Source organism: Jaculus jaculus, chromosome 1 (assembly GCF_020740685.1).
Source record: "Jaculus jaculus isolate mJacJac1 chromosome 1, mJacJac1.mat.Y.cur, whole genome shotgun sequence".
In the NCBI taxonomy this organism is placed as follows: domain Eukaryota; kingdom Metazoa; phylum Chordata; class Mammalia; order Rodentia; family Dipodidae; genus Jaculus; species Jaculus jaculus.
Window position 1 is genome coordinate 106,851,735 of NC_059102.1, and position 230,461 is coordinate 107,082,195.

A 230,461-nucleotide genomic window follows, 5' to 3' on the forward strand; every position below is an offset into this window, starting at 1 on the left:
TTCTCCAGCCCTGGTTTTTAAATTTAATACAGAAGGGGAGACAGAGAGAGAATAGGTATGCCAGGGCTTCTAGACAATGCAAACGAACTCCAGATGCATGTGCCATGGCTTACGTGGGTACTGGGGAGTTGAACCTGGGTCCTTAGGCTTCATAGGCAAGTGCCTTAACCACTAAGCCATCTCTCCAACCCACCCTGTTTTTTTAAATTATTTTTAAATTATTTGAGAGTGACAGACAGACAAAGAGAAAGAGACAGATAGAGAATGGGCATTCCAAGGCCTCCAGCCACTGTAAACAAACTCCATACACATGCACCCCCTTGTGCATCTGGCTTACGTGAGTCCTGGGGAATCGAGCCTGGAACCAGGGTCCTTAGGCTTTATAGGCAAGCACTTAACTGCTAAGCCATCTCTCCAGCCCACCCGTTTTTGTTTTTTAGGGTTTTTTTTTGTTGTTGTTGTTTTTTGATGCAGGGTCTCATTCAAGCCCAAGCTGACCTGGAACTTACTCTGTATCCCAAGCTGCTCTCAAACTCATGGCAATCTTCTTAACTCAGCCCCAACTGCTTATATCATAATACCCAATTCCAGTTATCAAAGGTGTGAGCCACTACACCTGGTTTAATTCTGTTTTATTATTATTTATTATTATTGTGGTGGTTTGAATGTATGTCCCATAGACTCAGGCATTTTGTGTTAAGATTGAGCTTGCAACTTAAGTCTCCAGCTGGTGGAGCTCTGCTGGAAGAGGTGTGTCACTGGGGTCAGATCCTACTTAAGTCCAGGTGTGGTCAGAGCCAGTTTGAGCTCTGAAGATTCGTGTTTGCAGGCACGTTTGGTGGTGTCTCTCTGCCATGATCTGCAGAAGTGAGCCAGCTTCTCATGCCACTGATGATGTTTCCCCTGGATTCTGTACGTCTGAAATAAATCCTTTCTTCCTATAAACTGTTTCTGGTGAGATGTTTGTCCAGAAATGGGAAGGTAATGGCAACGATTATTATTATTTTTCGAGGTAGGGTCTCACTCTAGTCCAGGCTGACCTGGAACTCTGTTGTTCCAGGCTGTCCTCAAACTCACAGTGATCCTATCTTACCCTCAGTGCTGGGATTATTATTAGTATTTTTTTTAATTTTTTTTTGTTCATTTTTTATTTATTTATTTGAGAGCGACAGACACAGAGAGAAAGACAGATAGAGGGAGAGAGAGAGAATGGGCGCGCCAGGGCTTCCAGCCACTGCAAACGAACTCCAGACACGTGCACCCCCTTGTGCATCTGGCTAACGTGGGACCTGGAGAACCGAGCCTCGAACCGGGGTCCATAGGCTTCATAGGCGAGCGCTTAACCGCTAAGCCAGCTCTCCAGCCCTAGTATTTTTAAAAATATATTTCTACTTGTTTATTTGAGAAAGAGAGTAAGTAATAGGTGTGCCACCACAAACAGGCTCTAGACACATGCACCACTTTGTGCACCTGGTTTCACGTGGGCGCTGGGGAACTGAACTCTACAGGCAGCCTTTGCCAGCAAGCACATTTAACCACTGAGCCATCTCCCCAGTCCTTACTATTGTTTTTCTGTCCTAACTTTTCTCCATTGCTCAGGTCATGCTTATTGATCTGCCCTGGGGATTTCATCTTCTTTGATTTGTTCTCAAGTATTAAGCCTGTCCAGTGAATTTTTCATTTCAATTCTGTTTTTTTTTTTTTTTTTTTCAAGGTACGGTCTCACTCTGGCCCACGCTGACCTGGAATTCACTATGGAGTCTCAGGGTAGCCTCAAACTCACGGCAATCCTCCTGCCTCTGCCTCCCGAGTGCTGGGATTAAAGGCATGCGCCACCACGCCCAGCTTCTCATTTCAACTCTTAACATTTTCATTCTGTCAGGAAAAAAAGAAATTTCCAGTTCTACAATGTCTATTTGACTCTTCACCTTTATTTCTTGGCTGGCATTTTGCATGTTTTCATTTGTTTCAGAGAATTCATAATTGCTTGTTGAGCATTTTTTATGATAAGTGCTTTTAAAACTTAGTTGGATAATGTTTTTGGAGTCTGTTGTCATTTCCATTCAAGGAGAATTCTTCTTGTTCTTGGTTTGGTGATTTTTCAGGTTGGATCCTGGACATTTGCATATGATATAGGATACTGGATCTTCCTTGAATCTCTGTTGTAGCGAGTGACAGCGGACAGAATACTGCCCAGGAGAACACCTCTCTATTGTCGCTAGGTAGGAAGGAAGTTCGGGGTTCCCTACTGGCCTCTGCTGACACCACTTTGATGTGCCTTATCATGGCAGGGAAAGGGTAGAAGCCAGAGCTCTGTGCCTGGAGGCAGAGTGGCAGGAGAGGGGTGTGGGCCCTTTCTTCCCAAGGTGGGTGGCTGGACTGCTGAGTACTGTCACAAAGGTTTCTCTCTGTTTAGGCTTCCCTCCCTATCTGCTTGTCTATAGAGAACTGGATCGATTTCCAACCCCCCCCCCCACTCCACTGACCTTGTCGGTGCCTGTTGGCATTTTCTAGTGGTTTTCCATTTCACTCTGAGTCTTCTGCTGTTTTTACCTTATGCTTAGGAGTTTTAGCTGTTTTCAGTAGGGGAAAAAAAATGCATCTCTACATTGCCTGGTGCCAGCAGCCCTAAATCTATGAGTCCCCCCCCCCCACACCTTTGGTATTTTGAGGTAGGGTCTCACTCTATCCCAGGCTGACCTGGAATTCATTATGTAGTCACAGGGTAGTCTTGAACTCACAGCAATCCTTCTACCTCTGCCTCCAAAATGCTGGGATTAAAGGCGTGTGCCACCACACCCAGCTGTCTGTGAGGTTTTTATTAAGTATTTTTATTTATTTGCAATGAGGTAGAGAGAGAATGGCAGTACCAGGTCCTCTTGTAACTGCAAAGGAACTCTAGATGGATGCAACACTTTGTGCATCTGGCTTTATGTGGATACTGGGGAACTGAACCTTGACTGGAAGGCTTTGCAAGCAAACACCTTTAACTACTGAGCTATCTCTCCAACCCCTGTGAATTTTTTTTTTTTTTTTGAGACAGGATCCCATGTTCTCAGGCTGGCCTCAACATTGTTATGTAGTTGAGAATGATGTTAAATTTTTGGATCCTCCTGCTTCTAGCTCCTGAGTGCTAAGATTATATTATTTATATTATAAGATTATATTATATTATTATAAGTGTGCACCATCATTCTAGGTTTATGTGGTATTAGGAATCAAACCCAGGGCTTCATGAATGCTAGGCAAGCAGTCTGCCACCTGAGCTGTACCCCCAGCCACTAGGCATGTGTTTTTAAGTTAATATACCATAGCAGTCAGATATTTATTTTTCAAGGTAGGGTCTCGCTGTAGCTCAGGCTGACCTGGAATTCACTATGTAGTCTCAGGATGGCCTCGGATTCACAGCGATCCTCCTACCTCTGCCTCCCGGGTGCTGGGATAAAAGGTGTGCGCCACCACTTCTGGCAGCAATCAGCATTTTTTACTTGGTAACTCAAATATTTTAAAGTGAAACAGCTTTTTTTCATGTTTTGGTCATTGCTGAGCTTACTTGATTTTTGCTCCATTTGATATTCGCATTATTTTCGTGTCCTCTGCTCTAGCGTATTTGTTAACCTTTCACTCACAGTTTCTGTCTTTGCACCTTTCGGTTAGCGCTATGGGATAGTTCTCCTTTCTCATCTTTCATATCATTAAATTAAATTAGTTTGCAGTGATGTTCGTTCTGTTTTTCATTCACTTCCACAATTGAAGTGTTGGTTTTTTTTAAATTTTATTTATTTTTATTTGAGACAGAGAGAAAGAATGAATGGGCACACTGGGGCCTTTAGCCACTGCAAACAAACTCCAGACATATGCGCCACCTTGTGCATCTGTCTTACGTGGGACCTGGAGAATTGAACCTGGGTCCTTAGGCTTCACAGGTAAGAGCCTTTCCCACTAAGCCATCTCTCCAGCCCTACTTGTGGGTTTTTTGGTTTTTTTTTTTGGTTTTTCAAGGTAGGGTTTCACTTTACCCCAGGCTGACCTAGAATTCACTATGTAGTCTCAGGGTAGCCTAGAACACATGACAATCCTCCTACCTCTGCTTCCTGAGTGTTGTAACTAAAGGCGTGCACCACCACACCCAGCTAAGTGTTTTATTTTTGTTGTTATTTTTCAAGGTAGGGTCTCACTCTAGCTCAGGCTGACTTGGAATTCACTATATAGTCTCAGGGTGGCTTTGAATTCACAGCGATCCTCCTACCTCTGCCTCCCAAGTGCTGAGATTAAAGACATGCACCACCACACCCAGCTTTTTTTTTTTTTTTTTTTTTTAAGTCCAGAGCAAATTTCACACTGGTAATCCCCCTACCTCACCCTCTTGAGTACTGGCATTACATATGTATACCACTATGAATGGCTGAAATACTTACATTTAACAATTATCTATTTGAGGCTATAGAGATGGCTTAGTGGTTAAGGCACTTGCCTATAGCCTAATTACCCAAGTTTGATTGCCCAGTATCCATGTAAAGCCAAATGCATAAAGTGGTGTATGCATCTAGAGTCTATTTGCAGCAGCTGGATGCTTGGCATACCATTCTCTCTGTCTCCTTTCTACTTCTCTCTGCTTGTAAATGAATAGTATAAAATAACTGGGCCCTACCCTACCTTGAAAGACCAAAATAAAAATAAAATAAAATATATTTTAAATTATATACTTAACTTCCCTAAAACCAGTTTTCCTTATTCTGATCATTTTTTTTCAAGCTGTACTTGAACTGCTTTAAAAACTTTTCTTTTAGGGCTAGAGAGATGACTGAACACTTAAGGCACTTGCCTACAGAGTCTATCGACCTGATTTTGGTTCCCCAGCACCCACATTAGCCAGATGCACAAGGGGGCGCACGCGTCTGGAGTTCGTTTGCAGAGGCTGGAAGCCCTGGCGTGCCCATTCTCTCTCTCTCCCTCTATCTGTCTTTCTCTCTGTGTCTGATGCTCTATGCTCTCAAATAAATAAATAAATAAATAAATAAATAAATAAGTTTAAAAAAAAGATTATTTTAGGCTGGGGAGATATCTCAGTGGACAAGAGTACTTGTCATTTAAGCCTGAGGGCCTGAGAGGGTCTGAGACTGTTTAATTCCCTAAGACCCACATTTAAAAAGCTGGGTATAGGGCTGGAGAGATGGCTTAATGGTTAAGGCGCATGCCTGTGAAGCCTAAGGACCCAGATTTGATTTTCCAGGTCCCACATAAGTCAGATGCACATGCATCTGGAGTCCATTTGCAGTGGCTAGAGGCCCTGGCATGCCAATTCTCCCTAAGGTGTGGCAAAGACATAACATTTGCTGGTCCTTCCATGACTGATTCTCAGGGCATATCCCCACCCACCTCCAGGAATCCCCAGCCACAGAGCCCAGCATCCAAGGCGGCCATTCACTGTTAGCTCTGCAGTGAACTGGGTGGGAGAGGGCATCAGCTGAAGGAAGCAGGCTTCGAATAATCTGCAGACAATTCCCCTGGAATTCTCATCCTAAGCGACTAAGGAATTTCTCCATAATGTACCTCGGTTACCTTCATCTTTTCCTGCTGAGACTAGAACTGGGCTACTCAGAAACCCTTGAATTTGAATCCCATTTCCAGCTCTGTGACCTCACGAAGACCATGTAACCTCTCTGAGCCAGTCTCACTCCTTCTCCATCTGCAAATAAGGAGCACAGTGTTTGCCCTACATAACAAAATCCAAGGAGCTGGCGAGGGAGGGAAATGAGAGGATGGCTCTGAGTATTAAAAACTGTACATTTCAGGGCTGGAGAGATGGCTCAGCGGTTAAGGTGCTTTCCTGCAAAGCCTAATGATCCTGGTTCAGTTCCCCAGTACCCATGTAAAGCCAGATGCACAAAGTGGCATATGCATCTGGAGTTTGTTTGCAGTGGCTGGAAGCCCTGGCTTGCCCATTCTCTTTCCCTCTGTCTCTCTTTCTCTCTTCTTGAAAAAAAAAAAGGTAAATTTCCTTGAAAGAGTAAAGGAGGTAAGAAAGTAGTGTTGGAGATGGTGGCATCTGTCCCTGGGGCCATGGGAATATGATGGGGCATGAAGTCTCTATCACCTAACAAATCCAGAGCAGAACAGGCTTTGCAAGCAAGCACCTTTAACTGTTGAGCCATTTTCCCAGCCCAAGTCTTGTTTCTATATCTTCATTTCTCTCCCTCTGTCTCTCTCTCTCTCTCTCACTCTCTCAATAGTTTCCTTGTCCTCAGAAGTGCTTTCTCATGATAACTGTCCAGTTTTTCTTGGGCAGAGGACAGCAGCATCATTCTAGGTGAATAGACAACGCTGTAGCTTCCTGAATCTCAAAGAACCATTCAGTGAAGAGCTCTGGAATCTTGGCTGCCATCAGATCTCATTCCCTGTTTTTATAGAGAGGAAACTGGAGCCCAGAGTACTGACTGACCATGAAGCAAGGGAGAGAGAGCCAGTCTAGAACTCTGGCATAGATCTCAGAACTATCTCTTTTTTGTTGTTTAATTTTTTTTTTTTTAATGGTAGGGTATATAGCTGAGGCTGGTCTCAAACTTGGGACCCTCTTGCCTCAGCCTCCTGAGTGATGGGATTAAAAGACTACCCTGTCACATCTGGCTGAGACAGAGCCATTTCCAGTGGTTTTTCTGCAATACAATTGGCAGTCCATGGTAGATTACCAAAGGCCAATGAAATGGCCTTCACTATAGTTCTGCAATAAGAAGTCCTTGAAGGGGGCTAGAGAGATGGCTCAGCAGTTAAAGACACTTGCAAAGCCTGATGGCCTGGGTTCGATTCTCCAACATCCTCATAAAGCCAGATGCACAAGGTGGCAGATGTATCTGGAGTTCATTTGCAGGGGCAAGAGGACCTGACATACTCATACTCACATTCTCTCTCTGTGTCTGCCTCTCTCTCAAATAAATAAATAGATAGATAAACTTTATAAATATGAAAATTATAAATATTTATGAATATTATTTTATTTCTTTATTTGAGGAGAGAAAGAATAGGAGCATCAGGGCCTCTAGCCACTGCAAACAAACTCTAGATGCATGTTCCTCCTTGTGCATCTGGCTTATGTGGGTACTGGGGAATTGAACCTGGTTTCTTAAGCTTCATAGGCAAGTGCCTTAAATGCTAAGCCATATCTCCAGCTCCTTTTTTTTTTTTGTTTTAAAGAACTCCTTAAATATCAGCCAAACTTTTGCATTCCTTATTCAGGCTGATTTTGTATTAAAATCATTCCTCTTTCAAATAGCTTAAGACTATGGTAGGCACTCGATGAGATTGAACGAATTAATGAATAAATGACCAGGTCTATGAGGAAATCATGTTATAACCAGATGTGGTGGCACATGTCCTTAGTTCCAGCACTCAGGAGGCAGAGGTAGGAAGATTGCCGAGTTCAAGGGCAGCCTTGGGGCTACAGAGTGAGTTTGAGGTCAGTCTGGGCTAGAGTGAGTTCCTGCACTGAAAACAAGACCAAAATAATCATATTAATAATAATAAAATAAAAAATAAATGTCATTTTAGATTGGAAAGATAACTGTGCCCATGAGTGAAAGGACTGTGTCAGTGGAAGAGCACTTCTAGAGATACTTTCCTGTCCTGTTTCTAGACCACTGAGAGTCTGTTCATCCACTCTGCTTCTCATTAATTTGGGGTGAAGGCACTAAAATTGACAATATATTTGTATTCTGGCATTCTTATTAAATATTTGTAACCTCTGATATTAAAATACTACTCCATACAAAAATGACAGGGGGGCTGGAGAGATGGCTTAGCGCTTAAGCACTTGCCTGTGAAGCCTAAGGACCCCGGTTCAAGGCTCGATTCCCCAGGTCCCACGTTAGCCAGATGCACAAGGGGGCACACATGTCTGGAGTTCGTTTGCAGAGGCTGGATGCCCTGGCATGCCCATTCTCTCTCTATCTTCTCTATCTATCTATCTATCTATCTATCTATCTATCTATCTATCTACCTCTTCCTCTGTCTGTCGCTGTCAAATAAATAAATAAAAACAAACAAACAAAAAAAATGACAGGGCCAGGTGATTTTTTTTTTTTTAGACATATGGAATTTGATCATTTGGAGGGATAGCAGAAACTTGTCCTAAACCACTGCAGACAGTTAATGCTGAAATTTGAAGCAGTAAACCATTCTATTTTGAGAACAATAGATGTGCAGTCAGGAAGAGCTGGGTATTCTAAGAAGGAAATTGTATAGAACAGCTCACTATTAAGTCAGATTTGAGAAGTATGTGGATGCAAGGAAGATTAAATACAGATCAAGGGAAGGTATGGGTACTTAGCAGATGACAAATGGCACACACTGCCTTAGAGAGAGCAAACTTTTAGCTGAAATGGTACTTAAGGGAAATAAATTCAAACCTCAGATGTTTCAGTCAGGAAATCTCATTAGGATGCAACGCAGCTTCTCATGATGGGTTATTACATAGTGTCACTAAAAAAAGGAGTGACATCTGAGAAGGACAAGGCCCAACCGAATAGCAGTCTTGCTATATTTTGTTCTATATCAATAGCACATCAGTTGATGCTATCCTGTCATCAGAAATGGCTCTTCTGTGAGACAAAAATGAAGATTCCATGTGATTTATACTTAAATAACAGCTGTTAGGGTAAAACTCTTTTGAAGACCTTATGTATTTTTTATTGGTGGATTTATTCATCCATTCAAATATATATATGGAATTCTAGGAAGACAAAAAAGAATGAGATACTGTCTTTTTTTTTTCCAGGAGGTTTCAAGGAGAAAGACATACTGGTAAACCGTTGCAATGGGAGTGCTGGGGGCTTTACTTGATGTAAGTGCAAGTGTAACCGAGGCACAAAGGGCGACTGGGAAGACTTGATGGAAGAGAAAATAATTTTGACCAGCATTTAAAGGAAGAAGAGTTTGTCTCTGAGGTGGAGGTAGAAGTGGGGGGCTGAGGATGGCTCCTGGAAGGGGATGAGGGCGCATAAAGTCTTTAGCAGGAAGGGATTTAGAGTCCCATGTGAATCTCCGAGCAGCCACTTCAAAGCCCTGGAATCTTAGTGAGCTACTTACTTCTTGGGGGCCTCAGTTTCCTTCTCTACAAATGGACAGAGCAATCCACACTGCATGTAATGATTATTCAAAAAGTTGCGTGGGGCGGGGGCTGGGCTTTTTCAAGGTAAGATCTCATTCTAGCCCAGGCTCACCTGTAACTCACTCTGTAGTCCCAGGCTGGCCTCAAACTCCTATCTCTGCCTCCTGAGTGCTGGGATTAAAGGCGTGCACCACCATGCCTGGTTGAAAAGTTGCATTTTTATACCATTACCAGGTTGTAGGCATTATTATACTCCCTTCTCAAAGGAGGTAACCTAGAACTGAGATGATGGAACTTCTCCCAAAATTACACAGGTGAAAAGGTGGCAGCACTGGGATTTGAACCCAGAGAGCTTGGCTCAGTGCTACATTCTTAGCACTGTGTGTATATCCTTTACTGCACAATGAAGCCTAGGAACATAACATGCAAGTCTGGGGTACATCAAGACGGGGCTGTGGCCGTAGCCGATTGGAAAGCCAAGCCAATGAAAGCTGATCATTGGGTCAGGACGAACAGTGGAGGTGTCTTCAGGAGAGCGACTTGCCAGATTTGTCATTTGAAAAGCTTCACAGCAACATGAGAAGGATGGATGACAAATAGGCAAGATTAAAAGTAGTTGCTTCACACTTCCCAAGAAATAGCAAGGTTTTGGGCTGGAGAGTTGACTTAGTGGTTAAGGCACTTGCCTGTGAAATCTGGGGATCCAGGTTCGAATCCCCAGCACCCATGTAGAACCAGATGCACAAGATGGCACATGCATCTGGAGTTTGGTTGCAGTCCTGGAGGCCCTGGTACACTCATTCTCTCTTCTGCATCTTTCTTCCCCTCTTTCAAATAAATGAATAAAAAAAAATGGCAAGGCTCTAACTGAGGCAAGAGCCTAAGGGAGGTAAGAGACATGCCTAAGAGGTGTTAGGGAGAGTGGACTGGGCTTAGTAGTGTCCATTAGGAGGTGAGAGCTAGGAAGGGGGGAGAATCTAAGATTTCCCCTTGGTTTTGATCCCTATGGGAGGATGGTCCCACCACTAGTAGAGACAGGGAAGTATAATTTAGGGGAAGGATGTGAGTTTGGTTTTGGATGTTTCAGTACTGAATCTCTGGAGGGGCATTCAGGAGATGTCAAGCAGCCATGTGTGTCTGGATTTCAAGCACAGAAGAATGTCTGGGCTTAAGTCACTCAGCACATAGCCATCAGACTCAGAAGGACAAATATAAATACATGTTTCCTCTCATATGTGCAATCATATATATATATACATATAGTCTATATTATATCATATATACATTATATGTGTGATTTGAAAATGGAAGGGAAGAGGAATGAGACTAGGCAGGGGCACAAGAGAGAGTACTGGGGGAGGGGGTAATATTGTCAAAGTACATGATATACCTGAATGAAAATATCACTTTACACAATGAATATACTCTAATAAAATTTGTTGAAAAGAGTCATACATGAGAGTAAGAGTGAAGAAAGACAAACGTCCAATGGGGGAGGGAGGCTTGTGGATCCTCAGCATCTGCCAAGGTGGAAGGAGAAACTGCAAAGGAGGCAGGGAATGAAGAGCAATCACACTGACGGCCCCCACAGAGCAGGCTCTCTGGAACCAGAGGTGACAGTGTTGTACAGAACTGCACAAAGCACGACTTGGGGAGATGGTTCAGTGGATGGAGCATGAGTAACCGAGCTTGGATCCCCAGCAGCCAAAGAGCATAGGAATCCTTCAGCCCTTAGCCTGGTATGATGGTGCATGCCTTTGATCCCAGCACTCTGGAGGCAGAGGTAGGAGGATCACCATGAGTTCAAAGCCACCCTGAGACTCCATAGTGAATTCCAGGTCAGCCTGAGCTAGAGTGACACCCTACATTGAAAGCCTGGAAGCCTTGGGATGATGCAAAAAAAAAAAAAAACAGATCCTTCAGCCCCAAATTCATGATTGTAGATTGCTGGACATGGAGAGAAAATCAAGTGCTGGATACCCAGGAGAATCTTACAGAGATGAGCCACTTAAGAGAAAGTTGCTAGATAGAGGCCTGAACTCAGGAAGGAAGAATAGAAAGCAGGAAGGTGCTGGAGTGTCTGTATTCATCCAGGACACGCTGGCTCCAAAGTTCTGAAATTCTCCTCACCTCATTAGGGATCACATAAGTCTGTGTTCAATTTGATGGCTAGAATGGCCTAACATGCCAGTCTCACAGCGCCCCTTCCGTTCCCCAAACTCCCGTGAACCTATCTGCATTGAGAGCAAGGTCGGTGACCACTGACCAGAAATGCTTCCCTCTGCTCCCCTGCGTCAGCTCTCAACTCCTGCACACGCAGTGGGGTCTGTGTCATCTTGGGGTGTTTATTCTGAGCCTCTGCCCGGAATGTGCTCTCCATACCTTTCCCTTCCATTAGCCAATTCCAACTGGCTTTTCAGGTTTTTGTTTTTATTTTTTTATTTATTTGAGACAGAGGGGGCGGGGGGGAGAGGGAGAGAGAGAGAATGGGCCCACCAGGGTTTCTAGCCACTGCAAATGAACTCCAGATGCATGTGCCACCTTGTGTATCTGGCTTATGTGGGCCTTTGGCTTTGCAGGTAAATACCTTATTACCTGCAAAGCCACCTCTCCAGTCCCCCAGGTTTTTGTTTAGGGGGTGGTGTCCGCTCCAGCAGGCAGTGGAGCCCTGGAAGCCTTGGGATGATGCCATCGTTAAGGGAGCCCAACTGTACGAAGAGTCACTAGATTGTACTTGCCCCAAAGACGAGGATTATATTTTACTGGAGGCCATACCTCCAAGTGTCTATCACATAGCATGGGTCTGCAGGCGTTTCGTAGCTATTTCAGCAGCAGGAGTTCCTGGACAGAGACATGCATCCAGGTAAGACGGGAAGAGAGGTGTAGGGCTCAAACTGGAAATTGAGTGACTTAGCCTAGGGAGTCAGGAGTGAGTGCAGATTCCCTGGGCACCCTAACCACTTAGGGGTACTAGGTTTAAGGAGCCCTCCAGTAGAGCAAGAAGGGGGGATGGAGAGATGCGAGGAGAGCTGGGAGAGTGAGGGTACCCAGGGAGGAAAGAGTGGACAGGGGAAGTGAGCGGTCCACAGTGTCCAAAGTGGACCCACCCCCTCCTTCGCTTAACCTGAGGACCCCGGGGCTGCGGGGCGGCGCGGGGGGGGGGGGAGGCTCTCGGCTAAGGGTGGGGACCACAGGGAAGACTAGGAATCATGTGTGTTCCGTAGGGTCTCCCCGCCAAGGAGCCTAGAAAGGCAGGGGGTGGGAAGGCGGTCATTGTGGGTTCCAGTTCTGGCTTGACCGTCATGAGTCTGGGTGACCTTGGGGAGTCTCTTTCCTCTCCAGGCCTCAGTGTCCCCGCGGGTCCTGGGAGGAAGGCCGGCGGAGGCAGCGGGGGGTTGGGGGTGGCAGCGGGACCGCCCACTGCGGAGGGCGAGCCGGGACCTCCGGAGCCCCTCGTGGCGGGCGCGCGCGCGCGCGGGGCTCCTCCCCCGGGGCGGGGGTCGCGGTGCCGGCAGCCGGCGTCCCCGCAGCTGCAGCCTCAGCACCTGCCGCCGCCAGACGGCGCGGGCGCGGCCGGGCCCGGCGCCCCCTCCTCCCTGCCCTCCTCCCTCCCCGCGGGCTGCAGCCGCGGCACGGGAGGCGGAGCCCGAGCCGAGCCCGAGCCGAGCCGCTGCCCGAGCCGGGCCCGCTCCCGTGCCCGCCGCTGGGCGGGGCGCCCCCGGGCCCCGAGCTTCCAGCCCGCCGGCTCCGCGTCCTCGCGGGCCGCACCTCCCCTGCAGGTAAGGGCGAGGCCCCGGCCCCGGCGCCGGCGCCGCAAAGTTTTTGCGGGGATTCCCGGGTGCCCACGCCCCAGGCCTGTGCCCCTCGCTTCCTCCGCGCCGCCCTCCACGGTGCGCTCCGCATGCACCGCCGGTGCCCGGGGTAAGGGGGTGGGGTGGCGGGACGGGGACCCGAGCCCCGTGTCCTCACGCCCTCACGCCCCGCAGATCTCCCCCCGCCCCATCTCAGCCCCCGGCTGGCTCCGGACCTGCACCGCGGGATCGATGAGTGGCTTAAGTTCCCGAGATCCGCGCGGTTAGTTAGTGGAAGAGCCGCGAGCCCCTACCCGAGCCTGGATTCAGATGCGGTCGCCGCCGCAGCCAACTTTCTGAGTGACCCTCACGGGACCCTGCTGTGACCTCGACAGCCACTTCTGGACCCGAGAAGGGTTCCCCGGGGACGCTCAGCTGAAGCGCGGTGCCCGGGAGTCGAGGGGCAGGGCGCCCCACTGTCTCAGCTCCAGGGTTCGCGGAAGAGTGGAGGAGACTGTTGGCACCCACAGAAGCCAGTCTGGAGAGGGGGGGCGCGGGGTGTCACGTCTCTAGCCCCGGGACAGTCTCTGCTGAGCTGTAAGAGAGGTGTGGAGGCACCCTGGGAGTAGAGGAAGCTCTGGGGATCGTTAATCGGGGCTCTGCGTTCTAGAGGCGCCTCTGCCATCACCCAGACTGTGTGACCTTGGGCAAGTCGCCTGCCTCTAAGCCAGGGCGCAAGTAGTGTACACTAGGTGTTCCCTCGGAGCAGCTGTGTGCTGCACAGAGGGGGGGGGGCGGGTCTCAAGGACTAAAGCGTTTGGGTGGAGGCATTATTTCATCAAGCATCCATCCAGCAGTGGCCAAGGGGTGTTCAGGAAATAAAGCAAGCAGCGGCGGTTTGCTTCGGGAGTCTCTCGGGCATGGCAAGGGCTGGTCTCCTGCCACGCTTTGGACCGTCATAAAATATTCAAAGACGTAATGATTTGTTTTCAAAGCGGCTTGTAGTTCAGGAAATGTTTCTGTTTGTGAGGTAGTTGTTTTATTGTTTGTTTGTTGTGATTTTTATACTTTTTTTTTTTTTTCGGTGCTGAGGACCCAACCCAGGGCCTTGCATTTATTTGCTAGGCAAGTGCTCATCCACTGAGCTGAACCCCTAACCTGTGCCAAAAAAAAAAAAAATCAAGGGAAAAAAAATGCACTGTTTTAGAAGTCCCAACAGAGAAGCCGCATCTGCTTATTCCTAGTCTAAGGCAATGGTTTCCAATTCGGACCACTTCGAATTGCTCTAAATCAGGCATTGCCTGGTGGGTGTTCCGTATAGGAGTGGCTGGAGAAGCCTTCCATTCAGTAAGTACCTGTTTTTCCAGGACATTTTGCAGCCAGAGCAAAATCAAGTATAAGATACTCGGAGATGAGCTTTGATCTTTTGCCCAATATCCTGTTCATCTTGTGCTGCAATTAGTGTCTCCCTGGTGTGTATATGAAATGCATTACTATGAAAAGATTCCCATGGAGGTGATTTTATTATTTTATTTCCTTCCTAGACATCCTGGTTTTCAGTTTCAAGCTTTATGAAGTCAGAGAGCTGGGGAGAGTGTGTTGGGTGACTGGCGCAGAGTTGGGCTACAGGCGTTTGCCTTTCTCGAGTGACACTCTGAGCTGTCCAGAACCTTTTCTCTCTCAGGCGCATTCAGATTCCCCTCTTCATTCTTTCGCGCTTCTGTAAGTACTTTCTCAGCACCCATCCTGGAAGAAACAAACGTGAAAGTTACGTGGCAGGTTCTTCCCTGCCAGAAGCGCAGGTCCTCATGAGGAATAGAGGGTTATACTACAGGGCTTCTGAGGACAGGAGGGTGGTGAGGTCCAGCTGAGAGTTGGAGAAATCCACACACTGAAAGGTGGATGGAAGAAGAGGGTTTATTGATTTGTTTGGATCAATTTATTTCTTTATTTATTAGTTATGTACACAGTGTGTATATACAGCCATGTTGGTACCATCATTAGCCTCCTTCCTGTCCTTCCCCCTCCACAGGGGAATGTGGGTCGTGCATTGTGGGGGTATAGCCATCAGTTATGGGTAAGAGGCAATATCTCTGTGCATAATGTCCCAACATGTGACTCTAGCAATCCTTCCGCCGCCTCTTCGGCAAATTTCCCTGAGCCATGATGGGTTCGTTTTTAGGTCTACTTCAGTGAGGAGGTCTTGGGAACCTCTGAGTCTCTGGATATCTGGTTTGGTAGGAGTTGAGTGTTCTCTGTGTCTATCTCCTTCACCCTTGATAAATTTATTGACCACTTCCGTACATATCCACAAGGTCTCCTATCATAAGCCCTTCCAACTACATGCCGCATACCTCTTCCATGGAAACCCCACTTCCTTCCATCCAGTAGCACCTCAGCTGATGGAAAGGAAGGAGAAAACCAGCTCTAAATTCAAGGGATTGAGATGAACTAGGGAAGCTTTTGACACGGGTGGGAACAGTGAGGCTGGTGGAAGGAAGCACAAAACAGGCAGAATCCTCCAGAAGCAGGTGACGATGGGAAGAAGTTCTACTGCCTCCAGATCTGGCTTTCAGTCTCTGCTGGCTTTGGGATTTGGCCTCTGAGCCTCACTGTTCTAATGTGTCAAAGGTGCATAATGGTAATTCCCAATATGCAAGATTAAATGAAGTCATGTGTAAAAGTGCCTAGCATGGTGTTTTCATATAGTAACTGTGTGGTTAATGTCAGTTCTTATTTATTTATATTTTGGTGGGCTCATGGGTAAGTTCGTCACATTGCAGAGTTTAAAAATGGTGCCTTTGGGGCTGGAGAGATGGCTTAGTGGTTAAGCGCTTGCCAGTGAAGCCTAAGGGCCCCGGTTCGAGGCTCGGTTCCCCAGGTCCCACGTTAGCCAGATGCACAAGGGGGCGCACGCGTCTGGAGTTCGTTTGCAGAGGCTGGAAGCCCTGGCGCGCCCATTCTCTCTCTCTCCCTCTATCTGTCTTTCTGTGTCTGTCGCTCTCAAATAAATAAAAATTTAAAAAAAAATGGTGCCTTTTATAGCTGGGCGTGGTGGTGCACGCCTTTAATCCCAGCACTCCGGAGGCAAAGGTAGGAGGATAACCAAGAGTTCGAGGCCACCCTGAGACCACATAGTGAATTCCAGGCCAGCCTGAGCTAAAATGAAACTCTACCTGGGGAAAAAAAAAATGGTGCCTTTTGTCTCAGCTTGCTCATTGCCTCAGAAGAACCTCTCTACCAGAAGAGAGCCTCTGTGACAAGGTTGTGTGTTCTCTCAGGGGCACCTCTTGATTCCAGAGACAAGGACTTTTGGTTATCTGGAGGGTGCTCACATCAGATACCAGTGTTCTGCAAATACTTTTAGGTGGTGAAAGCTATAGACGGGTTGATCAGAAGACTCAGTCCCTACTTCCCCTAGGCTTGTCACTATGTGCCCAAGGACCCAAGTGGCCAGGGCAAGAGGGTGAAGAGCAGTGATGCCTTATTGCCAGGGCAGCCCTGCACGGCACTGCCCCTCACTTGTTCATTCAACAGTTATTCATAGAACAGCTGCTGGGTGCCAAAAAATTCTTCTAGGCACCTCAGGAATTCATTGGAACAAAAAGCAAGGTCGCAAGCTGAGTGTGGTGGCGCACACCGTTAATCCCAGTACTCGTGAGGCAGAGGTAGGAGGATCACTGTGAGTTTGAGGCTAGCCTGGGCCAGGGTGAGACCCTACCTCGAAAACCCCCAAAAAACCCCACCACCAACAAAAAAGCTTTCTGAAGTGTACATTCTCACTGGAGAAACCTAATAAACAATTATGTAAACTAGGCAATTGAGGGTTGCAATGAAGGCTAGGAAGCAAATGTGCAGGGCAATGTGGGCCTAAGTCCCCGAGAGCCTCAGGAAAGGAAGGGCTTTGAAAGGACTGTCCTGAGGTTTTGTGGAAAAGAATGCCAAGTCTGGGTTTGCAGACTGGCCCCTCCTTTAATTACACATATTCTATTTTTTTAAAATATTTATTTCAGAGAGAGGGGGAGAGAGAGAGAGACAGAAAGAGAGAGAGTGTGTGTGTGTTTGGGCATATCAGGGTCTCTAGCTGCTGCAAATGAATTGCAGATGGATGCACTACCTTGTAAATCTGGGATTACTTGGGTACTGGGGAATCAAACCCAGGCTGTCAGGTTTTGCAAGCAAGTGCCTTTTTACCACTGAACCATCTCTCTAGCTCACATATTCTGTCTTTAGTCTCCTGGTGTTCTGTTTCTTCATCTGTACAGGAGGGAGAGTATCAGTACCTGCCCGACAGGTTTCTTGTGAGAATTAGCATCGCTACATGTAAAGTGCTTAGAAGAGCTGGACATATGGCAAGCACCAAATAGAAGTTAACTTAAGGGAAGAGGGACTTTTCCAGGTAGAGGCAACAGTGCATGTCAAGACCTGGGCACCTGAAAGGGCTTTGCATATTCTTAGATGAGACTGCCAGATACTATCTCCAGAGTGGGTTGTCTGCCTCTTTAACAAAGAACTGTGTCTCAGGAATTCTGTGGAAACATAGCCTGGTCACAGGACTCACCGGCAACATTAGTCCCAGAGAGTGAGCTGCTCTGCTTGGAGCCATTGCACAATGGACTCTCTTCTCTAAGACCTCTTGCCCTCCTTCCCTCTTACTCTCCCTCTCTCTTTCCCCTTCGCCTTTCCTCTCCTCATCCTCTGCCATCGTCTCCTACTCCATCTCTCTGCACCCCTCTCTTGCTACAAGCCTGTCAGAGTAGTGCTCCTCAGGTGCTCACTGGTGTATGAAGGGAAAGTGTGCAGGGACTGAGTCCCTGGATCCACCAACCCTGGTGCCTGCCCAGCCTGCTGGCCATCCGATACCCTGAATCATCATGCCCTCCTGCTACAGCAGGGGAGGGTAGTTACCTTCAGGAGAATTGTCTAGGACTTTGATCCATCCTTTATTCCCTCCTTACTATGGTGCGGTCATTGTACTTCCAAAGTTTCTCTCAAACATGCTCTCATCCTTCCAGTCTCTCTGAACATCAGGCCTGCAATGCAAATCTGGGGCTGGGGAGATGGCTTGGTGGGTAAGAGCACTTGCTGTGCAAGCCTGAGCTCAGATCTCTGGAACTCACATAAAGTTGGGCATGGTAGCACATGTTTGTAATCCCACTGGGCTGACTGAAAGATGGGAATCAGAGACCGAATGCCTGGAAGTTCACAGGCCAGCTACCCTGGCGTGTGCAGCAGTGAATAAGAGACCCTGTCTTAAAGCAAGATGGAAGGTGAGGACCAATACCTGAGGTTGGCCTTTGATCTCACACTCACACCATGGCATTCTCTCCTTCTCACATACACACATACTCTAAAAACTGGAGCTTTGATCCCATTATGACTCTTCAGTGGATCCTGTGCTGGACGTCCAGAATCCTCAGCCTGGCCCCACTGTCTCCACTCTTCTCTCTGATCTCTGCTCCTTCACTCTCTTCTCCTCTTTCAGACCCTCATCCTGCATCCCCTGTCCCTTTGCCCCTCTATCTGGCTTCTGTCTGGCATGTGCCAGGGTTTTCATTAACCCTTGACCTCCCACTGTCCTTCGTAGAACTCACAGAGAAGCAATTGCTGTCAGCTTAAAAAATTTTGTTTGGTTATTTGTGTAGATGCCTGCAGTCCTCTATTTTATTATTTTTTTTCCTTGGTTTTTCTTTTTTTATTTTTTTTTCTCATTTTCATTTATTTATTTGAGAGTGACAGGGAGAGAAAGAGGCAGAGAGAAAGAGAGAGAATGGGCGCACCAGGGCTTCCAGCCACTGCAAACGGACTCCAGACACGTGCCCCCCCCCCTTGTGCATCTGGCTAACGTGGGTCCTGGGGAATCGAGCCTTGAACCAGGGTCCTTAGGCATCACAGGCAAGCGCTTAACTGCTAAGCCATCTCTCTAGCCCTTTCCTTGGTTTTTCGAGGTAGGGTCTCACTCTAGCTCAGGCTGACCTGGAATTCACTAGGTAGTCTCAGGGTGGCCTTGAATTTACCGTGTTTCATCTACCTCTCTGCCTCCTGAGTGCTGGGATTAAAGGTGTGCGCCGCCGCGCCCGGCTTGCAGTCCTCTAGAAGCCTCGGGAATGGCAGGAGCAGTGTTTTACTTCTTACCACCCCACAGCCCTTTTCATGGCGCCTAGCTCAAGTGCTAGCCTCATTATGATCTTGCTGTTCTAGCCTGACAAAAGCCTGTGATTTTCCCGAGATTGGAAGTGGTTTTAGTGAAGCCGGAAACGCAGTGCTTCTGCATAGGGGTTGATGTGGTCCTCAGCTGAACTCGCCTGTGCCATGCTGATGCCTCCAAACTGGGCCTGCACTCACCAAAGAGCAGATGCAGCCTCAAAAATAAGCCCGGATATGGAATTTAGCTTTGCAGTATTTATATTATTCCATACCAAAAATCTCCTATGGAAAGCTTTCAAATCTGAAATGTGCCTATGTACCTAGTACCATTCAATACATACAATTTTGATTTATGCACAGCTGTTATATTAATACAATAGTCTAATATATACACTAAGGTTATTGTATGTGCATGGAAGCAGTTATAACACTGGCAGATATGAGGGTTTTAAAAAAATTTTTTAATTAACTGTCTGGACTGGAGAGATGGCTCAGCAGTTAAGGCACTTGCCTGTAAAGCTTAACAATCTCTGGTCGACTCCCCAGTACCCATGTAAAGCCAGGTGCACAGTGGTACATGCATCTGGAGTTTGTTTGCAGAGGCTGGAGGCCCTGGTGTGCCCATTCATTCTCTCATTCTCCCTCTTTTCTATCTCTCTCTGCTTGCAAAGAAAGAAAAAAAAGAAATATTTGAAATTAACTGAAGGACAGTAGGAAGCCATGTTTGGCGTTTTGCCAATCGATGTCAGACAGTAGCCTTTCTTTTGACTGAAGTGACAGTGTTTTCAGGACTCATCTGATGTTTGGAGACCTTTTTGTCAGTGTTTAAAAAATGGTTCAGGCTTCCAGTTATTTTCCAAGCCATCTGCTAAATGATATGTGCCCTTAACACTGTTTTTTTTGGGGGGTGGTGGAATACACAAACTAATCACAGACTAGTGAAAAGAGATAGCAATAAATCTAAAAGAGTGAGAGTATGTTCTTTTGCCCTCTCTTGAGGAATGATCCTGGAACTCAGCAGTTTCAGTAACAGGGTAACATGGCACATTTTCAAAATCCTGAACGGAAAGAGCTTCAGAGGAATTCATCCGGATGCAATAGTGCGTTGATCTCTGAGATTTTGACTTAAGAGAAGACAGATGTGCAGACAGATGAGAGATGCTGTGCTTCCTGTCCAGAGTAAGCGGAATACGGCATGTAGGCGACAGCCTCCCAAACCCGCGGTAACGTCCGCCGCCGTGGAACACCCAGCCCGTGGCTAACTTGTGGATGTTAACACATTACACTGCTGAGTTACTTCTCTGTTGTCTTCTTTGTGGCAAATGTAGAATGCAGAAGAATGCAAAAGAAAAAGCAATTCTTGAAATAAAGATGAGAAGGCCATTTAATTTGTTCTCATGAAAATAATTGAGCAGGTACCTGAAGTCTTTATGCCCTCTGATTTTCCCTGGAAATGAACAGCAAACCTAGGCTGTCTGAGGCTCTCAGAGCCTGTGCATGCTCTGTTGGCCACTGGTCAGGTTGGAAAGTGATGACTTATAAAGAAGTGTGCTTTCTCTCTTTCTTGCTTCCTTGGGGTAGAGAACATTTTGTATATAGGGCTAGGAAGAATTCATTGTTTCTACTTCTTCTTCCTCTTCTTTTTTTTTGGGGGGGGGGGCTGGTTGGTTTTTTTGAGGTAAGGTCTCACTCTAGCTCAGGCTGACATGGAATTCACTATATAGTCTCAGGGTGGCCTTGAACTCATGGCGATCCTCCTACCTCTGCCTCCCGAGTGCTGGGATTAAAGGCATGCGCCACCATGCCTAGCCTGATTGTTTCTTCCTAAGACTCATTTCTGGGTAGTCTCTGTGCTCCGTTTTCCACAAAACTGTATAGGTAAGTTTCTTAATGTGAGTATCCTTGTCATATGCCAAAAAGCTAGATTCACACATACTTACAGGGCATTTTAGCCACCAGTCATAGAGACCCTCACACGGGCTTGCCAGCTCCAGCGCAGCCTTTGTCTGATGCAGGAATTCCCCTGGTGCAGCCAGCATCTGTGCTGGGGTGGACAGTCCTCCAGGCACTCCTGCCCCACTCACAGTTGATCTTATTATTAGAAAGTTCTTCATTGTGCTGAGCCCAAAAATCTTCCTCCAGGCAATGGCTGCTCTATTGGCCTTGATTCTGCACTTTTAGCCCTCCCCCCCCCCCCTTACTATTTTTTCTTCCCAGCGAAGCCAGGTAGGCCATTTGGACACGTAATGTCTGAGATCAGGACTGCAAGTCTTCATTTCTCCCCAAATTATCCAGTTCCCTAGAAAGGACAGAGCTGGGAACTGAATAGAGCCATCCCAAAGACCAGTCAGCCCAGAGGGAGCTGGACCGCTGCAGCCCGGTTTCAGGGGTGTATACTTGTGTTAGTGTAACTGGAGGGTTTTAGGGTAAAAGCCTAGGCTTTAGCACCCCAACAAACACTAAGCTGCCCTTCCCACTCCTCCATAGAGACAAGGAATGGTGAAAATCAGAGAAAGATTTCTTCAATGTGGCTACTTAGGAAGAGGAACAGATAAAGGGGTCCAGTGACCCCCCCTCCAAGGCCATCTTCTGAGTACTGTAATGAACTTTAGGTTGAAATAGAAGAATTAGGGGCTAGAGAGATGACTCAGTGGTTAAGGCACTAGCCTGCAAAGCCTAATGACCCAAGTTGGATTCCCTAGTACCCAGGTAGAGCCAGATGCACCAAGAGGTGAATACATTTGGAGTTTGTTTACAGCGGCTAGAATCCCTGGTGTGCCCATTCTCTTTGCCTGCCTCTTTTTTTTTTTAATTTTTTTTAAAAAATTTATTTATTTGAGAGCTACAGACACAAGAGAAAGACAGAGAGAGAGAGAGAGAGAGAGAGAGAATGGGCGCGCCAGGGCTTCCAGCCTCTGCAAACGAACTCCAGACGCGTGAGCCCCCTTGTGCATCTGGCTAACGTGGGACCTGGGGAACCAAGCCTCGAACCGGGGTCCTTAGGCTTCACAGGCAAGCGCTTAACTGCTAAGCCATCTCTCCAGCCCTCTGCCTGCCTCTTTATTGCTCTCTACTTGCAATTAAATAAATAGAAATATCTGTAAATAGAAGAAATGGGTCAAAGGGCAGGCGTTGTGCATAATTAGGCAGTCCCAGTTTACGTGTGGCCTTGTTGATCATGGTCTCAGCTCTGGTCCTAAGGGTGGTCCAAAGAAGTCCTTACTGTTTGTGGGGGCAGGGCGGTTCTCCGATGAGTACTTGTCCAGTGCAGCCTCCCTTTATGCCCTCATCTGGAGCAGGGGAGGGTGCATGAGGTATCTGTCCTGTGAAGTTCAGCTCTTCTGGGAAGCCAAGGTGACTCAAGAGGAGAGGTTAAGGACAATGACTTATCTCTGTGCCTTCACAGCCTTGAAGGGGATGAGAGAAAGTTAAGCAGACACTCTCAGAGTGATTCCCTCCAACCTGCCCAGTAAGCAGGTGGCCCAAAGTAGCGGGAAGCAAATGTAAAATGAAGATGCCAGGCTTTCATGCTGCATTTAGTCATTTTGTAGGTCCAAGACAAGAGTCAATGATCTTTACAAAAGCAGCTTCTAAAGTGCCTGTTTCATTAAGCTCAGCCTGGTCCCAGGGTGGCTCACTGTGGGTCCCCTTTCTGGCCACTAGGGCAATCCATGCATGTTGTCAGAGAGACCACGTGGACTTTGAAATAGACTTGTACTAGACCAAGGGCTGATGTGGAAGAGCTGGTCCTCAGACCCTTCCTCTGTCTGAAGACTTTTTCTAAGAGTCTCATGCTTTACCGACTGAGCTAGCCAGGTGCCTCTGAGGACTTTTTCTAGTGTGTGTGTGTATGTGTGTGTGTGTGTGCGCCCCTTTTGCATGAGTGTGGGGGTCAGAGGAGGATGTCGTGTAGTTTCCTCTATTGCTCATCCACCTTTCTTCCTTGACACAAGGTCTGGTACGGAATCTGGAGCTTGTGCTATCTTTTGGTTAGACTGGCTGACTAGAAACCCACGGTGATCCTCCTGTCTCTGTCCTCGTGATGGTTACAGGAATGCATGGCCATACCCAGCTTTAAAAAAATAAAAAGATTTATTTATTTGAGAGAGAGAGAGAGGCAGACAGAGAGAATGGGTGCGCCAGGGCCTCTCCTCACTGCAAACTAACTCTAGACACATGCGCCACCTTGTGCATCTGGCATACGTGGGTACTGGAGAGTCGAACCTGGGTCCATAGGCTTCACAGGCAAGCGCCTTAACCACTAAACCATCTCTCCAGCCCCATATCCAGCTTTTTGTATGTGGGTGCTGGGGATTGAATTCAAGTCCTCATGCTTATCCAGCAAGTGCTGTTACCCATTAAACCATCTCTCTAGCTCCTGTCTTAACTATTTTTAAGGAACTGTATTAGCTTCCTATGTATGTCATAACAAACCATCACAACTGTGGCTTTTTTTTTTTTTTTTTTCTTCTGAGGTAGGGTCTCACTCTAGCCCGTTCTAGACCTGGAAATTTACCATGTAGTCTCAGGGTAGCCTTGAACTCAGGGTGATCCTCTTATCTCTGCCTCCCAAATCCTGGAATTCAAGGTGTGCACCACCATGCCTGGAAACTGTGTTTTTTAAAACAAAAGAGAAGGCCAAATGTGGTGGCACACACCTTGAATTCTAGTATTCAGGAGGCAGAGGCAGGAGGGTTGCCGTGAGTTCAAGGCCAGCCTGGGATTATAGAGTGAGTTCCAGGTCAACTTGGGCTAGAGTGAGACCCTACCTCAGAAAAAAAACAAAAAAAAAAACAAAAAAAAAAAAACTGAAAACAAATCAAACTAAACTACAGAGATGGATCTTTTCATAGTTCTGGAGGCCCCAAGTCCAATCAAGGTGTTGGCATTACTGCCACCTAGCTGAAAACTCTGAGGAGGAAGGAATCTCTCTCCTTGTAGTGTGCCAGCAGTTCTTTTAATTTATTTATTTTGGTTTTTCTTTTTTTTAATTAATTAATTTATTTATTTATTTTTTGGTTTTTCGAGGTAGGGTCTCACTCTGGTCCAGGCTGACCTGGAGTTAACTATGTAGTCTCAGGGTGGCCTTGAACTCATGGTGATCCTCCTACCTCTGCCTCCCGAGTGCTGGGACTAAAGGCGTGCGCCACCACGCTGGGTTATTTATTTATTTATTTTTTCGTTTGTTTTTAGAATTTTGAGGTAGGGCCTCACTCTAGCTCAGGCTGACCTGGAAGTCACCATGTAGTCTCAGGTTGGCCTCGAACTCATGGTGATCCTCCTACCTCTGCCTCTTGAGTGCTGGAATTAAAAGCGTGCGCCACCACACCCAGCTTTTTTTTTTTTTTTTTTTTTTTTTTTGAGGTAGGGTCACACTGCAGCCCAGGCTGACCTGGAACTTACTCTGTAGTTCCATGCTGGCCTTGAACTCATAGAAGCCCTTCTACCTCTTCTTCCCGAGTGCTGGTATTAAAGGTGAGTGCCACCATACCTGACTTTGCCAGTATTTCTTGACTTGTGTTCTCATTGCTCTCCAACTTATGCCTTTTTGGTCCCATCGCCTCCTCTTGTGTCAGATCTATCTTTTTTCCTTCTTTTCTTCCTTCCTTCATTCTCCCTTCCTCTCAGATTAAATTCAGAGCCTCATGAATGCTAGGTAAGCACTCTACCATTTATTTAAGTCCTTAGCTCTTAGCCACTCCCCCAGCCAGAGTCTTACTCTATCACAGGCCAGCCTGGAACTCACTCTGTAGCTCCAGGGTGGCCTCAAAGTCACTACATTTTCTTACCTCAGCCCCTTCCGTACTGGGACTAAAGGCATTCTCTACCACACCTGGCCTCTGACTCACATTTGTCATGGGACTTAGGATCTACTGGGACAATCTAGATACATTTCCCCTCTGAAGATCTTTAACTGAATTACATGTGCCAAAGCCCTTTTCCCAAATAAGGTTACATCTCCAGGTTCTGGGTTTGGGGTCTGCACATGCTTCTTCAGGGGGGATAGGCATCATTCAGTGTTGGGCTTCCTACAGTTTCTATACAGTCTCTACTGTTACAACTGCTATTTCTTTCTTTTTGAAAAAAAAAATTTACTTATTTGCTTACTAGAGAGAGAGAGAGAGGGAGAGAGAGAGAGGCAGGCAAATACACAGAGAGAAAGTTGGGCATGTCAGAGCCTCCAGCCACTGTAACTGAACTCCAGATGCATGCGCCACTTTGTGCATCTGTCTTGCTTGGGTACTGGGGAACTAAACCTGGATCTCTGGGCTTTTCAGGCAAGTGTCGTCTTAACTACTAAGCCATCTCCCCAGCCCATCTTTTTTTTTTTTTTTTTGAGGTAGCTCAGGCTGACCTGGAATTCACTTTGTAGTCTCAGGCTGGCCTCAAACTCATGGCAATACTCCTATCTTTGTCTCCTAAGTGTTGGGATTAAAGGTGTACGCCACCGTGCCCGGTATCAACTGCTATTTCTTTTGAGTGGATTTGAACCCAGTTCTCCCTGATCACTGGTCTCACATTTTTCTGTTTTTGCTCTTTTGAAGTAGGGTCTCACTGTAGCCCAGGCTGACCTGGAATTCAGTCTGAATCCCCAGAGTGGCCTCAAACTCATGGCTAGCTCCTTCCTCTCTGCCTCTAGTGCTGGGATTAAAGATGTGCGCCACCATGCACCACACTGTGTTTTCTGAGACAGGATTTTGAACATCTTAGTCACTGTAGCTTTTTATCTTCCTGCCTCAGCCACCCAGTGCTAAGGTTACAGGCATGCACCACGATGCCAACGTTGGCCTTTGGTTTCAATTTTCTGCTTCTAGTCTCTTCTTCCCTTTTGCATTCTGCTGGCTGCTCTGAGATGTCAGTGCAGCTGAGATCCCTATTGTATTGGGTGGGGCCTCTAGGGATAAGGCTGCCTTAAAAAAATGCCGGTCTTTCTAGTCCACACCCTCATTTCCCCAGCATGCTCTGGCTAGTCAGTGGAGTTTTATCAATGGGAAGGAGACGCTGCAGCTATTGAAATATTCATCAACAGTTCTTAGACCTAGGGAAGAGCCTACACAGAGGCAGATTAATGTCCTTGCCTTTTTCTCCTAGTTTAGTACTTAATGAACATGAAGAAAATTTTATTGTACTGTTCTCAGTACTCAAACACACCTCTCCTTCTGTGAAATATCAGGAAGTGTTCCTTGACAGACCTGAAAAGAGCATTGTAGTATGATCTCCTTGCCCTACAACGAACCTGTTGCAAAGTCCCAAGGTCCTTTAAGTGTGATCTGCTGGCTTCTGAGCTCTCCAGATGCCACTCACATTCGGACGTGGTGGTGGCTATTCCAGAGCATCAAAAAGCCTGGAGTCTTAGATCTTATGCACCAGGGCCCCAGCCTGACATCTCCCCAAGACCAGCTGCCGCCCCACACAGTTCACTGTGTTAAGAAGGCCTGTGCAGGCGGGGCGGGGGAGCAGGGGAGGTGGAGAGGGAGGAGTCAGGTGAAGTCCCGCCCCACCTGCAGCTGACAGCAAGTCAGCCCTAGGCTTGGTGCCTTCCTTCCTAAGACCTGCTGGAGTCCAGCAGATCCAGGACGGCGACCAGGAGGGACTGCCGCATGAACTGAGCCCCAATGGGTGAGTAAGAGATTCTGAGGGGAAAGGCAGAGAGCAGTGTACCCGAAAGTACCTTGTGCTGTGTCCTCACCAGGGACTCAGAATGATGTCCTGCAACTATAGTGAAAGAATCTCAGGTTTGAAAGGGACCTTTAAGGTCATGGGGTGGGGGGACTTAAAAGTAAAGGTCACCTGGTGGTAAAGCAGATGTTCAGACTGCATTGCTGGAAGTCGTCCGGGCCACAGGGCAGTGGGAACTGGGTGGAGATCTTTGCTTCTCTGTTTGCTTGGTGGCGTTAGAGAATGGTGACTTCCCACTTTGACTGGGTTTATCTTGTGCAGTGGCTTTCTCATTTTCACTTTACTTCTCCTGGGATGCTTTTTCCAGGCCGAGGGAGTCTCCAACCCCCCCCCCCACCCCCCCATCTTCAATGTGACACTCCTTGGATTTCGCGGTCACAGGGGATTTCTGTGTAACCTGTCTCACTGTGCTCCGAGCATCTCCCAGGCAGGCACTGAGTCCTGCTTCTCATTCGGCCCAGAGCCATCCAGGGCACAGACAGGCTCAGGGAACTGTGATGACTGGAGAAGTGAATGAATGATGCTGACCAGGACTTCTGGCTTCGCTGTATCTGCATCCTGCTGCCCAAAGCTCTCTCTATGGTCACCAATGGTATGCTGTTAACAGCGAATGTGGATCTCTGCGTTTCTGTGATGTCTACTTGCTCCTGCACTCACCTTGCCTGTCAGGCAAGTGAGAGAGAAAGCTCAGAGACGGGTATTGCTCTGCACCCTTAGCTGACCAAGAGGCTGTACGCCTCATGCAGCCCCTGGAGCTGCGGCATTTCATGCTGAGCCATGGCCACCTGACCTGTGGTCCATCCGGCCCTTCCCTGGTAACCTGTATCCTCAGTGCTAGGGTCAGAGGGGCTGTGGGGTGCAGAGAATGTGCCTGGACTTCTGGGTTTATTAGCTGGAGTTCATTATTTAGTTGTTTAATTTGACAAATTATCTGAGCATGTTAAATTTACAGAAAAGAAGACAGGGACATCAGAAATATTCAATAAATGTTAACTTCCCTTTAATAGTTGCTAAATGGCTGTCATGGAGATAAGTCTTGTTTTATATGTTAGAGAATGTTTAGAACCAAGCTTAGCTTTTCCCTAAATTGGTCATTCTTTCCAGATTTCATCAATGCCCCCAATGTCTTCTGGTTCTTCAAACTGAAAGCATTTTTGGCTTCTTCTTTTTCCCCTTGTCTTTCCTCTGCTGGTTATCGTTAACTTCTTGTTGGAATTTAGAGATTGCTGTCCCTGTCTGAGCCTGTTTCCTGTCTGTGGCTCAGATTATTCCCTAACGTCATTTGCGTCTGTGCTGCTGCACTTAAGTCCCAAGCACAGATTGATAATCTGCTCTGGGGAGTGTCTCGTTCTAGGCCTCAGGTATGGAATGGAGCTGTTCTCAACCATGCAGAGGTCATAGAGCCTTAGGGGAGGGATAAACAAGAAATCAGCCCAAACAAGAAATAATCAGCCCGAGGAGGAGTTCTCCAATAGGCAATGAATCTGAGGCTGAGGAATCTGAACTTGGAGAATGTTTGGCCTTCTGGCCCTGGGGTGGAATTATCTAGACAGGTTGGCTGCCTACACGAAAACATGCACCATGAAAGGTTGGAATTTTGCAGTGAGTTAGGATTGTCAGAATGGAAAATCCCAGCTGAGATGCTTGGGTCTGGGGGCCTTCTTTCCACTCCTCTCCTGGCTTCCTGTGAAGAAAAAAAAAAAAGCCTAAATCTCTATTATCAGTTGACCTTTGTTCACAAAAGCTCTTGGGACCTATAGGCCAGCTCCTGAACAAGTGGTTTGTGAGCCTGAGAAATGTCTAGGTAGACACGGAATCCCATGCCTAAGGAGAATTAATCTACCTTTTACTTGTTTTTGTTCAGAAGGTAATTTTCAAAGACAGTTTCAATTTGCCCAGCTGTCTGCATGACAGTGAGCTACCTATAACCCGTGTACACTTATCACTTCTCTTGTATTTATTCTGCTCAATTTAATTTGGTTAGGTTCTATACCCTTTTATTGATTGCCTATTATATAAATTTAGCCTAGTGTCCAAGCTGAGGATACCAGAGAATATATCACAAGCCAGAAATTTCTAGCTAGGCCTATAAGCCCTGTTCCCAAGAGTCGTGGAACAGTCATGTATTCACTGGAGATTGCAAGGTAGATTAGTATGCATGCCAGGATTCCTGCCAGAGGCACAGAGGTCTAGATGGATGGGGGGATGCTGAGGAGGGCTTTCAAGGAAGGCTTGTGACGGAGTCTGCAGTGGAGATGGGCCAGGCAGGGATGACAAGCCAGAGCTGAGATGCTAGGAAAGAGGGCAACCCACTGGTGAACTCAGTGTTTGAGTTCAGCAGTGCCTAACTTCGCAGGGTCACCCTCAGCATCTCCGTCTTGTGCTTTAGTAATAAAAATATTCCTCCAATGCATGATGTTCTAGAAAGCTCCTGGATGTCTGTTCACGCTACTGCTTGTGCATCATCTTCATTTTCTCCTCTGTTTTAACTCTAGTAGGCTTCTGCTGCCCCGAGCTCATTACTCTTCTGGTTTTTCTCAGCATTCTCTCTCTCTGTGTCTCTCTGTCTCTCTCTGTTTTTTTTTTGGGGGGGGGGCTTTTTGAGGTAAGGTCTCACTGTAGCCCAGGCTGACCTGGAATGTACTATGAAGTCTCAGGGTGGCCTTGAACTCATGGTGTTCCTCCTACCTCTCTCTGCTTCCCTATTGCTGGGATTAAAGGCATGTGCCACCACGCCCGACCTTTTTTTTTTTGTTTGTTTGTTTTGAGGTAGGATCTCACTCAAGCCCAGGCTGAGCTAGAACTCACTCGTATCCCAGACTGGCCTCAAACTCACAGTGATCCTTCTTCCGCAGCCTCTTCAGTGCTGGGATTCTAGGTGTACACCACTGTGCCCAGCTCCTGTCTATTCTCCTCAAGTAGCAGGGGCGTCAGAGCATAAAGGGACCCTTAAGAAATAACAGTGGATTGGGAGGGGTTGCATCAGTGACTGAGGGATGATGTGTTTGGCTGCCCTGCTGGAAGGGACACTGTTGCTGAGAGAGGAGTGGAAGGCATTGAGGTACAAATGGTGGTGTGAGGCGCAGACACGACAACCCCTGGGCTGTCCTTGGAGGCAGGCTGGAGGGAATTCCCTTTGAGAAGAAGGAGAATGTAGACTTTCCGGTGATCAAATGCACGCAGAAAAAAAAAAAAAAAAAAAAAACCACCCTGAAAAGTGCTATTGACACTAAACATCTGGGGGAAATCTACTCCATGAATCAAAGAGCTGTGAATCAAAGCAACAATACTTCCTTTCTAAGTCTGCCACCTTAGGGGACATGAGCCACTGGGAGACCTGACTTTCCCACAGGCTGAGGGAGTGGGATCGGGATAAACTTTCTGGACAGCAGTCTGGTTATATCAGAGCTTTCAAAATTCACCTGAGCATGGTGGTAATCTAAGCACTTGGTGGTACAAGCAGGAGGATTAGCTCAGCTACAATAGTGGGGTGGAGGCCAGCCTAGGCTACAAACTGTCTCAAAAGCAAACGCACAAAAAGAACAACAAAACAATTTTAAAAACTCAGGCAGCCGAGCGTGGTGGCGCATGCCTTTAATCCCAGCACTAGGGAGGCAGAGGTAGGAGGATCACTGTGAGTTCAAAGTCACCTGAGACTACAGGGTGAATTCCAGGTCAGCCTGGGCTACAGTGAGACTCTACCTTGAAAAAAAAACAACAAAAAACTCAGACATAGTCTTTTATCCAGAAGTTCTAGCAACGATGTTTACCTCAACATTACTTGTAATAGATATTGAAAATAAACCACCAGTCCAACAATAGGGGATTCATTTTTTTTAAAAATGGCACTTCTGCCAGGTATGGTGGCGCACACCTTTAATCCCAGCACTAAGGAGGCAGAGGTAGGAGGATCGCTGTGAGTTTGAGGCCACCCTGAGACTACAGGGTGAATTCCAGGTCAGCCTGGGCTAGAGTGAAACCCTACCTCAATAAAAGGGGGGGAGGTGGCTGGAGAGATGGCTTAGTGGTTAAGGTGCTTGTCTGCAAAGCCAAAGGACCCAGGTTTGACTCCCCAGAACCCACGTAAGCCAGACACAGAAGGTGATGCATGTGCACATGGTGGCCACACATCTGCAGTTCATTTACAGTAGCTAAGGCCCTGGGGTGCCAATTTGCGCTCGCTCTCTCTCTCTCTCTCTCTCTCTCTCTCTCTCTCTCTCTCTCATGTGTGCGCACTCACCCTCATAAAAAACGGCATTTCTTGAGCTTCAGAGACTCAGCTCAGCTGCTAGGAGTGTTTGCTTGCAAAGTCTGAAGGCCCGGGTTCAATCCCCCAGTACCAAATAAAACTGAATGCACAAAATGGCACATGCATCTGGATTCTGTTTGCAGGGGCAAGAGGTCTTAGCACACCCATTCTCTCACCTTTCAAACGACTAACAAAATATTTAAAATGGCGCTTCTACCTATAGGACATAAAAATAATGTAGCAGCATAATAAAGGCACAGGGAATGTTTACGGTGTATTTTGCCATGAAGAAAATCTGATTATAAACCAGTTGAAGTAGTTCCCAAGTTATGTTGAAGTGTGTATTTTAGCTGGAAAGATTACCTAGTGGTTAAGGAGCTCGCCTGAAAATGTGTATTTTCACACAAAAGCAGGCCAGAAAGGTAATTAGTAACTTGGAGATTTTATAGGGATTATTTCTAAAAACTGAAAAGTTTCAGGTTTCCCTCCCTCCCTCTTTTCCTTCCTTCCTTCCTTTTTCAGGCAGGGTCTCACTATAGCCTAGGCTGACCTGGAACTCACTCTGTAGGCCAGGATGGCCTCAGACTCCAACTTCAGCCTCAAGTGCTGGGACCAAAGGCAGGTACCACCATGCCTAGCAAAATTTTAAAATTTTCTACCAGGCACATGCATTACTATAATGGGAGAGGGAAAAATAGTGTCATTTAAGAAGAAAAGATAGGGCTGGAGATACGGCTTAGTGGTTAAGGTGCTTTCCTGTAAAGCCAAAGGACCCAGGTTCAATTCCCCAGGACCCACATAAGCCAGATGGACAAGGTGGCACATGTGTCTGGAGTTCGTTTGCAGTGGCTGGAGGCCCTGGTGTGCCCATTATCTCTCTCTCTCTCTCCTTCTGTCTCCCTCTGTCTCTATCAAATAAATAAATAAAATAAAATATTTTCTTTTTAAAAAAAGAAGAGATAAGCTCTCAGAAAGCATTGTTTGTGCTTAGGGGTGTTGAAAGCTAGTTGGGCACATCATTTAGCTCACAAATTCCCAGACAGGTAGTGTTTTCTGAAGAAAGAGTGGTCTTAGGTCCATTTGCATGAGCGTATTTATAGAAGTGAAAGCTTTGGGGGAGGAAATAGATTGATTTTTTTTTTCCCCTTGAACTTTGGAAATTGTTTTCTCCACTCCATTTGTAATTGAACCCATGGAGCTATTCTTATTCCTTCCTTTCTTGGGCCCTGCGTTAGGCCTAAAAATATTAACTGGCATAGGATGTGGGTTTTGCTAAAATAAATCCCCTTGAAGGATGCACTGGGCAATCTCTCATACATTAAACGGGGACCCCAAGGAAGACCACCTTTTTGAAATCTGTTCTGTCCTTCGAGTCCCTGTGTGTTTTCTCCTCCAAATTCTCTAGCAACCTTGGATTCTCACACGGGAAGCCACTTCCACATTTTCGAATCACAGTCCTCAACAATGCGACAGGGAACGCTTGTCTTTTGGAGAGGTTTCTGTAGGGTACATTCGGGCACTGACTCATGCCGTGGAGGTAACATTAGTCTGCAGAAAAGGAGATCAGAGCTGGGTAGCATGTCGTTAAATATTCATTACAGTGATGCCTTTTGCCACACCTCTTCAGAGAGCTCTGGGTGTTTCACAGACATTACCTCATCATTTTCAGTGTTCTTGGGTGAGAAATTGATGACAAGTGTTATGGCCTCCATAGCGGGTTAAAATGTAACATTTTTTATTATTATTATTAAGTGTGTGTGACTGGATCTCACTGTGTAGCCCAGGATGGCCTGAGACTCACAATCTTTCCATATCACCAGCCCAAATGCTGGAATCACCATACTCAGTTTCCATGACAAGTATTTCAGCCTGTTCAAGTAAACTTAGGAGTGGTCCTGACTAGATAACAACTGATAAAAAAAAAAAAAGCAGATCATGTCTTGCAATTGTTCTGCATTCCCCAGGAGTTGCCTTGCTAACAATCACTGAGTGACTACCTTGAGTTAGGTAGGGTGCTGGGACCAATTGAGGAAAAATACAGTTTAACCATCTCAGCTGACACGCGTTTGGTGATCTGGCTTCTCTGTGCCATCCTGCCCTCATACCTCAATCCTATCTCACACCCCCTTTGTTTCTCAAAGCCTCGCCTGAGCTGGATCTGCAGTCTGGGGGTGCAGAGCCGTCTCCCTTCATAATGCTTTCTTGCCGCTCGCTTCCTGCGCAGAGCCCCCCCCCCACCCCAGGCTAGCTCGCTCCATTCTCCCATGGCTGGATGGGTTCTCCCGTCAGCCGCCCAGATCCGGGGTTTGCTGGCTCTGGCTTTGTATTTCAGTCACTTCTGTATCCTTCTTGCTGACATTTCCAGCTTTTTATCCTGCAGGAATGGGTCGATTCCTTCTCATGTCTCTTCATTAGATGTGGAAGTGTTCATTGTGTAGAGGAATAGAGTGGACATCGCTTTTTTAAAAAATATTTTTTTTATTTATTTATTGGAGAGAGAGAGAATGGGCACACCAAGGCCTCCAGCCATTGCAGACTCCAGACTCACGTGCCACCTTGTGCATCTGGATTACGTGGATTCTGGGGAATTGAACCCAAGTCCTTAGGCTTTGCAGGCAAGGCACTTAACTGCTAAGCCATCTCTCCAGCCCTGAAGTGGCCATCATTTTAAAACAAAGGTCAGAGGTCTACATGGTGCCCTGAGGCCTGCAGAGGACAGAGGTCATTGTCAGAACCCCAGTTGGCCTGACCTCTTCTTTGCTTCTGTTCACTGCCACCTTCTTGTTGCCCACCAAGTCTGGTACGTCCCCACCCACCCTATCCTTCACTCAATGTCTGCAGATGAAAATACTCCTCCTCTCATGGTATTTTAGCACAGGCAAAGCAAGATGATTAAAGTAGCTTTAAGAAGGTTGCCTCTGGGCTGGAGAGATGGCTTAGCTGTTAGGCGCTTGCCTGCAAAACCTAAGGACCCCAGTTCGAGGCTCGGTTCCCCAGGTCCCACGTTAGCCAGATGCACAAGGGGGCGCACGCATCTGGAGTTCGTTTGCAGAGGCTGGAAGCCCTGGCGCGCCCATTCTCTCGTTCTCTCCCTCTATCTGTCTTTCTCTCTGTGTCTGTCGCTCTCAAATAAATAAAAAAATTAAAATTAAAATTAAAAAAAAGAAGGTTGCCTCTGTACTTATTTCTTTTTTGAACAGTGCTGTGCAAGGCACTCAGTGCTGCATGGGATCCTAGAATTGTAAAGGGCTTTCTCCAGAGCATTCTGTGTTCCCAAGTTGGCACAAGGGCTGGGATCGTCTCATTCTCCACCTGTGGCAGGCTGTGCGAGGCTGGGCAGGTTATTTAATCTTCCCGTGGCGTCATTTCCCCATCTGTTAAGGGGGGATAATGTGCTTGGGGGTGACCTGTCTCCCTGGGCTGCCGTGAGGCTTAGTGAGCTAATGCCATTGCTATTAACTTCAGCTGAATATAACTGGGCAGAACTTGCAGGGGACAGGTGTTTGGGGGGGAGGCAGGATAAACTCTACAGCCATGAAATGGATGCAGCCTCGGACTTTGGGCATCATCATCTGGGTTGCCCTTGGCACAGAGGAAACCAGTGTGTCAAACAAGGACCTCTAGGGTTTCCTCTGTCGACTGGCTCAAGTGGCGAAGGTCTTGAGGATGACAATGGCACCTGGAGGACTTCCGGGCCTGTCGTGCTGAAAGGAGAGAAGCCAGCTTCATGTTGAGAGGCATCCTTGCAGCCATGTGTCCAGCATTAACAGATATGGAGGCCCCAGTCCTGTTGAGCACTGGGGTCCAGCTGTACAGGGGCCATCTGACACTGCGCACGTGACTCCAGCTTCAGGCCCTCTTGAGTATTGACCAGCTTTGGGAAGGTCATTTGATACTCATTCTTGTGGCCACAATCTTGGGAGTATTGACATTTTTATTTTTAAAAATAGGCATGCGCCAGGAGGCCCAGGAGCAGTGTGCTGGGATGGAGGGGAGGTGTCCATGTGGAGAGGGGCACTGGATTCATTTCTTGGAGGAATCCCTCCAGTGCTATTTGATTAGTGAGTAGTGATTCCTCACTCTGACACATGTCCTGTTTTCTCTAGACTGCTTTCAGAAAGAGAGCAGTTTTGCTTTCCAATTGTAGTATCTCCTTTGTATATGTACATGTATATATAAAGTGCATAAGAGCAAACATGTCATGGAAATGGATTTACATGCTCATCTATTTCCATGGTATGCTTATATGTGTGTTCTCTGAAAAATATTGTTATTTATTTGCATATATATTTCCATGTGAGTAAGTGTGTGTGTGTGTGTGTGTGTGTGTGTGTGTAGGCATGCCAGGGTCTCTTGCCACTGCAAGTGAATGCCAGATGCACATGCACTTTTGAATCTGGCTTTATGTGGGTGCTGGGGAATCAGACTTGGGCCAATAGGCTTTTCAAGCAAGTGCCTTTAACCACTGAGCAGTCTTCCCAGCCTCTGTATGTGTGTTCTTGAGAACTTATTTATGAAGTCTATTTGAATAAAGGCCCTGTCAGTCTTAATGGCAATTTAATTGTCAAGGGTTCTTCTTGAATTTGTCTGGTAATTCTTACATTTGGGCTTGTCAGTGCCAGTGTTTTCATTCATTTGTATGTAGATAGTATAACTGTTAAATACTTCTGGCACCAAATTACTCAAAGGTTTTAAAGGATGGTAAGAGGCCGGGATGAAGATCTTCCAGTTGAACACCTCCAGGTTTGTGATGGTTAATGGTACCCAAGAGGGATAACAAATTGTCTTTGGTTATACAGCTAACTTACAACAGAATCAGGGTTGGAGTACAGGTTTCCCACTCCTTTATCCATATATACCTCTGTAGTCTACTTTGTAGAATTGAACTTCTGAGTTAAAACTTAAAAGGAAGCTGGTGTGGTGGTGCATACCTTTAATCCCAGTACTCCAGAGGGAGAGGTAGGAGGATTGCCATGAGTTCGAGGCCACCCTGAGACTACATAGTGAATCCCAGGTCAGCCTGGGCTAAAGACCCAACCTCAAAAACAAAAACAACAACAACAAAGTTAAAAGCAAAAAAAAAAAGGGAATCACAAGTTAATTTTTCTGTATTCCTTGATCTAATTAAAATGAAATTTCTAGGTCTGGAGAGGTTTCTCAGTGGTTAAATGCATTTGCTTGTAAAGCCTAATAGCCTTGATTCAATTCTCCTGTATCTTTTATAAAGTCAGATGCACAAAATGGGTGGCATGTCCATTCTCTCTCCCCCACATATCTCTCTCTACTTGCAAATAAATTAAAATATTAAACATATCTATTTATTTATTTGCAAAGGAAGGGAGAGAGAAGAGAGTGAGAGTGAGAGAGAGAATAAGCACACCAGGGCCTCCTTGCCACTGCACATGAACTCCAGATGCATGCACTACTGTGCATCTGTTTTTTACATAGGAACTGAGGATTCGAACCCCTGTTGTTACACTTTGCAAGCAAGGGTCTGGGCTGGAGAGATGGCTTAGTGGTTAAGCGCTTGCCTGTCAAGCCCACGGACCCTGGTTCGAGGCTCGATTCCCCTGGACCCGCGTTAGCCAGATGCACAAGGGGCACATGCATCTAGAGGTCCTTTGCAGTGGCTAGAGGCCTTGGTGTGCCCATTATCTATCTATCTATCTATCTATCTATCTATCTATCTATCTATCTATCTATCTATCTATCTGCCTCTTTCACTGTCGGTCGCACTCAAATAAATAAATATTAAAAAAAAAAGCAAGTGTCTTAACCTCTAAGCTATCTCTCCAACCCTAAAAGTAATTTAAAAAAATTCTAAACTGGGCTTGGTGGTGCATGCCTTTAATCCCAGCATTTGGGAGGCAGAGGTAGAAGGATTGCCATGAGTTCGAGACCACCCTGAGACTACATAGTGAATTCCAGGTCAGCCTGGACTAGAGTGAGATCCTACCTTGAAAAACAAAACAAACAAACAAAATTCTAGCTTTAGAAAAGCCTGTGCCGTTTCACAACTGATTCCGTGACCTTGAGTCCTTTGATTTATTTACCAGTCTATCCTGATGATCCTTAGATGTTGGTATGAGGGAACTGATTAGAAATCCAAGCTATCAGCCCCACCCTGGACCTGTCAAAACTCTGGGGGTGGGGCCCAGCAGTCTAGTTTCAACAAGTCTTCAAGAGAGTCAGCAGAAGTGAGAATCAGGAAAACCCTTGCCTGGCTGACATGAACTAGCAGCCTTCCTCCCTGGGTTTGGACATGTGGATGGCCAGTTCTGTAAGGTGAGTTACACTGGCTCTGTCATGGTGTCTTCTTTACTTAAGAGTATTTTCTTTTTTAAATGAAATTTTACGTGTGTGTGTGCTTGCACGCGCGTGTGCACCATTTTGCATTCATTTTTATGAGGGTGCTGGGGAATTGAACCCTCGCCTAAGTGCTGAACCATTTCTCGAGCCCCAAGAAAGAGTTTTGTTGCTTCTATCTCCCCCCCCCCAGGTAGGGCCCAGGCTGACCTGGAATTCACTATGTAGTCTTAGGCTGGCCTTGAACTCATGAACTATCCTCCTACCTCTGCCTCCCAAGTGCTGGGATTAAAGGCATGCACCACCATGCCCGGCTTTGTTGCTTCTATCTTTTAGTAATAATCTCCCGCCTAATCGTTGATTTTCCCCATTGCTGTAACACACACGCACAGGAGTAAAATACATGTGGGTCAAGATTGAAAGTAAGAGATTTCAATAGAAGCAGGTCTGCTGATTAAAAAAAAAAAAAGCCTTGGCCACCAAGCTATGTACCCATTTAAAAAAAAAAAAATATATATATATGTATATATATATTAAAAATATACATTTATGCATATATAACTTTTATTTATTTATTTGACAGAGAGACAGTGAGACAAAGAGGCAGATAGAGAGAGAGAGAGTGGGTGTGCCAAGGCCTCCAGCCCCTGCACACAAACTCCAGATGCATGCGCCACGCTGCCTTGTACATCTGGCTTACGTGGGGAATCTAACCTGGGTCCTTAGGCTTTGCAGACAAGCACCTTAACCGCTAAGCCATCTCTCCAGCCTGGGAAAGGATTTTGACGTGAGGTTTGGGGATGCATAAAGAGCATTCTAGGCAGAGGTAGAAAAGACAAAGCATGGCAGAAGTGCTCTGTGCAACTTGTTTGGAGGCTGTTTGGAGGCGATTAGAAGAAAATCAGGCTGTCCAAGTAGGTCAGTGCCAAAAGGAGAAGGATTTTCGTGTAGCCATTTAGGAGTCATTCTTTATCTTCAGGGCAGTAGGGAGCCATTGAAGGCTTTCTAATAAGCACGAGGCATGACCAGGGCTGTGCTTCCAGTGGGGTTAACCTGCCATCGGTGCAAGGGTGGATTGATGTGTGTGAAAGGGAGGCTTTTATTATTCTTGCCTTGCAGTTACTTTGCAAGCAGTGTGCTGATATATTGAAAATTGTCTTAATGTTCAATTAGAAGGTAATTGCTTTTCATATTATGGTCACTGGATTTTGCAATAAGTATCCAGTGCATAGATTGTTGTCTGTGCGGGTGGTGTAGCTCTAATTTTATAATAAGGGATCTTCAGGAAAATAGAACTAGAATAGCCTTGTAGGAAACTTCTAGAACTAACTGCTTCTTCCCTTTCTTTTTAGCATTTTCTTTGGTGTGTTTGTATTTATTTCACTCGGTAATGACCTGAGGATGCCAGATCACACCAAATCTCAAGTAGTGAACACCTATGGTGTAGTGTGGCTCTTGCTTGCTTTTTATAACTTTGCCTTCAGGGCTGTTTTCCCTCTCACTCTAGGACTGACTTTGTTAAGGCACCAAATCAAACTCATTTTTGCAAGGATCGACATATAGGCATGGTTGTAGGAAACTGGAATGTCATAAATTTTCAAGTGCATTGTTACCACTCATATTTGTAGTGAAAGTTGTTACTTTTTTTTTGAGGCAAACCCAACAAACTGGCCTCTTTTTTGGGGGGGGGAGTTTGAGGTAAGGTCTCACTGAAGCCCAGGCTGACCTGGAATTCACTATGGAGCCTCAGGGTGGCTTTGAACTCACGGCGATCCACCTACCTCTGCCTCCCAAGTGCTGGGATTAAAGGTGTGCGCCACCACGCCTGGCTTAGGCCTCTTTTTTTTAATGCGAGAGGGAGAGGATTGGCACACCAGGGCCTCTAGCCACTGTAATCGAATTCTAGACGTGTGCCTTACCTTGTGCGCATGTGCAACCTTGCACACTTGCATCACCTTGGGCGTCTGGCTTACGTGGGATCTGGAGAGTGGAACATGGGTCCTTAGTCTTCACAGGCAATCACCTTAACCGCTAAGCCATCTCTCCAGCCTGTTACTATTTTTTTTTAAAGCAAGGCTATTTTTATAGGCGTGGCCCATTAGCACCACTGACTTAAGTCATTCAACCAATATTCTCTAAACATCCATTAAACACTAAAGATTCATAGTGAATCAAACAACCTTGGTGTGGAGCTTAAATTCTAATAGAGGGTATATACAAGTGAATGGTCATTTCGAGTTCTGAGAGAGGGAAAGCACTGGGTCAAATGGGAGCATCTAGCAGAGAGTTGGAGGTCACAGAGAAGTTCCAGCAAGCAGGGTATAAACTGAAATCTCAAAGCCAACTGGGGCAGATCAGTAGTTGCTGAGGGTTGGAGGGTTGGGAGATAACAGAGAGTGACTGCTAATGAGCATGGGGCTCCTTTCGGGAGTGATGAAAATGCTCGGAATTAACTGTAGTAACAGCTGCGCAGCTCCACGTATGTGCGCATGTTAAATGGGTAGATTGTATGGTATGTAGTCATAACTTAATAAAGCTGTTTTAAAAAGTCACTGGGGGAGGCGGCTGGAGAGATGGCTTAACAGTTAAGGCACTTACCTGCAAAACCGAAGGACCCAGGTTCAATTCCCCAGGACCCACATAAGCCAGATGCACAAGGTGGCACATGTGTCTGTTCATTTGCAGCAGCTGGAGGCCCTTGCACACCCATTCTTTCTATCTGCCTCTCTCTCTCTAATAAATAAAAAAAATAAAATATTTAAAAAATCATTTGGGGGAGGAGGAGATTAGTACAGTAGTATAATGCCTCTTAGCATGTATGCAGCCTTGGGTTCAAGGCCCAGGACTGAAAAATCCAAACCAAAGCAAAAGAGAGAAACAACCAAATCAACTAGGGATGCCAGGAGTGGGAAAAGTATACCTGGTAAGGAAACAGCACATGCCAAAGCTCAATGCCATGAACAGTATAGGGGAGGCTGAAACACTTCGGGACATAAGAGCAGCGAGACTGAGGAAAACAATGAGACAAGAGAGGGGAGTGGGCTCGACAAGGCACGGCCTTGAAGACCTAGAAATCATTATTCTAAAAAAACCATTTCTGGAGTGCTTATAAGCCAGACATGTTCTAAGCAGTTTACATTCATTCATTCATGCTCACAGTAACCTTGTGAGACAGATGCTCTTGTTATCAACGCTATCATCAGCGGGGAGTTACCAGCTCTTAGTCACAGGTGTAGTAGGTGGAAGAGCTGAGCTAGGAGCCCGAGGAGTCAAGTTTCAGAGGAACTACTAAATTACCCTAAAAGCTTTGGGGTAACATCATAACATCACAGAGTTTTCAGCAAGAAATGATTATTTGTGTGCATGTGGGCATGTATATATGGACCTGTCAGGGCTCTTGCTGCTGCAAATGAACACCAGATGTGTGCACCACTTTTTTTTCCTTTTCTCTTTTTCTTTCTTTCTTTCTTTCTTTTTTTTTTTTCGGTTTTTCGAGGTAGGGTCTCGCTCTAGCCTAGTCTGACCAGGAATTTATTATGTATTCTCAGAGTGGTCTCAAACTCACATTAAGCCACCTACCTCTACCCCCCAAGTGCTGGGATTACAGGTGTGCACTACCACCCCTGGCAGAAAGAGACACAGGATGGGTGCACCAGGGCCTTCAGCTGTTGCAAACAAACAACAGAGGCATGCACCACCTTGTGCCCCTGGCTTTGTGTGGGTACTGGGGAATTGAACTCAGGTCCTTGGGCTTTGTAGGCAAGCACCTTACCTGCTAGCCAGCTCTTTTTGTGTCCAGCTTATATAGATGGCTTGGGAATTGAACCTGGGCCATTAGACTTTGCAAGCAAGCACCTTTAAGCCCCAAGCCATCTTCCCAGCTCCCAAAATAGGAGTTTTATGTGGGAGAGTGGCAGAGTAATTCTGGGACGGAGGATGTAGCTCTGTTGGCGGAGCACAAGCATAGCATGTACAAAGCTCTGGGTTAGTTCTACAGCATCCCATAAACCGAGCAGGGTGGCGCCCACTTCCAATCCCAGTACTCGGGAAGTGGAGGCAGGCAGATCAGAAGTTCAAGGTCATCCTTGGCTACATAGAGAGTTTGAGACCAACCTGGGAAACGTGAGACCCTATGGAAGGAAAAGAAGAACTAAGAGGAGGAAGAGGTGGTTCCTGTGGTATGTGAGACGGATTGAAAGCACTGGGGGCGCTGTAGTGATCCAAGTGGGAGGCCACAACAACTGACTGTAAGAAGATGGAAGGAGGGCTGGAGAGATGGCTTAGTGGTTAAGCGCTTGCCTGTGAAGCCTAAGGACCCCGGTTCGAGGCTCGGTTCCCCAGGTCCCACGTTAGCCAGATGCACAAGGGGGCGCAGGCGTCTGGAGTTCGTTTGCAGAGGCTGGAAGCCCTGGCGCGCCCATTCTCTCTCTCTCCCTCTACCTGTCTTTCTCTCTGTGTCTGTCGCTCTCAAATAAATAAATAAATAATATTAAAAAAAAAAAGAAGATGGAAGGAAATGGAAGCTTGAGCTCTGTGGAGGAAGACACATCATCAGGAGTGGGGCGTGGCTAGAAATGGGGGAGGGGTCGAAGGAGGCAGGAGCTCAAGTGGATGCGGGGTTCTGGGCTTGGGAAGTTGAGTGAGTAGGGCGTTTGATGCTCTTCCTCAGGTGCCACGGGTATGTCCTTGGGTCAGATGGCTTCATATAACAGAACTGATTTGTCCTCTAACCTCTCTGCTGCTCAGAATCATGGACTGGAGATAGTAGGGCCTTATGTTTCTCGATCTAGAAGTGGAGATGGAGGTACAGGAAGAGGGACTGACGCTCCCGCAGGGGCAGGGCTGGGGTACCTGAGGTGCACTCTCACCGAGGCTCTGGCAAGTGTGCCTTCCTTTGGCAAGTCGCTGTTCCCCAAGAAACCTCCGTTCTCTTCCTCAAAGCTTTGATTCTCTCGCCGAAGGTCCTCTCTCTGATCCTTAAAAGAGGTATCATTTCTGCACAAACAATAATAATGGAAATTAAAATAAACATTCCAAGAAGTTATTGTCTAAACCCAGACAAACCATAAATATCAGATCAAACTTGCATCTCCTGCCTGAGTGTGCCTACTCTCACTTTTATGTGTTTCCCAAGCAGATATGCTTATAGCCTATAGTTTACACTGCACATTACATCAAAACACTCGATTTGACAGTGAGTTTTGGAATGCTATATGATTTCTGTTTAGTATTATTTTTAAAAAGTTTTCTTCTTTTTATATTTTTATTTTTGTTTTGAGAGAGAGAGAGAGAAAGAGGCAGAGAGAGGAAGAAAGAGAGAATGGGTATATCAGGGCCTCCAGCCACCTTGCAAGCAAACTCCAGACACATATGCCACCTTGTGCATCTGGATTATGTGGATCCTGGGGAATCAAACTTGGGTCCTTTGGCTTTGCAGGCAAACACCTTAACTGCTAAGCCATCTCTCCAGCCCCTGTTTAATATTTTTTAAGAACTCAAGAATGAGGGTGTGCTGTGACTTCAGTTGTTCTGTTTTCCATTCTCAGAGAAAGTGCCCAAGTGGGCATTTTGTTGCATGGCCCTTTCCTTTTGTGTTTGGGCAGAACTGGACATTGTTGGGGCCAGGTCTGGGGCAGAATACTTAATAAGGCTGGCTCTCTGGATTTCCAGACCCTGTGGTTTTGGGAGATCTGTGAACCCAGTTGGCATCCATTAGCAGCTGTTGGCGCTGCTCCTAAGGGCTGCCATCTCTTAACAGCTGACCGGATTCCCTGAATCATTTGCTGTAACGGGGCAGTTCTACGAGGGGGAGACAAGGTTTCCGGGCAGAATATTTAATTAAGGCATAATTAAGACAGCCATAGTGGCCCTTTGGCCTGAACCCTTGTGCGGGGCCCTGATTGGGAGCTGACAGCTGGCTTTCTGGGCTAGCTGACAGCAGTGAGCTGTCCCCAGGCTTCATGCAGAGGTGGGCAAGGCCAGGTTTCCCTAGTGTTTGGGAGGAAATGCTTCTTAGACACTCCAGACGGTTCAAGGCATCCTTTCAGTACGGATCCCAGACTCTGGCTTATGTGCTGGTTCTGAGCTCTTTGTGTGATTCACATTTTGGGGAACACAGGGAACTCCAAAGAGCAGGAGCCACGTCTGGTTTTCCTTTTGACCACACCCAGCACAGGTCCCCTGGAAAAGAAGGGGCTTGACATGAGTGGAATGAATTGCATTGATTTTTGTTGTTGTTGTTGTTGCTGTTTTGGTTGTCAAGGTAGGGTCTCGAGCTAACCCAGGCTGACCTGGAATTAATTCGCTGTGTAGTCTCAGACTGGCTTTGAACTCACAGCAATCATCCTACCTCAGCCTCCTGAGTGCTGGGATTAAAGGTATGCACCACCATGCCTGGTTTGAATTGCATTGATTTTTGAGCCAAATCCTTTGCAGATTAGAGTCTGAATCCCAGGGTATGGACATGAAAAATACAGAGTGAGACCCTGTAAGTTCATGGCCAGTGCCATGTCTATGAGTTGTGGGGGGGGGGAGGGGACTGAGTAAGGACAAGGGCAGAACAATGTCTTAATGTCATGGGTCATGAGTCACAGCTCTATGTTTTGGTCCCAGCCCTAAAAGTCATTCTCAATATGCTATACTTGTGGTTATAACTGGTTTATAGCTGACAGGAATGGAATCCTGCCTTCCTTCCCAGACACAGGCATGTGGAGTCAAATGTCAAGCTACCGGGGTGGCAAGCCTTGGCTCTGGGAGTCCTCAGCCTAAATTTCCCCTAGCAATGAAATTTCTGTGGGTGTTGTTTTTCGTGTTTGTGGTATGAAACATGCCCAGAGGCTTTTGGAAATTAGTTGGTGTGTAATGACATTTGATGAATCATTTGATAGTGAAAACACAGATGTCATTTTGAATCCACATTCCTTAATTTTGTTGAATTATGCCCAGCTGGTCATCAAGAGAATTTAAAAAAAAAAAAAGATTTAAGGCATTTGTGACCATGACCATGGAAACATGACCATAGAAAGAAAGGAACCTCCTGTTTCAATGCCAAGGGGCCATTAAAGACTACCAGCTCTTTAGATCTCCGAGCTGGAAAGGTTCTAAGCAGGCTTCTAGTCCAGCTCATGGGAGAATGTGTTATTGGACAAATCCTAAGTGCCAAATCTATGGAGCTCCTTTCATGATGAATCTTTTAGCTCTCTTGCCTACATGTGACATGATTTATTATATGCTGTTTTTTGGGGGAAGGCATTGAGGTAGGGTCTCACTATAACCAAGGTTGACCTGGAACTCACTTTGTAGTCCCAAACTGGTTTTGAACTCACAGTGATCCTCCTACCTCTTTCTCCCCAGTGCTGGGATTAAAGGGATGCGCCACCACACCTGGCTTGATTACATACTTAAAAAATATTTCTTGGGCTGGGGAGATGGCTTTTCGGTTAAGCACTTGCCTGTGAAGCCTAAGGACCTCGGTTCAAGGCTTGTTTCCCCAGGACCCACATAAGCCGGATGCACAAGGGGGCACATGCATCTGGAGTTCATTTGCAGTGGCTGAAGGGCCTGGCGTGCCCATTCTCTATCTATCTGCCTCTTTCTCTCTGTTGCTCTGAAATAAATAAATAAAAATAAACAAAAAAAATTAAAAAAAAAATTCCTTTACATTTATTTGTGTGGGGTTGTGGAGAAGAATAAAAGAGGGAGAAAAGTATGGATGGGCCAGGCCCCTTACCACTGGCAAATGAACTCCAAATGCATGTGCCACTTTGTGCATCTGGCTTTCCATGGGTACTGGGGAATTGAACTGGCGATGGCAGTCTTTGTAAGCAAGTGCCTTTAATTGCTGAGCTATCTCTCAAGGCCCTCTGATTATATACTTTTAAAAATAATTTTGTTTATTTGAGGGATAGGAAGAGGCAGATAGAGAATAGGCATGCTAGGACCTCCTGCCACTGCAAAGGATCTCCAAACACATGTGCTACCTTGTGCATCTGGCTTTACATGGATACCGGAGAATTGAACCTGGGTCCTTTGGCTTTGCCAGCAAATGGCTTAACCGCTAAGTCATCTCATCAGCCCTTATACTTTTTAGTAGCATAATAATAACATAAGATTTATTACATTTTAACCATTTCAAAGTATACAACTCAGGGGTATAAGATACATTTACAGTGTTATGCAGTTACTATCCTTATCTACTTCTAAAATTTCCATTACCTCCCAAATAAATCCTGTACCAATTAAGCAGCCATTTTTCCTTCCCTTCTTCTTTCCAATCCCTGGCACCCACCTGTGTAGACATGCAAATCCTAGACATTTTATAGAAATGAAATCATATAGTATGCTGCCTGTGATATTGATTGGATTCTTCCAAGTCAGTATGTTTTCAAGGTTTGCTCATATTGTAGCATGTATCAGTGCTGCATTCCCTTAGTCGTTGAATCATAGTCCATTGAAAAGGTATACCACAGTTTGCTTATTCCTTTATTCATTGATGGATCTTTAGGTTGTTTATACCAGTTGGCCATTGTAAGTATTGTCCTATGAATATTAGTGTGTATATCTTCTTTATCTGTTACTTTTTAATTTTATTTATTTAATTGTGAGAGGGAAAGAGGCAGAGAGAGAGAATAGGCGTGCCAGCGTTTACAGGCACTGCAGATGAACTCCAGATGCATGTGCCACCTTGTGTATCTGGCTTACATGGGTGCTAGGGAATTGAACCGAGGTCCTTTGGCTTTGCAGGCAAGTGCCTTAACCACTAAGTCATCTTTCCAGCTCTATCTGTTACTTTTTAATAAAACCGTCGTACTCTTTAGAACTCCCCTTTCCTCTACCCCAATTCTGATGAGGTCTTCTTTGGAGGGATTATTGACATTCATTGTGGGGACCAAGAGGCCTCAGTCAGTCTCTGCAGGGGTGGGGGAATTCCCACCCACCCTGAGGCTCTTAAAATCTTTCCGTCCTGTCCTCTACAATGTTCCCTGGGCCTTGGCAGTCAAGATAGGGATCTGATCTAGTGTTGCCTTCTCTGTAGCCCCTGGGTCTTTTTAATACTTATTTATTTGAGAGAGAGAATGGGTGTGCTGTGGCCACTGCAAACGAACACCAGACGCATGCTCCACCTTGTGTATCTGGCTTACATGGGTCCTGGGGAGTTGTACCTGTGTCCTTAGGCTTTGCAGGCAAGTGCCTTAACTGCTAAGCCATCTCTCCAGCCCTGGATCCCTGATTTGTTTTCTGATAGTCTTTTTATTTCCATACTCGTATGTGACATTTTCAGTGCAGGTTTGCAATCTGAGACATAAAACCCACACTTAAAGAGGGTGTCCAGTGAGCTTAGAGGGTGGATCCCTGTTTTGATGAGGGCTGAGTGACCAGGTGTCTGTCATCATTTCTCTGGAACTGTAGATTTCTTGAGGCAAGAACTGGACCTGTTAATCTCCATGTGCCAGGCGCACCGCTCATCAGGACGCGTTTCTTTTTTCTTTTTGTGTGGGCTTGTATGCATGTGTCTGTGCATGTTCATACGTGTCTGGGCCGACATGTGTGTGCTGGGGTGTATGTGAAGGCCAGAGGTTAGTGTTAGGTGTCTTGCTTATTGTTTGTCTACCTTTTACAAATATTTTATTTATTATTTATTTGCAAGGAGAGACACAGAGAGAGAGAGAATGAATAGATACACCAGCCCCTGCAAATGGAACTCCAAATGCAAGGGCCACTTTGTGCATATGTGGATAGTGGGAAATTGAATCTTGGGCCATCAGGCTTTGCAAACAGGCACATTTAAATGCTGAGCCATTTCCCCAGCCCCACCTTTTTTTTTTTTTTTTTTTTTTTTGGTTTTTCGAGGTAGGGTCTCACTCTGGACCAGGCTGACCTGGGATTTACTATGTAGTCTCAGGGTGGCCTCGAACTCATGACAATCCTCCTACCTCTGCCTCCCGAGTGCTGGGATTAAAGGCGTGTGCCACCACGCCCGGCCCACCTTATTTTTATCTATCTATTTACAGGCAACTCACTATGTAGTCCCAGGCTGGCCTCAGACTCACAGAAATCCTCCTACCTCTCCTGTTCTGGGATTAAAGTCATGTGCCACCATGCACAGCCAAAATAGGGCCTGGAGTTTATTTACTTATTTAAGTGTGTGTGTGTGTGTGTGTGTGTATTGTGAATATATATAATGTATGTGTATGTAAGGATGTATATGGCACAGCACGTCAGAGGACAATCTTGGGGTGTTTGCCTTCACTTTCTGTCTTTTTCTTAAAAAAAAATATTTTTATTTACTTATTTGCAAGCAGAGAGAGAGAAGAGATAGAGGGGGTGAGAGAGAGAAAGAGGATGGGAATGCTAGGGCCTGTGGCTGCTGCAAATAAACTCCAGATGCATGCTCCACTGCATCTGGCTCTATGTGGGTACTGAGGAATCAAACCCAGGTTGTTAGGCTTTGCAGGCAAGCACCTTCACCAGTAAACCATCTCTCCAGTCCTACCTTTTATTTATTTATTTATTTTTGAGTCAGAATCTCTCTCACTGAAACTTTAGCTCACCAATTTGATAAGCAAGCTAAATAAGCAAGCTAGAAAGCCCAGGGATTCCTGCCTTAGCCTCCTCAGTGCTGGGATCACAGGTGCACGTCACACTGCCTAGCATTTCCTATGGGTGCTAGGGATCTGAACTCAGGGGTGTTGTTTTTAATGTAATTATTTTATTTTGATTTATTTATTTGAGAGAGAAAAAGAGGCAGATAGAGAGAGAATGGTTATACCAGGGGACTCCATCTGCTGCAAATGAACTCCAGATGCATGTGCCACCTTGTACATCTGGCTTACGTGGGTCCTGGGGAATTGAACCTGGGTCTTTTGGCTTTACAGGTAAATACCTTAATCACTAAGCCATCGCTACAGTTCTGAACTCAGGGTTTTATGCTTGTACAATAAGCACTTTACCTACTGGATGGGTATCTCCCTCACCCCTAGTAGTGTTTTTGGTTTTTGGTTTTTCAAGGTAGGGTCTCACTCTAGCCCAGGCTGACCTGAAACTCACTATGTAGTCTCAGGGTGGCCTCGAACTCACAGCAATCCTCCTACCTCTGCTTCCCGAGTGCTGGCATTAAAGGCGTGCGCCACCACGCTTGGCTCCTAGTAGTGTTTCTTAAAGGAATATGTAGATATTAGAATTGACTGAGAGGCAAGAAAGGAAAACAGGGTGACATTTATTTAGTGTATAATGGCTAAGAACCTTAGTGCAAATTTGACTCAGAAAATTAAGAAAAGGGCAGAACTCCATGGCTTTTTGGAAATCAGCATGGTAGAACCCATAGTGAGCTTCAGAGTCACTGAAATCCAACTTGAAGGCACCAGTACTAATTCAGTCTCTCTGCTCCTCAGCACTTACCAGTTCCTTCCTTCCTCCTTCCCTCCCTCCCTCCCTCTCTTCTTCCTTTCCCCCTCCTTCCCTCCCTCCCCCCTCCTTCCCTTTTTGTTTTGGTCTCATGTCATTCATCAATTCCTTTTATTAGACTTTTCTTTTTTTAATTTATTTATTTATTTGAGAGCAACAGACACAGAGAGAAAAAGGCAGATATTGAGAGAGAGAGAGAGAGAGAGAGAATGGGAGTGCCAGGGCCTCCAGCCACTGCAAACAAACTCCAGATGCGTGCACCCCCTTGTGCATCTGGCTAATGTGGGTCCTGGAGAATCGAGCCTCAAACCGGGGTCTTTAGGCTTCACAGGCTAAGCCATCTCTCCAGCCCTTCTTTTTTTTTTATTAACAAGTTCCATGATTATAAAAAATATGCCATGGTAATGCCCTCCCTCCCCCCACTTTCCCCTTTGAAACTGCATTCTCCATCATATCCCCTCCCTCTCTCAATCAGCCTCTCTTTTATTTTGATGTCATGATCTTTTCCTCCTGTTATGATGGTCTTGTGTAGGTGGCGTCAGGCACTGTGAGGTCATGGATATACAGGTCATTTTGTGTCTGGGGGGTTATTAGACTTTTCAATAGAGGTGAGCTAGGGTCTCATTCTAGCCCAGTGGGACCTGGAATTCACTATGTAGTCCTGGGCTGGCCTTGAACTCACAGTGATCCTCCTACCTCTGCCTCCAAAGTGCTAGGATTAAAGGAGTATGCCACCATACCCAGTTAGCACTTATAACTTGCATACAACTGAGTTTCCTTTATTATGCTTATTGTGTTGCCTAATGGGGGCTTCCATGAGAATGTATGCTCCATGTTGCCATTGTGTTTTGTCTGTTTATTCCCAACATGTCCTCAAACTGACAACAGTGATAAGCAAACAGCAGATTATCTATTCCAGATTTCATATGAAAACCATAATTATAATTAAAAAATATTTTTTAATCTTTTTTTACTCAATTTTTATTAACATTTTCCATGATTATAAAAAATATCCCATGGTAATACCCTGCCTCCCCCACCCCACTTTCCTCTTTGAAATTCCATTCTCCATCATATCCCCTCCCCATCTCAATCATTCTACTTACATATATACAATACCAACCTATTAAGTACCCTCCTCCCTTCCTTTCTCTTCCCTTTATGTCTCCTTTTTAACTTACTGGCCTCTGCTACTATGTTTTTTCCTTCTCATGCAGAAGCCCAGTCATCTGTAGCTAGGATCCACATATGAGGGAGAACATGTGGTGCTTGGCTTTCTGGGCCTGGGTTACCTCACTTAGTATATAAAATATTTTTTAAGCTGGGCATGGTGGTACATACCTTTAATCCCAGCACTCAGGAGGCAGAGGTAAGAGAGTCACCATAAATCAAGGCTACCCTGAGACTACATAGTGAATTCCAGGTCAGCCTGGGCTAGAGCAAAATTCTACCTTGAAAAGCCAAAAAAATTTTTTTAATTTATTTACCTGTTTGCAAGGGCAGTGTGAGAGAAAGAGAGAGAGAGAGAATAGGCACACCAGGGCTTCTTGCCACTGCAAATGAACTCCAGATACAAGTACCACTTTATGCATCTGGTTTTACGTGGGTACTGGGGAATCGACCCTATGATATCAGGTTTAGCAAGCAGGCATCTTTAACCACTTAGCCATCCCCCAGCCCCAAAGATAATTCTTTCAAGGTTCACCCTCCTCAGTTTACAGTTAGGAAAACTATCCCAGTGGAAAGGGATGTATGTGCCCCAGGTCATGTGTCTAGTTGATACAGAACAAAAATCTGGTTGCAGACTTTTTGTCTCCCTGAGGCACTCTGGCCCTTACTGGGTGGGGAAAAGGGATTTGGTATCTTATTCAGCATTGCCATCTGCCTTCCATCTCTGGGGTTGCCTGAGCGAGCCCAGCAAGACAGCCCAGGTGAGGTAGCATGGGTGTTAGACTCAGCCCTTTCTCATATCCTTTCTAGGGCTCCTTGTCCATCTGCTACAGAGGATGAGTGATGTGACCACCTTCCCATCTTCTACTTGCAGTGGCCTCTAGTCACCAGCAGTGTGACGCAGCCTGGGTTCCCATCGATGCTTCCCAAAGCTCCCAGAGGGCCATGCAGAGGCTATCTGTACTGAATCAGATAAGAGGCTATACCCTTTCTCAGAGCCATTTAATCCCATTAGGCAGACATGCAATCTGAGGGGCTTGATGACGTCCTAAAGAAGGAAAGTGACAAGATGATAGCGCATTATGACAGCAGATAAGTACAGAAATTCACTGTGAAGATAAGTAACCCAGAGTGGCTTGTGCACTTTGGGCTTCATTAGGGGCAAAGAGCCATATGTGGTGGCACACGTCATGAATCCCAGCGTTCCAGAGGCTTACATAGAAGAATCACCATGAGTGTGAGCCCAGCCTGGGCTACAGCATGAGTACTAGGTTAGCCTAGGTTAGAATGAGACCCTGCCACAAAAAAAAAAAAGAAAGAGAGAGAGAGAGAGAGAGAGAGAGAGGGAAGGAAGGGAGGAAGGAAGGAAGGGAGGGAGGGAGGGAGGAAGGAAGGAAGGAAGAGATTGATTTAGGGGCAGTGACAGAGAGTAATGCAGAAAGCAGGGGTCTTGGTTCCTAGCTCAGCGCTCTCCTCAGCAACCTGTAGGGTGTGTGTGTGTGTGTGTGTGTGTGTTTGTGTGTGTTGTGGTATCGTATATGCACATGTAGATGTAGATATGGCATCTTTAAGTGCTATTCTGGAGCATTCAACCACATATTTCCTTAAGACAAGTGGATCTCTCCCTCAACCCATCCCAGCAATTCTCCAGTCTCCATCCCACACAAACTGGGGTTACACACATGTGTGACCACACCAGGATTTTTATGTAGGTTCTGTGGAATGGAACTCAGCAGCCTCTGGCCTGAGGGGCTCCCAAGCTTAAACAAACACTCTTGACCACGGAGCCATCTCTCCAGCCCCACTGGCAGTGTGGGTGGTGAATGTACATATGTGTACAGATGCAAGGCCTTGTGTATCTGAGTGTGGAAGCCAGAGGGGCATGCCATCTATTACTCTTTCCTCTTATTTCCCTAAAAAGGGGTCTCTCACCAAACCTGGAGTTTATACCAGTTTTTTTTTTAATTTATATATATATATATTTTAGTTATATAGTTATTTATTTATTAGAGACAGAAAGAATGGGTTTGTCAGGACCTCTAGCCACTGCAAATGAACTCCAGATACATGCACCACCCTGTGCATCTGAGTTATGAGGGGGCAGCCTGGGACTACAGAGTGACACTTCCTAAATCTTTTCTTCAGATGTAGATTTACTTACCGTTTCATTTCACGATTATCATCTTTTGTTCTTTGCTTTGGGGAACAAAGGCATTGAACTTCCTCAGTTTCAATTGATCAGGCTGAAGTTAAGCAGCCTTTGTGCATCTAAAGATTAAATAAACTTGTTGAAGCCACAAAAATAAGTGAGTCAACACACAGACTGCCTTGTCAGGCACCACTTGTTACTAAGCATTGTACAGCTGTCTTGACATATGAGCTGTACCCTTATTCTTTGCTTATTCTTGATGACCTGCATGGAGTATTTCTTGAGGTTATTAACAATTTTTTGTACATGAGTATAACATATACATATGTGTGTGTGTATAATATATCATAATTTGTTTTTTTAATTTTTTCTTTATTTATTGGAGAGAGAGAATGGGTGCACCGGGATCTCCAGCCACTGCAAACAAACTCCAGATGCATATACCACCTTGCGCATCTGGCTTTACATGGGTCCTGGGGAATTGAACCTGGGTCCTTTGGCTTTGCAGGCAAGTGCTTAACCACTAAACCATCCCTCTAGCTCTTTTTTCTTTTGTTTTGTTTTGAGTAGAGTTTCACTCTAGCCTAGACTGACCTGGAATTCACTATGTAATCTCAGGATGGCCTTAAACTCACAGCTGTCCTCCTACCTCTGCCTCCTGAGTGCTGGAATTAAAGGTATGTGCCACCATGCCTGTCTCATATTATATTTTGATCATAATCCCCCCCTAATCTCCCTCCCACCACTGAACCCCTTTTCATCCCAACTAGTCCCACTTCTACTTTGATTGCTTTTTTTTCCCTCTGTGTGTGTGTGTGTGTGTGTGTGACTGAGTGTAATTAGGGCTCCTTGCATGAGGATAGGTGAGGGTTTATTTGTCACAGCACATTCAGTTTACGAGTGGCTAGGCCACTAAAGAAAGTCTGCCCCTCCCCCAGCAGTCATTAACTTCTGCCAACTCCTCAGGAAGGGATGGGGCCTCATGCTGTCCCCCACCGTCCATGAGGGGATGTTCATGGGTCTAATACTATGCAGGTTTTGTGCAAATAACACTAGTCATGAAGTAATGAATGCAAACACTATGTCATTTCCAGAAGACAGCATTCTACAGCACTCCCCCACCCCACCCCATCCCCTGTCTCTGACATTCTTTCTGCCTCTTCTGCATTGTTCCCTGAGCTTGCAGGGGCGATATAAATGTTCCGTTTTGATATGAGCGCTTTTCAGTTACTTATTCTCGTCATTTTGACATGTTTGGATTTTCCCAGTAGTCACCACCAACTGGGAGAAAAAGCGTCTCTGACCCAAGGTGAAAGGAGCACTACTCCATGGGTATAAACATGTATATTTATGTTTCTTCAATGGACTTGTTCTTAGTGAATCAGATCTTTCATGTTACAAATGGTATGTGTTCAGCACATTCCAGGAAAGACCTGAACCAAGCTCGAGTGTCTCGTTATCTCCCTCTTTTTTTTTTTTTTTTTTTTTTGGTTTTTCGAGGTAGGGTCTCACCCTGGCTCAGGCTGACCTGGAATTCACTATGTAGTCTCAGGGTGGCCTCGAACTCACAGCAATCCTCCTACCTCTGCCTCCCGAATGCTGGGATTAAAGGCATGCGCCACCACGCCTGGCTTCGTTATCTCCCTCTTGAACTCTTCTTCAAGATGCCATGCTGCATGGAAAGTGTATCTTCCACTATGTGGAAGGAACTGTTTTAGGGAAATCCCTTACCAGAATTCCCTTACATAGGAAATCCTGGAAGATACCATTTCATGAAACTGACAGTTACCCAGGCATATGCTTCTCTGGAGATGAAGGATTTAATTAGGCAAAGCAGAAAGATGCATTGCTAACACAAAGTCTTATTAGTTTATTACTTATGTATAACTAGTATGTATAGTTATTATACATATGTATGTATAATATGTGTAATATAACACATATATGTGTGTAGTATGTATAGCAGTATGTGTATGTTAGTTATGTATAACTGTCTAGTATTTTTCACTTGTCTGTCTTTGCTTATTTCTCATTGTATCAAGGATTACTTATACTATTGGGTTATTGATTCTGTAAACCTCCTAAGAACACATATACATTAACATTGTCGCAAGTGAGATTGTGTTCTAATTTGCTTAAATTTTAATTTTGTTCTCTTCATGAATGATTAATTCATTCATTCAAAAAATATTTATTAAACCTTATTATATGACATATCCTGAGAGAAAATAAATAGGGATATCATGGGCCCTGTGTTCAGGACTCTAACAATTTAGTTACTGAAAAGAAAAATTAGGGAGAAAAAAGAAAGAGAAAGAAACACTAGGCTGATAAAAGAGCACAGGACATGCATGGTGGTGCAGGCCTTTAATCCCAGCACTTGGGAGGCAGAGGTTGGAGGATCACTGTGAGTTCAAGGGCACCCTAAGGCTACATAGTGGGTTCCAGGTCAGCCTGAGCTAGAATGAAACCCTATCTCAAAAATAAAATAAAATAAAATAAAATAAAAAAAGAATCACAGAATGACTCCTAGGGATGTGTTTAAACTCTGAAGTCCCAAAGTGTTGTTTGCAAAGCTTTTATATTTCTCAATGAGAAGAATAATGAATAATGAGGCATGGGATGTGGCTCAGTGGGTAGAGCACCTGTATAGCATGCACATTGCACTGAGTTCTATCCTCAGCACCACACAGCTGCCATGATGGCCTTTATGCCTATAATCCCAGCACTCAGGATATGGGGTTAGGGGATTCAGGAGTTCAAGATTAACCTTGGCTACATAGCAAATTCAAGGTCAGCCCTAGGCTACATGAGACTCTGTCTTTAAACATATGAGTTCAGAGGAAAAAAAGAAATAAAGAAAAAATATGAGTTCAGGGCTAGAGAGATGGCTTAGCCGTTAAGGCACTTGCCTGCAAAGCCTTAGGGCCCCGGCTTGATACCCCAATAACCGCATAAGCCAGATGCACAAGGTGTCACATCCATCTGGAGCTTGTTTGCAGTGGTTGGAGGCCCTGATGTGCTTATTCTCTCTCAAACAAATAAATAATAAACATAAGTTCATAACATTATAAAATATTGCAAAATATACAAGGCTAGTCTCTTTGTTTTCAAATGATCATTTTCTTTGCCTTTTAGAAAATGGAATTTAAGGGTGATTTCTCTCTTTTTTCTTTGAAATCTAAGAGCTTAAATTAGTGTCTAAGAAGCCTTTCTTGGAGCACATTCTGAGAATTGCTTTTGGTGTTTTTATATTTAAAACATACTTTTAAGCTCAAGAAATTTCACAATTTAATTATAATTTTTGCATTCCTTTTCCATTTTTTCTCTGCTAGTTCTATTATTTGCAAGTTGAGTATCTTCAGTGTGATTCTAGTCTGACAGTTCTACTTGAATTGCTATCCAGTTTTATTTTAAAATACCAACTTAGTGTAAGTGACTTTTGGCTCTCCACTTCCTCTTCTCTTTGTTTTTCCACTTTATAATAGCATGTACTAGTAACCTGAAGTCTTTTTTTGTTGTTGTTTTTGGTTTTTCAAGGTAGGTTCTCACTCTAGCCCAGGCTGACCTGGAACTCACTGCATAGTCTCAGGGTGGCCTTAAACTCACTACAATCCTCCTATCTCTGCCTCCCAAGTGCTGGGATTAAAGGTGTGCACCACCATGTCCAGCCTGAAGTCTTTTATTACCATATCTTGCATCTCTTTTCAAAGTTTAGATCACTTACTGTCTGCTTGCTCTTAAGATGTGCATCCTTCTGGCATATTTAGCTGACATATCCATATCCAAAATTTTGCAAAAGGGCTTGCCTCTTCATACTCACTTTGTACTATACTGCTATGAATGGGTTCAGTTTGGGAATCTGTGCATTTAAGGGCTGTTTGCAAAATTGGTGTGTACCCAGAGGAGGGTCATCTTAAGTACCCTGTACTGCAAAGGACTGTTAGGGACTAAGGATGCTTAGCCGGGAACAGAAGAGACCTAAAGACAGCAAGATTCCCACGTTTGAATCCAGAAAGTCTGAGGTATAGAAGGGAAGCTGACTGATTCTGGGAGTTGGGCTGGAAGGCTCAAAGGGCAACATGACTGCTAAGGTCAGAAGCTTCAGAGGTGGGTGAAGATGCCTTCTGACAAGAGACAGGCCAGATGATGCTTGGCAGTGGGATTGTAGCAAAGACTCAAATGTTTGTTCCATGAACCTGGCAACTCAGAGGCTCCTTAGACACTAATTTAAGCTCTTAGATTTCAAATATTAAAGCCATTAGTGGGTCATTCTTTTGACTTTACTCTTCTGCTCTAACCTTGCTGAGTCAGGGAGCACTTTTAATGGCTTCATTGGTGTGGCCATTTGTTTGGCCTTTGGAGATTCCTAGATGAAGGCCCGCGCTCACCCACAGTCCAGATATATACTGCCGATTAATTCTTTTAATTAGCATCATATATGTTCATAGATATCAGTTAGCTAAATTGTGTCTGGCAGCGGTTTCTTAACAATCCCCCATGAGTAGCCACTGCAGTTGGATGACCTGCTACAGGAAGGGCAAGTCTTGCTGCCCTCAGTCCCGTGGGTAGGTCTGAGATCCCCGCATACTCGGAATCCTAAGTCGTTGAGAGACTGAGCCATGTAGAGGTCAGAAATTCTGCATCTGCCGGGACTGTGGCTACCTCAGAACTTCCTAATACTCTGGGTGCTCTGGGAATTTGAAGTTCAAGTCAGAGAGCAACAGGTATCTTGCCTGGCTCCTGGGTCTACTGGAGACTTCAAGTTGAGTGGCTGGAAGGACCTGGCCATGCACTCCACGGAAAAGCCCCTGCATTCCACTGGAGTCTTCCTTCCACATCCATGTGGAATTAGCCGTTCAGCCTCTGCTGGGATACTTTCAGTGTCCATAGTCTTCATACTTCTGGAGAAAACTCGTTCCATCTTTGCATCGCTACAGAAGTCTTGATTGGGTCTGAGCGAAAGTCCTTCTCTGTGGCATTCCTCCATTAATCCTGGCCCCGCATCCCAGAATCATGTGGAATATGGCTTCCACACAGCGGCCTTTGGCTTGTCACGAGCGCGGACTTGGAACGGGAAAGCAGTCACCAGATGGAGTCAATGTGCTTTATCCAGTACACAAGTTATTGAGCACTTCACTCCTGACAACTATGCTAATGACATTTTAAGTTAGCAACTACGTGTGAAGCCCTCCCCTGTGGTTTCTGCCTTAGCCCAGCCTTGGCAGGGGCACTGCTCTCTCTACCTCTTCACTCAACTGGAGTGGTGACCAGGATAGAATCTGCTCAGGCCAGGAGTTTCAGAGTTGGATTAGGAGAGCTCCCAAGGTAGTCTCACCAATGTCCCAGAGTCCTGTTCCTGAACCACAAAGTCATGGTGATGAGCTGAGCCACCAGGGGATAGGCGATACCTCTTTTTTTTTTTTTTTTAATTATTTATTTATTTATTTGAGAGTGACAGACACAGAGAGAAAGACAGATAGAGGGAGAGAGAGAGAATGGGCGCGCCAGGGCTTCCAGCCTCAGCAAACGAACTCCAGACGCGTGCGCCCCCTTGTGCATCTGGCTAACGTGGGACCTGGGGAACCGAGCCTCGAACTGGGGTCCTTAGGCTTCACAGGCAAGCACTTAACCGCTAAGCCATCTCTCCAGCCCGGCGATACCTCTTTTGATGGTTGGTTGTGGAGGAACCAGCAAGATCCAAGTCTAAGATCCAAGTCCTGTGGAGTCAGACAGTGGGCATCACTGAGTTACTGGGTCCCCGATTCCAAGACTTCAAGGGGCTGTTTTTATCCTTAATTAAAAAAAAATATTTTATTTATTTATTCATTTCTGAGAGAGCGGGACAGAGAAAGAGAGAGAGAGCAAGAGAGGGAGAGCAATGAGCACACTAGAACCTCTAATCACTGCAAATGAGCTCCAGACACATGTGCCACCTTGTGCATCTGGTTCATGTGGGTGCTGGAGAATCGAACCCCAGTCCTTAGGCTTTGCAGGCAAGCTCCTTAGCCACTGAGCAATCTCTGCAGCCCCTTGTCCCCAGTTTTGATGGTTTGTTTGCCCATGACAAGGGACACCAATGGCAGTTATGGGCATGGGTGAGTGTTTGGTCTCCCCGCTGCCACCCCCTGCTGCTGGCACATTCTGATGTCATCACGTCTTGTCCATAGTGCAGCCATGTTTCTGTGTTTACATACTGAAGCATTACTAATTGTGCAGTATGGCTTTGTTTACATCTGCACACTGCAAGGGTCAGAGCCCTGGTTACTTTGTTGACATACATCTGACATTGTGCGGTGGTCCCGTCATGCTGTTTGTGAATCATGATCATATAGATAACCTCCAAGTTTCTGTCTAACAAGCATTCTCTTATTGCTAATCTCTCCTTCCCTCAGCAGTTAAAGGCACTTGCTTGCAAAGCTTGATGGCCAAGGGTTCAGGGTTCAATTCAGTACCTACATGAAGCCAGATGCGCAAAGCGGTGCATGCATCTGGAGCTTGTTTGCAGTGGCAAGAGGCCCTGGTGTGCCCATTCCCTTTCTCATTCTCTCTCTCTCTCTCTGCTTGCAAATAAATAAATTCAAATATTTAAAAAATAGAAGAGAGACTAGTTGGAAAGAAGAAGGAGTTCAGTGGAAGGGGAGGGGAACAACAGAAAGTAATGGGAAAGGATTACGTGGATGGGCCCAATATTGTGTGGGTGTGGTGCAGGTAACAATAGCCGCTGTGAGCTCATGAATGCAACGGCCACCTTGTGTCAGAAGACAGCATTTCAAAGCACCCCCTCCCCCCATCCACTGACTCTTACATTCTTTCCACCGTCTCTTTTCCCTGAGCTTTAGAGGATGGAATAGAGATGTCCCGTTTTGTGCTAAGCACTCACTTGTCACGGTTAGCACTTTGACTGCTTAAGTCTCCCCAGGAGTCACTGGGAAAAGAAGCTTCTCCTTTTGGGGATGACTTTCTGCCTCACTCAAGTTGAGCTGGGAAGCCGATTGCCTCTTTGGTACACAATGGGCTTGCTAGATGATGGGCTGTGGCTCAGCCAGTGTGGACGCTATGTGTGGCAATCTCTGGTGTTCCTGACTTGGTTTTAACTCTCTTTACCATTACCCTGAAAGTGTGATGCTCTAACAGAAGACAGAGGTCGTAGCTATTCTATAATTACCAGCTCACTTCATTTTAAAGAAGGCCTCACTGACTTTAGAAGACATGTATTCTGTACTCTGTGGTCATTTCTTTCTTTCTTTTTATATATTTTATTTATTTATTTATTTATTTGAGAAAGAGAGAGAGAGAAAATGGGTGCACCAGGGTCTCCAGCCACTCTGCAAATGAACTCCAGATGCATGTGCCTCCTTGTGTATCTGGCTTATGTGGGTCCTGGGGAATTGAACCTGGGTCCTTTGGCCTTGTAGGTGAATGCCTTAACTGCTAAGCCATCTTCTCCAGCCCTCTTTTAAAAAAAAAAAGAATTATTTATCTACTTATTTGCAAGCAGATAGAAGATTGAGAGACTAAGAGAATGGGCACGCCAGGGCCTCTAGCTGCCACAAACAAACTCTAGACACATGTGCCACTTTGTACACCTGGTTTTACATGGGTACTGGGGAATCAAATGCTGGTTGTCAAGCTTTGCAGGCAAACGTCGTAACTGCTGAGCCATCTCTCCAACCCCTCCGTGATCATTTCTATATTGTCAGCAAACTGGAACCTGCATTCTCCATCCTCTGTTGTAAGCGTCACAGAAACAAAATGCGATTTTGTGTGCTTAGTAAAGGAACAAGTCATCTTCATTATGACAACTTTTACAAATCAGTAGCAAGAAGGCAAACATTCCAGTAGAAAAACAAGAAAAAAACCAGAAACAGGAAAGCAAAAAAACATAAATATAAATAACCAGAGCATATAGAAATGATCAGATGAAGCCAGGTGTGGTGGCACATGCCTTTATTCCCAGCATTTGGGAAGCGGAGGTAAGAGGATCACTGGAAGTTCGAGGCCACCCTGAGAATACATAGTGAATTCCAGGTCAGCCTGGACTAGAGTGACACCCTATCTCAAAAAACAAGAAAGAAAAATAAAGAATGTTCAGATGAACTAGCAAGTTGAGTCTTCAAATCAGAACCATAATGAGCTCTGATCTGGAAAAATGCCTGTGATATAGTTACATGTTAAAAAATGTTAAATGTAGACCACTGAGAGTAACATGATTCTATTTTTGTGAGGAAGATATTTTAATATATGAAATATGGGTCTTGATAAATTTAGATCACAGTTAGTATAAATTCATGCCACATCGTTAACTCTGAGGTGATGAACTGGGTGCTTGGAGTAGGATGATCGCTTTGTGTAAATTTAAGGTGATGGAATTATGTGTGATACTTTTGTTTTATATATTTTTTTTCAAAGTGTATATTTAAACCAATAACTAAATATAGCTTTTTCCACTCCATTAGCAAATGATAATATCTAGTTTTCCACTGTGTTTTTCAAAACATAAGTATTCAAGGGCTGGGGAGATGGCTTAGCAGTTAAGGTGCTTGCCTGCAAAGCCAAAGGACCTAGGTTCAATTCCCCAGGACCCACGTAAGCCAGATGTACAAGGTGGCGCATGCATCTGGAGCTCGTTTGCAGTGGCTGGAGGCCCTGGCACACCCATTCTCTCTGTCTTTCTCTCTCAAATAAATAAATAAATAAATAAATAAAAATTACGCAAACCCGGAGTGGTGGTGCATACCTTTAATCCCAGCACTGGAGAGGCAGAGGTAGAAGGATCACTATGTGTTTGAGGCCATCCTTAGGAATTCCAGGTCAGCCTGGGCTACAGTGAGAACCTGCCTCAAAAAAAAAAAGTCTCTTCTGGTAGGAGTGTTGATTGATATTTTCTGGGAAGTAATTTAGCAATAGACATCCAAATTTTAAAAATGAACATATGCTTTAGATTTCAGAATTTCATCTCTAGGAATTAAAAAAAAAAATTTTAAGGTAGAGTCTCACTCTAGCCCAAGCTGACCAGGAATTCACTATGTAGTCTCAGGCTGGCTTCAAACTCACAACAATCCTCCTACCTCTACCTCCCAAATGCTGGTATTAAAGGTGTGCGCCACCACACTGGGCCTAGGAATTTTTATCTCAAGAAAATATCTGGTAAGTAGCCTTTTGCCATGTATAAGGATGTTTGTTATGAAATTTTTATAATAGTGAACATTAGAAATGCTATAAATGTCTGATAATAGATTTATTGATTAAGTTTGAATTAGAGAAACACTACTATAAAGTCTTTTTTTTTAAATTTTTTTTTAATTTATTTATTTGAGAGCGACAGACACAGAGAGAAAGACAGATAGAGGGAGAGAGAGAGAATGGGCGCGCCAGGGCTTCCAGCCTCTGCAAACGAACTCCAGACGCGTGCGCCCCCTTGTGCATCTGGCTAACGTGGGACCTGGGGAACCGAGCCTCGAACCGGGGTCCTTAGGCTTCACAGGCAAGCGCTTAACCGCTAAGCCATCTCTCCAGCCCCTATAAAGTCTTTTTAAATAATGGTATAAATACTATATGGTATAAATGCTTCAATATTAACATAGAATGCTGTTCATGAAATTGTAAGTGGGAAACCATAAATTCTCAATTTAAATATATATACATGTGTAAAATAGAAAAAGAGTGAGAGTAACAGTTGGTAACTTTAGGGAATAGGATTATAGAGAATTTTATTGTGTGTGTGTGTATGTGTGTGTGTGTATGTGTGTGTAGTTTTTTAAACATTTTTTTACTTGAGAGAGAGGGAGAAAAGAGGCAGATAGAGATATAGATGGGCACACTTGGGCCTCTGGTACTGCAAACAAATTCCAGATGCCTGTGCTACCTTTTGCATCTGGTATTACATGGGTACTGGGGAATCGAACCTGCCTTAATTGCTAAGCCATCTCTCCAGCCCCCTTGCTTTTTTGTTTTCTGAGATAGGATCTTACTGGCTGTGATGGCACATGCCTTTAATTCCAGTCCTCGGGAGGTAGAGTTAGGAGGTTCACTGTGAGTCTGAGGCCAGCCTGGAACTGCAGAGTGACTTCCAGGTCAGCCTGGGCTAGAGTAAGACCCTACCTCAAAAATTAAAAAATAAAAATTAGGTGAAATTAAAAAAAGAGATGTGTTTGAAAACATGACTCTGATTTCTTCTAGCTTCCATCGCTGTCACTAACACCATTTTTGTCCTTCATTGTTTATATTTGATCTATTTTTTTCCTCTCTGAATGTTTTGAAGAGTTTTTTGTTCTAGTTTTTTAAATTATATAGTGTTTTTCTATGCTATGGTGTTTTTTCCCCTTCATTATTCAAGACAATTACAGATTTGGAGGGGAGCAGGAATAAGATTCCATGAGGGGAGGGAATTACCATGGGATATATTTTATAATCATGGAAACTGTTAATAAAAATTAAAAAAAAAAAAGATTCCATGAGGTAGATGATGCTGCCTCAAACTCCTGGACCTCTTTCTTCAGTCTCTTGCATAGATGCCGTTACAGTCATGAACCACTGTACTTGCTTTAGTAGAGTTGTTTTTTTTTTTTTTGGCGGGGGGGGGGGGATTGGTTTTTCTAGGTAAGGTCTCACTCTAGCCCAGGCTAACCTGGATGTCACTCTGTATTCCCAGGCTGGCCTTGAACTCACAGCGATCTTCCTACCTCTGTCTCCTGAGTGCTAGGATTAAAGGCATGCACCATCACACCCAACTGTCATTCTTTTCTTAAAAAAAAGTGGTGTTTTATTTATTTATTTATTTATTTATTTATTTATTTTATTTTATTTTATTTTTGAGGTAGGGTGTTGCTGTATCCTAGGCTGACCTGGAATTCACTATGTAGTCTCAGGGTGGCCTTGAACTCACAGTGGTCCACCTACCTCTGCCTCCCAAGTGCTGGGATTAAAGGTGTGTGCCACCATGCCCAGCTAAAAAAGTTTTTATTTATTTATCTATTTGAGAGAGAAAGTATGGTCATGCCAGAGTTTCCTTCTTTCTTTTTTTTTTTTTTTTTTTTTGGTTTTCCAAGGTAGGGTCTCACTGTAGTCCAGGCTGACCTGGAATTCACTATGTAGACTCAAGGCGGCCTCAAACTCACAGCAATCCTCCTACCTCTACCTCCCAAGTGCTAGGATTAAAGACGTGCACTACCATGCCTGGTTTTTATGCCAGAGTTTCTTGCAACTACAAGTAAACTCCAGACACATGTGCCACTTTCTGCACTGTGGAATTGCCCCTGGGCCACCAGGCTTTGCAAACAAGTGCCTTTAGCAACCAAGCCATCTCCCCACCTCAAATATTTATTTACTTATTTGCTAGGAAGGAGAAAGAGAAAACGGGCCTGCCAGGGCCTCTTACTGATGCAAATAAACTCTAGATGCATGGGCCATTTTTGTCCACTCAGCTTCATGTGGGTGCTGGTAAACTGAACCCAAGCTGGCAGGCCTTTAGAAGTAAGGCTTTTACCTGCTGAGCCATCTTCCCAGCACTCAAGTAAGTGTTGTTATTGTTATTATTTTTTTAATTTTTATTTATTTATTTGAGAGCAACAGACAGAGGGAGAAAAAGGGAGAGAGAGAATGGGCGCGCCAGGGCTTCCAGCCTCTGCAAACGAACTCCAGACGCGTGTGCCCCCTTGTGCATCTGGCTAACGTGGGTCCTGGGGAGTCGAGCCTTGAACCGGTGTCCTTAGGCTTCACAGGCAAGCGCTTAACCACTAAGCCATCTCTCCAGCCCAATTGTTGTTGTTATTATGATTAGTACTAGTAATATTTTTGTTTTTCAAGATAGGGTCTCACTCCAGCCCAGGCTGACCTGGAACTCACTATGCAGTCTCAGGGTGGCCTTGATCTCACAGTGATCCTCCTGCCTCTACCTCCTGAATACTGGGATTAAAGGCATGCACCACCATGCCCAAGCCTGAGTAGACATTCTTAATCTGGAAATTTAGATTCCTTAGAAGAAACTTTATTGAATTCTTAGACAGTTTTCTTACCTCTGTGTGTGTGTGTGTGTGTGTGTGTGTGTGTGTGTGTGTGTGTGTGTGTGTTCTATGCACGTGTCCTCACCTGCTGCAGGATGTACTTGCCTTTGGTGGCTGGAGCGGAATGTCAGGTGTAGCTTCATCACTCTTCTGCTTATCCAACAGGTCTTGTTTTGAGCCAGGGCCGCTTACTGATTCCGGAGTTTGTAGGCTGGGGTCACAGGCACGTGGCTCATACCCAGCCATTTCCATGGGACCTGCAGTTTCAGACTCTGGCAGTCTGAGGCCCTAGTACTTGCACAGGAAGCACACTTAACCACTGAGCCATCTCTCCAGTCCCATTACCTCTTCTTTTCTTCTGTATTTCTAGAACTTCTGTAACATGAATATTGGGCCTCCTGAACTGACACTATATATTCATTTTAGGTTTTCTCTGGGTCATAGATTGACTTTTTCAAATTTTATTTTTTTGGGGGGTGGGTGGTTTCTTTTTTTGTTTTTTTGAGGTAGCTCTGGCTGACCTGGAATTTACTATGTAGTCTCAGGGTGGCCTCGAACTCACGGCAATCCTCCTACCTCTGCCTCCCAAATGCTGGGATTAAAGGCGTGCGCCACCACACCCGGCTTTCAAATTTTTAGATGTTATTCCTTCTATCTTATTTAATTTTAAAAAATATTTTATTTTTATTTATTTGAGAGAGAGAATGGGTGCAACAGGGCCTCCAGCCACTGTAAACGAACTCCAGATGCATATATGGTCCTGGGGAATGGAACCATGATCCTGTGGCTTCGCAGGGAAGTGCCTTAACCACTAAGCTATCTCTCCAGCCCTATTACTTAATTTTTAAGTGTGATCATTCTTGTTCTCTCATAGTTTACTGTTTTAAAAACTACATATAATTTTAAGTATATTTTGTGGACATAATACCATTTAGTTCTTTTGAGACAGGGTCTCATGGCCAAGGCTGGTCTTGAACTTTCTGTGTAAATGAGTATGACCTTGAACTCTTTTTCTTTCTTTCTTTTTATTTATTTATTTATTTATTTGAGTGGGGAGGAGAGAGAGAAGGAGGGGGAGAGAGAGAGAGCCTCTAGCCATTACACGTGCACCACCTTGTTGCATCTGGCTTACATGGGTACAGGGGAATTGAGCCTGGGTCCTTAGGCTTCGCAGGGAAGTGCCTTAACCACTAAACCATCTCTTCAGCCCCGACCTTGAACTCTTGATCCTCTCTTGTCTCTACTTCCCAAATACTGGGAAGACTTAACTAAAATATCTTTTAAATGCTTTAAATTAGGCTGGATAGATGGCTTAGCAGTTAAGGAGCTTGTCTGTGAAGCCTAAGGACCCAGGTTCAATTCTCCAGTACTCACGTAAACCAGATGCACAAAGTGGCACATGCTTCTAGAGTTCGTTTGCAGTGGCTAGAGACCCTGGCGCACCCATTCTCTCCCTCCTTTCTCTCTCCCTCCTTCATTCTCTCTATCTCAAATAAATAAATAAAATATTTTTAAAATGATTTAAAGATTAATATTTTTCTTTTGTTAGGTACACTTTCTGTCATTCCTGAATTCCATTTGTTACATGTTAATTAATTTATTTATTTGCAAGCAGAGAGAGAAGAGAGACAGACAGTTGAGAGATGGCCATTCCAGGGTCTCCAGCCACTGGAAACAAACTCCAGAGGCATGCACCACTTTGTGTATCTGTCTTTATGTAGGTACTGAGGAATTGAACCCGATCATTAGGTATTGTAGGCAAGCACCTTAAATGCTAAGCCATCTCTCAGTCTCACATCTGTTTTTCATAATGCAGGCTTTCCTTAAATATTTAATCATAGGTCAGAGAAAAACAGTAAAAGCAAGTGATTGGAAGTTTTGTAAGATGAAGTTGGCTCATTGATGAATAGGTTTCATGCAGGGTGATCTGGGGGAGTTTTGAAAGTATCAGTAACTGAAGGTCTTTTCTCTGGTTCAGAAAATTCTTTTTTATTGTTGTTTTGTTTTTCTGGCAGGGTGTCACTCTAACCCAGTCTAACCTAGGCCACCAAACTCAACTCACAGCAATCTTTCTATATCAGCCTTCTGAGTACTGGAATTATATAGGTGTGTGTCACCTCACCTGACTTATCCAGAAGGTTCTTTTTGTTTGTTTGTTTTTGGTTTTAGAGGTATGGTTTCACTCTAGCCCAGGCTGACCTGGAATTCACTATGGAGTCTCAGGGTGGCCTCAAACTCATGCGATCCTCCTACCTCTGCCTCCCGAGTGCTGGGATTAAAGGTGTGCATCACCATGCCTGGCTCTTTTTTTTAAAAATAGATATTTTTTAATTTTTTTTATTTACTTATCTGCAAGCAGAGAGAAAGAGAGATAGAAGAAAAACAGAGAGAGACAGAGGGAGAATGGGCACACCAGGGCCTCTAGCCACTGCAAATGAACCCCAGATGCCCCTTGTGCATCTGGCTTATGTGAGTCCTGGGGAATTGAACCTGGGTCCTTTGGCTTTGCAGGCAAACGCCTTAACCACTAAGCATTTCTCTAGCCCAGAAGGCTCTTTAATCTCTTGCCCACCATGTACATTTGGGGAGCTGTGTAAAAGAAGAGCTGGAGGCCTTGTCATCAGTGAGAAGAAATTTACCCTCTACATTCATTCTTGTACCCACGATTGTGCCTGTTCCCCTAAGTTGTATTTTCCCAGGGAATCAAGTCTCTTGTCTCAACAGGGTGGGCATGGATAGTTGTCTAGGTGGGAAGGGGTATGCAGGGGCACTGTGAATGCAGTGGCTGCTCGTAGAAGCTCATGGAAGCCCTGTGCCACATCTCCGCTCTCTCTCCTGCCTGTGGCCCCTCACTCTGAGTCACCACGGGGTCCCTCATGACAGTGCCCCTCTGAACACACAGGCTTCTGCTTCCTTTGTTCTGCAGCCTCAGCTACTTTTCTTCCAGACACTTTCTGTCTCTGAAACATTGTTGGTTCCTCTAGTCCGTGCTCTTCTCTCCGGTATTCATTATCTTATGGGTTTGCAACTTTTACTGTGACTTACAAGGTTTAGGAAGTATAAATTAAAACACTCTTTCAACTTCCCATGTTGAACCAGAAATCAATCAGTACAGTCATCCTTGAGTGCTGACAACGTCCGTAATGTAGAATAAAGCTGGATCGCCACATCCTTTGACATAAAGGGGATTTCGCTGCTGTTGTTGTGTCCCATGTCCATGGTAGCCTTTCGATCATGAATTTGTGTTTGGCTGCCATCTGTTGACAACTGTAAGTCTCCGGGTTTTCTTGTTTGGTTTGAGTGTCCTGTGCTCATTTGGACATGTCTTGGCCAGCCTTCTTTCTTTGTCCCCTTGGGATGTGCCCCATAGTTGTTCCGTTGATTGCCTTTGGGTTCTGCTTGCCAATGTTTTTTGTTGTTGTTGCTGTTTGCGAGGTAGGTCTCACTCTAGCCTTCACTATGGAGTCTCAGGGTGGCCTTAAACTCACAGCAATCCTCCTACCTCTGCCTCTAGAGTGCTGGGATTAAAGGCGTGCGCCACCATGTCAGGCACCAATGTTTTTAGTATACTCACATTCATAAGAGAGGTTGAATTTAGGGGGAGGGTTTGGGGGGGAGTAGGGTTTCCTTCTAGCCCAGACTGACTTGGAACTCACTCCGTGCCCCAGGCTGGCTCCAAACTCATGGCAGTCCTCCTCCTTCAGCCTCCAGAGAGCTGAGATTGAAAACATGTGCCACCATACCTGGCAGGAGTGCATTTTTATCTCATTGGACCATTTTTGTCAGAATGGCTGTCAGTGTTATTATAATGGCTTCTTACAAAGAATTTTCAGGGCTGGAGGCATAGCTTAGCGGTTAAGGCATCTGCCTGCAAAGCCAAAGAACCCAGGTTTGATTCCCCAGGACCCATGTTAGCCAGATGCACAAGGGGGCACATGCATCTGGAGTTCGTCTGCAGCGGCTGGAGGCCCTAGCGTGCCTATTCTCTCTCTCCCTCTTTCTCTGTCAAATAAATAAATAAATAAAATACTTTTAAAATTTTGTATACGTTCTCCCTCTCTGCCTAGGACACCTGCAATAGCAGCAGGTTCAGGGCAGGATAGTATCCTGCATTGGATCCTGAAGCAGAAAAAGAACATTAGTGAAATTTGAATATAATTTGGTTAATAGTAGTGATTGTGACAATGCTGATTTTGTTTAACTTTTAAAAACATACAAAGAGGGCTGGAGAGATGGCTTAGCAGTTAAGGTGCTTGCCTGCAAAGCCAAAGGATCCCAGTTCACTTCTCCACAACCCACGTAAGCCAGACGCACAAGGGGGCACATGTGTCTGGAGTTTATTTGCAGTGGCTAGAGGCCCTGGCAGGACCATTCTCTCTCTCTCTCTCTCTCTCTCTCTGCCTCTTTCTCTCTCAAATAAATAAAATATATTTTTTTAAAAAACATACAAAGAGGGCTGGAGAGATGGCTTAGTGGTTATGGCACTTGCGAAGCCTAAGGACCCAGAATCAATTCTGCAGGTCACACGTAAGCCAGATGCACAAGGTGATACATGCATCTGGAGTTCATGTACAGTGGCTGGAGGCTTTGGTATGTCCATTCTCTTTCTCCTTCTCTCTGTGTCTAATAAACAAACAAAAATTCTTTAAACAAAAATACAAAGATTGTATAAGATGTATCAGAGAGGACTGAAGAGGAGGTTTAGCAGTTAAGGCACTTGCCTGCGAAGCCTAAGGACCTAAGTTTGATTCCCCAGTGTCCACATGAACCAGATGCACAAAGTGGCCCATGCATCTGGAGTTTGTTTGCATGGCTAGAGGCCCTGGTGCACCCATTCTCTCTCTCTCTCAAATAAATAAATAAAATATTTAAAAAGATGTATCAAAGAAATATAAAGGGCAGATGAGAACTCTGGATTATCTTTGCAATGCTTTGTTTTGAGGAAGGGTCCCACTGTAGTCTGGGCTAAACTGGCATTCCCTCTAAAGTCCAGGCTGGCCTTGAACTCACTGTGATCCACCTACCTCAGCCTCCCGAGTGCTAGGATTAAAGGCATGAGCTACCACCCAGCTATCTTTATAGCCCTTTTGTATATCTAAAATTGTTCATAAATAAAAAGTTTATTTTAAACAAGACAAAAATAAGTCAGTAGGGTGAGCCTCATTCTCAAACCTGTTCGTGCCTGGCTTTGGTGTAGGGGAGAAAGAAACCCTTCCACAAATTCCTGTGGTAATTGTCTTTTTAGATCTTCTGTCTCTTCTAGAGTCACCTGAATGGTTCGTGTGTGTGCATGCGCACGTGGTACGTGTCTTTGTGGAGATCATATGACAAACTCAAAGTGTTACCTTCTACCTGCTAGAAGAAACAGGGTTTTTCTTCGTCTTTTGCTGCTGCATAAATCAGACCAGCTGGCTGGTGGGCTTCCAGATTCTTCTGGCTCCACCTCCAATTTGCCGTAGGCATGGTGAGATCACAGAAGTGCGTGCCATTTTGCATCTGACTTTACGTGGGTACTAGGGAGGATCTAACGTGAGTCGGCAGGCTTACAAGTAAGTTCCTTCAACAGCTGAGCCATCTCCCCGGCTTCTGTATTTTTCTTAATAATTTTGTTACCAAGGTTTTCAAGTGTATTCGTGTAGCATAAAACAACATATTCTTTTAAAAAAATTGCTTACTTATTTGCAAGCAGTGAGAAGAGAGAGAGAGAATGGGCACACCAGGGCCTCTTGGCATTGCAAACAAACTCCAGATGCATGTAACTTTACATGGGGAATTGAACCTGTGTCTTCAGGCTTTGTGAGCAAGTGCTTTGAACCACTGAGCTATCTCTCCAGCCCAACATAATCTCTTATAATTCTTTTTTATTTTCTCTGTATCTGTTTTTTATTTCCCAATTTTGTATCTTATTTTATGTGGTCTTTGCTGAGTTATGGAATTAATTTACTGACTCAAGACCAGTATTTAAAAGGTAAAATAGATTGGAGAATAAAATATCAATATATATTGATTTATGAAACATTAGTCTCAAGCATATTTTTTTCTTGGTAAAATGACAATATCTATCAAAGCACAAATGCATGCAACTTCTGACCTAGTGATAAAGAACCTATCCAGATCATAATCACACACATTCAGCAATGATATATGTATGACCTAACTTATGTGGTATTATTTATAATAGCATAAGGCTGGCAATAACCCAAATGTCTATCAGTGGAGGACTGCCTTTTAAATTACAGTACACTCATACAATGGCATGCTTAGTAGTTGTCAAAAAGGATAAAGAATTAGTCTATATACTGATATGGAAAGATATAAAGGATTTATACTCTAAAGAAAAAAAATGTATGGTACAGAACAGTGTATATGGTGTTGTACCCTTTGTGTTAAGAAGAAGAAATATAGTCTGTATTTGCATTTACCTGGTTAGGCATAAAGAAACTTAGGAAGGACAAATAGAACCAGAGAACAGTATGGGCACAGGGTCTGGGTAGATGGGGCCAGTGAAAATAAAAGGCAGACCTTCAACTATGTATGTTTTTGTGTTTTTTTCCTTTACCATGATAGGAACACTTAAGGAACCTACCCTCTTCACAAAATTTTTTTTTACATTTTTCTTTTTAAGTTTTACCAGGTAGAGTCTCACTCTAGCCCAGGATGACCTGGAATTCACTATGTAGTCTCAGGGTGGCCTTGAACTCATAGCGATCCCCGATCCTTGTACCTGTGCCTCCCGAGTGCTGGGATTAAAGGCATGCGCTACCACGCCCAGCTCTTTACAAATTTTTAAGTTCATAGCACAATGTCTTTTTTATGGTATTCAGTTACATAGGTGAATTACCTATTCGAAAATGAAATATAGGGGCTAGGCAGTTGCTTAGCAGTTACAGGCACTTGCTTGCCAAGCTTACCAGTCCAGGTTCAATTCCCAAACCACCCACATAAACCAGATGACGCACAGATAGGTAAATTAAAATAATAATATTTTTAATTAAAAATGAAATATAAAACACTGAGCAAAAGAAATGGTACTCCGAAGAATATGGCCAGTCATGTAACTAAGAATACTACCATACTGGATGTGGTGGCACACTCCAGTAATCTGGAGGCTAAGGCAGAAGGATCATGGGTTTGATACCAGCCTGGGTGTCCAACATAACAAGACCTTGTCTCAAAAAAGAAACAAGGGCCAGGTGTGGTGGCTCACGCCTTTAATCCCAGCACTCAGGAGGCAGAGGTAGGAGGATTGCCGTGAGTTCAAGGCCACCCTGAGACTACCGAGTTAATTACAGGTCAGCCTGGACCAGAGTGAGACCCTACCTCAAAAAAAAAAAAAAAAAGAAAGAAAGAAACAAACAAACAAACAAGGGCTGGGAGATGGTTTAATGGTTAAGGTGCTTGCCTGCAAAACTGAATGATCCAGGTTCAATTCTCTAGGTACTATGTAAGTGAGGTGCAAAAGGTGGCACATGTGTCTGGAGTTCATTTGCAATAGCTAGAGCTCCTTACATACCCATTCTCTCTCTCTAGTAAATAAATAAACTTTTTAAAAAACTTAAAAAAGAAAAATAAACAAGAAGCTGGACATGGTGTTTCACGCTTTTAATCCCAGAGTGGGGAGGCAGAGGTAGGAGGGTTGCTGTGAGTTCAAGGTCAGCTGGAGACTATCGTGAATTCCAAGTCAGCCTGAGCAAGAACAAGACTACCTCAAAAAATAAAAAATAAAATAAAAATAAAGAAAGAAAGAAGGAAACAACAGGCTGGGGAGATGGCTCAGCAGTTAAAGCGCTTGCCTGCAAAGCCTAACAACCCCATTTGATTCCGCAGTACCCATGTAAACCAGATGCAGAAGGTGGGGCATTCATCTCCAGTTTGCTGGCAGTAGTAGCTGGAGGCCCTGGTGTGCCTCTGTCTCTGCTTGCAAATAAATAACAAATAAAAAAAAATAGGAAAGCAGCAATAAAACCCACAAAGAATGCTGTCACGTGCCTGGGAGTAATGGCAAAAACTGACCCATGCAATTCAGGGACATCTATTTGGGGGTGTACCCACGGGGTGGTGTGTTTCTCATTGCGGGTCACAGCCAAAGCTTTTGAGTTCATTGTCTTATATATGAAACATAAAGCCCTCTGTGCACCAGGAGCCAGGACTCTCGGGGCGGGCTAGGGCCTGGAGCGTCCTGGTGCGGTCAGACAGCAAGGGGACCACTCCTTTGCACCTCGTCCCGTGGGCAAACCCCGGAGACATCACAGGGATTTGACAGAATCCTTACCACGGCCTGTGGGTTCACGGCTTAAGAACATTCTTCTTTCATTTTTCCCATGTAGGTAAATGGAAGAGCTAGAGAGCAGTTTATTCCAGACTCGGAAAGCCCACAGGATAGAACAAATGGTGGCGAGATGGCTTCGGCGTTCCCGGGACAGCTCGGCCCGGTAAGGCTCGTGGGCGGCAGCGGGTGATGTCGTGGAGAGGTTCATGTCCCGGTGGAAGGAGGTCGCGCCGGCAGCGGGGGCTCCCTGTCCCTGCCTGGCTTTGTTCTTATGCCACACGGTGGGGGGCAGGATGTGGCAACAGGTCATCAGTGTGCCTGGGATGCCTGCCTGCACCCCTCCCTCAATACATTACCCCCCCACACACACACAGAGACTCATTCACACAGACACACTTGTGTTCTAGTACACATGGGGCACTTTCTGGAATGTATTCCCCTCTCCCTCTCTCTCTCTCTCTCTCTCTCTCTCTCTCTCTCTCTCTCTCTCACACACACACACACACACACACACAGAGAGAGAGAGAGAGAGATACTTGATATGAGACTCAAGCATCTGCTGTTTGTATTTGCTCCAGCCCTTGTTTCCCGCAGCTGTTCCTTCCCTCTAGTCCCTATTTCATTCTAAACAAAATAAAATGAAATCAAATACAGATCTGATTTGACTGCTACAAGAGAACTTAAAAATACACGCTTCCAAGGCCTTCATTTTCCATCTCAGATTTCCCAAATGGCCCTGCCACAGGGATGAAATAGCCAGGGGTCAGGTGTTTTGGAGGCACATTCCTCTGAGGGAACTGGGAACAGCTGTTCCCCGGAGTGAAAAACTTTGCTCAGGGCTGACTGGCCCTGGGTCAGTTCTCAGATCCTCAGGCTGAGGTGAGACTAGGCTGGTAGAATTGGTCCCATTTTACAGATGAAACATCTGAGGGTCTGGGAGTGACTTGTTTGGGACCACTCCTACACCTGCTCAGAGACTTTTGGCGGTTCCCCATTTCTTTGTTTAGTTCTTTTATTTTTTTCTTTCTAAATACATTTAATGCCAGGCATGGTGGTGCACGTCTTTAATCCCAGCACTCTGGAGGCAGAGGTAGGAGGATCACTGTGAGTTCGAGGCCACCCTGAAACTACATAGTGAAATCCAGATCATCCTGAGCTAGAGTGAGACCTGACCTCAAAAAAATTTTTTTAATTTAAAAAAATATTTATTTATTTATTTGAGAGGGAGGAAGAAGCAGAAAGAGAAAGAATGCGTGCTCTAGGACCTCCAACCACTGTAAACGAACTCCAGATGCATGCAGCACCTTGTGCATCTGGCTTATGTGGGTTCTGGAGAATGGAACGTGGATCCTTTTAGAGATGCATTTTACATGCCATAAATCTCAAACATTTAAAGCATATGATTTAGTGATTTTTAGTATATATTTGTACATATTCAGGATTGGGTAACTATCACCATAACCTGATTTTAGAACATTTTGAATACTCCAGAAAGAAACCTCATATCCCCTAGTAATCATTTCCCATTTACTTGGTTCTAAGTAACAGCCTACTTTCTACCTCCAGAGATGTGTTTATTCTGGAGAGTTGGCGTAAATGGAACCACATAGCAGAGGACTACGGTGAATTAGGCTCCTTTTCACTTACCATAATATGCTGACGTTATAGCACAGATCCATATTCCACTCCTTTGTATTGTCAAATAGTACTCCACTGGGGGAATATTTTCTTTGTCTATTCATCAGCTGAGACACATATTTGGGTTGGCATGTAAACTCAAATTACATATAGAGATATGATAAACACTTGGGTTGTTTTTACTTTTTTAGTTTAGTTTTTTTTTTTATTTACTTATTTGAGAGCGACAGACACAGAGAGAAAGACAGATAGAGGGAGAGAGAGAGAGAATGGGTGCGCCAGGGCTTCCAGCCTCTGCAAACAAACTCCAGACGCGTGCGCCCCCTTGTGCATCTGGCTAACGTGGGACCTGGGGAACCGAGCCTCGAACTGGGGTCCTTAGGCTTCACAGGCAAGCACTTAACCGCTACGCCATCTCTCCAGCCCAAGTTTAGTTTTTATTCATTTATTTAAGAGAGAAACAGTGAGTATGGGAGCTTCAGGGCCGCCTGCCACCTCATACAAACTCCAGACACATGTGCCACTCTGTGCATCTGCCTTTATGTGAGTAATGGAGAATTGAACCTGGGTTGTCAAGCTTTGCATGCAAGCACCTTTAACCACTGAGTCATCTCTCCAGCCCATTTTTAAAAAATGTTTTAAAAGTATTTTTATAGCTGGGTGTGGTGGTACACACCTTTAATCCCAGCACTTGGGAGGGAGAGGTAGGAATATCACTGTGAGTTCAAGGCCACCCTGAGACTACATAGTGAATTCCAGGTCAGCCTGAGCCAGAGGGAGACCCTACCTTGGAAATCCAAAGGGAAAAAAAAAAAAGAGAGAATCCTTCGGTATGGCCTGCCCCTAGCTCACCAGCAGCGCCTCTCAGACCTCAAACAGACCTCAGATCTCCTTGCTTCTCTGCCCCTGAGTAGTCACTTATTCTTTCCCTGTACCAGCCAGTTCTTCACTCTGCAGTGGATGCTCCGAATGTGAAAGAGCTTCTGTGCTGAGCTAGCGCCCAGCTTCATCCCACCTCGCCCACTCCAAGCCATTCAGTGGTTCCCCTTCCTGATCTGCCCCCCATCTAACTGTAACCTCATCTTGTTCCTCTGCTTTCCTTGCTCTCCAGGCTCCACTATTCTTTTTTTTTAATATTAATTTTTTTCATTTTTATTTATTTGAGAATGACAGATAGACACAGAGAGAAAGAGGCAGATAGATAGAGAATGGGCACGCCAGGGCCTCCAGCCACTGTAAACGAACTCCAGACGCGTGCGCCCCCTTGTATATCTGGCTGATGTGGGTCCTGGTGAATCTAGCCTCGAACCGGGGTCCTTAGGCTTCACAGGCAAGCGCTTAACCGCTAAGCCATCTCTCCAGCCCTCCACTATTCTTTTTTTAAAAAATTTTAATTGGGCTGGATAGATGGTTCAGGACTTAAGGTGCTTGCCTGCAAGGCCTGTTGACCTGGATTCAATTCCCAATAGCCATATAAGACCAGATACACCAAGTGATACATGCATCTGGATTTCAGCTGCTGGAGGCCCTGGTGCACCCATTATCTCTGTCTGTCTTTCTATCTCTCTCTTTCTCTGCTTAGAAATACATAAATAAAAATAGATTAAAAATTTAATTATTATTATTGTTTTCTTGTTTTGTTTTGTTGAGGTAGGGTCTTAGTCTAGCCCAGGCTGACCTGGGATTCACTATGTAGTCTCAGGGTGGCCTTGAACTCACAGCAATCTTCCTGTCTCTGTCTCCTGAGTGCTGGCATTAAAGGTGTGCACCACCATGTCTGGCACAGAGAGAGAGAGAGAGAGAGAGAGAGAGAGAGAGAGAGACAGAGAAAGAATAAGAATGGGCACACAGGGCCTCTAGCCACTTCAAACAATCTTCAGACGTGTCACTTGCCCATCTGGCTTTACGTTGGTACTGGGGAATCAAACTCTGGTTGTCATGTCTTATGGACAAGTGCCTTAACCGCTGAGCCTTCTCTCCAGCCCTTCTTTTAAATTTTTTATTTATTTTATTTATTTGACAGAGCGAGAGAGAGAGGGAGGAGAATAGGCACATGCCACAGCCTTTGGCTGCTGCAAACAAACTCCAGATACAAGCTCCACCTTGTGCATCTGGCTTATGTGGGTCCTGGGAGTCAAACCTGAGTCCTTTGGCTTTGCAGGCAAGAACCTTAACTGCTAAGCCATCTCTCCAGCCCTCTTTTAAATTCTTAAAGCTACATGAGCTCTGCCTATCTCAGAGACTTATAATTCAGTTGGCCTCAGCAGTCTTCCTCTTTCTTCCTCCCCGCCCCCCCTTCTCTTCCTTCTTAAATGACAGGTCCTTATTTATAGCCAGGTGTAGTAGCACACACCTTTAATCACAGCACTCGGAGGCAGAGGTAGGAGGATCACCATGAGTTCGAGGCCACCCTGAGACTACTTACTAAATTCCAGGTAAGCTTGGGCTACAGCGAGACCCTACCTCAGGAAAAAAAAAAAAAAAAAAGAAAGAAAAAAAGAAAGAAAGAAGAAAAAAGAAGAAGCAATTTTATTCTTTTTCTTTTTCTTTTTCTTCTTTGAGGTAGGGTCTCACTCTAGCCCAGGCTGACCTGGAATCACTATGGAGTCTCAGGTTGGCCTCAAATTCAAGGCGATCCTCCTACCTCTACCTCCCGAGAGTTGTGATTAAAGAGAAAAGTTTTATTCTTTTAAAAAATTTTTAATTTATTTGAGATAGAGAAAGGGAGAATGGGCACACCAGGGCTTTTAGCTGCTGCAAAAAAAAAAACTCCAGATGCTTGTGCCACCTTGTGCACCTGACTTTAGTGGCTCCTGGGGAATCGAACCTGGCTTTGTAGGCAAGCACCTTAACTGCTAAGCCATCCCTCCAGCTCCCTGAAGTTTTATTCTTTTTTTTTTTTTTTTTTTGGTTTTTCGAGGTAGGGTCTCACCCTGGTCCAGGCTGACCTGGAATTAACTATGTAGTCTCAGGGTGGCTTTGAACTCACGGTGATCCTCCTACCTCTGCCTCCCGAGTGCTGGGATTAAAGACGTGCGCCACCACGCCCGGCTGAAGTTTTATTCTTAAAGGGCTTTCACAGTAAGAGACTATATTGTGTACTTAAAATATATTTAAATTTTCTATATCTCCTCATTTGCAAGAAGATTTTTTTGCATTTGTGTGTATGTATGTGCATTTATGTCTAGGTGTAAATTAGTTAAAAATAACTTTTCATTTCTTTTTTCTTTCTTTCTTTCTTTTCTTTTTGGTTTTTCAAGGTAGGGTCTCACTCTAGCTCAGGCTGACCTGGAATTCACTATGTAGTCTCAGGCTGGCCTCAAACTCATGGCGATCCTCCTACCTCTGCCTCCCGAGTGCTGGGATTAAAGACGTGCACCACCATGCCCAGCTTCATTTCTTCTTTTAAAAAAGTAACACAAACATTTATTTTATTTATTTAAGAGAGAGAGAGAAAGAGGTAGAGAGAGGGAGGGAGGAAGAGAAGGGCATGCCAGCGCCTTCAGCTGCTGTTACAAAAAAAAAAAAAAAAAAACTCCAGATGCATTTGCCACCTTATACATCTGGCTTATGTGGGCCTAGGGAATCGAACCTGGGTCCTTTGAAGGCTTTGCAGGCAAGTACCTTAACCACTAAGCCAACTCTCTATCTCTTCTTTTTTTTTTTTGAAGGTAGGATCTCAGTCTAGCCAATGCAGACCTGGAATTCACTCTGTAGTCCCAGGCTAGACTTGAATTCACAGAAATCTATGCCTCTGCCTCTCAAATGCTGAGATTAAATACATTCACCACCACACCTGGCAACTTCCTGTTTCTAAACATTATTAAAAATCAATAATTTTTGTACACCTAGGATAATGTTAAAGTTGTATAATGCAGCTTAAACAGGTGTTTTACTGGAGGCAGAGATTGTTAACTAACTTTCCAAACTGCTTTGATTTCCTACCTTTTAAATGAATTTTCATCTGTTGTTACTATTACAGTCATTAGTCAAATTTAATATTTTATCTATTTAGTTATTAAGTTATAAGCAGAGAGAGAGAGAGAGAGAATGGGCACTCTTTATGTGGGTACTGGGGAATTGAACCAGGTAAGCACCTTAGTTGGTGAGCCATCTCTCCAGCCTCTCATTAGTCAAATTTAAATGGAACTTGGTTTGAATGAATGTGTTTGGGCAGTGGACACATAGTGGTACCTGTACTTATAAGACTGAAAAATTATCTACCTAGAATTAAGCTGACTCCTCTGTGACCAGTTGATTTTTCAATTCATTCCAATTTGAAAATAGCATGTCCAGGGCTGGAGAGGTGGTTCAGCAGTTAAGGTACTCATCTGCCAAGTCTAACAACCCAAGTTCAATTCCCCAGTACCCACGTAAGCCAGATGCACAGAGCGGTACATGAATCTGGAGTTCATTGGCAATGGCTGGAGGCCCTGGTGTGTCTATTCTCTCTCTCTTTCTGTCTCTCTGTCTCTCTGCATCTCTCTGCTTGCAAATAAATAAAACATTAAAAAGACTTACAAAAATGTTCAGGATCAGCTTTCTTTTAGAAATAGATAACCTTGAATGGCCTTTGGTGTGTTTTGAATTCTTATGAAAATGATGCCGTACAGGCCTGGAGCTGTAGCTCCATCTAGAGAAAGTAGAGCCTATGCTTTGAGCATGCAAGGCCCTGGATTTGATCCCCAGTACTGCAAATAATAATAGCAATGCAACACAAGCTGTTTGACAAAAGCTTAATTAAAAAAAAAAATCCACCATATGGGCGTGGTGGCGCATGCCTTTAATCCCAGCACTGGGTAGGCAGAGGCAGGAGGATCACCGTGAGTTCGAGACCAACCCTGAGACTTGCAGGTCAGCCTGGGCTGAAGTGAAACTCTATCTGGAACTCACAGTGATCCTCCTGCCTCCTCCTACCTCCTCCTACCTCCTGCCTCCCCATTGCTGGGATTAGGGGCGTGCACCACTGTGCCCAGCTTTGAACAGACTTTAAATTCCAAAATTCAGTCTATGTCACATTTAGCTTTTAAAATTACTCGAGCCAAACACAATAAAGTGTTTAAACTTAGATCCAAACTAGTTTCTCCACATCCTGCTGAAACATGAGGCAGATTTTTGTTGTTGTTGTTACAGAATAGAGGAACGTATATATTTTCTAACATATCAGGGAGCAGATGAAAGGCCAGAGACTACTTGAAGCTCAACTTATTTCCGCCCAGCAATTTTTCTTTTCAGGGTTATTGATCAGCTCAGAATGAACTTACGACCCATAAAATTTAGAATTAGCCTCTACCAAGACTGTTTTCACGACAAATTTAATGTTTTTGCTGGCTCTACCTTAGGGCAAATTTAGTTATCTGATGGGAATTCCATTAGCATGATGATGTGTCTTTTGCTCTTTTGTGTATGATCACAGATTTATGGTTTCAAGGCATTTCCAAGGCAGCAGACATATGTTTTCGGATCATTGCTTGGTTTGATATTTATTTATGAGATGCTTCCGAGGAGGAAATTTTGTTGCAGAAACCATTTGTTTCATCATATTGTCAAATATTAAATGTTCTCTGTGAGCGAGGCCACAGTTTGGTCATGTATTTAGGTAATCCCTTTCCAAACAAAAGCTAGAACATGGCCTTTGGGGAAAATGTCAAATCCAGACTTTGGGCCAATGCCAATGAAGCTACCCAGGGATTAACTAACATAGTGGGGCCCTGTTTGCCCACCATTGTTAGAGAATATACCCTCCAAATGGGAAATGTCAGATAGCTGAAGCCCACTCATTTGAAAAACATCAAGATGGAGTCTGTTGATACCCCGTGGCAAAGCTTAGTTTCTCTTTTGTTCTACAGACAGTTATTGAGACTGACTGGCATTGAGCTCTTCACATGGAACAAGAAATGTTCAGTTCTTGCTGTGCGAACTACAGTCTGGAGAGGGCAAGAAAGTTTGTATTGGCCATTATGAATATGATGTATGATTCAAAAAAGGATGTATGGTTCTATTCAGAAGACTGAGTAGGAGTTGGGTAATAGAGTTCATGGCTGGGTATGTTGGAAGATGGGTGGGGGGTGGGCAGATAAGTATATGTGTGTGAACTGGAAGTTTCTAGGTAGAGAAAAGAGCTTGTCCAAAGGCCAGTGTATTTGCAGGACTCAGAGCAGACTAGTTTGGCTGGAGCAAGCATGTCAAAGAGAATCAGTGGTTTGGTCTTAGATGCTAGAGGGGCTCTGCTGAAGCCTATGGAAGAGTTTGAACTTGGCCACTCACTCAAGGAAGACAGGAACAGGGGAGGCCGAAAAGCAGGGAGAAGTTAGAAGTCTGTTACAGAACTCTGCAGAACTAGTGACCGGACCCGAAAAGAGAATGGTAGCTGTGAAGATGGAAAGAAATGGACATGTTGGACTGGGGAGTGATGGTTCAGTGGATTAAGAGCTTGCTGCACAAGCATGAGTGTCTGAGTTCAGATCCTCACACTGCACGTAAAAGCTGGACTCTGGGGCTGGAGAGATGGCTTAGCATTTAAGGCACGTGGTTTGACTCCCTAGTACTCACATAAGCCAGATGCACAAGGTGGTGCATGTGTCTGGAGTTCGTTTGCAGTGGCTAGAGGCCCTGGTGAGCCATTCTCCCTCTCTCTCAAATAAATAAAATATTTAAAAAATAGTCATGAGAAGTTTTTGTGTACACATATATTTTCTTTTTAAAAATACTTATTGAGGGGCTGAAGAGATAGCTTAGCAGTTAAAGCACTTGCCAACAATGCCAAAGGACCAGGTTCAACTCCTCAGGATCCACATAAGCCAGATGCACAAGGGGGCGCACGCGTTTGGAGTTCGTTTGCAGTGGCTGGAAGCCCTGGCGTGACCATTCTCTCTCTCTCTCTCTCTCTCTCTCTCTCTCTCTCTCTCTCTTGCCTATTTCTGTGTCACTGTCTCTCTCAAGTAAATAAATAAAAACAAAATATGTTTTAAAAAATCTTATTGATTGATTTGTAAGGAAGGGAGAGAGAGAATGCATGGGTGCACCAGGGCCTCTAGCTACTGCACATGAACTCCAGATTCATGGGCCACTTTGTGCACTGGCTTTACCTGGGTACTGGGGAAGTCAACCTGTGCCAGCAGGCTTTGCAAGCAAGTACTTTAACTGCTGAGCCATCTTTCCAGCATTACATGTTTTCATTTCTCTAGGACACTTACTAAAGAGTGGGATTTATGGACATATTAATCTCCATATTTAGTCTTTTGAGAAATTGCCAGACATTTAGAAGCTTTCCTTTCTTTCATTCTTATTTTTTTCAAATATTTTATGTATTTATTTGTTTGATAGACAGAAAGAAAGAAGAAGGAGAGAGAGAGAATGGGCGCCCCAGGGCCTCCAGTCACTGCAAATGAACTCCAGATGCATGCGTCCCCTTGGGCATCTGGCTTATCAAACCAGGGTCCTTTGGCTTTGTAGGCAAGTGCCTTAACTGCTAAGCCATCTCTCCAGCCCGTTTTTTTTTTTTTTTTTTTTTTTTTGAGGTAGGATCTAACTGTAGCCCAGGTTGACCTGGAATTCACTCTAAAGTCTCAAGTCTGGCCTCACAGTGATCTGCCAACCTCTGCCTCCTGAGTCCTGGGATTAAAGGTGCGTGCCACCTCCATATCCAGCTAGAGGCTTTTCTAGAACTCCTCTTCAGTCTCATGGGTGAAGGCCACCGCAGGCAAAGTCATGATGGGAGCACATTAAAGCTGTAGAAGGAAGTCTGTAGAAGGAGGAGAGGTCGCACATTGCACCTGCCCTTGTTTATGTGCAGTATATGCAGTTTCCCAGGCTGATGCTTTCCAGCATAGTCATCGTTAACCACTAAGCAATCTCTCCAACCCATGAATTTTGTTATATGTAAATTTCACCTCAATAATGCTGACTAAAATATGTAGTGACACAAACATACAAAACTGGCTACCAGTTTGAAGCCTCTGCTTATACAATGAAGCTTGGAGGGTGGTAAACAGTGAATATTATAACCCCACAGAGGAGGGCCCCAGGAAAATGAAAACAGGGGAAAGGGAATAAAAGGGCATGATCTGTTAAAAATATTTTTTTTTTGAGGTAAGGTCTCTCTCTCTAGCCCAGGCTGACCTGGAATTACTCTGATTAGACTGGCCTCAAACTCATAGCAGTCCTCCTATCTTTACCACCCAAGCGTTGGATTAAAGGCATGTGCCACCACACCCAGCAAAATATTTTTATTTTATTTATTTGCAAGCAGAGAAAGAGAGGAAGAAGAGAAACAGAATGAGCACACCAGGGCCTCCAGCCTCTATAAATGAACTCCAGATGCATGTGCCACTTTGTACATCTGGCTTTATGTGGGTACTGGGGACTCAAAACCAGGTTGCTAGGCTTCTCAGGCAAGTACCTCAACCTCTGAGCCATCTCTCCAGCCCCATGTTTATTTTTTTTTTAATTTTAAAAAATATTTATTTATTTGAGAGAGAGACAGAAAGAGAGAGAGAGAATGGGCACGCCAGCAACTGCAAACAAACTCCAGATGTATGCGCCACATTATGCATCTGGCTTACGTGGGTCCTGGGGAATTGAACCTGGGTTCTTTGGCTTTGCAGGCAAGTGCCTTACCTGCTAAGCCATTCTTCCAGCCCTTTTTTTTTTTTTTTTTTTTTTTTTTTTTTTTTTTTTTTTTTGAGGTAGGGACTAACTCTAGCCCAGGCTAACCTGGAACTCACTCTGTAGCCTCAAGCTGGCTTTGAACTCATGGCAATCCTACCTCAGCTGGGATTAAAGGCTTGCACCACCATGCACACCACAGCACTCTAATCTATGTGACATTAACTCTCTTAATCTAAAGCTGTTATCTTTCAGCATTTAATTTCTCCCACCAGTAACTTAGCATAATTTTTTGCCCAATTACTTGTCTTTCTTTATGACTTCAAAGAAAGTTACTTTCCTTAAATAAATTTCTCTTACCCTAACTAATTAATACACACCCCTAATTTTGTTACTTCAGCCTCTGGTGGTGGTTTCTAGCTGTTTAGCATTAGTTCATTAAAAATGCCTGGCACCCATTATACATTCAACTAATCTGTTTTTAATGAGTTGCTGAAGTCTTTTTGTGGCTGTATTTTGAGTTTTAATCCTGCAGTTGCTCTAACTTACTTTGTAGTTCTGGAAATTCTCTTTGTTCATGACCCTCCCCATGTGGTACATTTCAGTTTTCTATGCTTATTATTTCTCTGTTATTTTTCTTCCCTGATTACATTTATACGCTTTTCTCTTATGACATTAAACAGGAATAATTATCCTTTTTGTGTACACATGCATGACTGGTGTTTGTACATGTGTACGTGTGCGTACACGGGAATGGGGGCCAGAGGTCAATGAGAGGTGCCTTCATTAGTTGTTCACCTTATCATGTATAAATTTAATTTGGTGGGCAGGGGGGTTCGAAGTAGGGTCTCACTCTAGTCCAGGCTGACCTGGAATTCACTATGTAGTCTCAGTGTGGCCTTGAACTCACGGTGATCCTCCTACCTCTGCCTCCCGAGTGTTGGGATTAAAGGCGTGTGCCACCACACCTGGCTAAATTTATTTTTTTGAGACAGGGTCTCCCGTTAAACCCAGAGCTCACTGATTTGGCTATTCTAGCTAGCCAGTGAGCCCCAGAAATACCCTGTCTCTGCCTCGCCAGATTATAAGCATACCTCACAGAGAGAGAAAAAGAGAACGGGCGCCCCACGGCCTCCAGCCACTGCAAAGGAACTCTAGACACATGCGCCCCCTTGTGCATCTAGCTTACATGGTCCTAGGGAATCAAACTGAGATCCTTAGGTTTCACAGGTGAACATCTTAACTGCTAAACCATTTCCCCAGCCCTTAACTGGTTTTTCTGCATCAGTCTTACAAGTACCTGTGACTATGGATGTGTTCTATGGCCCTTTTATGAGTTTGAAGTTTTGGGTGATCTTTTTTTCATTTTTGTTTGTTTGAGATATATAGAGATATATATTTATATATTTATATTTATGTATATATATACATACACACAAGATCTCATGTGACCCAATCTGGCCTTGAACTCTATGTAGCAGAGGTTATAGAGAGAATATAGGGTGCTAATGTGCAATTTTTGTTTTTGTTTTGAGACCATGTCTTTCTGTGTATCTCAAACTCGCCTCCCACTCACTATTTTGCTCAGGCTGGCTTTAATCTCAAGATTCTCCTGCCTCAGCCTTCTGAGTGCTAGGACTCCAGGTGTTAAAGTTTTGATTTAAATAAAGATTAGCTAAATTTTCAGCTTTCTGTGTCTTACAGTTTGTATTGGGTTCTGCTGCCAACCCTTTTCTGCTTTCTAGGGCAAATCCTCTCTGCTTCTATTCCTTGGGGGCTCATGTTATCTCTGCAGAGTCTTGCTCTACTCAAGGAGGTTGTGAGAAACTGGCTCCAAGAGACAGTATTTTGTTGGACTTTGAGGCCATCATGAATGACCCAGGTGATTTCAGATAAGCGAGGCCCTGTTTTAACAGGTAGAGTTCCTGACAGTGTTTAGTAAATGGATGAGAATCAATGCTAGAGCTTAACTGCCGAGGCCTGAGGGAGCTGTTACTTCCCCTCAGTTCTGTTGTTTCTCCTGAAGCCACACACCACTTCCCAACATTGCTTGACGTTCCTCAGATCCACTGAATGTTACAGGAGATAAAAAAAAATCATTTGTTTCAGCACATGAAAAATAGCTTGTGACTCACTCTATTGTTTTAAGAACAAAATAAAACATTCACCTTGCCTTTTTTTAAATATAAAGAAAACATGTTTTTAAAGATTAATACAGAGTCAATCCCTACAATTTCATATCAGAATCCTTGCCATTTCAGAGTTTAAAGGAAAGCAAAGTGCATCATAAAACAACAAAAAAAAATTACCACAGAAATAATCCATCCATAAAACTAGCCCCCATCAAATATCTGAACAGGGCAGCTCTTTGGTCCTGTTTACTGTCCATGTTTTTCCTTTCTTGGATCTCTGCTAAGGCAGTGCCTCTCACTAGAATGCTGGTCTGTCCACCTGTTCATTGCTTTTTGTCTGGAGGACCTGGGTTGTGCAGGTATCCCCTAAACACTTCTTAAAGTACAACCCAAATCTTACCTCTTCCAGGCAGCAAATTCTCCTGATTCCCTGCCCCCTGCCCTGCAGACTAAAATCTGCTCTCCAACCTTCTCCAGTACCCATTACACCTTACCCCTTCACTTCCATCGCAGGGAGCTAAGGTCTACATGGTGTTATAGCCAGTGCTGTTCATGTGTTATGCTTTTTTTTCGAGGTAGGGGCCCAGGCTGACCTGGAATTCACTATGTAATCTCAGGCTGGCCTTGAACTCACGAAGGTCCTCCTGCCTCTGCCTCCCAAGTGCTGGGATTAAAGGCATGCGCCACCACGCCCAGCTTCGTGTGTTATTCTTTTTTTTTTTTTTTTTTTCCCGAGGTAGGGTCTCACTCTGGTCCAGGCTGACCTGGAATTAACTCTGTAGTCTCAGGGTGGCCTTGAACTCACGGCGATCCTCCTACCTCTGCCTCCCGAGTGCTGGGATTAAAGGCGTGCGCCACCACGCCCGGCTTGTGTGTTATTCTTGTTAAGTGAAGTGTTGACGTTCTGAGTTTGGTGGCACGCAGCTGTGATTCTAGAGCATGGAAGGTGGAGGCCGAAACTCTTAAGTTTGAGGCCATCCTGAGCTTCATAGATAGACCTTGTATCCAAGAACCAAGGGCTGGTGGTGTAGCGAAGTGGCAGAGCTCTTGCCTAACATAAGGCCCTGGGTTCTATATCCAGCACTGAAGGAGGAGGGTTGGTGTCTACTCAGCCCGGAACTTTCCGACGTCACATCTAGGGCTGACCTAGTTGGTGGCCCCCATACGCTACTGCCTTGGTACACGCTCTTTCTCTTTCAGGACTAAAGTCGCTGCAGCTGATGTGCCTCCAGGGACCCCAACCCAGGCGCTCACCCCTGTGAGGCACACAGTGAAGCTGGACAAAGATTCCCTCCTCCAGGACTATGGATTCCATATTTCTGAGAGCCTTCCCCTCACAGTGCTGGCTGTCACCGAAGGTAGAGGCTGATTGGGAAATGGGAAAGGGGTTTGGCTTTGGGGGTGACGGGGAGTAGCCCTGGTTCTCCTCCCCCCATCTCCCTGTCCTATTACAAAAGGCAGAAAAATGCTGCCCTGGGAAGCCGGAAATGTCTGACCTCATTCTGTCTTCAGCTTTTCATCTTCCTTTGGTTCCAGAAAGGAGGGAGCCCCAAGAGCTCGTGCTGCTGTGAGCCCCAGATTGCCACTGCCCTGGGCCAGGGCTTTCTCCTCCTATGGTTCCCTGGCTAGTGCCAGGGGTAGTGACAGAATTTGGATAAGATGGTTCTCCTCTTCGAACCTTGCATGCTCCTAGCTGCTGAGCTGCTAGACAGACAGTAATAGAAAGTATTGATTTGTTTTCACTTGAATCCTTGTGAAATATAGGCTGTGCCAGTGGGGAGAGGAACAGGCTGGGAAAGCCCAGTGTTTGTTTGCATACTTGAGTTATGTATTGATGTTAGATCTGGAACTAGTTAAATTATACTAATTATAATTTATATTCTAGAGATACACACACACATATATGCGTGCATACCAGAGTTCTGTAGAGAGGAATCTAATAGATTCATTATCCAGCTCTGTTGATTTGGAATGTTTCTGTCTGCACCATCTCCTAATAGCCCTTGAAGTTGGTGGGTAATGGGTACAGTTTGCATGTTTTACACAGGAAAATCAAGATCTGTGTGAGCCAGCACCCAAGGGACGCTGACTCCCATCCAGCAGTGGTGCTGTGACTCATGGGGTCTCGGTTCCCCTGGCCTGAGCACCAATCCCTTATTTTCTGTCCAACAGGAAGCTCTGCTCATGGGAAGCTTTTCCCCGGTGATCAGATTCTCCAAATGAACAATGAGCCCGCGGAAGACCTTTCCTGTGAACAAGCCATTGATATTCTCAGGTGCTAAATTATCTTCCATCATCCAGAACCACTCAGAGGGTCACAGAGCAAAGATGGGCAACGGGAATGGTGTAGGAAGGTCCTGTGCCCTTCGAAGCAGCAAGCACAGTCTTGTCTTGGAGTTTCAACTCTTGCCTGTAGCTTCTCTGCAGTGGCTGTTACTTATCTCTGCTGCCTTTTCCCTGCCTGCAGATGAACTTGGCACACATACAATGCTTATTTGTCAAACCCTTGCTATGCCAAAGACACTGCGCTAGTGTGGGGAATGTACTGACCGATAACTTTATAGACTCCAGCCTCTAAGGGTTGGTGATAGACTATATCAAATATTGAACTAAATCGATGCCAAGTATGTTTGTTATTCTGTAATCCTTTGGTCAGTTTTCAGGTCGAGCCTGGTTGGTATGTATGTACTTCCCTTGACATGATACCCACAGCCCCCTTTGTGCTTTGTGGCATCATTGTGTGATTTGTGTGAGCGCCTCACTTTCTGCCTGGACCAAGAGCAGGCCCAGCGGGTTTTCAGCTGGATGAAGGAATCTGGTTAGCACTGGGAATTGCTCATTGAACTGTAAAGGTGGAGGACTCCAGTGACGGGTGGGAAGAGGACTGAACAGGCATTGTGGAGGGGTGGCCAGGCTTTGGCTTTACGTTTCCACTCAGCCTGTTTTAATGACTTGAATGTAGCTAGAGAGGAAAGATTCAGTTAGGAGAGTGCTAACTTGAAGATGTATCCGTATTACAGTGAGTGCCCTTTGCAGTACACACTGAGCAATGTGTGATACCCACAAGGCAGAGAAAGGGGAACAGAAGATGCAGAATATCAGGGTCACCTTTAGGAATACAGTCACACTGTGGAGGCAGACACACAGACAGAAACACACACATACATACACATAGTTTAATTTTGAGATTTACAGAGACTATATCAAACCAAAACAAATGTTGCTTCAGGAATGCCATAGACTAAGTTGAGTGCATAGGGTAGCCAGGTAAAGATAGGATGATTTTACTTAAAACACAGTAAGTGCAGCCATGGAAACTCTGGGGTTCACTTTTCCAGTTATTAGGCTATTTTCCTAAAGACGATCACTTGAGGTTTTTTTTTTTTTTTTTACTGCTATTAATATTTTCATCAGAAGAGGTCCAATTCTGATGGATCAGCAAAAGTCTACGTAAAAGGCTAGGGCGGCAGCTCAGTGGGAAAAGTGCTTGCTGTGCAAGCATGAGGAGCTGCATTCAGATCCCCAGCACCCATGTGAAAAGTCTCAGTGCTGCGCTGGAGAGATGGTTTGGTGGTTAAGGCGCTTGCCTGTGAAGCCTAAGGACCCAGGTTTGACTCCTCAGATCCCTCGTAAGCCAGATGCACAAGGTGGCACATGTGTCTGGAGTTCATTTGCAGTAATCAGAGGCCCTGGTATGCCCATTCTCCCTCCCTCTCTATCTGCCTTTTTCTCTCAAATAAATAAATTATATGTGTGTGTGTGTGTGTGTGTGTGTGTGTGTGTGTGTGTGTGTATGTTTTTTGTTTTTTTTTTGTTAAGTCTCAGTGCTGGGGAGATAGAGATAAGAAGATTCCAAGAACTTGCTGGCTCGCCCAGCCAGTGAGTACTGGATCTGTGAGAGACCTTGTGTCAAAAAGTAATGCAGAGCTGGTAATATAGCTCAGGGATAGACCACCTGCCTGGCACACACACAGGATCCTAGGTTTAATCCCAGTAGAGCAAAATAAATAAATAACATGGGGAGTAATCAAGTAAGACACCGGATGTCAACCTGTACATACACATGTATCCACGTGCATATGAACAGGTATACACATATTGTGCAAATCACACACACATAAATGAGCCAAAAGGAGTATTCAAGTATGCATGTCTTTAGGCCTCAGACCAGAACTGGGTGTTTAGGTAACATTTAGCCACTCTCTACTCACTGAGGGCCTAGTCTGGGCCATTAACACTGTGAGGCTGAGGCGCACACCCTCTGAGATGGGGAGGGCCACACTGCAGCAAGAGATGCCAAGGAAGGAGGGGCTGCAAGCAATGGAAACACCCAGTTTAGGAGCACATCGTAGTTTGACAAAGTAGAGAGGGGTCTTGAAGTATTTCACCCGTACTTTTCATGATAACTACAAATTGGTGTGCCCATATTCATTCATTCGATCATTCATTCCCTCTCTCTCCTTGCAAATTAAATAATTAAAAAAATTGGGGGGCTGGAGAAATGGCTTAGCAGTTAGGCGCTTGCCTATGAAGCCTAAGGACCCCGGTTCAAAGCTCGATTCCCCAGGACCCACGAAGCCAGATGCACAAGGGGGCGCACACATCTGAAGTTCCTTTGCAGTGGCTGGAGACCCTGGCGAGTCCATTCTCTCTCTCTCTCTCTCTCTCTCTTTCTCTCTCCCTGCCTCTTTCTCTCTCTGTCTGTTGCTCTCAAATAAATAAATAAAACAAAAAAAAAGTTAAAAAAAAATTTTGCCGGGCATGGTGGCACACACCTTTAATCCCAGCACTCGGGAGGCAGAGGTAGGAGGATCGCTGTGAGTTCCAGGCTACCCTGAGGCTAAGTGAATTCCAGGTCAGCCTCCGCTAGAGTGAGGCCCTGCCTTGAAAAAACAAAAATCTATATAGATATTTTGGAGCAGGACATGGTGGTGCATGCCATTAATCCCAGCACTCAGGAGGCTGAGGTAGGAGGATTGCTGTGAGTTCAAGACCAGCCTGAGATTAATTGTAGATCAGCCTAGGCTACAGCAAGACCCTACCTGGAAAAGCAAACAAAAAAAATTATTTGGGGTCATAAAACCAGCTAGTATCAAGTAGATGAGTTCTCTCCATCGTATGAGACTGAATAAAGAGAGCTATTTTAGAGGCTGTGGGTATAGATAGTTGGCAGAGTGAAATGGAGTGTTAGGGGTTTAGGAAAGTCCTTGAACCCTAAACCCTGGATTCACATTCACATTTAACCAAAGAATTGGGCAAACCAAACTGAAGGATAATTATTAAATTGTTATACTTATTGGGGGAAGTGCAGAATCAAGGGAAGGAAAATGAATATACCCATGTGGCCTGAGAGCCCACATGGTGGGCCTGGGAAAACCATACAGAGGACAGAAAAGAAAGTAGAGTCTCTGCCATGTGGAGGGCAGGAGGGGTAAAAAGTCCACATGTGATGTAGGGAGTAGGGGCTCTCCCTTTGTCTTGGCCCACCTGGTGGAGACAAGGCGAAACTCACCAGTTACTGGAGGTTCAGGAGTGGTCAGGCAGCCCAGAGAGCTTGCCCTCCCCTGATAAAACATATTTATAGGGTGGGAGAGATGGCTTAGCGGTTAAAGTGTTTACCAGTGAAGCTTAAGGACCCAGGTTCGATTCCCCAGTACTCATATAAGCCAAATGCACAAGGTCTGGAGTTTGTTTGCAGCAGCTAGAAGCCCTGGCATGCCCATTCCCTCTCTCTCTCTCTCTCTCTCTCTCTCTCTCTCTCTCTCTCTCTCTCTCTCTCTGTGTGTGTGTGTGTGTGTGTGTGTGTGTGTGTGTGTGTGTGTTTCTCTATCTGCCTCTTTCTCTGCCTTTCAAATAAATACATAAATAAAATATATTTTTTTAAAAACATGTTTATAACCTTATGGAGGTCTGGGCTAGAGGCTGGCTCAGGAAGAGGCCAGCCATGACCCCAAGTTCTGAGGTCTCAGCTTGACCAACCACCGTGTTAGTGATAGATTGATATCTTCAGAGAACCCTCCCTCCCAGGAGGGGCCTAGGTTGTTTGTGGAAAAGCAGATCTCCCTTAGGTAAGAGATAAGGACTCAGATCATCCTTTGATCTCTAGCGAAGTGGAGACTGCAAAGATAGGCCCAGAGACATTCCTGCTTCTTTCTTGCTGGGTCCCAGTCACCCAAACTGCCTAACAAAGCTACCTGACTCCCTCCCTGTGAGAGGATGGTGTCTGAAGATCCCCTGTAGGTAGAAGGAGTGCCCTGGGCCAGCCCCAGTTCCTCTGATTGCTGCTTCCCTCAGCCAAAGAAGCCTTGCTAAAGCAACTGCTTTATCACCGTGTAGCAATCACACACCTACGCATGCACCCCCCCCACGCCCACATGCACACACATACCCTCCCCCCACACACACAGAATGACTAAAATTTTTACCTTCATTCTTTTTTTTTTTTTCAGGGAAACTGAAGATTCTCTTTCAATCACAGTTGTTCGCTGCATATCGGTAAATCTTTTCCTCTGTCCTGTATTAGATGTACCCTTCCTGGCCCCCAAACTCTGAACTCCTAAAAGATGTCCCTCAAAATAAAAGAAAGGCAGAGGGCAGTCAGTGAACGTGGCCTGAACACTTCCTGCTTACCAGTGCTGTGGAGGAAGCAGATGGGGTTTGGGCCCCTGACACTTAGGGTCCAGGGGGAGACAGACCTTAGTGCAGAGTGCATCAAACCAGGATTCTTTTTTTTTTTTTTTTTTTCCCAAAGGTAGGGTGTCACGACCTGGAATTCACTATGTAGTCTCAGGGTGGCTTCGAATTCATGGCAGTCCTCCTACCTCAAGCTCCTGAGTGCTGGGATTAAAGACGTGTGCCCCACACCCAACCAAACCAGGAGTTTTTTGTTTTTTTTTTTTTTCTCAATTTTTATTAACATTTGCCATGATTATAAAAAATATCCCATGGGGGCTGGAGAGATGGATTAGCGGTTAAGCGCTTGCCTGTGAAGCCTAAGGACCCCGGTTCGAGGCTCGGTTCCCCAGGTCCCACGTTAGCCAGATGCACAAGGGGGCGCACGCGTCTGGAGTTCGTTTGCAGTGGCTGGAAGCCCTGGCACGCCCATTCTCTCTCCCTCTATCTGTCTTTCTCTCTGTGTCTGTTGCTCTCAAATAAATAAATTAATTAATTAATTTAAAAAAATCCCATGGTAATACCCTCCTCCCCCCCATTTTCCCCTTTGAAATTCTATTCTCCATCATATCCCCTCCCCATCTCAATCAGTCTCTCTTTTATTTTGATGTCACGATCTTTTCCTCCTCTTGTGATGGTCTTGTGTAGGTAGTGTCGGGCATGGTGAGGTCATGGATATGCAGGCCATTTTGTGTCTGGAGGAGCATGTTGTAAGGTGTTGCAGAAGTCTTGATACCAGAGTGGGGATCACTTCTACCAAGAGACCCAACACACATTACATCGAACTGGAAGCTAATCTGCCCCCCTGGCCGCTTTTGGCTCCTGATGCCCTTTAGCCAACAGACTATGAAAGAAGTTCTAGTGTTGGTATGAGGGGGAATTGACCTAGAATACCAGGGAGGAATTGGATTACTGTTCAATAGCACAGGTAGTAAGAGCATGCCTGGATTGCAGGAATTTAGGACATTCTTTTGGTATTACCGTATGCTGATTAATGTCAATGGGAAACTACAATAACCCAGTCCAGGCCAGGGGCTGCGGCAGTCTTCCTCTTTCTGGTTGCCTCACCTCTGAGGAGACAGGGATATATGGAAACAGATGTTCACCATAGACTCAGTGCAAACCAGGAGTTTTAAGGCAGATTTGAATGGGATACTAAAGCAAGTCATTATTTTCAGTTTTCACTTCTGTAAGTTGGTAGAGATGATAATAAGAGTCTTGTCCATCTAATGAATAGCCCTGAGACCAAATGAGGTGCTGGATGGGACAGTATTCCATCAGCTCAAATTTGCCACAAGTATGGTAGAGATGAGGGAGAAAAATGGCAATCCTGAACCACCACAGGCCAAGGAGCCCTCTATAGATTATACAGGGAAAAGCACATGATCAAGTTATAAGAGTGGGGCTGGGGAGATGGCTTAGCGGTTAAGCGCTTGCCTGTGAAGCCTGAGGACCCCGGTTCGAGGCTTGATTCCCCAGGACCCAGATTAGCCAGATGCACAAGGGGGCGCACGCGTCTGGAGTTCGTTTGCAGTGGCTGGAGACCTTGGTGTGCCCGTTCTCTCGCTCGCTCTATCTATCTATCTATCTATCTATCTATCTATCTATCTATCTATCTATCTAACTATCTATCTCTGTCTGTCTCTCTCTCTGGTTCTCTCTCTCTCTCAAGTAAATAAATAAATAAAGTATTAAAAAACCAGAAAGTTGAAGACTAGGCACTTGTATAGAATTTAGTGTGTGATAAATATTGTATCCCAAACCAACATGAGAAAATATTCTTCAAGAAATCATACTTGAGCATTTCTTGAAGTAGTTGGTTTATTTTGTTTTGTGTTCTTTTTGAGACAGTGTCTCACTCTGTAGCCCAGGCTGGCCTGGGATTTATAGTGACCCTTCTGCTTCAGCCTCCTAAGTGCTGGTATTACAGGTGTGTCACCAAGCTTGGCTTCTTTAAGTGCTTGAGAAAAATATAGCCTCATCACATATTGTGTGGTGTTATGGAATCTAAATATAAAAATAAAAAAATAAGGCGGGCGTGGTGGCACACTCCTTTAATCCCAGCACTTGGGAGGCAGAGGTAGGAGGACCTCTGTGAGTTCAAGGCCACCCTGAGAATATGTAGGAATTACAGGTCAACCTGGGCTAGAGCAAAACTCTACCTTGAAACACTAATAATTAATAATAATAATAATAATAATAATAATAATAATAATAATAATAAAGATCTCTTTAAAAAGGGCTGAAAAGAAGGCTTAGTGGTTAAGGCACTTACCTGCAAAGCCAAAGGACCCATGTAAGTCAGAGGCTGTACAAGGGGGCACATGTGTCTGGAGTTCATTTGCAGCAGCTGGAGGCCCTGGCACACCCATTCTCTAATAATAATAAATAATAATAATAAAATAATAATTGAAAACGTATTAAAATAAAATAAAAGGCCATGTATGGGGCTGGAGAGATGGTATAATGGTTAAAGTGCTTGCCTGCAAAGCCTAAGGACTCAGGTTCAACTCCCCAGAACCCATGTAAACCATATGCACAAGGTATTGCACACATCTGGAGTGCATTTGCAGTGGCTAAGGCCCTGATGCGCCAGTTCTCTATTTCTTTCTCATAAATAACTAATTTTTTAAATGCTGGGTATGGTGGCATATGCCATTAATCCCAGAACTCAGGAGCCAGAGGTAGGAGAATGTAAGTTCAAGCCCAACCTGGGACTACAGAGTGAGTTCCAGGTCAGCCTGTGCTAGAGACAAACTCTACCTCAAAAAGAAAAGAAGATGTAAACAGCATGGATGGGTTACTGTCAGGTCATAGCTTGTAGCAAGATGTCCTTCATGGTGAGGGTTAGGAAGAAGCACAGTGAAAACATAGCTATTTGATTATGTGGAAATATAACATTTCTGTGGTCCAAATGCCCCACAAGCAAAGAAGTGGTCTCCTATCTTTTATTTCTTTGGAAGAGTAGGGAAAAAAAATCCACCTAACCGGAATTAAGATGTTTGGCATAAATATGACAGGTCAAGTGTTTTCTACACGATGAATAGAGGTTTTTCTGTTCTAACCAGAGTTTGTCTATGAAATAAGGTAAAACCAATATAAAAGCAGGGGAAGCTAATTAGTATAAATGATAGTGCAGGTGTTAAGCCATTCTTTTTATTTAGCTTATTATCATCTCAATAGGGAACATTTTCATCTTAATTAGATGATGATTTTTTTTCCTACTACATTTCCTTGAAATGAGCAAAATAAAACACTTCTTAAAAAGGGCAGAAAACAGTATATAGCTGCATCCTTTGAAAAACAGAAAGTAGGGCTAGGGAAATGGCTCAGCAGTTAAAAGGTATCTGCTTACAGAGCCTGAAGGCGTGGGTTGGTTCAGGTTCAGTTCCCTAGTACTTACATAAAGCCAGATGCACAAAGTGGCACTTGAATCTGGAGTTCAACTGCAGAGGTAAAAGGCCCTGAGATGCCCATATTGTCTCTCTCAAGTCAATAACTTAGGGCTTGAGAGATGACTTAGTGGTTAAGTGCTTGCCTGAGAAGCCTAAGGACCCCTGTTTGAGGTTTGATTCCCCAGAACCCACATAAGACAGATGTACAAGGTGGCATATGCATCTGGAGTTCGTTTGCAGTGGCTGGAAGCCCTGGTATGCCCATTCTCATTCTCTCTCTCTCTCTCTGCCTCTTTCTCGCTCTGTCTATCTGTCTCTCTCAAATAAAAATAAGCAAAAATAAATAAGTTAATCTTTAATAACTTTAAAATAATTTATTGATATAGGGGGAGAGAGAGAGGCAGATAGAGAATGGCATGCCAATGCCTCTAGCCACTACTAATGAACTATAGATGCATGTGCTACCTTGTGCCTCTGGCTTACGTGGGTCTTGGGGAATGGAACCAGGATCCTTAAGCTTCACAAGCAAATGCCTTAACCACAAAGCCATTTCTCCAGCCCAAGTTAATTAAAAAAAAAAAAAAGAAAAGTAGGCTGGGCATGGTAGTGCCCACCATTAATCCCAGCACTTGGGAGGCTGAGGTAGGAGGATTGCTGTGAGTTCCAGGCCCATTTGCATCTACATTGGGTTCCAGGTCAGCCTGGGCTATGGTGAAACCCTACCTGGGAAAAACCAAAAAATGAAAAAAAGAAAGGAGGAAGAAAGGACAGCTTGTGTTTTCCAATACCACTCTTGTGAGCCAACACGACTTCCAGACACAATGTTAATGACTACCGTGCTCTGAAGAGCCCTCAGGAGAGCCAGTCCATGGCCATGAGGACCCCTGAGAAATGCCTGGAGTATTGTCTGGGTTGCTCCTGGGCCTCCACTAGAAGTATCCCAAAGAACAGGCATTGCGGTAGGCTCATACATGTCCTGCTTCACCGAGGAGGCTTACTGTGGTCCTAGGAGATTCCTAGAGTCCTCAAATAATTTGAAATCGATTGGAAATGATCAAACCCAAGTGGGAATGTTAGTTGCTACTTCTCTAAGACATAGAACTCTATGGAAAAGTAAATTTGGGGTAACTTTTGTAGACCTACATTTGTTCCTGTCAACTATGCTAATTATTTTTAATTGTATCACTACTAGTAGTTAACATGTTATGTGCTTTTCACCAAATGGAAATGCTACAGAGCAGATGTACTGGTTATCTCCCTTTTACAAGGTGGACACTGTGTCACATCCAGAGTGCTGTGGGACTGCATTGTTTTGTAGGGAGTCACACCCCAGCTCCCACACTTACTGACTTCATGCTATCTCACCTCCTTAAGCCTCGTTCTTTCCATAAAATAAGATTGAGTAAAAAGATACAAGATTGAGTAAAAAGATACAAAAATGATTTTCAACTAGTCCTTTTTAATACCTTTTAAAGGAGTACCTCGTTGGCAAAAACACAGAGATTTTATCAGCTCTGGTCTGAAGCTCTGATGAATTAATTCCAAATGCAGGGAGAGCTTAGAAGTCCTGGGATAAGGGGTAGCTCATATCCTCTGAGCTGTCTTTCAGATATGTCACTTGGGGGCTGGGGAGATGACTCAGTAGTTAAAGGCACTTGTTTGCAAAGTGCTGGTCAGAGCTTCTTGATTCCCCAGCACTCACGTAAAGCCAGATGCACAAAGTGGAACATGCATCTGGAGTTTGTTTGTAGCAGCAAGAAGCCCTAGCATGCCTATGTACACTCTCTGTCTCTCTCATAAATAAATAAATAAACATGTTTTAAAAGAATAAATAAGCCAGGTGTGGTGGTGCACGCCTTTAATCCCAGCACTCAGGAGGCAGAGGTAGGAGAATCTCCATGAGTTCAAGGCCACCCGAGACTACATAGTGAATTCCAGAGCAAGATCCTACCTCAGAAAAAAAAAAAAAAAAAAAAAGATTATTGGGAGGCAGAGACAGGAGAATTTCCCAGAAGCTCACTAGTAACACAAGAAAGAACAACGACAGAGACCCAGAGGAAGAAACCCTGCCTCAGTTGAGGTGGAAAAATGAGGTCTGACCTGAAAGTTGTCCTTGGACCTCCACACATGCAAGGTGACATGTGAACACCTGTACTCACTAACACACTCTCTCTCTCTCTCTCTCATACACACACACACACACACACACACACACACAGAGAGAGAGAGAGAGAGAGAGAGAATGAGAGAGAGAAAAGAACCCAGCATTATTGACCTTGGTGTATAGCTAGATAGTAGATCAGTTGCCTAACATGAACAAGCCCTGGGTTTTATCCTCAGTACAGTGAAGAGGGTGGGGGGAAAGAGTAGAAAAGAGAAATCAGTATTATTTCGAGTGCATATCAACTAGTTTAAATCCACCTAATGGCTCTGCATCTGGCCTCTTCACAGGGGGATTATAGGAGAGATTATTGAATGCTTTGCAAGAATGAAAGAATAGTACGGGCTGGAGAGATGGCTTAGCAGTTAAGGTGCTTGCCTGCAAAGCCAAAGGACCCAGGTTCGATTTCCTAGGACCCACTTAAGCCAGATGCTCAAGTGGGGGTCATGTGTCTGGAGTTCATTTGCCATGGCTGGAGGTCCCAGCATATCTATTCTCTCTCTCTCCCTCCCTCCCTCTCTTTTATAAATAAATAAATAATAAAATATTTTTTAAAAGAAAGGATACTGCTATATGCGCAGGACCCTGGGCTGCCAATCTGGAATACTGTCTTCAAAAGAAAAATTAACTTGATTGGCTATGACTTGTTCTTGGCAACTCCATATTAGTAATTAGTGATCACTACCTAAAAGCTCACTGGTCATCTCTCATTATGTATTTTATTTAGGGGTGGGGATTGATTTAGGGTCTCAGTCTAGCCCAGGCTGAACTGAAACTCAGTAGTCCCAGGCTGGCCTAAAGCTCATAGCAATCCTTCTACCTCTTCCTCCGAGTGCTGGGATTAAAGGTGTGTACTACCACATCCAATTTTTCAGATATTTTGCCAATAATTAATGACAAGTTGACAAGAATGTATGTGGGTGGTTTTCTTTCTTTTTTTGTTGTTTTTGTTTTGTTTTTGTATGTGTTTTCTTGAACCCTCTTCATTTTCTGGGGACATTTGGCCATCTTTAGTCTCAAAATATTTCTTCTGTTCCCTGGTCTTAGATGATGCTAAGTGTTGCATATCAAGTTCTGAAAGCCTCCCAGTTTCTCTTGACTAGGAGTTTTCAACTCACTCAAAGCAATCTAGTAGTCTTACCAATAATTTGGGGTTGTAACTTTAAGACCAATAATTCTACAGGTATATTTCTTCCCTGGGAACACTGCCATGTTTTCTCTGTCCTACAAAATAGTTTTTTTGTTGTTGTTTTTTGTCTATAGCCATACCACCCTGAACGTGCCCCATCTCGCCTAAGTAGTTTTGTTGTTGTTTGAAAGCAAGATATATATCACAGCTATCTATCCTATCACATAGAGGCTTTAGTCACCAGAAAGATCACCATTATCTTCTTGGATTAAAATTTCAGAATCACTGGGTGTGGTGGCATATGCCTTTGATCCCAGCACTCGGGAGGCAAAAGTATAAGGTTTGCCATGGGCTCGAGCTCACCCTGAGAATACATAGTGAATTCCAGGTCAGCCTGGGCTAGAGTGAGACCCTACCTTGAACAAAAAAAATTCAGAATCATATGTTCATTTCATGTACTTCATGGTCTGTTTATATCTAAATCTATGAGCATAGTTTCCAGCAAGTTCCCTCAGCGATGTTATTTCTCTTCCACAGAGCACGGCCCAGAGCTCCATCTCGGGACTCTTATTAATATAATCACTTCATGGCTGGCCGTAAAGACAATTTAGACCAAGGAAACATGTGGTGCTAGGCTGGGGAAATAGTGTGTTGGTCCAGGGAGATCACACCCTGTTGGTGTACTTCATGTCAGATACTATTCAAGTGTCACAATTCGGCCTGATACCATCTAGTCCCAGGCTTCACCATAGACTTATACCAAGTGACGATGAGTCTGTCTACCTCTGGAGAAAGAAGGTACTACAACATAAGAATAAACAGAAGCTAGTGACAAATCACAGAGGCCAGAGCTCCAGAGACCCAGGTCGAACTCTTTCATTGTACAGATGGGAAGGCTGAAGGCAAAGGAAGGGAAAACAGCCAGAGTCACAGTGACTTCATTTGGCTTAACACACACACACACACACACACACACACACACACACACACACACACACACACCTCTTTTCTTTCATAGGAACTTGTGCTTGAGGTCATTGTCACAACTGTTGGTAGAACTTGGTTTGGAATTCAATCTTCTCCTTCATGGCCCAAGTCTTGGTCTTCAGCATATTGCCAGCATTTTGCTGCCGTTTTGAACTTCAGCTGTTCAGGCACATAAGAAGATTGTCTGGCTGGAAAGATGGATCAGCAGTCAAAGGCGCATGTAAATCCAGATGCACACAGTGGAGCACGTGTCTAGTGGGAGGCCTTTCCTCCCCCTCCTCAGCTTGCAAGTAAATAAATAAAAAACTTAAAGAAAGAAAAGAACATTGGGCTGGAGAGATGGCTTAGCGGTTGTGGTGGTTTGATTCAGGTGTCCCCCATAAACTTAGGTGTTCTGAATGCTAGGTTTCCAGCTGATGGAGATTTGGGAGTTAATGCCTCCTAGAGGCAGTGTATTGTTGGAGGCTGGCTTATTATAGCCAGTTTCCCCATGCCAGTGTTTGGCACACTCTCCTGTTGCTATTGTCCACCTTGTGTTGGCCAGGAGGTGATGTCCACCCTCTGCTCATGCCATCGTTTTCCCCTGCCATCATGGAGATTCCCTTCGAGCCTGTAAGCCAAAATAAACCTCTTTCTCCCACGAGCTGCTCTTGGCCGGGTGATTTCCACCAGCAATGTGGACCTGACTGCAACAGTAGTTAAGGTGCTTACCTGCGAAATCTAAGAACCCATGTTCATCTTTCCAGATCCCATGTAAGCCAGATACCCTTGTGCACATGTATGATCTTGTGCATGTGTCACCTTGTGTATCTGGCTTACATGCCCAGCCACAATGTTTTATTTTTTTGTGATGCAAGCCCAACAGACTGAAAGAGAATTGGCATGCCAGGGCATCTGGATTTCGATTACGGTAGCTGGAGGCCCTGGTGATGCACACCTTTAATCCCAGCACTGGGGAGGCTGAGGTAAGAGGAATACTGTGAGTTCAAGGCCATCCTGAAACTACATACTGAATTCCAGGTCAGCCTGGGCTAGAACAAGACACTGTGTCCAGAAACAAACAGGGATAGAGAGATGGCGTAGTGGTTAAATCACTTACCTGCAAGGCCAAAGAACCCAGGCACAATTCCCCAGAACCCTTGTAAACCAAGATGTACAAGGTGGCACATGTGTCTGGAGTTCGTTTGCAGCAGCTGGAGACCCTCGTGCACTGATTCTCTCTACGTACCTCTTTCTCTCAAATATATAAATAAAAAATATTTAAAGCTGATTATCTCAGATATACATTAAAAAAGCCTAGTGTGGGCTGGAGAGATGGCTTAGTGGTTAAGCGCTTGCCTGTGAAGCCTAAAGACCCCGGTTCAGGGCTTGGTTCCCCAGGTCCCACGTTAGCCAGATGCACAAGGGGGCGCATGCGTCTGGAGTTCGTTTGCAGAGGCTGGAAGCCCTGGCGCACCCATTCTCTCTCTCTCACTCTATCTGTTTTTCTCTCTGTGTCTGTCGCTCTCAAATAAATAAATAAATAATTAAAAAAAAAAAAGCCTAGTGTGATGGGACACAACTTATATCCCAGCACTCAGGACGCAGAGGTAGAAGGATTGCTGAGAGTTCAAGACCCCCCTGAGACTACATAGTGAATTCCAGGTTAGCCTGAGCTACAGTGAGATCCTACCTCGAAAAAACAAAACCAAACCAAAGAACACTGTATGTGTTATGAGCCCTATATTTTAGGGGAAAAGCTCTTTAAGTGGGATGTTGTCCTGTTGTAGGATTTACTTGAATCTATAACAGCTGGATATTAAATATGAATATTAATATAATACTAAAGTATTTCATTTTTTCTTTAAGAAATGAGGTATATATACATAGCTTTATGAACACACTGTTCTAAAGTGCATCATGTTAATGTTTCTCAGGGAGCCCCCAAGTCATCCTTCCTGACTGAGGAAAAGAGGGCCCGGCTGAAGACCAACCCTGTGAAGGTGCACTTTGCTGAGGAAGTGCTCGTCAGTGGACAAAACCAGGTGCGTCTCACTGCAGATGGAAATTACTGTTGCTGGAGCTGGTGAGATGTCACCTAGCACATGCTTCCCTGCAACTCTATAACCCTCAGTGCCGACAGGACGTGAAGAGAGCACCGTGTATTTGCTGGATGAGAGAGGCTGGGAGGCCTTTAGGTGGGGCAGGAGAAAGGTCTTATTGTTCAGCCGCTCTGTCCTCCTGCCCATGAAGTTTCTCAGACTTTAGTAGTTAACGTCTCATGCGTCTTCAAGCTTAGTACTCCCGTGCAAGGTTATTGACAATATTGGTGGTAGTAGGTGGAATTGCTTTTTAGTGAAGGGTCCAACATCTATTGAACCTCTATTATGTACCCTAAGCCTTTTCTGTACCTAATGCTTAGTCATTACAATATCCTGCCAGGGGTGTATTTTAGCAGAAAAGGAAGCAGAGGCTTAGCAAGGCCAAGGGAATTAACTGTTATGATCACATATTGAGAGAAGTCAAATAGCATGGGTCTATGGCACTTCATGTCTTTTTTTTCCATCATGGTTTTGTTGTTGTTTGTTTGTTTGTTTTTTGAGATAGGGACTCACTGTAGTCCAGGCTAACCTGGTATTCACTATGTAGTCTCAGGGTGGCCTCGAACTCACAACAATCCTCCTACCTCTGCCTCCTGAGTGCAGGGATGAAAGGCGTGCGCCACCATGCCCAGTTTGCTATCTAGTTTTTGTAAGTATTTTATTGATTTATTTCCAAGGAGAGAGAGAGAGAATGGACATGCTAAGACTGCTAGCCACTACAAACTCCAGATGCATGCGCCACTATGTGCATCTGGCTTTTATGTGGGTACTGGGGAATCAAACCAGGGTCATTAGACTTTGCAGCCAAGTGCCTTAACTACAGAGCCATTTGTCCAGCCCAATGTCTAGTTTTTTTTAATATTTTATTTTTATTTGTTTATTTGAGAGAGGGAAATAGACAGTGTATGTGTGTGTGGGGGGGGGGAAGAATGAGCATGCCAGGGCTTCCAGCTACTGCAAATGAACTCTAGATGCATGTACCCCCTTGTGCATCTGGCTTACATGGGTCCTGGAGAATCGAACTGAGGTCCTTTGTCTTTGCAGGCCTTAACCGCTAAGCCATCTCTCCAGCTCTGTCTAGTTTTTGATATAGGGAGCTTCAGGCTAATGGAAGTGGAGTTGGGGTGCAGTATCAGAAGACACATTTGTAAAGAGAATGTTGGCCTACCAATTGATTTTATTTTATTTTATTTTATTTTTTTTGAGGTAGGGTCTTGCTCTAGACCAGGCTGGAATTCACTATGTAGTTCCCGGCCAACATTGAACTGACAAGTGATCCTCCTACTTCTGCCTCCCAAGTGCTAGGATTAAAGGCGTGCACCACTACGCCCGTCACAATTAATATTTTTAATGTGGCTTTCTGGACAAAAGACATTTTACACAATGTAATATTGCCATTCTGAATTTTGCAATAATATTAGGTGCTAAAACTTTCAAGTCAAAACTGGTCCTTGAGCTGGACATGGTGGCACATACCTTTAATCCTAGCACTTGGGAGGCAGAGGTAAGAGGATCACCATGATTTCAAGGCCACCCTGAGACTACATAGCGAGTCCCAGGTCAGCCTGAGCTAGAGTGAGGCTCTACCTCAAAAAGAAAAGAAAAAGCCGGGTGTGGTGGTGCATGCCTTTAATCCCAGCATTCGGGAAGCAGAGGTAGGAGGATTGCCATGAGTTCAAGGCCATCCTGAAACTACAAAGTGAATTTCAGGTCAGCCTGAACTAGAGTGAAACCCTACCTCAAAAAAACAAACAAACAAACAAAAAAAAAAAAAACAAAAAAAAAACTGGTCCTTATCTAGCTGGTGTTCTTGCCATCCCCAGAGAAATAGTGGGTGGAATAGGGGTCCATGAATATTTTAATAAATGACCCAGTTGTCCTGTTCCGTATCCTCAGACCCTTATTTTCTCTCACTGTTACCTGAGTGAAAAAAGGTATATTTGTTCTGAAAAGGGCCAGTGGAAAGCCAAATACATTAACCAGAAATATATACATACATGTATATGTGTGTGTGTGTGTGTGTGTGTGTGTGTGTGTGTGTGTGTGTGTGTGTATACATGATGCTGTCAGTCAGCAGTTCTCTGAATCTGTGTGTAGTCATGCTTGTGAAAATGGATTGAACCTCTTTAGCAGATGAAATTTACATTCAACATGTGTATTCACTTGCTCTCAGCCAAAAGGCCAAGAAACAACTGCCGTGGGGAAGGGCAGTGCCCAGCAGTGCATAGTGGAGGTGAGATCTACCTAGCAGGACAGAATGGTCAGTTGTTGAAATGGCCATGACCCCTGTCCCCCATACACTGATGTCTCTCAGAAAAGACTAGAGAATGTTTGGTTTTGAGACCTAAAGCAGCTACCAGACTGATTGAAAGTTTTGATGGGGGTGGGCAGTTTTGATGCTGAGAAAAGACTTACAGCCATGAACCACATTGGGGACTCTGTAAATGAGTTTGTAAACATTTGGGGGTAGAAAAGAACATGACTCAATGATTGCTAGGAAATGTGACAAAGAGATCTCATTCCAATAAATTTAGAACGTAAGAAAGTTTAGATACAAGACATATATTTACTAAAAGATATCTATAATACTAACATAAGACTGAGATTCTCATATAGAAGAAAATGATGTCAAATGATTTTTATGGGGGGGGTTGCTTGTTTTGTTTTGTTTTATCAAGGCAGGGTCACATTCTAGCCAAGGCTGGCCTTGAACTCATGGTGATCACGAGCACCACCACACCTGGCCTCTGTTGGGTGTTTTGGTGAAAAGGTGACAGGCTTATTTACCCAGATGGGCCTTCTGCCTAAACTTTCTGTAAAGATATGTGCCAGTGGGAGCGCTGGTTCAGATCCTAGGAAATGTGGAATATCCCACTGGCTGTAGCAGGTACTAGTCCTCAGGTCCATTTTTTTAAAATTTATTTATTTATTTATTTGAGAGCGACAGACACAGGGAGAAAGACAGATAGAGGGAGAGAGAGAGAGAATGGGCGCACCAGGGCTTCCAGCCTCTGCAAACGAACTCCAGACGCGTGCGCCCCCTTGTGCATCTGGCTAACGTGGGACCTGGGGAACCGAGCCTCGAACCAGGGTCCTTAGGCTTCACAGGCAAGCGTTTAACCACTAAGCCATCTCTCCAGCCCCCATTTTTTTTTTTTAATGACACAGTTGTTTATTTTTAGCATAATGACTAAGTGGGAAATACGTTTGAGTATTAGAAACAGGATTTCAGAGAAAGACATTCCAGTGCATTGTAGCTCTTTCTGAGAATAATGATGACGTCATCCACATTTATTCACTTTTGTAACACTGAAATTATCTAATATGCCTGACTTGATCCCAATCTGTTTCTGTTCTGAGAAAGTTTCAAGTTAAAAGCCAAAATACATCTCATTGCGAAACAAGTCCACAAATAGTAAATATAAAATCTTGTATTTGCCAGTATCTGCAGCAGCTCTCCCTTATCTGGTATCTCTTCTGCAGGTTTGAGACATCTACAGCCAGCACCACCTAAGGTCCATTCTTAGCATTGCAGTTAATCACTGAGAGATCACTTTTTAATGAGCACTGGCCCTGAGGGGGGGGGGGGGGAGGGATCTTCCAAAATCCTGGCCCGTCTTGCTTCTAGGAATTCTGACTAGCATGGGGTTGACTAGCGCTGCAGCCCCTGCTTTCAAAGCCCCTCAAGAATGGCAGGTTCCCTTAGCAGTCTTGCAAACCTGAAGTGATTGTTGGGGTGTATGGAGGCAGAGAGCAGCCCTCCACTAGTGCCAGCAGTAGAAACAGGGAGGGGGCCCCTAAGAGAACATTCTGCCATCACCCCCATGCCATGCCAAGCCACAAAGGAAGGGTTCAAGAAGCTCAGAAAGGCCGGGCGTGGTGGCGCACGCCTTTAATCCCAGCACTCAGGAGGCAGAGGTAGGAGGATCGCCGAGAGTTCGAGGCCACCCTGAGACTACATAGTGAATTCCAGGTCAGCCTGGGCCAGAGTGAGACCCTACCTTGAAAAACCAAAAAAAAAGAAACTCAGAAAGACCCAACGTGAAAGCAGCCATGTTGATCATCACTTACCAACGGTGTGGCGTGAAGGCCACGGCCGGTGGCGCTGTGTCAGCCGTGAGTACTGACAGGCATACGCGGCGCTGCAAGGTGCTCACGGCACGGCCCCTCCTCCCCACTGTCCTTCACGGCCAGCAGCTGTCATGCATGTCCCCGATAAAGCAAGCCTGCCCTTTGGGGAGACTCCAAATGCTAAAGAAACAGCGCCTGGGCCAGGGAGAGGCATGTTGGCAAGTTGAATGTGGACGTTTGGGGCTTACAGTCCCTGTACTAGGAAGAGGCTCCCAGAAGAGGATGCCTCTAAGGCAGAGAAGGTGTGGGAAGACTGAAAGGAGGTTTAGAATTGAGCTTTGTCCTCACTAATGGAAAAAAAGAAGAAGTCCATTCTGAGCATTTCAGGAGGAAGAGAACCGGTTCAGGAATTTTGTTTCACCAGCCATACTGGGGGTTGGCCAGAGAAAACTGTCATTCTAGGCCTCCATGAATTACCATTGATTTACTTAGCCAGCCTGTCAAACTATGAACAGTGGCCATGATGGGCCATACAGTAGGGACCCACCATCCCCAAATGAGAAGTTGGGGTTCATTAAGACTCCACCAGGCCTATCTGGAAGGAAGGCGACCTCACTGGTCCTTCTATTGATAACCAGTTATTCCCAAGGCCCTCTAACGCAACTGACAGCAGTTCCCTTTACTGAGTCTGACTCCCGCAACCCTGCGTAAGCTCTTCCATATGTTAGTGGCTTCTACGAAGGCCCACTGCTCTTGGATTTACTTCAAAGGAAAGATAGCCACTATTCTTGAATTTATAACTTGTCCCCTGCAAAAGATAACTCCTTCAATTCAGGACACAGGATGAGGATTGGGTGTCCCTGCCGCTTCCTGAGATGTCTGCAGGAAGGTGACTTCCAAGGTGGATGTGTGACTATCCCTGTAGCATATGTGACTGCAGAGTGGGGAGTTGGTGGATATCACTGGGGCTCCAGCCATGCAGGGACTTCGTTGCAGTGTCCACTGTCCCCTGGATAGGTTCCTGCTCCAAGTCCTTCCCTCCCACCAGGAAAACAGAGGCAAGGACATAAGGGCAGCGCGGTCCGGGTGAGTGCTGAAATGCCTCCACGATCATTGGTGGTGCTAAACTCTCAATTTCTAATAGTGGATTCTTGTTTTAATCTCATCACGGGCATGCAGTGTCCCTGGGGAGGGATCCAGTCCCCTTGACCTGCCACTTTCCAGGTGCCCTTTATCACTTTGACGGGACTCTCATTTTGGTCTGCAGAAATGTTCTGTCTTGGCATGCTTCTAGACTGTAAGATTTGAGTTGTTTTGTTTCATATTTTATGTTTACATGCATCTTGTATTTCTCTAAAAACTATAATAAAGTTTTTGACCTTTAAAAAAAAAAAAAAGAAAGAAACAGCGCCTGATGTGGTGAGGCCCCGTGGAGATCCTGCTCTCCGCAACAGGCTGGGCCAGATGGCCGGGGGGTGGCACCCCCTGGAATAGGAAGGGTACATCAGGGACATGCCCCCCCCCTCTCATGTTTTCCAGGGGAATTCTCTGCTGTGCATGCCCAATGTGCTCAAGCTGTACTTGGAGAATGGACAGACCAAAGCGTTCAAGTTTGAGGCCAACACAACTGTGAAGGTATTAAGAGTTAACCTGGAAAGGAAGGGAGGAGGGTACTTAATAGGTTGGTATGGTATATATGTAAGTACAATGATTGAGATGGGGAGGGGATATGATGGAGAATGGAATTTCAAAGGGGAAAGTGGGGGGGGGGAATTACCATGGGATTTTTTTTATAATCATGGAAAATGTTAATAAAAATTAATAAAAAAAGAAAAAAAGAAATATTTTACTTATTTATTTATTTATGTATTTGAGAGAGAGAGTCAGAGTCATACTAGGGAATTAAACCTGGGCCCTCACGCTTCACAGGCAAGCACCTTAACCACTAAGCCATCTCTCCAGCCCTTAATCACTTTTTAAAAAAATATTTTTGTTTATTTTTAAATATTTTTCTTTTTATTTATTTATTTGAGAGCAACAGACAGAGAGAAAGAGACAGAGAGAGAACAGAGAGGTGACTCTAGAAAGAGAATAAATCCACAGACACTGAGAGACTGGGGTCTCCCCTGGGTGGCTTCAGCCTCCTAAGAAATGTGTGTGCGTGGAGTTGCAAAGGGGAAAGTGGGCGGGGGGGGGGAGGGAACTACCACGGTCTATTGTTTATGGAAGTTGTCAATAAAAAAGAAAAGAAAAAGAAGCTGGGTGTGGTACACACGCCTTTAATCCCAGCACTCAGGAGGCAGAGGTAAGAGGATTGCCGTGAGTTCGAGGCCACCCGGAGACTACATAGTGAATTCTAGGTCAGCCAGGGCCAGAGCAAGACCCTGCCTCAGAAAAAAAAAAAAAGAAGGGAAGAAAGAAAAGGAAATGTGTGTGAGTATGTGTGTGTGTGAGAGAGAGAGACTCTGTGGGTGATATAAATTATATTATTATAGAAAGAAGAGAGGTACAGGGTCTAGAGGGCCCAGCATGCACGGCCAGAGCCCTCCCTCCATGGGCTGTGACCCAGCAGCTAGGCTTTTCCCTTCCTGGCTGTTCTGAGGAGCCATGAGGCCAGGGAAGTTCTCCAGCTCGCCAGGTGATCCCTGTGCCTCTCCGCCTGCCCAGGACATCATTCTCACAGTAAAGGAGAAGCTGTCCATCCGAAGCATCGAATACTTTGCGCTGGCCCTGGAGGAGCAGTACAGTATCTCCCGGCTGCATCTGCTGCATGAGGAGGAGCTTATCCAGCAGGTAGGAGGATCAGCTGCTGCTCCCGGGGAGCCTGGCCAGGGCCACTTGGACCTGTCCCAGGGGGCCCAGAGCCTAATCAGCCTGGGGATAACAGGTTGAGAATCAGGATGCATTTTCATCTGCTCCTATGAGGCCAGGAGAGAATAGCTTTAAGTCCCATTTTATCCAGATGTGGTGGCACACTCCTTTAATCCCAGCACTCAGGAGGCAGAGGTAAGAGGATCACTGTGAATTCGAGGCCAGCCTGGGGCTACAGAATGAGTTCCAGGTCAGCCTGGGCTAGAGTGAGACCCTACCTCAGAAAAAGAAAGAAAGAAAGAGAGAGAGAGAGAGAGAGAGAGAGAGAGAGGAAGGAAGGAAGGAAGGAAGGAAGGAAGGAAGGAAGGAAGGAAGGAAGGAAGAAAGAAAGAAAGAAAGAAAGAAAGAAAGAAAGAAAGAAAGAAAGATGTCCATTTTACAGATGTGGAGATAGGAAACAGCATATGTGAGTGCCTGAGATATTCACAGTGACAGGGCCACTGTGGGAAAAGAGAGGAATATGGCCTGGCAACCACTGTGCCTCATCACAGCATTCCACCCTGTCTATCCTAACAGGCAGGCATTATCTTCCATTTCACAGAAGCAGCAGCGGAGGTCAGAAATGTCAGGTCACTTTACAGTGGTAATAAGATCGCAGATGTGGCAATAGAGGCTTGTAGTGGGAAGGTGATTCTCCCTGTAACATAGCTGTTAGAGCCCTCACTCCATCTTTTTAAAAATATTTATTTGCAAGGAGAGAGGGGGACAAAGAGAGAATGGGCACACTAGGGCCTTTGTGCATCTGGCTTTATGGGGGTACTGGGGAATTGAACTCACGTTGTTAGGTTTTGCAGACAAGTGCCTTAACCTCTGAGCCATCTCTCCAGCCCACCTCCACTCTACCTTCTGATTCAAGATCCATTGATCTTTCTTGGCACCTGCTGCTTTTGGAGCTGTTAGGGAAACATTATGTACTGTGTCCAAGGTCCTTTGTCAAGCACTTTCCCCACAGAGATGACCCCTGATGACAGTACAGGGCAAACACAAGCAGCCGCATGCTCCTTCAGCCACTCAGGCATTTGTTGAACTGATGTTTCAATTCAACATGTCATTGTTGGGTATGTAGAAGTTCAACAATTGGGAAAAGAGAAGGGACAGTATGGATAAGGCATGTCCTTGGGGAAGTCACTCATTGCAGGTAATTTGTGACCCCTTCACTCCCATATTAGATTTTCGAATTGCGCACACTTTTTTTTGTAATTACTTATGTTGCACTTGCATTGGAAATAAAATCAAATTAAGTCCTAAAGATAGTTTAAGCAAAAAAGAAAAAAAATAAATAAAGGTCTGGAGAGATGCCTTAGCAGTTAAGGCACTTGCCTGCGAAGCCCAAGGACCCATGTTCAACTCTACAGATCCCACAAAAGCCACACACACAAAGGTGAGTCAGGTGCAAGGTTGCGCATGCCCACTAGGTGGCGCAAGCATCTAGCATTCGATTTCAGTGGCTGAGGCCCTGGCATGCCAATTCTCTCTCTCTCTCTCAAATAAATTTTTTTTTGAAAAAAGAGGAATGCACAGGATGGTATACACACTGTATTCTTATTTGTGGAAACCAAAGCTCCTATGTAGTAATTACTATTCTTGTCACTGTGATTGAATGCCTGGCAGAAGCAGCTTAAGGGAGGAGAGGTTTGTTTGGGCTCAGGGTTCAGGGAGTATACTACGTCATGGTGCAGGAGGCATAGAACCTGAGGTGGCAGATAAGCATAGAGATCTGAGGTGGAGGCAAGGCCAGGCTATACCCCAAGGTTTACCAGCTTCTCTCAGTGACACTTCCTCCAGCTAGGCTTCACCTCCCCAAAACAGTGCCATCAGCTGGGGACCAAGTATTTGAACATGAGTCTGTCAACTGTAACAGCATGCAGACCTAGACAGCCTCTGGAAAGGCCCCTAAGGAAATTGGAAATGGGTTTCCTCCGGCAGGGGGAAGTTGGAGGCGGGTCTGTGGGAAGCATTACCCTTTTGAGTCACATTTTATATCCATGGGGAAGAAAGTCAGACTAAAAGCGGTCTGTGCTGTCTTGGGAAAGACTAAAAATAGCACTGGGGATTCTTTCCCTGGCTGTTTCTTTGTGAAGCTGTTTTATGAGAGAGCTGGAAGGTCACGGGCACTTGGACAGTGAGCTGTATCTTCTCCCCCTCCCCCACAGGTGGTGGAAAGGGAAGAATCACATGACTCCCGCTGCCTCTTCAGGGTGTGTTTTGTTCCCAAGGATCCCTTGGATCTTCTGAAAGAAGACCCAGTGGCCTTTGAATACCTCTACCTGCAGGTGACCGGGCTGTGCTTCCTGAAATGACAGTGGTGCTCTCAAAGATGCACACTGGGTTATTCTGAGCTAAGCAACTCTCTGGGAGGGATTATCCTTTTCTGGAGTCTGATTATCTCTCCCAATTCCCTCTCCTGCTACGCAGAGTTGCTCTCACAGGAGATTTGCAATAGACTAATGAAATTTCAGCTTAGTCCTCAATGTGGATGGTACATTTTCCAATAACCATTAGGGATTGTTATTGTTTGCGTTTTTATTGCAGAAAAGGGCTTTAGTGCTTCTGAGTTAGAGGTGATGTCACTGAGTCTTGGGAAGGTCATATGGTTTCGGGGGTCCCCACATAATGGCAGAGGCACAGCCTAGTTTCTTGACCCCTGGCCTGGTTCTCTCCCCTGTACCTCCTTGGGTGATATTTATTCTGTTGTTTTTATTTGGGTGAGAAGAATCATTTGGGAAGCAGCATTATATTACAGAAGAGGCAACCCAGATTAGGTGGGTTGACTTGCCCCAAGTCTTAAAGAAATGGTGACAGGACGTAGTAATAATAACAATATCGACATCAGTGCTATATACAAACCTACACACCTTCTGCTTGCATTCACGTGTATTCACATTTAAGCCTCATAGGCACTGCGCAAGGTATATCTGACCATTGCATTTAGCAGTGGAAGCCACCAATACTCGTAATCTTGGTAACTTAACCAAAGCCAAACAGCCAAGCACTGTCAGAGCCGGTTCTCAAAGCAGACAACTGGTCCCTGCCGCCTTTCAGCCAAGAGGAGGAGGAGACGTGATCGGCGGGTTCTTGGAGCCCACCTGCTCTGTCTAATGTCTTCCAGAGCTGCAATGATGTGCTCCAGGAGCGCTTCGCTGTGGAAATGAAGTGCAGCTCTGCCCTGCGCCTCGCAGCCCTGCACATCCAGGAGCGGATCTACGCATGCGCCCAGCCGCAGAAGATCTCTCTGAAATACATAGAGTGAGTGGCAGAGGACAGCAGCTGTGCCACACTTGCGATGGCTGTGCCCTGGCCGGGATGGCCAGACTGCACAGAAAGCTGCTATTTACCCACCTACCCATCTGTTCCTGTCTTTCCATCCACTGCCCTTTCCAACAGCCTGGCTTCCCGAGATGTCACAGCGGGCTGCCCCCTCAGGGCAGAATCCAGGTCCACGTGGAATGACATAGGGTCTCCTTGTGAATTTCTGGTTCCTGGGAGGATGTCTTAGACAGTCAGTTGACAGCTTTTCTAAGAGCAGGAATATCTTCTGGAATTAATAATCTTCCTAGAGGTGTGAAATAATTCATATTGTATTATCTCCCTCCCCCCCACCCATTTGGAGTGGTTTCAAATAGTAAGCTCTCAACATCTGTTCTTAGCTTAGAATTGCTCTGAGTGGCGGCAGTCAGGTTTGTTAAGCCTGTTCCCAAATCTCAGTTCTGCCTTGCCTGGGGATCGAATGTATATGTGCAGGTTACTGTGGGGGGTGGGGGCACATGTGTGGCTGGTTTGTGAACATGTGTACATGTGTGTGTGGTGACTAGAGATCAATATCTGGAGTCACTCTCTACTAGTTTTTGAAACAGGGTCTTTCACTGAACCCAGAGCTCGCTCACTGGCTAGACTAGCTACCTAGCAAGCTCAGGGGCTCCGCCTGTCTCCATCTCCCCAGCACAGTAGGCCTATGCCCGGGATTTTACTTGGGTTCTGGAGATTCTAACTCAGGTCCTTATGCTTGCCTGGTAAGCACTTCACCCACTAAGCCATCTCCTCAGCCTTGGGAATTAGATTTTATTTTTAAATTTTTTATTACTATTAACAATATATTTTGTTTTATTATTTTTCTTTTTATTATTTTTTATTAACAACTTCCATGATTATAAATAATATCCCATGGTAATGCCCTCCCTCCCCCCACTTTCCCCTTTGAAACTCCATCATATCCCCTCCCCCTCTCAATCAGTCTTTCTTTTGTTTTGATGTCATCATCTTTTCCTCCTATTATTATGGTCATGGATATCCAGGCCATTTTGTGTCTGGAGGAGCACATTGTAAGGAGTCCTACCCTTCCTTTGGCTCTTACATTCTTTCTGCCACCTTTTCTGCAATGGACCCTGAGCCCTGGAAGGTGTGACAGAGATACTGCAGTGCTGAGCACTCCTGTCACTTCTTCCAGCACCATGATGCCTTCTGAGTCATTCCAAGGTCACTGCCATCTGAAAATAGAAGGTTCTCTACCAAAAGTGAAAGTAGCAATAATAAATGGGTATGAGCATTGGGAGAAGTGCTTACTGGATGGTTTGATGAGCATAGTATATACATTTCACCAGACAGCAGCAGACGTTACATCCCTAGGGCTCATGACTACCCCTGTTGTAGGTTTTCAGTATCAGGGATGTATTCCCTCCCATGGAGCAGGCCTCCAGTCCAATTAGAGGGCAGTTGGCTTCCACCATGACAGATGTGCCACTATTAACACCATATTTTGTATGGATACATCATGTGTTGGTACCCTCTTTTCCCCCATACCTGCCCCCATTCCATTTGAGAAAGAAAGAGGCAGAGAGAAAAAGAGAAAGAAAGAGAATGGGCATGCCAGGGCATCTAGCCACTGCAAACGAACTCCAGACACATGTGCCACCTTGAGCATCTGGTTACGTGGGTCCTAAGGGATCACACTTTGGCACCTTGGCTTTGCAGGCAAGCGCCTTAACTGCTAAGCTATCTTTCCAGCCTACAAATCAGATTTTAAAAATAAAACAGGTCACCAGGTGTGGTGGCGCACACCTTTAATCCCAGCATTTGGGGAGGCAGAGGTTGAAGGATCACTGTGAGTTTGAGGCCAGCATGGGACTACAGAGTGAGTTCCATGTCAGCCTGGACTAGCATGAGACCCTACCTCAAAAAAAAAAAAAAAAGGAAAAGAAAACAGTCCTGCTCCTGATGTAATGAGTAAAATCCCTAAGGAGTTAGCCTGAGAACTGCATTTTTAAAAATATTTTATTTATTTATTAAAGAGAGAGAAAAAGAGGCAAATAGAGATTTAGAGAGAGAATGGGCACACCAGGGCCTCTAGCCACTGCAAACAAACTCCAGATGCATGTGCATCTGGCTTATGCAGGTACTGGGGAATTGAACATGGGTCCTTAAACTTTGCAGGCAAGTGCCTTAACTGCTTAGCCATCTTTCCAGCAAGAGAACTGCAGTTTAGCAAGTTTGGTTTAGCTCTGAGGACTCAGCCACGGCTCTTTGTTGTTCCACAAGGATGTGTTTGGGCTATGAATATAGTTCAACAGTACAGCACCTGCCTAATATGTGTGAGCCCTGGGAAACAGCAGAGAGAATGGGAGAGGAAGAAAAAGAAGGTTATTTGCATGACCATGCCACATTTGTTGTCATGAAAAAAGAAAATTGAAGGGGCTGGAGAGATGGCTTAGTGGTTAAGGCACTTGCCTGCAAAGCCAAAGGACCTCAGTTTGATTCTCCAGGACCCACATAAGCCAGATGCACAAGATGATGCATGCATCTGGAGTTTGTTTGCAGTGGCTGGAAGCCCTGGCACACCCATTCTCTCTCTCTCTCTCTCTCTCTCTCTCTCTCTCTCTCTCTCTCTCTCAAAAATAAATAAATTATATATATATATATATATATATATATATATATATATATATATATACATATTTTTTTCAAGGTAGGGTCTCACTGTAGTCCAGGCTAACCTGGAACTCACTATGCAGTCTCAGGGTGGCCTTGAACTCATAGTGATCCACCTACCTCTGCCTCCCAATTGCTGGGGTTAAAGGCGTGCACCACCACGCCCGGCAAAATAAAATATATTTTTTAAAAAATTGAGAACTCCTACTCTAATTTGTGAAATAGCACACCACACTACGAGTAATCTGCTTCCAGACAGCCAGTGTGTGTGGGGGGGGGGTGATTCATCAATAACCGGTGATTTCTATAGACTGTGTGATGTGCGTATGGGAGGATCTCTCTCTCACTTTTTTGTTGTTGTTGTTGCTGTTTTTATTTTTGCTTTTGTTTTTCAAGGTAGGATCTCACTCTAACCCAGACTGACCTGGAATTCACTATGTAGACTCAGGGTGGCCTTGAACTCACAGTGATCCTCCCACCTCTGCCTCCTGAGTGCTGGGATTAAAGGCGTGCACCATCACGCCTGGCTCTCTCTCTTGTTCGTGCTTCCTCCCTTTCCTCCCTCCCTTCCCTCTCTCTTCCCTTCTCTTCCCTTCTCCTTCTTTCTCTCCCTCCTTCTCCTATTCTCCATCCCTATCTCTCCACTTCTGCCACTGGAGAAAGGAGTCGGTAACTGCAGTAGTATGAGAACGCTAATATTGAATCAAGTGTTAATGTGCTCTTCATTAGAATCACGTATACTGTGAAAATGCATGTCTTTCTCCAATGTCTCATGGCAGGAAAGACTGGGGAATAGAGAATTTTATTTCCCCAACTTTGCTCCGGAACATGAAGGGCAAAGACATCAAGAAAGCCATCAGTTTCCACATGAAAAGGAACCAGAATTTGCTGGAACCCCGGCAGAAGGTAATGTAGCTACAGCCTCTGCCAACCCATTCAGTGTCTGTTGGGAGCCCTCAGGGAAAACATTTTCAACTTGTCCTGGATAGTAGGCAAGTAAGTAGCTCTAACTTCAACGATCTTTTTTTGTGTTTTGTTTTGTTTTCCTCCTACAAAAGCAACTTATTTCTGCTGCTCAGCTACGCTTGAATTATCTCCAGATCCTTGGGGAGCTCAAGACATATGGTGGGAAAATCTTTAATGCGACTCTAATGGTATGTAACAGAAAACCATGGAATCCTGCTTACATGAGACCTCTATAAATCAATGTACCTTTCAGCTAAAATACCTGAGGACTTGGCTATGTCATAGAATTTAATGTAGTTGGAAAATATGCCACTGATGAGTACTTATCAGGTCTTGGCATGGTGTTTACCCCATGGAAGTGCTGGGGAAAGCCAAGCTGAATCAGATGAGATTTCTATCCTCAAGGAAGAAGCAAGCTAGCCCACAAGACAAAGTGAAGCCATGACATAAGCTGAAGACCTCTGCTGGGGGCTGGAGAGATAAGTGGCACCATTGCTAACTTAGGTTGAGTCCAGGAAAGGGAAGGCTTTAAGAAGATTGGATGGGGCTAGACTTGAACGTGGAGAAAAGGCTTTGGGTGAAATGAATTTGTAAACAGTGCACTGGGAGCTATGAGAACATGAGGGGGAAGAGGGGAGGACTGGGAATCAGGAAGAACAGCCTAGAATATTAGACTGGCTGCAGGCTGGAGCTCTAATGGCTCAAAAGGAAGGAGTGAGGTGTGGGCCTGAGAAGGGCCAAGAGAAGAAGAGTCCTTATATCCATTCTTCCTCCCACTTCCTTTGTGGAGCCTAAGCCTAGCATGTGGGCTTCTCAGCAGTCAGTGTCCATGGGTGGCAGGGACTCTCCCCTACCGCCCAGCCAGCCCCAGAATTCTCCAGCACAGAGCCATTTGACCAATGGAGATTTAAAAATAATAATAATAACGGAACCAGGGCTGGGGAGATGGCTCTGCAGTTAATGTGCTTGCCTGCAAAGCCTAAAGACCCAGGTTTGATTCCCCAGTACCCAAATAAGTCAGCTGCACAAGGTGGCACACGCATGCGGAGTTTGTTTTACAGTGGCTCCAGGCCCTTGGCACACCCATTCTCTCTCTGTCTCTTTGAAGATAAATAAATAAATAATAGTTTTGAGAATTAATGGAACTGCTTTCAGAGTGTGGTGCCCTCTGTTAATTTCAGTGATGAATCCATGTAATCAGACCACTGGCCGGATGGCTCAGGTAGAAGACGCAGTGTTTGGAGAGGAAGGAAGAAGACGGGTAGTTAGGGACTAGGAAGAAAGATGGTGTCTTTGTATCAGGAGAAGTCCCCAGAGGTGATACAAAGACTAGACCACAGAAAGGAAGGCTGTGAAAGGACAATGAAAACATCCCAATCTTTCCAAGGGCTAGAGCTCCTGTCCCAGGAAAGCACTGGAAGTGAGAAAAGCAGCCAGCCACCCAGAATTGGCTCAGGGTACTTGCTTGGATGCAAGTATAGATGAATACAGACTCTACTGTCAGAATTAACGTGGAACATGGAACTTGAATGGAAATAGTTAAAGTAAGTGCTGCTGCTCTCAGAGACGTATGTGCAGAGTAAGCGCTGTGGGTTGACAAGGAGGAGAGGCTCTCAGAAGGCCAAGGCTAGGCGAGGTGCATTTAAAAAAAAAAAAAAAAAAAGCAGCCGGGCATGGTGGCGCACTCCTTTAATCCCAGCACTCGGGAGGCAGAGGTAGGAGGATCTCTGTGAGTTCGAGGCCACTCTAGGATTACATAGTGAATTCTACATCAGCCTAAGTTAGAATGAGACCCTACCTCGGGAAAAAAAAAAAAAATTGGGCCTCTTAATGCTGGCATTAAATTCATTTTGTACTCAAGGATGTCCTTGAGCTCCTGATCCTCCTACGTCTACATCCCAAATGTTGGTATTACGAGTATGCATAAACATGCCTGGCAGCAGTGAGGTGTTTAAAGAATGGTCAGGATTTTAAATATATATATTATTTATTTATTTATTTATTTGAGAGAGAGAAAGATGCACACAGAGGAAAAGAGAGAGAATGGGTGCACCAGGACCTCCAGCCACTGCAAACAAACTCCAGACACATGTGCCATCTTGTGTATCTGGCTTAGGTGGGTCCTGGGGAGTCGAACCTGGTTACTGTGGTTTTGCAGGCAAGTGCCTTAACCACTAATCCATTACTCCAGCCCAAGGGTCAGGTTTTAACAGGTGGCAGGAGCAAGGTTCCAAGATACAGAATCTAATTGAGAAATAGGTAAAAGTCCTCAATTGGAAAAAGCCTATAACAGAGAAATTTATTTCTAATTTAGCTATAGATGGACCCATCTCAGCCAGAATCTTAAAGTGGTGATGAGGAGATAAAGTAGGACAGAAGCTAAGTATGGCACATGCTGTAATCCCAGCACTCAGGAGGAGCCTATGTTTGAGGCCAGCCTGAGCTACATAACAAGTTCCAGGTCAGCCTGAGCTACATAGCAATACCCTATTTCAAAACAACACCACCTATGTTGGTCCTAGCTACAGATGATTGGACTTCTGCGTGAGAAGGAAAATACTTAGTGGCAGAGGCCAGTAAGTTAAAAAGGAGACATAAAGGGAAGAGAAAGGAAGGGAGGAGGATACTTAATAGGTTGATATTGTATAAATGTAAGTACAATGATTGAGATGGGGAGGTAATATGATGGAGAATGGAATTTCAAAGGGGAAAGTGTCAGGGGGAAGGGAGGGAATTACCATGGGATATTTTTTTATAATCTTGGAAAATGTTAATAAAAATTTAAAAATAAATAAAAAATAAATTTTAAAAAAGCACCACCACCAATAACAAAAAGAGTTTGCAGAGGGATAAGTATTGTGTGCAATGTGCTTTCATGATCTTGCAAACAGAAACTAATTTCCCTTCCCTGTTTCTCAGTTACAGGATCGAGAATCATACATTGCTCTTCTAGTTGGAGCCAAATATGGGATTAGCCAAATTATCAACAGCAAACTCAACATCATGTCCACACTGGCAGAGTTTGCCAACATCAGCCGTGTAGAGCTGACCGAAGAGTCTGAAAAAGTGAGCATGGTCAAAGTGTATCTTCAGGACATCAAGGTAACACGGGAAGAAATTCCAAATCCAACTTCTTGGAACGTTCTAGGGTCGTTTATATGAGCTTTGAATAGTGATAACGTTCATTGTCAAGATCTGCTCACGAGGATGGCTTGTCCATCTCATCTCATCAAAATGAAAGTGGAGAACACAGTACATTATCCTAAGATGATCCTGAAAAGTTTGTTTATCAACAATCTGAGCTGGGCCATGTGCTTTCTTGATGGAAAATTCTGCACCCAAAGTTTGTTGCATTTAGAAAAATAAATCCAAGGTTGGGCATGGTGTTGCACAATTTTAATCCCAGCACTCGGAATGGAGAAGTAGGAGGAGTGTCTGAGTCACCCTGAGACTACATAGTGAATTCCAGGTCAGCCTGAGCTACAGTGAGACTCTACCAAAAAAAAAAAAAAAGAAAGAAAGAAATCCAGAGCATCCTTATTACATTCATGGGCTTAAAACGGCTGCACAAGAGATTTTTAAAAAGATATTTTATCTATTATTTATTTGAAAGAGAGAGAAAAAAAAATGGGCATTCCAGGGCCTCCTACCACTGCAAACAAACTCCAGATGCATGCATCACCTTTTGCATCTGGCTTATGTGCTTCCTGGGGAATTGAACCTGGGTCCTTAGGCTTCACGGACAAGCACCAAAACCACTAAGCCACCTCTCTAGCCCTGCACAAGAGTGTTGAATGGTGTCAATTGAAATAGATAAAGAGCTCAGGGTACCTCATGAAGCTCTCTAGAAGACCTTATATTATCATTTTCTCCAACATGCTCAAGAATGGTGCTTTATTTTTATTACCCTTTCAGTCATTCTGCAGTGTTCTTGCTCATTTTCCTTTGACAGAGCAGTCTTAAAGGGACCCCACTATATGAATGAGCAGAGTGGGTGGGGTGGGTAGGCTGGAGGAGAGGAGAGGAAGGAGACATCGTGTAGATGTGATAGGCTTGGCCTACTGCACGTGTATGAGTGTGTGCACACGTGTGTGTGGTTGTGTACGTGCTTGCATGTTTGGTCATCTAGCGCCTTATAGGTGAGACTGTGAATGACCATGTGGCCAGTCTGTGAACTGTGGCTGAGTTTACTGGTGATCTCTCTTTAGCCCTGGACGTCTTGAGCCTTGGCCTTCTATAGACACAGTTCTCTTTGTCTTCAAAGGTTCTGACGTTGCTGCTGGAATGCAGTACTGCAAAAGACCTGGCCTGCTTGATTGCTGGGTACTGCAGGCTATTTGTCGACCCAGTTGCCTCTGTTTTCCTTTGGCCTGGGAACAGACAGCAAGTGCACCGGGTATCTGCTGAGGAAGGTGAGGCACTGAGGCTTGCCCCACTGGGGACAGCCCCCCCCCCCGACCTCATAGGTAAGGCAGCCTAAAGGGAGGTGGAGAGCTGAGTCGAGCCAAGACTTCAACCCAAGAGGATGAGAGGTAATACTGCGTCTATTTTCAGTTGAACAATTGATCTTTCCTAAATACGAGCGCTTCCTTTGTACCTGAAATTCTCCTAAAGCATAGAATGGGAGGTGTCCGTCTCCTTGTAGTGTTTTCTAAAATCACCTCTGGGATCCACTGTATCCTATCATCATTTCTCAGCAGAGAGAGGGGTCACTTGTTCAGAAGTAGATTACATGGGTCCCTTTCATGCGTCTGCACACTTTCACACTCCCTTGAATTGTGACACAAACTCAGCACGATTAGAAGAGAGAGGCACCTGGAGACAAGAGACTTGAAATGAAGAAGTGGAGGGAGGGCGAGGGAGGACAGCGGGCCCCCGGGTCAGCTTCCAGTTGCCACCAGTCTTTCGCCTCGGCCTGTTCCACTGATGTGGCATTTTCCCAGGGGCCTGCCAATAAATGCTGAATGACTGTCTTCAGAGGAAAAACCCTGACTTGAATCAATTGTTCAATTCTACCGAGTAAACATTTCCTCCATCCAATCTACCCACATGATGTCACTGTAGGTTGGGGTGGAAAAACTGCTCTATAGCTCATCATTGTATAGCATTTCCTCCACATCAGTAAACTAGGCATAGATTATCTCTAAAGAATAAATGATAGAGAATCCAGGGAGATGCTCAGCAGTTAAAAGTGCCTGCTTGCAATGCCTGCAGCCAGGCTCAATTCCCTAGTACCTACATAAAACTGAAAGGGAGTTTATTTACAGTAGCAAGAGACTCTAGCATACACACACACACACACACACACACACACACACACAGAGAGAGAGAGAGAGAGAGAGAGAGAGAGAGAGAGAGAGAGAGAGAGAGAGAGGGAGGGAGGGAGGGGGGAGGGAGAGGGACTAGATGATAGGAAAATGCAGCCTCCATGTTACTTGTGGAGATCAGTTCTACAACCCCCAGTGGATAATAAAATCCATAGCAATTTAAGTCCTTCCTCTAAAATGGTGTAAAAATTTATAGAGCCTACACCCATCCTCCCATATACTTTAACTTATCTCTAGATTACTTAACACAATGTAAATATTATGTATGTCACTATTATACTGTGCCAAGAAGGAGGGTTCAGAGCCATCCTCTAGGAAGAGCTCCAGGCCACATTGTGAGTCTTTGACCCTTGTGAAAGAGCGTCAGCTCTTCCCTGTAGACAGTGGAGCCCAGAGAGAGTTCCAGCAGGGAAGGATGTGATCAGAAAGAAGTTTTTAAGAGCCCCAAACCCTACTGACTGAGCTCGCCCAGAAATGAGAGAGAATCTTTAGAAAACCACCTAGAGGCTGTGGAAGAAAGATTGGAGAGCTGCCCTGATGTCCTCTCCCTGGACTGTGAATTCTTTCAAGGTAACCTAAAAGGCCCTTAGCAGCACTGGGTTCCCCAAAACAGGCTTCAGAATGGTGCCAAGCTAGCAACCTCAAGGCTCCACTCCCTAAGGAGGTGACTTAGTATATCAGTGGTGGGGCCAAGGATCTATTTTGTTTGTTTGTTTGTTTGGTTGGTTGGTTTTCTCAAGGCAGCCTAAGTTAACCTGGAACTAACTCTATAACCCTAGGCTACCCTTGAATTCATAACAATCCTCCTGCCTCAGCGCCCTGGGTCTTGGGACCAAAGGCCTGTACTAGCAGGCCTAGATTTTTTTTTTCATGGTAGTATTTATTTAATTAATTTTTTATTGACAACTTCCATAATTGTAGACAATAGCCCATGGTAATTCCCTCCCTCCCCTCACTTGCCCCTTTGAAACTCCACTCTCCATCATACACCCTCCCTCTCTCAGTCAGTCTGCCTTTTATTTTGATGTCATCACCTTTTCGTCCTATTATGATGGTCTTCCGTAGATAGTGTCTGGCACATTGAGGTCATGGATATCCAGGCCATTTTGTGCCTGGAGGAGCATGTTGTAAGGAGTCCTACCCTTCCTTTGGCTCTTACATTCTTTCCACCACCTCTTCCGCAATGGACCCTGAACCTTGGAAGGTGTGATAGAGATATTGTAGGGCTGAGAACTCCTCTGTCACTTCTCAGCACCATGGTGCCTTCTGAGTCATCCCAAAGTAACTGCCATTTGAAAAGAGAAGGCTCTCTAACCAGAAGTGAGAGTAGCATTAATATATGGGTATGAACATTAAGAGAAGTGCTTACTGGGCAGTTTGGTGAGCACAGTATATACATTTAGCCAGACAGCAGCAGATATTACACCCCTAAGGCTCATGACTACCCCTGTTGTAGGTTTTCAGTATCAGGGATGTATTCCCTACCATGGAGCAGGCCTCCAGTCCAATTAGAGAGTGGTTGGTTTTCCCCACGACAGACATGCCATTGCTGCACCTGTTGGCTCATTTGGCCTGGCTGGCCAAATTTAAAGCTGGCAGTGTCCACTGTTGAGTGTCTCCACTGGTGATTTCTCTCTCTCCCATTGAATTGCATGCAGTGTCGCTTTTTCCAGCTTTCTGTCAGCTGGTCTACATGGAGGAAGATTTTAGCTCAGCTTCAGCCAGATTTCTCAAGGACCTTGCAGCCCAAATATGTAGAGTCTTCAGCAATAGGGTCTTACAATATATTCCTAGTGGGAAATCAAAAGCCTTGGCAATGGCCTGCAGTGTTTTGGGGGCATCAGGGACATCCCCAGCTAACAACTCACTGGAAGGTATCCCATCCCTGGCACTGAAAATTTTCTAGTAATAATCTATGGCTTCTGAGTGTTCCATTGTCCAAAAAAGTAGGTTTCCATAAGACTTATTAATATCCACTTAGATTTTGATTAGCCCTCCCTCCACCTTTTCTTTACTCAATCTCTTCCCCTGACCTCACTTAGGTCTTTTCACCTTCATTAATCTGTTCTTCTACTTATATATATACAATACCATCCTATTAAGTCCCCCTTCCCTCCCTTTCTATTCCCTTTGTATCTCCTTTCTAGTTTACTGACCTCTGCTTCTGAGTTTTATTCCTACTCACATAGAAGCCCATTCATTTGTAGCTAGGATCCACATATGAGAGAGAACATGTGACATTTGGCTTTCTGGGTGTGGGTTACCTCACTAAGTATAATCCTTTCCAGATCCATCCATTTTCCTGAAAATTTCATAATTTCATTTTTCTTAGTGCTGAGTAGAACTCTATTGGGTAAATGTGCCACATCTTTATTATCCAGTCATCAGTTGAGGGACATCTAGGCTGGTTCCATTTCCTTGCTATTGTGAATAGAATGACAATAAACATGGTTGAGCAAGTATCTCTAAGGCAGCGAGACGGGTCCTTAGAGTGCTATAGCAGTGCCATTTGGTAAATCCATTTTTTTTAAATTTTTTATTTATTTAATTGAGAGCGACAGACACAGAGAGAAAGACAGATAGAGGGAGAGAGAGAATGGGCGTGCCAGGGCTTCCAGCCTCTGCAAACGAACTCCAGACGCGTGCGCCCCCTTGTGCATCTGGCTAACGTGGGACCTGGGGAACCGAGCCTTGAACCGGGGTCCTTAGGCTTCACAGGCAAGCACTTAACCGCTAAGCCATCTCTCCAGCCCAAATCCATTTTTATCTAAGGAACTTCCACACTGATTTCCACAATGGTTGGACCAGATTGCATTCCCACCAACAATGTAGAAGGGTTCCTATTTTTACACATCCTCGCCAGCACTAATGGTCATTTGTTTTCATGATGGTAGTCAATCTGACAGGAGTGAGATGGAATCTCAATGTAGTTTTTTGTTCTTCAAGGTAGGGTTTTTCTGTAGTCCAGGTTGACCTGGAATTCACTGTGTAGTCTCAGGGTGGCCTCGAACTCACAGTGATCTTCCTACCTCTGCCTCCTAAATGCTGGGATTAAAGGCATGTGTCACCATGCCTGGCTCTCAACAAAGTTTTAATCTGCATTTTCCTGATGCTAGGGATGTAGAACATCTTTAATGATGTTTATATGCCATCTGTATTTCTTCTTTTGAGAACTCTCTATTTAGTTCCATAACCCATTTTTGAATTGGGTTGTTTGATTCTTTATTAATTAGTTTTTTGAGTTATTTGTATATCATAAATATTAATTCTTTGTTAGATATATAGCTGGCAAAGATTTTCTCCCATTCTATAGGTTGTCTCTTTACTCTGTTCACAGTGTCCTTTGCTGTATAAAAGCTTTGTAATTTCATGAGGTCCCAGTGGTTGATCTGTGGTTTTTATTTCCTGAGCAATTGGGGTTATATTCAGAAATCCTGGCCAAGACCAATGTGTTAAAGGGTTTCCTCTACCTTTTCCTCTAGCAGTTTCGGAGTTTCAGTTCTGATATTAAGGTCTTTGATCCATTTGAACTTAATTCTTGGGCATGGAAAGAGATTAGGATCTATTTTCATCCTTCTACAGATACGTATCCAGTTTTCCCAGCACCATTTGCTGAAGAGGCTGTCTTTTCTCTAATGAGTATTTTTTTTTAATTTTTATTAACATTTTCCATGATTATAAAATATATCCCATGGTAATTCCCTCCCTCCCAACCCCCACACTTTCCCATTTGAAATTCCATTCTCCATCATATTACCTCCCCATTACAATCATTGTAATTACATATATACAATATCAACCTATTAAGTATCCTCCTTCTAAGGAGTATTTTTGTTGAAGATCAGGAGGCTATAGCTACCCGGACTTACATCTGGGTCCTCTGTTCTGTTCCATTGATCTACATGTCTGCTTTGTGCCAGTGCCATGCTGGTTTTATTATTATGGCTCTGTAGTATAGGTGGTGATACCACCAGCCTTATTTTTGTTGCTCAAATTTGTTTTGGCTGTTCGAGTTTTTTTTTTTGGGGGGGGGTTGTTGGGTTTTTTTTTTTTTTTGTGCTTCCAAATGAATTTTAGGATTGATTTTCTATTTCTGTGAAGAATGCCTTTGGAATTTTGATTAGGATTGCATTAAATTTATAGATTGCTTTTGGTAAGATTGCCATTTTCACACTATTGATTCTTCCAATCCAAGAACAAGGGATATCTTTCCATTTCGTAGTATCCTCTACAATTTCTTGCTTGAGCATTTTAAAGTTTTCACTGTATAGATCCTTCACTTCCTTGGTTAGGTTTATTCTAAGGTACATTTTTTTTTTAATGCAACTGTGAATGGGAGTGATTCTCTGATTTCATCCTCTGTGTGTTTGTTGTTTGCATATACGAAGGCTACTGATTTCTGTTTATTTTGTATCCTGCTACATGGCTATAAGCAGCATTTATCTGCTCTAACAGTTTGCTGGTAGAGTCTTTAGGGTCCTTTATGTATAGAATTCTGTCATCTGCAAATAATTATAACTTGATTTTTTCCTTTCTAATTTGTATCCCTTTTGTGTGTGTCTCTTGCCTTATTGCTATGGATAAGATTTCTAGTACTATATTAAATAAAAGTGGGGACAGTGTCTTGTTCCTGATTTTAGTGGGAAAGCTTCCAGTTTTTCCCCATTTAGTAATATGTTGGCTGTAGGCTTGTCATAAATAGCCTTTATTATATTGAGATATGTTCCTTCTATTCCCAGTCTCTGTAGGACTTTTATCATGAAGATATGTTGGATTTTGTCAAATGCTTTCTCTGCATCTAATAAGATGATCATGTGATTTTTGTCCTTCAGTCCATTTATATAATGTATTACATTTATTGATTTGCATATGTCAAACCATCCCTGCATCTCTGGGATAAAGCCTACTTGGTCGAGGTGAATGATCTTTCTGATATATTCTTGTATTCTGTTTGCCAATATTTTGTTGAGATTTTTTTTTCGAGGTAGGGTTTCACTCTAGCTCAGGCTGACCTGGAATTTACTTTTTTTTTTATTTTATTTTATTTTATTTTATTTTATTTTTTTGGTTTTTCGAGGTAGGGTCTCACTGTGGTCCAGGCTGACCTGGAATAAACTCTGTAGTCTCAGGGTGGCCTTGAACTCACGGCGATCCTCCTACCTCTGCCTCCCGAGTGCTGGGATTAAAGGCATGCGCCACCACGCCCGGCTTGACCTGGAATTTACTATGGAGTCTCAGGCTGGCCTTGAACTCATGGCGATCCTCCTACCTCTGCCTCCCAAGTGCTAGGATTAAAGGTGTGCGCCACCACGCCCGGTTAATTAGGAGATTTTTGATAATTGCTTGGATCTCCATAACTATTATAGGTCTATTTAAGTGATTAATCTCATCTTGATTTAATTTAGGTAGGTCATATAAATCAAGGAAATCTTCCATTTCTTTCAGATTTTCATTCTTAGTGGAGTATATGTTTTTATAGTATGTCCCTATGATTTTTTGAATTTCTCTGGTATCTGTTGTGATGCTGCCTTTTTCATCTCTAATTGTATTGATTTGTGTCTCTTCTCTCTTTCTTTTGCTCAGATTTGCTAAGGGTTTATCAATCTTGTTTTTCCCTTCAAAGAACCAACTTTTTGTTTCATTGATTCTTTGGATTGCTTTTTTGGTTTCTATTTCATTAATCTCTGCCCTAATCTTTATTATTTCTCCCCATGTACTGATTTTTGGTTTGCCTTGTTCTTCTTTTTCCAAGGCTTTAAGGTGGAGCATTAGGTCATTTTCTTTCTAATTTCTTAATATAGGCACTTAAAGCTATAAATTTCCCTCTTAGGACTGCCTTCATTGTGTCCGAAAGGTTTTGGTATGTTGTGTTCTCATTATCATTAGACTCTATGAATTTTTTGATTTCCTTCTTGATTTCCTCATTGACCCATTCATCATTTAGTTTCCATGATTTTGTGTATGCTCTATGGCTTTTCTTGCTATTGATTTGTAGTTTGATTCCATTGTAATCAGAGTGGGAGGAATTATTTCAGTTTTCCTATATTTGTTAAGATTTGCTTTGTGTCCTAATATATGTTCTATTTTAGAGAATGTTCCATGTGCTGCTGAAAACAACATGTATTCTGCAGCATTTGAATGAAATGTCCTGTAGATATGTGTTAGGTCCATTTCTTCTATGACCTCATTTAATCCAGATGCCTCTCTGTTTATTTTTTGCTGAGATGACCTGTCAATTGATGAGAGTGGGGTGTTGAAGTCACCCACTACAACTGTGTTTGGTGTTATCTGTAACCTTAGTTCTAATGGCATTTGTTTGATGAAAGTGGGGGTCCCCATATTAGGGGCATATATGTTTAGGATTATAATGTCCTCCTGTTGGAGTGTTCTTTTAATCAATATAATATAAAGTGACCTTCTTTGTCTTTCCTAACTAATGTTGGTCTGAAGCCTACCTTGTCAGATATTAGGATAGTGACCCCTGCTTGTTTTCTAGGCCCATTTGTTTGAAACGCTGTTTTCTAAACTTTCACCCTAAGATAATGTTCATCCTTTGTAGAAAGGTGAGTTTCTTGGCGGCAACAATTGAAGGATCCTGCTTTTTAAACCCAGTCTGTAAACCTGTATCTTTTGGTTGGAATATTTAGGTCATTAATATTAAGAGTTATTATTGCCGGGCGTGGTGGCGCACGCCTTTAATCCCAGCACTCGGGAAGCAGAGGTAGGAAGATCGCCATGAGTTCGAGGCCACCCTGAGACTACATAGTGAATTCCAGGTCAGCCTGAGCCAGAGTGAGACCCTACCTTGAACAAAAAAACAAACAAACAAAAAAAAGTTATTATTGAGCCGGGTATGGTGGCACATGCCTTTAGCCCCAGCACTCGGGAGGCAGAAGTAGGAGAATCGCCATGAGTTCGAGGCCACCCTGAGACTCCATAGTGAATTCCAGGTCAGCCTGGGCTAGAGTGAGACCCTACTTCAAAAGAGAGAGAGAGAGAGAGAGAGAGAGAGAGAGAGAGAGAGAGAGAGAGAGAGAAAGATTATTGAAAGGTGTGTGTGGGTTTTGTTTGCTTTTTTGCCATTTTTCTTATTTTGGAATTCTTCTGGTTTTACCTTTGCTCTCTTTTATTAACTAGTATTTGAGTATGGTTTATTTTTTTCCAGGTTCCTTATATGTGTGCTTTTCTTTCTCTTCAACATGGAGGATCCTTTCAAGTATTTTCTGTAGAGCTGGTTTTGTCTTCAAATATTCTTTTAGCCTGCTTTTTTTAGTAGAATGTCCTTATTTCTCCATGTATTTGAATGGATTGATTTGCAGGGCAAAAAGTAACCTTGGTTGACAATTTTTATCCTTCAGAAGTTGGAATACATCACTCCACGTCATTCTGGCTTTTAAAGTTTGTGTTGAGTAATCTGCTGTGATCCTGATGAGCTTGCCTTTGTATGTGACTTTGTTTTTACTTAACTAACTGCTTTCAATATATTTTCTTTGCTTTGTGTGCTTGGTAGTTTAATTATAATATCCTGAGGAAAGGTTATTTTCAGGTTTTGTCTGTTTGGTGTTCTAAAGGATTCCTGTATCTGCATTGGCATCTCTTTCACAATTTGGGGGAAGTTTTCTTTTATGATTTTGTTGAAAATGCCTACTATGCCTTTGGAGTGAAATTCTTCTCCTTCTACTATGCCCTGAATTCTTATGTTTGATCTTTTCATAATGTCTTATGTTTGATCTTTTCATAATGAATATCTTGAAATTCCCATTCATACTTTCCTATTAGTTTGTCTTTCTTTTTGTTGGACTATATTAGATCTGCCACCTGGTCTTCTAGTTTAGATATTCTGTCCTCTCCTTCATCCATTCTATTGATGAGATTTTTTTACAGAGGTTTTTATTTCACTAACTGTGTTCTTTATTACTAGTAATTCTGACTGCTTTTTCTTTATTAGTTCTATTTCCTTATTTATGTCTTGTATTGACCTCCTTATTTCCTTAAATTGGTTTCCAATATCTTCGTTGATTCCTTTGATTTCCTCTTTGATTTCTTTGAACATATTTATAATCATTCTTTTGAAATCTTTCTCATGCATTTCCTCTAAATCAGTCTCACTGGAGGTCATTTTTGATGGATTTATAATTTTTGGTTGATTAAGAATGCCTTGATTTTGTGTTTCTTTTAATATAATGAGATTTTTGCATCTTGGATTAAGTTAATGCTTAGATTTTCTAATTATCTGCAGCATTATTAGATGTGTCAACCAATCTGGTGTTATTTATATATCTTCAGGGAAGGGGTTTAAGGTGCTAGTTGTGGCTCTTAAGAGTCTTAGAGTATCTACAAAAGTGACCCTTCATGTTGGGTTTGCCTGCTTGAGAGTATTTGAGTAGGCTGGGTGAACAAAATACAGGCAAACTCTAAAATTCAGCTGAACAATATACACATTCAACGAAAACCAGCAGAGTATGCAAGAGTAGGTATAATGATTGTTAGACTGTTATAATGATTTGTTAGATTCTCTAACAAAGTCATAGTCCCTAAGGATATGTGTTGCCTCACACCCCTAATCTCATCAACTGGGAGGCTGAGATTTCTGGTCTGTAGAGGGTTCTAAGGTCAGCTTGTGACCTAGTGAGACCCTGCCCCATTGAATGATAGAAGAGACAAAGGTACTATAAATCAGGAAGCAACAAATGACAAGCCCAAAATATAGCCTATTTAAGAATGGCAAATCTTACCATCCACCAGATTTAACATATAATTTACCCTGACATGGAAGATGCAATCAGCATTTCCGATGCTAGCCTACATACCAGGGTATTGGTGGGTACTGACCTGGTGTAATCTCAGTTACCTTTTGGGATGATTTTGGTCTCAGTTATGCTGTGCCTCTGCTTGGGTCCCTCTTTGGTGCACTGTGGGTTCAAGTAGGCTGGCTGGGTCACTGGATTGCTGCTCTGGTCGCCGGTACGAGGTGCTGTGAGCTCCCTTCTCCGGGTCTCTGGAGCTTGCTGGCGCTTGTGCTGGCAGTGGGGGGAGAGGAGGCTGTGGATGGTGGATGAAGTTCTCCCACTGGTCCTCGCAATCTTCTTCCTCATGAGCTACTCCGCTGGTGCCTGCTGTTCTCCCTTCAGGTTTCTTGAGTTTGTGAGAAGGCCGGTGTGAGTGGAGAATCCCCCCAGGCTCAGGCTGCAGCCACACAGACCTGGTGCCACAGCTGCAGGAGCTGCTTCTGCCTGCTTCTGTGGACTCCGGATGCTCTGGCTCTCTCCTACTGTGGTTGCTAATTTTTTATACCCCTTCACTTAGTAGAAGAGTGTATTTTACTGTTTGGGTTTTTTTGTTGGTGGTGGTTTTTTTTTGTTTTGTTTTTGTTTTGTTTTGTTTTTCGAGGTAGGGTCTCATTCTAGCCCAGGCTGACCTGGAATTCACTATGTAGTCTCAGGGTGGCCTCGAACTCACAGTGATCCTCCTACCTCTGCCTCCCGAGTGCTGGGATTAAAGGCGTGCGCCACCATGCCCGGCCCATGGTGGGTTTTTGTTTTTTGTTTTTTGTGGGGTTTTTTGTTGTTTGTTTTTTTTCATCTATGCTGCTGTGGCATGGTTCCTACACCACCATCTTAACCAGAGGTCCTTGTTTTATATTTTAAATTTGATTCCTCATCTAATATAAAGAAGATATTTAGGGAGGAGCTTAGCACACAAAGGAAACCCAATTAAATGCCCATCATGTTTCTACAGACTGATAGACCTCCTTGGAAGGAGGAATGGATTCATCCTCTTTAGGTGGCTCACACGGACTGTGGACAGGCAGCCTGATGGCGGGGATCCCTGTGCCAATCAGTGCAGTGTGTTTGAGTCAGCCACCCTATTTTCCTTCCTTTTTATTTTTTTATTTATTTTGGTTTTCTAGGTAGGGTCTCACGGTAGCTCAGGCTGAGCTGGAATTCACTGTGTAGTCTCAGGGTGGCCTTGAAATCATGGCAATCCTCCTACCTCTGCCTCCTGAGTGCTGGGATTAAAGGCATGTACCACCACGCCTGGCTTTTTTCCTTTTTTTTTTTTTAAATTTACTTATTTACTTGAGAGAGCAAGAGAGGGACAGAGGCAGTCAGAGACAGAATAGGCACTTCGGGGCCCCCAGGCACTACAAACAAACTCCAGATGCATGCACCACCTTGTGCATCTGGCTTATGTGGGTCTTGGGGAGTCGAACCGAGGTCCTTTGGCTTTGCAGACAAACGCCTTAACCGCTAAGCCAGCTCCCCAGCCCTGGGCTTTCCTTTCAGGCAGAATGACAGGGAGTGGGAGACACACAGGCATCTGCCAGGTCTGGGTGCCAGCTCGTAACCTGCAGTGTGCTCTGTGTTGCAGGCTACGAGTCCAGGACCTGCAGCGACTCGGAGGAGTCCTCCGAAGTGGACTGTGTGCCGGAGCCCCTCGCTGACAGACGCCTTGAGAAGCTGGGCCTCTGCCGGCCGCTTGTCAAAGAGGAGCCACCTCCTGGGGGCAGCCCCGCTCCTGAGGGGACGAGGAGGGGCTCGAGCAGCTGCGGGGCCAGCAGCACGACGGACAGCGCCGAGTCCGAGGCATCCGACTCTGCCAACACAGAGAGCCGGGGCTGCCGGACGAGCGGCTCGAGCGAGTCCGTGGATGCCCTGGAAGAGGATGACTTAGACGCCTGCTCCTCCAGCAGGACCAGCATCTTCCACTTCGACCTGCCCCACTTCCCCGAGGGTCTTGATTCTGACAGCCAGGAGGACAGGAGCAAGACGGAGACCAGCGGCTTCCTGTGTCTGCTGGACCTGGCCCAGAGCGCCGACCCTCCTTTCCCGAAGACGCGGTGTGCCCAGGGTGTGGCGCCTGAGGCCTGCAGCTGGGGAGCAGAGCTGAGCACGGGCAGGCTGGACCCCAGGCTGTATGAGAACAGCCGGACCGACTACTACAGCCTGTGCTCCAGCGTCTCCCCAGCCAGCCACCTGAGTGACAGCTCAGACAGTACAGCTTCCCGACAGGGGCAGGGTGCCATTCCTCCCGTGTGGGCCCGACAGGGCTGGCTGGAGACCCAGCCCTGCTCCACGCTGGAAACCCTGGCCCTGCATCCACTTCCACCGCTGGCCTTTGAGGATGGCAGCTCGGATGAGGAATACTATGATGCAGCGGACAAGTTAACACCTCCACACACCCTCTCAGGTGAGCCCGCACCCCATCCCAGCAGGTGTGTATGATGCTAGGCAAACAGGTGGCTCCTAAGGGCCCAGGACCAAGTTTGAGAGGAAGACACATAAGCAAAACAGGGTCCTTATTCACTCGTAAGGTGGCCAACCTGAGTTCCATGGATCAAATTACAAACCAACTCTAGATGCATGTATCACCTTGTGCGTCTGGCTTACATGGGTCCTAGGGAATTTGAACCTTGGTCCTTTGGCTTTTGGCCTTGCAGGCAAATGTTTTAACTGCATCTCTCCAACCCATACGTATGTCTTCTGCATGCATGTGCGTGTACACACACACACACGCCCCTCACAGCCCCCTAAAGGATAAACACTCATAAGTCACACATGCACATTGGGGGCGGCTGCCGGCCTTGCCTTTCAGTCTCAGCCCTTTCCTGTTGCTCTTTGGTCCTGCTTCTGGTGGCTTCCATTGACCTTGGGAGAAAGGTCAGCTTTTTTATTTATTACTTTTATTTTTCATGAGAGAGAGAAAGAGAACAAACTGGCATGCCAGGGCCTCCAGCCACTATAATCAAACTCCAGACCTGTGCACCACCTTGTGAGCGTGTGCGACCTTGCATGCTTACATCACCTTGTGAGTCTGGCTTACGTGGGATCTGGAGAGTGGAACATGAGTTCTTAGGCTTCGCAGGCAAGTGCCTTAACCACTAAGCCATCTCTCTAGCCCAAGTTAGCTTTTGAGTGGGCTCTGTGTGGCATAGCTTCTGTACATCTTTCCCTCTCTCTTTCTCTCTCTCTCTCTCTGTCTCTCTCTCTCTGTCTCTCTGTGTGTGTATGTGTTCCCTGTCTCAGATGTCAAGCTCTAAAAAGAAGTTTGGGGTACTATGACCAAAAGACAGTACATGAATCTTGAGCAACTAAACATCAAAAATGCTTACAGATTATTAACCATCATCATCCAGATGAGGAAATTAAGGAGATAACACTTGCCCAGGGTTACACAGCTGAACGGGGATTTGAATCCAGGTGGGCTCAAGTGCTCTGAGGACCTCTCTGTCGTTCTTCATGTGCCCTCTCCTTTCTTGACTCACAGGGCCCAGAGCTGCCAATCCCAGTGTCACAGACTCACAGAGTCAGACTAGCATTTGCAGCCCCAAAGAAAGCCCGCCTGGCCCAGAGGGAATACAGCCAAGCCGAAGGGGAGGGATAAAGAAGAAGAATGCCAAGACCCCGAGGAAAAGAAGGTCCTTCCTACAGACGGACTACACCTCCCAGGTCTCTTTTCCTATGGAACCATCTGCCTCCAGGGAGAGCATGGATGGTGTGTGCTACTACGGCCGGGAGCCTTACCTGACGCTCAGCGCCCCCTCGCCAACCGTGTCCTCCCTGCAGGACATGCTCGGTGAGCCAGGCCTCCTGGAAACTAAGGCCCTGGGGCTGCTAGCTTCCCTGAGGGAGAGCAAGAGCAAAAACCCAGCCTCCAGAATCATGGAGATGGAACCCGAGACCATGGAAACCAAGTCTGTCATCGACTCTCGAGTGTCTTCTATTTCTGCCATTCGCCTCCGGATTGACCCCAGCAATACAGAGAATCCGGAGGCTGTCCCTTTGGCCATCACTGTTGACAGTTTCTTGGCAAACACCCCTCACAACCCTGAGGGTTCCAACACAGATTCTTCCAGCCCAGAGGCCACTCAGATAAAGCCTTTCCAAATTTTGGCTCCATTTCAAGACCTGGATGGCCCTATCCCCAAAGAACTGGACATCAAGCATGAAGACAGCACCCTCCCCCACTCCACTACTGACCCTAGCCCCGGCAGCCCAAGGCTACATAATGTCTCTCAAGGAGATACATCGGAGCAGGAAGGTGTCCACCTAGAAACGGGGTTGGGATCTTTTTTAATAAGTCATATGCAAGAACCTGCCACCAAGTACACAGAGCCCTTGCCTCTTGGAGCTGGCCTCACAAATGGGGAGTGTGGGGTGAAATCAGAAGATGTGGCTTCTCTCCCTACACAGGAGGAGCAACAAGGACAGCCATCTTTGGAATGTGACAGTGAAGTTACAAACAAAAATGGTCCCAATTTATTCCTGGAGGGAGCTGGGAAGAAGTCACGTGACCTCAAGAGTGCCGGGTCTGACGCTATTCTGCAGGCTCCTGATGTGAGTACTCCAGCAGGCAGAATAATCACCTCCCTGCCCTTGGAGGCTCCTGGAACAGGGACTGAGCAGACCCCACTCCATTCCCCCAAAAGTCCCGGAGGAAAAAGCAGAGATGCCCTAGGCCAGGCCTGCCAAGCCCAAGAGCGAGAACTATTGGTAGAACTGGACTTGGGCCCTAATTTCTTACTTGGGGAGCAGATCATTCCATCAGCCTTCCCTCCAGAAAGGGTCCCAGTGGAATCACCTAAGCACATGGCAGGGGAAGGTGCTGCTCCTGGGCACAATCCTCCACAGGCCTGTGTTCCTCCAGCTCCTTCGTGGTCTAAGACCCCCCCATGTCAAGAGGAACCCCACTCAGCAACTTCAAGCCATTGTTCACCACCGGAAAGCAAAGGGGATGGTTCCAGCATTTGCCTTCCTACTGAGAAGTCTTTCCTGTGCTTTGCCCCAGAGAGCAACCCTGAGGTTTCGGCTAGATTCAAGAGGGCCATGTCCTTGGGTTTTGCAGGCAGGAGTGAGGTGGTGGACCCCGGGATGGGGATGGAGCAGTGCAGCTGCCAGCTCTCCTATGCCACATGCTTCCGTGGCCTGCAGCCTGACACAGAGGAGGAAGATAGGAACCCACAAGCACACCCCGCTGTCCCCCTCACCTCGCCACCCTCTGCTGGAAACAGGCTGGTCTTGCCCTGGAGGGCGGCCCGTTCCCACAGCTGCAGCACCACACCCCTATTCAGGAAGAGCCACATCTGGCCAGAGTACTGCTCCAGGACACTGAGACAGCTGAAAGCTGTCCCTGCCAGTACCCCCGAGGGCTTCATCCAACTTGTGGAGAGCTTGCTAGAACTCCAAGACATCGTAGGAGCTTCCTGGGGAGTTGGGAACAAACACCCCCCAGAGAAGTGCACCTGGCACTTTTCAGAAAGCCGGAGCCGCCTCTGCATGGGCTCCCAGAAGCTCTTGTCAAGTTGTCAGCATGTGATCAGAATGGACCAGTCCCCTGAGGAGATGCAGGGTGCCCTGCGTGACACCTTTCAGCACCTGGTCCAACTGGCAGGCCTGTGTTTCCAATTCACAGACTGCAGCCGCTGCTCCGCCCGCCACAGGGAAGCAGCGGGGAACCTGAGGGATGTGGTGTACACTTACCACCAGTTCTTGGAGGCTGCAAAATTGACCTGTGAGAGAGGCTACCATGACCTCAGTGTGAAACTCTTAGCTCGCCAGTGCACAGCTCTCACAGCTGCTGTGTTCTGTTTGACCCAGAGGTTCCGGGCATCCACTGCTCTGTGAACAGGTCATCAAATCCAGGGCCTCTTGCCCTGCCCCTGGACACTTCTCCAAGAAGTGTCCTCTACCCACCCCCTTCAAATGTTTACTATATAGAGTATTCAAATAAACTGCTGCTTAATCTTGACCTGATTCATATAGAGTGATGATAAGTTCGGATGAAAAACATTCACCCGGGGCCAGAGAGATGGCTCAGTGGCTAACGGTGCTTGCTTGTAAAGCCTAAAAGCCTGACGGCCTGTGTTGGATTCTCCAGCACCACGTAAACCCAGATGCACCAAGTGCTATATATGTCTGGAGTTTGTTTGCAGTGGTAGGAGGTTCTAGTATGCCCATACTCACTCTCTTTTTTTGTCTGCCTCTTTCTATCTTTCTCTCTAATAAATAAAACTATTTAAATTTAAAAGAAAAATCCATTCACTCATTGAACATTCACTTCTTTGTGTCAGGCCTGACTGAGCACTCAGGAATTAGCAGGCAAAACCCACAAGCCCTGCCTCACCGGATCAGAGTGCTCAGACACTCTAGATACAGATGAGCAGATGGCCCTGTGTGAACTGGGCTTTTACCAACAGTGGAGCAGATGCGGGGGGTATGGGCAAGACAAAGCCAAAGACTTTGTCCGAAGAAGGCAGTAATGAAGCCGGGTGTGATGGTGCATGCCTTTAATCCTAGCACCCGGCAGGCAGAGGTAGAAAGATCGCTGTGAGTTCAAGGCCACCCTGATGTTACATAGTGAATTCTAGGTCAGCCTGAGCTAGAGCAAGACTCTACCTCAAAAAGGGGGGAGGGGCAGGAATGACAGAGGCCATTGAAAAACAGTCTTCATTTCTCCTGCCATGCTGATTTCATGGTAACTCTTCAAAAACAGACGTGAACACATGTGCTATTTCATTGACTCTACCTTCCCAAGGTTGAAGCTACAGCAATGGCACCGCCAAGAGCGGGCATTTCTTTACTACGTCACTGCAATGAGCAGAGATTGCCACTGGGTGGCAGTAAGTTCCTTAGCTGCACTGCCACTCCCTTGCAAGAATATCCTGCGCTTTAACTGAAATTGCATCCCGGATTCTTATATCCTGTTTCTGTCTTAAATATACCAAAGAAGACATGAAATTCCTTGCATTACATGTGTCTCTTAGAGAATATTAGAGCAACAGAAATATAGTCACCTCTTTTTCCACTTGCCCCAGCATATCCAGTTACTCCCAGTTACCCATCACAGACCTGGGCCAAACTGCTTAACTGCTCCATGTTTTGGTTTTGTCTTCTGAAGATGTACATACTAATATTGCCCACGTGCACAGAAATCTGGGAAACAATCTGTAAAATCTCAGCAAAGAGGTAGCAACCTTCAACTTTAGTGGGTTGTTGCCCTTGTCTGCAAGCCTCCCTGACACTTTTGTTTTCCCACTCACGGGAAACCCATTAATGACTCCTCTAGGACATCTTTTGCCCTGGCTTCTCTTTCTGGCTAAAGGTGGATTAGTGGCTCACGTTGGGCTACCAGAGGTAATCAAAAGGGTCCCTTTTGGGCTGGAGAGATGGCTTAGCGGTTAAGCGCTTGCCTGTGAAGCCTAAGGACCCCTGTTCGAGGCTTGGTTCCCCAGGTCCCACGTTAGCCAGATGCACAAGGGGGCGCACGCGTCTGGAGTTCGTTTGCAGAGGCTGGAAGCCCTGGCGCGCCCATTCTCTCTCTCTTCCTCTATCTGTCTTTCTCTCTGTGCCTGTCGCTCTCAAGTAAATAAATAAATAAAAAATAAAATAAAAAAGGGTCCCTTTGTCCCTCTGTTCTCCCTGACCAGTTGTAAGGTCAGTGTTCCCCTCCTCCTGCAAGGTCTCCTAGTTCTTCTCTTTGCCCATCAAGATCAAGATCAAAACTTAATAATGCCTGTGTTGCAAGGTAATTGGTGGATTTTATAAAATAAAATACATAAAGCACCTTGAAAAAAAAAAGATCAAGATCAAGGCCTGGAGAGATGGCTCAGTGGTTAAAGCACTCACCTGCAAAGCCTAATAACCAGGGTGCCCAGTACCCATGCAAAGCCAGATGCACAAAGTAGAGCATGCAGCTGGAGTTCATTCTCAACAGCTGGAGGCTCTGGGGCACCCATTCTCTCTCTCTCTCTCTCTCTCTCTCTCTTCCCCTTGCACATAAATAAATAAAAATATTTTTAACATTTTTAAAAATCAAGATCAAGGTTAGTCACATCCTGAGCTCTCTCCAGACAGAACAGAAGCTGTACTTGGGCAGAGAACAGATATCCTCTATAACCCACTACCAGTTACTTGTCAACTAGTAATTACTACTGTGTCAAGAAGAGGTTTCCTTTCTTAGAAGGGTGTGTCTTTTCACAGAGAGCTTTATTTTTATTTTTTTATGTATTTACTTGAGAAAGAGGCAAAGAGAGAGAGAGAAAGAGAGAGAGAGTAAAACAGAATGGGCATGCCAGGGACTATAGCCACTGCAAATGAACTCCAGACACATGTGCCACCTTGTGCATATGGCTTTGCATGGGTACTAGGGAATTGAACCTGGCTCCTCTGGCCTTGCAGGCAAGTGCCTTAACCGCTAAGCCATCTCTCCAGCCCTTAGAGAGTGCTTTGAATACACTTTAAATAAGGGGCTCCCCCACGGTTCCCCCTTCTGCTCCCCTTCAGCTAGCTGCAACCTCTTCTTCCTGTTTACGTTTGTATCTGCATCTCCAAAGACAGCCACCTGTTAGTTATCTGCCAGGTGCTGGGCCCCCTAAGTAAGGTTCTTGAGTGCGGATTTGAAGTAGTTTCATGATGATGAAAAACAGCAACAATAGTGCATAAAATAAAAATTAGATGAGGCTAAATGGGACTTGGAACTTTTGTCAGCAGAAAACTGGGAGAAGCTAAATAACTGATTCATATGAACACAGCCTACCTGTTTACCAGCTGAAAGAAGGAGGGCAGGACTTCACTAAGTCAGGGCTGGAATCCTGGTAGTAGCCTGAGCCTCAGTTTTCTCATCTGACAAAATGAAATAATACTCATCTCCCTTTAATGAATGCCTACAGTGTGACCAGTGCTTTATTTAGATAGTTTGAATACTTTCTCCTTTTCTAATTTTGTTTGCTTACTTAATTTTTATATGCAGAGAGAGAAGAGAGACAAACAGAGGGAGAGAGAATGGGCACATCAGGGCCACCAGCTGCTGCAAACAAATTCCAGATGCATGTGTCACTTTGTGCATCTGGCTTTACTTGGGTACCGGGGAATTGAACCCAGGTCATTAGGCTTTGCAGGCAAGTGCCTTAACTGCTTAGCCATCTCTCCAGCCCCTGGATATTTTCTTAATATGACCAGCATCCTAGGAATTGTCATATATATGATAGATAAATATTTGGCAGTTTTGTAAGAAATAAATTGTCATGAAGGCAGGATGACTGAAGCTTCCAGCTCAGTCATTCAACAAACACTGGATTCCTTCTTCCTTGTTCTCCCCCTCCTCAAGCCCATTCCCTTTCTTGGGTTGCCACAGAATAGTGCTAGTCTTTTGTTGTTGTTGTTTTGGTTTTTTGTTTGTTTGTTTTTGTTTTTTGAGTTAGGGTCTCACTGTAGCTCAGGATGACCTGGAAGTCACTATGTACTCTCAGGGTGGCCTCGAACTCACGGCGATCCTCCTACCTCTGCCTCCCGAGAGCTGGGATTAAAGGTGAGTGCCACCATGTCCAGCTAGTGCTAGTCTTTTTCTCTAGCTTCCACAAGGAAGAGTAAGTCCCTGGTTGTCGAGAAGCTGAAGTGCAGGGGAAGTCACCCTACCTGGCACTTCCTTTGAGATATACAGCGCCCTACATGAGACAGGCAGGGTAAGGATTATGAATGTAAATAGTTGGGAGAGAATCTTATTTCAAGAGTTCTTGATGGAGGCCAGATGAATCTGGACCACTAAGAAGGTGTTATAAGACATATAAGAAGTAGGGTGAGAAGTAGTAATCAAGGAAGGTTTCTTATAAGAGGCAGTACTATCAAACTTAGACGTCAAGAAGTATTTATTGGGCTGGAGAGATGGCTTAGCGGTAAAGCACTCGCCTGTGAAGCCTATGGACCCCGGTTCGAGGCTCGGTTCCCCAGGTCCCATGTTAGCCAGATGCACAAGGGGGCGCACGCGTCTGGAGTTCGTTTGCAGAGGCTGGAAGCCCTGGCGCGCCCATTCTCTCTCTCCCTCTATCTGTCTTTCTCTCTGTGTCTGTTGCTCTCAAATAAATAAATTTTTTAAAAAATGAAAAAAAAAAGAAGTATTTATTATCTACCATGTGTCAGGCTTTAGATTTGGTAGTTAGGATTTAGATAGTAACAGAGGAAAAAAAAACATTCTGGGACTGAAGAGGTGGCTTAGTGGTTAAGGCACTTGCCTGTGGGGCCTAACCACCCAGGTTCGATTCCCCAGTACCTACATAAAGCCAAATGTACAAAGTGACACATGCATCTGGAGTTCTTTTGCAATGGCTATATGCCCTGGTACACCCATTCTCTCTGTCTATCTGTCTGTCTCTCTCTCTCTCTCTTTCTTCTCTCCCCTCTGTGTCTGCTTACAAATCAATAAATTAGATATTAAAAAAAAAAACTATCAACAGGGCTGGAGAGATGGCTTAGCAGCTAAGACACATGCCTGTGAAACCTAAGGACCCAGGTTCGAGTATCCAGATCCCACATAAGCCAGATGCTCATAGTGGCACATGCATCTGGAGTTTGTTTGCAGTGGCTAGAAGCCCTGGCATGCCCATTCTCCTCTCCCTCCCTCCCTCCCTTTCTCTCTCTCTCTCACTGTAGTAAATAAATAAAAATAAAAATATATTTAAAAACTATCAACAAATCTCTATTTTGTAGTGACAATTGAATACAATCACAAACACAGTGAGCCCAGTCTCCTCAAGGAACTGACAATTAGCTGGAAAGACAGAAAAAAAAATACGTTGGTGACCTAGAAGTGAATTAACAAAAAAAACAAAGAAGCAAGAAGATGTTAAGAAGCTGGGAAAACGGCTCAGTGGTTACAGACGCTTACTTGCAGAGCTTACCAGCCAACGTTCAATTCCCAAGCCACCCACATAAGCCTGATGCAAAAAGAGGCATAAGCACTTCATGTTTGTCTGCAGTGACACCCACAAATAAATAATAAATAAATAACTTAATAAAAGATGTTAAGACAGACAAGATGAGCCAGCCTTACCTGATGTGACCTTAGGTAGATGAGGTAGGAGGAGCAGGCAGGACTTGGGATGGGAGTGGATTTTATGTCCAAGTACAACAGGAAACCACTGAGGCATCTGGAGTAGGAAGACCCATAACATTGGACCAATCGAAGTACTGGCAGTTGGGGAAGCAACTAGACAAGCCAGAGACATTTTCTCTCCATAGAAGAGTAGTCATGAGCTCATTCAGAGGTGAAGGGATGTGAACATGAGGATGGAGGGGTGGTCAGTATGTCAGTGTGAGGTGCAGAGACTGCTCAACCCTGAAAGGATCAGTGACATCTATTTGACCCATTTTGTAAGCTGGCATTTCAGCAGGCAGTGGGGAAGCTGTATGCAGAAGAGAGCTGATAGAGCTGGGTTTTAGTAAAGCTGAATGACGAGCTGGAGAGATGGCTTAGCAGTTAAGCGCTTGCCTATGAAGCCTAAGGACCCCGGTTTGACACTTGATTCCCCAGGACCCATGTTAGCCAGATGCACAAGGGGGCGCATGCGTCTGGAGTTGGTTTTCAGTGGCTGGAGGCCCTGGCGCGCCCATTCTCTCTATCTGCGTCTTTCTCTCTCTGTCACTCTCAAATTAATTTTTAAAATTTTAAAAAAAGAAAAGCTGAATGGGAGAAAAGGATGTGATGTGTTAAGTTAGCAATTGAAAATCAGATGAGGGTGTGGTGGTGCGTGCCTTTAATCCCAGCAGAAGCAAGGGGATTTCCGTGCATGAGTTTGAGGCCAGCCTGGGACCCTACAGAATACATGCCTGGTCAGCCTGGGCCAGCATGAAACCCTACCTAGAAAAAAAAAATCAGATGAACATGCTGGGCATGGTGATACACAATAGTAATCTAGCACTTGTGAGGCTGAGGCAAAAGGACCACAAGTTTGAGGTCAGCCTGGGCTACACAGTGAGACCCTGTTTCAAATCAGAATAAATTAAAAGATGTTGTACAAAGGAAAGTCTGGGGATGGGGTTGACAGAATATACCTAAGTTAGTAGAGTGCCTTGGTTAAGATTGATCCCCAGCCTCGCATTAAACTGAACATGGTGGCACATGCCTGTCATCCCAGCACATGGGAGGTGGAGACAAGTGGATCAGAAGAAGCTTAAAGACATCCCTGGGTACACAGCAAGTTTGAGGCCAGCATGGACCACATGAGACCCCGTCTTTGGGTTCTTGAGATAGAGAAGTTTAAGGCACAGGCATGGTATGGCCTCTGAAAAAATGAGACCCTTTATGCTGCAAGAGTAAAGGAAGAGTAACAGAGCCCAGGACAAGTCATTTTGTGTCTCTGAGTCTCAGTTTGGAGTTTATATATGAGTGAATGATATACGAGCTGGAAGAGAAAGAGTGACCAGAAGCTACACTCCTTGCCTGCCAAAGGCCATCTCCATTTTGAGCCTGGAGGGCCAGGAGGCAGAGGTAAGGTCTGTGTCAGCGCATAGGCTCTGCTGGTTGTGGGAAACCCGGGTGAAGAAAAGAACCTAAGGTTGAGAGAACTTCGTTTTGGGGGTTAGTGGTTCAGGCACTTGCTGGCAAAGCCAAAGGACCAAGGTTCAATTTCCTAGTACCCACATAAAGCAGATGTGAAAGATGGCACAAGCATCATTTGCAGTGGCTAGAGGCCCTGGTGCCCCCGTTCTCTCTCTCTCTCTCTCTCTCTAATAAATAAATAAAATATATTTTAAAAATAGAAAAAAATGGTTTTGCTGGGGGTGCTGACACATTCGGGAGGCTGAAGTATTAGGATCATCATGAATTCAAGGCCAGCCTTGACCGCATAGAAATAAAAGCTTCTGGTCACCTGCTTGAGCACTGTAGGCAGAAGACTAGGATTGTAATCATCCGACGGGGAAACTGGAACTCGTCGAAGCACCGCAACCCTCCATCTGGCACGCAAGGCGGAGACTTTGAGGTTGATTCCAGGATCTGGCACTGCCTACCATGCTGCCGGCGTGAGAACTACAACTCCCAGGATGCCACCCGAGTTGGTCAGGAACCGGAAGTGGTACCAGTACGGGCCTCAGACGTTTGCCGATTCCGCTGCGCGGGGTATTAAAGATCAGGTACGTCCCGGGTTAATCTTGGGGGGCGCGCTAGGGGCTGTCGGGACCGACTCCCCGAGTGCCAGAAGGCCTGGTCATGTCTGTGTGTCCGCGGCCCGCCGCCGACTTGGGGCTTCCGGGTCTTGCCGCCCGCCCGGGTTCTCGTGCGGAGGCGCGGGCCCGGGAGCGAGCCCGGCGCGTCGGGGTTTGCGGTGCTGGGATGACGGGAGGCGCCCCGCGGCCGGCGGGGAGCTGCTCCAGGCGGGAGCTGGGCTCCTTTCTGTTTGTGGTCTTCGCCGGTCCCGGAGGTGAGGATGCGGGCGTGGTCAGGTCCAAGTACTCGTGGAGGGTCTGCGGGCAGAGTGAACACTTGCTTGCGTTGTAAGGATGGGGGAGGATTAGAAAGAGAGAAGAAGGAGAAAAATCAGTTCATCAGGGTAGATGGTGAAAATCTTCGTGAACTGGTGACGATTCTTCCGCCAACGGAAAGAGCATTGGCGGCGGAGAGAACAAGTGCCAAGGGCCTGAGATGGGATAGCGTCGGTATGTGTGGGGAAGGCCGAGAAGCAAATGGACCGCTGATGGAAGGATTATCAAAAGGTAAGGGATCCTCCTACCTCTGCCACTCGACTGCTGGGGTTAAAGGCATGCACCATGCCCGGCTTAAAAAAAAAAAAATTTTTTTTGTTTTTGTTTTTTTTTGAGGTAGGGTCTCACTCTGGTCCAGGCTGACCTGGAATTAACTCTGTAGTCTCAGGGTGGTCTTGAACTCATGGCGATCCTCCTACCTCTGCCTCCCAAGTGCTGGGATTAAAGACGCGCGCCACCACGCCCGGCTAATTTTTTTTTTTTTTTTTTTTGAGACAGGATTTCCCTGTCTTATCTTGGGGCTGGCCTAGAACTCACTATGCAGCCTCAATCTCATAGTGGTCTTCTTGCCTCCGTCTCCAGGGTGCTGGAATTACAGTTGTGAGTCCCCACCACACTTGGTTTAAAGGTTCAGGCTTAGCTGTTAAAGTGCCTGTGTTATGCCCAGTTCTCGGGGCCCCTGTGACCACCAAGGAGAACCAAACACGTATGCAAGGGCAAGGAGCTTTATTTCGGGCTTAAGCTCAGACTCTTGACTTCACCAATGCAGTGGATCCTTACAAGAGTCCTGAGCAGCAGGGACAGGTTTTTTATAGGAATTTGAACAAAGAAGTAGGGACAAGTAGGGGAATGGTTACATAATTGGTTGATTTAAGCAGTAACTGCACTTGTATTTTTCTGATAGGCTTAGGATACTGGTGGGCAAAACTGGTGGGCAGGGGGCTAGGGGAATTCCAAGCAGATTAGGTAACCTTTATTGTGATTGGCTATGTGTGTTTGAGGAACTTAAGCAACACTTTAAGCAACTTATCTTATAATCATAGGAATGTATGGCATAAGCAGGTTTTTTTTTTCAGCAACTGTTAAACTGTCACTTAAACCTTGCTGGGAAACAGAAACTTAGGCCTACTGGTGACTCTGAAGCCAGTCATGGTGTCCCTTTGGTTCTTGAGTCCTTCACTTGCCTGCGAAGCCTAAGAACTCATGTTCAAATCTCCAGGTCCCACCTAAGCCAGATGCACAGTGACGCTTGCATTTGGAGTGCTTCCTTCACAGTGGCTGAAGGCCCTGGTGTGCCTATTCTCTTTCTCTCTGCCTCTTTCTCTCTCTCTCTCTTTCTCTCTAAATAAGAAAATAAGTAAATAATTTTTTTAAAAAACAATCCGAAAATCGGTCACATAAGGAAAGATAAACACAAGGGAACAAAAACGATGACTATTGTTTTCTCAACAGAAACTGAGTCAGAAGAAACTATGATAACATCTTTAATGTTAAAGAACCCTTCAGCTTACTAATTATTAAAATATCCAGAGGTTGGAAAGATGGTTCAGCAGTTAAAGTACGTAGGAGGACTGCCATGAGTTTTGAGGCCATCCTGGAGCTAAAGTGAGGCCTTGTCTCCAAAAAATCCTTTGGAAATGAAAGGAAATTAATTCATTGTTCACTAAAAATATTGAGAGAATTCATCATACCTGGCAAAAAATGATAAAGGAAGTGCTTTTTTTTCACTTGGAGAGGGATCAAGGTTTATTGAATATCACACATTGTGAACATGAAAACCAAGATTCCCAGAAGTGCTTTTTTGTATTATCCTTTTTTAACAAATTTTTTAAAATATTTGTTGTGGGGCATGGTGGCACACACCTTCAATCCCAGCGCTTGGGAGGCAGAGGTAGGAGAATCGCTGAGTTTGAGGCCATCCTGAGAATACACAGTGAATTCCAGGTCAGCCTGAGCTAAGACCCTGCCTCGAAAAGAGAGCGAGCGAGAGCCGAGTCCACTTGCTATTACAAATGAACTCCAGACTCATATGCCATTTGCTGTATCAGGCCATACATAGGTACTGGGGAATTTAGCCTGGGCCAGCAGGCTTTGTAAACAAACACCTTTAACTAGCCCATGCATGACTTTTTCTTGTTCCTTCATTAGAAAATGAATGTTTGATTAAACTATTCAAGCAAAGATAATTATGTATTTATAGGGCTTATAACAACATAGAAATAAAATTTATAACAAAATGGAAGAAACGAATGAATAGAAACATACTAATCTGAGGTTCTTTTTTTAAAGTTTTATTTATTTGTTTGAGAGAGAATGGGAGTGCCAGGGCCTTTTGCTGCTACAGACCAACTCCAGACACATGTACTATGTTATGTATCTGGCTTTATGTGGGTACTGGGAAATTGAACCATCTCTCCAGCCCTTTAAGGTTCTTTTTTAAAATTTATTTTCAAGGGGAGAGAGAGAGAGAGAATGGATACATCAGGGCTTCCAGCCTTTGCCAACAAACTCCAGATGCATGTGCCACTCTGCATCTGGCTATATGTGGGCACTGAGAAATCAAACCCATGTCATTAGGCTTTCGGGCAAGTGCCTTAACCACTGAGCAATCTTTCCAGCCTTTTTTTCAAGATAGGATCTCACTGTAGCCCAGGCTGACCTGGAATTTGCTATGTAGTTTCAGAATAGCCTCAAACTTATGGCGATCCTCCTACCACTGCCTCCCGAGTGCTGGGATTAAAGATGTGTGCTACCACGCTCATCTATCCCCCCCCCCCTCCGTTTTTGAAGTAGGGTCTCGCTCTAGCTCAGGCTGACCTGGAATTCACTATGTAGTTTCAGGTTGGCCTCTAACTGCAGTGATCCTCATACCTCAGCTTTCCCAGTGCTGGGATTAAAGGCAGTCACCACCATACCCAGAAGACAAAGAGAGAGTGGAGGTGCCAGGGCTTCTAACCACAGCAAATGAACTGCAGACACATGCACCACTTGGTGCATCTTGGTTTATGTGGGTGCGGAGGAATCGAACTTGGGTTGGTAGTAGGCACTACAGGCCAACGCCCCAGTCACTGAGACACCTCTCTGGCCCCTAAGGTGTGCCACCATGCCCAGCTAATGTGTGGCTCTTAATTTCAACATGAAATAATACACTTGGAGTATACTATGATAGGTAAGAATACATAGCAGGGCCAGGGGTGGTGGCACACGCCTTTAGTCCCAGCACTCGGGAGGCAGAGATAAGATTACTGTGAGTTTGAGGCCACCCTGAGACTACATAGTGAATTCCAGGTCAGCCAGGGCTAGAATGAGACTCTACCTCGAGAAGCAAAAACAAACCAAAAAAGAATACATATTATAACTGGGCATGGTGGCACACACCTTCAATACCAGCACTCGGGAGGCAGAGGTAGGAGGATCGCCATGAGTTTGAGGCCACCCTGAGACTACATAGTGAATTCCAGCTCAGCCTGGACCAGAGTGAGACCCTACTTTGAAAAAAAAAAAAAGGACTTAATTAGTCAACATAGTGGTGTACTTCTCATTAGTATGAAAATTTTCTTTCATCTTTAGTAAATGGTAAAATTATATGTAGACCAAAAATTGTATCAAGATAAGTTTTTTATAATTAATTATCAGTAAATGTTTGATTTGTGCATCTATTCTATATTCCTATATTCCTGAGGTTTTTATAAAATTTTGGGGGTGAAAAGGGGTCATGAGTGGAAAAAGCATTTCCGTTCTTGGAGTTTGAACTCTGCAATTACGATGTCATGTGTGAAAGGTCTCAGCACTTTGTAGTGATAGTAAACATTCTTAGTGGTGACTGATGTGACATTCTGCTGTGGTGATACACAGTCAAGGTGTACTGTGGACATATAGTTTGAAAAGAGGAATCTGATACCTCACCAAAGACCTAGAAGAATTCTTGCTACTGTAAGTTTTTGACGGCCTCAGGACTTCCTATGTTGTAGGTATGTAATATTTTCTAAAGGACTGATTGGAAAGTAAGTTGCTGGAGAGGTCACATGATGGGGTGGGCGGAGCCTGGCTGGGAGTTCTGAGGAAAGGAGTGGGGAGAGGAGGGCACACACCTCCACACCTACAGGTTGCCCTTCTGTAAGCTCCCAGGATGAAAAGGACTGCTGTTCCATGTGACACCCCTTGAATCCAACAGCATCCTGCCTGCAATGACAGATTCGTTGTTTTTTTTTTTTTCAGAATGACAACATCTGAAAACTTGAAAGATGCCTTCCCTATTACTGAGAACTATGCTGTAGCCATCTCTGGCTCTGGCCCTGGCTCCAGTTCTGGTTCTGTTTCTGCATCTGGTTCTGGTTCTGGCTCCGGTTCTGGTTCCGGCTCTGGTTCTGGTTCCGGCTCAGATTCTGGCTCTGGCTCTGGGTCTGGTTCCGGCTCAGGTTCTGGCTCTGGCTCTGGGTCTGGTTCCTGCTCCCATCCTGATATCCAGAAGTGACTTCCTACCTGGTGTGGAATAAGAATCCCAGCTAATAGATGAAAATGATGTTTTCTAATACAGCTTTAAGAGGAATCTGCTCATGGAGAACTAGAACTTGGGTCAAGATGGGATGAAGAGTGGTTTTATTCTGTAAAAGTGAGGTTTCCCTACCTCACTTTTTTTTTTATTTTTTTATTTTTTGTTTTGTTTTGTTTTTTGTTTTTTGAGGTAGGTCTCACTCTGGTCCAGGCTGACCTGGAATTAACTCTGTAGTGTCAGGGTGGCCTTGAACTCACGACGATCCCCCTACCTCTGCCTCCCGAGTGCTGGTATTAAAGGCATGCGCCACCACACCTGGCCCCACCTCACTTTTTTGATACCAAGAAATATGGCCAGTATATTTTGAGTTGCATGTTTAAATGATTAGTCTTGGGATCAAGCGTTTTACAGAAAACTTTCTGAAAAGAAAAAGCATCTTAAATTTTACTTTTTTTCCTTCTTATTCTTTCTTTTTTTTTTTTTTTTAGTTCTTCGAGGTAGGATCTCATTCTAGCCCAGGCTGACCTGGACACCATGTAGTCTCAGGGTGCCCTCAAGTTCACGGAGATCCTCCTCCTGCCTGTGCCTCTCCAGGTATTAAAGGTGTGCACCACCATGCCAGGCTTCCTTCTTATTCTTAAGGAATTATGCTTTAATGTTGTTACCTATCTTTTTCTGGGCCATATCTGCATTTTATATCATACTGAATCAACCATCCTTATGAAATTAAGGTTGCCATTCCTATGTAATAAAGTTAAAACTTATACTGCTTTTGAAAAATAAATTTGAGCATGTGCCAGAGCCTCTCATCACTGCATGTTCTATTCTGTGTGTCTGGCTTTCTGTGGGTACTGGGAAATCAAACGCAGGGCCACAGGCTTTGCAAACAAGCACATTTAACCCCTGCACCATCTCCATAGCCCCAAAATATAAATTTGAAAAGCAAATTGATAGGCAGTATTTCATACCCAAGTCTTCAGGAATCTGACTAGTTAGGAATGACAGATACACTCCTTATTTTGACTAAAAGTAAAACGGAAAGTAAGATGAAACAGTGAACTTACATAGTGAGTGTGGACATGGTATGAGGGTCTTTACTGTACTATGCCAGCTGGATTTGTTGTAGAAATAGTAGACATTGTTATTCTAGAACTGTGATGGTTGTTACAGTTAGAAGTTTAAAGCTGACTTATTTCTCTTAAAGACAAGTAAATCCAGCTGGGCATGGTGACGCACACCTTTAGTCCCAGCCCTTGGGAGGCAGAGGTAGGAGGATTGCCGTGAGTTCGAGTCCACCCTGAGACTACATAGTGCATTCCAGGTCAGCCTGAGATAGAGTGAGGCCTACCTCGAAAAACAAAACCAAACAAAACAAAAAACCCACATAAATCCGAGTCAGTATTTTACACCCTCCTACTTCATCACTAATACAATAGCACTGTTGTTTTCTGATGTAGGGAATTGGCCATGTGAATGAAATAATGGACTATTTCACTTACCTTTTCCCAATTTGATAGAAAGGACAGATACTAAGCACATGGATTGGACGTTGGAAGGGAGTGTTCAAAGAACAGCGTCTCCAGGACTGTCTGGACAAGAAGGCACACAAGAGGACAGAGGCGAAGACGGACTCTCTGAAAGCTTCCAGCTTCTGCAGATCGAAGTGGAGTGGGAGCACCAAGAGCAGAGGGCCCAGGCCTCAAGCAGTGCAACATGGAGCTCGGTGGGTGTGCTGGGGAGAGCCTCAGAGACCCCTGTTCTAAGTGTAGGTGATAGAAATCAAAAGATCCTGGGAATGAAGGTTGTGTATGCTAAGTGGTGAACTACTCTTCTGCTGACTATTTTTTTTCAAGTTTCAATTTTGTTTGATTCATAGGAAATGTAAAGGCCAAAGGAATTTCTTTTCGAAAATTTGTTATAGGGCTGGAGAAATGGCTTAGTGGTTAAGGCACTTGCCTGCAAAACCTAAAGGGCCCAGGTTCGATTCTCCAGTACCCATGTAAAAGCCAGATGTACAAGATGGCTCATGCATCTGGAGTTTGATTGTAGTGGCTAGAGGCCATGGTGTACCCATACTCTATCTGCCTCTCAAATAAATAAATAAATAGGTTTAAATTTTGTTGTTGTTGTTGTTTTATTTATTTATCTGAGAGAGAGAGAGAGGCAGATAGAAAGAATGAGCACACCAACACCTCCAGCCACTGCAAATGAACTCCAGATGCATGTGCTCCCTTGTGCATCTGGCTTACGTGTGTACTGGGGAATCAAACCTGGGTTCTTAAGATTTTGGAGGCAAGCACCTTAACTGCTAAGCCATCTCTATAGCACCCCAAAAGGAATTTCTGGTATGCCTCTCAAGGATTGGGGAATCTAATTTCTGCTTTGGGCTCTGTCCCAAATGAATTTTCTATAATCTTGAGCAAGTCACATATTTTTTGAGGGGAAGGCTTTGTTTTCTCTAAACATGACTCAGAGGAATGTTGCTCAGTGATGGAGCTCTTGTCTTGCATGTTCAAGGACCTAGGTGCAAATAATTATGATGATGATGATGGAGAACCCAGTTGCGTGTACAATTAATATGCACCAGTGAAAACAAAACGACGACAACTGCAACAAAAAACATAATGGCTGGGTGTGGTAGAGGCAGAGGTAGGAGAATCACCATTGAGTTCAAGGCCATCCTGAGACTACATAGTGAATTCCAGGTTAGCCTGGACTAAAGTGAAACCCTACCTTGAAACCCCCCCCCCAAAAAAAAAAAAAGTTTATAATGAAGCTGACTGTGGTAACTCACACCTTTAATCCCATCACTCATTAGGCTGAGGTAGGAGGATTACTGTGAGTTTGAGGCCAGTATGGGTTACAAAGTGAGTTTCTGGCCAGCATAGGCTAGAATGAGAGTTTACCTAAAAAACAGAAAGTAGGGCTGCAGAAATGACTTAGCAGTTAAGACGCTTGCCTGCAAAGCCAAAGGACTCAGGTTCGACACCCCAGGACTCACATAAGCCAGATGCATGAGGGGGCACATGTGTCTGGAGTAATAACAACAGCAAAAGAAAAAAAAAAACAACTAATGGTTGAAAAATAGACAAGCCAGTAGGTTTGTTTTTAAGGCAAAATTCTTTTTTTTTTTCCTTTCTAACTTTATATGTAAATGAAAAAAGTAACTATAATATTCATTTCCTTTTTGGTGCTTATGAAGTTCTCAAACCATTTTGTTTTCTGGATAACAAAAGAAAAATGTCCAGAGAAAACAGAGACACTGGGAAAAGATAGTTGCAGCAAAGAAGAGCAAAAGAAAGCAAGAAAAAGAAAGAAGAAAAGCTAATCGTGCAGGAAATCCAGGTAATACTAAGTGAGAGTGCTGATGAAAACATCATACTTCTTTTTCCATAACCTGGTGTCTGTTGCTGAGAGAGGAAAACTTAGTCAGTTTTATTGGGAATCAAAGTATCAAAGCACATAAAATAATGTAAGCTGTCTGTGGGCATGTGCGTTTATAAGTTCAGAAGCTGAAGGAAGGGTATGAGCAACAGTTCACATTATATGCTTGTTTTAAGAATTGCACACAGGGCTGGAGAGATGGCTTAGTGGTTAAGCGCTTGCCCGTGAAGCCTAAGGACCCCGGTTCGAGGCTCGGTTCCCCAGGTCCCACGTTAGCCAGATGTACAAGGGGCGCACGCGTCTGGTGTTCGTTTGCAGTGGCTGGAAGCCCTGGCTCGCCCATTCTCTCTCTCCCTCTATCTGTCTTTCTCTCTGTGTCTGTCACTCTCAAATAAATAAATAAATAATGAACAAAAAATATTTAAAAAAAAAAAAAGAATTGCACACAAATCATATGGGCTGGGTACTTTTATAATCCCCATTTTATAAAAGGAACAAAGGCTCAAATTAAGTAACATGACTAAAATAATTCAGTTCCTGAAAGAGCAAACCGACATTGGATTTAACACACCCTGTGTACCAACCAGATCCTGCACTCACCAACGATAAAAGAGAGATTTGTTTCTTATAGAACAGTATTCCTCCATTTTCTCACTCTTACTCTTTTCTGATATTTCTGCCATAGGCACCTGCTCCCAGCACAGCAAGCGATTTTTGAAAGCCTTAACCAAAGAGAAACTTGTGGAGGCCAAACGCTCAGGACCAAGATTGTGCATCGACTTGAGTATGACGCACCACATGTCAGGGAAGGTAGAATCTCTGCCATTGTCAGAATTCCCGCGGGGGGGCCAGGAGGGCAGTGCAGGAGAGCATCTTCTTCAAGAGGAGAACGGCAGGGCAGGCAGCTCCTGTGTTTCCATAGTACTCTTAGCAAGTGTCTGCTTTTCTGCTGTGGGATAGTAAGGTCCTGGGTGGCTGTTGGGAAGGATCTGGAAGAGAAGAAGCGTCCTTCTGTTTTGAATCCACCACTTTTGTCTTTCTGGCCGTAATGTCCCCAGGGTGTATATGTGTGTGCAATCTTTTAGGTAGTGTTCTCCAGATACTAGATCGTTGCCCTTCTGCTGGGAATAGAAATACTTGCCTTTTCACATTTTGTGGGGATGTTGGGAAAGGTATTTTGCAGGGTGTGTGTTTTAGTCACTTTTTGCTATTTGTTTATTTGCAAGCACAGAGAAAGACAGACAGACGGAGGGAGAGAGAATGGGTGCACCAGGGTAGCCACTGCAGATGAGCTCCAAATGCCTACACCACTTTGTGCACCTGCTTTATGTGGATACTGGGGAATTGAACACAGGCCATTAAGCTTTGCAACAATCACTCTAGCCCTAGTCATTTTTTTTTTATTGTAAAAATACTTTGTTTTATTTTATTTATTTAATTTTTCTTTTTTTAATTTTTATTAGCATTTTCCATGATTATAAAAAAAATCCCATGGTAATTCTCCCCCCCCCATTTTCCCCTTTGACCTAGTCATTTTAAAAAATTTATTTACTTGAGAAATTGAGTGATGGTCACACCAGGGCTTCTTGCCACTACAAATGAACTCCAAACTCATGTGCAATTTACATGGGCACTGGGGAATCAAATTGCCAACAAATGCCTTTAACTACTGAGCCATCTTCCCAGCCCCATTTTGATCATTTCTCATTCGTTTCATTGGTAAGGGTGGATTTCCACTCTAGGGTTCTGGAAATGGCTGAGCATATGCCCCCTGATCCTGGACAGAGGAGACTGATAGCAGTCCATTGGTCTGTGTTCATAGGCCAAGGAATAGGATGCAGCACACCACACAAGCCACGTGGGGTGGGTTGTACATGAGAACAGAATGAGCAAGTGAGCTTTGTAATATCAAGAATGAAGTGCTACCTGGTTCCCACAGGAGGAAGTGGTTGATTTGTTTGGATAATTCCATGGGCTGCAAGGAACCAAAACCCACAACTCAGATACTCAGGAACTGGGTCTATTCCCTTGAAAAAGCTTTTCAGCTATGGGAACTTTTTTCATCTAGAAGGGCAGAGTTGGAGGGGAACTTGACTTTGGCCATTTGAGGTACTATCAGTTTGATTAAAAGTCAAAACTGTGCATAATATTGGGCTTAATTTGTGGCCTGATAGCACAGTGTACAGACTTTAAGCAAATACTGTTTTCAAGCTTCCCTATTATAGGTGCTGGTGTTGGCATGCTTCACAAAGAAGCTAGGAAAGTTGTAGATCTGACCTGGGACTCGCTCTGTAGCCCCAGGCTGGCCTCAAACTCACAGTGACCCTTCTACCTTTGCCTCTCAGTGCTGGGAGTAAAGGTGTGCACCACCAAGTCTGGCTGATCTGGGGATTTTGGGGGTTTTTTTGCTCTTAATTTTTCTTTATTTATTTTCAATCAGAGGGGGGAAGAGAGAGAAAATGAGTGTGTCAGGGCTTCTAACTACTGCAAATGAACTCCAGATGCATGTGCCACTTTGTGCATCTGGTTTTACGTGGATACTGAGAAGTTGAAACTGGTTGTTAGACTTTTCAGGGACGCGCCTTAACTGCTGAGCCATCTCCCCAGCCCAGTCTAGGGGATCTTAGTGGAACCTCTAGCTGTAGTCCTCAGGAAAGGAGAACAGGAAATTCTTGCCTAAAGCCGGGGGTGGTGGCGCACGCCTTTAATCCCACCACTTGGGAGGCAGAGGTAGGAGGATCGCTATGAGTTTGAGGTCACCCTGAGACTACATAGTGAATTCCAGGTCAGCTTGGGCTAGAGTGAAACTCTACCTTGGGGGAAAATAAATAAATAAATTCTCATTAACAGAGATGTCAGATTAAATCAAACCCGAAGCTCTCTGTACAGAACAAATCAGACTAAATTATGAAACAACCTTCTAGAACCAGGAAGGAAAACTAGCCAACATTGTGCATCTCTTGCAGCTAGGATGAAAGTGCCACATATATCTGATAGGGCATAAAAATTTTAGTAACCTACTTTTTTTTTCTTCAAAGTAGAATCTCACTCTAGTCCAATAATTTAAAAACTAAATATCTGATGGTAAAAGTTTAGATAAAAGCACCATTTCATATTTCACATTAAATATGCAACAGCAGGGTTGGCAGGAGGGGGCACCTCTTTTCTGTTAACTCGGATTTCTGGGATAGTGTTATTATCTTAACGTTAGCCTGAGGTGTGAAGTGACAGAGCTTTCCACATCTATATGTGCTCTTTCCTGGAAGGGAAGGAGCTGTCCTAGCGTACGAAATGTTCTGGAGTAGCATTCAGTGATTTGACCGAATGCCATTCTGTAGTGTGACTACGTAGTGAGCTGGCAGGCGTGCTTCCACGGGAACCTCACTATCTTGTGTCTTTGAAGGAGCTGAGCAGGCTCGCTGGACAGATCCGAAGGTTGTATGGTTCAAACAAGAAAGCCGTCAGGCCCTTTTGGATCTGCCTCACTGGGTTCGCTACTGACAGTCCCCTCTATGAAGAATGTTTGAGGATGAATGACGGATTTTCTACTTACCTAGTAAGAATCATTTTGCATATTAAACTATCTAAAAGGTACTTGTATTATAATAGAAAAATATTTTTAACTTTTTCATGTTTTGATATATAGCTGGCCCTTTCTGTCTGTGGGTTCTACATCCACAGACTAACCACAGTTTTTGAAAATGTTTGGGGAAAAAGTTACATTTGTACTAAATGCATAAAAATGCTTTTCTTCTCATTATTCCCTCAGCAGTACAATATAGTTAGATATGATGGTTCATGCTTTTAATTTTAGTACCTAAGAGGCTACGGCCGAAAGATTGCCACAAGTTCAAGGCCAGCCTGGGCTACATACCGAGTTACAGGCTAGGATGGCCTATAGAGTGAGAACCTGTCTCTAAATAAATAAATAAATCTAGAGATGATTTAAGCTATACAGGAAAGAATGTATAACTTAAATGTAAATACTATGACATTTTACGTAAGGGATTTGAATGTTTTAGTGTTTTGTTATCCATGAGGTGTGGTTCTGAAACAAATCCTTAGGGATACTGAGGGACAACTGTACTGTATATTTATTTTTTGTTCATTTATTTATTTATTTATTTGAGAGTGACAGACACAGGGAGAAAGACAGATAGAGGGAGAGAGAGAGAATGGGCGTGCCAGGGCTTCCAGCCACTGCAAACGAACTCCAGATGCGTGTGCCCCCTTGTGCATCTGGCTAACATGGGACCTGGGGAACCGAGCCTCAAACCAGGGTCCTTAGGCTTCACAGGCAAGTGCTTAACCGCTAAGCCATCTCTCCAGCCCTGTACTGTATATTTATAAATTGTATCTTTTCACTATTGAAATCTAGGAAATTTTAGGCCCTTTCATTTGTTCATACATTAATTTTTTTTTCTTATTTTTCCCTTCATTGGTAAGCTAATATCAATCATTATTTAGGATTGAGGTACACTATTTTACAGTCTGTAGTGTTTGCTAAACTGCATACCCCATTAATGTTTTCAGAAATACTATGACTCCTTTCTAGATACTCAGTAGTGCAGAAGTAGGAGATAACGATTTTTGGAATTTGAAAAGAAGCCATGCTTTTAGAAGTAGTAAGGATTTAAGATATCTTGTAGGAAGTACCAAGACTTTTCAACTCTGTTCAGGATTTCATAAATGTAACAACAAATATAAAAGTAAGAATCTAAGTTGGTTTCTAAGATGCTCTTTTGTATTTGCACTCTGTAGCTGGGACTATGTAATTGTGGCTTTCCCTGGCAAAGAACTTTCTTGAGAGAATTGTTTTGTGTGGCACTGCACAGCTAGCCGTGTGGCCATTACTCTTGCCCCAGTCTTTTGCTTTCCTGTGTTCCTGCTTTTCTGGGGTGATTCCAGAATGCAGCCCTGTCATTCTCTTCACCAGAAGGTCGTCCCTGCTGGTGTCACTCTCTCACCTGTGAGAGCCAATGGTCATTTTTTTCTACTCACTTTGTAGATTTGAATTTGTCCCTTTTATTTTTCACGTCCCCCAAATAAGCAGTTTCTGAGAAGCAGTCAGACACTCAGCTTCCTGATACATCTGGCTAGAAATTAGTGGTTCAGTACCTGGTGTTAAGCTGTGGGCTGCATTTTAACCCCATCGCAACTATATGAGAGACTCTGCATTTGCCAGCTAGACATGACAGAAGAAGACTGCTTCGATTTATTTCCTCTGGAAACCCTTGTGTACCTGACTCCTGACTCAGAACATGGTATGGATCTTTCTGTGGATTCACAAAGCACTTGCTTCTTAGCCCTTTGCTTCATTATTCTCTGTGTTAGAATTTGCTAAGTCACACTTCATTTGCTGCCTTGTGTATGTCCCATGTGTGTGTGTCCCAACTGCTACACAAATCTAATTTGTGTCCTCAGCTGGACCTGGTAAGGTACCTGGCACCTAGTTTCCCTGGTCAGCTTCTATTGTTCATATGTACATACACACATATGTACGCATGTATGTATTTATATGTATGTATAGATGTATATAATATATATATAATTTATTTCACATAAATTTTCACATTTCTTGGTGGTGTGGATCATAGTACTCTCATAATTCACATTTCTCTATAGTGTTTATTTTTTTTCTGAACGTTGATTTTGCCCCACTAATTTTTTTTTTTTTTTTTTTTTTTTTTAAGGTGTTTCAAAGTAGGGTCTTGCTGTAGCCCAAGCTGACCTGGAATTTAGTATGTAGTCTCAGGGTGGACTCGAACTCCTGGCGATCCTCCTACCTCTGCCTCCCAAGTACTGGGATTAAAGGTGTGTGCCACCATGACTGGCCCCACTACTTTTTTGGGTTTTGTTTGTTTTTGTGTATGTTTATTTTGTTTTGTGTAGTTTGTTTGTTTCAAGGTAGAATTTCATTCTAGTCCAGGTTGAGCTGGAATTCACTATGTAGTTTCAGGGTGGCCTTGAGCTCAGTGATCCTCCTACTTCTGCCTCCCACGTATTGGGATTAAAGGTGTGCATCATCATGCCTGGTTCCTTCTCTCTCTCTGTCTTTTTTAATATTTTATTTAATTATTTGAGAGAGAGAGAAAGAGAAAGACAGATAGAGAATGGGTGCACCAGGATCTCCAGCCACTGTAAACAAACTCCAGACACATGTGCCACCTTGTACATCACTATGTAGTCCTACCTCAGCCTCCGCAGTGAGTTCTAGGATTAAAGGTGTGCACCACCACTCCTGGCCCCACTACTTTTCTTGATTAGATGCACCAACAGATTGTCTATTTTATTAATATTTTTAAGAATTAACTTTTAATCTTATTGAGAAAGCCCATATGGTTTTTCCAGTCATTAAATTTTTAAAAATATTTAATTTGACCCTAGCATGGGTTGCCCACCTTTAATCTCAGCACTTTGGAGGTAGAGGTAGGAGAATTGCTAAGAGTTCAAGGCCACCTTTAGATTACAGAGTGAATTCTAGGTCAGCCAGAGCAAGACCCTACCTCAAACATCAACAACAACAACAATTTATTTGTTTATTTGTTTGAGAGAGAGAGTATGGGCATGCCAGGACCTCTTGCCATTATAAACAAACTCCAGATGCATGTACCTCTTTTGTGAATACTGGGGAATTGAATTTGGGACATCAGTCTTTCCATACACTGACCCATCTCTCCAGCCCTCCAGGCATTTAATTTTGACTTTCATTGTGAGTATTTCTTTCCTTTTGCTTTCTTTGGATTTAGAAATTATAAGATTAATTTGACCTCAATGCCCTTCATTTTTTTAACTAGCTCTTGAAGACATTGATCTAAACAAAATTTACATCCTCGGTGGACTTGTAGATGAAAGCATTCAGAAGGTAAGTGTACAGTTTAGCCCTGTGAACATTTAGAGCACTTACCCTGTCTTCTTGCCCATAGTCTTAGTAGCTCAGAGGGAACAGGAAGGACATAGGCTAGCCCTCCTACCTGTAGATGTCTCTTCTCTCAGTAGTATCAATAGTCCTGATGACAGAACCAGAAGTCACAATAGGTGAGTGTGGTAATTACAGTCACTCAGCTTCTTTCTTCTCTTTTCTTCAGTTCTGCAAGGATGACTGATCTTGGCTCAACTGTTTTTTAGCAATTTGTTCTCTGTGACACTTCCTGGCGTACCCATTCTCTCTCTCTCTCTCTCTCTAAATAAATAAATAAATACATAAATAAATAAATAGAAAGTATTAGGGGGATTAAAAAAAAAAAAGAAAAAGAAGGCAGCCAGGTGTGGTGGCACACACCTTTAGTCCCAGCGTCAGGGAGGCAGAAGTAGGAGGATCACCATTAGTTCAAGATCATCCCAAGACTACATAGTGAATTCCTGGGCTAGAGTGAGACACTACCTCAAAAAAAAGAAAGAAAAAGGCAGAGATTAATATGGTGGCAGATCCTCCACGGTTCTTGTATTGGTTATGAAGGTGCAGATCTTTTCAGAGGAGGATCCCCACCCTTCATGGTGGTAATCTCTTACTGGAAGCAGCCCCTAGAAGAACTCAGGTTAAAAATTCTGGGGCTTTTTGTTGTTGTTTGTTTGTTTTCAAGGTAGGGTCTCACTGTAGCCCAGGCTGACCTGGGATTCACTATGTAGTCCCATGGTGGCCTCGAACTCTTGGCAATTCTTCTACCTTTGTCTCCCAAGTGCTGGGATTAGAGGCATGCGCCACTACACCTGGCCAAAAATTCTTGGCAAAGGGATGGAAAGATGGCTCATTAGTTAAAGGCACTTGCTTGCAAAGCCTGCAGACTCAGGTTTGATTGCTCGGTACCCATGGTGCACAAAGTGGCACATGCATCTCTAGTTTGCAGTGGCAAGAGTCCCTGATGTGCCCATACTCATTCTCACTCTCTCAAGTAAATAACTAAAAATATTTTTTTTAATTCTTGAAAGAAGCTCGCCATGGTGTTGCAGGCCTTTAATCCCAGCACTCAGAAGGCAGAAGTAGGAGGATCACTGTCACTTGGAGACTAGGCTAGGCCACAAGAGTGAGTTTCAGGTCAGCTTGGATTACAGTGAGACCCTACCTCAAAAAAACAAGAAACAGCCAGGTGTGGTGGTACACGCCTTTAATCCCAGCACTCGGGAGGCAGAGGTAGGAGGATTGCTATGAGTTCAAGGCTACCCTGAGACTCTACCTCAAAAAACCAATAAATAAATAAATAAATTCTTGGAAGAAAGCCAGGCATGGTGTTGCATGTCTTCAATCCCAGCATTTGGGAGGCTGAGGTAGAGGATCACTATGAGTTTGAGGCCAGTCAGGGCCACAAGAGTGAGTTCTAGGTCCAGCCTGGGCTAGAGTGAGACTGTGCTTCCAAAAAATAAAAATAAAATTTTGGCAGGCCTCATCAGCCATGTGTCTTCCATGTGAGGAGGACCCCAGGTCCACTTTGTTCTTCCCTTCCTCTTTGACCTTGGGGAGCACCTGTGCTTCTGCTTCTTGGGGGTCCACATCTGCCACTTTCTTTTTTTTTTCTTTTACTTTTTTTATTTATTTGCAAGCAAGAGAGAGAGAGAGCACACACCAGAACCTCTTGCCACTGCAAAAAAAAACTCCAGGTTCATGCGCCACTTTGTGCATCTAACTTTATATGGGTACTGGGGAATTGAACCTGGGTTGGCAGACTTTGCAAGCAAGTGCCTTTAACCACTGAGCATCTTCTCCAGCCCCACATCTTCCAGTCTCACATGACTGGTGCCATGTTCCACTTTGACCTCCCGCTCTGGCTGCCTTCTCAGAGACACAAGCATATCTATCATCTGTATTTGTTGGTTTCACACTCTTTCATCAAATTTTTCCCCGTTGCCCATATTTGGCAGATACTGCTGTCTTATCTGCTTCTGTTAAGCCCACCAGTAGAACACTTTCCTGGGAGATTTGTTTCAGCTATTTTCTTTTCCCCAGTGGATTTTAGTAAAAGTGCATCATAATAGTCTTGAACTTTTTTTTTTCCCCTCAGGGTAGGATCTCACTCTAGCCCAGGCTGACCTGGAATTCACTCTGTAGCCTCAGGATGGCCTTAAAGTCACTGCAGTCCTCCTACCTCTGCCTCCCCAGTGCTGGGATTAAAGGCGTGTGCCACCACGCCCGGCAAACTCTTAAGAACTAGAAACCAGGCCTTGCAAACTCTTAAGAACTAGAAACCGGGCCTTCCAAACAGCCTAGATCACTTGACAGCTGTTGATTCCACTTTAGGTCATTCCATAGCCTGTGCCAAACCACCCCTCTTTTCTGCCTTCCTTCTAGTCCAGTGTCCTGCTGACTGTTGACAGCCTGCTGCTTTAAAATGCATTGGTTATAATTCCCTCACTTCTCTTAAGTAAGTCTATAGGTCTATTTTACATATATGTTCCTCATGTGTGTAAGTGTATTTTATGTATTTTCATGTGTGAGATACATGTGTATGAAACACAACACAGAAGAGAGCTTCCTTGCACTTATTATTATTATTAATTTTTATTTTTTATTCTTTTAGAGGTAGGATCTCACTCTAGCCCAGGCTGACCTGGAATTCACTCTGTAGTCTCAGGGTAGCCTCGAACTCACAGTAATCCTCCTACCTCTGCCACTGGAGTGCTGGGATTAAATGGATGCACCACCATGCCCGGCTTGCACTTACTTGTAAAAGTATTCCATAGCTTCCTAATGATAGTCTGAAAGTTAAGATGGGCAAGAAGATCTCTTGGAGAAGGATGTCTGTTAATAAATTAGGAATGCATTGTAGCATTAGAAAGTCTTTTTTTTTCCCCTCTCAGCACTGAGGAGGCAGAGGTAGGAGGATCACTGTGACTTTAAGGCCACCCTGAGACTACAGAGTGAATTCCAGGTCAGCCTGAGCTATATATAGAGGGACAAAATATTAATTATATAATATATATATTAATAAGTATTAATATATATATTATATAATTAATATTTGGGCAATTATTAAATGAAAAGTTGTAGAGTAACTAGCTGTTTGAGATACATGGTTATAAAGTATCCCCTACCTTCTACCATTACAATGAAGCAATCTAGTGGTCACCATATTATCCAAACTTGATGAAATTTAGTATAGCCAATAGTGATGTTGTCTCAAAAATGTTTCACTGAATTGAATCTTGAGGAAACAAGTCCAGAATGGGGGTCATTCTGCAAGACAACTTGGCTGGATTTCCCAAAACACCAATGTAATGAGAAGTAAAACATGCAAGGAGCCTTTTCAGATTAAAAGAGAATAAACCCTAGCTGGGTGCTGTGGTGTGTGTGTCTGTAGTCCTGTCTGGTTGGGAGGCTAAGGTAGGAGGATCACTTGAGCCCAGAAGTTTGAGGCTCGCATGGACAGGTGAGGGAAGCCCCTTCTCACAAATAAAAGACCGTTGAGTGGCTGGGCGTGGTGGCGCATTCCTTTAATCCCAGCACTCAGGTGGCAGAGATTGGAGGGTCACGATGAGTTGGAGGCCAGTCTGCACATATAGAAAATGAGTTCCAGGTCAGCCTGGGCTAGAGTGAGACCCTACCTCGAAAAACCAAAACAGGAACAACAATGAAAAAGGAAAAAGAAAAACTTCAACTGTAGTAAGGGGACCTGACTGAACTACAAATTGAAGGAAAGCTTTAATATATATATTTGCAAGGAAAGAAAGAGAACAGGTGTATCAGGTCCTCTAACCATTTCAGACTCCAGATGTATGCACCATTTTGTGCATCTGGCTTTACATGGATACTGGGGAATTGACCTTGAGTCCTTAGGCATTGCAGGCAAGCACCTTAATTGCTGACCATTCTCTCCAGCCCCTGTGGGGAAAGCTTTATTTAAAGACATTTTGGGGCCATGTGTGGTGGTGCATACCTTAATCCCAGCATTTGGGAGGCAGAGGTAGGAGGATAGCCTTGAGTTTGAGACCACCCTGAGACTACATAGTAAATTCCAGGTCAGCCTGGGCTACAGTGAGACCCTACCTTGAAAAAACAAAAAAAAAAAAGAAAGAAAGAAAGAAAAGAAAGAAAGACATTTTGGGAGCCAGGGATGGTGGCACATGCCTTTAATCCCAGCATTCAGGAGGCAGAGGTAGAAGAATTGCCAAAAGTTCGAAGCTACCCTGAAACTAGAGTGAATTCTAGGTCAGCCTGGACTACAGTGAGACCATACCTTGAAAAACAAAAAAAGACATTTTGGGGATAGTTTGGAGACTTTAATATAGATTGTGTATTAAATAATATTCTAGGATTCTTGATGAGTTTCTTGGAAGCAACATCAGGTGGACAACAGGAATGGGAGAGTATGCCAAACACTGGCATGGGGAAGCTGGGCATCACACCCATAAGCCCACCACCAACAATACACTGCCACCAGGGGGCCTTAATTTTCAGTTGCCATTAGCTGGGGAGACTAGCATTCAGAATGCCTAAGATTATGGGGAACACCAGAATCAAACCAACATACCTGGCAAATATAGTTGGCACAAATGAGTACTAATTGTATTGTTCTTTAAGCTTTTCGTAGGTTTGAGATATTTCACAATAAATAGTTGGGAGGGGAAAGAGCACTTTATTGCAGAGCCAGAATGGCCACTTACCCTACAGCAGCAGGCAAACAGCCTCTTTTTTGAGGCAGTAATGCCCAGAGGGTGTCAGTAGTGTGTGCTATACAGATTTGAAATTTTAACATTGTCCTCTTTCTACCAATTGAAAGTAGTGATAAATGGGAATTCTTACAATTTGCTATGAATATTACGGTGAGAATGTTTTTGTGTGTAACTTTTACAATGAGAAATTTAACTGTAACTTACAGAAGGTGACATTTAAAAAGGCTCAAGAATACTGTGTCCAGACAGCCCGTTTGCCAATACAGGAATACATGGTGAAGCGCCAGAATGAGAAGAATTACCATTCAGAAATATTGGCCATTAATCAAGGTACTGCTCACATGGCCCACATCCAGCATGCTCTTTCTCATTACTCATTTGCTCATTCTGTTTCCTTTATGCTCACTGTCTCTTCTGTTTTCCCTCTAACAGTGTTTGATATCTTGTCCACTTACTTTGAGACTCACAACTGGCCTGAAGCACTGAAGAAAGGAGTGTCTTCAGGAAAAGGATATGTCCTTCGAAATTCAGTGGAATGACAGACAGCATATTGCACCATGGGAGAGGAAGTGCTAGAGGTATCTTGACCAAAGACAAGGGGTGGCTGCACATACACTTGCCTTTACTTGTCATCTTTGATCCTTGTAAGATATGGACAGGGACCACATCTCAAGTTTTGTATTACCTACCGTGCCTGGCTCACAGAAGTACCTGGATAAAATATTACCAAAAAAAAAAAAGGTTCATGACTTTGGATTTTAACTTATCTTTTGTATGTTTATGTGTGACTTACTGTTAGAGATTGTTTAAATGATTGTGAAGAGCTTAATTTCGCTGAACATGGATAAAAATGTGCTGGTTTTTTCCCAGCTCAGTGATCTGCTGCACATAGCTTTATTGTCTTAGCCCAGGCTGGCCTGGCCCTACTTTGAGCTCCTATAGCACTTTCTTTTCTCCCGTGGCTCTTGTCCTGTTCTCCTTTGCTCTGATTATGAGCATGGAGGGCTCCTCACTTCCCATGTGTTTGAATATCTTTGTGTGTCCTTTTGAGCCTTGAACAAGTTAGATTCTTTATACACATGCACAGCCCAGATCTAATTGAGAAACAAATATTGTTAATAAAGATAATTGAAAATAGCCACAAGTAATGGTGTATTCTTATATTAGCAAGTTAGATAATCAATCTCTTATTATACAAATAAATTCCCTCTGGTCCTAAATATAATTGCTTCAGTTACTCTTGCTAGTTTGGGTCAATCAACTTGCTAGTTAAGCTGGTAGCAAATTCATAGAATGTGTCCTATATCTCAAAAGATTACTTCTCTTGTTCTTTCTACTCCCTTTTCTTTCCCACTTAATCTCTCAGGAACTATGAACTTGGTAAGTTATATCAGTGTTTTTGTTACTTAAAAATAGGCTAGGCCTCAGGAAACATCTCTATGAATGCTTAATAATGCTTGGTGATTTATCAGCCTACTGAATGAGTTCTAGTCTCTTCTATCCAATAGGAAGTAAGGCCAGATAGGCATCAGGTGGTCCATAACTCATTCTCAGAGACCTGTGACTCCAGACCAGTTGAGCTTTGGTCATGTGCTACTCCTCTTTTTTACCTATAAAAGTATTGAATAATACAGAAAAAAGTTTAAAGGGTCATAGTGCTGGAAAGAGCTGTGTAGCTTACTGGAGGAGAAAAGTCATTAGCAGCCTTAACCAGCACTGGATCCTGCAAGCTACATAACTAGCCACCGAGGCAAGATGTGCCCACAAGTGGCATGTCTGTTATGGTGGTGACCAGCTGCTCTCCAATTGCTGAGAGGATCATAAACCCTAAAGGGAAAGTTACCAGTGTTGTTTGGCTGCATGAATATATTACACCCACCAAATCTAAATCCTTGTTTGTGCATATATGTTATTGCTGCTCCTACTTTTGGTTCGAGAAATCTCTTTTCAGATGGTTGTGACTACTGGGTTGACTCTTAACTCCTTTAAGATAGTTGAGTGTTCAGCACTTAATGAGACATCTCTATCATACCCTCCAATAGCTCAGAGGGGTCTTTAGTGGAAGAGGTGGTGGGAAGAATGTAAGAGTAGTGTTTTGGAGCACTGCCTCCTGCATGTGACGTGGTGTATTAGTCAGGGTTCTCTAGAGGAACAGAATTACTAGAATGAATTATTTTATAAAGGGAATTTATTGGATTAGCTTACAGTAGTCCAATAGCAGTTGCAGGCCTGAGAATCACCGAACCTGGTAGCTGCTCAGTCCACGTGGCCAGATGCCTCAGCAGTCCCGACCGGCACTGCAGATGGTGCCGGAAAACCTGGAGGCCTCCTGAGGAGCCGCTGGGTTTCGATCCACGTGGGTCTTCAGTTGATGTTGGTCTTTAGTCCGCACTGGTCTTCAATCCACGCTAGAAGGTAGGGAGCAGCTCCGGCAGCCAAGTGGAAGGAAGGAAGGAAAAAAGGGAACTCTTCTACCCTGAGCTTCCTTATATCAAGTCCCTCTCTGAGCGGGACCGCCCACTCTGGGGGAAGGGCTCACCCTGGGAGAAAGACCTCCTCCTTTAGTTGATCCTTCCTAGAAGCAGCCTGTGGATTACTAAACAGATCAAGTTGACAACACCTTAACTATCACACGTGGTCATTAAATCCATGATTTCACGGCAGCTGTTGTTTGCAAGAGACCTACATAATAAAAAAAGAAGAAGCTGTGCTTGGCAGTGCATGCCTTTAACCCCAGCAGAGGCAGAGATAAAAGGACCACCATGAGTTTGAGGACAGCCTGGTACTAGAGAGTGAGTTCCAGGTCAGACTGGGCTAGAGAAGACCCAACCTCAAATAAAAGCAGTGTAGAAGAGGGAATAGATGAAAGGGGAGGGGGTGTTCAGAGGAGAAGGGGGAGAGAGGGGTGGGAGAGGATTATGTAAATTACTTTTTTAAAATATATTTTATTTATTTATTTGAGAGAGAGAATGGGCACACCAGGACCTCCAGCCACTGCAAACAAACTCCAGATGCACGCACCCCCTTGTGCTTACGTGGGACCTGGAGAATTGAACCGGGATCCTTTGGCTTTGTAGGCAAACACCTTAACCACTAAGCCATCTCTCCATCCCCTAATATCTTTAAATTTATATTAAAAAGGTAGGAGTTAGCCAGGCGTGGTGGCGCATGCCTTTAATCCCAGCACTCAGGAGGCAGAGGTAGGAGGATCACCATGAGTTTGAGGCCACCCTGAGACTACACAGTGAATTCCAGGTCAGCCTGGGCTAGAGTGAGACCCTACCTCAAAAAACCAAAAAAAAAAAAAGTTTAATTTAAAAAAAAAAAATGAGTCTGGTCAGAGGCTAACCTTTGGCTTTAAAAAATTATAAAAGGGCTGAAGAGATGGCTCAACAGTTAAAGTACTTGCCTGCAAACATCTAACAACCCAGGTTCAACTCCCCAGTACCCACATAAAGCCAGATGCACATCTGGAGTTCATCTGCAATGGCTAGAAACACACCTATTCTCTCTCTCTGTCTCTCTGGGCTTGCCAATAATTTTATTTATTTTATTTTAATTTTTTGAGGTAGGAGGTAGGGTCTCATGTTAGCTCTGGCTGACCTGGAATTCACTATATACTCTCAGGGTGGCCTCAAACTCATGGCAATCCTGCCTCTGCCTCCTGAGTGCTGGGATTAAAGTGTGCGCCACCACACCCGGCCCAATAAATAATTTTTAAGAAAAAGAAGATAGCATAGTCTTTTCAACTCCTACTTCAATATCTTGCATTTATCTATACCTTTGTAGTTTTTTGTATGGATTATAAGAAATGACTTCAGCTAAATAACACTGGGCCAGACTTGGGTTCAGAAGTCTTTATTGCATTGTTTATATAGCAAAAAATTAATATACCCAAAAATATATGGAAATGAGATACTATACAACTAATCACTTTTTTGTAAGCCATGAAAGAATTCCATCATGCTATATTAAGTGCAAAGAATAATGTTACACAGAAGTATGCACAGTATCTTATAATTCCAACTAGAAATACATATGAATGTAGTGGCTGTGAGGGTAGACCATGCTAATTAAATTCTTAGTTTCAACTGTAAGAATGAGTGTTTTGTATTTACTAGGAATGACTTAATTCATGTAAAAACATGGAATAGCTGGGCGTGGTGACACACACCTTTAATCCCAGCACTCAGTAGGCAAAGGGAAGGGGATCTCTGAGGTCAAGGCCACCCTGAGGCTACATAGTGAATTCCAGGTCAGCCTGGAGTAGAGCGAGACCCTATCTGGAGAGAAAAAAAAAAAAAAGGCTACTACTTATTTACATGGGAAGCACATGTTCGCTACTAAATACTCTTCCATTTATGGGATTATTGATTTTTTTCATTATTCTGCTAATGAAAAATCAAAACTCAATATTATTTGAAGTCTGGATATATTTCATGATGAGCTGGGCTATGTAAAAGTTGGATAATTGTCTTTGACAAGTGTGCTACAAAATGGATGGCTTGTCATAAGCCATGTTACAAAGTAAGGAGAGGGGTAAGGGAGGGATATCTTCTTTAAGAAATATAAATATAGTTTATGAAGAGTCGCAGGCCATAATTTTTTCCCAAAATGGTTGAAGGAGGTAAAATCTCAACATGTTTTCCAAAGTCATGTGTCTGTGAAGGACCAGTAGTTCCTTTGTTAAAGTGACTGCTGAGGAGGGGGATGGCTGCTGCGTTGACCACTCACTTCCCCAGGCAAGGAATGAAAATGGAAAGTTCATTGCCCAGTGGCTGTGAAAGTGAGCTGAAACTTGATACTGAATTCTCTAAGAGGTTTCTTATAGAAACTTCACTCTTCCTCCTGCTTCAGCAAGTAAGTTTTTTTTTTTTTTTTTTTTTTTTTTTTTTTTGAGGCAGGGTCTCACTCTAGCTCGGGCTGACCTGGAACTCACTGTGTAGTCTCAGGGTGGCCTTGAACTCACTGTGATCCTCCTACCTCTGCCTCTCAAGTGCTGGGATTAAAGGCATGCGCCACCACGCCCGGCTAAGTAAATTATTTTTTAAAAGCACCTGGGAAGTTCCTTCTCCACCCCTCAGGTAGGAAAGCTCAGAGCAGGGAGTCATCAGTTCAGCCCCCTTTTAGGCCATCACGGAATTCCTGATGGTTGGAGATGCCATAAAAGTGAGCAGAAGCTGGTGCCACCACGAGGATGTGGAAAATCTGATGAGACTGGAACCTTGTGTTAAATTTTCCAGGAAAGAAGCATTCAGGTATGCATAAAGGCCAGCTCCAGAGAGGCACAATGCAGCCCCACGCAGAACCTGCCCATCTGGCCTGCTGCGGAGGCTTGACAAAGCCCACAGCGATAGTAACGTGCATGGTGGGCACACCACCCCTCAAGCCAAGTCCCAGGAACACTCCTGCTTTTGTCTGCCAGTGCTTAGAGTGGCAAACCAGTCCCGCTGTGCCACACTGATGACAGAAATACCCAAGACACAGACAAAGGTGACATAGATGAGCCAAGGCTGTAGGGAGCAGTAAAAGGAATTACAGAGCCAGGGTACAAAAATCCATAATAAGTAGAACAATCTCTGAATAGTCCAATTTGGAAAAAAGTCCAGGAGACTTTGAATGATAATACAGTGAGGAAGAGCCAGAAGCTGAGGCAGAGCACTGTACCCAAAAAGAACATCTCACATACCACCTTCTGCAGAGGAGCCATGAAGTCCATATTTGGCTTGAGCTTGGTCAAGAGTCCCAAACACAGGCACAGCACAAAACCAAGTAGGTGGATCCAAATGTTGCCAGTTTCTGTGTGCACGCACAAGGTACTCTTGAAGCAAGCCTGGATAGAGGGCATAGGTGGTCTTTGGCCATGAAGCAGGCAGCCACTGTCTTTCAGCCAGTCAGGAAGTACATCATACAGGATGACACTCCAACGGCCCTCCCAGACCTTATACATAAACTCCCATCTTCTGCAGGTAGGCCTGCAGGAAGTATCAGTACTCGCCCTCTTCCTCTTCTGGAGGCACTGAGCATGTTTGCTCTTCAGCTTTTTGTGTTGGCAGTCCCCTGCTTGCCCTTTCCAGCAGAGGTCCCAGTTCAGCCAGCTCCATCATGTTGGTTTCCCTGTTACTGGCCGGTGCCCCGCTGCCCTGTGCCACCAGATGCTTTGTGAGACTTCTGGCTGGTACCTCAACACCCTGCAGCTTCAGCTTGGGAAAAGGTAGTCTCCCAGGCCCAGGGGACAGACATCTTCCTGAGGTGATAGACAAACTGGGTGGATGCCTCTGCAGGGGGCTTGTGGTCCTGGTCAGCAGCCCTCCCTGCACCAGGAGTACATGACTACCTTTCTTTGTTTTTCGAGGTAGGATCTCACTCTAGCTCAGGCTGACTTGGAATTCACTATGTAGTCTCGGGGTGGCCTCAAACTCACGGCAATCCTACCTCTGCCTCCTAAAACTAGGATTAAAGGCGAGTGCCACCATGCCTGGCTTGACTACCTTTTTGATGCATTCAACATTAACTCTGATAAACAAGTTTTTATTTGACGGAGAGAATGGGCATGCCAGGGCCTCGAGCTACTGCAAATGAACTCCAGACACGTGTGCCCCCTCGTGCATCTGGCTAATATGGGTCCTGGGGAATCGAGTCTGGTCCTTTGGCTTTGCAGGCAAATGCTTTAACCACTAAGCAATCCCTCCACCCCAAACAAGTTTAATTTTTTTGTTTTTTTGAGGTAGGGTCTCACTCTAGCCCAGGCTGACCTGAATTCACTATGTAGTCTCAGGGTGGCCTCAAACTCACAGCAATCCTCCTACCTCTACCTCCCGAGTGCTGGGATTATAGGTGTGCGCCACCACGCCCGGCTTCCAAACAAGTTTTATAATCAAAATAATTTTTCAGAGCCGGGCACAGTGGTATATGCCTTGAATCCTTGGGAGGAGGAACCCCATGAGTTCAAGGCCACTCTGAGTCTACATAGTAAATTCCAGGTCAGCCTGGGCTAGAGTGAACTACTTAAGACCAAAAAAATAAAAAAAGTTCCAGGCTGAGAAGATGGCTCAGTGGTTAACAGCACTTGCTTATAAAGCCTGACAGCCTGGGTTATAGTCCCCAGCACCTATGCACAAAGTGGTGAATACTTCTGCAGTTAGTTTGCAGTGTCAGGAGGCCCTTGTATGCCCATATTCCTTCTCAATTAAGTTTATTTTTTTAATGCTGGGCGTGGTAGTACACACCTTTAATGTCAGCACTCGGGAGGCAGTGAGTTTGAGGCCACCCTGAGACTACATAGTGAATTCCAGGTCTGCCTGAGCTAGAGTGAGACCCTACCTCCAAAGGAAATAAACAAAAAAAAAATTTTCTTTTGGATGTAAGGTCTCACTGTAGCCCCCAGGCTGATCTGGAACTCACTCTAGAGTATAACCTGGCCTTAAACTTACAGTGATTATCCTACCTCAGCTGCAATTAAAACTTGTGTAATCAGCTCAGAAAATAATTTTTTGTGTTTCTAGGTGGGGTCTCACTTTGTCCTTGACTGACCTGGAACTATGTAGTCTCTGGGTGGCTCTGAACTCAAGGCAATCCTCCTACCTCTGCCTCCTGAGTGCTAAGATTAAAGATGTGTACCACCATTTAATGCTAACTTCGAGCTCATTATAGGAGCTATAAATTAAGAGTTAACTTCAAACAAATAAACAGTACTAACTTTTAAACAAAATTTATTGCATAAACAAAAAATTTTTTCTCATTTAAAAGTATGAGTTTCTGGACATGGTGGTGCATTCCTTTAATCCCAGAACTTGAGAGGCAGAGGTAGGAGGGTCTTGGTGAGTTCAAGACTAGCCTGAAACTACCTAGCAAATTCCAGGTCAGCCTTGGCTACAGCAAGACCCTACCTTGAAAAACCAAAATAAACAAACAAAACATGAGTGGAAACCAAACTTACAAAAATATTTATTGAGGTTTAGTAAGACAATATGTACATTAGCATCTTGTCTTCTGAAGATTTAATAAACAGTTTCCCCAGGAAACAGTCTTTTGTCTCGAATGACCTATTAAAGAAGTCCACAAACATCAACTTTCTGCCAATCTGGCAAAAATTTGTTTTCTTTGCTCTGTTGTCATGTGTTCACAAGCTTCTAAAACATTTGCCAGAATTAAAGTCTGTTGAATGGTTTTTGCCTTAACCCATATTCTCCCATTCATTCCAAATACAATCTCCAGTGGATACAGTTTTCCAATTTCCTGTATGATTTCACAATCTGGAGCTAGTAGCCTGGTAGGGAAGACAAAAGAAAATGAATTTAATAAAGTAGCAGCATGTACTCTGCCTCTCTTCAAGGAGGCTTTTTTCCAGGGTAGTTCTTCATAACTGTTCAAAGCCACACTGGCAGCATTCCAAAAACAAAGCATATGAAAACATGTTTTTGCTGCACTTTGCCTTTTTGGGGGGGTGGAGGGGGAGGAGGAATGGGAGTCTAAACTGGTTTGAGCAGCTCAGGGTAGATAGAACTGTAGGCATATGCCATCATTACCAGCTCACTGCCCTCTTTCTCGCCAAGAAACTTTCTACTTTTCAGGTATACTAGAGGTCACAATGGTGGGCTATGTCCTGTAAAGAGGCTCTTATGTCACCAATGTTACATTACATACAGATGTACAAGTCCTTCTCTGAGATGATCAGAACATCTTAATTTTAGACTTCAAAATCAAAGCTTTTTGGCCTGCTCCATGGGAGGGCATACATACCTGATAATGAAAACCTGTGATGGGGGAAGTCATGAGCCCTAGGGTGTTAACGCTTGCTGGTATCTGGCAAAATAACATATATTAGGCTCATCAAACTGCCAGATAAGCACTTTTCTTAATGTTTATACCCATACAATAATGCTACAGTCACTTTTGGTTAGAGAAACTTCTTTTCAGGTGGTGGTGGTGACTTCTGGGATGAGTCAAAAGGCACCAGAGTGATGAGGAGGAGTGACAGAGGAGTGCTTAGCACTGAAACATTTCTATCACACCTTCCAAGGTTCAGGGTCCATTGCAGAAGAGATGGCAGAAAGAATGTAAGAGCCAAGCTGGGCGGGTGGCGCATGCCTTTAATATCAGCACTCAGGAGGCAGAGGTAGGAGGAGCGCCATGAGTTCAAGGCCATTTTGAGACTACATAGTGAATTTCAGGTCAGCCTGGGCTAGAGTGAGACCATACTTCGAAAAATCACAAACACAAACAAAAGAATGTAAGAGGAAAAGGAAAAGTAGGGCTCCTTACAACATACTCTTCCAGACACAAAATGGCCTGGATATCCATGACCTTGCAGACCCTGGTACTACCTACACAAGACCATTATAATAGGAGGAACAGATGATGACGTCAAACCAAAAGAGACTGAAAGCCACGCATGGTGGTGCACGCCTTTAATCCCAACACTTGGGAGGCAGACATAAGAGGATCACCATGAATTTGAGGCCAGCCTGATACTCCATAGTGAATTCCAGGTCAGCCTGAGCTACAGTGAGACCCTACCTCAAAAAAAAAAAAAAAAAAAAAAAAAAATTTACCTGTGGTGCCAACAGAACACTGAACTTACTTTGCTGACTAGGTTAGTTACTCCCTGGCATTTACATTCAATACCTCGAAACCACAAAGTTACTGTTTAGTTAATAACTTTTCTCAAGTATCACAAAGTTAATTTCCAGCTCCATTTGCTCTTAGTAAAAGTTAAGTCTTATACAACTGCAGATTGCTTCTGAATGTTCAAGTGCCTTAGAATGGAGGAAAGCTCAGTTTTCACATATAGGGTATCAGTTAGAAGGAGCAGCAAGCCTGGGAAAGAAGAAACAAGCAGGATGCAAAGAAACCTAGAAGCATGAAGTATTAAAACACACACCCTGGGCTGGAGAGATGGCTTAGCGGTTAAGCCCTTGCCTGTGAAGCCTAAAGACCCCGGTTCGAGGCTCGGTTCCCCAGGTCCCACGTTAGCCAGATGCACAAGGGGGCGCACGCGTCTAGAGTTCATTTGCAGTGGCTGGAAGCCCTGGCGCGCCCATTCTCTCTCTCTCACTCTCTCCCTCTATCTGTCTTTCTCTCTGTGTTTGTCGCTCTCAAATAAATAAAATTAAATTAAAAAATTGCAAAAAAAAAAAAAAAAAAACCACACACCCTTTAATCCCAGCACTTGGGAGGCAGAGGTAGGAGGATCAGTGTGAGTTTGAGGCCAACCTGAGACTATATAGTGAATTCCAGGTCAACCTGGGATAGTGAGACCCTGCCTTGAGAAATAAAATAACACCAAAACAACATAGCCAAATAACATCTCAACTTACATTAAGAGGACAGAACTGAATTCCTAAGTTCACAGATACAGTTCACAAACTCAGAGACCCACCTACCTCTGCCACCTTAGTGGTGCTGTGATGAAAGGCCTGCAACACCACGCCTTGCTAAAAATAGTTTTTTTTTTTTTTATTAGTTTTGTTTTTCGAGGTAGGGTTTCACTCTAGCCCAGGCTGACCTGGAATTCACTCTGTAGCTTCAGGGTGGCCTCAAACTCAAGGCAATCCTCCTACCTTGCCTCCCAAGTGCTAAGGTTAAAGGCCTGCACCACCACACCTGGCTCACAGTGATTTTTTTTTTTTTTTTTTTTTTGGTTTTTCGAGGTAGGGTCTCACTCTGGTCCAGGCTGACCTGGAATTAACTCTGTAGTCTCAGGGTGGCCTTGAACTCACGGCGATCCTCCTACCTCTGCCTCCCAAGTGCTGGGATTAAAGGCGTGCGCCAGCACGCCCAGCTCACAGTGATTTTTAACTGAATAAAATGCAGGTGCTTTTAATGAATCCAAACCATATTACCAGTTTTCCAAGCAGTAAAATGAGAAAAGAAAAGTGAGCTAATAGGCATCAGGACTTACTTTCTAACTAGGCCCAAAGTCACTTTAAAAAGCAGACCATCCTGTCCGATCACACCCATTCCGTTGGCTCGTCCACAGCTGTCAATACAGACCATTTCTGGTTCCATATCTTTATTAGCAACCACAAACTGGCCATAGATGAGATCTCCAACCTATAAGATATTAAAAAAAAAAATAAGGCTCATTTCCTCTCAGGCAACCATTTCACAGGTGCTGCAACTGCAATTGCTCTTTTCCATAGGCAACAATAACAGCCACCTAGAGTTCTGTGGTTAAGGGACTGATCATAATCTAAGATTTTATATTCTACTAAGGAGTTAAGTCTTTTTTTGTTTTGTTTTTCAAGGTAGGGTTTCCCTCCAGCCCAGGCTGACCTGGAATTCACTATGTCATCTCAGGGTGGCCTCGAACTCACAGCAATCCTCTATCTCTGCCTCCTGAGTGCTGGGATTAAAGGCATGGCAGAAGTCTTAAAAGAAGGTAAAATTGGGGCTGGAGTTGGCTCAGTAGTCAAGGTGCTTGCCTGCAAATCCTAGTGCCATGTACCCAAGTAAAGCCAGATGCACAAAGTGGAATATGCATATGGAGTCCATTCACAGTGACTGAAGACCCTTGGTACACCCATTCTCTCTTCTCTGCTTCCAATAAATAAATAAATAAATAAATAAATAAAAATTTAAAGGCAAAATTAACACATGTAATCCTTCACTGGCATGAAGTCCTTAGTTGCATTAGTTACATTTCAAGTGCGCAACAGGTAACTAGTGGCTACTATATTAGGCAGATATAAAATAGAACCACTGTAGAATGTTCTAGTAGTGTTACTCCAGAAAATTATAGATCTGGAGAGACAGTTCATCTTGGCATAAGTATTCAAAATGTAATGGAACAAGCTGGGCATCGTGGTGCACGCCTATAATCCCAGCTCTGAGGAGGCAGAAGTAGGAGGATCACTGTGAGTTCAAGGCCAGCCTGAAATCCTACCAAAAGAAATGGAACAATAGTAATTCACAGATATTTCCTCATGGAAGATCTACTATAAAATATTAGTTAACTTCAAAATGATGAAACTGAAGAAACAGTGAATTTGTTCTCTTTATTCAACATTAAGTAGCTCCTGTTCGCTGGTGACTACTGGAAGTAGAGTGGAATAAAACATTTATCCAGGAGCATCTGGTCTTGTAGAAATGAACATATGAATAACCTCAAGACCCTCCAGTATTTAAGATATATGTAAAGTGATGATTAGGGATGACTTTATAGACATGCTCATGGTTAGCCTGGCCTCACAGGATGAACATCTGTTCCATAGGCTAAGGATGACACAGTGCAGTCTACACATGAAGGGAATTCCAAGAGCAAAGGCACAACAGACACCCCTGGAGTTCAATACTGTGGACTTTGAAGTTTTGTTTTTCTTGTTGAGCAAGGGAATATATAAGCATGAGAAATTTGTCAGTTCTCAAAAGTTTGGATGATCAATGTATGACGGCAGGGGTGTTGTGAGGAAACTGCTATCTAAGTCCTGTCAAAAGTAAATAAATGCAGGCAGAGGTGAGAGGACTAATGTGAGTTCAAGGCCACCCTGAGATTACATACTGAATTCCAGGTCAGCCTGGGCTAGAGTGTGACCTACCTGGAAAAAAACAAACAAATAAAAAAATAAAAGGAAAGCTGGGCTAATCCCAGCACTCTAGAAGCAAACATAGGAGGATCGCCCTGAGTTCATGGCCACCCTGAGACTTTGTAGTTAATTCCAGGTCAGCCTGGACTACAGTGAGACCCTACCTTAAAAGACAAAAAAATAAGCCAGGCGTGGTGGTGCACACCTTTAATCCCAGCACTCGAGAGGCAGACGTAGGAGGATCACCGTGAGTTCAAGGCCACCCTGAGACTCCATAGTGAATCCCAGGTCAGCCTGGGCTAGAGTGAGATCCTACCTTGAAAAACCAAAACATAAAAAAAATAAAAAATAAATAATAAAAGGAAATAAATGTCTGAACTTGTGGAGATAATGGGACAGACATGCAAAAGTTAAGAGCAACCAATAGGATCAAAATATGATAATGGCTAAAGGCCTATGAGAGTACAGGAAGAATATACAAAGCACCCTGACAAACATGAGTATGTGGATAACCAAAGCTGTGGCAGGCTTCTGTAATCTTACCATGCCTACTAAGAAATGGGAGGTGGCAAAGAGAAAACTTCCTGGAAGATGGCTTCAACCAAGTGGAAGGCAAGGACTGACACCTGAAAACTATTATATGACCTCCACACATATATGCCCTCACTTACACACATGAACACATGCATACATCATACATACCCCACCCAACAAACCTGTAGTAACAGCTCCAAGGATTTACATCCAAGATGGATAGATGACTGATATGACAATGTGTACCAGTTGTCCCTTTTCCTAAGCCTAGTATTATGAGGGTAACAAATAACAAGGAGGATAACAGATACAACCTTTCAACTTGGTAAAGAAAATGTCCCAAGAAGGCTGGAGAGATTGCTCAGCAGTTAAGAGTGATTCCTGCACAAGCACGAGGGCCTGAGGCCACTGAGTTTAATTCCCAGAACCCAACTAAATAGCTGAGCATGGCCACCCACTTTTGTAACCCCAGTCTTGTAAGGAGCAGAGAGTGGAGAATCACTGGGGTTCGCAAAACAACCAAAGTTTCCAGAAGCAGTGAAGAGAGGCCCTCTTGAGTTAACAAGGGGGATACTCGACATTCTCCTCTTGCCACATTACATCTGCACACACACAAATGCTCACCACATACGTACCACACCATACTGCTATATATACACACAAACATGCCCAGAACCAATGTAGCAACCATAAAATAATTATATAGCTGGAGTATCTAAGGAACTCAAAGCCTGGAGCCATAAAGACGCTGGAAATCGTCTTAGATCAACTGGAAAAATAGCTCATGCTTTGGAGACAATTCAGGTCCCCCTGCATAGTTAAATTTCTGGAAAATGGTTCTTTTTTAAAATACTGCTGAAGGGCTAGAAGGGGGTCTTAGTGGTTAAGGCATTTGCCTGCAAAGCCAAAGGACCCAGGTTCGATTCCCTAGCACCCATGTTAATCAGATGCACAAGGGGCGCAAGCGTCTGCAGTTCGTTTACAGCGGCTGGAGGCCCTGGCACACCCATTTGCTCACTCTCCCTCTTTTTCTGTAAAATAAATATATATATACATATACATATATATACATACACATATATATTTTATATATATATATATTTGGTTTTTCGAGGTAGGGTCTCATCTAGCCAAGGCTGACCTGGAATTCCCTATGTAGTCTCAGGGTGGCCTTGAACTTATGGCGATCCACCTACCTCTGCCTCCTGAGTGCTGGGATTAAAGGTGTGTGCCACCATGCCCAGCTGAAAATATTTTCAAAAAATAATATACTGCTGAAACCAAAGGCTCCCATCAATACCTGCACATTTGGTCTATTCCTTTTAGTTGCACCTTCAAATGCCAAGTAGGACAAAGAAGCTGGTTCACTCCCTCCAACATCGACCTTGAATATATCTCCAGATTTCGCTACCACTATGCCAATCACATGATCTCCTTTCACTGGTACGTACTACAAAAAAAAAAAAAAAAAAAGAATGAATGAAAGACATAAATGACAGTATATCACCAGAAAATATTAACAGCAAGTTTTGTGTATCCATGTTGCTCAGGCTGGTCTCAACCAATTTTCCCAGTCAGGCTCTGACTACAAAACCAGGCCAGCACCCCTCTAATTCTGCAGCCACTAACAGTTACCTGGAGCATCCTTACATAAAGTCCCTACTTCTATTGTGCATGCATTCAGTGGCACAAGGATTCTAACAGTCACAACAGCCCATCGTTAATACATTTCTTTTTCCTATATGACCATTTTTTAACCATTTTTTCCTCAATTTTTATTAACATTTTCCATGATTATAAAAAATATCCCATGGTAATACCCTCTCTCCCCCCACTTTCCCCTTTGAAATTCCATTCTCCATTATTAACCTTTTTTTTTTTTTAAATTTTAATTTGAGACAGAGAGGGAAAGAGAGAATGGGTATGCCAGGGCCATTAGCCACTGCAAATGAACTCCAGATGCACGCGCCACCTTGTGCTCATGGTTTACGTGGGACCTGGAGAAGCGAACCTGGGTCCTTAGGCTTCATAAGCAAGCATCTTAACCACTAAGCCATCTCTCCAGCCCACTTTCCCCCAAAAGTTCTTAAACATTTGAAGAAATTTAACTTCCTGGGCTGGAGAGATGGCTGTGAAGCCTAAGGACCCAGGTTCGAATCCCCAGGTCCCAAGTGAGCCAGATGCACATGGTGGCACAGGTGTCTGGGCTTTGCAGCGGCTAGAAGGCCTGGCGCACCCATCATGCTCTTCACTCTTCCATATGCTGTCCTACTCTATCTCAAATAAATAAATAAATAAAATATAAGCCGGGCGGGGTGGCTCACGCTTTGAAAGAAAAAGAGAGGGGGGAGGGGGGATAGAGGGAGGGAGGGAGGGAAGGAAGGAAAGAAACATAGATAGATATTAATTTAACTTCCTAAGATTTCAACTCAATGCGACTGGTGTTGCCCTTCAGGGACTCCAGGCCTGTTGCTTCCTGACGTTTGTGGTTCAGCAGGCAAGGACATCAGACACCCTTCTCCCCTGGCCGACCTTTCCAGGCTGGTCCTATTGCTTTCAGATCCCCTAAGGAAGACACAGAGGTGGGAACGACACTACAATGGCTAGCCTGGGCCAAGGAGGCCTTCGCAGAACAGGACTACCACTGTCACCGTCGCACCGCCTCTCCGCAGCCCGCTCACCCGCTTCTGCTGCGAGTCCACCCAGTACACGCCGCCGCCGCCACCGCCGCCGCCGCCACCGCCGCCGCCGCCGCCGCCGCCGGGCTCCTTGTGTCGGAGGCGGCCGCACTTGGTGACCAGCAGGCGGTCCCCGCAGCGCCGCAGGCCCGGGCCGCACACGACGCGCACCCGCGAGCGCGCGCCGGCGTTCAGGCGCAAAGGCTGCTCCGGGCCGGGGCCTTCCACGTCCTCCTGCTCGGGCAGCACCAGCTCCTCACCGGGGAGAACCACCTGGTTTAACACGGAGCGCGCCGCCCGAGCCCGGCAGCTCCCGACCGCCTCCGCCGCAGCCCGCGCCGCTTCAGCCATAGCGGGCGCCGCCGAGCACCGCTTCCGGCTTCCGCTCGCAAGCCGGCTCACCCGGGACTTCCCCTTTCCGGTAGTTGTAGTCCTATGAGGCGGACCGAGGTCCGCGCGGGGGCTCGGGATGAGAAATATGCAGGTTGAGGAGATAGAGATACCCTACTTCCGGTGCCTCGCGATGCTCCTTCCCCGGATGGATACGCGATGCTTCCACTTGGGGTTCCGGGATAACTCAGGCTGCTGAACTGAGAGGCTTCGGGGTTTGATCCTTACTGGCTGGATGTTTCTGACTTCACCTGCAGAAAGGTGGCTGAATTTGAAGAGTCACAGAGCACTCTGCCTCCACCTGCCCATCCCTAGACTGGGTCTGGGATTATGGAGGGAATGCCTGTTAAGAAGGAATGCCAGAACCGGGCGTGGTGGTGCACGCCTTTAATCCCAGCACTTGGGAAGCTGTGGTAGGAGGATACTCATGAGTTCGAGGCCACCCTAAGACTACCTAGTGAATTCCATTTCAGGTCAGCCTGAACTAGAATGAGACCCTTCCTCGAAAAACAAAAACAAAAACAAAAAAAAAAAACACAAAAACACCTTTCTGGGTTATTGGTGGGGAAGTTACTTATTTAGCTTGTGGAAAAGATAAAGAATAAAAGCAACCCATTTGTCTCCCTTGCTTTGCTGTTTAGCTGTAGTTCTGATTCTCTAGCTCAAGGTATCTAAAGCACATGACATGTGTATTTTTAACTAGATTTTTTTTTCACCTGCTGTACATATCACATGCAACCTTTCACCTACTTGAGCTACCCCTACATGGCCTGGTAAAATCAGTTACATGTGCCAATCCCTGCTGCTGCTTTCTTAGGAGCACACAAGTGAAAAACTTTTACAGCACAGGTACATAAGGACTTCAGGTTTTCTGACTTTGGCTGGGGGGGGGGGGGAGGATGTTCTTTTTTTAGCAGTTTATTTTTCTTTTCAAAATTCTTTAATTAACTTCCATGATTATAAAAATAATCCCATGGTAATGCCCTCCCTCCCCCCACTTTCCACTTTGAAATTTCATTCTCCATCATATCCCCTCCCCCTCTCAATCAGTCTCTCTCTATTTTGATGTCATGATCTTTTCCTCCTATTATGATAGTCTTGTGTAGGTAGTGTTAGGCACTGTGAGGTCATGGATATCCAGGCCATTTTAATCTGGGGGAGCACGTTCTAAGGAGTCCTACCCTTCTTTCTGCCACCTCTTCCGCAATACACTCTGAGCCTTGGAAGGTGTGATAGAGATATTGCAGTACTGAGCACTCCTGTCATTTCTTTCCAGTACCATGATGCCTTCTGAGTCATCCGAAGGTCACTGCCATCTGAAAAGAGAAGATTCTCTACCAAAAGTGAGAGTAGCATTAATATAAGGCTATGAACATTAAGAGAAGTCTTTACTGGGCAGTTTGATATGCATATTATATACATTTAGCCAGACAGCAACAGATGTTACACCCCTAGGGCACATGACCATCCCTGTTTTAAGTTTTCAGTATCAGGGATGTATTCCCTCCCATGGAGTGGGCCTCCAGTCCAATGAGAGGACAGTTGGCTTTCGCCATGACAGATGTGCCACTATTGTACCAGTTGGCTCATTTGGCCTGGCTAGCCAAATATAAGGCTTGCAGTGTGCACTGTTGAGTATCTTCACTTGTGATTTCTCTTTCTTGACTTTAGGGGTTCTTATCTGAAAACATTTCTCTATCAACTGACATCTTCAATTAGTGCTTGATAGTTTCTCAGCAGAAGCTAGGCATGATAGCACACACCTTTAGTCATAATACTTGGGAGGCTGAGGTAGGAGGATGACCCTTGAGCTCCAGACCAGGTTGGGGCTACAGAGTGAGTTGAAGGTCAGTCTTGGCTGGAGTGAGACCTACCTAGGGAAAAAAAAAAAAGATTTTCTCAGAAGTAGTGAGAGCTTCTGATATGAAGAGAATGACTCTGACCCCATCAGCTGATCATCTCTGCTTCTAACATAGGGGCAACAGACCATCACTAACACTTCCGTCAAATGGAGCAAGATCCTAGCCAGCCCATTTTTCCTAGGCATAATAAGGCCAAGTGATTATTATAACTTATTTTCCTATTTTGTGGAAGATTGTGGATTGGTGAGTCTCCCTGGTAGGGGTGAGTTCCTTGGGTAGAGATAAATTGTGCACCTGTCTTCCTCACTCCAACTGAGCACCAGACACCCTGCAATGGGTAGGTAGTCTCTGACTAAGCAACTAGACAACCTTGACTGAAGCTCAAGGTTATTCTTTTGGGTGCTTTGTACATAATCTGTGGTCATCAGGATTTACAATCACCATGGAAATCTCTCAAAATGTGTATGAGGGGTTTTCTAAATTATGTAGAAGTGGAAGAATCCACCCTAACTGAACTTTGCCATTCCTTGTTCTGGGGGTCCTACACTGAATAAAAAGGAGAATGGGTCCAGGCATGGTGGCACACACCTTTAATCCCAACACTTCAGAGGGAGAGGTAAGAGTTCAAGGCCAGCCTGCGAGGACATAGTGAATTAGCCGGGATAGAGTGAGACCCTACCTTGAAAAAGAAAAATAAAATAAAATAAAAGAGCCAGGCGTGGTGGTGCAAGCCTTTAATCCCAGCACTAGGGAGGCAGAGGTAGGAGGATCGCCAAGAGTTTGAGGCCACCCTGAGACTACAGAGTGAATTCCAGGTCAACCTGAGCTAGAGTGAGACCCTACATTTAAAAACCAAAAACTAAAAAATAAAAGAAAATAAAAGAATAGGGGGCAGAGCATCAACTTTCATCCTTTTCTGTTTTTTGACTATAGAATGAATGTGCTTCAAGCTCCTGTCACAATGCTTTCCACACATCATGATCTATCCTCAAACTGTAAGCCAATATAAGCATTCAATATGTGATGGAATTTTTAGGAGTTCAGGAAAAGTCCTTACGCTCCAAACTTTGAGTTTATGTCTGGTTTTAATCAAAGAATTGGGTAAACCAGATTGAGAAGGCTAATTTATAAGCCATCCCACTTTGTTCATAAATATCAGGGGTTCAAAGGGGTGGGAGGGTTGGAGATCCAAGGAAGGGGAAGTGGATACACCCTCTTGGTACTAAAAGAGGGACAGTAAAGTTCCAGAACTGAGGAAAAGAGAAGAGATACTTCCTCATGGTCTAAGAGCCCATGCAGGAAAACAAACATGGGCTCTGGACACAACAATATGAAAAGGGATTTTTTCGGGCTGGAGAGATGGCTTAGCGGTTAAGCGCTTGCCTGTGAAGCCTAAGGACCCCGGTTCGAGGCTCAGTTCCCCAGGTCCCACGTTAGCCAGATGCACAAGGGGGCGCATGCGTCTGGAATTTCGTTTGCAGAGGCTGGAAGCCCTGGCGCGCCCATTCTCTCTCTCTCCCTCTATCTGTCTTTCTCTCTGTGTCTGTCGCTCTCAAATAAATAAATAAATAAATTAAAAAAAAAAAAGAAAAGGGATTTTTTCTAAAGAGGAATGCACTTTCAAAAAAAACGTACCTGGGTCATTGATACCCCCAAAACATTACAGGCCATTGCCAAGGTTCTTGGTGTCCTACCAGGAATAGATGGTAAGACCCTACTGCTAAAGATTCCACATACTTAAGCTGCAAGGTCACTGAAAAATCCTGCTGGAGCTGAGCTAAAAACCTCCTCCATGTAGACCAGCTGACAGAAAGCTGGAAAAAGCTACACTGCATACATATGCATGCAATGGGGGAGAGAGAAATCAGTGGAGATACTCAACAGTGGACATTGCAAGCCTTAAATTTGGCCAGCCAGGCCAAATGAGCCAGTGGGTGCAATAGTGGCATGTCTGTTATGGGGGAACCAACAACTCTGTAATTGGACTGGAGGCATGCTCCATGGGAGGGAATACATATCTGATACTGAAAACCTACAACAGGGGTAGTCATGAGCCCTAGGGGTGTAATGTCTGCTGGTGGTTCGCTAAATGTATGTATGATGCTCACCAAACTGCCCATTAACAACTTCTCCTAATGTTCATACCCATATATTAATGCTACTCTCACTTTTGGTTACAGAACCTTCTCTTTTCAGATGGCAGTGACCTTGGGATGACTCAGAAGGCACCATGGTGCTGAGAACTGACAGAGGAGTGCTCAGCACTGAAATATCTTTATTTTATTCTACTTATTAATCTTATTTCATTTTTTTCTCAATTTTTAAAAACATTTTCCATGATTAAAACATCCCATGGTAATACCCTCCCTCTCCCCGCTTTTCCTCTTTGAAACTCCATTCTCCATCATATCCCTTCCCCATCTCAATCTCTTTTATTTTGATGTCATGTTCTTTTCCTCCTCTTATGATGGTCTTGTGTAGGTAGTGTCAGGCACTATGAAGTCATGGATATCCAGGCCATTTTATGTCTGGAGGGAGCATGTTGTAAGGAATCCTACCCTTCCTCTGACTCTTACATTCTTTCCATCACCTGTTCCACATTAGACCCTGAGCCTTAGAAGGTGTGATCGAGATGTTACTCAGTACTTCAATCACTTTTTTCTAGCACTATGATACCTCCTGAGTCGTCCCAAGGTCACTGCCAACTGCAAAGAGAAGATTCTCTACCCAAAGTGAGAGTAGCGTTAATATAAGGGTATGGATATTAAGAGAAGTGCTTACTGGGCAATTTGATATACATAGTATATACATTTATCCAGATATCAGCAGATGTTACACCCCTAGGGCTCATGACCATCCCTGTTTTAAGTTTTCAGTATCAGGGATGTGTTCCCTCCCATGGAGTGGGCCTCCAGTCCAATTGGAAGGCAGCTGGTTTCCACCATGACAGACTTGCCACTATTGTATCCGTTGGCTCATTTGGCCTGGCTGGCCAATTATAAGGCTTGCAGTGTCCACTGTTGAGTATCTTCACTGGTGGTATCTCTTTTTCCCATTGAACTGCATGTAGAATGGCTTCTTCCACCTTTCTGTCAGCTGGTCTACATGGAAGAGGTTATCAGCTCAGTTCCAGCAGGATTTCTCAGTGGCCTTGCAGCCCAAGTCTGTGGAGTCTTCAGCAATAGGGTCTTACCATCTATTCCTGGTGGGAAACCAAGGACCTTGGCAATAGCCTGTAATGTTTTGGGGGTAACAGGCACCTTCCTGGCCAACAACTCACTGGAAGGTATCCCATCCCTGGCCCTGAAAATTTTCTAGCAACTATCTACAGCTCCTGAGTGTTCCATTGTCCACAACTGGAGGATTCCATATGATTTATTTATATCCTCTTAGATTTTGATTAGTCCTCCCTCCACCTTTCCTTTACTCAAACTCTTCCCCTGACCTCACTTTGGGCCTTTTTACCCCTATTAATCTATTCTTCTATGTACATATATACAATACCAACCTATTAAGTACCCTCCTCCCTTTCTTTCTTTTCCCTTTATATCTTTTTTTTTTTTTTTTTAAGCTTACTGGCTTCTGCTACTGATTTTTTTCCTTCTCACACAGAAGCCCAGTCATCTGTAGCTAGGATCCACATATGAGAGAGAACATGCGGCGCTTGGCTTTCTGGGCCTCGGTTACCTCACTTAGTATAATCCTTTCCAGATCCATCCATTTTCCTACAAATTTCATAACTTCATTTTTCTTTACTCTGAGTAGAACTCCATTGTATAAATGTGCCACATCTTCATTATCCACTCATCAGTTGAGGAAGACCCATCTTTTGCCACTGCAAATGAACTCCAGATGCATGTGTCACTTTGTGCATCTGGAGTTCAGTGGCTGGAAGCCCTGGTGCACCCATTCTCTCCCTCTCTCTGCCTCTTTCTCTCAAATAAAAATAAATAAATAAAGCCGGGCATGGTGGCCCACGTCTTTAATCCCAGCACTGGGGAAGCAGAGGTAGGAGGATCTCCATGAGTTTGTGGCCACACTGAGAATACAGAGTGAATTCCAGGTCAGCCTAGACTAGAGTGAAACCCTACCTCAAAAAAACAAAACAAACAAACAAACAAAATAGTAACAAAGAAATATCCCTTCTCACTCTGGCAGGGTGGGAAGGAAGCATTTTTTTAAAATTAATTAATTTATTTATTTGAGAGCGACAGACACAGAGAGAAAAACAGATAGAGGGAGAGAGAGAATGGGCTTGCCAGGGCTTCCAGCTTCTGCAAACGAACTCCAGACCCGTGCGCCCCTTTGTGCATCTGGCTAACATGAGACCTAGGGAACCGAGCCTCGAACCGGGGTTCTTAGGCTTCACAGGCAAGCGCTTAACCACTAAGCCACCTCTCCAGCCCGGGAAGGAAGTATTCTTATGAATAGGACCCCTAGGTGCGGAGATGGGCGCAGCCAAAGAGCCCCAGATGAACATTCCCTTCCCAGGAGGGCACACCTGTATCAGGTGTGAAAGCCAATTGCCCCGGGTTCAGAGAAGGGGTCCACCCTCAACTGGGTGGGGTGCCCTAGAGTGAGAGATCGGACTGGGTGAGTCCAGCAGACATGAACTCCAGTTCTCCGCCGAGGTGGGCCGGTGAGAGGGCTGAGAAGCCACAGGCCTGGGCAAGATTGCTTTCCTAAGCTTTCCCCTCGCTGCGCCCCTCATTGCGCTACCAAACCAGCTCCTTCTCATTTCCTTCCGTTGCTTCTTGGTCACAGAAACCAGAGAGTCGTTCAGTAGAAACAGGACTTTGGGTAGCGGAGGGGAGGAGAGTGAACAATGCCCCCAGGCGTAGCCTTCAGGCCTGCCAGGGAAGCCTAATGGGCAGCACTACCCAGCCCACGTTTCTGGTGGGGGGGGGCGCCACGTGACATCCGGGTAGTTTCCAGGTGGACCCGGAAAAGGCGGGTCAGTCAGGCACCGCCCACCGGATGTGCTCGAGGGCCTCCGCGTGGGGAGCTGCGTGGGGAGCCGTGGACATGTCCGTGCTGGGGCGCCTGGGGGCCCTGCGGACGCGGGTGAGTGGCGGGAGCCGCCCGTGAGCAGCGGGAACGAGGCCGCCGGGTCGGCGGAGCCGGGGAAGCCGCTTCCGCCCGCCCGCGTGCCGCACGCCATGCCCGCTCGCTCGCTCTCCAGTCGGGTGGAGGAGAGGGCGCGAAGGCCGTTATCAGAACACGGCGTGCGCGCCTTTCTTTCTTCCCTTCTTTTCTGTTTTCTTTTCTCCTTCCGAGGCAGGGTCTCGCCCTTACCCAGGCTGACCCTTGTTTCCCCTTGAGTGGTCCAGCGGAGGCCGCTGGTTGACCTGGGGCCTCGTCGCGGTTATGCAGCCAACAGGATTTCCCACCCCAAAATGTTGGGCCTGACTTGAACCTTCTAGAAGTTGTGCTTTAGAAATTTATGGGCTGGAGAGATAGCTTAGTGGTTAAGGCATTTGCAGGCAAAGCCAAAGGACCCAGGTTCAATTTCCTAGGACCCACGTAAGGCAGATGCACATGCGTCTGGAGTTCGTTTGCAGTGGCTGGAGGCCCTGTGGTGCCCATTCTCTCTCTCTGTCTGACTTTGTGCGTGCGTGCGTGCGTGCGTGCGTGCGTGTGTGTGTGTGTGTGTATCTGCCTCATTCTCAGTTGCTTTCTCAAATATAAAATAATTAAAATAAATTTTAAAAAAATGAAATTAAGAGCTGGGTGTGGTGCGCACACCTTTAATCCCAGCGTTTCGAAGGCAGAGGTAAGAGGATCGCTATGGGATGACAGTAACTTCTAGGTCTGCCTGGGTAGAATGAGACTCTTCTTTGGAGGGGGAAAAAAAAGAGAGAAGGGAAGAAAGAAAATTGAATTATGGTAACTCAAACTCAGGTTCTGTTACATTTCCTTTGCATACTGATGGTTTTTACTGGTACAGGGACTTACAACTCAACGTGTTGGGCAGTTTTGTCATATATCTGCATTTCTAAAATAAGGACATATCTTCCTAGTTTTTATATTTATTCTCATTTTGTAGTGTATGTACGTGCAACATGCCACCCTTTGTCAGGAAAAACTTCAGCCTCAGGATAGCAAGAACTAGGACTGTAAATAGGAGATGACTCACCAAAAACAGGTTCTTCCACCACAACTTCATGGGTTTCAAAAGTTGATGAGATTTGATGGATCAAATCAAGTTGATTACTCCTAAGATAGAAGGCAACAGGTGCATTAGCTTGGTAGCACTGGTTCACTTGTTCCCAAGTCACATGGAGAAAATGCAATGCTCACGCCATTGCTCACTGAATCTGCCAGTAGAGCTTTTCATAAATCTACCTCCACAACTTGCTGGCACTTCCTAAGGTCCTTGAGAAAGCTATTATTGTTATTCATTAAGAAGGCTTCTTGGAGGACTTTACCAGAAAACAGCCTAGGACAGTGCTGAGAGAAACTGCTGGCCATTCCAGGCTGTGCTGGTCACCAAGCAAAGCAACAGCAAGTGCTGAGGAAGTGTTTGCATTGCCAGAGTGCGAGTAGGGACATTGGACCCAGGAATCAAGCCCCATTCCTTGTGCAGTGCTTCTCCAGGGCCTTCTGCCTGTAAAGCTTCTAGTCCTGGTAAGTAAGAAAGGAGAAATAAACTGTGGATGCGCCAGGGCCTCCTGCCACTGCAGATGAACTCCAAAATACATGCACCACTTTGTGCGTCTGGCTTTTCATAGGAACTGGGGAATAGAACCCAGATGATAAGACTTTGCAAGCAAGCACCTTTAACCATTGAGCGATCTCTAGCCCCAGGGGGGGAAAAATACTGTAAAAGCCCAGATCCATTTTATCAGAACCAACAGAAAAGGGTGAGAGGCAATACAGTGATAAAGAGCATGTCTCTTGAGGTTGTAAGACCCAGCATTCAAGTAACAGCAGTGAGCTAGAGTCTGTCCAGGTACAGATGGCTTCACTAGTGAAGAACAGTCATTTAAAGAATCAATACACCATCTCAGTGGGTTCATGCACACCAGTTGAGAACTCCATCATGATTTAAAAAGCAGTAAAGGAGCCGGATGATGTGGCGCACACCTTTAATCCCAGCCCTTGGGTAGCAGAGTTCAAGGCCACCCTGAGACTACATAGTGATTTCCAGGTTAGCCTGGACTAGGGTGAAACCCTACCTTAAAAAGACAAAAACAACTGGGCGTGGTGGTGCACGCCTTTAATCCCAGCACTGGGGAGGCAGAGGTAGGAGGATTGCCGTGAGTTTGAGGCCACCCTGAGACTACATAGTGAATTCCAGGTCAGCCTGAGCCAGAGTGACACCCTACCTCAAAAAACCAAACCAAACCAAACAAAACAAAACAAAAAAAGACAAAAACAAAAAACAGTGAAGGGCTGGAGAGATGGCTTAACGGTTAAGGCACTGCAAAACCTAAGAATGCTTGTTTGAATTTCCAGGTCCCATGTATAGCCAGACATAAAAGTGACACAAGCGTGTAATGTTGCACATACACACAAGGGGATACATGCATGTGGAGTTCGTGACTGAAAGGCCCTGGTGTGCCTATTCTCTCTCAGCTTCTTTCTCCCTCTCTCTATCTCTGTCTCAAAAACAAATAAAATAAAAAGCAGTAAACTAGGACTAGAAAGAAACTTCCTCCACCTAAGGGAGAACATCTGTTTAAAAAATGCTAGGTTGTGGGCTGAAGAGATAGCTTAAAAGTAAAGGTGCTTGCCTGTGAAGCCTAAAGACCCAGGTTCAATTCTCCGGAACCCACATAAACCAGATGCACAAGGAGGTACGTGTGTGGAGTTTGTTTGCAGTGGCTAGAGATCCTGACATGCCCTTTCTTTCTCTCTCTAGTACACAAATAAAATATTTTAAACATACTAGGCTAACATCTTATTTGATGTTGGAAAGATTAAAACCTTTCACCTTAAAGTTGAGATTAATCAAAGAAATCTTGGGCTGGGAAGATTGCTTAGTGGTTAAAGGCTTTTTTTTTTTTTTTTTTTTTGAGGTAGGGTTTCACTCTAGTCCACGTTGACCTGGAATTTACTGTGTAGATCAGGGAGGCCTTGAATTCATGGTGATCCTCCTGCCTCTGCCTCCTGAGTGCTAGGATTAAAGGTCCTGTGGTTAAAGGCACTTGATTACAAAGCATGATAGCCCAGGTTCAATTCTCCAGTACTCACATAAAGCCAGAACACAGTGATGCATGTATCTGAAGTTCATTTGCTACACCAGCAGCAAGACGCTCTGGTGCACCTTCTCTCTCTCTCTCATGTCAGTACAGAAAAATAGTTGTTTTAAAAAGACAGAGAGGGGCTGGAGAGATGGCTTAGCAGTTAAGCGCTTGCCAGTGAAGCCTAAGGACCCCGGTTCGAGGCTTGATTCCCCAGGACCCATGTTAGCCAGATGCACAAGGGGGTGCACGTGTCTGGAGTTTGTTTGCAGTGGCTAGAAGCCCTGGCGCGCCCACTCTCCTCTCTCTCTCTCTGATTCTTTCTCTCTCTGTCACTCTCAAATAAATAAATAAAAATAAACCAAAAAATTGAAAAAAAAAAAAAAGACAGAGAGGCCTGGAGAGATGGCTTAGCATTTAAGGCACTTGCCTGCAAAGCCTAAGCACTCAGGTTCGATTCCTCAGTACCCACGAAAGCCAGATGCAGAAGGTGGTGCGTGCATGCGTCTGGAGTTTACTTGCAGTGGCTAGAGGCCCTGGTGCACTCATTCTCTCCCTCCCTTTCTCTGCCTTGTTCTCTCTTTCAAGTAAATTTTAAAATTAAAAAGAAAAGAAAAGGGCCAGGGCATGGTGGCACATGCCTTTAATTCAAGCACTCGGGAGACAGGATTTCCACAAGTTAAAGGCTACCCTGAGACTACATAGTGAATTCCAGGTCAGCCTGGCCTAGAAACAGACCCTACTTTAAAAAACCAAAAATAGCCGGGCATGGTGGCACACGCCTTTAATCCCAGCACTCGGGAGGCAGAGGTAGGAGGATTGCTGTGAGTTCAAGGCCACCCTGAGACTCCATAGTGAATTCCAGGTCAGCCTGGGCTAGAGTGAGACCCTACCTCGAAAAACAAACAAACAAAAAAAAACCAAAAATAAAAAATAAAAATCAAGACAGATAAGGAGCTACAGGGGTTTCTCAGTGATTAAGGCAATTGCCTGGAAAGCCCAGGGACCTAGAACTCACAGTGATTCTCCTACTTCAACCTCCTGAGTGTTGGGAATAAAGGGACAGTCCACTGTGCCCAGATAACAGTTCCGTTATAAATGCTTTATTTATTTGTTTACTTATTTATGAGAGAGAATGGGTATAGCAGAGCCTCTAGCCACTGCAGACGGACTCCATACATATGCACCACTTTGTGCATCTGGCTTTATGTGGGTACCGGGAAATCAAATCTGGGTCCTCAGGCTTTATATGCAAGTGCCATAACTGCTGAGCCATCTCTGTAGCCCCTGTTACATTTTGTACACCTGAACTAAATAGCCTAATATAACACCATTGAGGTGAGCCTGGGCTCATCTCAGAAAGAGGAAATAGCCCCAAAATAAAATATTAAAAAAAAAAAAACTTTCAGGGCTAGAGAGATGGCTTAGCGGTTAAGCGTTTGCCTGTGAAGAAGCCTAAGGATCCTTGTTCGAGGCTCGGTTCCCCAGGTCCCACATTAGCCAGATGCACAAGGGGGCGCACGCATCTGGAGTTCGTTTGCAGAGGCTGGAAGCCCTGGTGTGCCCATTCTCTCCCTCTATCTGTCTTTCTCTCTGTGTCTGTCACTCTCAAATAAAATTTAAAAAAAAAAACTTTCAGTAGTATGAAAGGGTCTAAATCATTTAAGAATAAGTTTAGCAGAATAAGTTCCAGCTCTACTTCAGGTTCTGCCAAGATGTAAGGAGTCCAACAGCACACTCCTGCATCTTAAACTGTGAGCCAAAATAAACTCTTTGTCCCTTAAAAAAAAAAAAAAAATCCCAAACAGGTCAGCCAGAGCTAAAGGTAGCCAGAGCTACCTTGAAATTTAAAAAAAAACCAAAAAATCCCAAACAGGCCTGGAGAGATGGCTTAGTGGTTGAGGTGCTTGCCTGCAAAGCCAGAGGACTTCAGTTTGATATCCCAGAACCCACATAAGCCAGATATACAAGGTGGCGCATGCATCTGGAGTTAGCTTGCAGCAGCTGGAAGCCCTGGCACACCTTTCTCTCCCTCTTTCTTTCTCTCTCTCTCTCTGTCTCTTTCCCTCTCTCAAATAAATAAATAAAAATAAAAATATTTTTTAAAATCCCAAATATAAACTGTAAAGTAGAATATTGTTGAAAAACACTTAAAAAGATCAAACTGGCTGTGGTACTGTATGCATGTAATCACAGAACTTGAGAGATGGAAGCAAGAGGATTATGAATTCAAAGTGAGATAGCAACATAATAAATTCCAGGCCAGCCTAGAATGATTAAGAAGACTTTATATCAAACAAATATTAAAGATCTAGCCACTGTCTGGTGGTACAGTTTTTTTAGTCCCAGCACTTCAGAGGCTGAGGTAGTAGGATCACTGTGAGTTTTAGGCCAATCTGGGCCAGAATGTGACCTACTTCAAAAACAAACAAAACAATTAACTGGCAGCTGGAGAGATGGCTCAGTAGTTAAGATGCTTTCCTGTGAAGCCTAAGGACCTATGTTCAATTCCCTAGTACCCTCGTTAAGCCAGATGAATAAAGTGGCACATGCGTCTAGAGTGAGTTTGTGGTGGCTGGAGGCCCTGGCACCCATATTCATTTATTCTCTCTCTCATAAATAAATAAATAAAAATTTTCAAAATTAACTGGCTTCATTGCAGAACTTGAGAAGTTACAAATTCATATGAACATTCAGCACACCATGAATTGCCAAAACAATCATGAAGAAAGTAGAAGACTCACATCTGACTTCAGAACTTTCTGCAAAGCTGCAAGAATTAAGAAAGTGTTGGATAATGACTAGATATAGATGAATAGAGTTAAAAATGCAAGCAAAGTCAGACGTGGTGGAACATACCTTCAGTTCCCAGCACTAGGGAGGCAGAGAGGATCACTGAGTTTGAGGCCAGCCTGGAATACTGACATTAAGTCAATCATATTTTAAATATTTTTATTTATTTGAAAGCTAGAAAGAGTGTGAGTGTGAGCACACCAGGTCTTTTGCCACTGCAAACAAACTCCAGATGCATGTGCCACTTTGTGCATATGGCTTGATGTGGGTACTGGGGAATTTAAACCAGCCCAGCAGGCTTTACAAGTAAGTGTTTTTAACTGCTGAGCCATCTCTCTAGGTCCAAGTACTTTAAACATTGATTACTTGGCCTACCATAGTCCCTTCCCATATTAGACATTCCCAATTGATTACACATTCATGTTGATCCCAGGATCCTTTTCAGAATTACTTAAGGCATTCTAACCTAGTAACACTGACTTGATCCAGAAAATAGAAACTAGTTGCCCTGTGCCCTTGAAGCCCATATACAAAGTAACTATACAAGCCATCCTTGGCAGCTCATCTATACCTGTCTTTTTTCTTTCAGTGTCTTTTTCGCCTCATGACAAGTAGGATTGGGGAAAAGTTGCCTGTGATGAATCTGAATCTTTTTCCTTATGAGGATCAGCAAGAAGAAAAGGCCAAACCTATTGGTCGTTATCCCGTTCCTTATGTGAAAGACCTGCCTTTTGACATTGTAGAGCTTATGGACGAGATAGAAAAGCAGGTGAGATACACACCTGGTGTAAAGAGTTAATGTCAGCACAGACCTTTGCTGTTGGCCTGGTTGCCATGGTATATGTAAGTTCCCCAGGTGGGCCCATTCGGTGGGGTTTAGTTGCACCTTGGGTTCTGGGTCTCTCCTTTGTTTAGTTCTCTGCCTACTTATGACTGACTTAGGCTCTGTAGTGGTATTTAGCACCATAATGTAGGGTACAGAGATGACCATTGTGAATATTGCAGGTGCCTAAATAAGTATGAGAGGTATCTTGCCCTTTCCTGCAAAATTTAATAAGAATAATAAAAATAAATAAATAAATAAATAAATAAATTTTAAAAAATAAGTCTGATTCCAGGACTGGAGAGATGACTTAGCAGTTGAGGCACTTGCTTGCAAAGCCTGTGGATCCAGGTTCAATTCCCCAGTGCCCACATAGGCTAGATGCACATGGTGGCACATGCATCTGGAGTTTGCAGTGGCTACAGGCTCTAGTGTGCCCAAACTCTCTTTATCTGTCTCTCTCAAATAAATAAATAAAAATAAAGTATCAAAAAATTTTTAAAGTGGCTGGAGATGGCTTAGCAGTTAGAGCACTTGCCTGCAAAACCAAAGGACCCAGGTTTGATTCCCCAGGAGCCATGTAAGCCACATGCGCAAGATGGCACATGCATCTGAAGTTCATTTGCAGTGCCAGATCTCTCTTTCTCTCAAAATAAGTAAATTTAAGAAATTTAAATAGATAGTTGAATAATTTACAAAAAAATGTGATTCTACTGTCCAAGGTCAGCCATTATTAGTATTTTGGCATGATTCTACCATATTTTTCTTGTAAAATATACAAATAAAATTAATACAGTCATTAGGCCAAAACATTATTTCTAGTGGTGCTTTTTAATTTTTTTTAATCATTTTATTTATTTATTTATTAGATACAGAGGGACAGGGGGCGAGAGAGAGAGAAATGGGCATGCCAGGGCCTCTAGCCGCTGCAAACAAACTCCAGATGCATGTGCCACGATGTGCATCTGGCTAACATGGGACCTGGAAAATTGAACCTGGGTCCTTAGGCTTCGTAGGCAAGTGCCTTAACTGCTAAGCCATCTCTCCAGCCCTAGTGGTGCTTTAATAAGGCCACTTGTAGACACTGTAATTAATTTCAGCAATCTCCAAAAACTGGACTCTTAGGACTTGTAAAAATCATTAATTACAATAAAAAAAAACATTACAGTTGTTGTACATATGACCTTCTATACATAGATATGTTTGTGTATATCTCTTTTGTATATCCATGAATTACAACCTGATGGTGATTTTTTGGTGGTGGTTGTTTTTTCTTTTTTTTTTTTTTTTTTTTAATTTTTATTAACATTTTCCATGATGATAAAATAATATCTCATGGTAATACCCTCCCTCCCCCCCTCACACTTTCCCCTTTGAAATTCCATTCTCTATCATATTACCTCCCCGTCTCAATCATTGTACTTACATATATACAATACCAACCTATCAAGTACCCTCCTCCCTTCCTTTCTCTTCCCTTTATGTCTTCTTTTTAACTTACTGGCCTCTGCTACTATGTTTTTGCCTTCTCACACAGAAGCCCAATCATCTGTAGCTAGGATCCACATATGAGGGAGAACATGTGGCGCTTGGCTTTCTGGGCTTGGGTTACCTCACTTAGTATAATCCTTTCCAGATCCATCCATTTTTCTGAAAATTTCATAACTTCATTTTTCTTTACTGCTGAGTAGAACTCCATTGTATAAATGTGCCACATCTTCATTATCCACTTATCAGTTGAGGGGCATCTAGGCTGGTTCCATTTCCCAGCTATTATAAATTGAGCAGCAATAAACATGGTTGAGCACGTACTTCTAAGGAAATGAGATGATTTTTTTGGATATATGCCTAGGAGTGCTATATCTGGGTCATATGGTAGATCAATCTTTAGCTGTTTTAGGAAGCTCCACACTGATTTCCACAATGGCTGGACCAGATTGCATTCCCACCAGCAGTGTAGAAGGGTTCCTGTTTTTCCACATCCCCGCCAACATTTATGATCATTTGTTTTCACGATGGTGGCCAATCTGACAGGAGTGAGATGGAATGTCAATGTAGTTTTAATCTGCATTTCCCTGATGACTAGTGACGTAGAACATTTTTTTAGATGCTTATATGCCATTCGTATTTCTTCCTTTGAGAATGCTCTGTTTCTCTCCCTAGCCCATTTTTTTTTCTAATTTTTATTAACATTTTCCATGATTATAAAATATATCCCATGGTAATTTCCTCCCTCCCCACCCCCACACTTTCCCATTTGAAATTCCATTCTCCATCATATTACCTCCCCATTACAATCATTGTAATTACATATATACAATATCAACCTATTAAGTATCCTCTTCCCTTCCTTTCTCTACCCTTTATGTCTCCTTTTTACCTTACTGGCCTCTGCTACTAAGTATTTTCCTTCTCATGCAGAAGCCCAATCATCTGTAGCTAGGATCCACATATGAGAGAGAACATGTGGCACTTGGCTTTCTGGGCCTGGGTTACCTCACTTAGTATAATACTTTCCAGGTCCATCCATTTTTCTGCAAATTTCATAACTTCATTTTTCTTTACCACTGAGTAGAACTCCATTGTATAAATATGCCACATCTTCATTATCCACTCATCTGTTGAGGGACATTTAGGCTGGTTCCATTTCCCAGCTATTATAGATTGAGCAGCAATAAACATGGTTGAGCACGTACTTCTAAGGAAATGAGATGAGTCCTTTGGATATTTGCCTATGACTGCTGTAGCTGGGTCATATGGTAGATCAATCTTTAGCTGTTTTAGGAACCTCCACACTGTTTTCCACAATGGCTGGACCAGATTGCATTCCCACCAGCAGTGTAGAAGGGTTCCTTTTTTTCCACATCCCCGCCAACATTTATGATCATTTGTTTTCACGATGGTGGCCAATCTGACAGGAGTGAGATGGAATGTCATTGTAGTTTTAATCTGCATTTCCCTGATGACTAGTGACGTAGAACATTTTTTTAGATGCTTATATGCCATTCGTATTTCTTCTTTTGAGAACTCTCTATTTAGCTCCATAGCCCATTTTTTGATTGGCTTGTTTGATTCCTTATTATTTAACTTTTTTTTAAAATTTATTTATTTATTTATTTATTTGAGAGCGACAGACACAGAGAGAAAGACAGATAGAGGGAGAGAGAGAGAATGGGCGCGCCAGGGCTTCCCGCCTCTGCAAATGAACTCCAGATGCATGCGCCCCCTTGTGCATCTGGCTAACGTGGGACCTGGGGAACCGAGCCTCGAGCCGGGGTCCTTAGGCTTCACAGGCAAGCGCTTAACCGCTAAGCCATCTCTCCAGCCCAATTATTATTTAACTTTTTGAGTTCTTTGTATATCCTAGATATTAATCCTCTATCAGATATATAGCTGGCGAAGATTTTTACCCATTCTGTAGGTTGCCTCTTTGCTTTTTTCACTGTGTCCTTTGCAGTGCAAAATCTTTGTAATTTCATTAGGTCCCAGTGGTTAATCTGTGGTTTTATTGCCTGAGCAATTGGGGTTGTATTCAGAAAGTCTTTGCCAAGACCAATATGTTGAAGGGTTTCCCCTACTTTTTCCTCTAACAGTTTCAGAGTTTCAGGTCTGATGTTAAGGTCTTTAATCCATTTGGACTTAATTCTTGTGCATGGCGAGAGAGAAGAATCTATTTTCATCCTTCTGCAGATATATATCCAGTTTTCAAAACACCATCTGCTGAAGAGGCTGTCTCTTCTCCAATGAGTATTTTTGGCATTTTTATTGAATATCAGGTGGCTATAGCTACTTGGGCTTACATCTGGGTCCTCTATTCTGTTCCACTGATCTACATGTCTGTTTTTGTGCCAGTACCTTGCTGTTTTTGTTACTATGGCTCTGTAGTATAGGTTAAAATCAAGTATGGTGATATCACCAGCCTCATTTTTGTTGCTCAGTATTATTTTAGATATTCGAGGTTTTTTTGTGATTCCAAATGAATTTTTGGATTGTTTTTTCTATTTCCATGAAGAAAGCCTTTGGAATTTTGATAGGGATTGCATTAAATGTGTAGATTGCTTTAGGTAAGATTGCCATTTTCACGATATTGATTCTTCCAATCCAGGAACAAGGGATGTTTCTCCACTTTCTAGTGTCTTCTGCAATTTCTCGCTTGAGTGTTTTAAAGTTCTCATTGTAGAGATTCTTTACTTCCTTGGTTAGGTTTATTCCAAGGTACTTTATTTTTTTTGATGCAATTGTGAACGGGAGTGATTTCTCTGATTTCATCCTCTGTGTGTTTGTTGTTAGCATATATGAAGGCTACTGATTTCTGTGTATTTATTTTGTATCCTGCTACATTGCTGTAGGTTTTGATCAGCTCTAACAATTTGTTAGTAGAGTCTTTAGGGTCCTTTATGTATAGAATCATGTCATCTGCAAATAATGATAACTTGATCTCTTCCTTTCCAATTTGTATCCCTTTTATGTGTGTCTCTTGCCTTATTGCTATGGCTAAGACTTCCAAAACTATATTAAATAAAAGTGGAGACAGTGGACACCCTTGTCTTTTTCCTGATTTTAGTGGAAAAGCTTCCAGTTTTTCCCCATTTAGTAATATGTTGGCTGTAGGCTTGTCATAAATAGCCTTTATTATATTGAGATATGCTCCTTCCATTCCCAGTCTCTGTAGGACTTTTATCATGAAGGGATGTTGGATTTTGTCAAATGCTTTCTCTGCGTCTAATGAGATGATCATGTGATTTTTGTCCTTCAAGCCGTTTATGTAATGTATTACATTTATAGATTTGCATATGTTGAACCATCCCTGCATCTCTGAGATAAAGCCTACTTGGTCAGGGTGAATGATCTTTTTGATATACTCTTGTATTCTGTTTGCCAATATTTTGTTGAGAATTTTTGCATCTATGTTCATGAGGGAGATTGGTCTGTAATTTTCTTTTTTTTGTTCTATCTTTGCCTGGTTTTGGTATCAGGGTGATGCTGGCCTCATAGAAGGAGTTTGGTAGAATTCCTTCTTTTTCTATTTCCTGGAAAAGCTTAAGAAGCAATGGTGTTAGCTCTTCCTTAAAAGTCTGGTAAAATTCAGCAGTGAATCCATCCGGGCCTGGGCTTTTTTTAGTTGGGAGATTATTGATAACTGCTCGGATCTCCATGTTTGTTATAGGTCTATTTAAGTGATTAATCTCATTTTTATTTGATTTAGGTAGGTCATATAAATCAAGGAAATCATCCATTTCTTTCAGATTTTCATACTTTGTGGAGTATATGCTTTTATAGTACGTCCCTATGATTTTTTGAATTTCTTTGGAATCTGTTGTGATGTTACCTTGTTCATCTCTGATTTTATTAATTTGTGTCTCTTCTCTCTTTCTTTTGGTCAGATTTGCTAAGGGTTTATCAATCTTGTTTATCCTTTCAAAGAACCAACTCTTTGTTTCATTAATTCTTTAGATTGTTCTTTTTGTTTCTATTTCATTAATTTCTGCCCTAATCTTTATTATTTCTTCCCGTCTACTGATTTTTGGTTTGCCTTGTTCTTCTTTTTCCAAGGCTTTAAGGCGAAGCATTAGGTCGTTTACTTGCGACCTTTCTAATTTCTTAATATAGGCACTTAAGGCTATAAATTTACCTCTTAGAACTGCCTTCATTGTGTCCCAGAGATTTTGGTATGTTGTGTTCTCATTATCATTTGACTCTATAAAGTTTTTGATTTCCTTCCTGATTTCTTCATTGACCCATTCATCATTTAGTAGTGTATTGTTTAGTTTCCATGATTTTGTGTATGCTCTATAGCCTTTCTTGCTACTGATTTGTAGTTTAATTCCATTGTGGTCAGATAGAATGCAAAGAATTATTTCAATTTTCCTGAATTTGTTAAGATTTGCTTTGTGTCCTAATATATGGTCTATTTTAGAGAATGTTCCATGTGCTGCTGAAAAGAATGTATATTCTGCAGCCTTTGGATGAAATGTCCTGTATATATCTATTAAGTCCATTCCTTCTATGACCTCATTTAGTCCAGATGCCTTTCTGTTTATTCTTTCCCGGGATGACCTGTCAATTGATGAGAGTGGGGTGTTAAAGTCACCCACCACCGCTGTGTTTGGTGTTATTTGTGACCTTAGTTCTAATAGTGTTTGTTTGACGAATTTGGGAGCCCCCATGTTAGGTGCATATATGTTTAGGCTTGTAATGTCCTCCTGTTGGAGTGTGCCCTTAATCAATATAAAGTGACCTTCCTTATCTTTCTTGACTAACGTTGGACTAAAGTCTACCCTGTCCGATATTAGGATAGCAACCCCTGCTTGTTTTCTAGGCCCATTTGCTTGAAACACCGTCTTCCAACCTTTCACCCTAAGATAATGTCTATCCTTTGTAGAAAGGTGAGTTTCTTGGAGACAACAAATTGTAGGATCCTGCTTTTTAACCCAGTCTGCAAATCTATGTCTTTTCGTTGGGGCATTGAGGCCGTTGACATTAAGAGATGTTATTGAAAGGTGTGTATTTATGTTTGCCTTTTTTTTTTTTTTTTTTTTTTTGTGGTTCTGGTTCCTCCTGTGCTCTCTTCTGTTAGCTATTATTTGAGTATTGCTTGTTTTTCCTAGGTTCCTTATATGTGTGCTTTTCCTTTTCTTCAGCATGGAGGATTCTATCAAGTATTTTCTGTAGAGCTGGTTTTGTCTTCAAATACTCCTTTAACCTGCTTTTGTCATGGAATGTCCTTATTTCTCCGTCTATTTGAATGGATAACTTTGCAGGATAAAGTAACCTTGGTTGACAGTTGTTATCTTTCAGAACTTGGAATATATCACTCTAAGCCCTTCTGGCTTTAAAAGTTTGTGTTGAATAATCTGTTAATCCTGATGGGCTTACTTTTGTAGGTAACTTGATTTTTCTCTCTAACTGCTTTCAATATTTTTTCTTTGGTGTGTGTGTTTGGAAGTTTGATTATAATATGGCAAGGAGAGGTTCTTTCCAGGTTTTGTCTGGCTGGGGTTCTAAAGGCTTCCTGTATCTGTATTGGCACCTCTTTCCCAATTTGGGGGACATTTTCTTCTATGATTTTGTTGAAGACACCTACTGTGCCTTTGGATTGGAATTCTTCTCCTTCTACTATGCCCTGAATTCTAATATTTGATATTTTCATAGTGTCCCGAATACCTTGAAATTCCCACTCATACTTTTCTATAAGTTTGTCTTTCTCTTTGTTGGCCTGTATTAGATCTGCCACCTGGTCTTCTAGCTTAGATATTCTGTCCTCTCCTTCATCCATTCTACTGGTGAGACTTTTACAGTTTTTTTTTTTCATTAACTGTGTTTTTCATTGCTAGTAATTCTGACTGGTTTTTCTTTATTATTTCTATTTCCTTATTTATGTCTTGTATTGCCTTCTTTATTTCATGAAATTGGTGTCCTGCATCTTCTTTGATTCCTTTGATTTCCTCTTTAAGTTCCTCTTTGACTCCTTTGATTTGTTCTCTGACTTCTTTGAACATATTTACAATAATTCTTTTGAAATCTTTGTCAGACCTTTCCTCTAACTCTTTCTCACTGGAGGACATTTCTGATGCATTAATACTTGTAGGTGGATTTATATCGTCTTGATTTTTAGTGTTTCTTGTGTTATAATGTACATATTTTTGCATGTTGGATTAAGTTAATGCTTGGATTTTCTAGCTATCTGGGTATTCTTAGCTGTATCAGTTGATTTGATATTATATATTTTCAGGGTAGGAGCTTAAGGTGTTAGATGTGGCTCTTAAGACTCTGAGAGTATCTACAAAGGTGCTCGTAGGGGTTGAGTTTCCCTGCTATGGGAGTATTCAAATAGGCTGAGTGGAATAAAACACAGGTAGATTCTAAAAGTTAACTAAACACTATACCCATTCAGTCAAAAACAGCCCTAAGTATGTATGCCAGAGTAGTTATTATAACAACCAGATCCTCTATCAACATAGAGGTTAAGATTTCTGGTCTGTTGAAGGATCCCAGTCAGCTTGTGACCAAGTGAGACCCTTCCCTGGTGCAATCCCAGTTACCTTGGATGATTTTGGTCTCAGTCAAGTTGCTACCTGGGTCGTCGGGCTGCTGTTCTGATTTCTGGAGCTGGGCACTGGCTTTCCTGCGGGGCAAGCCAAGCCTGGCAACTGTGGCCCTTCAGATCAGCACCTCCGCTGCTGGGACTGCTGCTGCGAACGTTGCCTCTGCTGGGTTTGTCAGCAGCTCAAGCTGCTGCTGCTGGGCCCACTGCTGCTGTTGCCTCTGCTGCTGCTGCTATAGCTGCCACTTCTGGAGCCACTGCTGTTCCTGAAGCTGCTGCTACTGGGACTTCTGTTGTTGCTGCTCCTGGGTCTGCTGCTGCAGGGTCTGCCGCTGCTGCCCTTCCTGGGTCTGCTGTTGCTGGGGCCGCTGGTACCGGTGCCGGAGCGGCTGATGTTGCTGCCGACCTCTGCTCCTGCTTGGGTCCCGCTGTCAGCTCAAGTTGGCGTGGCCGGACCGCTGGGCTCAGGCAGTGGGGGAGGGGAGGGAGCTGCAGCTGCTCTGGTTCTCTCGCTGCTCCACGTGTTCTTCTACCTCTCGGTCTGCTCCTCCTCCGTTGCTCACTGCCGCTCTCCCTTCACGTTTCCTGAGCTGCGGAGAGCGCGGTGTGAGGGGAAGCTCCCGCACCTGGCTTTTCCTGCGGCTGGAGCTGAGCCTGGTGGCTTTCTGGTGTGCCCCACCGCCGCTGCTGTTGGCGGAGCTGCCGGGGACACTTTTGCCGGCCTGTGCGGGCTCTGGATGCTCTAGATCTCTCCTATTTTTCCGCTGCTGCTTCAATTTCCTATACACCTCACTTTTTAGTAAAAATGTGTATTTTGCTGAGTTTTTTTGGTCCCCCCCCCCCCGGGCTGCTTTGGCGTGGTATCTATGCCGCCATCTTAACTGGAAGTCCCTAGCCCATTTTTTGATTGGCTTGTGTGATTCCTTATTATTTAACTTTTTGAGTTCTTTGTATATCCTAGATATTAATCCTCTATCAGATATATAGCTGGCAAAGATTTTTTCCCATTCTGTAGGTTGTCTCTTTGCTTTTTTCACTGTGTCCTTTGCAGTGCAAAATCTTTGTAATTTCATGAGGTCCCAGTGATTAATCTGTGGTTTTATTGCCTGAGCAATTGGGGTTGTATTCAGAAAGTCTTTGCCAAGACCAATATGTTGAAGGGTTTCCCCTACTTTTTCCTCTAGCAGTTTCAGAGTTTCAGATCTGATGTTAAGGTCTTTAATCCATTTAGACTTAATTCTTGTGCATGGCGAGAGAGAAGAATCTATTTTCATCCTTCTGCAGATATATATCCAGTTTTCCCAACACCATTTGCTGAAGAGGCTGTCTCTTCTCCAATGAGTATTTTCCACATTTTTTTTTTGTTTGTTTTGTTCTTCGAGGTAGGGTCTCACTCTGGTCCAGGGTGACCTGGAATTCACTCTGTCATCTCAGGGTGGCCTTGAACTACAGAGTAAGTTCCAGGTCAGCATGAGCTAGAGACCCAACCTCAAACTGAAAAAAGAATTTATTTTTCCATTTGTTGAGTAACTATTGCAAAAATCCAGTTATTGAAACATAGACAGGTATTCTAAATCTTTATTTTTCAGTCTACTATTGTCTAGAAAGCCATTATATTAAGAGAAAAACATGGGCCAGGTGTGGTGGCACATGCCTTTAATCCCAACACTTGGGAGGAAGAAGTCAGAGGATTGCCATGAGTTCAAGACCACCCCGAGACTACATAGTGAATTCCAGGTCAGCCTGGGCTAGAGTGAGACCCTACCGCGAAAAGAAAGAAAGAAACAAACAAACACAGAAAGAATGAAAGAAACATGGCTTCACTGGGCTTCACTTGTTGGAAATGTTTGGAGCCCTTAGCACTCTTCAGCTCTTCTGTCTCTTCCTAAACTCTGCCCTCTGCTTCTCTTTCCTTCTCTGTAAATTGGAGAAAAATAGTACGTGCCTTACCTACTTTATTGGTTTATAGAGAAGGATCAATTACATTAAATGTGTGAAGTAACTCTACAAAATGCTATTATCAAAGCCAATTACTAAGGTTTTTGTACTTATTTATTGATTTATTTTTCATGGCGATACATATTTATTTATTAATATTTTTTATTGATAACTTCCATAATTATAGGCAATAACCCATGGTAATTCCCTCCATCCACCTACTTTCCCCTCTGATACTCCACTCTCCATCATCCCCTCCTCTTCTCAGTCAGTCTCTTATTCTGATGTCATGATCTTTTCCTCCTATTATGATGGTCTTGTGTAGGTAGTGTCAGGCACTGTGAGGTCATGGATATCCAGGCCATTTTGTGTCTGGAGAAGCACATTGTAAGGAGTCCTACCCTTCCTGTGGCCTTTACATTCTTTCTGCCGCCTCTTCTGCAATGGACCCTTAGCCTTGGGAGATGTGATAGAGATATTTCAGTGCTGAGCACTCCTCTGTCACTTCTCAGCACCACGGTGCCTTCTGAGTCATCCCAAGGTCACTGCCCTCTGAAAAGAGAAGTAGCATTAATATGTGGGTATAAACAGAGAGGTGCTTACTGGGCAGTTTAGTGAGCATAGGATATATATTTAACCAGACACCAGCACACATTACACCCCTAGGGCTCATGACTAACTTGTTGTAGTTTTTCAGTATCAGGGATGTACTCCCTTTCATGGTGGAAGCCTCCAGTCCAATTAGAGTGCCATTGGTTTCCCCTGTAACAGATATGACACTATTGTACCCATTGGCTCATTTGGCCTAGTTGGCCAAATTTAAGGCTTGTAGTGTCCACTGTTGTGTATCTTCACTGGTGATTTCTCTCTCTCCCATTGAATTGCATGCAACGTAGCTTTTTCCAGCTTTCTGTCAGCTGGACTACATAAAGGAGGTTTTCAGCTCAGCTCAAGCAGGATTTCTCAGTGACCTTGCAACCCAAGTAGGTAGAATCTTCAGCAAATAGGGTCTTAAAATCCATTCCTGGTGGGATACCAAGGGTCTTGACAATGGTCTGTAATGTTTTGGGGGCATCAGGGACCTCTCTGGCTAGCAACTCACTGGAAGGTATCCCATCCCTGTCACTGAAAATTTTCTAGTAATAATCTATGGCTTCTTAGTGTTCCATTGTCCAAAAAAGTAGGTTTTCAAATGATTTATTTATATCCTCTTAGATTTTGATTAGCCCTCCCTCTACCTTTCCTTTACTCCACCTCTTCCCCTCACATCACTTAGGCTTTTTCACCCCTGTTAATCTGTTCTCCTATTTGTATATTTATCCATCCATCCATCCATCCACACATACATACATACATATATATGTGTGTGTGTGTCTATATATAATGCTATCCTATTAAATCCCCCTTCCCTCGCTTTATGTCCCCTTTCTACCTTCTTGGCCTCTGTTACTGAGTTTTATTCCTGTCACATATAAGTTCAATCATTTGTGGGTAGGATTCACATATGAGAGAGAACATGTGATAGTTGGCTTTTTGGGCCTGGGTTACCTCACTTAGTATAATACTTTCCAGATCTATCCATTTTCCTGCAAATTTCATAACTTCATTTTTCTTTACTGCTGAGTAGAATTCCACTGTGTAAATGTCCCACATCTTCATTAGTCACTCATCAGTTGAGGGACATCTAGGCTGGTTCCATTTCCTAACTATTGTGAATAGAGTGGCAATAAATATGGTTGAACAAGTATCTCTAAGGTATTGAGATGAATCCTTAGGATATATGCCAAGGAATGCTAAGGCTGGGTCATATGGTAGATCTATTTTTAGCTGTCTCAGGAACCTCTATACTGATTTCCACAATGATTGGATCAGACTACATTCTCACCAACAGTGTAGAAGTGTTCCTCATTTTCCACATCCTCACCAGCATTTATGGTCATTTGTTTTCATGATGGTAGCCCATCTGACAGGAGTGAGATGGAATCTCAATGTAGTTTTAATATGCTTTTCCCTGATGGCTAGGGATGTAGAACATTTGTTTAGATGTTTATATGCCATTGGGATTCTTTCAAGAGCTCTCTATTTAGCTCCATAGCCCCTTTTTGTTTTCTTTTCAAGGTAGGGTCTTGCTGTAGTCTAGGCTGACCTGGAATTCACTATACAATTTCAGCGTGTCCTTGAACTCACAGCATTCCTCCTACCTCTGCCTCCCGAATGCTGGGATTAAAGGAGTGCACCACCACGCCTGGCTCATAGTCCTTTTTTTTTTCTTTCGGAGGTAGGGTCTCATTCTGGCCCAGGCTACATAGTCCCATTTTTAAATTGGGTTGTTTGATTTCTTATTATTTAGTTTTTTGTTCTTTGTACATCCTATATATTAATCCTCTGTCAGATGTATAGCTGGCAAAGATTTTCTCCCATTCTGTAGGTTGCCTCTTTGCTCTATTCACACTGTCCTTGGCTGTACAAAAACTTTGCATTTCATGAGGTCTCAGTGGTTGATTGGTGGTTTTATTTCCTAAGCAATTGGGGTTATATTCAGAAAGTCTTCTTGAAAACTAATATGTTGAAGGGTTTCCCCTATGTTTCCCTCTAGCAGTTTCAGATTTCCCGGTCTGGTATTAAGGTCTTTGATCTATTTGGACTTAATTCTTGTCCATCGAGAGAGAGAAGAATCTATTTTCATCCTTCTACAGACACATATGACACATATGCAGTTTTCCAGCACCATTTGTTGAAGAGGCTGTCTTTTCTCCAAGGAGTATTTTTGGCATTTTTGTCAAATATCAGGTGGCTATAGCTCCCAGACTTACATCTGGGTCCTCTAGTCTATTTCATTGATCTACATATCTGTTTTTGTGCCAGTAGATGCTATTTTTGTTACTATGGCTCTGTAATATAGGTTAAAATCAGGTATGGTGATACCACCAGCCTTATTTTTGTTGCTCAAAATTGTTTTAATTATTCGAGTTTTTTTTTTTTTTTGTGCTTCCAAAGGGATTTTTGGATGGTTTTTCTTTATTTATGTGAAGAAAGTCATTGGAATTTTGATGGGTATTGCACTGAATATGTAGATTGCTTTTGGTAAGATTGCCATTTTCACAATATTGATTCTTCCAATAAAAGAAGAAGGGATGTCTTTGCATTTCCTAGTGTCTTCTGCAATTTCTCACATTTTATTTTTTTGAGGTAGGGTCTCACTGTAGCCCAGGCTGACCTGGAATTCACTGTGTAGTCTCAGGGTGGCCTTGAACTCATGGTGACCCTCCTGCCTCTCCCTCCCGAGTACTGGGATTAAAGGCATGTGCCACGACGCACAGCTTGCTTGAGTGTATTAAAGTTTTTGTTGTAGAGGGCTGGAAAGATGGCTTAGTGATTAAGGCATTTGCTTACAAGGAAAGGACCCAAGTTCGATTCCTCAGGACCTATGTAAGCCAGATGCATCTAGAGTTTGTTTGCAGTGGCTGAGCCCTAGCATGCCCATACTCTGTCTTCCTCTCTTTCTCTCTCTCTCTCTTTCACTCACTCTCTCTCTCAAATAAATAAATAAGAATTAAAAAACTAGAAAGATAAAAATAAAAGTTTTCATTGTAGAGATCCTTCACTTCCTTGGTTAGGTGTATCCAAGGTATTTTATATATTTATTGATGCAATTGTGAATGGGACTGATTCTGTGATTTCATTCTCTGTGTGTTTGTTGTTTACATATAGGAAGGCTACTGATTTCTGTGTGTTTATATTGTATCCTGCTACATGGCTATAGATGTTTTTCAGCTCTTAACAGTTTGCTGGTAGAGTTTTTAGAGTCTTTTATGCATAGACTCATATCAACTGCAGTCATCTTCGTTTCCAATTTGTATCCCTTTTATGTGTGTCTCTTGCTTTATTGATATAGCTATGACTTCCAGTACTATATGAAATAAAAGTGGGGACAGTGGACACCCTTATCTTGTTCCTGATTTTAGTGGAAAATGTTCAAGTTTTTTTTCCATTCAGTATTATGTGTGCTGTAAGTTTGTCATAGCCTTGATTATGCTGACATATGTTCCTTCTACTTCCAGTCTTTGTAGGACTTTTATCATGAAGAGATGTTGAATTTTGTCAAATGTTTTTCTGCATCTAATGAGATGATCATGTGATTTTTGTCCTTTAGTCCATTTATATAATATATTACACTTATTGATTTGCATATGTTGAACCATCCTTGTATCTTTGGGATAAAGCCTACTTGGTCAGTGTGAATGATCTTTCTGATATATTCTTGTATTCTGTTTGTCAACATTTTGTTGAGAATTTTTGCATCTAAGGTCATGAGGGAGATTGGTCTATAATTTTCTTTTTTTGTTCTATCTTTGTCTGGTTTTGGTATCAGGGTGATGCTGGTTTCATAGAAGGAGTTTGGTAGGATTCCTTCCTTTTCTATTTTATGGAAAAGTTTAAGAATCATCGGTGTTAGTTCTTCCATGAAGTTCTGGTAAAATTCATCAGTGAATGCATCAGGGCTTGGCCTTTTTTAGTTATGTGATTTATTTTTTAAGTAACTGCTTAAGTCTTCATACTTGCTATAGATCTATTTAAGTGGTTAATCTCATCTTGATTTAATTTAGGTAGGTAATATAAATCAAGGAAATCATCCATTTCTTTCAGATTTTCAGACTTAGTGGATTACATGTTCCATAGTATATTTCTATAATTTTTAAAAATTTCTCTGCTATCTGTTGTGATGGTGCCTTTTTCATCTCTAATTTTCTTAATTTGTGTCTCTTCTCTCTTTCTTTTGGTCAGATTTGCTAAGGGTTTATTAATCTTGTTTATCCTTTCAAAGAACCAATTCTTTGTTTCATTGATTCTTTGCTTTTTTTTGTTTGTTTGTTTCTATTTCATTAATTTCTGCTCTAATCTTTATTATTCCTTCCTGTCTATTGATTTTCGGTTTGCCTTGTTCTTCTTTATCCAAGGCTTTAAGGTGAAGCATTAGGTCGTTTACTTGAGACTTTTCTAATTCCTTAATATAGGCACTTAAAGCTATAAATTTACCTCTTAGGACTGCTTTCATTGTGTCCCAAAAGTTTTGGTATGTTGTGTTCTCATTATCATTTGACTCTATGAATTTTTAAAAATTTTTTGTTACTTTTATTTATTTGAGAGTGACGGAGTGAGAAAGAGACAGATGAAGAGAGAGAGAGAGAGAGAGAGAGAGAGAGAGAGAGAATGGGCGCGCCAGGGCTTCAGCCCTGCAAATGAACTCCAGATGCGTGTGCCCCCTTGTGCATCTGGCTAACGTGGGTCGTGGGGAATTGAGCCTCGAACCATGGTCCTTTGGCTTCACAAGCAAGCGCTTGACCGCTAAACCATCTCTCCAGCCCTCTATGAATTTTTTGATATCCTTCTTGATTCCTTCATTGACCCATTCATCATTTAGTAATGTATTGTTTAGTTACCATGATTTTGTGTATGCTCTAAAGCTTTTCTTGCCATTGATTTGTAGTTTGATCCCATTGTGATCAGATAATGTGCAAGGAATTATTTCAATTTTCCTGTCTATTTGAATGGATAGCTTTGCAGGATAAAGTTGGTTGACAGTTGTTATCCCTCAGAACTTGGAATACATCATTCCAAGCCCTTCTGGCTTTTAAATTTTGTGTTGAGTAAACTGCTGTGATCCTGATGGGCTTGCCTTTTATGTGACTTGATTTTTTTTCTCTAACTACTTTCAATATATTTTTTGTATTGTTTGTATGTTTGGTAATTATAATATGGCCAGGAGAGGCTGTTTTCAGGTTTTGTCTGTTTGGTGTTCTAAAGGATTCCTGTATCAGCATTAGCATCTCTTTCCCAATTTGGGGGAAGTTTTCTTCTATGATTTTGTTGAAAATGCCTACCATGCTTTTGGAGTAAAATTCTTCTCCTTCTGCTATACCCTGAATTCTTTTTTTTCCTTCATTTTTCCCCCTCAATTTTTATTAACCTCTTCCATGATTATAAAAAATATCCCATGTTAATACCCCCCTCCACTTTCCACTTGGAAATTACATTCTATATCATATCCCCTCCCCATCTCAGTCTCTCTTTTATTTTGATGTCATGGTATTTTTTAAATAAATTTTATTTATTTATTTGCAAGCACTGAGAGAGAGAGATAGAAGAGAGACAGAGAGAATGGATGTGCCAGGGCCTGTAGCCACTGCAAACAAACTCCAGATGCATGTGCCCTTTGTGCATCTGGCTTATGTGGGTCATGGAGAATCAAACCTGGGTCCTTTGGCTTCATAGGCAAATGCCCTAACTGCTAAGCCATCTTTCCAGCCCAATGTCATGATCTTTTCCTCCTCTTATGATGGCCTTTTGTAGGTAGTATCAGGCACTGTGAGGTTATGGATATCCAGGCCATTTTATGTTTGGAGGGAGCACGTTGTAAGGAGTCCTACCCTTCCTTTGGCTCTTATATTCTTCCCGCCACCTCTTCCACATTAGACCCTGAGCCTTGGAAGGTGTGATTGAGATGTTACTCAGTACTCCAGCCACTTCTTTCCAGCACTATGATACCTTCTGAGTTGTCCCAAGGTCACTGCCATCTGAAAAGATTCTCTACCTAAAGTGAAAGTAGCATTAATATAAGGATATGGATATTAAGAAAAGTGCTTACTTGGCAGTTTGATAAGCATAATATATACTTTTATCCAGACATCAGCAGATGTTACACCCCTAGGGCTCATGACTACCCATTTTAAGTTTTCAGTATCAAGAATGTATCCCCTCCCATGGAGCGGGCCTCCAGTCCAATTAGAGGCCAGTTGGTTTCCACCATGACAGATTTGCCACTATTGTACCCATTGGCCCATTTGGCCTGGCTGGCCATTTATAAGGCTTGCAGTGTCCACTGTTGAGCATCTTCACTGTATACCCTGAATTCTTATGTTGGATCTTTTCATAGTGTCCCAAATATCTTGAATTTCCCATTCATACTTTCCTATTAATTTATCTTTCTCTTTGTTGGTCTGTATTAGATCTGCCACCTGGTTTTCTAGTTTAGATGTTCTGTCCTCTCCTTCATCCATTCTACTGGTGAGATTGTCAACAGAGTTTTTTTTTTTTTTTTTTTTACCTCACTGTGTTCTTCATTGCTAGTAATTCTGTCTGGTTTTTCTTTATAATTTCTATTTCCTTATTTATGTCTTATATTGATCTCCTTATTTCACTCAGTTGGTTTCCTGTGTTATCTTTGATACCTTTGATTTCCTCTTTAATTTCTTTGAACATATTTATAATAATTATTTTGAAAGATTTCTCAGGCATTACCTCTAAACCAGTCTCCCTGGAAGTCATTTCTCATGCATTAATACTTTTTGGTGGATTTATTGTCTTGATTTTTTTGTGTTTCTTGTGTTATAATGTATATATTTTTGCATCTTGGATTAATTTAATGCTTGGATTTTCTAATTAGCTGCAGTATTATTAGTTGTATCAATTAATCTGATGTTATATATCTTCAGGGAAGGAGCTTAAGGTGCTAGGTGTGGCTCTAAAGACTCTCAGAATATCTACAAAAGTGACCCTGGGTGTTGGGTTTGCCTATTATGACAATATTCAAGTCGGCTGAGTAGAGCAAAATACAGGCAGATTCTAAAATTTAACTAAACAGTGTACACATTCAATGAAAAACAGCACAGAATATTTATGCAGGAGTCGGTATTATGACAACCAGATTGTCTTAACAAAGTCACAGTCCCTTAGGGTGTGTGTTGCCCTACACCCTTAACCCTGTCAATTAGGAGGCTAAGATTTCTGGACTGTTGAGGGTTCCAAGTCAGCTTGTGACCAAGTGAGTCCCTCTCCTAATGAACACCAGAAGAGGAAACAAAGGCACTATAAATCAGGAAGCAACACATGACAAGCCCCATTTATAGCACATTTAAGAATGGCAAATCCAACCATCTATCCAATTTAACATATAACTTATCTTGACATGAAAGGTACAATTAGCATTTCTGATTCAAGCCTATATACCAGACTTATTTGGCAGGTACTGCCCTGGTGCAATCCCAATTACCTTTTGGGATTGTTTTGATCTCAGTTATACTACACTCCTGCTTGGGTCCTTCTTTGCTACACTGTGGGCTCAGGTAGGCTGTCTGGGTCACTGGAACACTGCTCTGGTCACCAGTGCCAGGTGCTGTGCAGGTTAGCTCCCTTCCCCAGGTCTCAGGTGCTTATTGGTACTTGTGCTAGGGGTGGGGGAGGGGAGGCTGTGGTTGGTGGCTCTAATTCTCCCACTGGTCCATGTGATCTTCTTTCTAACTAGCCGCTCCTCCTTTCTTCCCTGTTGTCCTCCCTTCACATTTATTAAGTTGGCTAACAGGCCAGTGTGAGTGGAAAATACCATCACCTGGCTTTTTCTGTGGCTCAGGCCGAGCCTGGCAGCTGTGGCCATGCAGACCTGCTTCTGCCTGGTCGGTGGGTCTAGCCACTCTGGGTCTCTCCTACTTCTCTGCTATAGTTGATAACTTCTTATACACATCATTTTTTAGTAGAAGGGTGTGTTTTGCTGGTTTGGTTTTTTTTTTTTCTTTTTCTTTTTTTTTTTGGCTTTTTCTTCCCTAGGATGCTTTGGTGTGGTTCCTATGCCGCCATCTTAACCAGAAGTCGGAAATTTATAGTTTAAGTACCTATATTAAGAAATTAGAGGGCTGGAGAGATGGCTTAGCGGTTAAGCGCTTGCCTGTGAAGCCTAAGGACCCCAGTTCGAGGCTCGGTTCCCCAGGTCCCTCGTTAACCAGATGCACAAGGGGGCGCACACGTCTGGAGTTCGTTTGCAGTGGCTGGAAGCCCTGGCGCGCCCATTCTCTCTCTCTCCCTCTATCTGTCTTTCTCTCTGTGTCTGTCACTCTCAAATAAATAAAAAATGAACAAAAAATATTTAAAAAAAATTAGAAAAGTCACAAGGAAAAAATTAATGCTTCACCTTAAGGCATCAGAAAAAGAAGAATGAGGCAAACCAAAAAATCATTAGATGTGATGAAATGATAAAGATTAGGGCAGACATTCTAATGTAGTTCAATGGGAGAAAGAGATACCACCAGTGAATATACTCAGCAATGGACACTGCAAGCCTTATAATTGGCCAGCCAGGCCAAATGAACCAACAGGTGCAATAGTGGCACATCTTTCATGGTGGAACCAAACTGCTCTCCAATTGGACTGGAGGCCTGCTCCATGGGGGAAACACATCCCTATACTGAAAACTTAAAATTGGTAGTCATGAGCCCTAGGGGTTTAACATCTGCTGATGTCTGGAAAAATGTATATCAAACTGCCAAGTAAATACTTCTCTTAATATTTATACCCTAATATTAATGCTACTCTCACTTTGGGCAGAGAATCTTCTGTTTTCAGATGGCAGTGACTTTGGGATGACTCAGAAGGTATAGTGCTGGAAAGAAGTGACTGGATTACTGAGTAACATCTCAATCACACTTTCCAAGGCTCAGGGTCTAATGCAGAAGAGATGGCAGAAAGAATGTAAGAGCCAAAGGAAGGGTAGGATTCCTTACAACGTGCTCCCTCCAGAAATAAAATGGCCTGGATATCCATAACCTCACAGTGCCTGATACTACCTACAAAAAACCATCATAAGAGGAGGAAAAGATCATGACATCAAAAGAGAGACTGATTGAGATGGGGAGGGGATATGATGGAGAATGGAATTTCAAAGGGGAAAGTGGAGGGGGGAGGGAGGGTATTACCATGGGATACTTTTTATAATCATGGAAAATGTTAATAAAAATCGAGAAAAAAAATTTTTAAAAAGTGAACAAAAAAGATTAGGGCAGAAATTAATGAAAAGGAAACCAATAAACAATCCCAAGAGTCAATGAAACAAAGAGTTGGTTCTTTGAAAGGCTAAACAAGATTGAAAAACCCTTAACAATTCTTATTAAAAGAGAGAAGAGACACAGATTAATAAAATTAGAGACGACAAAAGAACCATCACAACAGATAGCAGAAAATCGTGGAGATATACTATGAGAAAAAGTTTGAAAATCTGAAAGAAATGGATGATTTCCTTGATTTATATGACCTACGTAAATTAAATCAAGATGAGATTAACCACTTAAATAGACCTATAACAAGTATGGAGATGCAAGCAGTTATCAAAAAATCTCCCAACTAAAAAACGTCCAGGCCCAGATGGATTCACTGGTGAATTTTTTTCTTGAATTTTATTTTGTTTATTTTTATTTCTTTATTTGAGAGCAACAGACAGAGAAAGAGGCAGAGAGAAAGAGAGAATGGGCACACCAGGGCTTCCAGTCACTGCAGACAAATTCCAGATACGTAAGCCACCTCTCCAGCCCACTGGTGAATTTTACCAGACCTTCATGGAAGAACTAACACCAATGCTTATTAAACTTTTCCATAAAAATGGAAAAAGAAGGAATCCTACCAGACTCCTTCTACAAAGCTAGCATCACCATGATACCAAAACCAGGTAAAGATAGATCAAGAAAAGAAAATTATAGACCAATCTCCCTCATGAACATAGATCCAAAAATTCTCAACAAAATATTAACAAACAGAATATAAATATATATTAGAAAGATCATTCATCCTGACCAAGTAGGCTTTATCCCAGAGATGCAGGGATGGTTCAACATATGCAAATAGATAAATATAATACATTACATAAATGGACTGAAGGACAAAAATCACATGATCATCTCATTAGATGCAGAAAAAGCATTTGAGAAAATCCAGCATCCCTTCATGATAAAAGTCCTACAGAGACTGGGAATAGAAGAAACATACCTCAATATAATAAAGGCTATTTTTGACAAGCCTACAGCCAACAGATTCCTAAATGGAGATAAACTTGAAGCTTTTCCACTAAAACCAGGAATAAGACTAGGGTGTTCACTGTCTCCACTTTTATTTAATATAGTACTGAAAGTCTTAGCCATAGCAATAAGGCAAAAGGCACACATAAAAGGGATACAAATAAGAGGTCAAGTTGTCATTATTTGCAGATAACATGACTCTACACAAAGGGCCCTAAAGACTCTACCCGCAAACTCTTAGGGCAGATAAACACCTATAGCCATGTAGTAGGATACAAAATAAACAGAAATCAGTAGCCTTCCTATATGCTAACAACAGATACACAGAGGATGAAATCAGAGAATCACTCCCACTCACAATTTCATCAGAAAAAATAAAGTACCTTGGAATAAACCTAACTAAGGAAGTGAAGGATCTCTACAATGCAAATTTTAAAATACTCAAGCAAGAAATTGCAGAAGATAACAGGAAATGGAAAAATACCCTTGTTCTTGGATCAGAAGAAACAATGTTGTGAAAATGGCAATCTTTCCAAAAGTAATCTACACATTGAATGCTATCCCCACCAAAATTCCAATGGCATTCTTTACAGAAATAGAAAAAAATAACTAAAAAATTCATTTGGAATCACAAAAAAAATCACGAATATCTAAAACAATTTTGAGCAACAAAAATAAGGCTGGTGATATCACCATACCTGATTTTAACCTATACTTCAGAGCCATAATAACAAAACCAGCATGGTACTGGCACAAAAATAGACATGTAGATCAATGGAACAGAATAGAGGTCCCAGATGTAAATCTGGGTAGCTATAGCCACCTGATGTTTGATATAAAGAAATGTCAAAAATACTCATGGAAGAAAAGACAGCCTCTTCAGGTCCTGGGAAAACTGGACATGTATGTGTAGAAGGATGAAAATAGATTCTTCTCTCTCTCCATGCACAAGAATTAAGTCTAAGTGGATTAAAGACCTTCATATGAGACCTGAAACTCTGAAACTGATAGAGGAAAATGTAGGGGAAACCCTTCAACATAGTGGTCTTGGAAAAGACTTTCGGAATATAACTCTAATTGCTCAGACAATAAAAACACAGATTAACCGCTGGGAACTCATGAAATTGCAAAGCTTTTTTTTTTTTTTTTTTTTTGAAGTTTTTTAAAAGTATATTTATTTGACAGAAAGAGAGAGAAAGAAAGGGTACTCTTGTCACTGCATATGAACTCCATATACATGTACCACTTTGTGCCTCTGGCTTTATGTGGGCACTGGGGAATCAAACCCAGACCAGCAAGCTTTGCAGGCAAGTATCTTTAACCACTGAGATCTCTCCAGCCTGTCTGAACTTCTTTGTGTTTTTTTGAGGTAGGGTCTCACTGTAGCTCAGACTGACCTAGAGTTCACTCTGTAGTCCCAGGACTCAAACTCCCCAGAGCTGGGACTAAAGATATGTGACACCACACCTGTCCCTTGTCTGAAATTTTGTTTATTTACCTGAGTGGGGGGGGGGGGAGGAAGGGAGAGGCAGGTAGAGAGTGAGAGAATGGGAGCATCAGGGCCTTCAGCCACTGCAAATAAACTCCAAATGCATGCAGTACCTTGAGCATCTGGCTTGCGTGGGTCCTGGGGAATTGAATCTTGGTCCTTTGGCTTTGTAGACAAGTGCTAAGACATGTCTCCAGCACCCCTGCCTGAATTTTTTTTTAATTATTTATTTATTTATTTATTTGAGAGTGACAGACACAGAGAGAAAGACAGATAGAGAGAGAGAGAATGGGCGCGCCAGGGCTTCCAGCCTCTGCAAACGAACTCCAGACGCGTGCGCCCCCTTGTGCATCTGGCTAATGTGGGACCTGGGGAACCGAGCCTCGAACCGGGGTCCTTAGGCTTCACAGGCAAGTGCTTAACCGCTAATCCATCTCTCCAGCCCCCTGTCTAAATTTTTAAAAACGTATTTTATTTATTTGAGAGAGGGAGGGAGGGAGGGAAAGAGAAAAAGGAAGAAGTGGCAGGTAAAGAGTGAGAGAATGGATGCGCCAGGATCTCCACCCACTGCAGATGAACTCCAAACACATGGAACCTTGTGCATCTGGCTTCCATGAGTCCTAGGGAATTGAATCTGGGTCCTTAGGCTCTGTAAGCAAGCACCTTAACCGCTAAACCATCTCTGCAGCGCCCCCCCCCATCTGATATAAAATAAATTTTTATTTATTTTCTAAGAAAGGTTTCACTCTAGCCCAGGATGACATGGAATTTATCTGTATTGCCAGGCTGGGATCCTCCTACATCTACCTCCTGAGTACTAGGATTAAATGCTTCTACCACCACATCTAGCTCTGCCTGAATTTTTTATTTTATTTTAGTTTTTTTGAGGAAGAGCCTCACTCTAGCCCAGGCTGACTTGGAGTTTCTGTACAGTCTCAGGGTGGCCTGAAATTGCAAAGCTTTTTATGGCAAAGGACAGTGTGAATAAAGCAAAGAGGCAACCTACAGAATGGGAGGAAATCTTTGCCAGCTATACATCTGATGGAGGATTAATATCTAGGATACACAAAGAACTCAAAAAATTGAACAATAAGAAATCAAACAACCTAATTTAAAAATGGGTTATGGAACTAAATAGAAAGTTCTCAAAGGAAATATGGATGGCATATAAACATCTAAAAAACTGTTCTATATCCCTAGTCATCAGGGAAATGCAGATTAAATCTATGTTGAGATTTCATCTCCTGTCAAATTGGCTACCATCATGAAAACAAATGACCGTAAATACCGGCAAGGATGTAGAAAAAGAGCAACCCTTCTATACTGTGTGTGGGAATGCAACCTGGTCCAGTCACTGTGGAAATCAATGTGGAGGTTCCTGAGACAACTAAAAATAGATTTATAATATGACCCAGCCTTAGCACTTCTTGGCATATATCCTAAGGACTCATTACTTTAGAAGTATGTGCTCAACCATGTTTATTGCTGGTGTATTCACAATAGCTGGGAAATGGAACAAGCCTAGGTGTCCCTCAACTGATGAGTGGACAATGAAAATATGGCACATTTATACAATGGAGTTGTACACAGCGGTAAAGAAAAAATGCAGTTATGAAATTTGCAGGAAAATGGATGGATCTGGAAAGGATTATACTAAGTGAAGTAACCCAGGTCCAGAAAGCCAAATGTTGCATGTTCTCTCTCATATGTGGATCCTAGCTATAGGTGATTGGACTTCTGTGTGAGTAGGAAGAAAACTCAATATCAGAGGCTAGTAAGCTAGAAAGGAGATAGAAAGAATAGAAAGGGAGAGGGGGACTTAATAAGATGGTATTGTGTATATGTAAGTGGAAGAATAGATTAATTGGGGTGAAAGGCGTAAGTGCGGTCAGGAGAAGAGACTGAGTAAAGGAAAGATTGAGGGAGGCTAATCAAAATCTAAGAGGATATAAATAAATTATTTGGAAACCTACTTTCTTAGACAATGGAATACACTGGAGCCATAGATTGTTACTAGAAAATTTTCAGTGTCAGGGGATACCTTCTAGTGAGTGAGTTGTTGGCTAGGGATGTCTCTGATGCCCCCAAAACATTGCAGGCCATTGCCAAGGGCCTTGGTTTCCCACCAGGAATAGATGGTAAGACCCTATTGCTGAAGGCTCCAAATACTTGGGCTGCAAGGTTACTGAGAAATCCTGCTGGAACTGAGTTGATAACCTCCTCCATGTAGACCAGCTGACAGAAAGCTGGGAAAAGCCACATTGTATGCAGCTTAATGGGAGAGAGAAATCACCAGTGAAGATATTCCACAGTAGACACCACAAGCCTTGTATTTGGCCAAACAAGCCAGTGGGTACAATAGAGGCCCATTTGTTTGGGGGAAACCAACTGCCCTCCAATTTGACTGGAGGCCCACTTCATGGGAGGGAATACATCCCTGATAGTGTAGTCATGAGCCCTAGGGGCATAACTTCTGCTGCTGTCTGGCTAAATGTATGTACTATGCTCCTTAAAGTGCCCAGAAGTCACTTCTCTTAGTGTTTATACCCATATATTAATGCTACTCTCACTTTTTTGTTAGAGAACTTTCTCTTTTCAGATGGCAGTGACCTTAGGATGACTCTGGAGGTATCACAGTGCTGAGAAGATGTGACAGAGGAGTGCTTGGCACTGTAATATCTCTATCACACCTTCCAAGGCTAAGAGTCCATTGCAGAAGAGGTGGCAGAAAGAATGTAAGAGCCAAAGGAAGGGTAGGATTCCTTACAACATGCTCCTGCAGACCCAAAATGGCCTGGATATCCATGACCTCACATCACCTGACACTCATTACCTTTTTGTTTGTTTGTTTGAGGAAATTGGGAGCCCCCATGTTATGTGTATATATGTTTAGAATTGTAATCTCCTCCTGTTGGAGTGTGCCTTTAACCAATATAAAGTGACGTTCCTTATCTTTCCTGACTAATGTTGGTCTGAGGTCTACCCTGTCAGATAATAGGATAGCAATCCTTGCTTGTTTTCTAGGCCACTTGCTTGAAACACCATTTTACAACCTTTCATCCTAAGATAGTGTCCATCCTTTGTAGAGAGGTGAGTTTCTTGAAGGCAACAAATTGAAGGATCCTGCTGTTTAACTCAAGTTTGCAAACCTGTCTTTTTTTTTTTTTAGGTAGAGTCTCACTCTAGGCCAGGTTGACCTGGAATGCACTATGTAGTTTCAGGGTGGCCTCGTACTCACAGGTATCCTCCTACCTCTGCCTCCCAAGTGCTGGGATTAAAGGCGTGTGCCACCATGTCAGGCAAAATACTATGTTGACATAACCCAATACCCTAAAAAGGTGAGCATATGTTTAGGAAGGCTATGACTTTCCTGACTCCATCCAGTATTCAGCAGACACTATGAGGAGTGCCCACTTACTGTTTGCTTGTTCTGCTTTTAGTGTTCATTTTGTGTGAGCCTGTACTTTTCCTTCCTTGCAGGTAGGATTTTTACCAAATATATTTAAAGTGTTGTCTCACCGGCCATCAGAATTCAGAGCCTTCTTTGCTTATTACAATGCCATCTACAACAAAGAAACAGGTAAGTGGAAAATCACTGCTAAATTGTTCTTGGATGAGGTCAGGGGCCTTGCTTCCCAGTCCCAGATTACTGGGGCAGGAAACTGCTCAACTCAGCATCTGTGACTTCTCATCATTCTTTCCCTTTCTCCTCCTCTCTTCTCACCTCTCCTTTTCCTTTCCTCTCTCCTACCCTGCCTGCCTTCCTACCTTTCTCTCTCTCTTTTTTTTTTTTCCTGAGGTTAGATCTCACTCTAGCCCAGGCTGCCCTGGAGTTCACTCTGAATTCTCAGGCTGACCTTATACTCAGAGCTGTCCTCTTACTTCTGCCTCCTGAGTGATGAGAGTAAATGTAGAACACCATTCCTGGCTCTTTTTAAAACATATGTTTTTTATTTATTTAGAAAGAGAAAGAGAATGGGCACACCAAGGCCTCTTGCCACTGCAAACTAACTCCAGACTCATGCACCAGTTTGTGCATCTGGCTTTATGTGGGTACTAGGGTATTGAACCCAGGCTGTCAGCCTTTTCAAGTAAGCACCTTAACCACTGAGCAATCTCTCCAGTACACAGTAAAAGAATATTTTATTTATTTATTTGCAAGCAGAGAGAGAAGAAAGACAAACAGAATGTGTAAGGGCTGGGGAAATGACCTAGTGGTAAAGGCGTTTACCTGCAAAGCTGAAGGACTCCAGTTCGATTCTCCAGGATCCATGCAAGCCAGATGCACAAGGGAGCGCATGTGTCTGGAATTCATTTGCAGTTGCTAGAGAGCTTGGTGTGCCCATTCTCTTTTTCTCTATCTGCCTCTCTCGCTTTCAAAATAAATTAATTAATTAATTTAAAAAAAAAGAATGAACAAGTGAGCCAGGGCCTCCAGCTTATGCAAACAAACTCCAAATGCATGCTCCACTTTGTGCATTTGGCTTTACATGGTGAGGTAGATTGATTCAGGTGTCCCCAATAAACTTAGGTGTTCTGAATGCTAGGTCCCCAACTGATGGCAATTTTGGAATTAAAGCCTCCTGGAGGCAGTGTATGGTTGAGGGTGGACTTATGGGTGTTATAGCCAGCTTCCTCTTGCCACTGTTTGGCACACTCTCCTGTTGTTGTTGTCCACCTGATGTTGGTCAGGAGGTGATGTCCATACTCTGCACATTCTATCATTTTTCCTTCTATCATGGATCTTGTCTGTAAGCCATTTTTTCCCACAAGATGCTCTTGGTTGTGTGTTTTCTACCAGCAATGTGAACCCGAATCCAACAATAAAGTTGATGCCAAGAGTGGGGCGTTGCTGCTAGTAACCTGATTCTGTGGCTTTGGTCTTTGGGACCTATTTTGCAGGAGGATGTGGACAAATTTGAAATCTTGGCCTAAAAGACACCTTACAGTATAGTAAGTACAGCTTGATGGACTATTCTGGTCAGAGCTGAAAAACCTGAATGCAGTAAGAACTAAGGACTATGAGGTTGGCTTATGAGGGTGAGCAAAAGCTTTGCCTGGACTGGTCTAGAAGCAGTTTGTGTGAGAGGCTTGCTGTTATGCCCATGTCCTGAGAGCTTGTGCAGGGTTGCATTGCATAGAAACAGACTGGTGTGAGCAGAGAGATATGGCACAGAAAGAAATCTTTGGGCCAAATCTTCTGCCAGTTCAGCTGCAATTGTTTGAGAGATTACAACCTTTGAGATTGGGCCAGCTGACCTGCATCAGGACAATAGGAAGAATGCTGATTCTTTGGAAGGAGCCTGAATGCTGAAGAAGCATCCTGTTCTTCAAAGTCTGCTTTATCCTCCCCTGGATTAACAAATTGGTAGCCCACCTAGTATTATGGAGTAGAACAAATGCAGGAAAGAAAGGGTCATTGAATTTGTAACACAGTTTTGTATTTTGGAAATGGCCATGGGCATTGTGAAGCAAGCTTGTTGGATTACCTGTGTGGAGAGCCTGTGGAGTAATGAGGATGAACCGTGGGTTGCACTGGAGACCCAGTGGAGATGCCAGGTCTATTAGATGGCTGCCAAGTAGAATTGCCAGCCCCAGATGAAGTTTTCTGCAACTGTGAGTAGCTTAACTGGAGGGGCAGAATTAGAATTCCAGAGACTTGTCACTGGTAGAATTAGTGAACTTAGAGACTTGTCACTGGTTAGAGTTGTTGGACTTGGAGCTACAGAGTTTGATGTTTGCCCTGTTTAAATCTTGTATTGGTTAAGTATTTCTTTGCTATGCCCAATGCCATCTTTTGCATTTTTTTCCTGTTTATTGTGTGCCATTTCCTTTCTTTTTTAAAAAATTATTTAGGCATTTGACAGAGAAAGATGGAGAGAGTGAGAGAATGGGGGTGTCAGGGCCTTCAGCCACTACTAATGAACTAATGAACTCCAGATGCATGCACCCCCTTGTGCATCTGGCTAACGTGGGTCCTGGGGGATCAAACCTGGGTCCTTTGATTTTGAAGGCAAATGCCTTAACCACTAAGCAATCCCAACACCCCCCTCTTTTTTTTTTTGTATTATGGCTCAGTTAAAAGATCTTGGGCTGTGGGAATGTTTGAATATCATTGGGATTGATTAAAAACTATGGGAACTTTTTTTTTTCCTTTTTTTGGCTTTTCTAAGTAGGGTTTCACTCTAGCCTAGGCTGACTTGGAATTCACTTGGAATTCTCAGGGTGACCTCAAACTTATAGCAATCCTCCTACCTCTGCCTCCAAAATGTCAGGATTAAAGGCATATAGCACCATGCCTGGCCAGTTTTTAAAAATAGGATCTTGCTATGTAGCTGTGACTAGCCCAGAACTCACTATGTAATTTAGTCTGGCCCTAAACCCACAGCAGTTCTCCTTCCTCAGTCTGTGAAGTGCTGGGTACAGGCATGCACCACCACATCCAATAACATCTCTGGATTCTGAATCTGAGTCCCAGTGCAACTCTGTAGTTATTGGTACAGGTCTGAAATTAGTAACTGTTGTTCATGTTTTTTGTTTGTTTTCATGTTTTTTTTTTTGTTTTGGGGGGTTTGATTTTTTGAGGTAGGGTCTCATTTTAGCCAGGCTGATCTGGAACTCACTCTGTAGCCAGGCTGACCTCAAACTCATGATGATCCTTCTACCTCTACCTCCATAGTGCCAGGATTAAATACATGTGTCATCATGTCTGGCTTGGCTTACCCTTTCATTCACAAACACATACACACACACACACATTTTATAATTTATTTATTTATTTGCAAGCAGAGAAAGAGAATGGGTGCACCAAGGCCTCTAGACATTGCAAACAGATTCCAGATGCATGCACCACTTTGTGCATGTGGCTTTATGTGGGTACTGGGAATGAAACCTGGGTCCTTAGCCTTTGCAAGCAAGCACCTTATCCACTAAGCTATCTCTTCAGCCCTTGGCTCATCTTTTTAATGTAGGATTTAAAAGCCCTCCATGTTTCCCTGTAGTCACTGAACAAAGTAATGAACTTGGAAATCATGGACTTACTATTTAGGGTTCAGATTAGATTGCTGTTATTTAGAACCAAAATGTACATTGGTCTAAATTTTTTTTTCACTCCTTCTTCCTACCTAATAGCTTCTGTATTAGCTACTAAGGGCAGACATAGTATGGTTTAATGTTTGAGAATTCTCTTGCCTGCAGGGTTATGCTGGCTCATGACTACCTACTAATAAGATATATAGCACTGGTGAGCACTTGTTCCTTTCTGTTGAGGCCATGATATTGGAGTGCACATTTCACTTCCATTTAGATTCTACTGGCTAGAAGTTCTCTATCACATCTAGGTATAAAAGGAGTTGTTTAACAATGTGCTGAGCTATATTAAGATATTCTATTACTGAGGCCGGGAGATAGCTCAGTATCTAAAGACACTGGCTTGCAAGGCCTGCTGGCCTGTATTCAATTCCCCAGCATGTACTTAAAGCCAGACACAAAAAGTGGCAGAGCCAGGCATGGTGGCACATACCTTTAATCCCAGCACTCGGGAGTCAGAGTAGAAAGGTGGCTGTGAGTTCAAGGCCAGCCTGAGATTACAGAGTGAATTCCAAGTCAGCCTGGGATAGAGTAAAACCCTACCATGAAAAAAAAACCCAAACAACAACAACAAAGTGGCAGATATATCTGGCATTTGTTTACAGCAGAAAGAGTCTGATACACACACATGCATTACTAAAGGACAAAGAAAGAAACAGGTCCTGGGAGACAGCCAGCAGTCTTTCACAAGTAGTTCTCCCTAGCCTGCCTACCTTCCCAGCTTCATATTTTGTTAATCTGTATTGTTTGTTTGTTTTGTTTTGTTTTGTTATTGTTTTTGTTTTTGGAGGTAGGATCTATTCCAGTCCAGGCTACCTGGAACTTATTCTGTAGTTTCAGGTGGCCTCAAACTCATGGTTATCCTCTGCCTCCTGAGTACTGGGATTAAAGGCATGTGCTACCATGCCTGGCCTCTTTAATCTTTTTTTAATGTTCTGAGTCAAAATTGGTTACATTTTATTCCCCACAGCACACAGGTTTCCTGATATCTCCTCTGTTTAACTTTGCTCACTCTGGTGTGCCCTGTGGATGCCGTTTCTCCTTTCCATGCCTATCCTTTAAATCCATATCACCTGCCTTTACTTACAAGAGATTCTTTCTTCTCTGATATGATACAACCCCCCACCTGCTCTTTGCAATGGCATATAGAATGGTGTCTACCTATAGTAGCAGAATATCTTCCTGAAGTTTCTCTGTCCCACTAGGAAGAGACCGATCTTATGTTCAAATACGATTTTTTCCAAAAATAATCCAAGCAAACCAGCAAAGTACTTAAATACCTTAAAGCCCTGGTTTCCTTACTAGTAAAATGGTATTAATACACAGAGCTGATGTGGGGAATAAAAAAGATTACATATGTAAGTGGAGTTCCCCTTTCTGAACCTGATGAAGTAGATTTCCTGAAGTTAGGAGTCTCTTCTTCCCTTTCCTCTTAAAGGTGTTGGCCCAGTACCTAGTGGACCATATAAACAATTTTTTTATTTAGAAATTATTCATCACATTTTCTGATCCAAACATTATATGTCAGACATACTTTTGAAAGAACAGACAGTGAACAACTAAACAAAAAAAACAAGTTAACTTTAGGAAGTATTAAACACTGTGAAGAAAATAATTTTTTTAAAGGGTTTTACCTCCTCCCACCTTCTAATGGGCAGGAGTTCTCTGTACTTTCTCCATTTTCCTTCTCTAAATCTAATAAAGTCTCTCTAATGCTTAAAAAATCGGGTTGTTAGTAGCAGGGGACTGTGAAGAAATGTGTAAGTGAATGGTAGGTGAGTAGGTAGGTGGGCAAAGCCAGGTACTAAAACATGCATGAGCTAGTCTAGATTGTAAGCTGCTGCCCAGGGCTTATGGACAAGTCTTCTCTCTTCTCTCCAGGCCAGCTCAGCAAAGCTGACAAGGAACTCATCATTGTGGTGACCAGCCTGGCTGGAAAGTGCCTGTATAATGTGGTTGTCCATAGTGCCCTGCATAGGGTCTACTCTAAAGATCCAGTGCTCTCTGACCAGGTTAGTGCCTGTCTCTTCAGTGTCAGTTTCAGATCCTCTCTACCTAAGGAAAAGACAAAGCCTGTGTCACTATATTTTTCAGGGAATACATACCCCCAGTTCCTCCCCTTACTGCATTCCCTCTCATTCCCCTTCACTGTTCCCACATGCTTCTGCATGTACGTGATGTTTGGGACTAGAGGGTAACTGAACCCCAGATTTATGACAGACATGGTACTTTAACCATTTTGTACTTGAAGTTTAGAGGTTTAATTCAGTGTGGGATGTACAATTATAATATGGAAGTCTGTATTCAAAGCTGTTATTTTCTGGTACACTATACAGTTTGCATCTTCCAGTGTGAATTTGTATATCCACTAAGACTTTTTAAGCAGCTCAAACCAGATTTTTAAATTTTCTTTTTTCTTTTTATTTTTTATTCTGAATTTGCCTGGGGATAAGTAATCTTATATCCCTGGAAATATATATAGCTGTGTGTGTGCATGTGAGTATTATGTACAAGAATAGCTGAGCATAGTGGCTCACACCTTTATAAATCATTATTTATTTATTTGACAGAGAGAGAGAGAGAAAGAGAGAGAGAGAATATGGGCATGCTAGGGCTCCAGCCACTGCAAACTCCAGATGTGTGTGCCCCCTTGTGCATCTGGCTTACATGGGTCCTGGGAAATCGAACCTGGGTTCTTTGGTTTTGCAGATAAATGCTTTTAACTGATAAGCCATCCCTCCAGCCTGGCTCACACCTTTCATCCCAGCACTGGGAGGCAGAGACAGGAGGTTCGCTGTGAGTTTGAGGCCAGCATGTGACTACATACTGAATTCCAGGTCAGCCTGGGCCAGAGAGAGACCCTACCTCAACCAAAAATAAAATTGTATGTATGTATGTATATGTATGTATATGACGGATGGTGATGAGACATCGGACTGGCTCACAAGTCTCCCTCTTGAACTTCTTGATAACTCTCCTCTGTGAGAGATTCTTAACTGCTACACCCTACAGACCCCATTCTGCTTGAAGAAATTACCTAGCAGATATCACCCCATTTCCTCTGAACAGCACTTAAGAGTTTCTTCTCAGTGGGGGGAGGATGAAGGAGAAATAGGAGAAAGTTAGCTTCTTTCAGGCAGTTAGTTAGGAACAGAGGCCTAAGGAAGGCAAAAGAATATGTCATCCTGTCCATACTGGCAAAACTGAAACTTTTATAAAGGCTTTATAAAACCTTACATAAAGGCTGAAGAGATGGCTTAGCAGTTAAGGCACTTGCATGAGAAGCCTAAGAACTCATGTTCGACTCTCCAGGTTTCACATAAGCCAGTTGCACAGTGAGGCAAGTGTGCAGTGTCACACATGCGCACAGGAGGGCACACATCAGGGGTTTGTTCACAGTGACTGAAGGCCCTGGTGTACCCCTTCTCTCTCTCTCTCTCTCTCTCTGTCTCTTTCCCTCTCTCTTAAAATAAATAATAAAAAAAAAAACCCTGAAACTTTGGTCTGACTCTTGTTTCTTCAGGATGGCTGCCAGTGACATGCCCAGCATTCTGAAACTTCCTGCTGCTTCTTCAGCTTGTCCTCCCTGGGTCAGCCCTCTGAGTTCATGAACCAGTCAGGACTTGGTTCCTCCCTGGTCAGCCTCTTGAATACAAATCAATCAGGTCTCTGCTAATTCACCTGAGCCTGATGACAAAGCTCACCATGATTGGATGGCTGAACCCTGTAAGAGGTTATCGACATAACCCAACCTGTCTCTTCTCTTTAACCTCTCTCCTCCTTAACTTTTTTTTTTTTTTTTTTGCTAGCATGCCCAACAGACTGCCTCTCCTTTTTATGAGAGGGAGGGAGAAATGGAGGGAGAGAGAGAGAGAGAGAATGATTGGTGTGCTGAGAGAGAGAGAGAGAGAATGATAATTGGTGTGGAGAGAGAGAGAGAAAGAATATAATTGGTGTGGCCTCCAGACTGTAATTGAACTCTAGACACATGTGCCCCCTTGTACGCATGTGCACCCTTGTGTAGGTGTGTCACCTTTGCTCTAGTCAGTGTCCTTTGCTGTACAAAAGCTCTGTAATTTCATGAGGTCCCAATCGCTGATTAATAGTTTTATCTCCTGATCAACTGGGGTTATATTCAGAAAGTTGTTTACTATGCCAGTATGTTGAAGGGTTTCCCCTACCTTTTCCTGTAGTAGTTTCAGAGTTTCAGGTCTGATATTAAGATTTTTGATCCATTTGGACTTAATTCTTGTGCATGGAGAGAGAGAAGAATATTTCATCCTTCTACAGATGCATATACAGTTTTTCCCAGCACCATTTGCTGAAGAGACTGTCTTTTCTCCAATGAGTATTTTTGGCATTTTTGTGGTTGTAGCTACCTGGACTTATATCAGGGTCCTCTATTCTGTTCCATTGAGCTACATGTCTGTTTTTGTGCCAGTAACATTTTTTTTTTTTTACTATGGCTCTGTAATATAGGTTAAAATCAGGTACAGTAATATTGCTAGCCTTATTTTTGTTGCTTAAAGTTGTTTTGGCTATTCAAGCTTTTTTATGCTTCCAAATGAATTTTAGGATCGTTTTTTCTATGTCCATGAAGAATACCCTTGGAATTTTGATGAGGATTGTATTAAGTGTGTAGTTTGCTTTTGGTAAGATTGCCATTTTCAAATATTTATTCTTCCAATCCAAGAACATGGGATGTTTTTCCATTTCCTAGTGTCTTCTGCAATTTCTGTCATGTGTTTTTTGTTTGTTTGGTTTGGTTTTTTAGGTAGGGTTTCACTGTAGCCCAGGCTGACCTGGAATTCACTATGTAGTCTTAGGTTGGCCTTGAACTCACAACAATCCTCCTACATCTGCCTCCTGAGTGCTGGGATTAAAGGTGTGTGCCACCATGCCCAGACTGCCTTGAGTGTTTTAAAGTTTTCACTATAGAGCTCTTTCACTTCCTTTTTAGGCTTATTCCAAGGTCCTGTATGGAGTGACTCCCTGATTTGATCCTCAGCATGTTTATTGTTAGTATATAGGAAGGCTACTGATTTGTGTGTTTATGTTATGTCCTGCTAAGTTCCAGCCCATTTTTTTTTTAAAAAATTATTTATTTATTTGAGAGAGAGAGAATATGGGTGCACAAGGGCCTATAGCCACTGCAAATTCCAGATGCATAAGCCACTTTGTGCATCTGGCTTTACCTTGGTACTGGGGAACGAACCTAGTTTGATTCAGGTGTCCCCCATAAACTTAGATGTCCTGACTGTTAGGTCCTCAGCTGATGGCAGTTTGAGAATTACAGCCTCCTGGACGCAATGTATTGTTGGAGGCAGAATTATGAGTGTTATATCCAGCTTCCTCTTGCCAGTGTTTGGCACATTCTCCTGTTGCTATTGCCCATCTGATGTTGGCCAGCAGGTGATGTCCACCCTCAGGTCATGACATTGTTTTCCTCTGCCATCATGGAGCTTCCCCTGGAGTCTGTAAGCCAAAATAAGCCTTTTTTCCCAAAAGCTGCTCTTAGTTGGGTGTCTTATGACAGCAATGCAAACCTGACTGCAACAGTCCTTTTGCTTTGCTGGTATGTGCCTTACCTGCTAAGCCTTCTCTTCAACCCCCAGTCCATTTAAAAACAAAACAAAACTATATTTATTTGAGAGAGAGGGAGAGGAAAGAGAGAATGAGTGCTCCAGGACCTCTTGTTACTGCAAATTAACTCCAGAGGCTTGTGCCACATTGCGCATCTGGCTTTATGTGGGTACTGCGGAATTGAACCCAAGTCTGCAGGCTTTTCACGCAAGCACCTTAGCGCCTTTAATCACTAGGCCATATCTCCAGGCCCTAGCCCATTTTTTTTCGGGGTAGGGTCTCACTTTATCCCAGGCTGGCTTCACTCACAGTGATCCTCCTACCTCTCTGTGTCCTGAGTGCTGGAATTAAAGATATATGCCACCATGCCCAGCAAAAATTTATCTTTTTTTTTTTTTTAACCCCAGAGTGGCACTGTTTCCTTAGCTTCCTGAGTAGCAGGGAGTGTCACTGTGCTCAGCTGAAAAAGAGATTTTTGAAGCTGGATGAAGCAAAAAAGACTCCGGTGAAACTCAGCCATATTTCCCAGTTTATATTCCATTGGACCTTGACCAAGATACTTATCGCTCTGGCCTGATTTTGCTGCCTTTATCTAACCCATGAATATATATTTTTTGGACCTCGTGCTTTGCTGGCTGTCTTATAAATGGACCAAGATTCTGATTCTGACTGTATTTTATGGCAGGTCTGTATAAATTGGAGAAAGTCTGATCTCCCTGCTCGAGAAAAAGCAATGCTGGAATTTGCACTTGCTGTTACCCAAGTTGAAGAGATAACAGATGACCATTTCACAAAGCTTCAAGTACATGGTTTCAGTCGAGAAGATGCCTGGGACATAGCCACCATTGCAGCTTTTTATGCCATGGCCAATCGCCTTGCACATTTTATCAGTATCGTTCCCAACAGAGAATTCTATACGGTGGGCAGAACCAGCAGTGATAACAACAAGAAGAATGAACTTGATGCTCCTCAGGCATAAAGGCCTAACAGGAAAGGCCCATGTTTATCATGTCATTTATGTTTCCTTTTGAGAGAGTTTAGCTTTTTTTTTTTTAAATCTAGTTATTGGATAGAGAAAAAAGTAAGTAAATCTGTTCCCTGCCTGTTTGATGAGATAAATCATAAATGTAGGTCTCTAGGGACATGTGACACTTGACAATGAGGTATACATTTCAGAAAACTTGCTAATTATTTACTTGCATGTAATCTGAAAGTACTATCTTGGAAGTCAGATGTGGTGGTTTACGCCTTTAATCCCAGCACTTGGGAGGTAGAGGCAGGAGGATCGCTGTTTGAGACCACCCTGAGACTACATAGTGAATGACAGGTCAGCCTGGGCTGGAGCAAGACCCTACCTCAAAAATAAATAAAGAAATGAAATGAAAGTACCACCTTGGAAAGGAATTTGAAGATGCTTTAAATTCAGGAATATCTTACCTGTGGCCCATAGGCTTCATGCATCCCAAGGTGGTTATAAATGTATCCTATATATGTGCAAATGGCAAGATGATGTCTTAGTGTCAAAAGGTTGAACATCCCTGCTTAGGTATTTCTGGTGAATGGATTGAATTTCAGCTATTAAACTTAAAAATACTCTAGCTTTTAGCTGGGCATGGTGGTGCACACCTTTAATCCCAGCACTTGGGAGGCAGAGGTAGGAGGATTACCATGAGTTCATGGCACCCTGAGAATACAGAGTGAATTGCAGGTCAGCGTGGGCGAGAGTGAAATTCTACTTCAAAACAAAACAAAAACAAAAAAAAATTTCCAAAGAACGGTCTTATACAAACTGGTAATACACTAATTTGAAACAAATTCTTTAGTGACAAGGTTGTATTTAAAGGCTCCCAACAGGGCTGCAGATTGCTCAGTGGTTAAGTTTGCCTCCTGCACCAGCATGAGGACATGAGGTAGTCTGAAACCACCTGAGTTTGAATTGCTGTAACCCATATTAAACAGCTAGGTGTGGCCAAGAACACTTGTAACTCTAGTTCTGTAAGGGGCAGAGACCTGGGAACCACTCAAGCTTTTGGGGAGGAAAAAAAATGGCAAGCTCTGGGACCAGTAAGAAACTCCAGCTCGGGCTGGAGAGATGGCCTAGCAGTTCAGCGCTTGCCTATGAAGCCTAAGGACCCCAGTTCGAGGCTCGGTTCCCCAGGCCCCACGTTAGCCAGATGCACAAGGGGGCGCACGCGTCTGGAGTTCGTTTGCAGAGGCTGGAAGCCCTGGCACACCCATTCTCTCTCTCTTCCTTTATCAGTCTTTCTCTCTGTGTCTGTCGCTCTCAAATAAATTTAAAAAAAAATTGTTAAAAAAAAAAAAAAAGAAACTCCAGCTCAAATGAAATAGGTGGAAGAGCAATGGAGCTGAACACCTGACTTTCTGCTTTGGTTACTGCAGACGAATATGGGGCACCATAAGGGCAAATACATGTGTGCACACCACATTACATACACAGAAGCAAAAATAAGTAAAAATTTAAAAAGTGAAAGTTCTCAGGCTGGAGAGCTGGCTTAGCAGTTAAGGTGTTTTGCCTGCAAAGCCAAAGGACCTCAGTTCAATTCCCCAGGACTCATGTAAGCCACATGCACAAGGGGGGCACATGTGTCTGGATTTCATATGCAGTGGCTGGCACGCCCATTCTCTTTTTCCCTCTCTGTCTCTCTCTCAAAGTTTGAAGAAAATTTTTTAAAAAGTTCCCAGAAGGGGGAGTGTCTGGAGAGATGGATCACTGGGTAAGAGTACTTCCTGCACTCTTGGGGAACTTGAGACCCCCCCTTGAGTTAGTTTCTACCCATGTAAACAGCTAGTTGTGGCCAGGCACATCTGTAAAGCCTAGTCTTGTGGGGAGCAGAGTTCAACTCCCATCTCAAGGAAGAAAAAAAAAAAAATAAGCGAGTTGTGGTGGCGCACACCTTTAATCCCAGCACTTGGAGGCCAAGGTAAGAGGATAGCCATGAGTTTGAGGCCAGCCTGAGACTACATAGTGAATTCCAGGTCAGCCTAGGCTAGAGTGAAACCCTACCTCAAAAAACCAAAAAATAAAATACACACACACACGTATATGTATATATGAATGAATGATGGAAGGGGGATACCCAGTGTTCTCTGGTCTCTGCATGGATGCACATAGGGTGCTTTGTATCTGTACATAGGCATGCATATGCCACACATACCTCACAAATTCCACATAAGCAAACACACAAATGACGGGGTCAGTAGGAGTAAGCACAGTTAAAGTTTAATTCTAGCTTCAGTAGCTTGTCAATACGTGATTTATTTTTTTTACTGGTACAGAATTTTAGTTTTAGGTAATGTTTTATTAAGGTGTTAGTAAATATTATTTGGAATGAGTACTCACTTTTTCGTTGTTTTTAAGGTATGGTCTTACTGTAGCCCCAGACTGGCCTCAAACTCACAGCCTTCTATCTATCTGCCTTCCAAGTGCTAGGATTACAGGCGTGCACCACCACATGCAGATAGTACTAACTTTTTTTTTTTTTAAGTTTGTTGAGGTAGGGTCTCGCTCTAGCCCAGGCTGACTTGAAGTTCACTGTGTAGTTCCAGAGTAGTCTCAAATTCATGGCTCTGCCTCCCAAGTGCTGGGATTAAAGGCATGTGCCACCGCACGGCAAATAGTACTGACTTTTTGTTTTTGTTTTTGGAGGCAGGGTCTCACTATGGCCCAGGCTGACCTGAAATTCGCTTTTTAAAAAGTATTCC

General features: G+C 43.9%; 3 protein-coding genes and 1 pseudogene across 6 annotated transcripts; 2 read left to right on the forward strand and 2 right to left on the reverse strand.

Annotated features, from left to right (window-relative positions):
* The first annotated feature begins 12,829 nt into the window (after window positions 1–12,829).
* On the forward strand, window positions 12,830–136,486 carry Frmpd1 (FERM and PDZ domain containing 1). The gene is made up of 16 exons (XM_045141957.1): window positions 12,830–12,882; window positions 72,331–72,435; window positions 85,850–86,007; window positions 86,822–86,924; window positions 91,099–91,144; window positions 100,910–101,017; window positions 106,685–106,780; window positions 107,813–107,938; window positions 110,170–110,289; window positions 111,126–111,262; window positions 114,718–114,844; window positions 114,997–115,092; window positions 117,824–118,006; window positions 119,169–119,316; window positions 130,603–131,421; window positions 132,499–136,486. Exons 2-16 carry the CDS (start codon window positions 72,335–72,337, stop codon window positions 134,853–134,855), a joined length of 4,725 nt encoding a protein of 1,574 aa, XP_044997892.1. The 5' UTR covers window positions 12,830–12,882; window positions 72,331–72,334; the 3' UTR covers window positions 134,856–136,486.
* Window positions 136,487–142,022: 5,536 nt separating this feature from the next.
* Trmt10b (tRNA methyltransferase 10B) lies at window positions 142,023–163,104 on the forward strand. 4 transcript variants are annotated; one of them, XM_045141784.1, is made up of 9 exons: window positions 142,023–142,136; window positions 148,497–148,702; window positions 150,216–150,324; window positions 151,049–151,173; window positions 153,767–153,919; window positions 155,549–155,627; window positions 157,161–157,228; window positions 162,174–162,297; window positions 162,400–163,104. In XM_045141784.1, exons 2-9 carry the CDS (start codon window positions 148,517–148,519, stop codon window positions 162,504–162,506), a joined length of 951 nt encoding a protein of 316 aa, XP_044997719.1. In that variant the 5' UTR covers window positions 142,023–142,136; window positions 148,497–148,516; the 3' UTR covers window positions 162,507–163,104. The 4 variants fall into 4 exon arrangements, with proteins under 4 accessions (XP_044997719.1, XP_044997718.1, XP_044997720.1 ...); XM_045141783.1 differs by lacking the exon at window positions 142,023–142,136 and adding an exon at window positions 142,423–142,715; XM_045141785.1 differs by lacking the exon at window positions 142,023–142,136 and adding an exon at window positions 147,518–147,573.
* A 3,978-nt stretch (window positions 163,105–167,082) lies between these two features.
* LOC101604076 lies at window positions 167,083–169,615 on the reverse strand (annotated as a pseudogene).
* A 271-nt stretch (window positions 169,616–169,886) lies between these two features.
* Window positions 169,887–178,094, reverse strand: Exosc3 (exosome component 3). The gene is made up of 4 exons (XM_045136145.1): window positions 177,710–178,094; window positions 176,329–176,478; window positions 172,871–173,022; window positions 169,887–170,236 (listed from the first exon to the last, which is right to left on the reverse strand). The coding sequence occupies exons 1-4, from the start codon at window positions 178,055–178,057 to the stop codon at window positions 170,035–170,037; spliced, it is 852 nt and encodes a 283-aa protein (XP_044992080.1). The 5' UTR covers window positions 178,058–178,094; the 3' UTR covers window positions 169,887–170,034.
* Window positions 178,095–230,461: the final 52,367 nt, after the last annotated feature.

Excerpts from the sequence above, each read along its gene's own strand:
- Trmt10b (XM_045141783.1), top strand. The coding sequence starts at position 142,430 with ATGCGGGCGTGGTCAGGTCCAAGTACTCGTGGAGGGTCTGCGGGCAGA. Across the intron at positions 151,174-153,766 it reads CGCACCACATGTCAGGGAAG|GAGCTGAGCAGGCTCGCTGG; the intron begins GTAGAATCTCTG and ends GTGTCTTTGAAG. Across the intron at positions 162,298-162,399 it reads AATATTGGCCATTAATCAAG|TGTTTGATATCTTGTCCACT; the intron begins GTACTGCTCACA and ends TCCCTCTAACAG.
- Frmpd1 (XM_045141957.1), top strand. The coding sequence starts at position 72,335 with ATGGAAGAGCTAGAGAGCAGTTTATTCCAGACTCGGAAAGCCCACAGG. Across the intron at positions 91,145-100,909 it reads CAGTTGTTCGCTGCATATCG|GGAGCCCCCAAGTCATCCTT; the intron begins GTAAATCTTTTC and ends AATGTTTCTCAG. Across the intron at positions 111,263-114,717 it reads ATCTCTCTGAAATACATAGA|GAAAGACTGGGGAATAGAGA; the intron begins GTGAGTGGCAGA and ends GTCTCATGGCAG.
- Exosc3 (XM_045136145.1), bottom strand. The coding sequence starts at position 178,057 with ATGGCTGAAGCGGCGCGGGCTGCGGCGGAGGCGGTCGGGAGCTGCCGG. Across the intron at positions 176,479-177,709 it reads TGGACTCGCAGCAGAAGCGG|TACGTACCAGTGAAAGGAGA; the intron begins GTGAGCGGGCTG and ends TTTTTTTTGTAG. Across the intron at positions 170,237-172,870 it reads ACTTTGGGCCTAGTTAGAAA|GCTACTAGCTCCAGATTGTG; the intron begins GTAAGTCCTGAT and ends CTTCCCTACCAG.